At 40.2% G+C, this 243,793-nt stretch overlaps 17 protein-coding genes and 4 long non-coding RNA genes across 47 annotated transcripts; 11 read left to right on the top strand and 10 right to left on the bottom strand.

Moving 5' to 3' along the window:
• Nucleotides 1-3,305: 3,305 nt before the first annotated feature.
• On the bottom strand, nt 3,306-10,167 carry LOC138181702 (5-oxoprolinase). Of its 2 annotated transcripts, XM_069116776.1 has the most exons (22): nt 9,705-10,167; nt 9,342-9,552; nt 9,099-9,284; nt 8,769-9,007; nt 8,527-8,689; nt 8,377-8,462; nt 8,103-8,304; nt 7,628-7,888; nt 7,424-7,543; nt 7,118-7,319; nt 6,823-7,039; nt 6,579-6,717; nt 6,225-6,502; nt 5,885-6,145; nt 5,701-5,806; nt 5,398-5,565; nt 5,093-5,337; nt 4,903-5,014; nt 4,582-4,806; nt 4,329-4,510; nt 4,102-4,261; nt 3,306-3,583 (listed from the first exon to the last, which is right to left on the bottom strand). In XM_069116776.1, exons 2-22 carry the CDS (start codon nt 9,504-9,506, stop codon nt 3,443-3,445), a joined length of 3,858 nt encoding a protein of 1,285 aa, XP_068972877.1. In that variant the 5' UTR covers nt 9,507-9,552; nt 9,705-10,167; the 3' UTR covers nt 3,306-3,442. The 2 variants fall into 2 exon arrangements, with proteins under 2 accessions (XP_068972877.1, XP_068972876.1); XM_069116775.1 differs by having other exon boundaries at nt 9,342-10,167.
• A 325-nt stretch (nt 10,168-10,492) lies between these two features.
• Nucleotides 10,493-18,550, bottom strand: Fatp3 (Fatty acid transport protein 3). 2 transcript variants are annotated; one of them, XM_069116787.1, is made up of 13 exons: nt 18,143-18,550; nt 14,062-14,212; nt 13,763-14,000; nt 13,321-13,549; nt 12,746-12,947; nt 12,330-12,522; nt 12,109-12,252; nt 11,877-12,014; nt 11,722-11,788; nt 11,550-11,640; nt 11,332-11,485; nt 11,176-11,246; nt 10,493-11,110 (listed from the first exon to the last, which is right to left on the bottom strand). In XM_069116787.1, exons 1-13 carry the CDS (start codon nt 18,259-18,261, stop codon nt 11,012-11,014), a joined length of 1,896 nt encoding a protein of 631 aa, XP_068972888.1. In that variant the 5' UTR covers nt 18,262-18,550; the 3' UTR covers nt 10,493-11,011. The 2 variants fall into 2 exon arrangements, with proteins under 2 accessions (XP_068972888.1, XP_068972890.1); XM_069116789.1 differs by having other exon boundaries at nt 11,176-11,234; nt 11,335-11,485; nt 18,143-18,549.
• LOC138181713 (vesicle-associated membrane protein 4) lies at nt 15,705-20,849 on the bottom strand. Of its 3 annotated transcripts, XM_069116808.1 has the most exons (6): nt 20,617-20,846; nt 20,475-20,524; nt 20,344-20,391; nt 19,953-20,185; nt 19,423-19,498; nt 19,007-19,158 (listed from the first exon to the last, which is right to left on the bottom strand). In XM_069116808.1, exons 1-5 carry the CDS (start codon nt 20,689-20,691, stop codon nt 19,461-19,463), a joined length of 444 nt encoding a protein of 147 aa, XP_068972909.1. In that variant the 5' UTR covers nt 20,692-20,846; the 3' UTR covers nt 19,007-19,158; nt 19,423-19,460. The 3 variants fall into 3 exon arrangements, with proteins under 3 accessions (XP_068972907.1, XP_068972909.1, XP_068972910.1); XM_069116806.1 differs by lacking the exons at nt 19,007-19,158; nt 19,423-19,498 and adding an exon at nt 15,705-16,022 and having other exon boundaries at nt 20,617-20,849; XM_069116809.1 differs by lacking the exon at nt 19,423-19,498.
• Nucleotides 20,850-21,781: 932 nt separating this feature from the next.
• On the bottom strand, nt 21,782-55,757 carry LOC138181705 (uncharacterized). 4 transcript variants are annotated; one of them, XM_069116784.1, is made up of 8 exons: nt 55,470-55,757; nt 46,193-47,473; nt 44,359-44,502; nt 38,771-38,948; nt 27,864-28,072; nt 25,480-25,571; nt 24,822-25,014; nt 21,782-24,208 (listed from the first exon to the last, which is right to left on the bottom strand). In XM_069116784.1, exons 2-8 carry the CDS (start codon nt 47,091-47,093, stop codon nt 23,928-23,930), a joined length of 1,998 nt encoding a protein of 665 aa, XP_068972885.1. In that variant the 5' UTR covers nt 47,094-47,473; nt 55,470-55,757; the 3' UTR covers nt 21,782-23,927. The 4 variants fall into 4 exon arrangements, with proteins under 4 accessions (XP_068972885.1, XP_068972886.1, XP_068972887.1 ...); XM_069116785.1 differs by lacking the exon at nt 55,470-55,757 and adding an exon at nt 49,489-49,620; XM_069116786.1 differs by lacking the exon at nt 55,470-55,757 and adding an exon at nt 49,098-49,160.
• On the top strand, nt 32,660-35,054 carry LOC138181716 (uncharacterized). 2 transcript variants are annotated; one of them, XR_011173581.1, is made up of 3 exons: nt 33,332-33,346; nt 33,443-33,861; nt 34,105-35,054. It is a non-coding gene; the product is annotated as an uncharacterized LOC138181716 (long non-coding RNA). The 2 variants fall into 2 exon arrangements; XR_011173580.1 differs by having other exon boundaries at nt 32,660-33,861.
• Nucleotides 49,518-63,030, top strand: LOC138181710 (arrestin domain-containing protein 17). 4 transcript variants are annotated; one of them, XM_069116800.1, is made up of 9 exons: nt 49,518-49,648; nt 50,358-50,653; nt 51,399-51,536; nt 51,668-51,882; nt 51,954-52,139; nt 52,234-52,433; nt 52,600-52,829; nt 52,916-53,044; nt 53,126-53,341. In XM_069116800.1, the coding sequence occupies exons 2-9, from the start codon at nt 50,536-50,538 to the stop codon at nt 53,137-53,139; spliced, it is 1,230 nt and encodes a 409-aa protein (XP_068972901.1). In that variant the 5' UTR covers nt 49,518-49,648; nt 50,358-50,535; the 3' UTR covers nt 53,140-53,341. The 4 variants fall into 4 exon arrangements, with proteins under 4 accessions (XP_068972901.1, XP_068972904.1, XP_068972903.1 ...); XM_069116803.1 differs by lacking the exons at nt 52,600-52,829; nt 52,916-53,044; nt 53,126-53,341 and adding exons at nt 62,296-62,510; nt 62,598-62,726; nt 62,809-63,030 and having other exon boundaries at nt 49,525-49,648; XM_069116802.1 differs by lacking the exons at nt 49,518-49,648; nt 51,954-52,139; nt 52,234-52,433; ... (1 more) ...; nt 52,916-53,044; nt 53,126-53,341 and adding exons at nt 61,612-61,797; nt 61,892-62,091; nt 62,296-62,510; nt 62,598-62,726; nt 62,809-63,030 and having other exon boundaries at nt 50,379-50,653.
• A 68-nt stretch (nt 63,031-63,098) lies between these two features.
• On the bottom strand, nt 63,099-67,068 carry lolal (longitudinals lacking protein-like). 3 transcript variants are annotated; one of them, XM_069116810.1, is made up of 4 exons: nt 66,882-67,065; nt 66,103-66,335; nt 65,810-66,023; nt 63,099-65,724 (listed from the first exon to the last, which is right to left on the bottom strand). In XM_069116810.1, the coding sequence occupies exons 2-3, from the start codon at nt 66,289-66,291 to the stop codon at nt 65,829-65,831; spliced, it is 384 nt and encodes a 127-aa protein (XP_068972911.1). In that variant the 5' UTR covers nt 66,292-66,335; nt 66,882-67,065; the 3' UTR covers nt 63,099-65,724; nt 65,810-65,828. The 3 variants fall into 3 exon arrangements, with proteins under 3 accessions (XP_068972911.1, XP_068972912.1, XP_068972913.1); XM_069116811.1 differs by lacking the exon at nt 66,882-67,065 and adding an exon at nt 66,576-66,828; XM_069116812.1 differs by having other exon boundaries at nt 64,045-64,055; nt 66,882-67,068.
• A 1,088-nt stretch (nt 67,069-68,156) lies between these two features.
• LOC138181711 (CCAAT/enhancer-binding protein) lies at nt 68,157-72,122 on the top strand. The gene has a single exon (XM_069116804.1). It carries the CDS (start codon nt 68,714-68,716, stop codon nt 69,773-69,775), a length of 1,062 nt encoding a protein of 353 aa, XP_068972905.1. The 5' UTR covers nt 68,157-68,713; the 3' UTR covers nt 69,776-72,122.
• Nucleotides 72,123-75,101: 2,979 nt separating this feature from the next.
• LOC138181717 (uncharacterized) lies at nt 75,102-123,891 on the bottom strand. The gene is made up of 4 exons (XR_011173582.1): nt 123,713-123,891; nt 123,012-123,114; nt 77,796-77,976; nt 75,102-75,441 (listed from the first exon to the last, which is right to left on the bottom strand). It is a non-coding gene; the product is annotated as an uncharacterized LOC138181717 (long non-coding RNA).
• LOC138181718 (uncharacterized) lies at nt 76,026-123,245 on the top strand. The gene is made up of 4 exons (XR_011173583.1): nt 76,026-76,310; nt 104,212-104,409; nt 118,118-118,644; nt 123,043-123,245. It is a non-coding gene; the product is annotated as an uncharacterized LOC138181718 (long non-coding RNA).
• A 44-nt stretch (nt 123,892-123,935) lies between the features above and the next one.
• Nucleotides 123,936-125,219, top strand: Prosbeta5 (Proteasome beta5 subunit). Its single transcript, XM_069116805.1, has 5 exons — nt 123,936-124,119; nt 124,233-124,389; nt 124,461-124,673; nt 124,759-124,992; nt 125,052-125,219. The coding sequence occupies exons 1-5, from the start codon at nt 123,976-123,978 to the stop codon at nt 125,150-125,152; spliced, it is 849 nt and encodes a 282-aa protein (XP_068972906.1). The 5' UTR covers nt 123,936-123,975; the 3' UTR covers nt 125,153-125,219.
• Nucleotides 125,220-125,406: 187 nt separating this feature from the next.
• LOC138181715 (death-associated protein 1) lies at nt 125,407-126,481 on the top strand. Its single transcript, XM_069116813.1, has 3 exons — nt 125,407-125,583; nt 125,743-125,842; nt 126,231-126,481. The coding sequence occupies exons 1-3, from the start codon at nt 125,535-125,537 to the stop codon at nt 126,388-126,390; spliced, it is 309 nt and encodes a 102-aa protein (XP_068972914.1). The 5' UTR covers nt 125,407-125,534; the 3' UTR covers nt 126,391-126,481.
• Nucleotides 126,482-126,621: 140 nt separating this feature from the next.
• On the top strand, nt 126,622-131,917 carry LOC138181704 (extracellular signal-regulated kinase 2). Of its 2 annotated transcripts, XM_069116782.1 has the most exons (12): nt 126,622-127,516; nt 128,004-128,223; nt 128,324-128,454; nt 128,523-128,698; nt 128,764-128,903; nt 128,981-129,173; nt 129,241-129,381; nt 129,458-129,636; nt 129,720-129,854; nt 129,941-130,095; nt 130,205-130,231; nt 130,427-130,488. In XM_069116782.1, the coding sequence occupies exons 1-11, from the start codon at nt 127,427-127,429 to the stop codon at nt 130,229-130,231; spliced, it is 1,587 nt and encodes a 528-aa protein (XP_068972883.1). In that variant the 5' UTR covers nt 126,622-127,426; the 3' UTR covers nt 130,427-130,488. The 2 variants fall into 2 exon arrangements, with proteins under 2 accessions (XP_068972883.1, XP_068972882.1); XM_069116781.1 differs by lacking the exon at nt 130,205-130,231 and having other exon boundaries at nt 130,427-131,917.
• A 500-nt stretch (nt 131,918-132,417) lies between these two features.
• Nucleotides 132,418-151,588, bottom strand: Gr10 (gustatory receptor 10). 6 transcript variants are annotated; one of them, XM_069116795.1, is made up of 12 exons: nt 151,157-151,588; nt 145,026-145,174; nt 143,672-143,767; nt 141,735-143,557; nt 140,119-140,457; nt 138,231-138,373; nt 137,515-137,687; nt 136,809-137,013; nt 136,505-136,608; nt 135,908-136,031; nt 135,455-135,624; nt 132,418-133,994 (listed from the first exon to the last, which is right to left on the bottom strand). In XM_069116795.1, the coding sequence occupies exons 5-12, from the start codon at nt 140,370-140,372 to the stop codon at nt 133,638-133,640; spliced, it is 1,530 nt and encodes a 509-aa protein (XP_068972896.1). In that variant the 5' UTR covers nt 140,373-140,457; nt 141,735-143,557; nt 143,672-143,767; nt 145,026-145,174; nt 151,157-151,588; the 3' UTR covers nt 132,418-133,637. The 6 variants fall into 6 exon arrangements, with proteins under 6 accessions (XP_068972896.1, XP_068972894.1, XP_068972897.1 ...); XM_069116793.1 differs by having other exon boundaries at nt 141,766-143,557; XM_069116796.1 differs by having other exon boundaries at nt 141,886-143,557.
• LOC138181708 (X-ray repair cross-complementing protein 6) lies at nt 147,363-151,069 on the top strand. Of its 3 annotated transcripts, none has more exons than XM_069116792.1 (10): nt 147,363-147,379; nt 147,687-147,842; nt 148,019-148,190; nt 149,004-149,442; nt 149,553-149,649; nt 149,729-149,966; nt 150,053-150,214; nt 150,306-150,536; nt 150,613-150,800; nt 150,877-151,069. In XM_069116792.1, exons 2-10 carry the CDS (start codon nt 147,699-147,701, stop codon nt 150,985-150,987), a joined length of 1,782 nt encoding a protein of 593 aa, XP_068972893.1. In that variant the 5' UTR covers nt 147,363-147,379; nt 147,687-147,698; the 3' UTR covers nt 150,988-151,069. The 3 variants fall into 3 exon arrangements, with proteins under 3 accessions (XP_068972893.1, XP_068972891.1, XP_068972892.1); XM_069116790.1 differs by lacking the exon at nt 147,363-147,379 and adding an exon at nt 147,389-147,612; XM_069116791.1 differs by lacking the exon at nt 147,363-147,379 and adding an exon at nt 147,392-147,505 and having other exon boundaries at nt 147,688-147,842.
• Nucleotides 151,589-158,619: 7,031 nt separating the features above from the next.
• Nucleotides 158,620-160,926, bottom strand: LOC138181412 (acylglycerol kinase, mitochondrial-like). Of its 2 annotated transcripts, XM_069116169.1 has the most exons (9): nt 160,757-160,926; nt 160,374-160,672; nt 160,173-160,292; nt 159,705-160,095; nt 159,513-159,628; nt 159,243-159,418; nt 159,031-159,177; nt 158,835-158,953; nt 158,620-158,763 (listed from the first exon to the last, which is right to left on the bottom strand). In XM_069116169.1, exons 2-9 carry the CDS (start codon nt 160,481-160,483, stop codon nt 158,650-158,652), a joined length of 1,293 nt encoding a protein of 430 aa, XP_068972270.1. In that variant the 5' UTR covers nt 160,484-160,672; nt 160,757-160,926; the 3' UTR covers nt 158,620-158,649. The 2 variants fall into 2 exon arrangements, with proteins under 2 accessions (XP_068972270.1, XP_068972269.1); XM_069116168.1 differs by having other exon boundaries at nt 160,374-160,926.
• Nucleotides 160,927-161,242: 316 nt separating this feature from the next.
• Nucleotides 161,243-165,997, top strand: LOC138181411 (DDB1- and CUL4-associated factor 8). Of its 5 annotated transcripts, none has more exons than XM_069116164.1 (13): nt 161,243-161,669; nt 162,704-163,114; nt 163,198-163,392; nt 163,459-163,548; nt 163,645-163,940; nt 164,012-164,155; nt 164,318-164,541; nt 164,612-164,777; nt 164,854-165,016; nt 165,091-165,221; nt 165,277-165,414; nt 165,488-165,598; nt 165,693-165,997. In XM_069116164.1, the coding sequence occupies exons 2-13, from the start codon at nt 162,796-162,798 to the stop codon at nt 165,852-165,854; spliced, it is 2,139 nt and encodes a 712-aa protein (XP_068972265.1). In that variant the 5' UTR covers nt 161,243-161,669; nt 162,704-162,795; the 3' UTR covers nt 165,855-165,997. The 5 variants fall into 5 exon arrangements, with proteins under 5 accessions (XP_068972265.1, XP_068972268.1, XP_068972266.1 ...); XM_069116167.1 differs by lacking the exon at nt 165,693-165,997 and adding an exon at nt 165,660-165,686; XM_069116165.1 differs by having other exon boundaries at nt 161,245-161,669; nt 163,672-163,940; nt 165,488-165,607.
• On the bottom strand, nt 165,645-167,848 carry LOC138181413 (BOS complex subunit TMEM147). Its single transcript, XM_069116170.1, has 4 exons — nt 167,539-167,848; nt 167,186-167,324; nt 166,890-167,111; nt 165,645-166,807 (listed from the first exon to the last, which is right to left on the bottom strand). Exons 1-4 carry the CDS (start codon nt 167,613-167,615, stop codon nt 166,556-166,558), a joined length of 690 nt encoding a protein of 229 aa, XP_068972271.1. The 5' UTR covers nt 167,616-167,848; the 3' UTR covers nt 165,645-166,555.
• Nucleotides 167,849-168,676: 828 nt separating this feature from the next.
• LOC138181824 (uncharacterized) lies at nt 168,677-223,864 on the top strand. Its single transcript, XR_011173612.1, has 6 exons — nt 168,677-168,871; nt 169,882-170,631; nt 218,441-218,679; nt 221,362-221,831; nt 222,480-222,529; nt 222,604-223,864. It is a non-coding gene; the product is annotated as an uncharacterized LOC138181824 (long non-coding RNA).
• On the bottom strand, nt 181,548-182,996 carry LOC138181812 (mitochondrial pyruvate carrier 1-like). Its single transcript, XM_069117067.1, has 2 exons — nt 182,232-182,996; nt 181,548-181,819 (listed from the first exon to the last, which is right to left on the bottom strand). The coding sequence occupies exons 1-2, from the start codon at nt 182,356-182,358 to the stop codon at nt 181,623-181,625; spliced, it is 324 nt and encodes a 107-aa protein (XP_068973168.1). The 5' UTR covers nt 182,359-182,996; the 3' UTR covers nt 181,548-181,622.
• Nucleotides 223,865-238,185: 14,321 nt separating the features above from the next.
• On the top strand, nt 238,186-243,342 carry LOC138181509 (zinc finger protein 155). The gene is made up of 6 exons (XM_069116343.1): nt 238,186-238,314; nt 238,814-239,178; nt 239,799-239,880; nt 240,015-240,393; nt 241,698-242,058; nt 243,008-243,342. The coding sequence occupies exons 1-5, from the start codon at nt 238,186-238,188 to the stop codon at nt 242,054-242,056; spliced, it is 1,314 nt and encodes a 437-aa protein (XP_068972444.1). The 3' UTR covers nt 242,057-242,058; nt 243,008-243,342.
• Nucleotides 243,343-243,793: the final 451 nt, after the last annotated feature.

The raw sequence follows: 243,793 nt of genomic DNA, 5'->3' as shown, positions 1-243,793 counted from the left end.
TCGAAATTCGCACGCTAGTGTAACATCAATCCACATCAGAGACCAGGCCACACATCGCGGGCAAGATGGCAATCAGATGTCCGCACATCCTTGGCGCGTATCCTCAAAAGTCTTAAGGACCCACCATGAGTCTTGGCATTTCCATAGTTAAGGTTCTTCAGACCAAACAAGTATCCTTTGTTTCAGGTTTCCTTTACATTTATCGTTTGCTACGGGTTGACACGGGAAAGTTAGTTTTCTTCACGTTCGGTATCTTCCGTTAGCAACTTTCTCTCGAGGGCGTCTAAAACCCTTCCTGGTCCACCAACCTTCTTATTATCCAATCAGAAGCATTACTGAAAATTCTAAATGCGAGAATTGATTGTAAATTTTAATAAATAAAATTAAAAAAAAATCCAATCAGAAGCGGTGTTTACTGCCCTCATTTTTCTAACCAAAATTGTCATCAACAAATCCGATGGTCCCGTGTCCGTAGCCACAACCACCCCTAGCTTCCCTCAGACACAGTATCGTCAGTAAAACTTCACTTATTCCGTATCCTTAGAATAGTCAACATATCTTTACCGGTCTCTACCCTTATAACTTACATAGTTTACGCGTACAAAAGGAACTAAGCAGAATTATAATCATCGATCTATTTATTCTTTAATCAAACGAGCCACTGCTTAAGCTAACAATACGTATATATGCAACGAATAACAGTTTATGGTTTCCCTGCGTCAAAGTTTATATGATCCGACTGTCACCGCTTTGTGAATACCATCCTTCGCAGTTTCTGCGTTTTCCATTGTATTCTTCAACGTGTCTCTTCCGTATTCGAACAATTTCCATATCAACCTATGATATGCAACTGTAGATTCTCATTCTCACCACAGTCCTTTGGTTTCTGCTTAATCGCGTTAAAGAAAAAGCCAAAAATCTTCCTAATAGGTTGACCCGGCAGACCAACCATCTCCAAGTATCCATTTTTGAATGGCAATAAATCTGATAGATTAAACGCACGTTGACTGCCAACACGAGCTTCATGATCTTTCGCTCGCCTCTCTTCTTTCTCTTGGAAAGTTTCAGCATCCGCTTGTCGCTTACCGGAGTGTTGATCCTTGCCGCCATCCCAACTGGAAAACAAAACAAAGAAACTAAAGGCAGGCGGATCGGGGTTAAGTTTGCCGTTCAGATCGAAAGCTTGCCTGGGAAATCCGGATTCGCGAGTGCCTCGTTTTTCTCTTTTCGTCTGTGCCGATTGCGCCGATCTCCGATTCAATTTTCGAGGGAAAAGTTGCCCGTTTTCTTCGACACGGCCGATATCTGGTTGTGGAAAGATGGTCAAGCGAAGTTTGTCACTAGATGTCGCGTTTTTATTCTTCAGGCAACTGCGAACTTGCTGATTTTTCCACGTGATTTCTTCGCTGGACTTCTGCAAAGAAGTTCGAACAAAGTTCCCTCTAAAATCTATTTCGTTCATTATGGCAATTTTCCTGGGAGGAAAATACCTTCCAAATAGACACAACGATGAAATGACCAGGGTAATTAGCCCGCATTGTCATTCGAACCCACCTGACCAAAGTTTTTCCAACGAGATGTCGGAAGTTTGTCAAACGCTCCGTTGTTCGCCGCAGGTTCCTTTCTCGAGGTAATTACTCGGCCGTGGACTAGCGAGTTCTGCGGGTTTGGATTCAGATGCCCGGAATTTTCATCTCGAATCAATTGTTCCTTGCAGTTGGCACTCGAGAACAGACAAATGCAATGAAGCGCGAAGAGGAAGAAAAATATTGAAGGTATCCTCATCGTAACAGAAGCGTTAATTTCGACTGTTTTCACTGGGTGTTTAATCGGTTTTTAGTCGAGAGGCTTGCTTTATAAGAGTATTTGACAGGTGTTTGAGAGACTTATTGCGTAAACCATAAGGCGTTTTTCGAGATTATTGCAACTGAACGAACACCACCTAATTACCGTTTACACAGTCTGTTATTTTTATTATCGAAGACTATGACGAAAGAATATAAAATCCAATAAAGAAAGATGTTGATAAATGGCTGGAATTTTGGATCAAGTTAAACATAGATCGACTTGTCTAGCAAATTGATAGACATCTCGAGGACGTTTGTTCAAAAGGGAATAAATTCCAGGTCGATGATCGATAACTGTACAAAAAAAAAAATGTATAAAATCGCTTTGAAAATATTTTTGAAACGAATCTTGACAGTATTTTCTTTAAACGACTGCAGATTTACCGGAAAATCGGGCGTCAGTTTTACTAGTTGGCCGAGGCACGCGCGCGTATCGACCAGAAGGATATAACTTTGGCAAAAGGGAGGTCGAAACTTTGTCGAACTATCGTCGTTTTTCATGCAACTTTTCCGCTCTCCCTTACGCGAGCACTCCAGCATTCGTAACATTTTCACGAAAACTTTATCGTTCCGTGATCATAACGCGGCGTGTCTGCCTTCCTCCAAATGAACTGAAACGATCACTGAAAGCGGTGATTTCGAACGATATTAAAGCTTCCGAGAACAGTTACTTCGGAACAAAGGGGAAAAATATATTCCCCTTTCAATCAGCGTTTCCTTATACGTCCGGCGTTCTTTCTCAAAACCAAGGAAAATTCGGGTTTCGGTTTCGCTTCTTTACGGATCGTCACGTACGAAGTCTAAGATCAGCGGTTCGTTCAGACGAGCTAATTGTGAACGAACCTTAACACGCGGCGCGTCGTATTACATTTTAATGCGACATCGTGGACGTTTCTTGGTCCGTGTCTCGCGATGAAAAGAAGGATGCACAAAGGAGCTTCACAGCTAGCAGAAGTCTGCGAAATAAGATCTCTCGACTTTCTTTTTTTCGCACGGAGCTATGCGGTGAACATCAATGAGAGCTCTATTCATACTTGCGAGAAAAGAATCGATTATTCTATTTGCTTGCAATACTATTTTCTCTCTATTTCTTACGTGAAATAGAGCTTAGGTGGAAATGCATGAATATTGGATGAAGATCGTATGGGTCTCTAAGAAACCTTCCGTGCAAATGGAAGTGCAATCGGAAGTGTCGAGCTGCGCACGTGTACAGAGGCCGCGATATTTCGGTCAGCAATTACTGCGACCGGAAATGGAATGGTAGCCATCGTGTGCCATTCCCAAATGAACCGTACGGGCAAATCGATGCTAGGTCCAGTAAATTTGATTCAGTCCTCGCTTCGATTTATTAAGAAACTTCTGAATAAATCGTTTAGCGATAAATTGAACGCTTCAATTACCCTCTTACAGCCGGTTCCATCGTTATCATATTGGTGGTGATCGAAAATCGATTGAGTGGACGATTAAATCGACGTCGAATATTCATTGGCTTTGCATTTATTGTCTTTCGTCGATATAATTGCAAGGATAAGAATATTGTGCGATTATTAAAATAATTATTGTCGTTAGAGAGTGTGTGCAGTTGTGAATATACATTATACAGATTCTTGTGCTTTTCTATATTCGAACACGCTACCACGTTCGACGAATCCTTGAGATGTTTTCTGCATCGATGGCATTTTTTCGCCGGGAGAACCGTAGCCACCGCCTCCAGGAGTTTCCAGAATGAACGTATCCTATGGAAAATTGTTAAAATTCAACAAATATCAAACAAAGCTCGACTTTCGTTTGCATTTTCCTGCGAAAAATGAAATTGGAGACGACGAAACGCGTGAGCACGATATTGCAAACGTAAATAGAGAAACAAGTTTCAAAAAGAAAAGTTGCCAACCAACAGCCGTATTCCATTTTCTCTGTGGTCCAAGCAGTTGTAGTATAATCTTGCTTCCTTCTTCCAATAACAATATAGGTAATATCGACGGAAATTTTGCAAACAACGTGTATAGAGAAACGTTGCCAGCAGCGACTTGCAAATAGACCCGATTATATCGATCGAGATAAAATTTTTTATAGCTCGGCGTAAAACGCGAATAGATCCGTTGCTATTTTACTTTGTCGAAATGCACGCGATCCGCGGTTTGCTGTTTCCATCGTATCCCGCAACTTTTACAGCGTCGTGTAAAATTTATGCAAGCCATACGTCTACGTCTACGCGAAGGGGTGCTCGTTGTAAAAGAATTGCCATCTTTCTTACCCCAGGGCAAACAGGCACCGCGGTTTTGGGGCCTACATTAATTCTTCTACCATCGGCTCTTTGTAATGTGTTTCGTCCTTTCTGACCTGGCCGTCCTCCTGCTAGTCCTGGTGGACTATGCACTCTTCTTTCCGTCAATATAGACAACATCATGGATGCTCTATAAAATTTCAAAGACGTTTACAATTAAATGTTTCTCTAGAAAATTTACGATACGATATAAGTACCTAAATGTCATTTCACGAACGACACCATCGCCACCAGGATGAGCACCAGCTCCTCCGCTTCCGGGTCGAAGAGAAAACTTGTTAAGAATAACCGGATAACGAAGTTCTAATATCTCTGGATCGGTGATTCTTGTATTCGTCATGTGTGTGTGAACTCCTCCTCTACCATCCCATGTTGGTCCCTTGGTAAAAAAATTTTGTGACAAATAAATATTATTAATTTAGGTAGAAGTAGAAAGTTTGAATTTCTTACGGCTCCACTGCCTCCAGCAACAGTTTCGTAATAACCCCATTCCTCAGTGCCAAGCGTCACATTGTTCATGCAACCCTGTGACGCTGCACAAGCTCCGAAAGCTTGCAGAACTACATCAACTACGCGTTGAGACGTGAGCACGTTGCCGCCGACCACCGCTGCCTCTTCTGAAGGATCTAAAAGAGACCCTTTTGGAATAATTACCTTTACAGGCTTTAGGCAACCCTGGAAACGAAATACCATATTCAATGGCGAACATTGCGAAATTTTCTTTCACATTTAACAAGATTATGAGGATTAATTAATAAAAATTCACATTACCTGATTCAAAGGAACATCTCTACCCACTATGCATCTCAGACAATAAATTAACGCAGAAAGAGTAATAGCCCTAGGCGCGTTACAGTTGCCCCATACCTCATACCCTGTACCACTGAAATTTTCATTCTTTCTTACACCAGAAATTTCAAAGTCAGTAATTATATGAGTATGAAAAGAGAGAAAAACTTACGTAAAATCACAGACTGCTTCGCCCTTGTCCACGTCAATGTTCAAAAGGAGTTGAATAGGACTTCCGTCATCCAGATAATCTACTGCAGTTGCTACAGTGTTTCCAGTTTGCTCAAGAAGCTTTTTGCCAACAGATTTTAACATATCCCTCACAGCAACCTCAGCGTTGTGTTGAATATGACCCATGTAAGCTTGCACCACATCGAGACCGTATATATCGATCAGTTCATTGACCAACAGTGACCCCTATGAAGAAGATATTTTCTAAAATTACGAATGAAAAGACGAGATCGTCGTTATAATTACCTTGTGATTGGCTGCAATCTGAGCCTTGAGATCGCTCAGATTGTCAGACAGATTTCTGGTTCCGGAACTTCCTGGGATCTTTCCAGGTGCCATCAACGCTTCCGTCAACTCTTTCTCTCTAAATACCCCTTTCTGAACCAACAAGAAACTCTTGAAAGTTGCCCCTTCCTGTAGAAGAACATAACTTGTTAGTAATTATCATATTAATGGACATAGTGTAGACACATTCAACAAAGGCAAAGAGCTGACATTAATCAAAAAGAGAATTTTTTCCGAGTTCAAAGTTTTGGAAATCTTTCATACCTGGAGCAGAGATGTTGAATGTGGTGGCATGGAGCCAGGTGTAATGCCTCCTATGTCAGCATGATGTCCTCTGCTGGCTACAAAAAACACTGGCTTCTCTACGTCTCTATTTAAACACATTCAAAATTCAAGACATACAAACATATTAAATTATTGTTATTTCCTAACATTAAAGAATAAATACCTGTAAAACACGGGGGTGATGACAGTAAGATCCGGAAGGTGCGATCCTCCAGCGCAGGGATGATTCGCGAGGATCACGTCCCCTTTTGAAAATTCACCGTTGAAAGCCTTCATTTGATACTGAACCGTTTCCTGCATGGCACCCAGGTGCACGGGTATGTGCGGAGCATTGGAAACCAGACCACCATCGGGTCCAAAAACTGCACATGAAAAGTCCAAACGCTCCTTGATGTTCGTTGAGATAGCGGTTCGCTGAAGAATCCTTCAAGGTCATAATTCAAATTTATAAGAGCCTCGTACTTTAATAGACTCTCTTAAGTACATTTTATCCATCGATCTACCTGCCCATTTGTTCGGCGATGCTCATGAAACGATGAGAGAAGATGCTCAGTTGAATGGTATCCAGTTCGGTCGTGACCTCGGCCCTTAGCCCTTGACCGATCGTTATCTTCACATCGCCGCGAGATGTGATCGATGCGGTGCAATCGGGCTCGATCAAAAGAGTGCTCAGACTGTCCATTATAATGGCCGGCCCGTGAATCGCGTGGCCAGGTGAGAGAGAATGCAATTGGTACACTTTGGTCTCCTGGTAACCATCTTCGAAGTACACCATGGTAGTCTAGAAGAAGATTAGAATTCCGCTACTCGGTCGTTGATGGATTGGACTAATTTGGTGTAGTGTTTCTTCTGCTTACCTTTTCTACCTTTGGTGAAACATTGGAGAAAGGTAGATGTGGATCTTCCTGGATATCAATCTTTCCTGTGCCTCTTACTCTTATGTCGTTCACCAGAATCTTTCGGTTGGACATAACGAAACCAAACTCTGTTTGGTACCTTAATTCGATACAAGTATCATTAAAGGTGACATATAAAGATAAAGGTCATAGATTATGGTTTCTCTTTCTTCCTTTTTTTTATATCAATACAAAGAAACTTTACCTTTCCAAGAACGTAGTAAGGAAATCCCCATGCTTCGTGGCGTTATTTTCAGAATTTTTACTAGGGGTGCACATTAGGGCGCAATCTGTTCCTTGATAGCGCAAATGCAGGAAAGATTCCGTCTCTATATAAGAATCAGGAAATCCTTGAGCAGCTACCTTTTCTCGAACCTTCTTTTCTAAGGCATCTAGACGCTCATCCAGACGTGCAAATGATTCTAAGTAAAAAAAAATAAAAAATTTACATCAAATTGTAAGAAGCTAATGTATTGTGCGAGCATTTTCATTAAACATACCTTGTTCATAAACTTCCGCACTGGGTTCCTGAGCTTCTTCCACGACATCAGCCAGGGCCATTCCGTAGGCCGACAAAATTCCAGCGTATTTATGAACGAAGACAGTCCCCATTCCTAGAGAACGTGCAATAGCACACGCGTGTTGCCCACCTGCACCTCCGAAACACGCCAAAACGTGGCGAGATGTGTCATAGCCTTTTGCCTAATTCGCAGAGAAGAACAGAATTTTTTAATGAATTAAAATGTTATATAGTGTATCTGTGTAATATATAAATGTTAACAGACTTCATACAGTTTAGTAAATACCTGTGTTAAAGCTCGTATTGGTCGACACATAGTTTCGTTGGCCACTCTGATGAATCCCATTGCTACTTCTTCGACGGTCATCTTCGGTCTATGCCCCTCTGTCGCTAGAAATTCGTTTATCTATAAACCATAGTTGATTCGTCGATAAACTACTGATTGTTTCACATAGTATGATGATATTTCAACAGAAAATGCGTTCTATACTTGATTCGTAAGTGTTTGGAAAGCTTCCATCGTTCGAGACTTGTCCAGTGGTTCATTCTCATTCGGACCAAATATCTTCGGGAAATATTCCGGCAAGAGTCTTCCCAAAGCTAGATTCGCATCAGTAACAGCCAGAGGACCGTTCTTCTTGTAGCACGCTGGACCAGGATGGGCTCCAGCGCTCTCAGGTCCTACCTCGAAGAGACCCGACCTGAAGAAAAGCATCGATCCACCTCCTGCCGCAACTGTGTTCACGTCCAACTTTGACCCAATTTCGAGATATGTTTGAGAATGTCGTTTATCTCGTAAATCGTTTCGATTAACATCGACTACATTGCGTCAATACAATATCTTTTCACTTCATTTACGAAGCATCCTCAACAACTTAATAGTTTCAAGATAGTTTATCGTCGATTTGGATAGAGACATTTGATTTGAATTTAAAGAAATTGAAGCTAATATAAAGTAGGAGTACCTGTGCAGCCTGGATCGTGACGCCAGCGGTTGTGCTCTCGTAAACGTGCTCATAGTTACCACCATAACGACTGACATCAGTTGAGGTGCCACCCATATCGAACCCGATCACCGGTAAATCGGTCTCTTTGCCATAAGTAGTCATCGCATAACCAACTACACCGCCGGCAGGGCCAGAAAGAATGGCTCGAGACCCATTGAATCTATAAAGACAGGCGCGTTATACTAATTGGTTTTTATCGGTTTCTTCGTTAATTCGATAAAACTGCATTTACGAATTCATCGGAGTCAATCCACCATCGCTCTGCATGAACAAAACGTTCACCCCTTTCAATTTATCTTTGAAACCAGAGGAGAATCCCTAAAATAGATTTAGTTATGATATGAAAGATTAAAATATGAAACAATATATTAAGAAAAAATACCTGCAAGTATTGTTTAATATGCGGTGTCAAATATGCATCGGCAGAAGCAGTGAATCCTCGAGGAACTATCCTCGTCATGGGCATAACTTCGTGAGAAAGCGAGACTTGCGAAAAACCGACCAGTTTCGCCAACTCACCTACTCTTATCTCGTGTTCCGCAAACCTAAAATAAACGAACAAAGTATGAGTAAAGTTTGATAGAATATTAAATTAAATTATAATTGACATCTGATGTAACTGACGTGTAACTGTGCGCGAGAACCACGGCTAAACTTTCAATTCCCGATCTTCTTAATTCCTTCAGATCTAGTTTTAATTTCTCTTCGTCGAGTTCTTGAGTAATAAAAAGATCCTCGCTCGTAGATCCCTTCACTCTGCGCCATTTTTTACTATCCAAGTGACATTTACCAGGCAATGCAGGTATCACCCTGCATTTAACTTCGACTACTCTCTCATATAATACTTCCGGTGTAATTACTTGCTAAAGAAAAAAAGAACGCAATTTTCTTTGGTTATTTCAATTTACTTATTTCAAATTGCATATTAATTTAACGCTATATTTAAATACAAACCAAGTCGAATATATTCGGTCGTGCTTGATTTCCTATAAAAAGAAGATCTCTGAACCCTTCGTTTATCAGGAGCGCCATTCTCGCGCCTTTTCTTTCTAAAAGAGCATTCGTAGCTACTGTCGTACCCATTCGAATCCATGATATCAACGATGTATCTATTTCCCCATTGATTTTCTTTCCAGTTTCCTGAAATTACTTTATGTCATATACGAAATCAAATTCTCTGATCATAACTATAGGTACCTGTTCGAGAATTCTGCGAATTCCTTCGCGTGGCGCGTCCTCGTAGTTGGCAGGATCTACAGAGAGCAGTTTCATAACCCGAATCTTCCCGCCTGGACATCTGGCGTACACATCGGTAAACGTGCCGCCGCGATCTATAGCGAACTCGAATTTGTCCTTGCCCATATTATTCGTGCACTACTCGACAGATACTCGAGGAATGGATCAGCTACTAGGAATGGTTAAGAAGCAAGAGAAATTACTTCGTCAGATAATCGAAGGTCTACAAAGAGCATAAAATTTGTGCACAGTAATGCCTGATAAGATTCAATGTTGACAAGTCTCAACGATGTATACATAACAAAACAAACAAACTGTAATTACGCATGTTTGTCACAAATAATAGATACAGGCAGGCAATTTTCGATTATTAAAGGAAATTGAGAATACACAATGATTATCGACGAGAATGCCTTTTTCTTTCCTTTCTTCGATTCAATGATGATCGAGGCAATTTAAATCAATAATGCCTGATTTCCTTCTCTGTTGACATGATCAATGACACTTCGTGGTTTGGAGCAACTATTTTGTCAAGTATTTTCCGGTATCGCACACTCGATAGCAGCACTGTTGCGAAAATTGACGCAGTAGGCTACAAGCATTGACTAGAAATGGGATGTCGTGTATACTCGTCTGTGCTACTAGTACCTACTAGTACTTTTCCACAATGGCCGATTACATGAATTGCGTAACACGATGGCGAACTCCGTCTAACCGTAAAATTTTCTTGTAACGAGACTTGTAAATGGTTCTCATTCATGAACAATCGAGGTTAAAATATGATATCATCGTGGACGACCATCAATTAGAATTATGAAAATGTCAGGGAGTTGAGAAAATAATGTTTTTAGAAATTGAGTAATTCGAACGAATGAAATTATTTCATTCACCATTTCTTCGATGTAAAATATATTTTTTATTGAATTGTTAGTTCCATCATAGTCGTTGAATAGCAGAGAATATTGGATCTGATATTACATATCAGTCTGATAACGATGAGGGTCACTGTACTCCGGTCGAGGCTGCGCACCAACGATTTCTGCTTCTATTAGAGACAATACTGCGGGTGGGCGTAAAGTAAGGCACCTCCAGGGTACAAAGTTCAGCTCGAATTGGTTTTCCTCAACAAGGGGACAATTTATTAAACTATGACGCGGTGTTTCATTTTACACACATTACTTTACAGAGTTGCAGTCGCTTTGTGCTCGATTCCTCCACCAGCTTTTTATAAAATAACTTAAAAGTCTTACTTCTCTAGCAACAATTCTATATAATAGATAAAAATATATCTAGCCGATTAAGAATTAACAATCCACAATTTTCAGGACATGAGTTTCTTTCGGGAATATTTTTCTTTTACATATACGCACTAAATCTATTTGTTTGGTCCGTTTCTACAATTCTGAATCACAGAGCTTTGAGATGACAAGGATCGTAGAATAAAATAGATATAGAAATATCCATAAATATAATATCTTTTCGAGCTAACTTTGCGATGAGATGTACGGAATAGTTGCGGATACTTGTGTGAACAAAAGATAAATCTATCTAATAGACTCTTTCTCTCATCAATAAATAGAAATTATACAAAATTGAGATTGTTTATACTTTCATTGAGTTTTCTCAAGGATTCACAATCGAATCTTCCCATCGAGTATATTGTTATAAATTTCTTCCGTCAGCTTCACATAGACACCAGAGTTGTCAAGGAAATAAATTGGATCTGAAACCTGTATAAGTAAAATTGTAAGAATAATATATTATAAAATATTAAACATAAAAATTAAAAAATTACCTTTTTAATATTGAATCCGTCCTCTTGAAGATCCTTTTTCTTCAATTTAAACGTGCCTAGTAAAATAAAAACTGTTATCATTTAAATGTTAATAATTAAAATAGTAAATACAAAAACTAAGATAGTAAATAAATCGGTTGGAATTAAAATACTTGCCAGTCATCGGTAATTCTGACAAGACCCGAACGAAAAGAGGTCTGGCGTACGATGGCAAAGATTTTTTTAAACCTTCTGCCATTTCTTTGATGTTCAAAGTGTTTTCTGGATCGTAGACGGCAGCCATTCCAGCTTTTCCTTCGGTTCCAGGTACCTGTTAATCACACATTTTAAATCAACTCTGGGTAAAAAAGCAATAAATTTTTATTGACAATTACCTCGACTCCGTATACAGCTGCGTCCTTTAAACCTATCAAGTTGCTGACAACAGCCTCTACCTCAGAAGTGGCGACATTTTCACCGTGCCACCTATAGTAACAATTATAAAGATCGGAAATAGGTTCCAAATCATGAAATGTAAATCTGTATAATTATACTAAGAAGTCTTGCCTAAACGTGTCACCAGTCCTATCCTTAAAGTAGAAGTATCCAAATTCATCCATGAGCAAAATATCACCTGTACAAACAATATAGTTAAATTATAATATCTTTCTTAAATACCTTGATATATCTTTCAATATTCTTTATTGATTTATTTCACTGACCAGAATTGAAGACTCGGTCTCCTTTTCGAAAAACATCGCGAAGAATTTTTTGTTCCGACGCTTTCCTATCTACGTATCCAGAGAAGTCATTTAACACCCTCTTTGGATTGATTTTACCCACGAAAATACCTGACTCTCCTAACAAAGGTGGAAAAATTTGTTAAAGGAATGGGACATTGAAAACACGTACAGTTAGAGTTTCCAATTTTTAACAGAGAAATATGTTATTAACCAGGTTTGCAACGTATACACAGGCCGTCTGGTTCTCTTAAAGGTTCTCCAGTTTCTTCGTCAACTCTCAATAACGCTACAGGATACAAGGAACCAGCGCAGAGTGGCACGAATCCCACTGCGCCAATCTTGTTATCGATGTTCACTGAAAATAATTCAGAAAGAAAGTAATTTATAATTAGAATCGACCAAAAAGTAAAGTATCAAGTGAGTGTGAATTACCAAGATTCGAATTCCCTTCAGTGGCACCGTAAAATTCGCCTATTTGCTTCACGCCGAATCTCTCCACGAAAGGCTTCCAAATCTGAGGTCTGAGACCGTTTCCAAACATTAATCGAACTTTGTGCGTGGTGTCGCACGAAGCTGATGGCGCGGTGAGCAGATACCGACAGATCTCGCCGATGTATTGGGCTATCTATAACCAAAGTATTCTCTCATGCAACGAATTATGTCCCCTTATGGTTACAGGAAATATATATATATCGAACTCATTCTCTGCTAATTTTCAACTTTTCAAAGCAACAAGAAACTCATAGGATAAGAAGATGGAACAAACTTTATCTTCGACAAGATTTAAATTGATGTTCATAGTAAATTTAAGAAAACGCAAAATAATAATAACGCAGGAATAACTTTACCGTGCATTCATAATGAACGCAATCCGACCAGAATTTGGAGGCGCTGAAGCGTCTGCGGAGAACAACCGTGATTCCTCTCAGTAATGCTTGACCTACTCCAATTAGTCCTCCAGCCGTGTGATAGAGTGGTAAAGAATTGTAAATTCGATCGGTCGGTCGTAGGTTCAGCATAGAATTCACGCCGCACGACATTAGCATGTACCTGAAATGATGACTGATCGTCCATAACCACGTCACGATCCGTTGCAACACAGAAAGCTATGCTCGTGTGACATCCTCGAATAATGTTTGACGAAAGGAACATTGCCTGGACTTTCGCATTTTTTCTAAGAAAATAGCATCGTACAAGTATTCCAACAACTATCACAAGAAAATTTTAATGTTATCGAGATACCAAAAACTTTTGTATTCGAATGCTAATCATTTCTTGCAAATTGGTAAATGTAAGTTTCCTGTGAAATAGCTTTCAGGATAAAAAATTCTCGTAAGTCAGCTCTTTACTAACGATAGCCACTCATGCTCAAACCGCTGAAGGAGAATAAGGAGAATCGAGAAGGAAAATAAAGATGTTATACCTTAAATTGGTAATAACGGCAGCTTTCGGCATCCCGGTGGTGCCAGATGTGTATATATAAATCAATTTGTCTCTAGGGGTACCAAGAGCCACGGTATCCAAGGGGCTGGAATCGACGTTGCTGATTTCCGGGTTCAGATAGATTGCTCCTTCCAAACACGGAGTATCGGGCAATTCTGACCACTGATACAGTGCCACGTTCGGAATTCTCTCCCTGATTTCGTTAATAGCTAAAAAGAAGACATATTAATCTCAGTTTTAATAATAATAAATAAAAAACGTGGAATTAACTTATGTCTGTTTGACTTGGTATTCATTCTGTGTCTTACTTCTGAATTATTAAAAAGACAGAAAAGTATATATTTATATTACGTGACGTATTCAAGATTTTCCGCGAAGTTACTATTCGCTGTTTTCGATTATAGCAACATTTTGATATTTACCATCTTTGAAATTTGATCCAAAGATGACAGCCTTGCAATTAGCAGCCTTGATACTATGCACCAAAACATCCTGCCGAAGGTTTGTGTTAAGAAGGGCACCCACTAAGCCGGCTTTGCTCAGACCCAACCAGATACCTACGTACTCAGGCCGACTTTCCAAGATCAAGCCAACGCTATCTTCGCGGGACAAGGATTTTCCATGGAAGTAACGTCCCAATTGATTGCTGTATTCTTCTAGCTGCGTTCGCAAATCAGAAGTATCACGAGTTGCTCTCCAGACTGTAATTATTTCAACTCACCTCCCGATAACTCCATTCTTTGTCCTCGAAGATGAATGCAATCTTGTCGGGGTTAGCAGTGGCGTGCCTCGTGAATAATTTCGCCACGGTGAAGTTTTGCCACTCCCACCACCATAGCAACACGTTCACTCGAACGAACCTGTATGCGCCCCTATTGTCCAAACAAAATCATTTTTTCATTGCTAACTTTAATTTTTGTTCGTTAGCTTCTAACAATTTTTTAGCGTCGTTACGAAATTTATCGCATCTTTTGCCAAATCGAAAACAAAGTAATCGGAAATAAAGATTAATTATTGATCAGAAAGCGATATAAATCGGTGATTAATTGCAAGAAAGAAGGAAAATGTGACGATAAAGAATGTATTGTCGCGTATGATTAAAATAGGTGACAATTTTTAACGGCAACTCTGCGGATCCTACGCAACACATTTCTGCGATGGGAAAGAGGTTAGTCGCAAAGGGATCAAATGAAATGATTAGAAAGGAATTAGGGTACAGGCAATGAATATGGTTAGTTACATGTTTTCTGGCTCGGTGATACGTGTCTCTATCGCGCATCGTCACGTTCTTCCCTAACGATACGTCCTTCTCTTTCCGAATCAATTGAGTAATTTTACGACTCGACACGCGCGTTACATGCGTCTACGCGAATGCGATCATTCCGCGATTCTTTTCACCGCGTCTGACCAATTATTATTTTATCAAAGAGAAATCGTGGCATTCTGCAAATCAAAAAATCAAGGAAGAATTGAAATTTCCTTTTCTCTAAAATTCATTATGTATATCTTTTTCAGTCTACTCGTTCTTGGAAGAAATTTTGCTTTATTTTGATTTCATCGCCGCGTTTAAAGTGGACAAGTATGATAGAATAATAAAATAAAAATAAATAGGTAAATAGTATAGAACGAATATTTTGAAAAATATGAAATCGCATCAACGCCAAGTCTCAAACGCGAGAAAAGCGCAAGAAACGCTACGTCCCCGGAAGATTACGCCTTTGTCGAAGCTCTCGTATCGCGGTGAGCATACGACACCAGCGGTCAGTCCCTTCCAGCGCTTCCACGGTGATTAAATGAAATCAAATAAAATAACGAAGCGAGCTATGCGTGCTAGGTATGAGGATAACCCTCGACTACGATGCATCGTTCGCGGTTTCGTTGCTATGTGTTAATCACACAGCAAGTATTCACTTTAGAGCTGCAGATAGGCGATAACTATCTCTAGACAACTTTCCCGGTCTCTTCGAAATTATTTGTTCTCCTGTGTATCTTTATTTGTAATTGTTGCGCAGATTGATAATTAACCGATAAAGTTAAAATGTCGACAAATAAGAAGAATTTGTTCGTGATATGTTGTTAGTTCTATCACAGTCGTCGTGAATCGTCGAGGCATCGAGATTTAGGTTAAAACTTTTGTCGAGTACACGATTCTCCATTTTTCTGAAACGTTCTTCAAATTATTTACAACGAAATCATCAAAGTTAATATTCGTTCTAAGCTGCTTTGCCCCAAATTTCGTTCTTCTCTATTAAAAACACAGTAACGCATACAAAGGATCATATTATACACAAGTACACAAATTTACAATTTTCCGTAACTCTCCATTTTTATTCAACACTAAAATGCCAACAATTACATTTTGAATATATTTTTTAACAAAAAATTTTCATTGATCGGAAATAATATAAAAATAGATGTAGTCTCGTAGGAAACTGCATCGGGTAGGGCACTCCGACACAGGGCAAATGAGACGGTTACTCTTCGAGTCGCGATAGACCAGCGCTTAATGGAATGTAAACGCTGGCATCCAGCACTCGTTGGCGGACAAGGCCGTGCCGCTCGGCCTGTTTATCTTTCGACGAGAAAATTTTGCAAATGATGTTTGCACGATTACACATTTTCTGCGTGCAATAGCCCCTCGAGTGTAAACGACACGCCAATGCGCCATCGTTCTCGCTGTAACTGATATTTCAACAACCTGTTGCGATCGTTTGTACACGACGTGTCGCGTTGGTTCGATCCGATTCCGTAGCAAACTAAAAGTCTCATGCTTCATTTTAATCTTAGCCTAATCTTTAAATCTTAGAATAGATTTGCAAGTCATCTTTCAGTTTTATCACAACAAGTAAATTTCAGCCATCGAGTTATTATGATGAATCTTGGTTATATTGGCAATATTATGATAATTTTGGCAATATTAGTGTAGAAGGATAGCAAAAGGAGTTGAAGTAATTTTTATTTCAAGGATTTATAAGTGCGTAGAGAGATACGAAAGGTTACTTGTTCATTGGGACTTTTTTGTGAACATCGAATTGATGACATACTACACTCGATAACATACTACAAGTTGTCAGCCGCTGGATTATTATTTTCCTTTCTTCCTTGACGAAGGTAGACAAAGTTCCTCTTTTATTATTAAAGTGTATACTATATGTGTTCATCGAAAGTAATTTTGATGCAGAATTCTATCAATTAATATGTAACTAATACTACGATTATGAATAAACGCTGACCTCATGCCATTTGAGCACGTTGTATAATCAGTGTATCGATCGAGCATACACTTCACTATAGAAAATCATGTATCCATCTATCTATAAATTAAATTACACCTTATAAAAATTTCGGATAGTTACACAATCTTAAAGCAAGATATAAATAGAACACGCACTTGAAAGGTTTTCTAATTTTAGATTTACTTTCTGCAATCGTAACAGAATCCTTTCTCCTTTCCTTTCTTAATAAAAAAGATTACCACATTGTTTTGAAACTTTGGTTGTTTACATCCTCGTAAAATAAGTGTACACCAAAGTACAGGAACGAAGAAGAAAGAAAATAAGATCGATCCAGTCGCAACCAGATCCCCTCGAGTCTCGAAACTCGAGGCGTTTACACGATGGGCCATCGAGCGTAATCGCGGCTTCAAAACAATGTTATTCAGCCGGTTGTTTAAATTCCATGCGCTCCATATTGGCCCTACAATGGTCGTTCACGGTAGCACAATGCGCGGGATGCATCCGCAGATGAACGTGTGGCCAACTACGCGCATGCACGAAGAATACTCTCGCGATCGTGCTCGTGAATCAAGGATGGTTCGTGATCAACGATTCTCATGATGGAAATCAATGCCGAATGGCCAGGTCTTATACGATTCCTTTGTCGTGCGTCTCGAACGAAACGTATCCATGGAAGAAGAGCTTCATTCTTCCGTCGAAATTTTAAACTTCTATATACTTATTTTAGCGGATCCTTGTGTTCCTCACAAGAACTCAGAAAATCGCTCGTATAACGAACGTGATTATCGTCCGGGTGAGATACTATTGAACGCGATCAAAGGTTCTATATTCAAGAGAATCCACGCCCGGACGCGTGATCTCGCTCGGATACAGGACCTTTGATCGCGTTCAATAGTATCGTAAAATTTCTTAAGTGATCTAATTGTAAAAGATGAGTTAGGAGAAAGAACCTGGCGTATATTACAGCCTGATGCATATACATAGTTCCGAGCCTGGTGACCTATTCAGATGTCGTTTGAAATGAATCACGGGGATTAAAGGTATTTATCTAAGAATCCGCACTGTACTAAGTATATGAAACGCGCGTGTCCTTATCGAAGACGTTTACGTAGGAAGAAGCATTTATAAAAGCGTAGGTAGAAACGATTAAGAAGACACTTTTGTTACGGAATTCGCACGAATGGATCGTGGACGGTTATTTATTTCAACAGTCGTGTCGAACTTCCTTTTTCCTGCAATCACGCGAATCTCGATTATAAACACGAGCACGTGGTCTTGTCGCAATATCACTAAACGTCAAACATATCATTCGAAGGCCGTTTATCGAATGGTACATCGACCATGCTTCTGTTAATAATATTACTGTTCAAATTAGCGTGACGCAATTAGCCAGTTTGTTTAAAGTATCGACGCGTAAACATTGAACCAACGGAAAGAGAAAATAATTATGTCATCGAAAAATATTTCGACAGAAACACAATACAGGTTGCCACGATGCTAACTGTTGCGCGTTTCCATCCTCATTTAAACTTATGAAGCTTGAATTCGGCTTTTTCAAATACTCACAGCACGTCTCTAGGCAAGGTTTTGTAGAGCAAGTAAATGAAGCGTCGTCGTTTTCCCGTGAACAAATAAGCGCCGATAAATACGGACAAAACCGCGATCACCAACTCGTGCACTCCCATGTCCCTGGATCTGTCGGCGCACGTTCGGTCGCAATGGATCGTCCTTAATCGCGTGAACTTTAGAGAGGAAGGAGAAAGGAAAAAAGGAGAAAAAGAAGAAAGAAAGGAAGGAATTTGCCGTAGATTGGGTTTACGTTCGATGACGAGTACGCTCGACGCGAACAGGAGATCGATGCCGCGACCAAAACACGACTAAACGTCCGCTCGACGACGGTGTACAGTGCACACGATGCGACTGTGTTCATCAACATGTGTACACTCGTACTTACTCGCCTCGTCTCGCGAAATGTGCGAGTATTCGTCATTGATAGTCAGTGACGTATAATGTAGAGGGGAGATCGTACGCCGTAGCTGCGTTCGCTTGTGCAAGAAAGTTTTGCGATAACGCGCAAACAAGCTTCCTTCTTATTATAATTCTAATTGATCATGATTCCTTTCTAGTAAGTTAGAAAAAGGTAACGCATACTTATTAAGAATTATGATTCACAGAATTAATTTATGAGTGAGAAGAACAGGGCAAGAAGTAATGAGAGTGAATTTGATTATAATAACGACGATATTATATTTTCTAACGGACTAATAAGGCCAAAATACACAGTTTTGAACTGGTATTTTGTGGCTACACACGCGTTATATTATATAGAAATCAAATTTCTAGCAAAATAGTTCGAATTTCGAAATGATTTCTCCTAACGTGAACGCGAACACGTAGAACAGTCGAAGGTTCCGAAGACGTGAGAATCGATTAAAAATAACAATATATGTATTTATATAAACTTATGATAATAATACACGTAGATCATCCATGAAAGACAGGTACAAATATAAACGTACGCTCGCAAAGTGTGTTTGAATCTGGAAGGTGCCTCGGTTACGAATATTTCACGACGATGGATACTGAAAAATAAAACGCCAATAATGCGTACACGTTCGACTGTTCAACAACCATCAAAGCGATATGAAACGCGTGCACAATCGAACGAGCGATGAATAGTGCCAAGAATGCAAGAGAAAACTCATTTAACTTGTTATGTTTAATTATAATGCGACAAATTTCTCAACGACTTTGATAAACGACCTACCTAATTGTTAAAAAAGGTGAAAAAAAGGTCATGGTGAAAGCGTGTAAACAGATTAGAAGTGGAAAACAGTGATGAGTACCTGGAATCGAACGATCGGGGCTCGCTACACCGTGTTCGCTATCTGAGAACCAGGTAAAGCACCATGATGTCCAGAACTGAAAACGATACGCGTCGATCTGACTACGTGAACTGTGTTTAGAGGGACACTTTTTTATGCGATAGATGATGAAGAACATAATCTAACAGCATGAACTATGATACTGCGGTGCACTATGTTCACGACAGATAAACACAGATGTTCGACGAGTAAACTAGAAATGCGCAATCAGAGTTGAAAGATCATAATTGTACATCGATAAAAAGTAAATTGCTCTTAGACGATAATTAACATTACGTCAAGAATAAGATATCAACTTTTAGCACAAATACTTATAAATTTAATTTTTTCAAGACCAAAAATATCTTACTGCACTTTTGATTTATTTCTCTCTTTGAATTAAGATGTTCGTATGGTCTTACAAAATATATGATTGAGCGTTTCTATTTCAAATGCAATAAAAAAAAAACATGCGCTTAACATGCATCTTCTAGTGATAATGTGCGTCATACCAATGATACAGACGACGACGGTCACCGTGATAGTGACGAGAACGATCCTTGTTTTAAAGTTCTGCAACCACGCCCTCTGTCGAGCTTTCTTCGCTGCCGCTCTAAATTCGTTTCCAACCATACTCAGTCGATCGCTAACTTCTTGTAGATCCTCCAGCCTCTCCCCACGCTCCATTACCTTTTGGACATTCTCCCGCATCACCTCCGTGACTTCCTGAATTTGCAGCCTAACACTAGAAGCCAAATAAACGAGTATCACCGATACGATTCTTAAACATTTTGTAACTATCGTTTCTTATTTCTGAAACGATTATCTATCGCCCGAGATTAAGTTGAAGTATAGTAGAAAAGAAAATCGGATTCTATTTACAAAAATGGAAAATATTCTTACTTATCCATCTTCCCATCCACTTTAGTTTCTGCGGACGTACTTGGTTGACTAGAATACGAATATTATCCATTAGAATATACGAAAACAATTGTTCCAAACGGGAAAAGAATCATTCGATACATTAAACTCACTTGAACAGCATATTTTCATCCGGATCGCTGTCGTGCTCCAATAGCAACTCCTGAAATCATCCAAATTTAAATTTCCCGCCAATAGACCTCTATCCCACGGTACTACGAAGCCACAGTAGCCAACTTGTCTCAGACTACTCACCTTTTCATCCTTTGCTGCACTTTTGATGTCCTCCCGGGACAAATCCCATTTGCTAGTCGTTGACATGTTCATCATCAGTAAGTCGATCGATGCCGTCTTATTAAACGATTGTTAAACCCGCGGATAATACTTAGTACGATCGTGCCCCAAACACGCTACAAGAACACTCGACACGTAGCCATATTGCTAAGATGCAACACAGTCCGCCGTTCCATCGAGAACTGGAGGTGGCTCTACTAGATTATCTCTCTTGACGTTAGATGGCGTCATCGACACATCCGGTAAAATATAGGATGCAAATACGTACTTGTGGCTGGAATTTGATCTCCCGTGATACATGTGAACTCTTTGGACTTTATCGTAAAAAAAAGCAACTCTTGTTAGGAAAAAGAGCTTTTCTTAGGGACTATTATTTTCTGAAATTATTTCGTTTCTTTTTTGTAAAAGATAATTAAATAACTTAAATGATAGATTTAAAAAATATACTCTGGTTATGTATATTGCTTTTATTTCGACATAAACATCTAAGGCCTAAATCCTACCACAGATATAGAATACAACACGATAAATAACAAAATATGATTGTCGTGTAAACGTGCAGGGATTCTTCGCGAGATGTACAATAAATCCTGTAAACTATAGGAATCTTAAATCTTTTGTCCGCGCCATCGAAGGATTTAACGCCTATTTTCTGAAAAAAGACGGAAGAAAAAAGTGATACGTTCGCTCCCTGCACGAGTTTTTCGTGTATGTAGAGTCATTCTTACAGAGTAGAAAAACGTCGATCGTGTGGATGACAGATCGTAATAAAACGTATTGGACGAGCTTGTGTATATAAAAATAGACCAGCCTTTCGGGGTATCCGTAGCTCTGAGTTATCCACGACTTTATAGGACGATTAACAACATTTGTAACGGATTTTGTCGTCGTTCACGAACGATGCTTGAGAAAATATAACCGTTTACGAACTCTTCTTACGAATTGACAATGATCTAAGACAGAGGTCAGACTGTGATAATCAGGATACGTGAATGTTTACGATTAAAATACGTATAATCGATTGTTTTCTACCATATAGAAGTCGCTGCTCGATATGTGAAGCGCTTATTTCAATTTACAGATATTCATAATATCCTGAAATCACTGTAACGATCGATCGTTACCGGTGATCAGCTGGCCTTTTCGAAAACAACATTAATAATATGATAAATCTACATGCAAATATATCGACGGAGAGACCGTTCTCCATCCGTCTTGTACGTTTTTAGGCCGTCCCTACTCGATTGAATCTTTTCTTTTTTTTTTTTTATTTTCTTTTTTTTTTCACTTCGACAATCCTATAAATACTTCCCTGAAATACGCGATACCAGCTTTCGCGGCCGAAGCTCCGTTTCGCGGGAAACGAACAAAACGAAAATCCTATGCGCGCCTTTCCTATCTTTGGAAGACAAATTAAAAATTATTCAGAAAGATTTTTCTAGTAAATTTTCTTTTTAGTCAAAGTTGCCTATTATATTAATGGTATGAATTCAGAAATAGAATTCTCGAATTAAGATCTTCAAAGTAATCTAGAGTTTTCGTGGAATATCTTATTCCATATATAATCGCTAAACTATTAACGTTACATTATATTTCTACACGATATCGTATAATAAGAAGCGTTGGGACGTCCAGCGTCGCACGAATTGGACGAAACCAGCGTCCAACGAAACGAACCGAGAGCTTTGATCGGCTGACTCGATCCTCAAAGTGAAATTCCACGTTTATCAGAAACGAAATGACCGTCAACGATGAAAAGCAACGTCGTTTACACTTTCCGTTGGCCCAGTTAATTTAATAAATTAATGACACGCCGTCGACAACGTCTTTGCTCACTTGGCAAACGTATCCTCTCTGAAAATCTAACCGGACGAGGAACGATTGGAGCCGATTCGACGACTAACTTTCGCACTGACACAATTCGTTCCGAAAGTAAACGACGATCAGCCTTTTTTATCTCAATTAATGGAAGTTGTTTAATTGAAGCTGATATATCGCATAGCCGCAATTATCGGAAAACTCTCTCTCTCTCTCTTCGTTTCTGTACGCGTGTGTATGCGTCACACGTGAGAGAAACAGTGCGTTAGTGTTTTACCACCAAACAATCGAATGCAGAGTAATTTATGTAAAACGTTCGACATGGTTCCCTAGGAAATTTCGACTTATATATAGAAATCGTGTGACAATGTTTGATCGAATAATTAACAAGAGTACGGCGGAATAACTAGAAACCATAGGAATAATCGCGATCGATACTTCTCAATGACATAGAGAAAGCGTAATAAACCTTGGAGTTCTTTTAACACCTTCAGCCATAAAACTGTCGTTTTTATGGCTCGGTACTTTTCCTCCAACTTTAGGGGCGAGCGTATCGATTGTTTTGGAAGGAATCACCCAATATATAAACGAGCACCGGTGTAGAACACAGCCAGTTGCAACACTAGAGCCGAGGGACACGTGTTATCCATTAGATCCTAATAAATAATAGAACCGCGTACCATGCAGCCGCCAAATTTACCCGCGCTGTCATTTGTCTCATGATAAATTTTACGATCCTCCATCCTTCGGTTTCGACTTCGAGATCTTACGCCGAACATGTAATTAGAGAATGAGCGTTTCGTATCGCAAATTAAGAGAAATTGACAGCTCGTCAAATTGACTCGCGTACTGTTTGAAACTCGTTTCGAGTACAAAACTCGTTGCTTGGTCCACAACCAGTTTGTTCAATTGTAATCGACACTTCGGTCACCACCGACGGGCGAGAGAAGGGTAGAGCAAATATTATTCGAGGGCACGATTGAGGAAGGGTGAAAGTTTCCTTGTTTGCGCTTTCTATCCATCTATTGGCTTTCTAGGACGCGATATGCGTAGGCCTGAATTCGTTATGAGACTAAAAACACGGCGAAAAATCGATACACGCGAGAAACGTCTCGTTTCGCTGCACCATTCCGCCATCCTCCATTTTATTCGTCCTGCTAATGTAAACTCGCTAAAATCCATTTGCTTATATGATTTTAACGGAATCCTCTTAACCAAAAACCACAATCACGCTGGAACAACTTTTCCATTAACGTACGCGCTCTTTGAAACAACATTTCGCCACTTTTTTTTCCTCGAAATTTACATTACATACCAGCAAACCGCAACCTTTACTCGACGGAAACGTTTGAGCTTCATGAAGTTTACAACGAAGTTTTACATTCTCACTGATACGATTCATCGGGAACAGAGCGAAATATCGAACGTCGTCGGTCAATGATCGCGATATCCTCTTACAGCACGTGCAGGTTCTCGCAGCTCTTACTCTTGCTGTCGTTCAAGCACATCTTGTTCAATATCTCCCTGGCGAGATTTAGGCTGAGCGCAGTCTTGCTACCGTGAAGCTTGGACAGAATCTTCCTCTTGCTACTCTGGCGTTTCAGCTTCTTGTCACGGCTCTCACGAAGTCGAATCTGCTTGAGCACGCCTACCAGAAGCTCGTCTACATTGTGCTGGATACCGCTGGATGTCTCGATGAACTTACACTCCCTCGACGTTGCTAGCTGCTTACCCTCTTTGAAAGAACACCAACTATTCGATCACCAGAACACTCACTCTCTCTCTCCCTCTCTCTTTTTCTCTCACATTCTCTCTCTCTCTCTCATTCGCTCGCTTCCTTTTCGAGAAGCTTTATCAAATTCGCAGCTCGGGATCTTTGCACAAATGCTTCCGAATCGAGTACCGCGTTTGAGTTACTTGAATGCACCTTAAAACTCTGGCAGATTTCTACGAAATCTTTCGTTTTACGACCAAAGGCAGAAAGAATCGATGCATCTGTGTCCGACTGATCGTTGCATTGTTTGAAGTACATATATGTATGTATGGCTATCCACGTGTGGGACGATTCACGTGTTTGAAAATAATAGGATGAAAATATACCATGGAATGATTCAGGGAATGAACGTTCTGGTAATAAATCTACGCGAATAATTAACAGGCCTTTTTCTGCGAATTTGATATAAAAATGGTATCTGCCAGCCCCGTGCTCCTTAATTTGATCAATAGATACGTACTTTTCAATTATTTCAGTTACCTACAGTACTTTCAGTTATTCGAGCTAGACATTCGAGATCTCTCTCAACGATTTTGCTATTGAAAATGCATTTTGTCTGAAAGCTAAAACTCACCGTTTGCCGTGATCGTCCGACTTCTCGCAAGATCGGACTTGTTACCGACTACAATCACTGATCGTTCCTGCGTGTAGTGCTCCCTCCATAAGTAGTTTAGGGTCTCCTCCGCAACCTGGAAGCTCGTACGGGACACGGTGGAGTAAACCACGATGCACGCATGCGGCTCGTAGGTGGACAAAGAATTCTCTACCTACACGAGATTCGTAAAAGTAATTGCATTAGATACTACTCAGGACGTTCGTTCGTCTTGATAAACTCGTTTAAAATATCTTTTATTCGTTGTTCGATCCTAAATCAAGACGTAAAGATTTAAATTTGTTTTTCTTTTTGCGTTCGAGAAACGCCAACCGTAGTTCTGCCGCAAATATTAAAAGAAAATATCGGTAAGTCAGCTTATCCGAGTAATTAATCTTCGGAATTAATTAAAATATCGTTGTTTATTTGGAGTTAATTTTCTTCTTTGATTCGCCTTTCTCGAGCCAGGTCCCGTTACTTAGCTACTAACTTGACGTTTATCCACCATGTCTATCCATCCAAGTTTTTACTTTTATGCAACAACGTTTCACGGTTAATTGGGTTTCATGTTTATAGAATTTAGGCAAACTCGCGTACTCGGGCGTAGGTGTAAAGTCTTTGAAACGAGAATGGTACTTACGCTCATCTCCACGTGCGGATGATCGATAAATACCATTTCCGACTCCTCGCCATCCAGCAAAATTGACACTGTCTTTTCCCCGAACTCGTCATCTGTCGAACATCATAACTTTCTTCATAACACATCAATATGAAATAGGACGATTGAAAGAATTGGCGATAAATTAAATTTTGTTCGCGAAGCCTGAACCCAATAAAACTGGTCGGTGAAACAGAAAACAACAGTCTTTTGACAGTCTTTTTTATCGAAAGACCAGTTTCTAGCAGCGACAAAAACAACTGGATCTCTGCACGGTTCCAAATGCGAAACGAATAAAAGGAGAAGCGAAAATGGCCAAACCGTGTTATACATATGTTTATGATAAAAATCTTAACGTTCCTAGTCTCTGAGTGTTCGTAATATACCAACATTATGTGATTTAACACGTTTAAGCACGTTTAGAATCTAAGTTCTACATTTCAGACACCGTTCTAATATATTCCTCTCAACCTAATTTATTTAACTAGCGAATAGTATCTCGGAAACAACGAACTTACGATATCTTTCCTCGAATCAAGAAAGAATGTCGTTCTGTTGGCGCGAGTATAAATTAGAAAGCATCATCTTGGAGACGTTAAATGACTGATTATTCAAAACAGAAACACGCGAAGGATGTAACGGAAGGAAAATTAGGTGGGAGTATCGTATGATCATGTGTAGAGCGTAGTGAACAACAATTGTCCTGTAATAGGCCGAAGGCTGCTTCGACAGGTAGGTGTACAATACTATACAACCATGGCGAAAGGCCACATTAACGATCCGCATTGCTAGAGTTACACGAAACCGCCATTATCGCACGCGGCGAGGATCGTGTTCGCGTGGAACGGAAACCGAGGTCAGGCCATTTGGAAAATCGTCAACGAGATTTTTCTCTGAATTACCAAATGGACGAGGACCGACATTCGAATATCGTTACGTCGAAACGTACAAATCGAATCGACGGTCTATTTTCTACGAAGGAAGATCACCTGATTTAATGGCGAATATGTCGATTAAAAAATCGTGAAAATTCTTTGATAAACGGTTTGACCATTTGTCTGGCGATAAACACGATGACGTAGAGCGCCTAACGAACTCCGTTATTAATCATCATTAGATTGTCTCCGAAGAAAGTCTTCCTTCGCTCGTATTTTTCCCACGCAAACAACTTTACTATAGTATTTAATAAAAAAGAAAAAAAGACTCGGAGCAACTCACGGATATGAAAATAGTGAACGTGTTAAACGCGAAGATTAAAATTTGTAAAATAATTGACAAGGAGGAACGGTGAAATTTAATTCCAAAATTCTTCATTAAAAATGGTCGGATAATTAGACATACGAAAAAGTTGGCAAGAAACGGAATACTCGTTATATCCACAACCACTGCCGTGATCTCATGCGTGCATTTATAATTAACGTTCCTCCCCGTATAACCGCCAACTCGTTTAACCAAGTTCCAGCGAGCCAGAATTTCTTTCGCTATTTCTCAACTAGCTTGCTACCAGTGGAATACAGTACCTGCATTCGTTAGAAAGGAATAAGAGAAAAGTTCGATTATTGGCTAAAATATTTATTCGTACGCAAAAACATCCCTTCGGTACATCGGTAGAGCGTAAATTTGAACAAGATATGTTTCGAAGAACCAACCTTTTGCCTGCTCGAATACCTTTCTTTCCTTATCCTCGGTGGAAAAATAGATCTCGAACCATAAAAACTATGGAATATTTAATAACCAAATACGAGGAGACGTATCGTTGGAAGCCTTCGTTGTATCGGGAAAATCAAAAGAATTGCGGCAAACTTTGTTCAGTTCTTCTATCTCAGATGTGTTTCCTTGCGTTTCGGTATTAAACTCTTCTACTGGAACGCCAAACGAACGCCAAGCTCTAACCAGCTTGTCACAGTTCCGGGGTTATCGGGCACAATGGTGATACGATGCATACAAACACAAAGAGACATCGCAAAATAAAATGAAAAAAGTGCGATAGCGAAATTATCGAACCGCTGGGTTATGCTGTAGCAACGGGAAGAAAAGAATAGCCACAGCTCGTGACTCGTTTCAGCAGAATCTCGTTATCGTGCTTTAAACAACGCTCAAAATGTGGTTTTCTTTATTAGAAAAAAGAGAACAAAAAACATAGAGGACGAAAGGAAAATAGGACTCGGAGAGAACACGGCGAAGTAATCCTCTTTTCGCTTCGCTCTATTATTAACTTCGACGTTACACGCGATGTATAGGTGAAATTTAGTTATCGACAGTGACTACAAATACAGAAAAAGGCGTAAAAGAACAGACAGAAAATAACAAACAATAGCTACTAAATTTTTTATATCGATCGACAGAGAATAAAGGATTTGACTTACCCAGGCTAGCATCGTACGTGTTTATGTACTCGCTGGTCATGAACTGCGAAACCAACGCAGTTTTTCCAACTCCGGAATCACCGAGCAGGACCACTCGATATTTCGAGATCTCCTCCATTTCTTCGCTTTCCGTGCTATCCGCTCCCACGCCTTGTCCGCTGCAGCAGGAACCTTCGAACGGCGATCTTTCACCCGAGACATTGCTATTTCTGAACAAAATGTATAAAATTTTACCGTACAGCGACTATTGCGTTGTCGTGTAGGATCGAATAGCACAGAAGCTTCGACTTAATCGTAAGAAAGTATCTCAATTCGATCTCTGTTAAGAAAGATAGAATGTTGTAGGGATGAATTGTAAAATGTTATAAAAATCATGATTTCCACAGGACAGTCAGGCTGGCGTCTATGGTTTTCGCAGCTACGAGCCCTTCCAGCCCAGATCTATAATTATCATCTATAGTTCAACCAATCATCGATCTCGACTCAATAAAGTCCATCGAATTAATTTATCGTAAGTATATAGAACCCGCTGCGAGAGGAGACCGAATCCTATTAGCGAGCTTCGCTCGAACAATGGATTACACGGTTCTTCGTCAAACATGCACATTTAGTATGTTGCATCTAAATAACTTTCAGTTACGATCGTTGTTTACAGAATAATCCTATTATCTCTCCAAATGCAAAATCATGCCCGTTTCAAGAGAAGGAGAAACACGACACGCAGGAGAAACACGTGAGGATTGTTGGGAGTTGCCGAGAATATCGAGAAAATGTAACCATTGTCGCAGTGGCGCGTTTTGTTTCAATTTTGCAGATTGCTTCGCTCACAACGATCGTCGACGTTCTCATGCCGCGAATGTTACCGGTCCTTAATTAGGGACGAAGTCTGCATAAAAGAAATCTGAGTTGAAACAATCGGTGATCTTGATTGTTTGGAACTGGGATGTAATTCAAAGATATAGAAACTATTTCGAAGAACGTAACAAAGCCTTTTGATATTTAGGTGATGCAAATTATAACCGATCAAGTGTGAAATACGAGATTGCATGTTGGCGTGATTCAATCTACCACGGAAATTCAGATAAATATGAATTATTATAAATAACACGTTTCGTATTTCTCAGAATCTTCCATATGTACACGAAATGTTATAAATTTTCCGACTTTTCTTCCGCGAGAATTACTTTCGACTTATTCGAGGAATCGGGTCATCTGAAACGGCAATGCAGCCACAAAAATAAAAATCGTGGAATTTCGCGACTGTGTCGGTTGTTTTCAGCTCCACTGTTCCAGTCACAAACTCGACAAGACACCAATACCTTCCACGAAAAATTTTAATAAACTCGCATCGGTACTCTATCCCTTCTCCATCCTCGACGTTTTCTGAGCAAACGAAAGGGAAAATACGTCTCGACGTGCATCCAGGAGAATGCATGTCGTTAAATTGCATCCATCATATCGAATCTCGTCGACCGACGACGGAACGTTTCTTCGTTTGCATCGTCGGCGTCGATGAAAAATCGTCGGTTAATGGACCAAAAAGCTCTCGAATCGAATGTTTCGGCCATCGAGGGTTCTACGGAGTTGAGTTGAACGGTAGGGGAGAGATCGTGGTGAAATCAATTCCAACGGCGATTGAATTTCCGCCGATGCTACAGAATCAGCGGAACATTACACGAAACATTACGTAAATCCAGATAAGTTTTCGAAGCCTCTGGTCGATTACACGTGAGCCATTCAACGAAACGAAAAGAACCGACAAGTTTCAATCATCTCGCTGGACAAAGCTGAAATTTTCTTAATACCGAAACTTTCGATTTATCGTATGTTTGTATTACTTCGTATACATATACAGCAGATGGGAACGAAATACGACGAAGAAAATTGTTCAAACAATTCACATATCGCGTGGCGGCTTAGTGCACGCTGCTCGTGCACATGTGGATCAAATATCAACCCTCTTTGAGTTGTTATTAAATTTTCTTTCAATTTAAAGGCATCCATATTACACGTACATCTAGTATGCTTGAAAAGAGCGCATCGGAAAGGACGTATTTGTCGTCGAGAGACATAGCTATAAATTCGTGATATTTTGAGAATAAAACCATTTACGTCGATGTACACTCGAACAAAGGTATTCGCTTCTCCATTCCTTCAATTCGCTACTGTGGCAAGGTGACTTCCTCCAATCGACTGTCACGTTTCACCGCGAGCCCTTATCGATCGTATGACGGGGAGCTACATAATCATATTTACGTGCATAATGTTGGACACAAAGCGAGCGCGTGGAAAGGAGCAGTTGCCGATCTGGGATTAACGCAGCAATGGCTCGACGTAAGCAGCGCGCTTGTCTCGATACAATGGAACACGAATTTCAACCTAATAAAACGGAACTCTCTGCTTTCAGCCCCTCAGTTCGATTCAGCGAGTTAAAGTTTTACGATCTTCGTTGCCTTGTAACCGCGTCGGCTAACCCTGTCGAGGAATTCGAGTTTTAAATCGGAATTTCAAGGTTGAACGAGTTGTTCGATCTACAGGAAATTAGTAGAAAATTGCCGGGCATTTTATTTATCGGCGAATAAAAATTGCGAATCGATCACGACATGCACGATTGAGCAGAATAAATAAAAAAAAAATTGTGCCAATGGAGAAACAGCGTGGACATGGTCAAAAATGCCCGAATAACTGAAAAGCAGCCGATATATGTAGCGCGTTTCGCGCGACTGATTTTAATTGCGCTGCGCGGCGGATTACACGAGTAGAAAAGCGGACCACTTTGTACGGTCATCGTGATAATATTTAGAATGCTAATGAGTCCGGCAAAGTAGCAGAATGCGACGAACGTCGCTATCACGAATCATAATTCTCATCGGCTCTTAATTTGCTTGTTGAGTTTATGTTTTTCTCTAGCAGTGATATTTGTTATTTTTCCGCGAAAACACTGTGTTTATTCGTTAATAATTTACGTTAATAACTTGGTCCATTTATTCCGAGAATTTATACCCATTTATTCAGAGAAACGCTGTGACAAGTCGAAAATCTCGACCGACGATTATTCAACTGTTCCTTTTACACGATTTTCAAGACTCGGTCTCGTGGTTCCTCTCGATCGAGACACGCGTCGTGTCCCGGCCAAGAACAATGCTTCGTGCATTCCTCCGGTTTGGCACGTGTGTAAGTACACTTACACGAAACACGAAGATGAGGCTGTAACGTGCAGAGTTATATATAAACGGAGGGACGAGAAAGGGAGAGATCTCTCCGGTAAGAAAACGAAAAACCGGTGCAAATATTTACACCGTCTATTTGAAGAGACGATGGAACGCATCGACTGGGCTCATCTCCTTGGATACGATGTAATAATTGGCGTAATAACAGACGATCACGACGAAAACGAGAGGCAATCTTCACCGGAAGAATTTCTTATCGTCTAGACACAATGGTAGTCGTTTCTTGCTCGACGATCATCTTCCCAACGACCAAACTTTTTTCTGCGACATCTCTGACATGAAATTACACGATCGTCAAGGTTCCTCTTTTTCTCCTTCTATCGTCAGGAAAACACGTAAATTTTCATGAATTAAAAGGACTCACAGAGAGAGAGAGAGAGAGAGAGAGAGAGAGAGATTAAACGTCCACATCAACGTTGATAAAATGGCGATAATTTTGTAGAGAAAATTTTCAGACGAATCGTCGAAAAAAGCGAGTCGAGGTTGACAGCAGAATCCGAATAGCTCGAACATCGATCTTTGCTGGTCACGTTGAATAAGAAACGATGTTGTCGCATTGGAGTATTTCGATGAGATTGCACGCAAATGGAACAGCAAGAAGTTAGAAACAAAGTTGCATTTATCGAATATGGTAAAAAAGCGTAAAAAGCGAGTGGTTTCGGATTTCTAAATTATACTCACATAGAGAATCGTTCGCACTGCGTTCCATCCAACTTCGTTCTAAATCTACGAAACGCGATTTCTTTCAAGCCAATCTTTCATCGAGTCTATTTTCTTGAACGGTAATCGTCGAACGATCGAATTTCCTCGTAGAATTCGTTAATCCTCGCCAACGGCACATTACCACGGACGAACATAAATTCAGAGTTGGCTGTGCGTAAAAGGTTGACGAGGAACGAGAGGCTGGACGATGGAAACCTTTCGCGTAAGCCAGAGAACCGACCTCCCTGCGTGAAACCTATTTTCCCGGGCTCGTTCCCTGTGGGATCGCTCTCGGTGGTCTAACTAACGCCTGGCCGCAAACAAGTTGTGACTATTTTGAGGGGATTCCTACGATGTTTCGAGAGAACCATCCCGCGATGATTGTACAGAGGAAAATTCGTTGGAGGGTATCGATAGAAGTACGTCAATGCAAAATGGACATTTTAATTAAAGAACAATCTCTGTAGCAGGAAACCATTTATCATAGTTTCTATCTAATTTCATCCAATTTTCCATCGAAAATTATTAAATGAAAGTCACCTTGAACGAGCTCGTTACGTCGCGTAGAAATAGCGCAACCTTAGTCATTTTGTTCAAACAAATATAAATAAAAGTACTATTCTAGCGGCAGAATGGTTTGCCAGTATGACGCATGAACGTCATACCAGGCCAATAATTAAAGATTCCCGTCAAACTTTCCGATTAATTCAACGTTGGCTGACAATTACTCGGCCTAGTTCATATGTCATTTGATGTGCGACGTTTGGACCGTTTCCATGGATGAAAATTCGATTTGCTACAATCACTAGCATGCATGAGTCATCAATTATTACACGCATGTAACCGTAGAGAACGCTGATCTTCCACGATCGGAAAGTGACTCATCCTTTAGTTCGGAAAATCAGTCTTTAAATTTAGTGACCGATCACCTTGTGCGTTGAAACAGACTGCCTTGAAAGTATGTCGCAGAAAAAAAATACGAAGACGGTACGTTTACAGAAAATCTGGCAAAATTTCAAATTGCGTTTCCACTGTAAATAGTGCTCAAACGAGGGTGAAACTCGCGAACGTTCGTGAAGAATATGATTCTTAGATTTCGCGAGAATGACTCACTTACATTATGCGAAATTGTTGTGGCTTGAAATAGATATATTTCTTTACATGTACATATTTAAATGGAAGAAGCTCTATTGGAATTTACTTCTTCTTAATATAAACCAGAAGAAACAGAAATTTATAACGGAAGGACCTGCGCCAGAAATAAAGGAAGTATCGTTGTAATGAGAACGTTGAATCGACGTTGGTTTCAGAACGTTTCATCAACGCTATAAAAACTCTCATACTTGATCTATCGTTTAACCGTATCTAATTCCTCGATCATGGAGCTTTTTCCACGAACTTCCCCACCGTGACTTTTTCTCATCAAGAAGACGGATTACGAATCGCTATTTTCCTCAGCATTACACAGAAGCAGCTCTTGGAGGCTCCACCAGATGTGATTTCAAAATACCTTACAATTTCGATGACTGCGATGGCTAAAAAAATTCTCAGGTTTCAAAAATTCGCTTTTCGTTAAATTTTGTCCTAAAGAAACGCGAAATGAAATTATTACAAAGATACACGTAACTGATTATAAATTGGTACCAGTTATCTCGAGACTATCAGAGTACCAATGTTCGACGGCGATGACTAACAATGAGCTAGACGTATGTCGCGGTTGTCGGAAGAACATTGACTCAGCGTCGAGACACGTACGTTGCGAGCCATTCGAAATTCCACGAATATTCCTCGCCGCGTCGTAAAAGCCGCCAAACACGCTCAATATTTTTCACCTTACCCTCTCACCCCCTGACACTCGTGCATCTTTACCGCCACGTGATCGCGGACTTTCCCTCTCCATCATCGGTTACGGGTTTAGAATAACCCAAAGCTCCGCGGTTCGGACCATTCGTGAGTTCGATCTCGAGTTGTTCGCGTCTCCTTTCTTCACGGAAACTTCCTTTGGGAACCGACTGGCTAAGAGAAACCGACGCGCAACTTTCATTGAGTAATGGAGGTCGCTAAAGGTGCGTGCTGCTAATTTCATTTGGTACACGATCGAATCCCTTTTTACTTTTCTAACTCGATTTCCTCCTGTTATTTACGTTCAATCTGGCTTATTTATTTCACTTTCTAATTCTAATTAATGCTATCAGTCATTTCCTGTGACTCGGAATTTTTCGAAATTTGTAAGATAAGATACGTTTAAAATAATCGTGAATCAATAGATCGGATGACGTATTAAGATAATAATTTGTTCATTTCGGCAGTGAACGAAAACGCTGGTAGCCTTGTCGAGCAGTCGATGAACATCACGGCGGAATCAAAATCCGTCTCCACCATGAAATCCATGGAGAGCGTGCAGACCAAGTCCGTCATCGAGTCGTCGACATCCATCAAGTCCGTGACCTCGTCGTCGACGAGGGCGCAGCAGTCCATGGAGTACGAGGAGACGATCGAGTACAGCGACTAGATCCATTATCGTCACACCAAATCACAATTAAAAAACAACAAACGGATACCCTTTTGACGTCGTGCCACGCAGGGGAGAGTTGACACGCGGTATTTTTCACTCGGCTCCAGCTTCGATCCACGTACAATATTATTGTGTTCTCCCGATCTGTTCCAACATTTCCATGTGAAAAATTCGAGAATGAAATAGCCGATGGAAGACACTCGAGAAGCTAGTCGCGTTCTTGTCGACTCCGTCACGCCAGCATGGTTCTATCGAAACGAGATTCAAAGGAAATACGGTTAGTGCCTGGCAGAGAGTCTTTCCTCGTGTCTTGCATGTTGATCTTGGATCGAATCAGGAAGAACGTGCGACTGTGCTACAGAAGCGGTAGGGAACAGAAGGAAGAGTACACGAGTCGAGTCGAATAGCTGATCGACGAGTCAAAGCGTTCACGGCCTTTCGAAGTGGCTTTCAAAAATAACCACTCTCTTTTGCACCGCATACCTGATAATGAAAATAAGAAAAATAAGAAAATGAAGGAACGTTTGGAAGCCTCGACCATGAGCTCTGGCTCTCCTCCAATCGGCGCGGTTCCCCGCCAAATAGCGATTCGCCCTTTCCTTTTCTTCCTCTAAGGATCGTCCCTGATCGTATCACCGATCCTCCTTTAAATACGCAAGCCTCTCCATCATTGTCACGACTTGATCCCACATTTCGTTGCAAACATTCGATTATCTTTGTATAATAAAGTTTCTAAGATATTGTTCTCTGGTTCGTTCAATGCCGATCTCTCACGTTCCCTATCTATAGCGAGCGTTATTGTTGCCGTTTCCGAATAACAACGAGATTGCTGGTTACTTAAGCGACGTGTTTTCAAAAGTAAAAAGACAGCTCGTCGACATCCATGCCCTTCGTTGAAAACCGTAAGCTGATTCCACGGTTATCTTGAATCCTCACAGAAAAAGAAAAGAAGAGAAAACGCTTGAAGAATCGTTGAACGATTACGTTTTGTTCATATAATTTTTCAGAGTTTTTTAAACGACTGATTGCCAAAAATTGCTGGAAACGACGCAACAGTAGTTTCGTCGACTGTCGTTAATTTTCGTGTCACCCTTAAACTTTCGACCTTGGTGGAACGCGTGCAGCGATTGCAAAAGAAATGTCATCGTTCCTGGTCATGGCGAGTCATGGACGTCCGACAATTCAGCTGGGTTCAACGTCGTTTTCGAGATCCAATTAAACAACGTTAAATGAGAAACGTGAAAAAGGGGCAATACGACCGACGTTTCCTCGTTTACGATTGCTAATATCTCCCCCTTGCGAGAAACGTATTCGAATTAAAATAGAAATCGACCCGTCGACGAAAGCGAGATTTCTACGCGATCGACAAAATTTATTCAAGCCCTTCTCATCGACCGCTTTATTCCATTTGTCGATCAATCAAGAATATCTCCGTTTAGATATAGGATACGATTATGTCGTAAAAGATAAAGAGGAAGATTTCTTCGTGCATTTAAAAAATGAAGTTGTAGTTGACTCATTCTCGGCAGCGACGAATTAACTTGTTCGCCTAGTGCGTAAATTATCCGAATGAGAAGGAAAACGAAGATCGTTTGTTAAGTGACAACAAGTAGAAACCGGAAGTTCAAGCAACGATGATATATGCGAAGATTTATAAACGTCATTCTTCAAACGTAAGAAACAGAAAGAGAGAAGTCTCGTTTAAAGGAACGATATTAAGAAATAAATTAGAAGATCCGTGAGAGAAAGAGAGAGAGAGAGAAAGAGATGAATTTGTTCAATGAAATATACAGGGTGGTTGGTAACTGGTGGTACAAGCGGAAAGGGGGTGATTCTACGCGAAAAAAGAAGTCGAAAATATAGAATACAAATTTCTTTTTAATTTTTTTCTTTTTTTTTTTTGAATTTTTCCATCGAGACAACGATCCACAGTGAGATCCGTTATAACGTACCGCACGCGTACCGAGCGAAAATTCAGAGTCGATTTTCTCGAAAACAAAGCCTCAAACGAAAAATGTTTATTCTATATTTCCGACTTCTTTTTTCGCATAGAATCACCCCCTTTCCGCTTGTACCACCAGTTACCAACCACCCTGTATATGACAGTACGTTGGCTTTTATTAATACACAATCCGGCATCGAAAACTAACGTTGAATTTTGCGTACCGATTTAACTTGCATGACAAATTTGACTGTAAACGAATCACTGGGTAACAATTTGTTGAAATACACAATACGATATAAAGTGCGAAGTTAACCTTAGGAACTCCATTAATTCACTTGTTGTTGCCGAAATTAAGTGCCACTCTCTTGGGTGGGGGGGGGGGGCACACAGCGGACGCGAGCGAAAGTTTAAATCGCCAAGGTACGAGGGTTTTCTCATTTACGACTTCTAGTTTAGGGAAGACAGCCGTCTAAATATGGAATGCCGGGAGCGTGGAAGAAGTTTCCATCTCATCGACAAGCTTGATAAATACGCTCGAATGTCCGCGAGAAAATGAATATCAGGAAACCATGGAAAATGTCCAGAAATGAATTTTCCTTTATCTCGACAGGATTGCAGAATTATGCGCTAAAAATACGTAGTTGGCAATTGATCGCTGGCAATCGGAAGATCGAAATTTGGAGATTTTAAATTTAGTTTGATACTAATAGGAGGTTTATATAGGAGCCAGAAATTTCATCCGCGTTTTCATTTGTAAGAAAAATAGCTTTCAAAGTATACGGTTTGGCCATAAAGCAACTCCTCATAAGAAGCAATTTTTTCCCTATTTTGTAACATAGCCGAGATATATCAGCAGGATAAAGATATTACCTGCGCCGCGTGTATGTGGAGTTTCCCCCATGCGTGGATTTCATTTATGAAGGATAGCTCGTAAATTTTTGCAATCTCGTTCATTGTTTTAAAACATATCCTGATGAACGTCCATTAACCGAAAATCATAATCGAAATTATTTTCCACTTCGACGTACCCCGTTGCGTGAACTTTCGCTTTTTAATTCTTACCTAAATGTCTTCGTTAGAAAAGGGGCCACGCGTTTTAACGTGATCGATTTGTCAAGGATTTTATCACAACGCGAACGCGATTATCTTATCGAACATGGTATCAGGAACGCGATCCCCAAATAAACATGCCTTTCCTGCGCTTATCACTGGCGAATTAAATTTTCGGCATGGTAGCTCTGATTGTCATAAATTTTTATCGTGACAATCAGTTTAACGGGGACGAAGTACAAGCGCCATTCCCATGGGTATGAACGATTTTTCTCTGTCAGGGAAGGGAAGACTTATGGCCTCTCGTAACGAAAGTCGAAGACAAACGAATGAAAGCGCGAACGTAGCGCCACGATACTACCTCTACCTCTATCCGGTCGGAAATGTCATGTGCTCCATGGTTGCTAAAAAAATGAATTTTCGAGAGACGAAAGCAAAAATCAATCGATCTTCTTTCACGACTGGAACAGCTTGTTTTATTAAAAGCAACTAGATCGAAGAGTTTAATTTACAAAACGATTAATTTAAACGACTATTATCGCGATTCTAATGCGTAGAAATTAAGGATACGGGGATCGATATCGTTCGACTGAAATATACCGTTGAAGACGATGGCCGAGGTTGGCTCGAAGGTATTAGAATCATAGTAGGGAAGTCGACAAACGTGCTCCATTAATTCCGTTTCCGCTGAATCCTCTAATACCCCCGCCAGTACAACGAGATTCTCTAGCGGGCGAACAAGTGTGAAAAATGATGAGGTGAGAGCGATGCAAATTGGGGGACAAGCAAGCGCATGATTAACATACTGTAATTGAAATTACGGCAGTCGGATTCGATGCCGAATGCCTCTGGAAAATATATATAATACAAAGAGCGTTGAATCCATGTTGTATTCGATTTCTGTAAAAGTTGGAGAACAAAAAAATTTTCTGGCAATATTATGATGTTAAACGAAATATCGATGTTTTAAGTTCACATATTTAGTGGCTGAAAAACCGAGAATGAATCACGTCGCGATGCAATTAATTATTAGCAGGGCAATGATATGAAAATTGAAATCGGCCTGATAAGTTAAATCCCAGTGATAGAGAGTGATCGATGGAACGAGCATGTCGCGCATTTTGCCCGTCATTGTTCTCGTTCTAGATCGGATTCAACGCAATTCAATGGAAACGAAAGGAAGCAAGAATACTGATCCTGTATACGGCGGACCGCTCGATTATCTGCTTTGAAATTCCCGAAATTGTAGATCGTTCGATCGTTCGCTTCTATTCAAAAAATATTAGAACGCGATATGCTTCAAATTTTTCGTCCAGTGCTCTGCACAATCGAGGCACCATACAAATTCTTAATTTTTCAATTTTCGTACGTTTCGCTTCAATTATTTCCTACTGAAACATACTTATAACGAGTTTTCACAATCGCATACACAGAAGAAACATAATTCTTAACAAGGATTAATTACCTGCTACTATTGACAGAAGTGTTGCTCCTGCTACGTCTCGAGATAATCGAATCACCACGATTAACGACGCCTTTATGGGTGATGCTGAATGCCCGAAGTCTATACAGATCCTCTCCGGCTCTCGGATTGTACGCTTTCTCTGGTAAACTATGTACTCGCGGCCTGATGTGATCTGGCACTGAAACACATTGATAGACAGTTAATTAAAGCCAGGCTATTAGTTCAAATAGACAAACAAACAATATAAACAGATATCGCTTGGATATTCGATTAATTAGATAGTTATCTTCGTTTTCCATTTGCTCCCTCGGCTATTCGTCCTTCCGAATTTCAATGAACGTAATGAACGTCAAATAAATCTCTGAAAAATCTATAAGACAAATATATACATGTACGTAGGAAGAGCCGTTTTCACGCATGAAGAAGAAAACAAACAGGGAAATTTTAAGAATAATTTAATCGAAAAATGCTGCTAGGACTGTCCTCATCGCGTACCAATCGAAGACTGACTCTCTTTCCGTTGTTCGCGCATACACACGATTCAACTATCGAGTCGGTTCGCACTTCAAGATACTTTGTCTTACCGCGGTTAACATTTCTACATACTTACATACATATTGGAAAGTGACGAGATCAATTTTAAGCCAGGATTACAAGGACGTTCCATACGTCGCGTATTGTACGTGCGCTTTTTCTGTTGTACGGCTGGATGAGTGTCGTATACGCTGCGTGCTACACGCCGACACTAAACATTGTATCGCATTGCCAGTGTGCTGTGTTTCCCGCGTGAGACACGCGACAGGCGGCGTAAAGTATGTCTGTGTAGTTCCAGTCTTAAAGCGAAGGGTACGCGAAAAAAGAGTAAATAAACCGATGGAGGAGTGGAAGGCAAAGAGCTTGATAAGTTCACATCTGGTAAAAAGAAACCCTCGATCTACGTTAAACAAACTACCACCATTTTTTTTTTCTTACTTTTGGAAGTTCTCCAATTATGTAAATATACATAAATATACGAGCAAAGCTTTCGAAGCTTCGAAGGCTTCCCAATTTCCTGTTCGAACAGCTTGCTAACTATCGAAACGCTTTTTCTCCCTACTTAGCAATTTTGGTTCACTCTTCTTTCTTCGCTCTTAAAATATAAAGGGAAAACTGTGTTCGAATCGTCGTTTTGTAATACATGAACTTGAAAACTGTTTACAATCGCCGTTTCAATCACCAAAACTCTCGAATTCCAAACGAAAATTCCATTCGCCAGCCCTGTAAACTCCGCAGAATTTCATTCGCTTTTTCAACGCGGTTTAATGCAACTGGTTTCCAACTAACTTTCATGGTATACCATCCTATTCAACTTTTTCAATATTTTTCTGTGGGCTCCATCGCATCGATAAATATTTATGTAGGTATAATGTAGTTTAGCCGAACGACTATTATACGCGAAGAATTATAATCTACGTCACGTTGCATGTACATATATTTGAATAGAAGTATTACTTAGCAGAAATGCGAAATGAAGGGGGACCTTAACGTTCGGACGTAATCCAGTATTCAAAGGGTCTGCGAAATACCATAACAGACCATGGGTCTTCGTTGGTTTACAGTGCGGTCACAACCAGCTCATGCATACTACATCAGATCCTATGAACCACCCAGGGAATGGCCAATCGTGGAATAAATTTCTGCTCAGAGTCTTGCAATTATTTCTATAATCTTTTTATTTATATATCCCTTTATTATCGAGTTAATTAAATCTTCAACAGAGTCCGTACCCTCGGATACATTCAAAAATACCTCTACCACCTACGCAATACGTGCTATTCGTGGTTTCATCTACGATAAGTCTGTTTAATCTGTTGCAACGAATAGTGTTCATTCTCTAATTTATATCAATACTATCAATACGTTTTAAACTCTCGTCTATTCTGATTTAACAATAGAAATATCGTACTACTGTACCACAAAACACGTACCACAGAAATAAAAATGAAAAATTAGACCTTTCCAGATTCAGAAACTATTCGAGCTAATACTGTATCGTTGTAAGTTTGTAAAGTTTCTATGAAAAATTGTGGATTGGTCATTTTTGGTCGTTCTGGTAATTCAGATGAATCAAAGTGGCCAAAAATTGCACGATCTCCTTACTATCTGTGTCCAACAATGAATAATCGAATTCTTAGTGGACGAAGCAGATGAAAATGGCAGCTGAAGAATCGTTGCGTCAAACGAACGGCCGCGGAAGAAATAATTTTACCGGTAACCTTGCACGAGCAACAGTTCGTTAACATACAAGGACAAGTTCCAAAGGTGGATGAAAATTGAACCAGGAACACGTGGCGTACACGACGACCGACAAAGCGGGCATTTAATGCGGTTACAGGTCGACGAGGCACTCAAGAAGTTCGTCTCCCGAGCCGAGTATCTAATTACGGCAACGACACTGGCTAAAACTTTGCCTAGTCGAAATTGGCGGCAAGTTTTCATCGATTCGAAGGGAAATTCCAATGCCCTCGAGCAATAGGAAGCTTAGACGAGCAAATGGGAGCTTCGATGACTATCATTTGGAACTACGAATGAAATCCGATCTCCCAAGGTATTTCGGAGGTAGGTCGAGAAAAGATAAAGCCCCCGCAAATTGAGAGACAGCGAAAGCACAGATTGAACTTGTTACTACGCTCAGACTGATCTAGAAATAAGAGTACAACGAGGCAAATACAACGGAGGGATTCGATGAAAAAGTAGTACAAGTGCATCTTCCATTAAAAGCGAGATAAGTAGAGAAAACAACGTATTAATTACGTAGAGAGCTTTGTCACGTCTGTATATCTCTAAGCTTTTACAAGTACTTGTAGTAACGTGTTTGAGGCATACGGATTTCTCTGTTAGATTTTACCCTTATTTACATTTCTTGACAATTAACAAAAAAATTAATAATTCGGCGAAAACAATCAAATCTTAAATTTTATGCCAATTCTCCGAAAGTAAAAATAATCAAGCTTCGAGTTAACTTAAATCTGACTCGCAAACATTTTCGGCTCGTTTTTCCTTTTTCTCTGAATTAAAAAAGAACGGTAGTTCGCATGAAGCTTAATTGTCCACAATTTAGGTAAAAAACACAATGCCCGAAGGCTTTCTCGAAACAGAAGCAGCACAAAGAAGTAGAAGGCGGTGAATAATTAAACCGGACGCAGAGGAAATGACGAAGCCAATGGAGAAAGCAGGAAGAATCCCGAGGCGTTCGAGACAAAGGCGACCCGTGTCTGACCTAGTCCATCCTATTCCACTACGTTTATCCTATCGACGTATATATCATTGCATCGCATCGGTTCGGTTCGTTTTATACGCGTCTTATCTGAGGAATCGGTAACGGTAAATGGGAATATCACCGGACTCGTTCTTCCCTCTAAATATTTGCAGACTGGCAACAATACGCCGAGGAATTTTTGTCAACAAAAATTCGCAATATCGCGCGTGCCACGGGAAAGAAGCCGATCATAAAAGCATTCGACAAAAACCACGCTATCAAAGAACAACGCTCCCGACTGGCGAGCGTATCTGAGCATGTACATTTCCGCGATCATTTTTCCCTCTTGAAAACGATTGTGTCGAACGTTTTGTTGTCGGTTATCTCCTGGACACCCACATTTCTAGCGCTTACTCGTACTTTTCCTCTTATTCACTACGTTATATTTTATACAGAAGGACATTTCTCCGCTCTGAGATTTTTTTAATCGTATTGGTTAAAAAACAAGAGGAAGAAAGAAAAAGGAATGGAAAGAACGATGTGTATTATCATTTAACTGCAAATATTTATCCTCCACTTATCGTTAGATGTTTTGTATATTTAAATCTCTCATAAATAACTATATAAACGACTGCGGTCTAGTTTATCATCATGCATATCGTGTTTATCATCATAAACATGGGAACAATAATTTACATGTCGCATCAATTTTCTATTTCCGACCAGTACTCTCGGTTATTAATGAGAATCCGCCAGCCGTCGGGAAAAAACTCATTATCAGACGAGATTATCACGGCGATCTACGAGAACGTGTCTCATTTTTCCGCGTTCTCCCCTCTCTACTGCTATTTCTCCACCGGAATGTAACTGGTTGACCAACACGGCATCCTAACATCGCTAATCCTAATATCACATGTCGACGATGGTTTTGTTCCATCGACAGAGGTTGTCATTGGCTTGGTTATTTGCGGAAAGTATTTACCCAACGGACGTCGGCCGCGTAATTAATTTCCGCCGTGCAGATACGGCCGTCTCGGATACTCCTGGGTAATCTGTCAGTTTGATACGTTCCGCAGCTTCAATGCCGCTAGGAAATCCATTCAAGGGCAGATCTACAAGCTATCCCCACCGCGAAACATCGACACACGGGGGCAGGGATTACCTTGGTGATCCTGTTCGCGATATTACCTAACCCTCGATGGTTCTTCAACCGAAGGAAGCGGAGGAACCTTTCCTTTTCCACCCTCGTTGTGTTGAAACGCAGATGAAAAAGCGTTTTCAATGTAAATGGAGTTTGAGCTGCGTGGCATCTACGCGAATGCAAAGTGATCGGAGTGACTGAATTTCTTTTACTTTCCCTTGTTTCTCGTTAAAGCGCAACAACGTTTTCATGAACGAATAGACGTTAGATATTGGAAAAATTCAACATTTAATAGGTTCGTTCAATCGAGACGAATTTTCATAGGGATTTGCATGATTAGTCGCTCAATGAACGAATTCGGCAAGACCACGTTGAACATCGTGATTGTACGATAGTTCATTCCGCGGCTCGCTGTTAGATTCAGATATAAGGTGACATAAATTAGACGTGTATATTTATTTCGTTGGGGGAAACCTCGTTCCACATTCGAATTGCGTATTGAAAGTTTTAAACCAGGGCAGGCAGCGCGGTGCCGTCGCTGCTTCCGATACCATTCAATGTAAACAGTAATGTACGATTAAAAACGCCGGTAACAATGGTCGATCTGATAACTCGACCCCGTTCTACCGAATCTGCCGCTCAATTGTTACGACTCGGTTACGAAAATTGACAGGAAGAAAAATATCGTGAAAATTCCTACGTCTAACTAAAAGCTGGAATGCCTGATAAAGTTATACGAGTAAATATAATTCTCTGTCATTTAAATTGCTCTGAAGAAAGAAAGATCCAGCGATGATAACAATTGCCGACCATGAAACACGCACAGTCTGCTTTTACGTAGTAATCCATCAAGGATCAAAAACATATCTAATATAAAAGTTATTATACCGCTGCTATATATACCAGTGAGCACAAAAAGAATTTCATATATTATAGAAACAAAAGAAATAACTGCAAACGAAATATTAATAAAATGCTTGAAACGTGCTTTCACAACCACCATCTTAAAAACCAGAATTTAATAAGGTAAATTGAAAATTGACTGGAAAATGTCAGCCCTGTATACAGGGTAATCCAGCTGCGTCTTTCCACTCCATCTTTACGACGTCTACCACCTGCCACCATCCACCGTCCTTAACCGCGATCAACGACCAGAAGGCCGAAGAAATATCGCGTTCGACAGCCTTAACGATGGAAATACGTGCTTACCGGGTAGCTCCAAGAAATTGGAGGTCCTTCGTTGCCTGGCGCGGGGGTGAGCGCTGAAGTTCAACGGACCCACGTTCTCATTGCTGACGTTCGACAAATTGGAGCACTGGCTGTCGCGGGAACCCCGTCTGGACGCGAGGTAGGCTGCAACACAGAAACGTCTCGGGCAATTTCATCAAATGCCGGTGGGGAATTCGCGTCGCGTACAAGGTTCAAAGGGATCTGTCGCGAATAAAGGCGATCTAGAATCCCTGGTAATTGCTCGACGCCGTTCTTAATGCTCGTGAAACGCGCCGAACGACGATTGCTCGCGACCATGGCGATGACCGTTAACCCCTGACTTTGAGCCTGTTCCAACGCGTGAGCAAATGCCGTGCGCCCAGCCCAAGGGATTAAAGATCGAACGGTATTACAGGATTAATCGCTCGAAATACGGGGATCAGCCTTTCGTTCCCGTCGGCAAAAAGAAAGTTGCCGATGGCAAGGGAAAAAAGGAACACGAGTGGGAAAGGATACCGGCTGGAACGAATAGGACGAAAGCTGGTTTTATTCGCAGCCTTTAAACGAAGATCCAATTGGGATTGGTAAGACGGTCTGGGGAAAATGATTACGTCGAGCCAACTTTTAGTTTCTCGGTAGCCCTTTCCTTTGTCTGCCGCGTGACGAGATTAAGTACAACGCGAAAGGCTGAGTAACAGATTATGGAAAATACGTGACACGAGACTCGAAGAACAAAGCGACTAACTCTGAAACGTACGGGCTAATAACGACGTTGTTATTAATTCCAGCGAAGCGGAGATAGGAAGAACATCATGCACGGTAAGATGGTTTAAAGCGTTGTAATTATGATCTCTGTGCCGTGTAGCCGCGAGAAAACGGGGACGAAGTTTATACAGAACAGAATACTCTGACTTTAAGAACAATGGGATATTTCAACCGGTAAGCAAATTGCGTTCTCGCTGGTACCAACGAGCCGAGAAGCGCGCCTGGCGTTTCCGAAATATATGGAAAATTCCACTCCTGTTATCTTTGACGAATCTGACTTTTTCGAACAACTGTGTCACGTGGCCGAGTCGTTGTTCACGTTTAGCTCGATTACGAAACAATTGTCGTCGATTACAAATTGATTAAAAAATTTAACTTCGGAAGTCGCGTGGCTCGTTACCGTGTTGCACGCTTCGAACGACTCGGGGGAATCAGCGCGAGATGCTACCAGCATTAATTAAAACCGATAATCCTGCCATCGCACGTGACATTAAAAAGAAAGGGAGGGGAGAGGAGAAGGAGGAATCAGTAAAACCGATGGAGTAATGGCTAATGATTTTAATCCTATCGACAATCCCCCTCGTTGATCGCCACGCGAGAGAACATTGTTCCGCAGATGCTTCAACGACTGAATAATTAGAGGTGTCCGGAAAACGATGTATCTCATTACGAGATAATATAATTTGCGATTTCACTGGACACGAGACCCGCCCACGCGATAACGAATCGATAATTAACTCTCTTTCCCTCGTGCAACGATAGCCCCGTTAATTGAATCTTTTCCGCGCTCGTTGCACTTTGCAAAGTCTTTTAAAATACGATTCCGGAGATTCTTTCGACGAGAGAATTGCGAGTCGACAATACGCTCCCGAAGATTGACCCATTTTGATAGAATAAATTTTCAATTAAGACTTCCATGCTGTTTTTAAGCGAACTTTTGACAAATACAACAGAGAACAACCTTATTAATATCCTTCGAAAAACTTTGCTGGAAATGAATTTTATATTGTTCGAGACTAACAATAAGCGCACCGATGTGTCCCCTTGTGTCATGATTTATTTTACTCACCGAGACCACCCTTCATGGAGCCTCTTCTTCGAGGGCTAGAGAGCAAAGTCACCTCCGTATCCGCGTCCCCCATATCAGTCAAGTCGCTGGTCGATCTCCTCGACATATTTTTTCCATTTCTCCCATAAACATCCTCCGTGTTCTCGCTTTGACTCTTGCTAGATTCGTTTAAGCATCCTTGACTGCGATTAAAATGACTGCTCTTCTTGCTACCCTTCTTACTATTCGGACTGTCATTTTTATCTCGGAAAGATCCTTCTACGCAAGACGTTCCGGATCCATTAGTCTTGTAATTCACGTTGCTCTGATGATCCATATTCATTTCAGAGTGCTTTGGACTAGACGATCCGTGAGTCAAAGAGGTGACGATAGTCGGAGACATGGGATTTTTAGAACCACTCAATCCGAAACAAGAACTTTTACGATGATCGAAAGATTTCAGGTTTTTGGAACCGAAATTCGAGGAACTAGGAGACCTGACTGGCACTATAGGCGAGACAGAGACCGGACTCCTTGGCGGATAACTCATAGTCTTCCCCAAATTTTTTCTACACTCGGAGAATTGAAAAATAGGAGATTTTCTATTCGGTGAGTGCAACAGGTCCGGGGTCGGACTCTTTGGACTCCTACATCCCTGACGAACGTAATAACTCGGACTTCTGGGTCCTCGATCGGGCTCGTTCAATCGTCCAAACTCCTCGAAATCGAAATTTGTATTGGGTGTCTCCGGATAGTATTCCGGAGGGAACTCAAAAACCAATGGCGTGCCCGGTGATTTGCCCACAGACAACTGCGTGGGACTTCTGCGTCCACCGATCGGGATTTGAGGTAGTTGCGGTAGCTGACGGGGACTTCGCGGGGATTTTAGATGTATCGATTGTCCGGGACTGTTTGTCGCCATCTCAGCTCGATAATTCGATGAATGTCCTTGCTATTCCTTTTGATCCTAGCTTGTCCTTTGCCTAGTATTTTTTCCTGCCTTCGTGAGTTTCTTCTTTTTCTAATTTACCAAGCGAAAGCAGAAAGCTCCTCTGCCATTGCGTTTCCACAATGATGATGAAACGCGATACTCTTTGTTGTGCCGGCTCGCCACGAGTCTTCTCCGAACAGCGCGCCAACCTTCCGGAGTGGATTGAATTTTCATCTCCGCGCCCAATTGTCGAGTTGCTCTCCCTTCTACGATGGTTCTCGAGTCTTTTCCTTTTACGCACTGCTATTACGGAATGACGCGGTGATTCGGAGAATAGCCCAAAGGATGAGAAAGGATCTCCGAGAATTCATCTGCAGACAAAGAGATTAAAGGACACGCTGGACACCTCGAACTCTTAAAAAAAGGATAGTCCGATGAACGCTTCGTATCACATTTGCAATTCGAAGAAGCCACTCAAATAGAAATCGAGAACGTTGATATTATCGTGCTACAAGAATTAAAAAAATATCCTGTTATAAACATAATACAAAATTTACTTTTCAATGGTAAATAACAACGTCAACGAGCGTCGAAGAGTATTTTTTTGCGATTGGTATATAAAGGACAGCAGAGATGCCAACAAACTTTTGTTCCTGACACAGCTACGGTTTCCTAAGGTCAAACAGATCTCTTCAAACACCGTGGACGCTTGCCTTCGCCATCGAAGGGAACCGAAGTGCGGCAACGCGACGATTCGCCTGGTAAACGATCGACTTGCGGGGAAACAAGTGTAAATAAAAAGAATCTCGCGAAGATATTTTATTTCCCTTCAGCTGTCGTAAATTTCTTTCTCGTTTCAAACCAATGATAAAAGGGAAGCCTCGACTAAAAGAGAATCAACTCATCCACCGCGATGTTTCGCTCAAACGCAAAATTTATATGAATACTCTTGCGCGCGGTAACGTGAACCTCTGCAATAATTTCCTAAAAACCGGGCATGCAGCGTTTCTCTTTCGTTTTTGCTGGTTAATTTCCAACCCATCTGAAATCGATATTACGAACTGTGAGCTCGTAGTTGCACTGTGTTTTCAATTTCTTTTTATTTAACTAGATTTTAATTAATATGTGAAAATATTGCAATAAGTTACGAATTTAATACGAGTTATTGACAGGAGCTCGTGCTGACGTATCTCCACCTAAAATAGTCCAACATTCTAAGTGCTCGTGCCGCAATTATCGTCCTCGATTCGACAAACAAACATTTGAGAGACTTCAATCTCACCAGTCGCTTCGGTTTGTCACCGAAGAATTAACCTGTTGATCGTAACCGCTCGAGAGATATCTTCACGCTACATTGTTCCAACTTCTTCGGTAAATTCCAAATTTTTCTCTTCAATCCGAACGATCTTGTTAGAAACCAACGTTCCGTAAACTGTCGAAAATTGACAGCACGAGGAAAGCGGAGGACGTTATGTCGAATAACGGAGCACGAAACCACGGAGCTACCTCTTCGACAGAGGCTACCGCGTTACTGAGGGGTTGGAGCGTACGGACCGCCATCTCCACCCCGCCAGCGACTTCACCCTGCTCGACCGCCCACCTCCAGCGTCCCCGGGGCTTCCTTTCTCTTCGCACGTGTCTCTTTATCAATTCGATCCATTTCGCTTCCGTGACTCCTCGGGATCTCCGTAGGTCGCCACCTGATGATGGATTTCATCTTATCGTTGAAGGAATAAAATAACGGTACAAGTAGAGAAGTAAATGTCACGTATTAGAGCACTCTTTTGAGGTCCATTATTTTCCAAGAACAGCTTAGTTCAATGAAAGATAATGCTATTTAACAGAAGCTGTTTATGTAAGAGAATAGATGGATATCAGGGGAATGACGTTTGATTTGAAATCGATAGCGCAAATATTCCATTGAATCGATTTCTCTATCCACGTTGAAGATTTCCGCCTATGAATTGTGCTTGGTGTTTGGTAATCCGTTATTACCATTCTCGAAGAATGTTTGCCAGCGTCCGTTAAACATACATGTTTAAGGCACAAAGGGAAACAACCGGAACTAATTACTAATGTATGAATTGATACATATTTCACCTTAATATCAACAGACAGTTCGTATTCATAATAAACCTGTTGCCAAGAGAATACGAACTTGCGATACGATTTTGATATTTGAATTAAGAGTACAAACAACGAGTTGTTCTTGCAAATCAGAAAATTTTGCAACGATAAACGGTACATCTCGACGCTGGCTTTTTCCTAATCCCATGCACGGTGAAGTTTTATTGGAACGATGGAAATTTTATTCGCCAAGCGGATGCAAAGGCGCGCAGCTTTCCCAAGGGAAATTGGATTCTCGTGTAAAACCGCAGATACTTACTAACATGGTAACGGTCCCTTTAGGGTAATCGATGGTTCACGACGACACACTATATAAACGTTCGCTGAGATTGCGCTCGAATTTGCACCGCAACGTGTGGTAGCTGCTCACGGATCAACCCCCGTGCTTGCGGTCAAACTTCGGCAAACACGACCAACAGGTAAACGTCGAATGAGATTGTCAGAAACAGACGCGATACAGTAATTTTCAAAGTGGAAAATTGCCCTCGAAACACGGTCGATGATCGGAAATATTACTTGTTGATCCACCTTCGTCGCATTTATCAATTTTATATTCTACGTTAAAATTATAAGAGTACGTTCGATATTGACTTGTGTTTACGACGCGTGATCAAGCAGATTTCCAACTAAAGTCAATCTCATTGACTTTCAATCATTGACTCGATATTGTTCATTACATGTGTGGCTTAAGAACGATTCGAAGGTATTGAAATGTCATGAAATGTCATCATTATTTATCAGATCGTGCGGGAGCAGCGAAGAAACGAACTGAATTCGTACAAGTTACGCGCTGACGAGAAAAGCGAATCACGCGCCCTTAAAATATCGATTGCCTCTTCTTGAGGATAGTTTCGACTGATTGCCAGTAGAAAAATCGTGACTATTATTTCAAACATCGACGCAGCGCGTCTTTTAAACCATAACTTTCATAAACTCAATAGCGATTCTTACTCTGTGCGCAAAAAATTATAAACTATTGCCTATCCAAACTAATCTAATGGCAAATTATCATGTTCCTGGTATTTAAAAAATCGCCGGTATCACTAACTGCCAGATATCATGTCGATAGTGACGCCATATCCTCGCTTTTATCTACCGATTCCAATCCCGATAATATAACTGTTTTAGTATCAATGTGAAACAAAAATTCAATTCAATCGATGGTCAAGTGAGACCTGGATGATTTATAAACTGTGCTCTGTGAAAGTTCTTCTCACGCGGTGAGAAAATTCTCAGGAAGAATTTCTCACACGGTAAAAAAAATTTGGCGTTGTGAATCACCAGTACTGAGCGTTCCCTATACGCCATGCCGTCGTTGAAGCTATTTGGCGTGACATTCGATCGATTAAACGCCACATATATGCCCGGTGAAACTGTCAGTGGAAAAATTATCCTAGACACAATAAAAGAGAAGCAGGTTAGAGGTGAGTTATTGCGGTTGTGAAACGCGATAGAACTTTCAAACGCGCCGCGTTCACAGGAATCGTCTTCGGCTTTTAACTATGTAGTACATATATAGTTTTCGAATTTACAGTCATTTCAAACTAAACGTGATGTGGTAATTGATAATTACAATACCAATGTGAATTCGATATGAGAAACTGATATCTCTGTAAACAATCACATTCTTGTATTGTTCTGCTTTGCGGTAAACTGCTTTACTACGTTTAATCTGAAACAACCGTTACAGTAGCATAATCCTGTTTTCGGCAACGTTAAACGTACGCAGCTACAAAGGAAACTCGCACGTTCTTTAATTACGTTGCCAACGAGACATACGTATAAGCCTATAAAATTGTCGTGTACCTAATTTCTGTGCGATTTCTCAACGAATTCTGCAAACAGTAAAAATTGTGTGTCGTTGAAAAAAAATTACGAAATGTGGATCATTGGTAGTTTCACGATTAATCGTCTGTAGTTGAAGACGTCAGTGTACAAATAATATTGTAGCATGAAACCATGTAATCATTATTTCACTTCTATTCGAAAAATTGCACAATTCTAATTAGGCGCGTAAGTAAATCGTTATTGATAATGAATTGATAATGAATCAGTCTAATGAGATGAATCAGTCTGATAAGATTATTGTCTTCGTATCGAACATATATCCAGAGATAAATAGAAGTCGATTATAAATTTATCTAAAATCTGATTGATTCTTGATTATAGGACTATATGTTAGTACGAAGGGGATATCGTATGTCCATTGGTCCGAAAGTAATTCATTAGATGGTTCGAAGTCGCGAACCTATAGCAAGTCGGAGGAATACTACCATTTCAAGTACAACATATTTGGTACACAGGATTGTGAGTGAAAGTTTTCAAGTTCGGGAGATTTAAATATTTGAGCAAGACGATGATCAGTGTTAACGATAAACAGAAGATAACGAATGAAATCTACGAAATTCAAAATAGTAACGAGCTTATCAATTTTCCAGGTCAGGCAGAGCATAAAATCCCCCACGGACATAACGAGTATAAATTCAGGTTCCGATTGCCCAATGATATACCATGCAGCTTCGAGCACACGAATGGGTACATAAGATACACGGTAAAAGCCGTGATCGATAGACCATGGAAGTTCGATCACGAATGTAAAGCAGCGTTCACCGTAGTTTCGGATTTAAACTTGAACCTTTATCGTGAAAAATGCGTAAGGAATTGATATTCATTTCTAGAATAATGTGCAAACGTAATTAACGATTTATTCTACTTCTCGCACAGTTTGGAATCAACGATGGAATAAGGAAAAGTTTCAAACGCATGTGCTGCTGCAGACAAGGCTCGATGGATTTGCAGATCACAGTGCCTTCCTCTGGATACGTACCAGGGCAGACGATAAATACAACGCTGAATTACATGAATTACTCGAATGAACTGATTACGAAAGTCAGCATGACATTATTACGAGTGAGTGGTGGTTGAAAATGGTCGAGATAGCAATTTCTCCAATGCCGAAGCATTTTTTTGTTTCGTCCTTCGTCTGTTCCTTTCCTTCTTGCAGAAACTCCAATTTTGCGCGACATCGAAGACATTGAATAATATCAAAGTAATAAAAAAAGCGAGCGATTTTGGACCATTTCCGAAAAGTGGGCAAATAACGACGGAGATTTTGGTACCACCTATAGCACCCTCTTATCTTCAACATTGTAAAATAATAAACTTAAATTACGAGTTGATCGTCTCTGTTCACATTTCGGCAACGTAAGTAATACGCATTGAAAATGGATTACTATCGTAATATCAATAATAGAAACAAGTATGATATCAAAGATATAAGTTAATAACTGTGACGCAATGTAATAATCGCGATTTACTTTCTAAAATCTCAATTATGTTCATCGATGATTTCGTTTATGCATAAAATCAGGTGTTCTAAAATTAAGAGAACTTATCCTCTTCTGATCGGAACGATACCATTATACTATTCGTCTTTCCCATCTCCGTACAACGTCGTACCCTGTTCCTCAAACTCAGATGTGGCAAAGCCCGCGATAATGCCAGTTCCAATGACGATGCCAGAACAAGCAAGTGCAGCAAATATTCCGACAGCTCCAACACAAGATCTAGCTAACAGTTCTTCGTTCAACCTGGATATACGTAAGAAATGAATAATCTGTGTTTAATATATGCAAAAGAAAATGGAGTAGCAAGTTAGTGGGCATTACCTTTCGTCTCTTGTTTAGCACCACCATCCTACAAAGAATGTATGTCTGGAACTCAAAACATTAGAGATCACAATGAGTCGGATTTCGTATACGGTGCGAATACCTTTTTTGCGCCTAGATATCCTGTGTTTGACTATCCAGCACTAAGTAAGATCATGAATTCATTAGGAAGCAATCTAAGTGTTTTCAATTGTAGAATAAATTATCACTTGAATTTCTTTCTTCCAGGTCTATCCAAATGAATGGAAGATTATAGCGAGTGGGAATTGATTACTTGCGTGCCTAAGTCGTTCCAACAGGTGCCAACAGGTGAAAAGCTACGTTGAAGATTCTCTATATATTTTGATACAAGTTATTAACCGATTTTTACTATTTTATATCTACGATTGTATACACATTTGCACTATGTTTACAAGCATATGAATATACTTTTCGTGCCATCGATTTTCTTTTATGACAGAACCAGCTTGTTTTATTAAAAGCGACTAGATCGAAGAGTTTAATTTACAAAACGATTAATTTAAACGACTATTATCGTGATTCTAATACGTAGAAATTAAGGATATAAGGATCGATATCGTTGAACTGAAATATATCGTTGAAGACGATGGCCAAGGTTGGCTCGGAGGTATTAGAATCATAGGGAGGTCGACAAACGTGCTCCATTAATTCCGCTTCCGCTGAATCCTCTAATACCCCCGTCAGTACAACGAGATTATCTAGCGGGCGAACAAGTGCGAAAAATGATGAGATGAGAGCGATACAAATTGAGGGACAAGTAAACGTATGATTAACATACTGTAATTGAAATTGCGCCAGTCGGATTAAATACTGAATGCCCCTAAAAAATGTGTACGATACAAAGATCGCTGAATCCATGTTCTAATTGATTTCTGTAAAAGTTAGAGAACAAAAGAATTTTCCGGTAATATTATAATGTTAAACGAAATATCGATGTTTTAAATTTACATATTTAATGGCTGAAAAACCGAGAATCGATCACGTTGCGATGCAATTAATTATTAGCAAGCCAATGACATGAAAATTGAAATCGGTCTGTTAAGTTAAATGCCAGTGATAGAGAGTGATCGATGGAAAGAGCATGTCGCGCATTTTGCCCGTCATTGTTCTCGTTCTAGATCGGATTCAACGCAATTCAATGGAAACGAAAGGAAGCAAGGATACTGATCGTAATACGGGAGAGAGTAATCGAGCCGGTGTTCCAGGAACGCGTTCGATTATCGGCTTTGAAATTCCCGAAATTGTAGGCCGTTCGCTCGTGCAACGCGCATTCTATTCAAAAAATATTAGAACGCGATGTGCTTCAAATTTTTCGCCCAGTGCTCTGCATAATCGAGGCACCATACAAATTCTTAATTTTTCAATTTTCGTACGTTTCGCTTCAATTATTTCCTACTGAAACATACTTATAACGAGTTTTCTAAATCGCATACTGTTACGTCGGGCGACCCTCTAGACCAGGCCATACACCGCGGGCCAGACGGGAACCAGATGTCCGCTCTTCCTTCCTGCGTACCCTCAATAGTCTTAAGGACTCATCATAAATCCCAGTAATTTGCTAGCTAAGGTCCTTCAGATCCAACAAACATATGTTTTCCGAATCATTTCTAAAGACTATTGTCTACTACGGCTTGACAAGGGAAAGTTAGTCTTTCTCACGTACGATACTTCCTTCTAGCAACTTTCTATCGAGGGCGGCTAAGACCTTCCTAGTCCACCAATCTTCGTTTATCCAATCAGAAGCAATGTATACTGCCCTCACTTTCCTGACCAAAAATGTCATGAACAAATCCGATGGTCCCGTGCGCTAGACACACCCATTGCTAGCTTTCCTCCAACACAGCATCGTCACTGAACTTTACTTCTTCTGCGACATCAGGAGGGTCAAGTCAACTACTTCTTCTACATCACTAGAAAAGTCAACTACTTGTCCTACAACGCTAGAAAAGTCAACATGTCAGTAACGGGTTAATCAACTATAACAAAACTCTAAGAGAATTGTTCCTATCTTCAACGAATATTGTGCCAGTATATCGTGTCTCTATACGCTAACTCATTGTCGACGATATATATTATAAGCAACGGTGTAACTTAAGTGGAAAAAATATATAATTTATAATTCTCTGAATCACAGTGTTATACTAACTGAAACACCCCTATTATCTTAATGGAAATCAGGGGATCGATCAACTCGTGGTGTCGATAATTATAATCGTAACGGGAATTTACGACTTCCGTTGACTCGCGATTGCGTCTCCCCGCGATTGGTCGAAAATACTGATCCTGCATACAGCGGACCGCTCGATTATCGGCTTTGAAATTCCCGAAATTGTAGATCGTTCGATCGTTCGCTTCTATTCAAAAAATATTAGAACGCGATATGCTTCAAATTTTTCGTCCAGTGCTCTGCACAATCGAGGCACCATACAAATTCTTAATTTTTCAATTTTCGTACGTTTCGCTTCAATTATTTCCTACTGAAACATACTTATAACGAGTTTTCACAATCGCATACACAGAAAAAACATAATTCTTAGCAAGGATTAATTACTTGCTACTATTGACAGAAGTGTTGCTCCTGCGACGCCTCGAGATAATCGAATCACCACGATTAACGACGCCTTTATGGGTGATGCTGAATGCCCGAAGTCTATACAGATCCTCTCCGGCTCTTGGATTGTACGCTTTCTCTGGTAAACTATGTACTCGCGGCCTGATGTGATCCGGCACTGAAACATATTGATAGACAGTTAATTAAAGCCGGGCTATTAGTTCAAAAAGACCAACAAACAAGACAAACAGATATCACTTGGACATTCGATTAATTAGATAGTTATCTTCGTTCTTTGTTTGCTCTCTCGGTTATTCGCCCTTCCGAATTTCAATGAACGTAATGAACGTCAAATCTCTTAAAAATTTATAAGACAAATATATACATGTACGTAGGAAGAGCCGTTTTCACGCATGAAGAAGAAAACAAAAAGGGAAATTTGAAGAATAATTTAATCGAAAAATGCTGTAAAAAGGTACTACAATAGGACTGTCCTCATCGCGTACCAATCGAAGACTGACTGTCTTTCCGCTGTCCGCGCATACACACGATTCAACTATCGAGTCGGTTCGCACTTCAAGATACTTTGTCTTACCGCGGTTAACATTTCTACATACTTACATACATATTGGAAAGTGACGAGATCAATTTTAAGCAAGGATTACACGAACGTTTCATACGCTGCGTGTTACACGCCGACACTGAACATTGCCAGCGTGCTGTGTTTCCCGAATCCGACACGCGCGTGAAAAATGCCTCTGTAGGCCCAATCTTAAAAGCAAAGGATACACGGAAAAAAGTAAATAAACCAATAAAAAGGAGAAAGGCAAAGAGATGGATAAGTGTACATATGGAATTTCTAATTAAGAGTTCAACCACCGGTTTCACCAATACCAATCGTTACCGATCGCAAAAACAAACCCTCGATTTACGTTCGACAAACTAATATAATCTTTTTTCTCTTGCATTTGGAAGTATTCCAATTGCGACAGAATGCACAGTAAATATATCAACGAAGCTTCGAAGGCTTCCCAATTTCCTGTTCGAACAGCTTGCTAACAATTGAAACGTTTTTCCTTCCTACTGACGAACGAAACTTGTATTGAGTGTCTCCGGATACAGTTGTGGAGGGAACTCTAAAACCAATGTCTTGCCCAGTGATTTGCTCACAGACAACTGCGTGGGACTTCTGCGTCCTTCGATCGGGATTTGAGGTGGTGTGGTAGCTGATGGAGACTTCGCGGGGACTTTAAATGTATCGATTGTTCGGGGCTGTTTATCGTCATCTCAGTTCGATAACTCGATGAATCCCTCTTGATCCCTACTTGTCCTTTCTTTAGAATTTTTTCTTGCCTTCGTGTTTTTTCTTCTTTTTTTAATTTACCAAGCGAAAGCAGAAAGCTTCTCTGGCGAGCTCATTGCGTTTCCACAATGATGATGAAACACGATACTCTTTGTTGTGCCGGTTCGCCACGAGTCTTCTACGAACAGCGCGTCAACCTTCCAGAGTGGATTGAATTTTCATCCCCGCGCCCAATTGTCGAGTTGCCCTCCCTTCTACGATGGTTCTCGAGTCTTTTCCTTTTACGCACTGCTATTACGGCATGACGCGGTGATTCGGAGAATATCCTAAAGGGTAAGAAAGGATCTTCGAGAATTCATCTGCAGACAAAGAGATTAAAGGACACGCTGGACCCTTCGAACTCTTAAAAAAAGGACAGTCCGATGAACGCTTCTTATCACATTTGCAATTCGAAGAAGCCACTCAAATAGAAATTGAGAACGTTGATATTATCGTGCTATAAGAATTACAAAAATATCCTGTTATGAACATAGTACAAAATTTACTTCTCAATGGTAAATAACAACGTCGACGAGCGTCGAAGAGTATTTTTTTGCGATTGGTATATAAAGGACAGCAGAGATGCCAACAAACTTTTGTTCCTGACACAGCTACGGTTTCCTAAGGTCAAACAGACCTCTTCAAACACTGTGGACGATTGCCTTCGCCATCGAAGGGAACCGAAATGCGGCAACGCGACGATTCGCCTGGTAAACGATCGACTTGCGGGGAAACAAGTGTAAATAAAAAGAATCTCGCGAAGATATTTTATTTCCCTTCAGCTGTCGTAAATTTCTTTCTCGTTTCAAACCAATGATAAAAGGGAAGCCTCGACTACGAGAGAATCAACTCATCCACCGCGATGTTTCGCTCAAACGCAAAATTTATATGAATACTCTTGCGCGCGGTAACGTGAACCTCTGCAATAATTTCCTAAAAACCGCGCATACAGCGTTTCCCTTTCGTTTTTGCTGGTTAATTTCCAACCCATCTGAAATCGATATTACCAAATGTAAGCTCGTACTTGCTCTGTGTTTATAATTACTTCTTATTTAACTAGATTTTAATTACTATGTGAAAATATTGCAATAAGTTACGAATTTAATACGAGTTATTGACAGGAGCTCGTGCTGACGTATCTCCACCTAAAATATTCGACCATTCTAAGTAATCGTGTCTCAATTATCGACCTCGATTCTACAAGCAAACATTTGAGAGACTTCAATCTCATCACTTGCTTTGATTTATCTCCGAAGAATTAACCTGTTGATCAAAACCGCTCGATTGACACGCCAGATTGTTCCAACTTCTTCGGTGAATTCCAAGTTTTTCTCTTCAGTCCGGACGATCTCGTGAGACTTGAACGTTCCGTAAACTGCCGAAAATTGACAGCAGGAGGAAAGCAACGGTCGTTATGTCGAAAAACGGAGCACGAAACCACCGAGCTACATTTTCGACAGAGGTTACTGCTTTACTGAGGGGTTGAATCGTACGGGTCGCCATCTCCACCCTGCCAGCTACTTCACCCTGCTCGATCACCCACCTCCAACGTCCCCGGCGCTTCCTTTCTCTTCGCACGTGTCTCTTTATTAATTCGATCCATTTCGCTTCCGTGACTACTCTGGATCTCCGTAGGTCACCACCTGATGATGGATTTCATCTTATCGTTGAAGAAATAAAATACGGTTATAAGTAGGGAAATAAATGTCACGTGTTAGAGGACTCTTTGAGTTCGATGGTTTTCCAAGTAGTACGTATTTATAAGCGTAACGGTGAATCGACTGTACGAACAGCGGAGTTCAATGAAAGATAATGGTATTTAACAGAAACTGTTTATGTAAGAGAATAGATGGATATCAGGGGAATGATGTTCAATTTGAAATCAACAGAGTAACTATTCCATTGATTCAATTTGTCTACCCATGTCGAAGATTTCCGTCTATGAATTTTGCACGGTGTTTGGTAATCCCTTATCACCGTGCTCGAAGAATGTTTGCCAGCGTCCGTTAAACATACATGTTTAAGGCACAAAGGGAAACAACCGGAACTAATTACTAATATATGAATCGATACATATTTCACCTCAATATCAACAGACAGTTTGTATTCATAACAAACCTGTTGCCAAGAGAATACGAACTTACGATACGATTTTGATATTTGAATTAAGAGTACAAACAACAAGTTGTCCTTGTAAATCAGAAAATTTTGCAACGATAAACGTTACATCTCGAAGCTGGCTTTTTCCTAATCCCATGCACGGTGAAGTTTTATTGGGACGATGAAAATTTTATTCGCTAAGCGGATGCAAAGGCGGGCAGCTTCTCCAAGGAAAATTGAATTCTCGTATAAAACCGCAGATAGTTACTAACGCGGCAACGATCCCTTTAGGGTAATCGATGGTTCGCGACGACATACTAGATAAACGTTCGCTGAGATTGCTCTCGAATTTGCACCGCAACGTGTGGTAACTGCTCACGGATCAACCCCCGTGCTTGCGGTCAAACTTCGGCAAACACGACCAACAGGTAAACGTCGAATCAGATTGTCAGAAACAGACGCGATGCAGCAATTTTCAAAGTGGAAAATTGCCCTCGAAACACGGTCGATGATCGGAAATATTACTTGTTGATCCACCTTCGTCGCATTTATCAATTTTATATTCTACGTTAAAATTATAAGAGTACGTTCGATATAGACTTGTGTTTACGACGCGTGATCAAGCAGATTTTCAACTAAAGTCAATCTCATTGAAAGACTCGATATCGTTCATTACATATGTGGTTTAAGAACGATTCGAAAGTATTGGAATGTCATGAAATGTCATCATTATTTATGAGATCGTGGGGGAGCAGCGAAGAAACGAACTGAATTCGTACAAGTTACTCACTGACGAGAAAAGCGAATCACGCGCCCTTAAAATATCGATTGCCTCTTCTTGAGGATAGTTTCGACTGATTGCCAGTAAGAAAATCCTGACTATTATTTCAAACATCGACGCAGCGCGTCGTTTAAACTATAACTTTCATAAACTCAAAAGCGATTCTTACTGTGTGCACAAAAAATTGTATACTATTCCCTATCCAAACGGATCTAGTAGCAAATTTCATGTGCCTGGTATTTGAAAAACTCCGCTATCATTAACTGCCAGATATCACATCAATAGTAACGTACATATCCTCGCTTCTATTTATTGATTCCTATCCCAATAATATTCCTCAATCGCCTTGTTTGTTGTTTTAGTATCAATGTCAAACAGAAATTTGAATCAGTCAACGATCGAGTGGGAGCTGGATGATTTATAAACTGTGCTGCGTGAAAGTTGACGATTTCAGTTTCTTACACGATAAAGAAAATTTGGCACTGTGAATCACCAGTACTGAACGTTCCTTAAACAATATGGCATCTTTGAGGCAATTTCGCATAATATTCGACAAAGCAAGCGCCACATATGAGCCCGGTGAAGTTGTCAGTGGAAAAATTATCATAGACACGACAAAAGAGAAGTATATTAAAGGTGAGTTATTGCGGTTGTGAAACGCGATAGAACTTTCAAACGCGCCGCGTTCACAGGAATCGTCTTCGGCTTTTAACTATGTAGTACATATATAGTTTTCGAATTTACAGTCATTTCAAACTAAACGTGATGTGGTAATTGATAATTACAATGCCAATGTGAATTCGATATGAGAAACTGATATCTCTGTAAACAATCACATTCTTGTATTGTTCTGCTTTGCGGTAAACTGCTTTACTACGTTTAATCTGAAACAACCGTTACATTAGCATAATCCTGTTTTCGGCAACGTTAAACGTACGCAGCTACAAAGGAAACTCGCACGTTCTTTAATTACGTTGCCAACGAGACATACGTATAAGCCTATAAAATTGTCGCGTACCTAATCTCTGTGCGATGTTCCAACGAATTCTGCAAACAGCAAAAAACGTGTTTCGTTGAAAAAAAGTTACGAAATGTGGATCATTCGTAGATTCACGATTAATCGTCTCTAGTTGAAGATATCGGTGTACGAGTAACATTGTAGCATGAAACAATGTAATCATTATTTCACTTCTATTCGAAAAATTGCACGATTCTAATTAAGCGCGTAAGTAAATCATTATTTAATCATGCTAGTGAGATGAACCAGTCTGACAAGATTATTGCTTTTTTATCGAACTTGTATCCAGAGATAAACAAAGATCGATTATGAAGTTATCCAAGATCTGCTTGACTCTCGATTATAGGACTATATTTCATTGCAAACGGATCAGCATTTGTTCATTGGTTGGAAAATGATGCACTAGATGACGTAAGGACGCACAGCTGTATCAGCAATGAGGAATATTTCAATTTCCAGCATGATCTATTGGGTATTCCAGAATGTGAGTAACAGTTTCCAAAAGATTTAAATATTTGAGCAAGATGGTGATCAGTGTTCATGACAAACAGAAGATATCGAATGAAATCTACGAAATTCAAAATAGAAACGTGCTTATCAATTTTGCAGCCCAGGCAGGGCATAAAATCCCCTACGGACATAACCAGTATACATTTAGCTTCCGATTGCCCCGTGATATACCATGCAGCTTTGAACATGACACGGGGTACGTAAGATACACGATAAAAGTCGTTCTCGAAAGACAAGGAAAGGACGATCACGAGTGTAAAGCAGCGTTCAGCGTAATTACGTGTTACGACTTGAACCTTTATCGTGACAAATGCGTAAGAAATTAATATTCATCTCTAGAATGATATACAAACGTATTTCAAATTTACGAATTATTCTATTCTTCGCACAGTTCGCAATCCACGATGAAACGAACAAGAATTTCAATTGCTTATGCTGGATCGGGCAAGGCTCGTTAGGTTTACAAATCATGGTGCCTTGCGCTGGATACGTACCAGGGCAAATAATAACTACAACGGTACATTACACGAGTACCCCGAATATACCGATTAGGAAACTGAGCACAAAATTATTACGAGTAAGTGATGGTTGAAAATGATCAAGATACTAATTTCTATAATGCCGGGTCACTATTTCGTTTCGTCTTTCGTCTATTCCTTTTCTTCTTGCAGACAGCCCATTTTCGCACGTCAACTAATACAATGATTCATAAAAAAGTAATAATGAAAACTAGGCATTCACCACCATTTCCGGCACATGGCCGCCTATCATCGGAGATTTTAATACCAGCAATACCACCCTCTAATCTTCAATATTGTGGCATAATAGATTTAGAGTACGAGTTGGTCGTCACTGTTCACGTTTCGGGACCGTAAGTAACACTGATTGAAAGTGGATAATACTTTCAGCTATTTTTATTGCTTCATATCAGATTACTATCGTAATATTAATACTCGAAGCAATTACGATATCAAAGATATGAGATATAATAACCATGACGCAATATTATAAGCGTGGTTTACTTTCTAAAATCTCAATTATATTCATCGATGATTTCGTTTATGTGTAAAATCAGGTATTCTAAGATGAGGAGACATTACCCTATTCTGATCGGAACGATACCATTACATCGTCCAGCTTTGAGACTTCTGCATAGCGTCGTACCCTGCTCCACTCCATTTGTAGCACAGCCGGCTGTACTGGCACCACCATCGATGCCAGGACAATCAAGTGCATCGGATATTCCGTTACGAGATCTAGCTTCCACTTCTTCAGCTTACCTGGATATACGTAAGAAATAAATAAATCTGTGTTTAATATATGCAAAAGAAAATGGAGTAGCAAGTTAACGAGCATTACCTTTCGTCTCTTGTTTAGCACAACCATCCTACGAAGTAGGTTTATCTGAAACTCCAAGCATTAAAGACGTGAATGAATCGGAATTAGTATTGGGTGTGAATACTCCTTTTTCGCCTAAGTATCCTGTGTACAACTATCCAGCACCAAGTAAGATCATGAATTCATTAGGAAACAATCTAAGTGATTTTAATCGTAGAGTAAATTTTCTGTTGAATTTCTTGTCTTCCAGGGTTACCCAATGAAAGATTATAGGAAGTGAGAGTTGATTAGCTGCGTGCCTAATTCGTTCGAAACATAACAATGTTCACCAACAGGTGAAAAGCTACGTTGAAGTTTCTGTATATGTTTTGATACAATTTATTAACTGACTTTTACTATTTTATACGTATGATTATATACACATTTGGACTATGTTCACAAGCATATAAATATAGTTTTCATGTCAAAAGAAGTGTACATTTTGTTATTGCCAGTTGAAGTTAGAAGGCATTAGGGAAAAGCAACAGTTTTACGAAAATGATATATTTACACAATTTATTTTTATATCTCAACATTGTCATATTGTAATCATAATCATCATCGAGTCATATTATAATTATTAAAAGGAGACAAAAAGGAAAAGTTGAATATTATCTTTAAAAAGGTGAACGAGGAAAATTTCGTGACAAAAAGTAGCAGTATAAAAGGAATGAGAGATTCGTCGGAAAACCTTGGTAAATCAATAGATCGCAAATCGGTCGTTCTCAAAAAGGTTTGGATAAAGAGAAGAGTAAAAAACTTACAATAGCTCTTGAACACCTCTACTCGTGTAACATAAGTGGTTAAGAATATGGAGGAAAGCTTATCAACAAGTTGCAAACTTATCTCGAATCATCACTCATATAACATTTACTCTAAAGTGTATACAGCTCTTGATACTTTAGCAAATACACACGGTACAATTCACATTTTAATCACCAAATGCCCGAGAAACGTGTCATTGTAGGAACTGAACCCAACCATCTTAATGTTAAAGGCTGTCTTAAATACTGTGAACAGACACGGTCGTCATTCTTTTTTCTTTGCTTTTCAAGTACGACTTGCTATCGGATGACTGTGAAAACTTTTCGTTCGCTCATAGAACGAATCGAGCAAAATAATTGATATGTGATCGAACACACTTCGAAAATAATGTTCAATACAGCTATTAACGGAGGCTAGACAAAGTCAATTCCAATTGTACCTTTATAGTTCATTGTGGCTGGTCCCATTACGTGCGTTTATGTTGTACATAATTACAACAATCGTTCTTAATTAACTCGTTCCAAATTAGTTCGTTAATATCGTCAAGATAAAAACTCCACTCGAGCGTCAATTTGTTGTTTCTAAATAATCATACAATCATAACAATGTTCACGAGAACATCCGACGCAATTAAAAAAAGACAGAAAAAATTGTGCTACAACAATTTGTTTGTACGATTTTGTTTCCAATATGCTTCAAGTATAGGAAACGAATGTGTAATCCTAAATTGGCATTCAGTATCGTAGAAGTACTCGTGGTGTTTAAAAATGAATTCAAAAATCGTAAATATACGTAATGGTATCGTTCTAAATGGTAAATACATCTAATTTTTGTTTGATAATTATCGTAAGGTATACCAAACAATATTATACCAAAAGTAATTTTTAGGAAAAGAAAAGAAAATAAGAAGAGTCAAGAATTGAATCAAATATATTAAGAAATAAGAAAAGAATAAAGCAAAATCATAATTCATCAACTTACGAGAAGTATAAAATTAGTTCTTCGAAGTAAAAGTAGCAAAAGTTCTTGGACTCGCGATTATATAACAAATAAAATGATACTTTTATATTTTTGTGTACAACACGTATCAATACATATGTTCTTGACTCGATAATGTTCCTGACATTTTTGCCTTTAACTCTGATTATTCTGATCCATCGGGAGGGGAAAGGAACTGTGCGCTCCGACTTTACAAAAATTTGTTTCGCTTATATTACAATAACCTTCCCTCGATTTAAGACATTCAACCCTTAATATATTATTATCATAAATAAATTTGGTCTATCGGTAATATTGTGAATACGCCGGTATAAATACTGGCAGTATTTGGTTAAGTAAAAAAATCATGATCACTAGAAGAGGTAACTGGTACCGACTGAATAAAAGATGAACGAAACAATTATTCTCGTGCCAATTGCGAATATTAACCGGTGAGAAACGACACGATCTATCAATCCACGAACACTATATTTGGTTGAATATATATACACGATTGTTTCTTAAACTACAAGAGATACCACAGATATATCCACACAAGAGTTGTTTTATATCCCAATAATTTGAGGAATAATCGTGTATATACACCTAACTAAACATACTGTCGATAATAAAAGAGAGCAATAAACGACACGCATGTTACAACTTCCAGTAAACTTGATTTAACATTCTTTCATGGGATTATCGGGGTATTGCAGATCTATTCACGATACGATCTAAATTTCTTGCTCTCCTATATTAACACATTGGCTTACAATTACAGTATCATAAACTCTTATTTCTCGAATATATTTAGTTTTTATATTACAATAAAATATTGCTCTATCCTCCGTAAAGAAGAAAACGGTAAAAAGGTTGCGCTTATCCAATATTTGGTACAGATTTAAGAAATTTTAATGCCTCGTGAACAGATCTACTATGGGACCACCGATAGGAAAATATAGTGAGACAGTAGATCCATTTTAAAAACAGCAGTTGTAAAGATGTCTTTTAACATTTCCATTTGATCCACAAAACTGTCCCGTGTATTGTAAACTATGGTGACCCACTTATTAGTTTCTGCAGCACTTTGTTTTAAAAAAATAATCAATGTGTTGTCGCCACCGCATGGCGCAACGGGTTCAAGACAAACATCAACATTTCGTCTCTACCATATTTGTATACATACATTCAATACAACATTAACATTAACTGAGATGAAGAAAAGGCAATTTACATTGTCGCCGTGTGTTGATCCAAGTCATGAACCAGAGGACACTGAGTTGTGCACACATAGCGTGTGTTTTTTATGGTGTGTGGTATATGTCTTTACATAATCACTTTACATTATTACACTTTTTTTTTAGTCCACACGCTTCCCAATATCCTGGAAAGGGAAGCACAAGTACTAAATTGGAGGAAATATAAGAAATATAGTGAAATTGTCAACCAAATCTAATACATGACCTTACCATAACTATAAGTATAACTTTAACCCTCTCTCTTAATGGCACCTGGTGCTTCTGCTAACCCTTTGACTTTAAGCCGATCAGCAGTTTTAAGAAATGCAGGCAACTGATCTTGCGAAACATTAACTTCTCCTGCATACATAAACTCCAAAATAGCTTGGAGATGGCTGTATGCAACATCTTTTAAAATTATAATAGGATGTTTGGACGGATTTTCCTACAAAAAATTTTAGAAAATTAACACTTACGTCGTATCTCCCAAAAATTACATTTCGCATAACAGGATGATAACATACCTCTAACAAAGACTTAAAATAGGGACTACAAGCAGATAATACCATCTTATGTGCTTTACATGTTTGACCATCACAAGCTAACGTCACATCCGTAAAACTTTTTTCATCTCGTAAGTGTTTAAACGATGATACCATATTAGATTGGAAATCATTCCATTTAAGAAAAAACTGTTGCTGTTCATCTGCCATTGTTGACGACCAATGCACCAATGAACCTCGCTTGGATTTCAAAACTGGAAAAACAAGTTTTAGTAACACACACTGAACTAAAAGCATATAAAACAGAGTAATATAATTATAATAATGACAACGTTATATAAATATCACCATGCATATGAGGCCAAAAACACATATGCACGTTCAATCAAAAAACATTTACAAACATTGTTTAATAACTTAATCACATTGAAACACGTAAACCATGAAATGAATGACAGAATTTCTAGAACGTATACAAGACAATACGTTGGTACCTTGCGTGGAATTTCGTGCAGCAGATTTTGTTTAGGTTAAGCCCAAAACCAATCAGGCAACTCGTGTACGATGCGTTTGAGAATGTTTGGCAAAGCAAAAGTAGAAATAAAAAAGCAAATATTACGCCACGATGCAAATTCCTACTTTAGTATTTGAAAATACTGTGCATGACGTGTTACTTGTATTTTGTCATAACAATACGCGTACATCCTTCGGACCGTTCCGTCAAAGGCAGTCGTGGGCCCAAAACGGCCCAATAATGCGAAACGCGCGAGAAAAATAACCTAACGAAATCTAGTACTTACCTTAATGTCGCGAAGCACTATAGTCTCAGTAGCAATAGTGAATCACAAAAAGAACGTGAAAAATATATATTTCCGAAAAGTTTTTACGCGAATGTTACTAATTTTTTGTTGTGGCTAATATCACGGCGAAGAAATTCGGTTAGATTCGGATCCTTTCGTCGTAGATCGGCTCGCAAATATTATACCGACTGGCTATGATTTCGTATTCCGTCTGAAGATGTCGCTGGCGGCGTTGATTCACGCGCTTGGAGGAATATTCGAAATTCTCTCTACATAAATGTCAATCCAAAATTGTATATCGACGTCATTGCAGAGCATAAAATGCATTCCTAGATATAACATCAAAGAACGCGGTCTCCTGAAACAAAGATAGAACGGTTAAAATCACACATTATAAGGTTCAAATTCCCCTCCCGACGAATCGTTACTCTAAATTTGAACAGAACCGCTCATAATATTTTACGACGAGGATAAAAAAACATTTCGATATCAGAAACATCATTCCATTATTCGTTCCATTCCCGTACAGCTCGCATAAGGATCTCGCATCTACCGCCGATAATATCCTCTCTTACTTTGTTACTGCTAATTGCGCAATCTCACGCAAGCAATTGGACAGATATCGCTACTCGGCTAACTGACAAATCAAATGTGCCCGGTATTAGAAATCGGTTCCGATCGAGTGCCCAACGATGACGGTAACGATAATCGTCAAATCGGTTGTCCTACGAAACAAATCGCGCGTTCTCCATTCGTGTGTATATAGTTATAGCGAACGGAGGCCGCGCGTCATCGAGACGGCGCGTATATACACGTCGAAAGGCAGAAAGAGCGAAACGAAGAAGAAAATCGCGTGGAAAGTCTTCCGATTTCCGTGGAAAATCCGTGGATCGAAAGGACGGCGGATTCGTGTATAAGTTCTTATAAATAGAACCGAGAAAGGCGAGCACCGGAAAAGTTTTCCTGTCGCGCGATGCCGCGACGGGACGACGGCATGTCAACCTGTAAAACGAACAAAGAAAGATTTAACCTAGGAGAGAGGGAAAGAGCGACAGAGAGGGAGGAAGGGAAAATAGAAAGGAGAGGAAAAGAGAAGGAAGGAGCGATCGGAATAAAACGAAGAAAGAGAGAGAGAAAGAAGGAGCACGGTGGACGCGCGGTATCCATGCTCTTAGCGCGGATCGCTAGAAGAGGAAAGAGGCGAGGAGAGCGGCTGAGAGGGAAGCGCGCGAGCGCAAGCGCAATGAGGCATGGAGTTGCTCTCGTCGCACGCCACATTGAAAGCTTGCGACATGCCGCAAAGCCGCTCAGTCGTGCGCCAGCTCTTGTGCGGGTGATATCGTTTTCTCGTTTTCTGGGCATTCTCTGTGGTGTACCGTAACCGTGAGCACGAAAAAGCCCGCGTAGGCGTGGTGAACGCGTTGGCGCATACGAACCACGCGGTTTTAACCGAGTAACGATCATCTTGTGTCCTCCTAAGGCTGCCGAAAGTTAGCGCGGCGCGCTTCTTCGTCCTCGAAAATTGGAATAGTCGAGGGTCACGTTTTGGTACTTGGACCAGTGTCAGATCTCGGCCCGTCCGCACGGGAAAATCCCCGGCTTGCCGCTCGAGGTCGTTCTCTCGTGGTAAAGTTTCACAGCGATACGATTGGCTCTCTGTTTTTCCGTGCACGACGTGTAATCGAATTACAATCCGAAATACGGGTAAATTATTCAAAGAAACCGAGAATAAAAATAAACGGACACTCGGATATAAATACAGCGATAAGGCGAAAGAAGGTGATAATAGAATCGCGGAAAGATATATCGTATCTGTGATGTGCGAGTGAGCAATGGAGTCACCAGTCATGTACGATTCAGCGGCCCATCAGGCTCAGGCCCACGGTGCGGCCGATCTCAAGAAATCTCAAGTACTCAACAACAATAATAACAACCATCAGAACAACAACAACAACAACGCAGCGAACAACAATAACTCTGCTCTGCAGGTGAATCATAATCACAGTCAGCAGCAGAGCAGCTCGGTGGTGAGCAAGGTCTCGGCGAGCAAGGCTAGCCTTCACCAACAGTACGCGGAACATTGCGCCGCAGCCGGTGAGCTGACAGACCTGAATACGCCAGAGATATCGTTAGATCTGCAACATCTGATCGATGATAGCCACTTCAACGACGGCCTGCTAGATATGTTAGGTGCTAACAACGGAGCCGTGAAACATGTCAGAACGCCGGGTTATCCACGTACCACGCTCGCGTACATGCCACAACCTGTCCACAGCGGAGCGAGTTATCACCAGGGCAGCAACAGCTGTAGCGACAGCAACAGCTCGAGCTCCGAATCGCCCAGCATTAAAGAGGAACCGCTCGACCCGGCGGACTATCGTCGTCACTGCCCGCAATATCCACCAGGCGGATACAGCCCAGTTACAAACGGACCGTTCGCCAACGGAGCACCAACCTTCACAACTTTAACGCCGTCCACGGTACCTGGAGGGCATCCCGGTGCACCGGTGCACCAACCACCGCCTCGGGGAGGACCGATGAAGCCTGTGATGGCGCATCAACATCACGCAAACACTGCCGCCGCTGTTGCCAGAAAACAGACCAAGGCCATCGACAAAGCCAGCGACGAGTACAGAAGACGACGCGAAAGGAACAACATCGCGGTGAGGAAAAGTCGCGAGAAGGCGAAGGTACGATCGAGGGAAACTGAGGAGAAGGTGAAGCTACTGGTGAAAGACAACGACCTGCTCAAAAAAAGGATCGAATTGCTGACGGAGGAACTGAACGTTCTTAGGTCTCTGTTTAGCAGCGTCGGCGTGGTACCGGAACAGCTCCATCGTGAGATCTCGAGGCATCTCGATCAATTCCAACAGCACGCGGTGGGGCCCATGTAGCGCACGACAACGTCGTCATTGAGTACCACGGTGGCACTGTGCCGCCTTTATTACGCCCTTCTCTCGTCCACCGGCATCGACCTTCGTCCCTTGCCTTTCAGGTCGATTCCATTGCGAAAGAGAGTCATTTCGAAGCGACTTCCGTTTTCCGGGTTGCCTGATGGTTCAGCTCCATCCTTTCGCACCCGCGTCATCCGGATCTAAGTAAAAAAGAATGTCCTGGATCGACATTCGTCGCGGACGTTACTGCGTCTTTTCTCGTTTCGTTCCACGGTATGGAGAACGCGAGATGTACACGTGCGTTTGCTCGAGAGAAACGACGCACGCAACTCGCGGACAGAAGAAAAGACGCAATGGGAATGGAAAATAGAGAGTAAGACGAAGAGAGAGAGAGAGAATATCTCGTGGAGCGACGGGAATGAACAAACGAAAGAGGATAGGAGAAGAAGGGAGAGGCGTGACTCGTTTGAAGAAGAGACGCTCGTCGGTTTCTCCCCGGGGAGAGCTTTTCGGCAGCTGAAGCTTACCTCGATAACCTCACGTGTGGAAGAAAAGTGCCTCTGCTCATGACGAACTTTTGTTTACACCAAGTGCATCGGACACTTTCCCCCCGTTCGTCTGTACACGACACGCAATGAAACGAAGAAAAAGATTTAGAAAAACGAAAAAAAAAGAAAGAGAGCGAACAGAAGACACGAGGAATGATTTTCGAGGCTTCTCACGTGGCCACCATGTTGCGATCCTCTTCTTCGGACCTTCGGTGTTACACGAGAGATAGATGAAAATTAATCGAGATGGACGGTCGATTCATTCGATCTTCTTTGTTTCTTTCTTTTTTCCTTCTTTCGTATCTATCTTCTATCTTTTTTTCTTTTTCTTTTTTTCTCAATGTACGTAAGACTGGGTGGTGGTTACCGCGTGTCTCGCGAGTTCGCCACCTCATTCGATCGCGTAATTCGCAACACGAAGACACGTTGCGACTCTGAACAAATCATGCATCGATGTGTACAAGCGCATCAATCACACTCTCACATACATAACGCTCACACGTAACTGAAATACTTACATACTTAGAGGCGCGTGCTCGCATATACATGCACCAACACGTGCATACGCGTATCGATGCGCGCATATGTAAATTCATTTGCATAAATCTTTGATTCTCTTTACATTATACATTTTTGATGCACCTTCCACTGATCATACATACGAGTACAAAGCAAAACACGCATATTTACACATACGTGCACATACACAAATTTATACATACAAATCTACATACAAAGTGACGATGCGATGGGCACGATATGTACGTGCACCGCGTTACGTTCAGACACTTAGATATCGATCGATCAAATTAGATTATCGTTCTTATTACCAAGTACCTAGAAAGATATGCCGAGATACCATAATTTGCGATCAGCATCGATGCGATAACAATGTCCATGTTACCTTCTCGATTCATGTGTTGTATTTTCTTCGACAGGGTGAAACGGCGCAACCATACCCTAAAAACACACACACACACACACACACACACATATACACACGGGAAAAAAGAAAAGCACTCATATCACATGCCCTTGTATTATAGCTCTATTTTAATTTTATTATATTCGAGATGTATGTACATAAAAAAAGCTAATATATTTTGTTAGAGAAACGAAGCGAAGCGGACTCGTGTTTTTTGTGAGAGAACGAGAGAGAGAGCGTGAAAGGACGAAAGGGAAGAGAAAATAAAAAATTATAAAAAATGTCGAATGTGTGCGAGCATGTGTCTAAGAAAACCAATCGTTATAATTATACGTGTTAATGTGAACGACGAGTTAGGCGATTGCGGCGAGAGGGGAAGAGAGGAGAGATAGATAATTCACCGACGTTACCTGGGATTTGGTCTAACCAAATCCCCTTTATCTTGAGTTACCGTAAAAATCGCGTGAAGCGGGCTTCATTCTTTTTTCTTTTTGTCTTCCTCGTTCGTAGATTCGATCGCGTGCGAGAGAACGATATTTGTTATTACCTTATATACGTACTTGTGCGGCAAGTTTAATACTTTTTCTCTTCTTTATTTTATTTTATTTTATTTTATTTTATTTTATTTTATTTTATTTTAATGTCTCTTTTTCTAAGACGTTTATCGGGTCTCTCAATGATGCACGACTCAAACAAAAGTGTGTACGCGTTCATCACTTGCGTGTGTATGCCCGCGTACATCACGCATGTCCGCACACGAGCGTGTACGTGCATGTGCACGCGTTCCTTGGCGTATGACTGATGTATGTTAGGTACGAGATTACCTGTCACGGTTGTCTTCTTGTCTATGCACAAATATATTTTGATATAAAAATGACGGTATTTTTTGATCGCTCTAAACTCCTCCAATTTTTCTAAAATATCCCGCATCGTATCCCCTCTTTAACGTTCTTCTTAATCTCTCAATACTCCAACTCCAATAAAAATGAGACGAACAACAGTCACCAGGGAGCACCGTTTTGAGAATCCCTTTATCTCTAGACAAACTCTAGATAACATGGAATACCAATTAATACGAAACCAATTGAGTCATTCGTAGTCGCTTCCATATTACTCATAACTGTGCAAAATTCAACCACGTACAAAGAATATCGCAAAAACCGAAAGGCCAGGAAAAAGCTTTCAATCATCGTCCTTGTAGTCACAAATCATTTAAAAATATATATACCGTTTATTGCGATGTAAAATCAAACAAACCAATCAAAATCTACCGTTATCACAAAGAACGTAAACCATGATGAGACACTTTCTCGAACAAGGTTTTTTACATAGCCATAGGAAATTGCGAGATAGAACTTTAACAAATGTAACAAAACACGATAAAACGACTTCTTGATGTAAACAAATCTTTTACGGTCAGAAAACGACAATATAGCTGACGGTCATTAATCCGGCAATAAAAATTGAGTGTGTCGCGTACGTAGACAACGGACTCACAAGCGGAAAGCGATCGGCCCTCTCAGCGGCGCGAATCCGTCGGCGAATGAGTCACAAGATAAGTCTGTTGTTAGTCAGATAAATAGATTAACGCTATTGTAACGGTCGTGGCGTTCTTTTTGCGCTCTGATGGGACAGGATACGACCGCTCGAGATCTACACGTGCGAATCACTGTATCGAGCGCAATTGCACCAGGAAGTAGACACGTGCGTATAATTCGGTCGAAAGATGAATTACTCGCGGTACAATATGTAAAAAGAATCATGAGACACAATGTTCACGTGTTTGCTTCTTTCAACTAAAATCGTCAATCTTAACGCATTTTACTCGTTGTAAATATTTCAGTAAACCCCTTTTTATCAGTAAATGACACTACGAAGAGAGTATTAAGATGAATGGCACACGACTGAAATAATCGAAGCACGTGGCTTCTATCAACAGGTTTTCCAACTCGCAACTTGCTAGCATCGCTTTGATGCACATGTTTTCAATTTCTTTTAAGTTACAACACGATGTTTCTTCGATATTTTTCAAAGATATACAAAGATTTAGTTCTTATATGGTTAATGATCCGTAATATTTTATTGCTTCTTATTCACGCTCTAAATCAGGATTATTAGCAATTCGATACCGAAGTAGCCGGTTTTGGTATTCACCGGCATACAAATGCAAATATAGTCATTCTCATTGATCGAGCATCGCCGCATTATCTTATCGATTAATCTTTTTGCAAAAGAAGAAAAAAAATAAAACCTCTTATAGGTACATCTTATAAAATGAGAACAACGATGATTTCTGAAAAACCTTAGCATTTAAGATAAAACGAGCAAAAGTTATGATTCACTTGGCACGGTGTTTCGGTCCAGCGCAGCGTTAAGAAGGTAACATAATTAGTCGTTAGCTTACGTCAATCTGTCCCAGGGCTGAACACCGCGGTCTAAATATACCCAAATACGACTGTCATGTAGAGATACTGCGTGAGAAACTCGTGCGAAGAAACGACATTTTCCAGAATTACCACTTTCTACGAGAAATACTCGGCTTAAATGTCCATACGGATACGGAAGGAAATGTTTGAACAACAGATGCCATTGACTCGTTCCACTAATCGTCGATGTAACAGAACGCGACTTCTCGCTTTCATGACGGTAAACTAACGTTGACACACCTGCTGCGAACTAATCGATACTTCAATTTTTCTAAACGTTACATAACCGAGAAGCTGATGTACCGACTATTGACGTTACCACCTGCGATCTAATCATTCATCGCTCCATTTTCCCGGACAAGACGTTTTCGAAGACTCCATCATCCTCAACAACTCACGGGTAGGAAGCGAAATAATAATGTTGCCGTTGTCGAAAGGTAGGAAGGTCATCGAGGTGCTCGATGCTGTGTGCCGCGTTAAAAGTATGACATAATGCAACGAGTTTTGACGCCGCGATGTCTACGTGCACATGTCGCGGTCGCCGCTAGTTTTAGACACAAGCACTGCCAACCAACGCCAGCTACGTGGCCGTAGCGTGGATTTCGGCAGGGCCGTGGAAACAAATAACGCTATTTTGTCATTTTGATGATTCTATACGACGGAAATATGCCGAGTATTTCCTTCCAAAGTACCAGTGTCACATTCAAAAGTGACATCCTCGAGATCGAACTGTTGTCCGAAAAAATGTACGAATGACCAAGTCAGAGATCGACCATGTATATCGCTCGATACTATATGCAGTACTTTTGTAGTACTTACGCTACCACGATCTCATCGAGAGGGTTCTTTTTTCGCTACGAGTTGGATTTTGACAAAATCTCCGTCATTAGCGACGCAACGATATTATTATCCACCCTCCTATTATTCGTTCGCTCTCTATTCTGGCTCCAACGGTATATGGGTTAGGGCCAGTTCTAGCAACACCGTTTCTCACCCACGCACCCGCGCCCGCGCCCGCTTCTTTTCCCTTGCTGAAAGAGGAACGCGTACTCTCGTATAGAAGCAAACGTATTCACGCTCCGTCTAGAGCAACGCGAGTACTCGTGTGTTTTTAAGAGCTCGTGAAACGATCGTGAATGCAATTATCCTTTGGATTGACACCATGGGACAACGTTTATGATTTGTTTAAGCGAATCGTGAAAGGTATACAAAGATTTTCATCGTACTTGTTACTTGACGAATTATAGAAACACTCGGCAACGCCACTATTACCTGTTCTTTCAGTAAAACAGAAAGGTATTCTGCTCGTGTTGCAAATAGCGAAGCCAAGGTCTCCGATGTAAGTTAAAAGGTGATTTATTAACTATTCTCTTTGCCTCTTGAAAAGAAAATTAACTTTCTTCAGGCATTTTACGATTCTCGTCATTTTTACTATCGTTCCTAGTAAAGCATAAATCCACTTCTTAAATGGAACATAAGGATCCTCGAACGATCCTCCTCTGAACGAAGCTAGGTAAATTGGAGGCGACACGAGTCGAGAGAAAGGAGTCGATGGAAACGCATGAAATTCTGATTCCACCAGTAGGGGAGGACCCTTTGAACAGGGAGAGAAGGTTCCTCTTATCTTCCCCTCCGTCCGTTGCTCCCTCGGATGGATCGAAAAAGTATCTGGCCCAGAGTTAAAAGGGGAGTCTCGTAGATCGGCAACGCGGTTCACTGCTGCGAGCACGATGTGGGTGTGACCTGGTTTCCGAGAGTTTCACTTTCCTGTAACATCGTTGCACGGAGGAGGTAAGGAGGATTCGACCCCACAGTTACGTCATGCATTGTTATGCCGGCCGTAACGGGTCGTAGACGTACGTGCGGAACTCCGCGGGAATTAAAATAAGCGGCTGACTATTTTGCCCGCGTGGATGAAAACTATGGCTTGATTCTAGGGGGAACGTCGCGAGCTGCGCGATTCGTCAGAAGCGTTCACCGTGCTTGATTGCTGAGTCACAAAAACGGAAAGCCGGATACAAACGTTAGAGCGTTCCAACCGTTTGATCCTTCGCCGAGCCCTTGGTATTTCTCTATGACTCCTCGTTCACGCAAAAACTGCTAAGTCCGCGCGAATCAAGTTTTCCATAACGTTCTGGATTCGAATCTCGATTCGAATACGAAACACAAAACGCTCAGTTGCTTTGGAACGGAGCATAGAGTTGATCGATTTACGCGGATTCCACGGCGTACAATGGCAACATTAACGAATTCATAACGCGTGCGATGCGTAATGCACGCGCTCGCGTGTCGACGTTCATGTACGCGCCTGCGCCTATCTTCGCCACGATCCACGAGCGTGTGGCGGCATATATAAAAGAGCGTTCTAGCGTGCGACCTATATTCCACGCCTGCATTGCTATATTAGACGCGTACGACGCATCAGGGACACGCCTGAAAGCGTCTTCCTCTGCTGACCTGATGCCAATCAAACACCAGTTCACTGAATAATTCGGCGGTTTCTACTGTCAGCTCGTGGTACGCCTCTCGCTCATCCTTCGTTGGAGACAACGAGATAGGTCTTTCGGTCGCAGCGCCACTTACGCGATGACATGACTTAGATTTTTTAATCAAGAGAAATAAAAGAGCGGCAGAAGGTAAGAAAGTACAATGACGTTTAATTTTTTACGCTTCCTCATATTTATTGACGTGTATCGCTGAAGAAAGGTAATAAAAAGCTGTAATGGGCATTTCATATTCAGTAATAAGAACCGTCAAAAAATGTGTAATAAAAAGCAGTAATCTCAAGATACCGATGCACCAGCGCGACTCTGAATAGCAGCCAGACTCGTCTAATGATTCGTCTGTCGGTGGAACGCATACATAAAAATGTGTGTGTGTACGTTTACGCACCCACGCGGCCACGAGGAAGTCAAGAATTTATTTTTATCGTGGTTCTTCCGTACGACCGAACGTTACGGTCTCTCGATCGATGGACCCGCACCGCAGAGACGACACCGTCTCCTCGGAGTGTAAATTACAATTTGACGAGCAGACAAATGCCTCTAGCACCTTGCTCTATCTGTGTCCAAATAGTGGCGCGCGTTTGCCGACGTATTCTCGGTACAAATACAGATGATCAAACACGGATTGTCATTCTTGACGTTCTCGACAGGCGCCAGCGTGGTGGTACGAAAATCGAAAATAATCGCGTTTCCGTGAAATTCTGTGTGTTTATTTCTTACCGCACGAGATCTCGAGTTTTTTCACGATCGAGTCGTGGGTACTCGCGACGTGCCAAGCGAAGAGAATCCGCGATCCACAGTCGCACAGAACTCGATCGATCGTTCTCAGCGGCAATATCGTCGATCAGCATCGATCGATCCCATTGGCAAGCAGCTCGCTACAGACGATTCGGAGTTGGCGCGCGGTACGATATTAATAACCGAGCGAGAAAGAAACGCAACGATTCCGTTCGCCATATGGTCAACCTAAATTCTAAGAGTCCGTCGTAACTAGCATAACCGGGATAACCTACATAAAGAGAACTAGAGATACTAGGGCTCCGCCGACTGGAGCATACGACTCGACGAACCAACCAACGAACCGACGAATCCACACAGCGCCGGCTACTGTAACAACATATGTACGGCGAATGTCGAGAATTCCTTCCACGTTCTTCGACCGCGGAAAAAAAGTGAATGAAACGTCCGGCATAGCGATGCCCGAGATCCCGCGACCCGCTCTGGAACTTGCTTATTAGAACGTCTATCAATCGTGGTTCTGACGATGCTATCGAGAACGTAGCGTCGCTCTTTTCTGTTTACTCTTCTTAATGATCGGACGAAGAACAAGCGATATGTCTACCATATGATATCACGATCTTAATAAAATTACCTACTTCCTTTCTGTCAAGTAAGAAACTACGTCCAGCTAACGAAGGCATAAGACATGCTGATGTTTCGATATTAATATTCGTTTGGCGAAACACGAGAAAAGCCAGAGGACTTGACTGGCGTTCTCTCCGATTCGACAGCCGACTCTGCACAGTCGTTGTCCTCCTATGGACTGCGGTCGGGACTTCTCCCATTAAATCACAAATGAATGACATTAGCGGTGCTATAATATCGTACCACTATTACCGTGACGGGTATTACGTGTCACGAGGCGCGCTCGCTCCCTCTTGTCTCCTTCCTCTTCTCTCTCTCGTGGCCGCGGATTCCCCGTCTCGGTCCCTCGCCCCGGCAACTCTCTCTTTCCATCTCCCTACGCCAGTCTCTGGAAACACTCTTACCGTTGCATGCAAGGAATCAGGTCACTGCGCTGCAAGAAAGCAAAAGCGACGGTACGAGCCACGGATTAGTATTATCGAATATATACCTATATCCTCCGGAAAAGGACGATGACTAAGGCGTCGTTTCGACAGAACTTTCGCGTACACATACGGCCGAGCATTGGCATGGCGCGCAAGCGAGCGCCGCCCCGAACCTCGGCATATGTTTCACGGGAACGCTTTTGTTTGTTTTCTCGGCTGGCTTTCCGCCGGGAAAAACGAAAGCGTTTTCGCTTTCGGCCGATCCACGCGATCGTTCCACGCGAATACATCCATCGATTTTTCCTTCTTTCAGAAGAATCTTTCTCATTTACCAACGACGAATTTTAAACATCATCGTGGATAATTCGTTCTTTCGATCGTGACGTGGGTCATTCTTGTGACCAAGTTCGAAAGCTTTTTAATCGTGAAATTCGTTGGATATCGTACTTTTTGTGAGTCGCGTAGAACCAACGTGATTGGAAATATTCCTGAAAAAGTCATAGTGGAAGTCAGATCATCTAGCCGGGTCGTAGTTCAATGTCGCTGTGTGTGTGTAGGAGTTTCGTAAACGTGTAATCCGCAGCGATCAGATCGTGCGTAACACGGTTCGTTAGAAAGAGAAGCAGAAAAGAAGAAAGAAAAGGAAGGAATTGCCTAGTGAAGCGTGTACCGCGAGATTATTATAAACATTTGCACTGACCAAAGAACGGGATTTAATTGATTGCAAGATATCGCCGACGACCTCGTATCTATAGCCGCGGCAATCCTTCGTGTGTAATGAAAACAGGAGCGGAACTCACCCATTAAAAAAGCAGTTAGGACGAAGAGAAAATTTCTTCAGAGACCAACTTACAGCCGGTTTATTTCGATTTACGAAACGGGAACGCATCGGCTGGCCTGCATAAATGCAACTAGGCTAGTTGAAACGCGCAATAACAAAGTTCGTGTTCCTCCGCCGCGGTGCGTGAACGCGTTAATTAATTAGAAAAGCTAACTCATTACATCCTTCCACTTCAACTTTTAATCATATTTCCTTACTTATTGTTGGTGCACGTGTATCTGATAAAGCTCGCCTTTATCGAATATTAAGAAAATCACGTATCTGCGGTGATTCACGCATATTTCGACCATAGGAGAATAACCAAATCGAAACGAAAAGAGAGCTTTTGAAAAAAGAAAAACAGGCCAGGCTGTTTCCAAAATACTCCAAAACGATGGTTTCCAAGAATGTCTGAGATATTCTAGGATCTTGTAGGGCTGCGGAGCATTATATGCCAGGCTTGACAACGACAGCTCTGGCAGCAGTTGAACTATAAAGTTATCGTTATTAACAGCATATTTGAGTCCGTGAATCTTTCTTCTACACGCATCACGTAGAAACACCGTACAATCGTCGTCGTGTCGCCCTCCCAAGCCCGTTTACTCATGCAATTTATGACACGTCGCGCGCACGTTTAACAGTAGAAAAGGTCGAATATACGAGGACATGTCTGACCACCGACGTTACTCATTCTACGAATCGACGCAGGTCGGAACAAAGCGCCACGATAAATCGTGTAGAACGTGAACTATAGACAGGCGCATCGTGACGTCCTATTTGGGTTTTGCAAGTTCGCGGTTTTGCACGTGGACCGATACCGTCGAGTCGACAGAAACGATTGTTCCACACAGGTAAAATCGCGTGCTCTTTCGTAGTTCATCGAACTGTCATTCGCGTTCGTTCCCGGCCATTCGATTGCACGATATGAAATTACTCGTTCCCGTTTTCGCTCTTTCTACTATGGAAAGATTCTTCGCAATTATATAAGAGGTCCATGGGACGAACGGGGACCGTACAGATGCCAGACGAAAAAAGGACCGGTTTCGCGTGCTCGCGAGAACGCTTCTAATTTTCCCCGAGAAACGGTCAGCCTCGAAACAACTTTCCGGATTCCACGAGCAAGGACGAACGGATCTCATCCTTCGAGGTTTCTAGATGCTCCTCTCGCGTCGCCATCGTCCAACTCACCACACTGGTACGAGATACTCCTTTGTCACCGCGATCGCTCGCGGACATTGTGAACGACCGCGGGTTTTTTTTCAATCGATTCTTCGTCTCTTGGAATCGCCAGCAAATAGCGGTCGTTCCATTTTTTCGACCAACGCAACGACATAGAAACGGGTGACCTTTTCTACGAAACCGCGTTCGAGAACCACTGGCCATTGGTGGAACGCGGTAAATTGGTTTCTGCCCGCAACTGAAATTAATCGATTTTCGGCAAAAACGGAAACCAAACGGAGAAAAAACGTAATCCTGATCGTTAAGTCCTGACCGATTCACGAATTACGATGATCGTACGAAAATTGCACGCGTAATTGTTTACGATCAAACGAACAGGTCGGATTACGATAGATACTGGCCAGGCTACGATCGACAGTCGCAGTAATGATGGCGACTGCGACGACAACGCGATCATAATAATTATTGCATAATGACGACGGCAAACCTGCCTACCGGCGAACGTGGTAGCAATCACTTTCCTTTTTCAGTGGCCTGGATCATCCTATCTTCCTCTCCGAGCTTCACGATCGCTATCGTCCCCACGTTTGCATCGACTCTACGATCTACCCAATCGATGCAAACGCTCGACAGCAAAATTATCTTTCTAGCAGGTTACATAAGAAACTAGGATAATATAGATCCGTTTAATCGACTGCTTTAATAACAGTAACGGTGAGAGGTTCCGAAAATAAAGGTTAAAGCATCTATCGCATGTCGAAGCGAATTAGACGTTTATTTTTAGCTAAAATTTGTTACATAATTATAAAATAGAAAACTCGTAGGAAGAGCGGACTACTGGCAAGGATTCAAGTATCTGCTCGTTTAATAACGAACCAACAATGTTGCGAATACGAGACTACTTCCAAATATAAAAGAAAGGTATAAAATTTACTTTGTGAGAAGCGAAACTTCGATCACCATGACCGAATTATTTTCAACTTTCGTGATCGCGTAACTCAATGAACAAAAGTATGTGGAAAGATGTAACCAGCCAAAAATGTCAGATCTCGAGAAATAACTTTCGCTCGTGCGAGGATCGAGAAGGATCGAAAATCTCGTGCTTTCCAGGTGATCTAGCAAGCTACGGTAACCGTACTAGCCCGGTTATTCACTCTTTTTACGCAAAAGAAACCTCGACCGAGGGATACAGAGCGGTCGAGCGACGCGGTGCATCCACTCGGCGCTTCTCAGCCACGTGTCCATGGTTATACGCGATTGTTCGTGGCGTGTTCCGCGGTATACGCATACGAGGATCACCGAGAGCACGCCCGGACACCTTTTATGCCGACCGACGTGTCTTTGAAAGAATACTAATGCACGTCGTCCTCGACTGTTCTAGTAGTAGCTCTCGAACCGACAGCTTCCGGTCACGTCGATACGATGAAAAACTACTTGGGAAGAACGAAAAGGTTTTCTCTCGAAAGTAGGACTCGAAATCTCTCCCTATATATTTAGTATTTTTCTCGTTTCTCAACTGTGCCGTATAAATGATTTTAAAATTAACTTTACTTTCCGATGGCGCCAAGTTTAAAGAAAGGAAATCCGTTTACGTATCGAGCATATTGCCATTGACTCTGGATACAACGATCGACTCGCAACATCGCGTGCATTCGGCGAGAGGAATCGTATCGCGACAATATCACGGACTGCGGAGAGTAAAAGCAACGAGCAGCTGGCGTAATCGTAATTCATGATCGATGCCGTGATCGAAAAGTCGACGAGTCTTCTCAGCTGGAGCAAGGAACGAGATCGTGTTGTGAACGGTCCCGATCGGTGGTAAATTGCGTCGAGATCAGCGGAATCAACAAAAAATAACGAATGCGATTTAAAAACAGGCGGACGCACACGTACACACCACATACGTCCTTGGACCTCAATCCGCATCGCGCACTCTTATTTAGGTTATTCGTCTTGTTTAATCGGTAAACAATTCCGTGTGTCGCCGTTGAAACACCACGGTGGAACAAAAAAGAAAGGAAGTATCACGGAGAAGCTACAACGACGACGACGACGAGTCTCGTTCCAAGGGAAGCTATAAATCAACAACATCGGCGAAGGAACTCGTAGGACACTGGTGTGTCGCGAGCTCGTCCACGATTTTGCTCGAAAAACACAGGTCAGGTAGAGAACCAGCGTGTAATTTCGGTGCGCTCTACCACGCTCGTTCCTTTCCCTAGCTCTCCGTGTTTCTCGTTCGTGGCTCGGGAAGTGGGTCAGCCAGATACGAAGAAGCGTAGGAGAAGAACATGGCAGCATCGTGAGCTCGAGGATAGGAACGGGAAACTTTCGAGTCTCGTTCTTTCGAGTTCCTGTTTGCTCGTCGGATAAGGGTTTCGAGGCTGACAGCTTCAGCGAGGAATTTAAATATAATTTGTGGTCAGCGTAAGAACAGCTATAGCTTGAAAATATAAACGCGAAGGATTTATTTGTTGGAAATTTTTCGATCGAGTAAAATTGTTGTGATTTGTCATCAGAATACCTTGATGACGCGTATAAACAGTTTTCTTCCGGTCAAGAGACCGATACCAAGTAAAAAGGTTGGAGTGAGGTCACAACGATAATATGCGACGATGCCGCATTCTTCCGCTCCTTTTTCCTTCACACCCGCTCCTCATCATACATACGATGTTTGTTATACGTATTCATTGCGTAACCTTTCGGTATACCAAGGAACACAACAGAAACTGCGAATGAGAGCATAGGGTATCACGTATCTATAGCATGAATTTTAGTAACGAACTGCGTAGAAATCAGTGGATCGGCACGATTAAGTGGAGAAGAAAAAAAGACACAGATAGGTGGAAGGAATAACGAGACAGATAACGCGGGGAGAAATAAAAATGATAAGAACTTCTTTTTATCGTGCCAGCGGTGGCGATCACCGTGACCCACGAATTGTTTTTGTTCTATTCCGTATTTATTCCAGACGAAGAAATAATTCCATTTTTCCCTTCGAACTGTCGTCTGGCCGCAGATTTTGTAACGTCCGCGAGAATTCACGCGTTTACGAACGCTCGAGATGATCTTGAACGCTTGCGCGACAGATGTTTTATCAGTAAAACTCCAAGACACCATCTAGGTTTAATTTTCGAGGAGCCGACTTTATAATCGCGTTTTAAATCTCGCAAGAGACTATCCGACAGACTGCACGATGTCTCTTTCCACTTTGAGGGGAAACAGACGGTGACACGGAGACATCCGGAAACGAACATCGAAGCGCTTCGACAAATCGATAATTCTGAGTGATTTAGCAGAGATATCGAATGTACAGTCTGTGTCGACAAACGATATTTACACTCCGAGTCTGTTTTCACTAGTCAGATAAACGTATTTGTCGATCATCGCGCAGCCCGACTTTGCATGTGCTTTTCATTCGACACTTTCTGCGCAACCATCGTCGGAGATTACGTTGCCCGCCGGGCGAAGCACGTGCTCCATTTGGCGCGACGTTCGCGTGATTAGTGGTTACAGGATTCCAGCGTTTCTTCGTGCAACGCTATCAACGACAAAGCTTCTCCAATCGTAAATGTAAATACGCCGACGAACTTGCTCGACTCGACTCAATCCTCGTGGAAAGCGTTTTAATCGGTCACGATAACGTTTCACCTCGATGCGGGGCGGCAAATGATCGTTCATCTCACATGTCCACGGAATTCAATACGATTATCATTCGTAGCTTAATCGCTAAACTCCTTTGTACCATCGTTAATAACCTTCGAGGCAATAGAACGGAATTTTCAATGATAGTTACAGATAGCTAGAATCGTACGAGACGATAAACTCCGATAAACAATCGATAACCCAGCAGTAAGAATCTTTTTCCAACATCGTTCTATCATTTTTGTGACCTTATCGAACGCGTGCAGATATAACCTTCGATTTATTAGGTCTATCGGAAACTTTTGGTATTTTTCGTACGCTTGTTACCGTGATTCGTGTTTATGCACCACTTACTTCCCATACTCCCCCACATATAACAACCCAGATACTCGTTTTCATAAATATGTACAATATCACCTACAACGAATAAAACGAACGAATCGTCTATATCATCGATAGAGATCGTTTCCCTGTACGATTCCGAAACATCGAACAGCCCCAAACCTATCATCCATCCGAAGCGAGACAACAACAAGAAGAAACAAAAGAACGTTCGAGACGCGTTCGATCGAGCGACTACGAATAAATTAAACGAGCGGCCAGGGCCACACCGTTACGAGATCTAATTATGCCAGCGGGAGTAATTCTTGCCGGATTCCCCGAGAGAGGAAGGAACGAGGCGCGGACGCTCACACGTGCGTGCACGCGTGCACGGGACGCGCACACGAACATGCGCAGTGCCACCCGGACGCACCCGCGTCGCTCTGAGGCCGTTATTCGCGCATGGCTCGCAAGGTCGCGCAATGTGCATCATGCATCTGCAACTCTCGCTGGAGAGTAATACGCGTGCAAATACACGCGGCTCGCGTTGCGGGTCTCGCGTTCTTTATTCTTCCTTTCCGCTTTCTCGATCGGCCGCGTCTCGCCGATTCGTCGGCGTTTCGTGATACGTCCATCCGCTACTCCGGCAATCCGGATGCAAACTGTGAACGGGAGAGCAGATGACGCAAAGTGACCCTCGATTGTGTCATGTTACGATGCCGCGTATTTATAGTTGGTATACGCAGGCGTCAGAGGAACGAACGTCACCGTCGCGGAACGAAACTCGAGCGTTTCATTGAAACGAAACGACACGAGAATGGACGTTCCTCCCGATCCTGTGAATCACTGATAGTATACTTGTTCGATCGTGTCGCGAGTCGAGTTGCAAGTATTTCGGGTTCCTTGCCCGGATAACGAACAATCGATGACTCAATACGATCTTTACGCAATTTACATTTCAATGTATTGGTAATTTTTATGAGCGCAAAAATCGCCCGCGATAAATCTTGGCAACCGTACCGTGTATAATAGACAACTGTTTGCTTGGTAGGTCGGGTCGGCGTGTATACTTACCTTCACGTCCAATTATTTAATCCTCCTGTGACGCGAATGGTCGGACGAATCGGCAGCGATTCGATTATTGTCCGGAATTTTGCTGAACAATAGTGGAAAAAATACAAAGGTCGCCGAATAGTCGGGAGCTTATCACAAACGGTAGCCACGAAATTGGATTAACTCGTACGATCGCAAAGATATCAGCGATCAAGCGCGGAAATTGGTGCCGAATAACTAGAGAGATCATCGACGCAACCGTAAAAAAAATACTTTCGTCGCAAACTGATGGTTTTCGTTTCCTCCGACAGCGGAAAAATACAGTGAAGCCCGGATTCACGGACTGGTTTATACGGCAGATGTAGCGCCGCCTGCAATCACAGCTGTGTCTCGATAATACACAACGAAGCACGAATTACTCGCCCGTAACGATAATGTAACATGTATCGACGTAAAATGGATCGTCATGTGGATCGTCATGTGGATCGTCATGCGGCATAGCCAGTGATTTCTGTATCGTATGAATATTTGAAATTTTCGAAATTGATTATAATTACAATAATGATCGACTCCGGAGAAAATGAGTCGTATAAAACTGACTGATTAAATTCGTATCGACACAGGTCTATCTTAATAGTGGAAGCTGCAGTCGATATATTCTGTCAATAACGTAGATTAATTAATTGTAGTGCTAATAGGCGAAGACCTTTCGCTAGGCAAAGATCAGGATGATAGATACGCGGCTATGTAAAGTCTATTGTTTCGCGAGCCGGCTCATCGCGTGGGCTACAGATCAAAGTGATCGTAACAGAGTCTGCCAGTCGACTGCTGTACGTTTGACGTGGGCAATTCGACGATTCTACCAACAGTCACGCTATATCGTCTTTGAGATTAACATAAAACCGTTTCGTCGTCGAATCTATTATAGAATCGTCCTAAGGGGATTTCGGTCGAAATCTGACAAGGATTAACGGGTACGGAAGTGCGCAATGCATTACAATTTCGAAAGACGATACCTTGTCTTGAGCCACGACGTCAGTTTGAGCCACGACGTCAGCTTGATGAAGCTCGAGAAAGAGAGAAGGAAACGTGTGCCGAAAGTGAGTCATCGAATTATTGAAAGGTAAGTGCATGGAGGCCATTGGCACGTCGTTAATGACCGTCGATCTGCTCGTCAAGCTCGTTCGCGCGATAAACGCGCTTCCCCTTACTATTTTTCATAGGATTGGAACGTATAAAAATTGATACGCAGATCGTCAAGGCAGGAAGAAACAGATAAACTTTTCGATTGCATTATCGTCACAGACGATAAGATCGTTTTTCCTGGACGTGGACGTCGACACGTTCTAAGAATGAAATTGATGACCAAGAAAATTGAACACGTCGGCGCGTTTTTTGCAGTGAGGAAATATAGTTCTATTTTTAATAGAACCAGAGACGGAGAACGATTTAGCGGATAATATCGCACCGGAATTTAACTTGGATGAATTAATCGACGTGGCAGAACGCGTAGGTGCACTCGTCGACCCACGTCTTGGCCCACGTGCATCTTCCATCGAGCTTTTAATTCAGCCGTCGCTTCCAACGCTAATTACCTGACATGACGAGTGGTCCGTTCGTTCGAACGAAATCACAATCATTCGATGATATCAGAAACGAGATCGTCAGACTATCTATATCTCTACCTTTCGCCGTGTTCGTTCTACATTCTGTAGATGCTCAACCATCGAAGGAAAACGCGGATGTAGAATTATTTTTGTCGCAACGATAATGATGTGTATAGCGATACTTGTACTAATTGAAAGTCACACCAACTGGCAAATGTCTAAACTCGTTCCGAAGATTACGAATCTGCAAACTCAGTGTTTTCCAAGAACTCGACTAACAAAATCGCGGTACAATTTTCGTCCTACGATAAGTTCGCGTATGATATTTTTGATCAGTGGAGGAATACGCCAACGAGTATGATTTCAGGATGAAATCAGCCAATGTAGGAGATCTATCCAACCTTTCTGTAACATTTACTAACATAGATCTCGAAAGAAGTCGACGTATGCCGAAGATTCTCCGGTTTGACAAAGAATCCTCTTAATCCGTCCGAATCGTATTTCTGTCGCTCGTTCTATTTTTAACCGCAAATATTTATTCAATAAGAAACGTGCGAGCTGTATTCGACTCTATTGCATCACGATGTGCGCCATTCGTTAACGATTCGATATTCCTGTTTGGTGGTAAACATAAAGCGTTTCGAGACGCGACACAATTCGCGCTTATCGTCCGACTTTCCCCCTTTTCGCTCTAACAGGTGTCTCTGACACACTTGCAGCACTTTACGACGCTTGTTGCGTCGAACAAATACAAGATGGGCGCGAACAAACGCGCGATAACGCGGACCGTTTTAAAGCGTGATGTCGATTTTCACGTGATCAAACCCGGGAAATTTCCTGTCACTCTACGTGATTCCCAACTTTCCGGTCTCGGTACTTCGTTCACGGCCACAGCCTCGAGGAAAATTCGCTACTTAACCGCTCGCGGTTGTCAAGTATCAAGTCTCATTGTCAACGTTCGTTTTCGTGAAACGAAATATTCCTCCTATTCCGGAATAACGTTCACTTTCATACGTTATGTATGGAGAATTAGATGGAAGTAAAAGTACGACAATACGACTGTAGACGACGACGCGGTTTCTCGTAACATTATGCAATTAAGTCTATTATTATCGCCCTAAATTACGAGGGTAATTAACATTTCCATGTGGGAAATCTATTTTACATCTCCGAATCGATGGGTTACGATAAATCTCTCAGAGCTAGCCGTTGGCCGATGCGATGTCACGATGGTGGACGCTTCGGTCAAGAAACGTCGCGCACGTGTCGCGTGAAATCATGAATGAATGCACCGCAGAAATTGCGCCAGCGCGAGATTCGTCTCGGTACGCGTAATCTGTAGCTATTTTTAAGTAGAACGCAGACGATTATCAGCGATCCTCGGGAGATAACGACGTTCGCTTATCGATATGGTCATGAATGTTTCCCACGAACTGCGTAAGTAATTGTCAAGCAAAACAAAGGCTTCCCAGGAGAAACAGAATTTATCTAACAAAAAGGAGAAAGCAATCAAATTGATCGTTGTGTGACTCGTGGCACTTATCATCTTTGCATGATTGTCGTTGTTCTAATCACGCGTGTATTTTGTTTATAGAACATAGATAACGATCGAACATGTCGCGTTGAACACGCTGATCAAACCAGAACAATGCTAATCGAAAATCATTCACATCCAGACACTTTTTACCGTAGTTAAATGTCGCATCGATGACGACCGTCAGGAACTTCGAGTTGACGGAAGATGGTGTGGAGTTCGCGACGAAAGCTCAGTCAACTCCATCGCGATGCGGATGGATAAGGAAATTATTCAATCTAACTTGATTCATTGCTTAATTTGTTGCATAATGATAAGGCGAATGGGCCAAAAAGCCGCGAACAGAAGCCGGTGAAACTTGGTGAAACCGAGTTGGAGGTCTAGCCGACTACTCTCGAGAACGCGAAAATAGTTTCAGCCGAAAGTTCTCGGCCGCGAACGCTGCCGAAAAAATTGACAAAGCGACCGTGGCGAGATACGCACTTTCACTGAATTAAATTTAACCGAACGATCAAATAATCTTTCTGTTTCTTTTCTAGTTCGTAACAAATCGAATAGAAGAACCGCGAGGATCAAATAACGCCACGCGTGTTTCTTTTTTTTTTTTTCATATCTTTCCTTCTTTCTCGTCCTTTGCATTGTATATACTTCAGCCTTGGTTGTTAAAGACATCGATTTTTTGTAATATGAAAATCGCGTACCTGCTAGCTGGTTCAAACTCGGAAGATTTCGCCTTTCAGAGGCCGCACTTTCGAACCCGCGTTAGTAGCCAAATATTGCGGCAAGAACGCCGCGTATCGCAGTAACGGCAATTAAAATATCGTTAACGACGATCGAAGTCCATACTTTCTCCTCGCATTCTCACGCTGCAGTTAACTTACAGAGACGTGTTTAACGCTCTTTGTTTCGAAGAATACCTAACACAGACAACGTGTTCCCCGATAAATTCTGTTTATCTCTACCGTAAAAAATTAAAAGTATTTATTGAATTAAAATACTGCGAACAAAACAAATAAAGCAAAAATGAATATTCTAATGAGAATACGTAAAGTTACGTATATCATAAAATACTTTATGCCACATAAAAACAGTGAATTACGACGCATCGATCTCGCAAAGTATCTCGATGCGATGGTAGCACTACAATAACAAGAAACGAAACTGAAATATTCTTTACTTTGGATACGCGGCAAAGAGACGGGCGTTGCGGAGCTAAGGTAAAACGGAGCGCATCGACGAAGCCAGGAAAAGTAAGGAGCTCGTGAAGAAGAAGGAGGCACTTCTGCCTCCGCGATTATGTAACCGAGCGATTCTCGGAGCTAGCAGCGTGCGCGCGCGCTACTGAGGTCAATTTATGCGGAGCTCATCGGGCGCTGGTTCTCGGGCGCGTGCGTACACACACACACACATACACGCACAAACACATATAGCTTGAAATGAAAAAAAAAAAGGAAGAAAAAATAAATCGTAATAACAAGTTTCTCTGCAGATATAATTAACTGTAATTATTACTCGTGTTATACTTTCGAATATTAACATGATTACAGAGGTGAACGGAGAAGAAGGACTCGGAATGAATCAAATTTTAGAGCGAAGCGTGAGAATAAAGAGGCTAGAGAGAAAGTCATTACCGTGAGAAGCACGGTTATTGATAGCTATATGCAATACGCGCGCAAGATATTACGCGTTAGTGCACGGACCGCGTAAGCACGGTCACGTGGAGTCGAAGGTAATGTCGGTCGCTGTATTCAGAAGAAAGGACCCGTCTTTGAAACGAGCGAAAGTAAACATCCTGAGAGAGTTCGATTTACCATTTAACGAACTATGAATAACATTTACACACTCGAGCAAAATACTCGCATGGAGTGGAATACGAAATGAATCAACGCTCGAACGATTTATAAAATCACCATCGATTACCGATTCTAAGCGCTTCTTATTCCAAAGGAAAAAGTATAACCTTCGACCATCCTTAACGATAGATCTCCCCCTGTGAAACATTTCGATATATGGTAAAAAGCTCGCTACTCGGTCGACCGAGAAGCTTTAGAAGCGCGCTGCTAATCAGACGGAACAGAGAAAAGAAGCCAGGGAAAGGAAGGGAAAGAGAAGGAAAGAAAGGATAGAGCGAGCTGGCGAGCGGCGCGGAGGTGAATCGTTGTCGGTGTGTGGATCGGCCGAGCGCGGAACCGTGTACGGAGTGGAGTCGGGTGAAGTGGAGTGGAGTGGTGAGCAGAGTCGAGTCGACTCGAGTCGAGTCGAGTCGACGTTGAGTGGAGTGGAGCGAAGTAGAGTGGCGTGGGGTTGCGCCGGTAAGTGTGCCAAGGTGCACTTCTCGAGAAAGCCGGACCGACCGGACCACTACCGCTGCGCCGTGCCCTGACTATCCCAAGTCGCGCGCGGATTCGATCCTATTCCATCCTGTCTCGATACACCGAAGACCCGTCCCTATCCTGGCCGATACGTTTCGTCGATCCGTTCGGCCGATATCCAAACAGCCGCGCGAGCGTACGGTGAACGGATCTCTCAGAGTGGCCGCATCGTACGGAGACACGATCCTCTAGACTCCAGCGTTACCAGCAACCGTCTCGCCCGTTGATCTTTGATCCTTCTAGTGATCAGTCAGTTCGATCGGCAGAGGACATTAAGTTGACCTGCTCTCGAGCTGTATGATCCCGATCCAGTGATTTCTAATAACGAGCACCGCTGTGTGCCTAGGTCAAAGCACCAGGTCGATATCAGAAACACGTTTATTGTTGTTTGTAGCGTAGTCTCTGAACGTCTTCAAACAATGAAAGTATTATTATATTTATTCGTACGAGAAGTACAATACACGTTATAGCGGACTAATTTATGAAGAACAACGACCAGGCATCAGATAAATTATGTTTACGTCGCTACGTTGAATGGCAATGGGGCAACGTGTTTCTCCACGGCTGAAGATGATGAGAATGAACCGCGACAGGCTAAACGAGGAAAGAGTTGTCACGGCAAGGAGAAAAAGGGGATTCGACTTCCGCCAGGGTTGATTCCGTTCGTCCCGATTCCGCTCGATTTTCTAAATATACCGCCGAAAGCTCGACCGTTTTCGTGTCTTCGGTCCGAGGAACGGCGATGTCTCTGCTTCTGTTCGGCGGCCTAGGCCAGGCTGACCGGCACTGCTCGCGTGCATCGTTGCCCCTAGACCCTCGCTATACATAGGTGTGTATGCGCACATGCACGCACGCCTACTTACGCATGTGCGTATATGCTGAATATAGATACCGGTATTGAGGGCAGCTACCCTAATAATAGAAGTCGAGAAAATTTTTAGCCCTTGATGCCGGCCGGTTACACGAGATAGAATTTGATTTGGGTCTCGCGAGCGTGCCCGCGAGAACGGCGAACGAGAGAAAGGTGATAAACAGAAAGCAAGGGACAAACGGGACGAGAAACGTTTTCTTTCGACTCGTCGAAACGAGGAAACCTTTGCTTTAGATCCGATTCGACAAGTACCAGCGATACGTGCGATTTCTTATCGACGGTGCACCGTGACCGAGTCAACAAGAGATTACGAGTTTCGCGGGATCATAAAAATAATTTTCACTGCCAGTCGTTATTGACAGCGAAACGGTTGCTTACACGCATGATCGTGACAATATTTCGTCTTTGATGCAGCACCACTGGCGCCAGAAACCTCCTTTTATCAAGCTTACATGATATATCCGTGGCGATAACGTGGCCTAAAAAAGAAAAACTCAATCGTCTCCAAGCTATTTGTTTACTATTCACGGAGTTTGTAGGCGCGTGCATCGTCACCCATCGCACGATCATTCGTCCTCCTAATCGTGATTTCGAGCATTGGTATTGTCACGATCTCGCGCAGAGGTACATATAACATATATATATACGCGCGGCGTCAATTCCGTTTCGATGACTCGTGACGTCGCGTCGCAGCGTACCGTCGCGAGGGGTCCCTGATACAGGCTTTGTTCGCTTCCGCCAGCGATCGTTGTCGCGTTCGCGATGTATGTTCCGATTCGTGAGAGATATCACCACCGATAAGATAAAGATAGACGTCGAAAATAAGATAACCGTTCAAAGCTAACTACGATGCACGGTCATCGACGCTTACGTGAATCCGAGAAATCGGCGTCACTGGCGTGCAAACGTCACGTTACGAAAACGGGTTTCGGAGAACGCGCGCGAGAATCGAGACGGCACATTTGATAAATATGGAACACAGAACGCGCGGCCTTTACGCATGTACGAAGACCAAATTTAATGAATTTTAAATCGGATAGGTTTTTTACATTCGTCCCGTGATAGACGTGGTGGAAGACGGACGTCGTGTTACGTGCGCCTTTTTTTTTTAAAGTTAATTGTAAGGTGATCGTGTGACCATTTAATTGGGATACGAGCCTCGCGCGCTTGGGCCAAAAGGCCTCGTCGTCTATTCATAGTCGTACTAGAACTAGATTCGAAGGTGTCGCGACTTTGATCCGAAGCCTCGTTCCGTGCGCGCTATGCGCGTGACTATTATTCCCATCGTAAGATCTTTATTGAAAAAAAAGGCCTAGCACCAGTCGATTGTACTACATTGAAAAATATTTATGCGAGTAGACGCGGTGAATGCGTTGCGAGCGTGTAACGCCGTGCGAGAACAGAGGCGGCCCTTCTCGACTTAATCGAGTACGTGGCCGACGAAGAACGAGCTATAATTCACTTTCTCGTCCTTGATCGTCCCGGGAAGGCACAAAAGCGTTTCAGTTCCGGCTGCCGGTGAACGCGGATTTCGTGAGTCGAGGAACCAAAGAAGAGAAACAAGGAACCAAAGTGGGTCGTGGTTCAGAGATTATTCAACGATATGTGTACGACCCAGTTGATCACGAACGAAGAAACTCTTCGCCTCTGGAATAAATAGGTTATCGTACGAATTACTTAAGAAATATAATCTATTTTTCAAGGGCTGTTGTAGAAACAGAGAAATAAAATTTAAAAATCTAGAAAATTTCGAGATGAAAAATATTAGGTACAGAGAAGAGTATGTCGGATCGTTTCAGGACATCCGTGAAGATTTTGAAAGAGGAGAGACGAACATCCGGAAATCGCGGTGAGATCTAACGAAAAGGCGAGTGTTCCCGTGGGTCGAGGAGGAATCCGAGTTTGCCGCTGGCACGCTAAATTTACCCGCGAACACCTAGAGGTATTTCGGCCGATCGAGGGATGCCATTCAAGTATTTTCAATTAGAACGTTTCGCCGAAGGGGCGAGAAGCCGGCTCGTAGTCAGCGGCGAAACGTGAAGCCATCGTCACGGAAATAAAACGCGCCCCATCGCGTGCCCTTACAAGGAATTAATGGAAATTAAAAGAAACCCACGCGTTGATAACGATTGAACGAAAAGGAAAACCGACGGGGCAGAAGACGAATCGCCTTCTTCCCTCGAAAGCGGGGGCGTACAAGCAACAGAGAGGCGATGAAAGACCGGGCGTTCGGGCGTAACCCATGCAAATTTCCATAATTTCCAATTAGTAATCAGTCGGTAGCTGCGCCTATATTGCCTTCACCTCATCACCGCTGCTGCCAACTCTCCGCCAGAGAACTATTCGCTTCGATACGCAGCGCGCATTAACGCCGCGCGTTTACGCGCGCACACGCGTCACGTAGGCATGCACAACCACGTAGACGCGTGTATTCGTGCGTGTGGGTGAACGACGGTGGCGGCAGGCCGTGTCTGACCAGTGTGCCACTTTCACTACCTCGTATTTGGGTCATCGCATCCACTTTAACGGCTCCTCACCTCCCTTGGCCATTCTCCTCTTGAGGGGGTTGGAAAGGGGCGCGGTATATTGTTGTTGCCGCGGTTGTACACCTACGTAGTCTCTCTCTTCCTCTGCTTCTTTCTCTCTCGTCGTCTTCCTCGCTTGTCCTTTGTCTCTTTACAGTTTGCTATCTTTTCGGCTTCGATTCGTTCTTCTTTTAATCTCTAAGAGATCGCGCGTCGTTTCCGGCTGGTATTTCTTCGTGCAGCGATTCCCCAGCGTTTCCCATTCGGACGATACTGCAGCGAATATCGTGTTGGAACACGATACTCGACATCTTCAGTGTCCCATGCATCGCCAGCTACAGCAGCGAATGAATAGAACCGCTCGTATAATACCATCAAACTGGCGATCGACGAACGATCCATGAATCTATTCGTACGATAGACTGGAGATCGTATGATAAACTTTTGGATGGTCTCCCATATTACGCTGCACGAAGAAGAAGAAACAACGGAAAACGATGGATCGGCAATTTGTAGTCGGTACGCGAAGCGCTGCAAAACGACGACGATAGGGCAGGCAAGAAACGCACGCGACTTGTGCTGGCGTACCTTTTACGAATTCGTCAGCCAAGCTGTAAGAACTGGCTAGTTTCAGCTTAAAAGAGATACGCAGAGGCAGTCTTAGGACACGGACACACGGCTCGACTCGTTACGCCGGTGCCTCTATGCCGGTGGTGCAGGCGCAGATTGTGGTTCTCCCATTTACCCAGTTCCCCTCGTGCTCGCGCGCACCAACGTACACGGGTTATGTAACCAAGTGAAAGTGGCACAAGCACCGAGCGCACACCGAGAGGACCGACATCGACATCGACTTGGACTCGCGCGAACAACCACCATCCACCATCCGCTGTATCTACAAAGCCACCTCCGGCACCCATCCACAACCAGATACGATCCTGTTCCACGACTTCACCAATAATCCTGCTCGCTTCCTAAAGAGTACGCTCACCGAGCAACGAATCAAGCCACCGTGTACGCTGCATCGGCTTTTGTTTCTATCGCAGTAAACTCGCGACTATTCCTTCCTTAGAATCCTCCTTTAGCAACGTGATTATCACCCAATACGGCTTGCCTAAGGTGAATATACCTCTCCTTTTCTCGCTGTACCTTCTCGTTCGTTCCTCGCGAGTAAATTTGAAACGAGAGTGCTTTGAAAAACGAGTAAATCAGCTTCTGAATGGATTATCGAAAAACCAAAAACAAAGCGTTCGTCGATTGAATTGCTCGGAGGTGAGAATAGATAGCGCAGCTTTATCTGTATATCCGGTATCGTTCGTCATTAGGATAATGAAATTTTTCTATGGTTTCACGTTGTTCTTTCCGAAGGCCGTGAAAGTGTCAATCACGTTGGATGATTATCACCTACGTAGATGACGATACTACTAGTTGCTAGAATCGTTTATTCCTCTAAACTGTCTGTTATTTCGTTATCTTGCTCGCTTGGTGCGACTTTTCTTCTCGAAGCTGCGTAAACGTTCCTGCGTCATCAGTAAGGCAACTCTCGATTTCTTAGTCATCTTCTCAACTCGAAAATCGCTGATTCGCTTCGAGTTAGATCCTGGGTTCGCGAAGAAAAAGAGCATCGTATGCAACGACGAAACTCGTCTTTGCATTCCTGCTCGAAGGCAGAAAAACGTTTCGTGGTCGCGCGCATAGTCGACTTCCAGTGTAAACAGACAGTGGCGTAACATGTTTCTCAGCCGGTCTGGCTCGATCGGTCATCGAGATAGACACGTAGAGCTACCGCTTTGGCTCTCAAGAGCGAAAGGAATTTGCTGTTTTGTCGCGAGAACGTAAGAAAAAGGGAAAGGGCGATCACGCGATTAGATATGCATTGCGATCGTAGCTGAACAGGCCACCGCTTCGCCATCTCGCAGCTTCCCCGAGAAATATTCTGCCGAGTGGCCGGGATCGAAATCACGGAAAGATCGCTCGATCGCGACAATCACACCGGCTAAAAAGATTGCTAAGTAATATGGAATGCTAGATGGCCAACGTTCGCAATGTACAGAGTAACCGAGAAAGCATCGATATGTCGCGACCTCGGCGTTTACTATCTACCAGTAAGATGCTTATCTTCGTAGAAATTGCAGAAAATAGCTTAGAAAACGGAACGTCTAACATAATCGCAACAGTAATAGTTTACGATAACGGTAGCGTGGAGATTACAAACAAAAGATCGTTCCTAGTTGATAGAAATGTCGTCTTTAAAATATATTTCATTGGAACTAAACGAGTCGTATGATTCTATAGAAGAAATCGCGTAAAAAAAGTATACGAATCTCAAGTAACTTTTATAGAAATAAAATGAGCGAAAATTAGACATTCCTTTCTTTTGACCGATTATCACGACGTGATAAACACACCCTGTTTACTCTGGAACCTCGTCGTAGTAAGCGGCGCCGTGTCGAGACACTACGGCCTATGAACTCCGTTTCAACCGGTTATATAACGGCTTAATTACTCTGCCCCATTTTCACGAAGCATTGTCTCGATGGGGCACTTACTTTCGAACCTCGCGCCTCGAACGAATCGTGTAGCTGCTTAGAGGCTTAGAAGAGACTGTGACTCTCTACAACCACGGCTAACCGCAGTCGAGAGGCTTCTTGCGCAAGGGACCTCTCTTTTATCTCTTTTTTACCTTTCTTAGCCGAACCTTTTGCCGAAGTTGTCGGAAGTAACGTCGGTCTATTCCACTAGATTCAATAATTATCAACGTTTAACCTTCTTCGACCCCGAGTGATCTCTTGAAACGCGCCGAAGGAAAATGGAGCAACACTATCAAAATTGAAGAACGAAGATACCGTATATTCAGATTATGTTCATAGATAAAACGGTGGAAACGAAGGCTTCGCTTTCAAATACTAAACCAAACTGTGCTTTGGGACAATATTCGATACGATCATTTTCTGTGTTCTCTGTTTTTTCTATCGTTTTCTTTTCATCGTATACCTTACAGCAAAAAATGTATGCCGATGAATAATGAAATACGTAAACAAATATAAACTTTGTTGATCAACAATATGCGCGTGCAACTAAATATTAAAGTTGCATCGTTGCATTCACTTCGTTTCTTCGCGAAGCCATCTCATTCTTTTTGCTCCATTTTCGTATTCGAAGAAACTGTATCGCGCCATCAAACTATTTCGGCATATCTCGATCAATCGTATATTTGCTGGTACATACAATCGCTTTGCTCGGTGTAAAATTCAGAAATATCTAGCGAGAGTCACTGAACGGTCGTCGTCAGTGTACAGGAAAGAAAGGACGAGGTCCCCGATGACCTCGTTTCTCGCGAACTCGCAGAATGCTCTCGTATAAACGACTCGGACAGGATACGTCGCGGTTTTTGCGGAATATAATTAAGCGTATTCGTCATATCCTCCGCCCATCGGGATCTCCTAGTGCAGCGGAGACTCCGAGAAATCTGCGCTCGTTCGCGGACTGTATGCGTGGGCGATCGACACATTTGAGTCATCCGAATTACGAACCGAGGGAATTCTCTACTTGCGGGAAATTTCTGGCCGCAATGTCCTTCCCGGTTCGTCATTTCCTTCCGAAATGTTGACCGAAGGACGCAGCTTGGAGGTTGGATTCGGAGTAAAACAACAGCAACGCGACGGAACAAATCCGCGAACAGCGGACTGGTCTGAGAAACAGGTAGTCATAGAGCTAGTAACCTCTTTTTTCCTTGCCACGTCATTGGCGCATTATCGCAAAATCGCTCCGATAGATTTTATACTCGGTTGTTTAGTAGTCCGGTCAGCGAGAATTTTCCTCCGGCAAGTAGAATTTTTAATCCGCGGAAATTCATTTCGAAAGAACCATATGTATAACTTGCGCGATCTATCAGTGAATAATTAATCGTTTCGTCGGACGAATCCCGATCGTATCCTTCGTGCAAGGACGATGATTCGCTGCTTAGACTGTATGTATGCATGTTACTTGAAAATAATTCTTGCACAGGCACTTTGATTATCAACGATCGATATACGAATCGCAGCGTGGCAAAAAGTTCGCAATTGTGGGATACGATAGATACGTATATCCGCGTACGATAATTACAGTCCACCGGCAGAAATAACGTTTAATTGAGTGGACTCAGGCGTAATTAGCGTGAATATTGACCAGGATCGCACGGTGGAAAGAGACGGTACGTGGGTACGCGCGCTTACACGGATCGGCAATAAACGTAATTGCCGGACTGTTGCTCAATCCGGCGTGCCGCTACTAGATTTTACCCCACACCGCACCCCTATCGTTTCATACGACGAACCGATGTTTTCTCTTCGTATCACTGAAACCCTATCGAGCTTAATCATTTCGAAATAAAATATTTTGCTTTTTGTTGCCTCATATACGCGCGGCGTACAATTAACTTAACGCTGAATCTGCAAACATCCTAAGGAATCGAAGGATACGTTGGCAATTATTGAAAACGAGTCTAATTTCAACGACCGACCGCTGCTCTACCAACTTTATTTTATATTACGACCGCGGTATCGAGCCCCGATGGACTTGCCGTTGTTCTTATATTTAAATTCGAAACATTATATAATCTACACCGGATATTTTAACATTTTTTCCGAGCATTATTTTTAGAAGGTCACCAAGCTCCTTTTAAACACAAAATTATGCACATGCATAAACCGGGATCAGTGACGACGTTGATTTCCAATTGGGAAACGTAACTTTTCCACGAGATCCGTTAAACGCTGCCGCGTGACACCCGAAACGTGGTACCCTGTGTCCAGCTAGAACGCGACGAGCCGTGCATACCGAAAGCGAAAATCGATTTATTCGACAATAAGGATAGGACGAGAGAGCGGGCCGATGGACGATGACTAAGCGACGAGTGTACCTCGGCTGCCTGGTTGCTTGGTTGCCTGGCTGGCTGGCTCGTTGCTTGCTGGCCGATTTCAAGAGAAAGAGAGAGACTCGAGTGTCTAGGCAAGGCAGGCAAGCCAAGACAAGGCAAAGCAAGGCAAGGCAAGGCAAGGCAAGCGAGCAGAGAGCTGAGCGATCCGACTAAAGTAGGCTGTTATTTAACGATTTTAGTGAAACGTTCGCGGCATTATACAATCGGCCTAGATCCCGAGTCACGGAGCGTCACGGATCGTGAACGCTGCCAAGCCAGTCACAGTGATTGCCTTCACCGCAGAGAACAGACACTTCGCTTCGTTTTGTTTCTGAAACGAGGATCTCGGGTTCAACTGCATGGTTGACACGTGCACGAACCTTCTACTTAGAAAAGGGCTCGTTTTCACCTGAGCAGCTAGCCATTAAGCTGCCGCTGTGTCGTTAGATGCTGAAAACGACGCTTGGCTACCGAGGTTAACCCTATCGCGGCTCTGCCACCGAATCTCTCTCTAGATGTTTCTAACTGATCGTACTTATCTTTGCAACGATCGGGAAATAATTGTATGGGATAATTAGAGAGAATGATAGGTTAGATACATCGGGTTATTGAAAGGAAGTAATATGAAAATTTTATAGAGATAATATATTTAGATTGTGATAGAAACGATCGAACGTCAGCATGAAAGTATTTCACTGATCTTTCTTCTTTCTCTAAAACATTTTCGCCGTGCGTCAGCACGTGCCCATGTTTTTCCTTTCCTCGCTGGTACACAACATTACTTCACTCGCTAATTTGTTTCGCGAACCTCAGACCCCTGAAACAAATGTTGTTGCCAAAAATCTCGTGTGCAACGAATCTCGCTTGCACCCGGCCTGCGTAAACATTCGTCCGCAGTTTATCCATAGTCCGTTTTTACCCTCGAGTGCTACCTGAACTTCTTTACGATTGTTCTAGAACCGAGAAAAGCGACACGTCTCTTGTTCGTATCAATCACCATGGATTTAATAAACGATCCCATCATTCACACGAACGTCTCCATCGTGTACTCCTCGAAACAACAAACCGAAAGCTCACAGAAACTCTTTTATCTCTCCTCTTGATTCACGGTATCGCTTTGGCAAGCCGCGAGAAAATTACTTTCAGTCTCTTTGCTCCTCCTATGCTTAAAATATAGTGGCGTACATCAAACCATGACAAGTTAAGAGAACGTCACGCAAATAGACAAATCAAGAATCAATGGATCGATTTGCTCGATGGATTGAAGGTATGAATCGTTATCCATCGGCATTCGAGTCATTGGTAATTTTTGTAAAAATCGTGCAATTTCTTTTCGCGCTTTAAGGAGCGTAAGTTACCTTCTTTGACCCACTTACCCAAAATTTTCTGCTGCCTCGGTCCGTGCACCTCCTTAAGCGCGCGTAGATACGGCGTTACGCAATAAGAAAACAACGCGACGACGAAAAGCAGGCGGGAGGCGCGCGAACTCGAGACACGAAACGAACGCAGGCGATCGCATTTTATTTGCACTCGCTAGACCCGCTGACACACTTAGGCGTCGCACTCCGGGAAGCGGACCGTGCTCGCTCAGGGGAAAGTGACGATGATCGGCGACGCGTCCAACCGATCGTAACCGCGTTACGTGGATGATGCGCGCGACCATTACATCCGAGATGACATTCCGAGGCACGCGCATTTCGATATTTAAATCCGCTTGCGAGCACGGTCCAGCAGACACTGACAAATGTTGGAAGAGAACAGGACGAGCCAACGATACGACGGAGGACATCTGTTAGTCGACTTAAGCGACTTTTCGATCGAGTGCTTGCACTGGAAATATTGACACGAATTATGAATTTTTGGATTTAGGTAATTTAGTTCGTGGAAGTGGAAACGAAAGGTACACACGGTTCGAGGAAACGAGCGTACTTTCTTAGTCGCTTGTCACGTTCGACCAGACAACCTTTGGAAATCGAGTCACTAGGCGAAAATTTGTTTTCTAAATAGCACAGTGAGTACGATAGTTTGGAATTTGCCAAAATTGAAATCGAAAGTGCATGTTAAACCTGGCTTAAACGTTCAGGCAGTAAGTACGCTGCTCCGAAAGTACAGGATTCCAAAATTTGTTATATCGAAATCGAAAGTCCGGGCAGGCGAAGGCTGTTTCAGCGACGGAAGAAATCTCAGCGAATGCGTGTCAGTGGGTCTGTCGAGCGTTACGTCAGAGGAGAAGCTTCTCTTCCGTCACGGAGAAGCTTGGATTCGCGCGGATGAGAAACTAGCTGGCAATTATTCCCATGCTCCAGCGATTACTTCACCCGTCCGAGACAATAAGCAGAGTCGACGGAGTCTGCCAGGCGAATGTTCTCGGAGGACGGAAGCCTAAAAATAGTGGCGTGGCTGCGCGCCGGATCATACCTAATGAGCCAGGTACAATTAGCGACGCGCTGGTAGATGCGCTACCTGCTTACATGTACGGAGTTTCACTTTCCTTCTCGTTGGCTCGCTTCCGTTGGTTATTTTCGTACCTGGCGTATCACGTGGGCCGCCGCCTATAGGCGTCCGCGACGCGAATGTCGTCCTCGCGGAGAAAGTTCAAAATTTCGAGGGCCATCGGAGGCCCATTGCGGAGGCACAGGCGAGCCAGAAATTGTCGACGAATCGCGCACAGCCAAGGGAACTCTCGCACGGCCAGATACACGTGTCGACGATCTGAATGGAGAAAGGGCTCGACTATAAGAGAACCGCTAGGAGCACACATCGACGACGTGACTCGCGACGCTTTCCGTGGGATTGTTGGGCGGGAGCAACAGGTGGTCTGTACGTAGCCGATGCCCTGCGCCGTAGGGAACTCCAGATAGAACTCTCCGGCCGTGTTTATTCAAAAGGGATACGCATTCTTCAGCTTCGAGGTCGAGGGATTTATTTTTCAAGACGTATTTTCAACACGGAATTAAGTTTTCAAGAAGAATCATGAATGTTTACCGAGATTTGAATGTCGAATGTGATCGAATGCTTCTCGCGATCCCACAAAATACAGGTTACATTGGGAAGTTACACTTCTATGAGTTGCTTAACTCGGCAGCAATTACAATGATGATTTATGAGCAAGAAACATCGAGTATGCTCACGATTATAAATTTCACGGAACGATGGAATGCACATGGGATAAGGATGATCGTGCATCTAACGATCATCAATCGCGCGGCCATGTTTCTTCGCGGTTGTCACTTTATAGCATCGTTAGTGCGACTAGTCACGACAGGATTCGACAAAGTCGAGGGCGCAAAAATTAGGCTGCAGCCTAGGTATTTAAAAGAGCGACGCGTTCGAGGCCGCGCGCGTTTGCCACGCGAACCCGAGCTCTTTCAAAAACGAAAGTCCCGCCTCTTCCCGTATTCCAACCTCGTGTCGCACCGGCGAGTTTCACCAAACATTCGCTATGCGTGTGTTTAGTAGACATCGTGAACATCCACGAAGAATCGAAAAGTCGCGTCGCGGAGGAACGAGGAAAGAGAGGAGACGAAGAGGAGAGAGAAAAACAAGCGTTAGTCGATGTAGATCGTTGGGTCAAAGAAACTGGAAATCGTCGTTAAAAAATTAGAATAAATTATCATCTATCCGAGAAGCGCGTCGAATCGAACGATCAACAGCTAAGCTGAATCGAGCTATAAAGTTAAATCATAACGTCGATCACGCTCTGCGATCGGAAAAATATCTGCAACAAAGAAGATCGTAAACTGTAACCAGGATATTACGACAACCTACCGATAAATCTAGATTAGAAGAGAAGACGAGCGAAATTCGAGGTTGAAAATAATTCGGGAAGGATTCGTGAGCTGACTGATACTTAGCTCCCTCGAAATTACGAACAAAGGGAGAGATAATTGAAAGGTATCGACGAGGAAGAGTCAAAATCTCGAGAACGATCCCTCGTATTACAGGAATACATTTCAAAGCAATCGGTAACACTCGCGTGCGTGCGCTGAGACGATCGTCGACGCTAGACGAGTCGATCAACCTCCCGATGGTCGCGGAGCGTGGCGTCGAACGCTGAAAAAGTGAAACTCGGCTCGCTGCGCGTGTAACCTAGAAACGTACAAGCGGTGCTCAACTCTGCGGGCGCCCGTACATCTACGATCGGGTCGGCAGACGCAATTAATCAGCCCGGATTATCTCGAAATGCATTGAAACGTCGTGTTTTTCCCGCGAAATTTCCTCGTCGACGCTTCGGCGCTCGTAGCCGGGCATCTCGCGAAACGTCCGACCACGGCGAGAGCTATTCCCCTGCTCGCCGACATGTACCCTATTTCACTTCTACGATGGTATGGGATGCGTTACAAATTACCAGACGAAACACTCGAATCGTTTAAGAAATTAGTATCGTAATGGATTCCCAATTTAAGGAACGACAAATATCATAAGGTGTTCGTAGTCCATCGATATTCGCAACATACAATTTCTCTCCATCGATTATACACTTACTGTTAGTCGTATAAAAGAATTCACGTGGATTTTCATCCTCAAAGATATATAAAATATCTAACAGAAAGTATATGTTATAATGTTTATATAGTTTGGCCCCGTTTTCTTTTTTCTTTAGCTACGCATAGAAATATGAACACGCATAAAAGTCCGTATCTAGCGATATGATACGAGTAGTAAAAAGGAAGAGCAAACGCAAGAAAGATGAAAAGACTAAGTGCGCTTAAAAAAAAAAAGAAAAAGAAAGGTAAATGTCACCTGGTTATCTAGTGGGATCTAACGAGATAACGGTGACGCGTAGTTGAGAGGTAAGAGAGAATAGGAGGAAACCAGTTGAGAACCCGTCCTAAGCTCGATCTAGCTAAGCAAGCATAATGCACGAGGTACGTACGAGCGCAGTCGGGATAGGACAGGACAGGACAAGGCAGGATAGAGTACTTAGTGAAAGTAGCGAGTAGCAGCGAGCTCGGCCGGCTCCGGGCGACTCCAGCGCCAAGGATCAAGGCCGGCCGCTTAGACGACGACAACGACGATGACGACGAGTGCGGAACGCAGAATAGAAAAGACGTGCGCGTTTTCTCTATGTCGTTCTATTTGGACTTCGTGATCGTCCTACAGAAGCCGTTTGTGTCTCTGTCTGTCTGTCTATCTGTCTGTCTGTCTCTCTTTACTATTACTCATGAAAATCCAATCGAGCAGAACACGATCGTCCGATCGATTCGGAACAAGCCACCGGCAACAAACTATACGAGCGTCTACGAGAACGCTTATCTGGTAAAACAAACGTAACGCGGCGTTCACGAGTACTTACAAAAGAAGAAAACCGCGCTGCATGTAGCCACAAAACGTTGGCTAGCGAGTTACAGCGAGTTGGATGTCATTCTACTAGCCGTTCTCTGTTAATCCTATCTCCGTTACACCTTTCTCTCTGTTGTAGCTAGTTTGGACGAAGCTGGACCGTTACTTGGTGTCGCAACCACGCTACCCGAGCTCTATCTTTACTACCGATTTTTCGAGTCGGACGAAAAAATAACAACAAAGTACACAAAGCCTGCTACCAGCTGCGAGACTGACAAATAAACCAATTAGACAAGTCGTAGTTACTATGACTACCACCATTGTATATGTTTGCACGGTGAGTAGAAGATCACTGTCTGGTGAAGACATTTTGCCTCTATAATCGTGAATGATAACATTACTTAATTGTTCGATGCATCTGACATTGATATCGTTTGCACGTCTGTAACATGGTCCGAACGCTAACCTCATTCGTGACTTCTTTTCGATCATAAATAAACTCGCCCTATTGGACGATACCGGACCGCTAGTCGATGTTGCAACACCAGCGATAGCATTATAGCTACCATCGTCGGAACTGTGCCGAGAAACAACCTTACCTTCATGGTAAGAAGAAATATAGTAGCCTGTGGTTCGACTAGATTAAACGCTTCCCTTGCCAGTTCTACTATGTCCACTACGTGCTCGCTATCAAATCAGCTCTGAACTTAGACGTAACAAACGACATTAAGAAATTTCTATGTTCAAACGATCGTATCCAGGTAGCGAAACTTGGTCGTTTGCAGATACGTTGGAAACAAAACGAGCCACACTCTATTGCTGAAAAAGATTGGATTTTACTTTCGAACAACGATCTAACGAAGACCTTCTTCTCGCCTCCGTTCCACACCTAATACCGCCTACACCGTGCTCCTTCGCACGTATCTGGTACATGTATGTACACGCTACGAGGCGGTCATTCGGCGTGAGAATTTACCACACGATTGTGCGTACCACGCCTCGATTTCCTACGCATTTTTCCCTTTCCACCAACGACAAAGCTCGACCGCGATTTAAGAGATATCAACGCCTTTTTGCGCCCTCGTTAGAAACACGAACATTAACACTAGCATCCGGAAAAGTTGCGAGTCTAATCGCGAGATCGACGACCGTAATTCGAGTCTCGTGATTCGATCGTTACGTTCGATCAAATTCTCTCTCTCTCTCTCTTTCTCTCTCTCTCTCTCTCTCTCTCTCTCTCTCTCTCTCTCTCTGCTCTCTGGAATACGCAGGCGTTGATACGAAAACGTGGCGGATTCTCCTTCGAAAACATCCTAGTCATTCAGAATATTTTGAGGCATGGAAAGATTATTTCATCGGAAGTGAAGCGAGCATCGAGTATTCGAACGATGCTGCCCAAGGTGATATCTGCAATTCAGAGACGGCCCCGATTATTCACGCTGCCTCAGACATCCGAATAGCGCAATTCGAAAAACACTAGGACGTTCTCGTTTCAGAAATTTTCACGAAAGCCATGTAGATATTTCTATCTCGATGTTCATCGTCTAGACGCAATACATATAAAGACCGACTGTAAAATAGAATTAACGAGTGAAATGTATTCCGTGCAAGTCGGTAGGAAGAAAACAAGAAACGTTCCCCTTCTTCGTTTCAAAGAAAACCTTCTCGGGTCGTCTTACGTGAATGTCGTATAACGTTTGAGTGTGAAACGGAAGACAATCGAAGAAGGCAAATACCGTAACCTGCTCATCCTCTAGATGTAAGTCCCCTTTACTTATGTTTATTCATCGAACATTTAAAGTTTTTCGTTTTTTACCATTCCTCTTGCTAATGCTTACATCCGACGATAAATTTAAAATACTGTCGCTGAATATAAAGATGATCCTCCGAGTCAGGCCAATTTTAACCATCGACGCTATCCAGCACGAATTTCGCTATAAACGTAACATTTCTTCGAGAGTAACCATGCAGTCCAATCATATCCGCGTTATCCTAGATATCCCGTTTTCTCTACGAATGATCACAGATCGAACGAACCACGACTAAATCAGCATTTAAAATTCAACGTAATACGATCGTTTCTGAATTAATTCGGTGAATCCGTGTCAGTAGAACGTCGTCCATCGAGCGAGATCTTTCCCTGTGACTCGTTTGATGTCCCGTGACGAAATCGGCGATCTTTCGACGATCGCCAAAGGACATTGCATAGGATGCTGTTCGTTCGCCGGAGAACACAACCTCGTTACTTCCATGCAACGCGTTGTCCGCTACGTAACGATAGCCGTTACGCAATCGAATTTACTCCGTGACACGCAACGCGCGCACCCGTGTGCACGCACGCGCGTGCATGCGTGCGTTTACGTTCGAATGGTAACAGCTCGCGCCAAAGGTCACGATCACGCGCGCTTTTTCTCCCTCGAGTCACCAAGGCCGGCGCGTATTGCAATCTTGTAGGAGGAAAGATCGCACGCGACCTATACGAAAAGATCTCGCGTCGTGGCGCGATTCCATCGGGGACAACAGGCTTTCATTCGATTCCAGATTCGAATCGGTGATATCGCGTGAGAAAGAAGATCGTTGTGTCGACGCATAAATAAATCGACCTGTTATTTTTGTACGAGTATTCCGTCTACCACGTTCGGAAGGACGAATAGTCTGAGGGGGAAAACGGCATATGAGTCGTAAGAGCAATTCGTACGCTATCTGTGCCAAGTAAAAACGAAAGTGAGGATGACCGTAAATCGTAATATGAGGCTGGTTCGAGCGGCACTAGCTCGGCGAAAGGATTTCGCGAACGGTTATACTCGCGATCCGAGAGTGACGTAAACCGGCAACATTGGCCGCCGGACATAAAGGACCGACCGGGAACAAGGGAGAGATATTTGCGAGCGAGTACTACGTAACATTTCGCGGTCGTATGTGGGTTGGGTTAGGCCTAACAGCTGTTTCGCGAAACCCTGACCTTGCTTGGCTCACGCCGCTCTGTATGTACGGCCTACGCCAAACAGACAGGCCAGTCAGCCACGGCTAATCAGCCAGCCAGTTAGTCAGTCAGTCAGTCAGTCAGTCAGTCGACGAGGCAGTTGGGCGAGCAAACGGTTTTTCGCAATCGATGTTACTGACCTACGGGCTTACGGTTGCGTCCTACGGCTAAAACAAAGCCTCGTCTCGCTTCTACACCGACCGTTTCCTGTTGCAAACAACCTTATGAGTATCGATGCTCTCTGACTTGCTTATTACGACACCAACTCTTTGGGAAGTGCCCCGCGTTTTGGCAACGATTACGAATAAGTGAGTTCCTGGCAGAGTGCAAAAGAGAAAATATCGCGATGCATTGTAAATCACGCGCGCTGTATGTTTCTCGTGTAATTAAACAGATAAAATCCGCTTTTCTAGGCGGAGGATATCTGATACGAAATTTTACGATACGGTAATCGTCGTAACGACGCATGAGAATTTTTAACGCGCGTCGGACGTATGAACTAGGAAGCGGAACCGTAGGAAGCAGTCGCGAGAATCGGCGTAAACGCGTAATAGGCACGAACGCCGGTCTCTTTAGATTCACGGAACCAAGTATATTTAGCCGAGAAAGAAACCAACGTCCAACGCGAAGCGCTCCAGCTTTGTTTCCTCTTTTTCGCACGAGCGTAAACGCTCACGGTCGTTATCGTAGGTCAGGAAACCGAGTAAAAATAGCTCCTGTTGGAGATTCCCGCTCAACGCAGAATCTCGATGAGGAGACGGCCATCGATATCGAGATTGACGTTTAATTGTCTCGGAGAAAATCCATCCACGGTAACGACGATGCAACACAGTATCTATCGATCGATTATCATCGTTACGCGTACGCACTTACATAATTTAACCTTACTACTTCTTTTATAAAATCTCAACGTGACTCTTCCATCGATATCTCACGATCGATCGTTGTCGTACGAGCAATGTCCATTTTTAACGACGATGTAAGTACATGGTTGATAGACGTTATCTATAGATCGATTGTATACTACTACGAATAATCGGAGCCAAAACTCTAGGATCCATGCCAGCAAGCATGGAAATATAACGGAAAGATATAGAAAAATGTTCATCAACGAATCTATATGTAAACATGGATCGGAGCATCGTAAAAAATAACAACAGTCCGAGCTCGAACCGTTCGTCTCTGTCTATTCCACGCAAACAAACGACCGTACGCGACGATCGGGGACGCACATGTGCAAAAACGTGACTACGACGAACGAAAACGTCAGCTTTTGCGCGATCTTACGAGCCGGTCATCAGAGCTCCGGAAGAAATTCTCGCTCGTCCTCTGTCACTACTACCCGGTTTCTTCCTCGTTCGATGTGAGTTTGTTGGTAAAAAAATATCCTTGGTCTAAAAAAGGATCTCTAAAATACAGTAACGCGATCGTTGAAGATTCGCTGACAGAACATTGTTATACCTGTGACATTCTGCACACGAGTAAAAATGAACGTACAGGTATACGAATGTTTACCGACGTACGGTCGCGTTTATTTATGCTCGGGCAAATTGGCTCGCTTCCAAATTCGCGATCGATGTACGAAAACTAGCCGGCTGCCAGGCATTTCTATCGCTGATTAGAGATCTGTTCCCCCTTGCCCTGTTATTGCGGCGAAGCAGCGGAACGCGCGCACCCTCCTAGTTTCTTGGAAATCCGGGCAGTAGAAGACGGACCTTTTTAGAAGACGATTTCGATGCGCGGCTTGAACCGAAATCGGGCCGTCGACCTTACCTACATGCTCCGGAACGGAGCACCGGTTCGAGCGCATGTTTGGACAGTGCTCAAACAAAGGATTTATGGAATAAGGGACAAGAGCCTCGTCAAGATCCGTTTTACTTGTCTTACAAATTCTTGGCGTGTGAGTGATTACATATTCTGCGATAATTAAAACAAGGCGTAAAAAAACGACGCTTATGCATATATTCAGCTTAACGTTTGAATATTCAAAACTCACGTGAGTATTTTTTTACAACCACGATCACCTCATAGGAGATTTAAGTAGAGACAGCCCGAAGCAAATCAGACAGCGTGTCAAAGTTAACGTTACGACAGGCGATGAAAATTCTCGTATCTTCGCAGTTCGTGAATCGAACGTGTGACGTTGTAGCATGAAAATGATGGAAGCAGCAACTATTTTAGTAGAAGGTCCGCCACGGTGGCGTGTGACGGGTCGTTGGCCTGCAAGAGCATACAGCAAGACAAGCAAACAAGCAGACATGATCCCCCTGCAGGCCCCGCCGACAGAGAGAGGCGTTCCTCATTGGGCCTCACCTGCACCAAATTCCTAGCTAGCCAAGCCCGGTCGTTGAACCCGCCGGAAGAACACGCGAGGCACTCGATCCCTGCACTATATGCCTACAAGAAACGAGATATCGGCCGGCTCGGTCCACGTATGGTCGGCCGATGTAACTCCGAAATCAAGTACTTTCGGTGTTCGATATCGAACTGACATCATCCCCTTGGATGATATTACAGGCTATCGGATGTATTCCGGCTCCTTTACCTCGCACGTGTCGGCGATGCATGAATAAAACATCACGGCCTGAAATCCCCCGTTTCCTTCCTCTCGTTCTATACACCCGCGACTTCTTTTCTACTATCATCATATACCGAGTATACCGAGTATACCGAGTATACCATACATGCAACAGTTCGTTTATTAATTCGACTCGTATGGAGAGACGAATGCCGTTCCCTTTTCGTTTTTATGAATGAAGACGTCCGAATGATAAATTATGAATCGAGAATAATGACTCGAGCCATAATTTAGATGGCATCCGAACACGAACGCGCGAGTTCATTAACCTCTGGTGTATGCGCAATTATTCACATTTATGCAAATTTGGAAAAGATGCATCGCGACGTTTGCCGATTGCGCAATGCACATCGGCCAACTATTCCGAATGGAAATCTTTGAGAGTCTTATGTACATTAAATATATATACTTCCATACATCTAATTTTTTATCCGTCTCTTCTTTTCTTTCTCTGTTTTTACGTAAATTGATCGAAACCGGTCGTCGGTGCGTCATGAAACTGCAATATGCTCGCGGGTCACGAATAAACATGCGAAGGAAAACATTGTAGCGTAGAGACAGCGCGATATTCCAGAATGGGAATATGCTTCGTGGAATTTCTTGAGGAAAATTAACAGAAATCCCCGCTGTATCGCTTCTGATGTCACGCGAGCTCTGTTGCATAATTAATGACAATGGACCCCGGCGAAGGTCACGAGCGAGTTACGCTCGAAGGAAATCCCACGAGTATAAGAAAGTATAGGCATCTAAACGGCGTTCGGTTCGCCTTCTCGTTGCTTTCTTTCCTATCGGTCGAAGCTAAAACGATCGGATCGCCAGAGCTCAAAGCGATTTGCTCGTTAAACGTTAAAGAGGCATCATCGAGGTTTCTATTTTCATTTATCCATGAACATTCCACGAATATTCCACGATCGAAGGTGGAGTTTAATGGTTAAGTCTAATGGCGAGGCGAGGCGAAGAAACGCGCGCGTTCTAAAAGCGCTTCGAGCGACGTAGAAGCACGCGTTGTCGTGCGAACTGATCCATCGAAAGGAAAGTTGTATCGCCAAAAGCAAATCTCATTGTGAACCTGGGAGTGCATCGTAAGTTATGTAAGCGACTCATTGGCGGCTTAGATACCGGTAATACCGGCATCAGCCGACCGAACAACCATTCAAATGCCAGTACCATGCGCGTGTATCTCTCGCTCCTCAGAAATTACCGATGCACCGCGATCGTCGCGTCGAGGCGTATGCAAATTTTCTTTTCTTTCCGATTATTCATTCCAATCTGTCCAACTAGCAGTCACGTACAATTTGCATCTTCAATTCCCGTGTTTGGAAAACAGGCTACTGCGAAATCGTATCTACGGATAATCGATATCCATCGTTGAATGAGATTTTCGAGAAAAGTTTAGATTAATTTTTATAAAAAAACTTCTTTTCTATCCCTTGAGTGACAACTGGCATTTCGATCTGAGAAATAATGTTACGCGTTACAGAGTAGAGACAATGAAAGCTAGGAAATTAGGCAGCGGGAAAGCGTTGAGACAAAGGATCGAGGAACCGGAGATTCTCGCACTTAATAGTTTTCGACGCTTTTTCTGAACGTTTGTCGACGTAGAGCGTTCGAGAGACATGGTAGCAGTAATACCTCGTCAAGCTGAGAATCACTGTAGCGTCGAGGCTTCCTAAACAATACTCAACTCACTTTCACTTCGTCCCCACCGCTTTACTAAGCTGTCGTTTGTAGCGTCGTCATCGTCACCGTCACACTTGCTCTATTATGTGTAAAATATATCACATTTTCGATATCGACTGATTAGAAAAGATCGGCCAACGGGGGATAGAGGCGTAGACCGGACGGTTTTCGCGACAAACGTTGGTTCGACAAACGAGGCATACGACGATTAATAATCAGACGATTTATCTAAGACGATAATTGAGGCGCGTGCGGTTCGTTCACCGACTCGAAAAGCGTACGCGCGTTCCGCAGGAAAAACGGTCTAATTATAGAATATATATCAGCGAACGGCGATAGCGAAATCGATGCTGCTTTAATTCAGACGAACGATCGAGATTTGCAAGCAATGCACAATTAATAGCAATACGATTAACCTTTTCCGTGTAAATATTCATCGCGCATTATCGTACACAATGGAACCGGTGCAGAACGTCCAAGACAAACCGATTCAAGTAGGTGCGCGCTTACATATTTTTAAGCGACGTAGAAATTGTTGATAACAGGATGAAGCGCATCGAAGCCGTTCGAACGATAATACACGATGACAATCAACAATTTAATATTGCGCTTTATACTCAAATGAGCCGATAATTTTTCTTTCTCTGATTATTTGCGAGCGATTTGCGCGTCTTTTCTTTCTTATTGATTCGTTAATTTGTCCGCTCGACGAACTTTTCGCGGGGGTAGAACGCAGGCGATAATTATTATAATCGAGGGAAACGAATATCGTCTCACGGTGTTCCAATGGAATATGATTATAGAAATATCTGGAGTCATTTCGCAAGGATCTCCGGCGGATTTGCAACGTCGTTCATTGTTTCGCGAACTTTTGTCGGGCGTCGCTTCTGAAGCGTCGATTGGCGCGCAACTAGAATCGAGCCTGGGAAGATTGCAAAAGCGGAATTCTTACGGGCGACTACAATAGAACGGACGACCGTCGAATCCGCTCCAGATTCGCGGGACGAACCGATCCACATCTCTACCTAGTTGCGACAATTTGGCAAACCTGTGCCTAAACGAGTCGTTCGACGAATAATATCCTTCATCGAGAGATGAAGAGTGGTTGGTCGGAAGAGTTGCGTTGTTGTCGTAACCACCCTTCACGAACATCTATTCGATTCTCTTCTGGCAGACCACATTCTCACCATGTACTGACTTTCTTCTTCTGGAATACTAATTATTTTCGATTAACGGAGATCCCCTCGAGTAGCGCCGTTCGATTTCGCGACTCGGTTTTTCAACGTTTCTGTTGTTTTTCTACCTACCGGGCCATATCAGAAGCATTTTGTCCCGGTTACTCTAGCGGAATGGTGTCAGTTACATAAGGACTCCTGCCGTGCCCAGAAGTGTCGAGGGTTGCTGGAGGGGATCGACGAGATATCGTCGGAGCGAGGGACGGAGGAGAGCGAGTTCGAGAGGAGCAGAGAAAGAGAGAGGATTCTTGGAGAGTGAAAGGGAAAGAAGAGGATCAACGAGGGGGGAAAAGAAGGAGAAGGAGAGAGACAGAAGCGTGGGGAGGTGGAGGTAAAGCAGAGAAAAAGAAAGAGAGTCGTGCATGGAAGGGAAACCCAATGAACGAAGAGATTCAACGAAAATGAACCAATGACGACGTGGTACCGGCCATGGCGCTTTTTACAAAGCACAGCAAGGGAGGGGTGAAGAGACGAAAAAAGTGAAAGTTTGCGCCAACAGTACGGATAGCCGACACCTTGTGTACCCTCCGCTCTTCCTCACCACGATTCAGCCCTTCTCGAATTTTTTCCCCTTCTCCACCCCCCTCTCTCTCTTACCCTCTCTTTCTCTCCCTCTGTCTCTCTCTCTCTCGTTGTGACTGTTTACTCGTAAATCTCGAATCCTTCGGAATCGACAGGTTTCGGTGATAAAACGTTTCCTTCGACTCCGATTCGGCTCTCTTCTGTCTCTCTCCGCTTGTTTTCGATCGATAATCCTCGGCCGCTGCCGAATCTTTATCGTCATACGCTCGTATTGTTTATTTCCACTGGAGGAATTTTCGATGGCAGCGATCCAGTACGGCGAGTTGTGGAAAAGTTCACTTGTATGCGATTTTTTTTCTTTTTTTTTTTGTTCGTAACGTTGCCCCGTATCGACTATTCCGTCGCTATCCAAAGTAACTCTCGTTGTCGGTGCGCGGTGTCTGGTGGGGCACACACACACACAGCGGTGAAGCGAAGAGCCGAGCAAGCACTCTGGCGCCCTCGATTTCACTTTCATTACGAGGCCAAAGGAGCGCTTCGCTTACGCTCATTCACTCTCGTTCCTTCATAGCTACGTGTATACATACGCGTTCATGAGCGCGCGCACTTAGCCTATATTTTTACGCCTGCTTGGATACACCGATCGTGAAACTGGAACTCTTCCTTTCCCCTCTTTTTCCAGATCTAAAATACGCTAGGCCTAACCGGGGGAACCGGATAAGTTTGTATGTTCAACAGTGATCAGCCATTTCGCGGCGAAACATATCGCAATGTTACGACTTCATTAACAGAAATTGATATTCGAAGCGGCAATGGCAGGATGGTGTGTCCGCGAATCGTTTTGATTTTGACGTAGCTAGGAACAGGAAAGAAAATTCCGCGCATAACCCGGCGGAGAAACATAGCAATTAACGCGAATTACAGGACACCGCGTTTCCAACAAACGTTTCACCTGATACGTAAATTACATGGCGCGGCGTATCGTTAAAAGATAATTAAAAAGATTGTGCTTCTGCAAAACGCCGTTCAATCTTTGCGTTTACTCCAAAAGCGCCGCTATGAAATACGATCGCTGTTGGGATCGACGAAATTCAGTGGGAAAAATTATTATTTTTCATCGATTAGCACTTTTATAGCGGTGAAAGCAACGGTTTGATACAATATTAATTAAAACGTTGCATAGCACGAAGACAACGTTCAAGATATCCAGTCCTTCTTTACTTCTCTCCCTCTTCTTCCAATTTCAACGTTTTAACGAAGCCGAGAAGCTTCAATTAGTTTTTAAAATGGTAATTTCAATCTTCGTTTTGCCGTTCTGCAGATAAGAACCAATTACTGTAGCGCACGATATTTGAATTATCATTAAAAAAAACCTCGCCGTGTAATCTGCTCTAGCCGCAGAAAAAGAAGACAAATTACTCGTTACGACCTAAGACGATGATTTTAAGATTAGGCAACAACTCCGTTCGAACTGAACTCTGTTCCATCGTAGACTGGCGGAATTAAGAAACCGTTCGCACTCAATTGCATCGAGTACATAAAAATACGACCGGAATGTTTGGTATATTTCGGCCGTGGAAGCAAACGCTAGCGAAACTTTTCGAACATTTTCGCTATCGCATGTACAGAAAGTATTATCGGCCCGCAAACTTTCACCGTTTAAAAATTACGCGCACTATTTTTAAATCGAATAAATCGTCGAATAAATAGCGCTATAAACAAAAATACATAAAATTCGCAGGAAGGACATCTAGATCGAAGTAAGATCAAACTCTAAATATCTCATTGACACGTTGGTATTCGTGTATTTTAAATAGAATAAAATTAGACTCGAAATTATCGTAGTTTGAAATCTGGCCGAGCGGCCAGGTAATGGCAGAGGCGGCGGAACTGTAGGAGATCCGTCATGAAGTCGGGGAAGAGGGGGTATTTCGTAATGTCAACGAAGAAAACGCCGTCGCTGCCAGGAATTGACATAACATCGGTGAAAGTAACCCACTACCTTGGCCTTAGGTTACGAGCTGCGCTTAGGATAAATGAAGTATATAGAGAGCGATCGCGGGAGCTCCGTACTCCGTAACGGGGCACGTAACGTAGATCGACCGGGTCGTTTAACGTCTTGTCACTTTTACCGCGCTCCACATACAACCGCGCGACCAAAGTGGGCTGGCTCGCGCAACGAGACGTTCTCACACATGCGATTCGCTTCGGGCGACAGCACTACGCTCGTGCATGCTGCTTCAAAACGAAGGTCAAGGTCGATACACCCGTCACCATTGGTAACTGCGCCCTCTCACCCTTGGCTGATCAACCACCAGCGACGTCCCGCACTTACGCTTTTCATTTTACTTCCTGCTCTTATTCGTTTCTCACTCTCGTCTGGTAACTCTATTCGCTTGTATGTGACGCGAACATGACAAGTAAATTAGGATGCCAAAGATACCAACAGCCGTATTCCTTAGAAAGAGATGCGTGAGTATCTAAATAGAGAAGGCGGTAACGAAGTTTTAGTAAACATTAATACGTAAAACACATTCTGAACTCGCCAGACGATCTAATAGAATTGAGTCGAACGTTAACCAGATTTATTCACCGCGTTCTTATCTCGATGTTTTTCGAGAGGCAACCTAGAAAATGGTAACGAAACGTTTCTATGTTGAATATTAGCGAACACATGACAAAGCGAGCATGAAGACACGTCGCTCGATATAAATTGACCAAACGATAACAGATGGTCACAAGACCGAACAGTAATTTCGTTTCGACTTATTTTTATCTGTTCCTATGTGATTCTCCTGAAAACCGTGTTGACAAGGGAGAAAACTCGGTCAATCGTGAGGTTTCGAAGTTGCGGAAGTCAAGTCGTAGACTTCGATCCACGAGACTCCGTCGCGCTTCCGATTCTAGGGGCCGGAAAAGGGCACGACGCCGCTGGCTAGCACTATACGTGGTCCACGCGCGATATCCGCGTTGTGGCTCTGACGACAAGTAGCTAGTAATGCCGTGACCTTGACTCTGGCTAGCCAAGCAGCTGGCTGCTCGGCCAGGAATAAGCACGATGCGCGGTTACCATGTTGCCACGCTAATATTAGCGTACACAGCCGCGTGCACTACGAGTGACCGAGTGACCGATGTGTTCCTGGTGCATCCGTTTCATTGCTTACTTCCTTGCGCCGATAATAAAAGAACAGAGACACTCGGACGCGATGAGTCTCGCGAGAGATCTCCGCCCTCTCTGTTCTCTTGAGACGAATCAAGTAGAATCTATCGAGGTAAAAGAACGAATTTTTCGACCTGTAATTGGGGAAAAGCTAACTTGGCAGACTGACATGCGAGGAGCGAAGAATCCTATGTTACGATTCGCAGATGAACATAATGGTCCAGACGGGTAAAAGGTCTGTTGTGATTCGCCTCATATCCGTGTGTCCTTAAACTAAGAATAGTCCTCCTCTCGGAGTATCTCTAGCAGCAGGTTATCTACGTAAAATTCGCTAGGCAGATGCTACACATCTTCTCTCTTTACATCTGATGCACGAGTACATACCATTACCAGAATAAGAACCGGACGAATCTTTAAGAATTTTTCATAAACTTTCAGTAGAATAATTAACGGCTAGTCTACTAGCAAATGTAGTTACGGAATATGTCGAATGTTGAGTTCAAACACACGATGTATGCTCTGGTCAGTGGAATTATTCCGGAGGTCAAAGGGTAAGCTAGCATCATATAGGAGATTAAATCTGCTAATTATATTCTTTCGTTCTGGCAACGATTTGTCGATTCGTAGTGAAAAAGGACCGAAAGTTGTTTCGTTTACTTTCAGGTTCTCTTTCGAATGGATATATTTATTTATTTATTTATTTAATTTATTCATGATATATTATATATATTATCTCGAGAGCAGTGATGCTGCGATCATCAGTATTCTGCACCGGAATGCAAATTTTTCCAACTACGTCTGTGTCTAATATGTTATCGACTATTTGACCTTTTGCGATTTTTGTTTCTCTAAATAACGTCACTGCGCCTCAATGTCAGGACTAATCGAGACGTCACAACCAATCGAATCATTCCGACGCAAGAATTAATTAGTATTTGCAACTATTATACTAATCTTTACATGATACAGGCTAACTCGAACAAGACACGGTCAGAAAAATCCACGAGCTTATGGTCATCACGTGGCACACACGCCAGGAACATAGAAAAACTACGAAAAAAGAGTGCAAAGGCGAAGGTCGGGTAAAATCGTTCCTGTTGTTTCGCCGCGAGATTTCACGAGCCAACGAAGCAGGAAGATATCGCGTAGCTTCTGTTATCACAAGCGGAGCGGCGAAGAAGAGGCACAAGTAAGGTTAAGAAAAAAGAAACGAGCCATAACCTCGAGTGACATGATTGCTAGGGTCGCGTTATTACTAGGCTAATGACGCAATTGTATCGCGATACGCATCGCAGGGGGTCTCCGTTGTCATTGTTGTTTTCCACTTTGAACGTTGCACACGCATCCTCTGTTCTTCGCTCTCTCTCTCTCTCTCTCTCTCTCTCTCTCTCTCTTTTCTACTCTCCGCTTTTTCATTCCGTCGACCCGGACCCAATGTGTCTCCTTTAGATTCTCTGTTTTCATCGTGGTACGCGATCCAAGTTATTTCATGGATTATCAAGAATCGACGTCAATGACGCGTGCTCGATTTCTCAGAGGCGCTTGATGATGAAATCTCACCATCTAATTACTCGCCATCGATCGGAATTTTCAAGCATCGCGCTCAAACAGCTCGAGAGAAACAGTTTTTGCGCGTTTCGGTGTTTCCGTGATCTATGCGTGTCCTTGTCGATCAATGGAAGAGACGTGAGATTTACAATCAGACGCATACGAATTTCGTCGCTAGTTTTGTCGAAGGTACGACAACATGCGATACATGATAGGAACGCGAACGAAAAATGTCCCGATAGCCCTATAATAGCTTTGATAACCCTTTTCCCGGTCGACCGATAGCCGGACCAGTTGAAATAATGAATTTCATCCTCTACTCGATATTATTCTTCTCAGCTTCCACACGCGCATGGCTGGAGCCTATCAACGATTAGATAGAAGGGTTACTTGGACAAAAAAGACATGGCAAATACTGGAACATTTGGAATGGAAATCACGCGACCGCTTCTCGTCGATAAACTTCAAGTTCGAACAAACTGAAATCGAATCGAATTAAATCGCTGAAACGACGAAATGAAGGTAACAAGCCATGAATGGAGGAGGGGAGGGGGCCATGAAAGATTTAGAACGACGAAGGAATACTTTATCTGATGACTGTACGAATTCCAAGAAACACCCCTCTCCCGTCTCAATTTACCCGCTCGCGGCTCCTGTACAAAAGTAGGTTACGGTTCTCGTCGGTTCCTCGTAAAACCCCCTACGTGCATACTCGCACACCTACTTTTATCAGGCCCACTCGTGCCTACACGTTCCACCGAGTGGGCACGCTTGTATACGAGTCCGGTGTGACGAGTCAGCAGTAACCGAGATTTCGACACGGACCTCCAGGTATTCCCTGATGTAGCTGCCATCGACAAATGGAGGTACCTAATGATCGTCATTGCATTCGCCGTAAATTTTGCTTATGTAGAACTCGCAGAGTAACTCGTATAGGGAGCACACGCAAAGACAAACATTGAGAGATACAATTTCGAATCGCTATTGCATCAGCTTCCCATTCACAGACACGTGTACCATGATTCGATATTCGTAGTTTACAAAAAATTTAGCTCTTCCTTCGATATTTAAAATTATCTTCTATTCCCAAGGAGGAATTTTTTTTATATACTTAACGAAATGACATATTTATATGATTTCTATGAAAAATACTGAAAACATACTACGACCTCGTTTGGCAAACTATCGTTCGATATAAAACGTTCAATTATTTAAACTCCGTGTTCCGCTAATGTAAAAGTATCGTTCTACGTGAACATCGATATAGGTAAGTACTTTCGAGTTATTCACGCGTGTTTCGTTTTAGCATAAAAAAAAAAAACGAAAGAAAGGAAAAACGATGGAAGATCACGATGCAACCGCGGTCGTTGGTCCACGGTAGCCAACGATCAGCTGCAGTTCGCTCCGTGGCGGGCGCTACTTACACTCTCGCCGCTAACTGCTCACCTTCACCTCGTCTCTTACTCAACGATCGCGATCGTGCCGAGTTCTACCCCCGTTGCGTAATTACCGGCGCGCGATCATTACCGAGTCAAATCGTCACTCGAGCGGAATAAGTGCGTATACCGAGTAATATAAAATTATGTTGGCCGTTCGTATGTACAAAGTACAAAACCGGTGAGAAGCTGGAGTATCACCGAAACGAGCGTCTCATCCAGTCTCGTGCCGTGCCGCCAGAATTATCGGACAAACATGTTATCGAACATGGCCTAGAGGGATTGCCTCGCATTCACCGTTGCTGATGCAATTTTCGTAATTACAACCTGCGGATTATGATCGAGATGTATAACGAATAAACAATCGAAAGCTGGCTACGATTTCGATCAATGCAAATCATGGTAGAATTGAGAAAATGGATGTCAGTGAATAGTTTCGCGGAAATGACGTCATCCATTGGATTTCTTTGATTTATTTCTTGAGATATACAGGGTGGTTGGTAACTGGTGGTACAAGCGGGAAGGGGGTGATTCTACGCGAAAAAAGAAGTCGAAAATATAGAATAAAAATTTTTTTTTTTTTTTAATTTTTGCATCGAAACAACGATCTACAGTGAGATCCGTTATAACGAGACGTGATAAAGTGCACGCGTACCGAGCGAAAATTCAAAGTCGATTTTCTCGAAAACAAAGCCTCAAACGAAAAATTTTTATTCTATATTTTCGACTTCTTTTTTCGCGTAGAATCACCCCCTTTCCGCTTGTACCACCAGTTACCAATCACCCTGTATATTGAGAATCTATAGATAGTACTCAATTAATTTCTCGTATTCTTACAATATCGTGTGACGCTCGTGGTACAGATTATAGTTACGATGTAACAAAGGCACATTATATTTGGAACAAAGTTTAATTTCGACTTTAATTTTAACTTCGATTCTTTTATACCGTAGATCATTGTATTACAATGGATAACTAATGATCCATTAAGTAGCTACTAGAAATATCATAAGACAAAAGGTTTCATTTTAATTATGGTGTAACTGCGAGTCAATTTTTCAAAAGTAAATGATTATATAACAAGGCGACAACAACTAAAGAACAACGGTTACTCGAGACATTAATGCAGTCACTTGAAACAATCAAAGCGTTTTTGAAATTAACCTCGCGATAGCTCCTGTTAAAAAGATTAACCCGTTGCAAAGATATCGTCGTTAACTATAGCTTTTTGTAAGAACTGGCGCTTCGATTACCACCATAAAAAAGTGGAGACGCGTAGTATGCTGCGCGTGTAGGTTCCAAGGACCTTCTGATTTTTTCGTAGGCCAGTTCAACCGATTCTTGATAAGAAGCGTCGTCTCTCTGACTTTTCCGCGCGCGTGAACACGCTTCAGAGACAAAGCTCGCGTCTTGCACGAATTGAACGTTGAACTCCGACAATGACACGAAGCAGGCAGCATCTTTTCGACCGCTGATCATCGTGAATCATCAGTCGGTCACGAGTCGGCGATATTACACGACAACGATACTTATATCGGTGCAGATTTAGATAAATTGGTGGTTTTTTAGGAGGAAACCGAATCAACTCCAAGTCGTGAACTTTTAAACTATAACCAGGCATATCGTATGTTAATAAAACCATCGAGTTAATGCGATCCAACGAAATCAGTAGAACCGTAGAAGAACGAGCATCGCTCAAGAACAGAGGAGGGACATTTATCGTGAGATAGAAAAAAGCAGAAGAATTTCTACGCAATAATTCATAGTAACAGAGAAAACATGTTTTGTCCATGACACAATGTGTATTAGTGAATCAACAAGATCGTTTATTTTGTTTATTTTCCTCGATATAATCGACGCGCTTCCGTCATTATTATCGTCATCCCTTTACGTATGTCTCACGTTAGTAATTTTTCTGCAATAAGAATGAAATCGCAACATGAACTTTGAGATAGACCGAGCCGTATCCCGATAACGCTGAACCGTATAATATACCACAATATACGAAGTTTGGCGAGGAAGTGCCACGAAAAATGAAGGACTCGAGTGATCAAGCAGGGGAAGCGATAGAATGCGAGAACAGTTTTAACTTTTATCGAATCTAGCGTCGCACCATCGACCCCGTCGACCCTCAAAACCCGATAAAACGAGCGGCTTCTATTCGAACATCAAATGCGTTCGCGCGTTATCGAGCTGTTTTATCCTGTGGTAAACCGAACTGTCGCGTCGTCATTGAAAATTCCACGGTATCTATAAAGTTACTTGACCCTTTGGCACATCAAATTTTTTGAAAAATTTTTTCCATATTTTAGCACGATTATATATGTGTTCGAAGAAATGTGGCATTGAATATATCATTCCACGCGTTCCATATCTGTATGATTTAAATCGTCCCTATATGGTCATAACATTAAAATTTAGAGAACTAAGCCAAGCAAATGTACGAAAAAGAGTACGAAAAAGGATTCGACGTTGTCGGAAAGTTTTTGTACGATAATCGTATCAATTAGTATATGCGAAACTATCTTCCTCGTAAAGTATTCCGTGAACGAATGATCCGATCTCGGTTGTCCTTTGCCCACAAAGGATCATCAAACGAGACTGGTCCGTGTAAAATTGAAGACCGAATGAAATCCTCGTCTATCCAGTGACAGAAGTAAAAATACTAAAAAGTTATTCGCATAGTTGATTCGTAAAATCCCTGCTGACTGATCTGAATTATACATGTATTGCAGCACAAAGATCTGATTAGAATTCGATGGTGTCTCGTGTATAATGCAAGATCATTATCGTCCCTTATCTTCGGTTCAAGTTCAGATACCATGTTTTTACTATTACGATAACCCACAATATAAACGAAGAAAATGAAAAGAAGAACTATAACAGGCAATTGTGTTTAATGTAACATTAGAACGATTACACTGAGCCAGCGCAGCCTTACGATTCATACTTGGGAAGTAGAAAGATCTACTGGAAGATCGAATCAACCTGTAAGAGAGAGAAGGATGGAATTGATACGCCTTTACTCTCTGATGCATCAAACGAGCGTTTGGAAAGGGACCAGAACGACGATAATATAGCTAGAATAGAGTAGAAGAATGTTATCGTTATCGGTGTTCCGTGGCAGGCAAACATCGACTGCTTTAACACAAAGAATCGCAAGGAAAATATGCAATAACATATTATCATATTTCGTATTGTAACACATAGTACGTCGACTACATGGGTGGTGCGATCACGACACAGACCAATCAGTGAACACGGTAAAGTGCCTTACCCCCTTACACGTGACCCTGTCTTCATCACGACTACGTCATATCGCTGACCCCACGAGCAAAATAATACGCGATATTTAACAACGTTTTACCGAAACACCAACATATTTTGTACTCCATGGTATCGAAGTGTGACGTGCCCTCGCTTTTGATTATCTTAATGTTATAAATCACGCGATACATGGACCGTGGAGTACGCCTCCACGTGGAACGATATGTCAAGTCGCCGCTCGGACCGTGTTCTACTCCAACGAAAAGTTCGAAGGTTCCTTTTTTTCGGGAAACTCGTTATCGTTATTGATACAGATAATCGTTTCGTAGCAATAAATCAGTCCTGCATTATAGGAGTCTCTCCATGAGTACGAAAGAAATACAAGAGAAGTAAATATAACGTTCATAGAATAGCCTTAAAACGTTGATAGTTATGCAGAAACAGAAGTGTAGTTTATAGTATTCTTGGTACACGTATCTGTGTTAATAAAATATACAACATTATTATTAAATTGATTCAGTTCGACTTACTCGGATTCCAATATTTCTTTCATTTATTTAGGAAAATGGATTCAAATTAACGACCCTCTGCGTCGCACGTTCATATACTCCTAGCGCCACCAATCGGGATTGTCTGAAAGAATATATAGCAATGAATTTTACTGTATTGGCAATAGTCGATAAGTACGTGGATATTCTAAAAATACAAATATACATATATATGACAACTTTCAATCGTATATATTTTTTACTTCACTAGCCCATCATAAAGAAATAAGAAATAATACAGATGTAGATATTTCCCCGTTTTTATCGAATTTTCTATAATAATTATTTTATTTTTTAATAGTTATAGCATGTTATAATACCACAGACAAGATGCAGAATAGACATTCAATGCTTTTTGGTATTCCACGCCTTGGGATCAGTTGACCTGACCCCTTACCATGTCTAAGTTACCATGTCTTACTAGTTACGTCTCACGATATTATTATTATTATTATTATTATCGATTCAGTATGGTAGCGTGAATGATAGGAGTACATGTCATCATAGACAAGTATCTGTGGTATCATATACTAGAGCTTTATGTATATAATCTTTTTCCATACAAATTCTAAATAAACAAATCAAATATGGACTATAACTTACGATTAGTTCATACCATTGACTATCTGGTCGTTACAGGTTAATGATATTTCATCAAGAACTGCTTTTATACTTTTATTTACATTTTCTGTAAAATTGATATTATACTTTCGTTTTATCACTATTTAAGTATTCTTCTAGACATATATTATTAAATGTTGATAAGAAAACACTTATTTTGATACTAAAACACAACGAACACAAAAGAACGACACTGTTGCGCGGTTAAAATTTACGCGGTAAAACCGCGTAAGAATATGGTGCCAAAACACCAAATGCGCTCTCTATCATTGAACAGTTGAATTAACAAGATGACAAGCATTCGACATTAGAGCCTGTTGCAAAAATGGCGCTTGCTGAAGTTTGCGGTCTGAATTCGTTTGTTGACTTTAATGTCTCGCGCGAAGAAGATAACTATTCGCGACAAGTTGAGAAATATAGTGGAAATTTTATCAACAATGTACAACTAGCAGTACCACCATATATAAATGTAAGTAAATTATTCAAATCCGCTGTTGGTATCCTACATAACCATTCTACAATTTAAATTTGCTACATCATGTAATTTCACCGTTTCTAAAATCTCTTTCTTGATATGAATAGCCAGCAGAAAAATTGGCACAACTTGCAGAAGGAACCGATGAAGCAGGGAAACATTTGAAGATCAAATTTGATCATGGAACTACTACATTGGGTTTTCAATATAGAGGTGGAATTGTTCTTGCTGTTGACTCACGAGCAACAGGAGGCCAATTTATTGGTAAAACAAAATGCATATGTATCGAATATTATAATGTCAAAAAAGAATTATTATATCTTCTTCTTCCATAGGTTCATCCACCATGAAGAAGATCGTTGAAATCAATGATTATCTCCTTGGAACTTTAGCTGGTGGTGCTGCGGATTGTGTTTATTGGGATAGAGTCCTAGCAAAACAATGTCGTACATATGAATTACGGAATAGAGAACGTATTTCCATTGCTGCTGCTAGCAAACTTCTATCAAATATGATATATAATTACAAAGGAATGGGATTAAGTATAGGTGGGCTTTTATCTCCTTCAAGGTCAATAACATTCACAATAGATTTGTTTAATGAAATTAACAAAATATTTATCAATGATGTCAGGTATGATGCTTGCTGGATGGGACAAAAGAGGACCTAGCTTGTACTATGTTGATTCAGAAGGTGCTCGTACGCCAGGAAAGGTTTTCAGTGTAGGATCAGGTTCTATTTATGCATTTGGTGCACTAGATTCTGGCTATCGCTGGGACTTGACTGATGAAGAGGCTTATGAACTTGGCAGAAGATCAATCTACCATGCCACTCATAGAGATGCTTACTCTGGTGGTATAGTAAGAGGTATGTAATCATAAAGAAAGAAAAATTTGACAATATGTTACAATGTGAATCTTTTACAGTGTATCACATGAAGCCAACTGGTTGGGTGCATATTTCTGATGAAGATTGTAAAGACCTTCACTACATGTACCAAGATCAGAAACAGGGAGGACTTAATTAATAGCATTTATAGCTTATTGTATTCTGTGAAATGTTTTCTTTAATAAAATTTACTTTGAGGTACAAAATTATTGTATCTATTTTACTCGTGATTCTACACTTTAATAGATATTTATTCGTCATAAACATGTAATTTAATTGTTATGAATGTCATTTTCCAATATTGCAAAGAAATTACAAACAACATTCAAAACAAAAATAAAAGATAAGACGAAAAGGACGTGTCTTGAAGCTACATCCCCACTGCTATCTCCCACATATTACAGCGCCAACCGCCATCGAATCAGTGTGATTGGTGTCGTAGTACAACAAGACGTGTTATTCCATAGAAAGAAAAATAAGTGCTTTAGTTATATTTTAGTGTTTTAATTAAAGACGCATAAATGTCAAGTCCAAAAGAGTATAAACTCAAGGGTGGACATCCTCCTGCAGGTAACGAAATAAATCGCAATTTCTCTTGAAATGGAGAAGGTTAACATGTTTACACAACTAAGCCAAATGACGTTATATGCACCTGTCTGGATATTTCAAGGCCATCTGCTCGTTTAACTCTCTCTTAATCAAAATTTACGTTTTATATCTTTGTTTCAGTAAAAGCAGGCGGAATGAGGATCACCCAGCATAAAACACCGAAAGAAGATCGGGAAATAAAACCAATTAAAGACGTGGACGAAAGTAAAACATCGAGTAGGTAAGCAAATTAAATATCTTTATCTTTAAATTTACGCTAACAATAACTTCATATTTCAATAATGTGAATAAATACGTAGTACAGAAATACGGGTGTCATTCGTTTGATCATTTGGTAAATAAACTGCACCGATAAAAACACGATTGACCTCTGAAACAACCATTGTCTATAGTCAACAATATACGCCTGATGTGCAATATCTGCTTGCTTGCGTCATCATCCGTATTACGCATTAAGATAATATGATACGAACAATATGAATATATATATAAGAGGGAATTGTTTCTGTATTGAAATAAAAACAACTAAAAATATAATATTATCTGTTATAATAACAATTTAGTAATTATATGATTAATAAAATACATATATATTGATTGTGTTTTAGTCCACCAAAAACTCTCATGATCAGTGGAGTTCCTGCAAAAGGAAATGCAGATTTTCCTCCAGAAGCTGTGCAACTCTTCCATGAAAAGCCTGTTCCAACTCATGATGCACGGCCAGCTCATTCTTCACGTCCAATTATTATCCATCAGCCAAGGAAATGAATGATGCGCATATTGTATACCAACTGGTGGCTATCAAGAGGAGCATTAGCCTACATACTTATCCATTAAATTAAAGCAAAAAAAAGAAAAATATAAATGATAAATATCTATATATGTGTGTACTTAAAAGTTTCTTTGGGCTATTAGGACTTTATGCGCTTAAAATCTCCTAAGCATATAGTCCTTAACCCAAGAAGCTTTGGTTTCATGCAATATGAAACAAAGTACGAGAGTTTATTACTGTTATTAAGAAGAAAAGAATTTATCTTTAATATGATGCCACAAGATTCCTGTATCGGCATTTAGGCAGATGATTTACTTCGTTTTCTGAAATATCACTTATTGAAACGCAATTCTTAGATTAGATTGTTACACGATAGCACGCTCTTATCTCAAGTTCCATGATAAACTATTTGTAACCGTTTTCGGGACCAGTTTGTAGTTCAGATTGTGTAATACTTCAAACAATTATGCATTTTTATTTTTAAATTTGTGCATTTTCATTTTCGATCTATCCTAAGCATTATAAAAATTTCGTTAATTAATTGTACCTACATATGTACATATTATTTAGTTTTTCACTGTGAAAAAGAACTATTCTACTTAGTGTAACTTTGAAGCATATAAATGTCGAACAAGACCCACAACATTGGCCACAGTTTGTATGAGACTTGAAGAAAAAAAATATACGTTTTGAAATGTAAAAATTAAACGTTTGAATTATTTTCTTTTCCTCTTGGCTTTACGGCCGTATGCGTGCATCGAGCAAGTAGTCACGCGATGTCGTTGGTAACCATGAGTAGCATTGAATATTGTCGTCATAGTAACTGGCATGAATTCTACAAACATAGCCACATTGATGTGTCAAAGCTCGAATGAAAAAACTGTTCAAGTAGAGCTTCCTTCCTGATGTGTAAAGATGTGAATTCGTTACGGTCCTTGAACGCCGTTTCCGTCTGAAAATTTTCGTACATCCTCAATCCTTCGGATCGACATATCAGTTTGTGAAGTTTTATCGTGTCCACCTTTAGTCGCAATGTCGTCAAAAAATACCAGCGAGAAGGTTTTGGAGATCGATGCACACGTCAGCAAACATTATGACATCGTTCGACGTCTCGGCAAGGGGGTAATTTTTTTCGTTCATTTTGTTATTTTCACAAATTGTTTATTTCTCAAGAATTTAAAACTGTTACAGTACATCAGATATTCTGTACTTTTTTTTCTTATTCTAACGTTATTCTTTAAATATTTCTCAATTGTATAAAAAAAAAGCAATTTTCTAAAAAGTCCATGAAAGATAATGTAAAACGTGATTCTTTTTATACGATAAAAAGAACAAATTCTTTTTATTAAAAAAAAAACTGATAGACATATTCTAGCGTATATACGCATGTATATACAATTATTAAATAGCAGTTGTCGTGGTACGTCCATCGTGGAAAAGTATAATCGGAAGTAATCGATACTCGTGCCGTTATTAATCGTTATCATAAAAACGAATATCAAGTCTAAGAATAACTATCTTGCATGTTATTTCAAAACAATTCGTAATAAAATGTATCGAAAGATAAAAATATATACAATCAACCATTTTTTGACGAATTCCTCGATAGGCTTACGGCATCGTATGGAAGGCGATAGACAAGAAAAACAAGGAAACGGTAGCGGTGAAGAAGATCTTCGACGCCTTCAGAAACCAGACGGATGCGCAGCGCACATTCCGTGAGATAATGTTCCTACTATCGTTCGCCAATCACGACAACATCATACGACTGATCGGTCTTCACAAGGCGAACAACGATCGGGACATTTATCTCGTGTTCGAGTACATGGGTGAGTTTTACCCGGTCCGAAGAAGAATTCGAACGAAGGTCACGTGCCGCGGCGATTCTCAGACTTTTGGCCTGAAACCCGTTTCGGCCCGTTTCCCCAGAAACCGATCTCCACAACGTGATTAAGAAGGGCAAGATCCTGAAGGACCTCCACAAGGTGTTCATCATGTATCAGCTGTTTAAGGCGATCAAATACATTCATTCGGGGAACGTGATACACAGAGACTTGAAGGTGAGATGGTCTACGCGAATTGATTCTCCTTCCCATCGGAATGACTGCCACGTTTATATTTGTTCCAGCCATCAAACGTTCTACTAAATGCTCACTGTCATTGCAAAATCGCTGATTTTGGATTGGCACGATCGGTCACTCAAATAGGGGAAGGAGATGGTGAAACCGCCAGTGATCCAACACTTACAGATTACGTGGCAACTCGCTGGTACCGGGCACCGGAGATACTCGTTGCTTCAAAAAGGTATTTTATTGCTTCGTACAAATATATACGTTCACATAAATTCGGTGGCTGTCGACGTAATATAGGTACACGAAGGGTATCGATATGTGGTCGTTGGGATGCATTCTTGGCGAAATGCTTCTTGGAAAACCATTGTTTCCTGGTTCATCGACGATAAATCAGGTGGAGAGAATAATGGCCACTCTCCCGCCACCTACCAGGGAAGGTAATCCTCTTCGACACCTTCACAAGGTCAGAATTGGAAGAAAGGGAATGATCGATTTGTCTTGGTGATTTCTTTAGATCTGGTTTCGGTTAGCGCCGGATACGGTACTAATTTGTTAGAGAAGACACCAAACGCACCAAGACGTTCATTGAAGGATTTACTACCAGAGGTGCCGGAAAAGGCATTGGATCTCATTAGCAATCTGATAGTCTTCAATCCAAATCACAGACTGACAGCCGTGGAGGCTTTGGAGCACCCTTATGTGGCCGAGTACATTAATTTTTTAACAAAAAATAAGAAATGAATCTTTCGTTACGGATGTTGTTTTTTTGCACAGTTTTCATAGAAGAAGCAACGAACCAGAAAGAGGCTCGAACGTGGTACCGCTACTTAGGGACGATGTACAGCTCTCTGTCGACGAGTACAGGAATAAGCTTTATTCGATGATGGATGAAAAACATCGCAAACATAAGAATATGTGGGTTGATAAATTTTTATGTGGCAAACGATTATTATTATAGCCTAAAATTGACACATTAATTAACTGAGAACAGGTCTAAGTCCAGAATCAGACGATTATCGGAACACATCAGGAAGGAAACAGTTAGTAGTAGTAGTAACCCAGTCATTGGTCAAGGTGACGCGACTGTTCGTAAAAATCTTACACACTCGTATCAAGATTTACGTAAGGAGAGAGGTAGGAGCGACACGTACGAGCCTTCCTATTTAGAGGGTAATAAAATTGATAGTTTATTTTATAAGAAACGATAGATTAACGAAGATAAGTGAGATAAACTTATTGTATCTTGTACTCAGTGCGTACGCAACTACCAAGTAGAAAGGCAACACGGCATTCGCAAATTGATAGTGGTGAAAGAATTACGAAAACGAGATCGATATGTGTGTCTGTCGAGTCGCAGACGCAAAACACAAAGAATCTTCGACCAACTGGTAAGAATAAACATCGTTGTTTTAATAAGCCAGTGTCGTGGGTGTGATAATATATCTAATTCTTTTTTCGCTTTAATATCCGCCAGCTAAAAGCGTAGCAACCCAATACACACACAATTTTGTAAATGGTAGTTTGAATAACTTGACTCCAAGCACGACCAAAAGTTGCTTATATCTCAATCAACAACACCGACAATTATCCAAATCTCAGCGTTCTATACAATCGGACCAACCAATGGTGGTAAGAAAATAAACTGAACTATTTCTTTAACTTACTTTCGACCTCCCTTGTCCTCTATAACTCCTCGCGTTTCTCGCTAAAAAGTAAACCGACGATTCTGTCGTTACAGGCTACGTGTCGCGTGGGATTCATTTAGGTACTGTAATCACTTATACGTGTCACAACTCATGCTTCTTGCACAGAAATGACGTAGCTCTTTTTTCCATTCAAGACTGAATCGAACGACTCTTCTCATACGCAATTTATTTATACAACGACGTTCTCTCCGTAGGAATTTTACAGTATAATTTCACAAATCTAATTTGTGTCGATGCAAATTCGACAATTTCAGTGTGCACCTGGAAGAAGACCAAATCAAATAGTAACTGGTAACCGTGACAAACTGCGAAGAAATTGCAAACAGATTCGTACGACGAGCCGACCCACGTCAGATGTGAATTGGCGGGAAGAAGATCGGCAGAAGACTTCGTTCGATCACGACAATCTTAAGAGCCTTCAGACGAAATACTTCGCGAGAACGCCTGATAACGCGACTTCTTATTACCTTAGATCCAGCAGCAGTAATAACAAGAATGCCAGTAGCTCCGAATCTTTGTACAATTCGTGTTATCCCACCGTGAAGAATCTAGCTATCCGAAACTATCTGAATCAAACGGTACCATTACGAGTGGAAGAGCAATCCCCGTCGCGCCCCTGTCGAACAAAAACCAATACGGATTATCGGATCCTTCGAAGTAACGCTAACAATATCGAGAAACTGCATCAGTCTACTAATTATCTTACGAGTGGTAACAATCGATCGAGGAACGCGGCTCCGAATGGGTGCCACGTCGTAGGGACACAGTTGAAACATGTCGCCGATGGAAGTACGAATAATGAAAAGAAGAAGAACTCGCCTTTTTTGGATAATTATAGCCAAAGTCACGGTATAATAACCGCATCTATGTACAAAGATCTACGAAATGGGACTATAAGATGGTAAAATATTGCCGATAGCAGCTTCCGAAAAAAAGAACACTCGTAATTCGCCAATATTTATAGCAGATATTTTTGTATAATCCTCCCCCGTAAATAGTTTTTTTTACAAATTGAATATTTTTTTCGATCTAGCTGAATCGAAGTAAAATTTATCCATTCTTGGAATCATATTAAAGACTTTATGAATTTTTTCACGAAATATTGAATAAAATAAATATTAAGAAAAGAGTTAAATGCAAGAAATTGAAAATGAAAGTTGGTACTGAAGCGTTCTTCTTTTCAGAAGCTACAATCCCTGTATAGGCAAACTGACGTTCCTACGTAAATTTTTACGAAAAGCTAATGAAAACATAAAAGTAAAACAACCTATCTCACAATCGATAATTTGAGTTCCTATGAGAACAAACTGCCGGAGCCTCGATACAAACGAAGCCATCATAAATGCAAGCATAAATAGCAAAGAAATAATCATCTTGAGGCAAACGATACTTTAAGTTCTTAGGTAAGAAGAATCTTGCGATATATGATCATTTTATAGTTCTAAGATAAAAAAAATCGGATGAACATATCCAATTTATTCAATTCGAAATATTAATTCAACGTAAAATTGCATTTAATAATAAAAGGAGTGAGTACAGTCACCCTCTAGAGATTTCATGATTCTCAAGTTGGAATTTAATGAATAATCAAGAATTTATTATTGAACAAATATATAAGTACGTAACACATAAAGCCAATTGTTGGGGCCAAAATAGTGTAGTGGTATCATTTTTCATGATATCAGCACTTACCCCCTGCGAAAGGTGAGCATACTATCCTTTCTTCTTCGCGTCCAATGTTTATTCCTCGACAATGTAGCGTGTAAATTCCTTTGTAATATACTTTTTTGTGATACTTTTATGCGGCTATGTGATAATGTCCAATTCGTATGTATTACCTGTCGTGGAATAAATTTTTATTAAAGCAATGTGACTCGTTCGCTTTTCTACCAGTATTCTGATCAAAAGCATCGCGAAAAGATTGCCTCGTGTCGCAATCAGAGCGTTCTTTTGCGTCGAAGTACGAGACGACTTCGTATTTTCATTTTTCATCTCGTGAAGCAATTCTAGTTCTCGTTGCCGGTGTCACGTTGTTTCCTCTTTCGAACGATGAAGGTATTACTAATAGAAATGTTATTCCCCCTTCTTTATCCCAGATTTACCAGGACATGAATCGAATCTGTTCATGACAAATGTATGACAAAAATTGACTATGTCTTTCTTTCGTTACTTGTATCGTCGTTTGTCGCGCTAGGCCTTAGGAGAAAATAAATATTTGTACAGAAACTTCAAAATATTGTTTTCAAGTATACTATACATGATTTATTACAAAACGTGGGCGGATATTCATACCGTAAGCATCAACATATACATACATACACGCACTCTTTTGTCACATCAACATCCCTATCTTTATTCGATCAAGCCTCACGTCCAACACTTCGAGAATTTCTGTGAGTAGGAGAGAAATTCCTTGTCTCGACTATTTATGTCATCCCTTATTTAATCCCTGGAAATGTTTGAACGAAATGCGTCGAAATTACATCTGTGGAATACACATATTAAATCGGAATAAATTACAGAAGGTTACCCAGAATTTGATGCCCCAATAGAACGACAATCTAACCTAACCGAAATATAATACGTTCAATTTCGAGATTTCTTATTGGAAAAAATTCAAAAAATTCTTATAGATATCTCGCGAGCCATTGGCTTTCATCTTTAAACAGTGTCATATTTTCGTGCCTATTTTTAAAGAGGTCAATTCAACTCGAATTTAATTGAGCCGGATAATAACGTCAACGTCAGCCCATATAACGAACGTGTTTGCTCAACGTACACAAATATTTGCAAACCGTTTATGTTCATTCACTCTCGTTATAGTTGCGGCCCTGTTATGCATAACCTTTTTACCATCCCTCCTACAGAAGATTGTTTCAGTCAAAGTTGAACGAGTGTGAACGACAAGCAATAAATTACGCGGAAAATACGATTACTTGTCACTGTTTCAACATTTTTCCTTGAGAGCCCAGCCCTATTTGTCTCCTCCACTCAGTCTCACTTAACGAACTTACCCTTTTGCTTGGTTCCTCGTTAACTACTATATGTACTCTTTTCTCGTTTATTGTTTGTCGCAATGCTCGGTAGATGGAATGCAGATCGTGGTAGAAAAGTTTTCGTTTTAGAAAATCAAACCTTAAGTCACAGTTTGTGCCCTAAGCCTTTAATCTTATCACCCCGTGAAAAGATATTAAAGATCATTGACCGCTTTATCTTATTTCGCATTAACAATATAAATATTGGTCGTTAATGAAAGCTACAATGAACTCGAGTCCGGAAATCACTAAATCGATCAGGGAATATTCTATAGAGAGATATCGTAATTGACACTGCATCTCTTCTGTCCATCTTCATGTATGCACATCAAATATTTTTACGTAACGACACCGAAATTCTACATATCTATAAGAAATTAATCAATACTAATCGGTCCTTAAATTAAATCATTTATTTCTATGTTCAATGTTATTCGTCCGTGGTGATGAATATATTTATATGAGGTTGACTAGCTTCGTTCTTCTTGTAGCAGGTCTCTTGAGTTTTGTTTACCTGGACTTGTTCCATCCCCATTTGCGGCCTTCCTCGAAGACTCCGTAACATGTAACAACGTCGATGAGGACTGTGTCTGCTAAGGTAGCTGTCGTATCCGCTGCTAGTTGTGGCCGTTCGTCGAAGGGCCAAAACTGCGTGATGGCCGTTAATCGGTAGCCCACATCTGCATCCAGGTAACATTCTCCGCTTGCGAAGCAATCCGCGTCTTATCGTGCTACTAGCGCTACACCCTGCACACATGTCATCGATCACGGCAGTTCCTTGAGCACTCTGAAACAGGACGTCAGAACCACTGAAGGTATAGGACGTCAAACATCTCTTACAGTTATTATTGCTTCCACCTTTGGACTATCCTTTTGTTTGCGCGTCGCGAACTTTTTCATCGATATTCTGTGATACCACCACAGAGATTCTGAGGGATTTGTCATGGATAAAATGAGATGATATTTATATTGAAAAATATTAAACGTCTTTTCGTGGATCAACCATAGAAATAAAATTCGAGAATTCTGATAATAAACAGGAATAATATCAAAGATATGTGTTATGCAACGAGATATTGTTCGTGAAATATTGCGTTTATGAGCTTGTATCCTGTATAATAGAAAGTTAGAAAATTCACTCAAATAACTCTGTTATGGACATTACGCGGTTGCCTGCAGAGTTAGTATCAAACTCTCTGCGAACCTACGCCAGTAATCCGATATAGCAAACACGAATAAAATCGAAATCTAATTTCGTATAAGTATTATTTAGTGTTTTTTAAAACAGATATATTATTAGTGAAATATTCATCTCCACAGTAACTATATAGAAAACAATAATATTATGCGATTTAGTCAGAGTTTCCGATATCGAACTACGTATATCGGATTGATGTTTATTTTCTTAATAAAGAATACGACTTTACTAGCGTTCCTTGCATGGAAGCCGGCCAATTCGATTCTCATAAATAGCGTGGATAAATGCTTATGCAGTATATGTCACGCGTCAGCTATAATCTCGCGGGCTTACGTAAAGAATTCATATTGGAGTTTGGTGAAATTGGGATAATCACGGTCCCACGCGCCTTCGAAAATTGCTACTCACGTTGCTTTGTATTTATAAATTCCAATCTCAGATAGAGAAAAAAGAGAATTCCATTTATCTTTCAAAGACTACTACGACAACAGTAATAGGTTCGCTGTATCCTATTGCGAATCTTTTTACGCTCACGTCGTGCGATGAATTATAATTGTAGCCTGTGTCATAAAATATCAAAGGACTTTTGAGATCGTCAATCTCCGAATAAATTTTGTGACGATCCAGTATCAAATCCGCACGCGTTTTTATTGCTGCAACTGTACAGCAAAAGGCTAAGAATACCATACAACATAGGAAAAAACACACTCGAAACTGATTTTGATTTTTAATTTCTCCAGACTATCAACCATAGGTCCGCGTTATAGATTGTTACAAATAATATCGAATTATATATCCTCCTATAAGTGGCATCCTTTAAACTTAAAATGATCAATATGGTTGAATGAATTTTTCCCTTGAAAGAACAAAGTTGATTTACGATCGTGTAAGGGATAAGACAAAGGAAAGGATAAAACAGGCAAAGAGAATCACTTTGGTATATTGGAAAAATTCTCTTGCCACTTCCGTGTCGACGATATCAAAAGGGCTTCTTTAAATTGTTAAACCCGTAGATATTCGACACAAAGGCGAACACTACTGATACTTACCCTGTGACGGGGTTTCCGACGAGTGAACCCATGGCTTCCACAGCAAAGAATCTCCGATATACTCCGCCGAAAATTGCGAGTCATAACACAGTATACGACAGGATTCAATGCGCTATTCGCGTGTCCCAGAAACAGGCAATAGGAAAGAGCATCTCTCGTTGTCTTTCCCCCTATGGAACAATTTCGAGACTTTAGATACATGTCGTCAAAGTTTGGTGGTTATTGGGAATGAGTGAGAAAGTAACAAGTAATTCGATAGAAAGCTGGAAGCTCATTAAAGTTAGCAACGATCGACTGTTATCTATTATTTCTCCCATCGTAAAAAGAGACACGAATGATAGTATCGTATTATTGACAAGCCCGTGGACGTTTTGTACGTTTCAGTAATGCTGGACTATTCAATTTAAAGGTGTATGGCGATTGCTGCGCTTTCATCAATGAACGATCACTCACCAACTGCGCCCAGATCTATCAGTAGCATTAAGACGTTATATGGTAACCAACACAGAGCAAAGAACACCGCCAAAAGAAGCAATATCCAAGCAATTCGCCTTCTCTCACGTACCAGCCTAAAACTCTGCGAACAGAATACAGTTGTACTCGGTCGTAAACGCGGCTAGATTTAGATCAACATCGATTCATCATCCAATCATCGACGAGAAGAGGTGGACAGACAACCGTTTCGACAGACCAAACAAAGTGGAAATGAAATTTTATAGCGTCAGAATGAGAAATTTAGATGCGTGAAAATCATATGCATAGTGATAAAACTAACTATAATGGAATATTATAATCTCGAGTCGAAAATTTCGTCGAATTCTGGTTATCTCTATATTACATTACCAACGAATGGGCTTTTTAACGAAGCAAAGTTAGATACGAGAGTGCCATATTATCGATCGACCGGATATAATTGAATTAAGTGCGTGCAAAGTCTATGTCAGCCTTGCTATAATGCCGCTTTTGTGTGTCGTTAGATGATTTGCTTCTAAACGACAAATTCATGGTCATAAAATTAGGTATTATTGCCTACGTGATTTTCGAACTAACCTGTTGCGAACTGGCGCTTCCTTCGACGCTATCACAGTCGAAAGGTGGTTTTCGGGCGCACAGTGTTCGACCCATCATGGAGTAAGATAGTATTACGACGAAACCTGAGGAATAAAAACAACCAAACAAAGGAAAACCATAAAGGTTGAGGAAAGTAAGCGTGGGCAAAGTGATTGCTCCCTTTTCAGAGCGATAATAAGACCGAATCGTACCATTTTGTCTTTCCCTTTCTAAGTGGAAAGGGGAATGAATGGGATGGAAATGTATGTTCAGGTTAAGTTTGTTATTAATCATGTGGTCTTACCTGGAATCGCATAAACCAGCACAAAGCACACAGCACCGAAAAGAGGCGCCTGAATGCCCAGAGGCTTAAAATCTTCCGAACAAATGTAGAAAACAGGTGGTAGATGAGAGACACGAGAGGTATTCTGTGAAAAATTCCTCGTCATTGTCCAGGATCCGTGGAAAGATATGTTACTAAGTTCCATACTCGGACTGTGGAGGGTCATCTGGAAAGAAGATCGGACACCATTCATCTGTTAAACTATTTTTGGAAACGGAAATCTTCTGGATAAGATTTATTCACACCTCTTCTTCTTTCACTTTTTTCAGTGACTTCTTTCAGTTTTTTACCGAGAACCTTTTTTAATACGCAAAGCACAGCTTGTTCTTAGTCGATTCTTGGAAATATATCTCTGCAAAGGTGATAATCAGAAACAACTGTGTTCAAAGAAGAAAATGAACGGCTGTTGGATTCGATCGAAAAATCGTTCTTTCGAAGTAAGATTGTAAAATATAATTTGTTCGTAGAGTAACAAGAGATGACAAACATTGGCAATAGAAATACCTGACAGCAGTTATTAGTTCACTTACTTTCACTAACCATAGTAAAAATTAATATTCACAGTTTTAACAAATAAATACAAAATTTTCCGAGTCATTTTTTATCGTTGGAATATTTACAAGTAATTCTTTTCGGATATTAGATTATTGTTAGATGTAATACTAACCGCTCTGAGAACAGGAGCAAAGATGATTAGAGCGACCAACCAAAGAGCCACGATTACGAGAACCGTGCTTCTTCGATTAAACACTCGTCGAAATGCCATAGGACTCCTTATCGCCAAGTATCTATCGATGCTCATCGCGCTGATGGTAAAAACCGAAGCAGCGACTGCAACACCTACGAGATAGAGTCGTCATCATCGTTTTCAATCACCATCGGCGACCGCAATAGACTCGGTCGCTTCTAATAAGACACTTAGTCTTTGTTCGGTCGGACAGAATCTCGGTTGAACGTGGGCGAGAAGGTCGCGACGGATAGAGAGAGAAATTAAAACTGTATCCACCAAGGGGTGGCATATCGCTCGAGAAAACATTGGACCCCAGGAAATGTGAATATACGTATGCATTGTACTAACACGCACACAAACCATAAAAATCTTTCATGTATGAACCAGTGTAGGCCGAAGTATGCTTAGGGAGATGCGTTCTATCACGATAATTTGTGGCTATAGTATCTTTTCAGGCTTGGTTTGCACCTTTTTGTGCAATCTTGCATTAGTGCGAGAAAACAAGTTGAAACAAAGTATATCTCCAAAAATATCACACCATATGATGTTCGTGGAAAACATTTCGTTGATTTAAGTGAGTGACGATAGCGAGATTCGAATTAAAATATGTAAAGCAAAACGCGACTGTAGTATCGACAGATCGTTGAAATTACCCTGAAGGTAAGAGGAAAGTTTGCACATTATTTCGCCGTGGATCCATACTATAGAGACCGCTTGACTGACAGCCACAGGCATGCAAATAGTAGTCACCAAAAGGTCCGCCACTGACAAGTTGACCACGAAATAATTAGTCACGCTGAAAATAAAAAAAAATGTTCTGAATGTTAAATCTTGCCCATCTAAAATCCATCATTAGTTGAACGCCATATAAGCGAAATTGTCAATCTTAAGACCACTATAAAACTCGATGGTTCAATGAAACGTACGAATCACTTTTATTAACTTTCGAGTTTTCCGTAAACACGATAAGCTTTTCGAATTCTACAGAACACTGGCTTACCGCCATTCTTCGTCTAATCGTCATCGCGATCTAGGACGAATCTCGAACAAAAAATAAATAATTCTCAACGTAACTGCTCGCATACCGAACGTCCGTCCACCTGGAGAGTTTCTAGTAACGTGTACCCTTCGCTTATTGTTATCCTTGAAAGACGTAAGCATTATTGGTTAATATCAAAATTCGTATCCACGTTTACCGGGAGCCTAATCCCTGCTTTTGATAACGAAGAGAGAGAGCAATAATTTTTGTTTCACAAATAAACCGAGATATCCATGACGTTCGTTCACGCATCGTCAGTGCGAACCGATCGCTTATTTGCACGACGCTTCGCCGCTGTCGGAAGTAAGCACACATGCCTACGTGTTTCTTCGTCTACGCGCTCAAGAATGTTCAAGGTACATTCTACCGGCTATCGCGACTATTAACGCGATGCAGACAAACTCTCGATTCAATATACTTGCCGAAACCCCGTGTCCAGCGAAATATTTTATTAATTCATCGTTCGCAAACCACAACCTCCCCCCGTAACCTGTAACCCTTTCATATCGGAGTTGACATATATCTATTAGAGAATTCAATTTACATTCAATTGTTTGTCAACGCGATGCATGCATATTACCTGTTTACATTCTCACGACGCATCTACACGCTATTGGTATTCATTACGTGTCCGATCTGCATCTTCGATCATACATCTGTATAGTTTATGAATAATCTGTATATTATTTAATTAATTGTACACAATTGTGCACAGACGTATAAAGAAGTTGCAGCTAATCGCTACCTGTCTTTCGTGAAAAATCTGCAGAAAGACAGATAGCTATTGGTTGAGATACGTCTCTGCGAACAATTGGATGTCAATGTAGACTTAGCTTCCCTCTTGAAGACGTTCGCGTCTTGTTCCTTTCAGAGGAACTGGGTCAAGAAGATGTGTTTATATTAAATAATGGAGAATGACGACCTAACGTTCCTTCTGGGAACTTCTCTTACTTTTAGAGGTAATTCAATAGCTGTCGGAAGATTAAAAAAAATAACAGCTCGTTGCATCTATCTTTGTGTTTAGAGACTAATTTGCTTGACCCTATAACGAGCCTCGGCCGAAATTATAATTAACTCGATCAAAGTTGACCCTGTTGTCTCGAAAGCAATATCCTAATTGTAGATCGACAAGGTGACGAGGTAGCAACCTCTCTAATCAACAGTCTATTATTTCAGGCTATTTCGATCGAGTCGTCGTTGCTTAATTTAGTCAAATCTTCCTTCATTCGACTTCGATAGCGTTTCACAATGATCCTGGCAAAGTTTAAATTACTTCGGAGTTACCCACTGTAACACACACTTTTCTCAAAGGAGTTTTGAATTGCACGGCGCTTGATCCGCGTACCCGGTTTGAATTTGTTCTAGATATACTGTTTGCAATGTCTATACATAAACAATTAATTTTTAACCAAACTAAGAAGGAAATAAACGATTAAATAAATGTTTCTGATCGAATGTAAAGCAAACAAATCTTTTACGAATAAAGAACCATATATACGTACCTACGCATGTAGTGGTATTTGAAAACGACCGCAATCACGAGAACGTTGGCCGTTATTGCGAGTGCCATCACAGGAATATAGAGGATGATCAACAAGTAATTAGTTTCGCTGTGAAACTTGTCGTAAAAGTACCAAAGTATATCCCCGGTGATGTCCATTCCGAAGCTTTCGTTTGAAGACACCATCGTCCCATTGTACGAGCTATTAAACTCTGGTGAAGATATCCTTGAGTCGTTGTATACATTCGTCGACATGATTTCCTCGTTTTTATAATCCAATATCAAGCTCTCTCGTATGATCTTGTGCGTGCATTGGAACGCAAGCGAAAGTGATTTCTGGCTTCAATGGGCATAGAGAATATCAACAACCATTTACAGACAGAGAAAACTGTCACGATCAATCGTGTAATTATAATTTGAGGATCTGTTTCAACTCGGCATATGTTCGTGTTACGGCTAGATCTCGATCAACTAATCTCAATTACGCGATTACAAGGGGAACTGTATCTGTTACACAAATAATTAACGAGGAAATTTGTTGTACGAGAACCGCCTGCGACTATAGCTCATCCCCTGCCCCCGTTTCTGTTATTTCGTTATTCCGTTTGATCGCTTATTTGGATCCATCGATTCTTGCATCGTCAGAGCAATGCGTTTCGGTGATACTTGTGTATTTTGACGAATTTAGAATCGAAACTTTTATGTCGTGGATATATTTCGCGGCAAATCGAAAAGGATCGATCCGTCTGTCGCATGTAGAACAATCACGGGAGACGCATGCAAGATTTCGCGGATATTTAAAAAGTTAATTTAAGTACGTTTATGCTGTCAATTTACGACCAGGAAACAAGGTGCCCGAGTGAACGCGGCACGGACCAACGTATCATTATCTTTGCCATTTTCTCAAAAGTATACCTGTCGATCAATCACATAATGGTATGAGAGGATTGTTAACATCAATTTCGTTATCTATCTAACTGTGAAAATACAACGAGGCTGTCAACGTTCTCAATTATCAAATAGCTTCTGGTCAATTTATTCTCCTCGCGAAGTCTAGAATCGAGAGAATGCACTATACATAGCCGAATAATTTGATCGTAGGATGAATTCCAAGTTGAGAATAAGTGCGTGAAATGTAGCTCTTTGTTTTCTCATTTCCATTGAGTCTTCCTTTTTTTCGTAGGAATCAAGCTGTCATTAACAGGATTGCCCTGTATAGTGATCGCACGTTTTTCTATAAATATATCGTATGTAATATATACCTATACGCGTCTGAGATATATGAGCAATTTCGTATTTGTAATTCAACTAACGACGACGTGAGGATAAGGGTAAATAAATTTCAGGGAAGTAATCGCGATACAGAATGGCTGTATTTTATAAATATTTCTGAATGTTATATATGCAAATGAAAAGCGGGATGCGATGATCGAGGGTGGTATTTTTGTGCATGTGATAAAACCCGTATCGACTAATTTATATACAAAATGCGACACGAAGCGTGCTAAAGATTGAAAATTACACTAAATTTCCCCGAAACAAAACAAGTTAAATAACTGCATTCGGATATTTATAAATCTCGTCGTTTGTACAAATAGCCATGGCGCGAGTATTTACCGAAAGAAGTATACGTATGAATAGTTCTTACACGTTACGAGACGTCCACTTAAACCGGCAAAAGATTTGCATTGAGCGAGACATTGAGTGTATCTGTTTAAATTACACGTATACTTTACAAAATTCCACCATGTTCGCTTTAAATATTTACTTTTTCAAATGGAAGTAAATGCAGCTTTGCAGAGTCACTTGTTTATACGTATCAGATAGACTATCCTTTTTAACATTTTCTGATCAACGATATTCCGCGAATTCTATCAATTGTTTTTACGATCCATTATAATTAATGGGCGAGAAGATTAAACCACAATCATTAGCGGGCCGTAAACTTTTTATCTCCACTATACTTAACCCTTATGTTCCGAATTCCTTCCTCGGTTAACTCTTAACTCGTTTATACGTCGGTTTTATCGTTCCGTATCTATTTTCGACGAAGCGCACAATCGAAACTTACGATCGAACTACCTTCTACCCGGCGAGAATAATACACGACATAAGTTTCGGAAGCGGGACCACGGTAAACTGAAAGGAAGAATCGCAGCTCCCGCCGGAGTTCTTGAAAGCGTTACAGACGTGAACACCACTCGCGCACGAGTTCCTTTAAACGCGCCTGCGTTACGTTCATCTTCTCTCATCCTCTTCGTATCCTCTGCTTCCTGTGTACCTTGTTATTCTCCACCTATGGGATCTGAAAAAATGTCGATCCGACGTGATCCCTCAATCCATAACACTTGACAGACGAGTTTCGTCGTTATCGTGTGGTGACGTTATCGTCCATCGAGGAAGGCTGTTAAAAAGCGTTGCAAAATTTTCGTCCTCCGTTACTTCCGTTCCTCGAGCAATTCTTCTTCTTCTAATTTTTTTTACATACCATTTATTCGAGTACGTTCCTTTCGAGACAAATATAGGGTTTCGGTAGAGACTTGACCCCATACTGCAAAAAATATCGTTGAATTTTTTTCTATCCATTTTTTACTCATTTCCAGTCAACTTCCAAATTGTTATTTATCGTGTTCTATCAATCGAATGGAAAATTTAACTTGCTGACGCAATAAACGAGTTGGTCTTCCTTTGACCGAGTTGTACAGAGTTTTACCTCGAACGAATAAATTTAGCTCTTAAACTCCGTTTAAGAGGAGATAGTTATGATAAAATTATTGTCAAGTTAAAGCTAAAAGGTATTTTTAAGAACGACGATGCTAACCTAGAACATCTTTTTTATTTGATTTATGCGGTAATAAAAGGAAATATTATCTTTATCTATCTGCCATAGAATTTATAAAACTCAGCCGTTCTTTGTTCTTGTAAATGACAGAATTAATTTATTAAAATGATATGATGGGCCTCAACAGATTACAAATTATCGCAAATCGTTTACAATTTGCATCTGATACACTTTTCATCTTTAGCCACTGATCCCTAACCTCCATGGAAGGATACGAACTATTGAACTATTGAACGATTGAACGGTTGATTCAACGTCGAATATATCGATGAGAGGCTTGTTTCGACATTGTTAAGCAACCAGTGAATTTATTCACAAAAGATGAGGCAAATTTCACGTGTATTCTGTTACGGCAAGCCGATCGCCTCTATTGACATTTAGTGTTATTTGAGATCAATAGATAGATAGCGCACGAAATTAATGTTCCTTTCTTATGTTCCCTATTTCATGCTTGTTTTTCTACCACCATTTTATTTATATTACATGCATGTATTTTATGCTTCTCTCGCTTCTTTGACGGGCGATAAGATTATCGTAGAGACATTCGCGGCACATTTCGAGTAAGGATGTTGAAATAGATCGTCACTGCTGAGAATATCTGTAAGAATGGAAATCGAAATCATTCGCTGAAGTACTCCCACTTCTCCGCTCTTTTTCAAGGCAATTTACATGTATTAATCCACGAACTGCAAGTCTGTTCGCCAAAACTTACCGAAAGTAAAAGAGGAAGATCGACACTTATAATGCCAGCAATAGCTGCAATACGAACCTTCCGCTATTGGAAATACGCCGCTGCCTCGACGCTTTCCTGTAATTATACGCACGTTAGAAAAATCAATATAAGACACCAAAAGTAGATAAAATGAACGGAAGATGAGTATCACCTTGTTAAGAGCGTATAACCTATGACAACAAAGTAGAAGCACGCTATTAATTTGATGTAATTAATTATTCGAGAGAAGAAAGAGATGCTATAGGACCAGATAAAAACTACAAGAATGAAGAAAGGTCACGAGGTTGTGTTGCTATGTTATTGGACTAAAAATGTCTGCAACTCTCGTTTGTTATAGTTGCTCGAAGAGAATACAGCGTTTCTGCTTTGAGTTGAAATATTCAAACGATTTCGCTAGAATTCAGCTTACCTGCAGAAACACGCGTTTCATAGAAACGGAAGAGTACGGAGAGAAAATAAGCTGACCGACACGATTCGCCTAAACAAATAGCCAGTTATATAGGTGTACATATATCTCGACAAAACTTTACTTCTCACGAGAATGTACCGGATTCGCTGTCATATGACACATAGTGATAATCAATATAAGCTTCCACGTGCAATCAGTCACTAGCATTAATTCCCTGATCTTCCAGTAAACCGATAATTTGTGCACTTTCAACGAATAAATCCTTGATAACAAGTTGAAAGACATAACCGTGATCCAAAGTAATAATTGAATCGCATATACAGAATTTAACATTTCGGTCGCATTTACGAGAGAGCAATGAAGCCACCATATTTGTTGGAGGTCGAACTGTTCGATCGATCGATCGGTCGGTTACTATTAACTTGTCATCTGCTAACAGCGGAAAAAATGAATGAAAATAATTATTCGATCCCCTCTTTCCTCGAACATAAAGAAGGGGTACGATCAAAATTTGCGTAAACAAATCATTCATGTCGCTCGAGACAGTATTGACTTGTCGATAGAGATCTGAAGCTTTCCTGTTAGGAAAATGATTGGAATTGCGAATCTACCAGCGAAATCTTCGATTTCATAGCGGAACATGTGTCCTAGATATTGCTGCCTGCAACAAGATCTGTACGGAGGAGCAAGCGTGCAGATTCGAAAAAAAACAAACGTCGATGATGATAATCAATATCCCGTATAAAACATAATAAAATATGGATTCGTAGAGTGCCAAGATTCTTAGCCACGCACCACGAACGAGGGAAAATAGATTAAAGCAAACGGATCGACTGTAGCTGATACATAAAACGCTCGCAAATAAATAAACGACTAAAGTTTAACATTGCATGTTTAAGAAAGAAATGAGAAAAATAAAATTACCTTTAGAAAATGGCACCATATTACAGAGATGACGAAACCTCTCCTCAATAAGAAACAAAATGCAAACGAATATTAGAATTTGCGTATTGACAGAAGTATCCATGACGAAATATATTATCCCACGAAACACTGGCAGTCTGAGTTCAATTCTATAAAAAGGAAATATTGCTCGATAAAGTTTTACTATGTATATCTATGTATATTGCTTTGCATTCGCATTTCGACAGCTGCATCGTTCGTGTTAGAGATTTATCTCGAATACGTCAACGCGATTTGATTCCTCGACAATTTTCATCGTGTCCAGTATAAATGCCTCTAGTTTATTCCGATCACTAACTTAGACGATAAATATCCAAAACGTTTATATTCTTATGAATTAAACGTTTATACAGGGTGGTTGGTAACTGGTGGTACAAGCGGAAAGGGGGTGATTCTACGCGAAAAAAAAAGTCGAAAATATAGAATAAAAATTCTTTTTTTAATTTTTTTTTTTTTTTAATTTTTCCATCGAGACAACGATCTACAGTGAGATCCGTTATAACGTACCGCACGCGTACCGAGCGAAAATTCAAAGTCGATTTTCTCGAAAACAAAGCCTCAAACGAAAAATTTTTATTCTATATTTTCGACTTCTTTTTTCGCGTAGAATCACCCCCTTTCCGCTTGTACCACCAGTTATCAATCACCCTGTATAAAATTCAAAAGAACAGCTTTCGCTACAAACGCTTAAAGTTACAAAAATTCATTAATCCTTTTTAAAACATTAATCGCCATAGAAAATCCTACCTGTAAGTTAAGTATGCAACTATCGCCCAATACGAGAAACTGGTGACCACTGTGATGAGACGGATTATTCGCAATTTATTTCTTCTTGAAGAATCGTCAAATTTTGTACTTTGATCAAAATTACGTATCTGCGATCAAATCTTCCAATTCCACAAAGTGATTAATAAAGCATCCATGAATAAACTCGAATAAGAAAACAATGTTCTCGTTATCGCAATTACCAAGCTCTTCAAATCCAAATCTTCATACGAGAATACATAAACGTGCGATACCAAACTAATTAAATACAGAATCATCGAAAACACAATGAATATTATGTCTTCTCGATTTTATATCATTCTTTGTAACGACAAGTACAATACATCCTAACAGCAAGCCAGTACTAAAAATTGGATTTATATCGCCAATAAACACCATTCTTTCAATGAATTGTTAGTTTTTTAGATTTTGCCATTGTATCAGGCATTCGAACAATATACGAGTTGTGATTATATTCTAATTTATATTTCATTTAAAATGAGAACATATTAATTACTTAATTCCAACAATATTACTAATAATACTGTGTAATTTTCACTTTCAGTGTACGTAACAAAGTTCTTATTGTATAACGTTGTAAGCAGTAAAAAACGAAATATGCGTATCGAACGAGCAGTAAATAACGTTTAATGCGAAAACTCAAGAAAAGTCCCAAATTGATTCTGTGTTCGTTAAAAAGATAACGCAACTATGTTTTTACGCATCATTCAGATCTAGATTTGGTTGGTAATTCAAGGGAACGATAAAATCACAAACATCATAAACGTCGATTATAAAATTGGTTTAATTTGAATAATTTTTTATAGAAATTAAATTTGTTAACTTTCTAACAATAAGTAATACAATTCTTCACTTATTTTAATCTTACGCGAACCAGAAAATTTCTTACGTACTTACATACAATGGTAATAGTCATTATTAATTAAAGATCACTGGTCAATTTGATCTTTTACTACTGTATAACTATTTTATTCGTAAATTGACATTTAGTACATTTTAATACAGTTCTAAGTCAAAATCTGGTGCCACAGAAGTTTTAATTTAATTCTAGTTTGTAAAAAATACAAAAATTATAAAAATAATTACTGCAATAAATTATTGGAAGCGCCAATTTCAATAAAAATGAAAAAATTATTAAATTTGATTGTATTAGAATGGAAAAATCATTTTTCACGACATCGGCAAATATCGTCACCTTTCGACCAACCTTGTCAAGTGTATGTACCGATTATACAGGTATTTCGTACCTTATATCTGTATATATAGGGAACATCCGACTTGCGCGCGACCTGATTTTTGCTTGAACTCCTATACCGTGAGGAAAAAAAAGAACTTTTACTTACTTTATCGTATTCTATATTTTATTTTTTATTTCATACAAAACTTTGATTTTAACAGTGACTGTTTGTAGATTTTAATTCAAACAATACTATCTTAAAGCGATAACGTTGCATGTGACACTAAAATGATAATATGGTAATTCTCAGAAGGAATCTCCCGTATCGATAGAAGCAAATATAGAGTTAAAGGTGAATTTTCACTAAGATTCTTCATTGCATGTTACAATCAGTGTGAAAAATTTTGAGTTCTTAAATATTTACTTCAAATCAAATATACTTCACATTTCAATTACTGCTTAAATTACTCACAAATAGGAAGTATCCTTTGCATTCATTGATTTTAAGAGTAATTAAGAATGGCATTGTACAATAAAGATTTTTGGAGTAATTAAGAATGGCATTGTACAATAAAGATTTTTGGAGTAATTAAGAGTGGCATCGTACAATGAAGATTTTTGGAGTAATTAAGAGTGGTATCATATAATAATAATTTTAGGAGTAATTAACAATGGAATCGTGCAGTGATGATGACATAGAAAATGATCTTGAAGACCTCTATGGTGTTAGAGATGGTACACTTTTTGTGATTGATGCAACACCTTCAATGTTTAAAAATGATCCAGATAATCCATATTTTTTACAATGTATTAAGGTATTACATGTTTTATAATAATGTATTATGTTAATACTTTTAATTTCTACTATAATGTTTGAATATATGTTGTTTTTAAGAAATGTTATACAATATAGTTAATATTAAGTTATGATTCATATATTCAAATAACAATTTGAACATTAATTTATTTTGGTATGTCTTTTTTAATTCAGCAATACAAAGAGGTTCTCAAGCAAAAATTGGTATGGGACAGACAAGATTGGATAGGTTTAGTTTTGTTTGGAACTGAAATATGGGACAAGGATCCTGAAACCAAACATATATTGACTCTTCAGAAATTAGGTCTACCTACAATAGACAGCATGAAAGAAGTAATGAAAATAGGTAATCAGTATTCTGCATATATATTACTATAAGTAAAGGAAATTACTATACTTACTATAAGGAAAGTAAAAGTGCAATGATAAAGGCAATATACAAAAATAGAACAATCAAAATACAATAATAGGTATAAATACATTGGGAGAATAGGAATGCCAGAATATCTAAGCAAAGGAGGTAGAAGTCAAAAGTTAATAACACAAGCAAGGTGTGGAAATTTGAAAAATTAGCATAGGTACTGGGAAAAAGAGGTAGGGAGACTGTGTGTTCTGCGTAGGGGTACAACACTTAACAAGGTTGGAAGATGTAGTGAGCTGAAGACAGAATAGAAGTATTGTAGAAAGGCTCAAAAAACTGTAAAAGAAAAGTAGAGAAAGTGACAGAGTATAAGCAGACCAAAGAGAGTTTTAGACAGCAAGGAAGGGTGCAATAAGTAGGATAATTATTAATCAAAGTAAGTCAGAATATAAATGGGAGAGAGCAAGAGTGAATGATTCAAAGTCTGTAGATAAGATACTTCTATAAATATAGGTATTTGTAAATCAAGTTCAATTCTTAGTTATAAAGTTTAATAAACATATATATTACATATTATTACAAGTAACAGAAAACTAAAGTAATTTCAAAGCAATTTTTGTTACTGAGGGTAAAAGCTATGTATTAAGTTTAGAGGAAAGATATCTTTTGTAGTATTAGATAGGAAAGAGGCAAAATTTTTACAGAAAAAGTTAATAGATGAGAATACAGTCTTTACTATTCTGGTGCTCAAATTTTTTAAATCATTTTTTTGTATCTTTTGTTATATCTTATACGTAGATGAAGGAAACAAGTGGAAGTACTATAGGGATATTGCTTCCTCTACGGCTTATCCACTATATGATGTACTTTGGCATGCGGCACAAGCATTTTCTGCTATCCGCATAACTATGCCAGTGAGAAGAGTAATTATTTTTACGTCTTGCGATAATCCTCCATGCGATGATAATGAAAAACATAGAATAAGAGTACAAGCAACGAGTTATAGTGACATAGATCTTCAGTTATTAGTTGTTGGTTTGGGTGAAAATTGGAATCATGATTTATTCTATAAAGATTTGGAAATGCAATTTGGAAAAATCGATGCAGATGATTACAACAGAATATCTTTGAAAGATGTAGTGGAACAAGTAAAATTGCCATCTAGAAATATGGCGAAGCTACCTTTGAGACTTGGAGAAAATGTGGTTATAGATGTATCCCTTCGCAGTCTTTCTGTGTAAGAAATAAAGTTTTATTTACTTCTGTTATTATACTAGTTTCATTCTTTCAATTGATCCAAATTTTAATGAAGGTTGCGACAAGTTCAAAAATCCACTTTATTTTCAGCAAAACATCATATTTGAAAAAAGAAAATATAAGTAAAGAAAGCAATATTCCTTTGAGTTCACATACATATCATATAGTGGATGAAAATGATGATATAGTATGTATTATAATAATTTGTTACTGATATATATGATTATGATTTGATAATTTTCAATGTTCTCTTGTTTTTATTATAGGAAGAAGTAGGGGATGAAGAAAGTCAACAAGCATCGTTACCTATTTTAGATATAGATATTCAAAACTATCAAACATTTGGTGATGAGAGAATAAATTTTACACCAGCAGAAGTAAGATGCTTATGTATAACACGAGAAATAGGCATTGATATAATTTATATAAAACACATTTCTTATCATCCTCTATATCATGTTGAAACACCATACTTTGTCATACCAGGCAAAAGTTATCGTAAAGGTACTTTCAATTATCTATTCTCCATTTCTTAAAAACTTGTATATATTTGAATATCTACTAAAATTATTTTACATTCTTCATCCTAGATAACAAATTACTATTTGGTGCGTTACTCAATAAATGTGAAGCCAAAGATTTAATGATAATATGTGCTGTTACAATCAGAAAAAATTTTGGTACAAGCCTATATACTATGATACCAAATGTAAAAAGTGGGGGATTTTATTTGTATAAAATACCATTTAAAGGTTTGTCTCTTAAAATATTGTAATATCCAAATAAGAAAGAAAAAGAAAGAGTACTTGAAAAACATTTGACATTTAATTTTAATTATTCTAGAAAATGTGCAAAACATTAGCGAATATTTCCCAGAATATATATTTGATGATAATGAAAAGAAACCTCCAATTGTTCCAAATGGAGTTGAATTACTAGAACAAATTATAAAAAAATTAAGTATCGAATATAATCCAAAATTGTTTTCAAATCCTGAAGTACAAGATCAACATCAAATTATAGAAGCCCTAGCTTTGGATTTGGAAAAGCCTGAGCCTCTACCTGACGATACACGTAAGTCATATTGTTAAGAATACACATATTATAATTTGTACAATACTTTATAACATAATTTAAAATTTTATCTTAGTTCCAAAAACTGACAAGATGTATAAACTGGTAAATGATTTATTAGACGAATATGATAAAGTATTTATGAAAAAGATAGATGATATAAGTGATGATCCACCAGAGACAAAACATAAAAAAAGTAACAAAGTAATGGAACCAAGTGATTTTTCAGAGAATAAAATTCAAGAATATTTGAGAACAGGACAGGTACATTAATGGATGCAGATCAAGTTTAAATAATATCTAAATACAATTCATAATACATTTATTTTCTTCTTAACAGATAGCAACTTTTACTGTGCCACAATTAAAGCATATGTTAGAGACATTGGGATTAAAATTATCTGGTAAAAAAGATGAATTGATAAATAGGATTGAAAAACATTTTGAATGAAATGTTACAAACTTTCAAGAAAAAATGTGAAAATTTATTTATGAATTATATTTATATTTGTTATAAAATTTTATTAAAACAACTGCTACAAAGATTGCTTTAATTAATAAAATCATAATATATTTCACATAAAATAGAGTAATCTTTTTATTCAAGGAAAATAACTTACTTTTGAACCAGAAAAACGCTTGATATACCCAGTTTATATATAAAAACCAACCATACGGGGTTATCCATTTAACTCGGAACTCGCGCTCGTGAAGCGTAAGAATGGAACAATTTAACATATATGCTTACTACCGCAATTAAGTGTCGCTCGCCATCTATGAGCTGTTGCTAGGAGTATAATTAGGCGAGTACAAAAGGCAGTTTAGTTGTCATGAAGGATTTGACGTTACAATAAGTAGAAGACGATCGCTGAAAAAAGAAGCCCTGCGTTTTTGCTCAACGATTTCATATTCCTATGCACTCCTGAAGCTTTTAGCAAATAACCGCACCCGGTTCTTTTCCTACATGTATCTTGGATTATATTTACCAAAAATCTACTTACAACGTAATTTCTTTTTATTTAGAATTGCCAAAGTTATTAGCGAGTTACAATGAACTTCTCACAAAATTCATATTTAGTCAGGTCAGCTTAAAAGAATAGAAATTAATTTAATCCTCGTATTGCAATGCTTGAGTCTGTGCGGATTATTAGTTGGTGGAGCACCGAAGTTGTTTATGTTCGAGATGAAACTAATCGCTTAAGTGTAAACAGATTTCAAGGAAATATGATCTATTATTTATAAAAACGCATTCAGATTTATCCGAGACGCTACGTTTACTCAGCATGATAGAAACGCGTAGAATAGTCAGCTCCGTTCGCCCGTGTTGATGATTCTACAAGGAGTACTCAAATATATTTAAATTGCAGCCACAAAACCGCTGAGGTCCGCTAGCTTGTGCGCTAGCAAGAGAGAGAGGGCATAATTTACAGCACCCTCAAGTGTCTTCACTATCTCTTACTAAAATCGGGGATGACGAAAACCAGGCGATCGCTAACGAGCTTTCGAAGCCTCACGTTTTCTTGCATTCGGCCAACCTGACTATAAGTTCGTCTTCAGACTTATCACCTGGAAAAACTATTATTAATTCAATGTGGACTCTCGATACCATAAGGAATCAAGTCTTATCTGAGGAGCGCCATGGTTGTATTTATGAGATAATCACGATTTAATCGACCCGTGCAGGTAAGCAAACCTCGCCCATGACCATGTCACGTAAACTTGAGGGTTGGATAATGAAATAGAATAGCTGAGTCATAACGCAACTATTAATTTTGTTTTAGTTAAACTTTATTACGAATTCAGCAATTACAACGGAATACACACTGAATTAACATAAGTCACAATTCACTCCAACCACGTTATGTAAAACTTAGTTACAATGATACGTTAAGTACGCGACTGTTATAAGGGTAGAAACCGGTAAAGATATGTTGACTATTCTAAGGATACAGAATAAGTGAAGTTTTACTGACGATACTGTGTCTGAGGAAAGCTAGGGGTAGGTGATAGCTAGGGATTTGTTGATGACAATTTTGGTTAAGGAAGTGAGGGCAGTAGACACCGTCTCCGATTGGATAATAAGACGGTTGGTGGACCAGGAAGGGTTTTAGCCGCCCTCGCGAGAAAGTTGTTAACGGAACATACCAGATGTGAGGGAAATCAACTTTCCATGTTAACACGTGGTAAACAATAAACGTAAAAGGAAATCTAAGACAAGAGATACTCGCTTGGTCTGAAGGACCTTAACTATGAAAATTCTAATATAAAAAACTATTGAGGGTACGCGCCAAGGATGTGCAGACATCTGGGTGCCATCCTGTCCGCGGTGTGTGGCCTGGTCTCTGATGTGAATTGACGTTACAACCATGTAGTTGTCACGTAAAATTGATACTTTGATTGTAAGAGAAAAGAAGGCTGAGTCGTAACCCAACTATTAATTTTCTTTTATCGAACTTTATTATAAATTTAGCACTTACAATAATAGAATAACACTGAACCGGAGAAAGGGGTTGTACAAGAACAGCGACTAGAACAAGAATTGCCTGAACTGGGTGAAGTCTCGGTTTATATACGTTTTGGTTTGAGGATGTTGAGGGGGCTCGGTGTAGGTTATGACGTGGAAAAGTGTCCGAAGCTCGGGGGTCGATGTTTTATCTCTGATGTATCTTTGATTTCTGATCTCTTTGGTACCTTTCTTTACTCTTAATCAATTGGTCGTGAGCTTTTGAAAGTCTAGAATCCCATTCTCGTTTTCTGAATGCTACTTCGTCTGCGTAAGTGCATTGCGAATTTTGTGAAATTGTCGGAGGTAAATTTGCTTTATGTCCGAATGTTAATTCAAAAGGTGTATAACCGGTCGAGTTGTGTATCATCGTATTGTAGGCTAAGCATATAAGGCCTAAATGTTCGTCCCATTCTTCCTCTGAGTCTTTTTGAACGCTTCTTAACATGTCTATTATTAAAGCGAGAGTTCGTTTTAATGACCCATTACTTTGAGAGTGGAAGCCAGTAGTTTTAATACATTTTATTTCGAAAGCTTCTTCGTATTTTTGCATTAAGCTACTAATAAAATCTTCTCCTCTGTCTGTCAGTATTTTCTTAGGTGCTGAAAATATGTATATGTAATGGTTTAACAGAGAATTCCAAATAGTTTCTGTTTGCTGGTTTTTTATAGGAACAAGGATAAGGTATTTTGTGAATTCATCGCGAATGGAAAGTATAAAGGAATTGCCTTGTTTCGTTTTCTTCAGTGGTCCTAATATATCCATTGCTACCTTGCCATTTGGTTCCAATGATGTGTCGGTTATGGATGGTTCTTCTTTAGGTCGAATCCCAGTCATCTTTGCGGTTTGACAGGTCTCACAGGTTTTGATGCGTTCTTGAACCTTTTGCAGAATTTCCTCGATTTGCTCTTCAGTAAATTTCTGAGTTGGTTCCCATGCTAGTGTAAATTCTTTATTTTTATCGATACTGTTGTAGAATAGAATCATTCTCTTGATTTCATTCTTCTCGGTATCTGTGAAGTCGTTATCTCCAAAACCTACCTTTTTATTCTTTTGAAGGATATTCCCTATCTTGTTGAGCCATGCTCGAGGTTCATAGTCTCCAAATTGTGTTTTCTTCAGTTGGTAGAAGCTTTTGTCGTTAGGACAGATCTTTAAGTAGTTTGGTTCCTTGCTAGATCCGACCCATAGGTCATACTCAAATAGAATATCGTATTCAGAGTCAAGCTCTACTAATGGTGCGCGTTCGGTTTGTTGTAACGTAGTTTTTGGTTGCTGAGCGAAAGTATGTTGAACCGGTTTGGGTGAAGTGGACATGGAGTTCGTTACTGGTCGTGGTTTATACTGTGGTCGATCGTTGAGATGAACCATCTGTTGCTTGCACGTTCTGTCTTCACAAAAATATCTTTCGATTTCGGCGGCGCGTTTCTCGGCTTCAATAACGTTGCACGGCGGATTGGCAAGTAGAACTAGTCCTATTTCTGTTTTTAATCCTCGAATAAAATCTGTTACTGAATCTTTTAGAATTAAGTCGCTCATGGTACGTCTGGTTATTTCGTCTGGGTATTCGTTCGCAATACTATATTGTAGTTCATTGAATAGTTTCCTAAAGCGAATAATGTAGCTTTGTACGCTTTCGTTCAATCCTTGTCTAATTTCTCGTAATTGGTCTTGGTGATCACGAACCGAAGTTTGAGTTGCTACGTTCTGCCGTAATGCTTGATATAAATGTGCGTATTCTGAGATATGTACATTACGTATTGCCATAGCTGCTTTTCCCGAAATTTTCTCAATCTTAATCATTTTCAATAGTAAATGTTGTTCACTACACATTGCCCTCATCTCTCCGACTTCTTTAATAAATTCTTCTACTCCTATATCGTCTTCGCCGTTAAGTTGTGGGATACATCTTAGTGCGTATTTAGCTTTAATCTCTGGTTGTGCAAAACGTTGAGTGAAAGCTCTGTCTTCGGATAGCTGAGGTGGTATCTGAGGTATTGGAGGAGGTCCTCGAAGGGCTAATTGGTCTCTAGCGGTGTGAGTTGTTTCGTCTAAGGTTATTAGGGAACTGGCTACTGATACATTTCCCATATGTATTCTTGCTAAACTTTTCCCTACTAGTGCGATCTCTGCTGCGAGTTTCTTGTTTTCTTCGTTTGCTGCGCGTTCAATTTCGTCAATACGTCGTGTGAGTATACTAATTTGTTGACCAAAAGCTTCGTTTTGTTTCTGCATTGCGTCTAATATAGCCTTAATTGTTGGGTCTATCCCACTGCTAGTTGAAGCAGCGCCAACAGTCTCGATTTTATCCTCTCGCGGCGTTCCCATCACCATACTGGTTGTACTATTTGTGCTATCTGTGCTTGAATCGCTAGAGAAGCTGTCTTTTCTCGTTCTGTATTTGGTAAAAGAATCCAGAGTTTGCTCACCTTGAACGTTTAGCCCGTAGGAAAGGTTCCGTTGCGGTGTTCCTTTGTCAAAACGTCAAAAGTGTTTGCTCTGTTGCAGTGGTCCGTTGATCCTCAATCTTCAAGGTTGACCGTAGCTCGAAATGCGTGGTTTCGTTTACTTGAAGCTGATGGATCCTGGCAGGATCGCCAAAATGTCACGTAAACTTGAGGGTTAGATGATAAAACAAGAAGGTTGAGCCGTAACACAACTATTAACTTTTTTTTATTAAATTTTATTATGAATTCAATAATCACAATCACAGTTCACTCCAACAACTTTATTTTGAATCTAGTTACACTGATGGGTATGTATAAATCAAGTACGCGACTGATCTAAAGGTAGAAACCGGTAAAGATATGTTGGCTATTCTAAAGATAGAGAATAAGTGAAGTTTAGTGACGATGTTGTGGCGGAGGAAAGCTAGTTATGGGTGTGTCTAAGGACACGGGATGAGCTGATTCTTTAAGGACAATTTTGGCTAGGAAAGTGAGGGCGATAGATCTTGCTTTCGATTGGATCATAAGAAGGTTGGTGGATTAGGAAGGGTACGCGTGACGTCAGTCCACATTAGAGGCCAGATGTGAGCGGGTCCTCGCCGCGTACCCTCAATAACCTCAAGGACCCACCATAAACAAACTTTTAGTTTATTGTTCCTGCAAGTTTTATCGGTTTATGGATGGTCCTTGGAACAGTCCTTAGATTTATTACACGTTCTTACAAATTACGGAGAAAGCAGGTAGTTACCCAATGGGAAAACGGAATATTTGGCTAACGGAAAAGCTGTTTATTTCCATAAACAATGTCACCTACGAGTCACGTTGGTAGGAGGCTTCTCCCTCCTATCTTCATTTATTAACGTGGGCTATAACCAATTGACATCGCCGATCGTTACTAACTTTTCCTAACGAAAAGTGTGAACAACGAATTCGCGTTGTTAATTCAAAGGGGCACACCCACACCGAGCTTTCCTCCGTAATAATACAACACCTCGGCATTGAAACTAAAACCTATCATTAGTCAACATCTCTCAGATCAATCGTGTAAACTGTGCTATTCAATAAAGTTCGATAGAAAATAAAAATAGTAGTTGTGTTATAGCTCAACTTTCTTGTCTTTAAAACCTAAGTCTTAATTTTACGTGACATACGCACCGAGGATGTGTAAACATCTGGTTACTATCTTGCCCTCGATGTGTGGCCTGGTCTCTGATGTGGATTGAGATGTGGTTGATGTTACAATGTCGTGGGCTAGCAGGTCCCAATGCTTGCGATTGCGATGTATTTTCGGACGTTCTTCGTAGAATCGTTAACATGGGCGAACAGAACCAACTATTTTACGCGTTTCCTGTGTAACGTAAAATAAGAAGAAATTTAAGAAAAAAAAGAAACTTTATTTTTTTTCTGGTTTATAATACACTTCCGAGCTCTAGGCGTGACTGTTCAAGACTGACTTGGATGATTTTAAGAGGAATATTTAAATTCTTTTATTCGTGGGAGTGGGAAAAGGCTTCGGTCGTACTTATCATATATTTCTGAGAACGGATAGAGTGAACGGATGCTACCCCAGTGGTCACTTATGCTAAGGCGCTTGGAATTTCGCTATCTTATCGCTTAGTTAGTCGGATTCCATCTGTGACACCTGCCATCCTTGAATAAACGCGATGTCAAGGGTAAATCGGGATACGTTCATATCAATAGTAGATTATATTCCCTTAAAACTCGCTTATGATAGTCTTCTCATAGTTCTTCCGAGCGCACTTTGTATTACACAGCTATCACAATAAATAATTTCACTGAAGAACGGACTTACGAGATTGCTGAATTATTCCCTCTTTCGTCGCCATCTATGTTTTCGCGTTCTATAAGCATGAATTATATCACGGCTTAACAAAAAGATACGATAAGTCTTAATAATACCCATTGACCACCACAATCCAGTTCTATCAATTCGTCGGTATGTGTTACTCATTTGACAACACCTAAAGCGTTCTTCAACGAATTATATTAAAAAGATACAGAAACAATCGGCTCCGGGCTATTATTACACGATGCACAACGAATCCTAACTTCTCGATTGAAGCAATTTATTTTAAATAAATTGACTAACATCATTCGGTCAATAAAAACATTATTCTCACTGCCGGAGTATCCAGATTTGTATATATAACCATGTAGATTTCTCTCTTGCTCTTTGTTATATTATATCTTGTTCTATTATATTGCGTTATAACATATCACGTTATATTATATTACGTTATAATGTATTATGTTATATTACGTTATAATGTATTACGTTATATTATATTACGTTATATTATATGACGTTATATAGTATTACGTTATATTGTATTACGTTATATAGTATTACGTTATATAGTATTACGTTATATAGTATTACGTTATATTATATGTATAAAGAAAATGTCGATTGGTTAACAAGAATACCAAGGTATAAATATATAGATATATGGAAAATTCAGGAAATCATTATCAGAAAAGTCGACTAGTCCTGTTTCTTGTACAATGTTGGTTAGAAGAAACACCAGATCACGATGGACAAAACCATAAAGAGTATGTAAAGTGCCAAACAATTCTCCACTCTCTTTTTTAGATTTCTTCAATCTTACTTGAAAGGACTTTGAAACAAATATGTGTTTGTGGTGATAATGGTAATACCTTCTGCAAAATCTTAAAAATACTCATGAATTTCTTTAATTGTTAGAAAGATTGCATTTTATCTGTGTTAAATTTCATATAAACCTTTTATTAGGAATGTTTTATAACAAAAAGGTACATTCAAAATATTATCTGACGAATGTGATACAAATATCAGAGCGCTTTCTGCTGTTTACAATGTAGTATCTCAGAAAAAATTAATAGGACTTAAAACAATAAATATCATACTGTAAAATAAATATGACATAACATAAAAGTGTTACAAAGTAGGTAAAAATAGATTATATACTCACAAGTGTCATGTTCAAGTGATAACAGTATACATTTAGAAGCGATCATAAATTATATTTATGATATAATAATAAAAAATTTTGTTAATTTTTTTTACTGATATTTACTTCTTTTTCAATATAGTAAGACATGAAGGTTTAAAACAAATAAACAGATCTTAAATTTTATTTACATATATATATATATTTTTTGTTAACTGTTCAGTTGAGGACAAAATACTTTTACTGCCTGCGGAAGCAGCTTAAGTTTAACTGCCTTTAGTTCATACTCCTCATTATCAATGTATAATGTATGATTTTTATCGGTCTATAAATGAATCAACATATAGAAATTAAATAATCTTTAAAATTTGGAATATTCAAACTATGAAATTTTACCTTTTGCGGAGTTAATTCAATTTTTTTGGCTTCCACTATTTGATTACATAACGATTTATTACTTTTTTCTTTTTTCCAACCTTCAGATACGAAAGAAAAGTAGTTGATATCCTTTGGACCTACATAATAGAGGTAATTTTCCATGATCTTGATTATATATATTTAATTTTATTCCATATGATATTAGTTTAATTACCAATTTTCACTTTTAAAGATGGTGGTGATGATTCAACTTGTAACTTGTCTATATTGGAAGTTGCTACATGCAATTCGCAAGTTGATATAGGTAGTTCATGGAGAACGTCACATTTTTCATTTATTCTTTTACTAAAATCAATGCTATCTAAAAAATATGGTATCCTGTGCTTATTTCAGGATATTATGTGTACTGAATATAACAAAACATACCTCTAGAGGCATTATATCTTGGTAGAAATACATGCCACCACCTTGTATTTAAATTAGAAATTAGGTTGTTTTGACTACAACGAGAACAACCTTCACAAGGAAGTGTATATTTTAATACTGCATCACAATATTTGTTTAAATTCTCTTCATAACCATTAAATACATAAGTCACATATCTGTACATTAAATACATGATATTAGGTAATATAAATTTACATTAATGTGAATATCGTGCAAATTCCAAAATATTGAAGGAAAACATATATGTACTTTCTTAAAAATCCCCAGTACCAATACTTGTTAGCAGAAGCATTTGCATCTTTCCATACACCCCATTCCACTGTTCCCATAGCATAAATTGGTTTTGCAGGTTCTTCGGGATTATTCTTTAATTATAAAACAATATAAGATTTTTACTTACTGAAAAAGTTAAAATTTGCTATGTATATAACAGAAACATACATCAATAGGTTTAACTTCAATCATATCCATCATTTTTGATTTCTCATGTATAATTGCCATTGTTGCCTCTATCACTTGTTTTATATCAGATAGATCATCATATTCATGATACAAAGATTTTGCAATTTTATTTGTTTGTCCCAATGGTAAAATACCAATGGGACACTGTTTGACTGAATTAAGATTAAGATCATATTTTCTTACTAATCCAGTTAAAACATCAGATAAAGTACCATCTCCTCCTGCAACTATGATAGCATCAGTAGGTGTATCTAAATCCATTATAATTTTACGAGCATCATTCTGTGAGTCTGTCTGTATTACAGTTACAGCAATTCCAGCTAAATGCAAAAGTGGCTCACAATAATTTTGAAATAACTTTTTAGCTTTCCTACAAATAAGGATAATAGTTAATCAATAATTAAACTATAAGTGGAAACATAATTTATAAATCAAACATAAACAAACCCTTTTTTAGCAGTTGGATTTAAAATAATGGTTACATGGCGTGGTTTTATATTTGTTGGAAGTGGAAGATCACCATATTGTGATACACTTTCACAATATTGTCTCATTAATTGGTTAGCACTAAAAATATTACCACTTTTTAATGTCATCACAACAGTAGAATGAATTTACCAATTATAAGACTAAAACTTTGTATCTTACTCGTATACTTCCTTGCCATATGAAATTCCATATGTTACAGCTGCACATGCCACCAAAGATTTTTTCCAATTATTTCGTATAGTCCGGAAAAAGCTTAATATTTTAGCCATTTCTTAAACACTTCTGTTTATAACAACATAACCTGCATGAATCTGTTCTTTATGTATTGTACATCGTACGCTAAGTAACATTTATAAACAATTGAAAGTTTTTTAAAAGTACACAAACATTACGAAGATTTATTTAAAACCAATAAAGTCTGCATTTTTTCATTTTACAAAAAAATTAATTTTTATTATCTGTAATAAGATAATCTCAATTTTAACAGTACACACACTTTCTGAAAATTTATGAAACACGTGTTTCAAAAAGAATTCTCATACTTTAAGAAGCTTGTAACTTTATGAAAATCTTTTCTGAAAAGTTTTTAATTCCCAAGTCCTTTAATTATGCGGTATTATGAACTGTATGTACTATCACTACTATTACAAGTATCCCGTCTGTAGTATTATCAGAAATATCATATATATACAAACTACAAGTTGATCGGAGAATGACTTGATACTCACGTGTTTAGGATAGTTTACAATTCCCTTTAAATTCCACGCATAAAATATTAACAAATATTGCGAATTTAATTAAAATTATAAAATTCCAAATAATAGATTTTTTATTGTTGATAAACGGTAAGATAATATAATAATCTGATTTAATGTAATATCTGAATTTTATATTATTAAATATAAAAAAGTACATATGTACATATAAAATATTTTGTGCAATAGCTGCTCCATCTGTGATTCCTAAATCATGAAAATTGCCTCGTTATGAAATTCGTCAATTATTTTTTATCATCACGTTGATCACTTTTTCATAGGTGAATCTTATTTGTCCAAAGCGTGGTCCAAATGCGGATTTGCAGCCGCTACGCGTCATCGCTATAAAACAGGACAATTTCAGAAATAGTTCAATAGAGATATTATAAATTCTGTCCCTTTATATCTCGTTTCCTAAACAGGAAACAATAGAGAAAAAGTTTGTGTTAATGTACACACGTGTTTCCCGCAGTATTAAGCAGAGTGCGAGAAACTGTTCAAGCTTCGGAACTTAAGCTCGACAGCTCTGCTGTAAGCTAACAATAAAACACTTTCATAAGTATCAGCCATTTTATCAGTTAATTTCATTTACAAAAAAAAGAGAATGGACAATAAATTTATATAACACGTAAATGTACGAATTTTTTATTCGTATATTTACATATGCATAAAAATAATATCATGTTTTTACGGATGACAGGTCAGTGTAATTATTATTTTGATTCTGTCACTTGTCGGTGGTTATAGTTAACTGTATTTTGTAAAACGCAGTACCTAAATCTATAAGATTACGCTTATGTTAATATTTTGTAGATGTACATATTTTTCTGTATCCTTATGTTCTACTAAAAAGATCAAAATCATGTATTTTTAAAAATTTATTTAATAACAAAATAGTCTATAATTATTGGTACATTAAACAGTGGAATTTATAATAACTTTACGTGATCAAATTGTTGATTTTACGTTTTTTAAATATTTTGTTTATATTTTGCAACACTGTACCTGTATGTAGTACTAAAAATTGATAGGATAATTTCCAGAAATCTGAATATATAATTTATTTATTCCTAAAATATCCATTCTCTTAATGAAATTTTATTTTACTCAAGAAATATCTTCTTTTTTGAGACTTAAGTGACAGTATACAAGGTATGATTGTAGTAATAGAACTAAATATTAGATAAAATTTATATAAAAATAAATGGAAAACATAGAATGAAATATTTTTTTAAGACTTCGTTTCCAAGAAAATTGGTTAAAGAAGGAGCTGTAAGTATACCTGCATATATTTGAGTAATTGAGATTGGATTTTCATATAAAAAACCAATAATGTACTCTAAAGATATTGAAAATCTCAATAAAATAAAAGGTTATTAAATGCTATTCAATACTAAAAGCAAGAGAATCATCCGAATATTATTTATTGGTTAGAATTTTAAATAAAGAAATAAGATCAATATTTTTTTAGAATTCTTGAAACTCTACTATTGTATAAAAGTAATTATTAATCCAGAAACAAAATAGCATACTTAGTGATTTTTGAAATTAATATATTGGAAAATAAGATGTAGAATAGAAAGATTTCATTCTATCTTTTTTCATTTATTCTCTATATTTTCAACTATTTTTTATGTAAAAAAGCAAATCTTAATTGGTTATATCATCATAATGATAACGCTATGTATAACTATACTAAGTTAAATACAATATTCATTTAACTTTATATTACAGGTAAAGTTAAATTGCAATATAGATATTGATAGATGAAAAATACAAGTGAAACATTTATTATATGCAAAACCTTGGTTTAATGATAATAAAAGATGGATTCTAAAAATTGCCATAATGTGTGTAAAGAAGTAAATGATATTGAACTATCTACATCTAATAATAAAACAAATGAGATAATACAACTTGTTGAACCTTTGGTTGATAATAAATGTGATGTTGCTAATAAGAAGAATACATTTGAAGAAAATCAGAATGAAAACTCTTTAAGAGAAACATCATTTTCTATTTTTAATTCTACAACATTGTCAGAAGCAACCACCTCACAAGACAATATTCTAATTTCGTCAAATGATAGTGAGCCAAGCTCTCCTTCTAGTAATCAAAATAAGTGTAAAAGAAGTATTTCAAAAGGTGTTTTAATAATATTTTATTATTTTGATAGTTACCAAATTTTTATAATTATTTAATGTACATTTATTGATGTTAATTTCTAGCTCAAGTAGACGATGATAATTGTGATGACAGTAATATATTTAATGAAGAATCGAGTAAACATCAAAAATTAAATGAAAATGTTTGTAATAAATCAAAATCAGAAAATAAAAGTGTTGATAATGCTGCACAATTGGTAAAAGAGCCTAAGGATAGTTGTAGTGAAGAAACTACTGAAGATGTTGAGATGAGATCAGGTAAATAGTTGAAAAGAGACATGTAATATATGAAAGATTTTGATACTATATTGTATTTAAATGCAGAAACTGAAGAAGCTGCAGCTCTTAGGGAAACAAAGAATCATGAAGAAGGACTAGAAATTGATAATGATAGTTCACATGCTGGATATGCTGGTATGTATTGTTACATTCATTATCCTTATTTTATAAATTTCATTTTCATCATTAAACATTGCAAGAAATAAGAACTGGTTTTATTGGCACAATTAGAAAAGTCTCTTTTATCAAATGTAACAGAACAGGATTTGCGACAATTAGAAGAGTCCCTCTTATCAAATGACTCAAATTTCGATACTGAACAAACAGCTAGTGAAGAAGAATCAGAAGAGTCAGAGCCACATACTCCTGCATGTTTGAGGAAGAAAAGACCACAGCCAACCTGGTTTGTAGTGCCAGAACTTCTTCACCGTGAAATGGGAATTAATCCATCGTTTCAACGTAGATATTACGGTTCCTTACATGTTGTAGAACACTTTGAACTTATGTACAAACTTAAAGAGCATGAGGTACATGTCTCATGTTTTAAACTTTGTACTTAAAAAACTAGAATGCAATCTTTATTATATAATCTTTTTAGGGTTGTGTTAATGCTTTAAATTTTAATAAAAAAGGAAATTTATTAGCTAGTGGTTCTGATGATTTATATGTAGTCATATGGGACTGGGCAATAGGAAAAAAACATCATTCTTTTGCTAGTGGTCATAGGAGTAATATGTTTCAAGTATGTATACTGTATATACGTATGTATACTGTATGTATGTATATACTAAATATATTTTGTAATGAACTATATTTCTATTTAGAAAATATGTTAATATATTTTATCTTTGTTTACTTTTTTATTGTTACAGAAATGTATATCATTGCGATTGTTTATTTTCAGGCTAAATGGCTACCATTTGATGAAGAAAATTTAATGGCTACATGTGCTCGTGATGGACAAGTACGTTTATTAGATATTAGACGTGGCGTATCACGAAAATTAGCTACGCACAATGCGCCAACTCATAAACTTGCACTTCATCCTGATACGCCACATGTTATTGTTTCTGTTGGTGAAGATGCAAAGGTTTTGTCTATAGATATTAGAGAAGAGAAACCAACGAAGTACGTCTTTTAAGTAGCCTTTTGTGAAACATATTTTTTTACAATGTATAAAAACAATTATATTGTATAGGTTGCTAGTCGTAAGAGATGGTTCTTTCCACGTGCAATTGTACAGCGTTCATTGTAATCCTCTCAAAAGCAACGAATTTTGCGTTGCTGGTCGGTCTCAATGGGTTAGAGTATATGACCGACGAAATGTATCTAAACCAATACACGAATTATGTCCTTCACATTTGGTATGTTTTTTGGATTTTATACAATTAAAAATAAAATTATATATCTATTTTGTAACCTAATTTTCATGAATTACAGACCGAGAGGAAACATGTACATGTAACTTGTGCTTTATACAACTACGATGGAACTGAAGTTCTTGCATCTTATAACGACGAAGATATATATCTATTTGATGCAATATCGCCACAACCTGGAGATTTTGCTCATAGATATGAAGGTCATAGGAATAATGCTACTGGTATATATTATTGTTTGGTACATTTTACAAGAATTAAATGAAAATTTGCACTTATTATATTTCATATTTCATAGTGAAGGGAGTTAATTTCTTTGGGCCAAAGAGTGAATTTGTTATATCTGGGTCGGATTGTGGAAATATATTTATCTGGGAGAAGAATACGGAAGCAATCGTAAATTGGATGCCTGGAGATGAACAAGGAGTGGTATGTAATCTATTAAAAATATAATGATAAAGTTTAATAACACTCTGTCGTATAGGTAAATTGTTTAGAACCTCATCCACATATTCCTATTCTTGCAACAAGTGGGCTTGATTGTGATGTGAAAGTTTGGGCACCTTCTTGCGAAGATCCACCTTCACTTCAAAAAATAGAAAGTGCACCTTTAATTGAAAAAGTATGTATAATTTACGAAAATTGTTGTAATATAAACATATGTATGTTATTATTTTATATATGTTCTATTCTAGTGTGTTATATCTAACGCAATGAACAGGGCACAAGAAACTACTACCGAATCCGATGCATTCGATAGTCAAATGCTTTGGATATTATTAAGACATATTCGTCATACGGAAAGAGTAAGACTAGTGTGTATTGATTAGTATAAATTGACAATTATAAGAATACAAAATTTTACAGAAATTTATTTGATTATTTTACATTGTGATGTAGAATCTAAACGTAAGACGAGTTTCTAGTGATCAAAATCAGGATGATGATGACGATGATGATGATGATAATATTGATGATTCTTCGGATGATGATTCTTCTGATCATAGCGATAGTCAATCAGAAGGAGATGGAATTAGAAGATTGCAATGTCCTCCATCTTAGAGGTATTAAAACGGACTATTCTACGTTTTGTACATTAATATTTATACTGTCTTTGAATGATGTTATTACAAATGGCTAATTATGATGAAGAGATTATGATAAATTTAGACGTTTTGAAATTTTGATTTATCTTGTTCTACCAATTTAGTAGTTTAATAATACAAGTGATATGTATAATTTATTATAATCATAAGATTTAGGGTGCGTTGAATATGTATAAAGACTTGCTAAAAATATGTAAAGTATTAGATGAAGATTAGAAATAATGTAGATCCATTTCTAGTAACAACATAATTAAAATTTTGTATTATTCTCTGAAAAATTAAAAAAATTACTGTTCCTAAAAAGATAAGTATTTACGATCATATTTAACAAATATACCCAAATTTACATTCTTGTTTTTATTATTTATAAGTTTAATGATATTTCAGAATAATAATATTTTAATCGTTTTTCCAACACAAATTATGTTTTGAAAATTGTGAAAAGAATGCCAAGTTTAAATATCGAAATGTAACATAAAAGAAAATAAAGGATTGTTTCTATGCACAATATTGTTATTGGTACAATTTTTTTTGTTATATAAAACAAGAAGTTAGTAGAACAATGACACAATTTAGTAGTAGAATAAGATTTACTTTGTAATGTGTACGGTAATATGATTAAAATATTGATCTTTTAAAATGTACACATAATGTTCTTCAAAAAATGCCTATGGAATGAGCAAGACCAGCATACATATATAATGTCGTAACACCCATGATGAAAGTAGTAGTAGCTTTAACAATAAGGGCTGACCATGGGCCAGTTAAGAAAAATACTAGGAGAAAATCTAAAATAAGTGGCCTATATACTGTAAGTATAAGCATACCAACTACTATTGGAACTAAACTTCGTTTTAAATCATGTCGTGACCATAACCATACAAGTGTTGCTGTAGTTATATGTTGTACCTATATACATAAAAAATAAAGTTTTAATAAAAAATTTCCTGCGAGGCATTACTTATTGAAGTAGTAGTATATTATTACTCACTAAATTAATATTCGATTCAAGACTCTTTTGAATGTATTTCCAATCAAATTCTGCGCCTCTTGCTCCTACCCATAATAGGAGAAACCTAGTAAGTAATACCTCAGCTCCAGCCCATCCAACTCCAGCAGTTAAAATTTTTGCATGCCCTTTACCGGGTATATTGTTCAATGATAATAAAATTCCTACTAAATCAGCTAAATCTATCGAGGACTTTAAAAATTCCTACATAGTTTATTATATGTTAAATAAGTTAATCAATAATTAAATACAAGCAAATTAAAAATATAAATACATACACCAATTAAATCATAACCTTCACCTCCTACGTTATCTGCTGTAGGGAAAAAAGTAGCAAGTGCCAGCATTTTTACTAATTGTGTAAATATGTAAATACCTCCAGCTTGAATACATTTCCAAAATGCACCATATTCTGATCTGAAAGTTTACATATATACTTCGAAATGTGTTATTCGTATGATACATTAAGAAATAAATTATAATTATAATTAAATTATAATTAATATAGTATAATTATTACATGATATTAATTGTCATATGTAGTACAATCATTGAAATCAAAATAAATTCCAAGATAATGATCAAATAATAATAACAATAAATAGGTTAGAAATGGTTAGAATGTACTTACAACCCTGAATATTTATAGGTAAGATAATATGGAACATAAACTAAAGCTAAACAATTTCCAAAATGATATAATGTCATCTTTTCAGTAATATTATGTAAATTTAATTTAAATACTATTCATCATTATATAGCAGACGATTCATATACGAAAGATGACAATATGACAAGTATTAAATGGGATGTTATATCTGCGGTAGGGAAGTGTGTATTTTTTATAGTATAAAAGCACAGACGAGATACAGAATAGACGTGGAATACAATGTTTTTCCATGTCCCACGTTTTCGGATTATCATTTTCGTGACATATGCGCCACTATCGATTCAGTATAGTACTGGTTTAAATTAAAACTAAAGTCTTATATGAAATTATAGATGAAATATAGAATAGGATATTCTGTAATCGCAATGAAGTATTAGAATTCTATATTTTTATAATACTTCAAGAAGCATTGTACACTATCAACATAATATATTGCTGTATAGTAATAGTTAAATATTTCACTTACGTAGTTTCAAATAAAATTATAGTTTCATATACAGAGTGGTTGGTAGCTGGTGGTACAAGCGGAAAGGGGGTGATTCTGCGCGAAAAAAGAAATCGAAAATATAGAATAAAAATTTTTCATTTGAGGCTTTGTTTTCGAGAAAATCGACTTTGAATTTTCGCTCGGTACGCGTGCACTTTATCACCTCTCGTTATAACGGATCTCACTGTAGATTGTTGTCTCGATGGAAAAATTTAAAAAAAAAAGGAAAAAAAAAAATAAAAAAAAATTTTATTCTATATTTTCGACTTCTTTTTTCGCGTAGAATCACCCCCTTTCCGCTTGTACCACCAGTTACCAACCACCCTGTATATGAAACATAATGTATTTTTAAATCTTTGTTTTCGTTTGAATTTTCATTTTTGTATTCTCAAATTAATTGTTAATTACATACATATATCACAAACGAGTACCTATACTTAATTAATGATTACATATTACCTGATATTATGAAGAATAGAGTATAAGTACTCTGATAATAGATAAATAATTCTTATATTCACCGAAGTAAATTGTAGAGGGCGTAAGAAAGACTAATTATTTTCTAGGTCGGTATTTCAGAACGTGAGACATGAAGTCCCGTGTAATATCAGGTCTATACTGTACATAGTCAATGATCAAACGTAAAATTTTTTTCATTTTATTAATAATTTTTTATTAATTTCAACGTAGTTTGTGATCATATGTATGTATATCGATTTTGAGTTTTAAAGATTTGTCATTTATAATCTACAATAAAAATGAAAAAATTATAGTGTAGTTATTAAAAAAATAAGTAATTTTTTTCAGGTACGTTATATTTTATATTTTTAAGTTCTTTTATTTATATGATATTTATTTAAGAAGTTATTTCGATTGTGCTTACTTTATCTACGAAGTTCTTAATCTATTAGGTTATGTTTTAGTTTGTTTTAAGTAAGGTTATCTTTTCGTTTCTTATTTTCATTTCCAAAGAAATATTTAAACGGACAATAATTATTCTGTTCATTAATAATTTCACAGATCGATAAGTTTATATATTTACAAGTGGTAGATATATAAAAAATACATTATTTACATGATATAATTTTCAATAATTTTTAATGTATAAATTATTTAGTTGCTTATAATTTTTTAGTAAGATTAGTCTACAACGTGTATGTACTATAAAACTATAGTTTCTAGTACATTATAACTTATATATAACTTACATGGCACAAACGTTTTTTTCTGCAACATTAAATCATCCCCTATATATTTTAACCCCTTTGAAAGGGGTACCAGTCACCCCTTTAATTCCTAAAAAAGGGGTGACTGATAAAAAAGGGTGTTGCAGCTGGAGAGATATTGACTATATGTTTCTAATAGTTCTGTTTTATTTAAATGCTTTTTTTATGATTAATTTCATTATAATGTGACATAGATACATAAACATATATAAGTATATTTTCATTAAAAGGACAAAAGTTTCATGAAAGCAAAAAATATATAAAATATTAGAATGTATTATGAATTTGACAATTCTTTCTCTTATATTCAGTTAGAATTCACAAGACACACCCTTTTAGCTCTGGGATTTGGAGTATTGTCACGGAGCATGCTCCATCTTCTTAACGTTTCAGTCTGCTTTTTAGAATCCATCTACCCTTTCCAACGTTGTCGATGGTAGATACGATCCCTTCTTTTTTTCCCACTTGGAATCAGTAGGACACACCCCTTTTAGCGTGGGATTTAGAATATTCCAATGGAGCATGCTCCGTCTGTAAACCACCACAGCCTGTATTGTAAAAGCAGTTCTCCCTTTCTATCATTTGTGATAGAGAACCCACTCCGAGGGATTGGTTGGGAATTCCCTATGATTGGTCAGGGATGCTCTGGGAGGTGTTGAGTATATCCTGGCATAACTGTTCTCCGTAGCAAGTGCAGAAGGAAAGATCAGTTTAGCTGAGACTAGCGTTGAGTTCACTTCATATTGTGTTGTTTAACTACTGGTATAAGAACTAAGCAAATTATCTGTTTTAATGTGTTGCATTTATAAACATAATAATAGTGCGTGTCAGTGTATTAATACATTAAAATATTTGGGTATTATTTAAATATAACGTTTACTCATATATATATTTTTAGTTTACATAAAAGTAATTTATTTTGATTAAAAAATGAAACTGTATGCAAAGAAAGTTCAGAAGTTTCAATATAAATTTTATCTTTTGTCTTTCTATTCCAATACCTGTAATTATTTGTGAAATATAGTGTTTTATATTATATTTATTTTCATATCACAAGAACAAGTAACGAGTACAATTTATTTTTTACAAAAATATATTTATATAAACAAGAAAAATAAAGAACATATTGGTGATTTTTTTTTTATTTACCTTTCAATTTATTTTAATCTATATGCTTCTTCATACAGCAATGTTTTCTTTAGCATTATCATAATCATAGTATCAAATAAATTTATATATTTATAAACAAGTTGATCAGATTTAATCGTTATATATAAATTATTGCACAAACATTGATGTCAGTGATATCAAGATTTTTAATACATACAAAATTCAGAACAGGTAAGGGAGAGTTTATATATTTATAAATACAAAAAATATTTTTATTTGTCTATGTAATTGGATATTTTAGTTTCATTTATATTTCAGTATAGCACGTTGCAATAGTTGTAAAAAGATCGTAATAATTATTTATAATAGAATGTAATTATAAATCATGTTTTTATTATAATTCTACAAGTAGTCGTAAGAGGGCACCACCATTCACCATTAGTCTACCGTAGATTTTCTTTCCTCTTTCAAATACTAACTTGCACTTATTTTTCAAAATACATATTATATAATCATCTACAAAGATAATAAATAAAAATCAAAGCGAAAGTAGAAACTATAAGCAAAATTACTGCGAAAAGCAATTTTTCTATTAAAATTATCTATAATTTTTATATTTACATTTAGAATTTCTACATTCAAAATCTACATGTAAATTTATTCTTTCCACAAATTATCATCATTTTAAACAATTGCGTGTTGATATACCACGAACCAAATATTCTTTGTTGTTTAATTGTAAAACGTATATAATACTATACCACTATATCTTTAATTTGAGTAACATCTTAACTCAGCCCTGTAGTAATGTTAAATGGGCTAGTCGAGTAAAAGTTTCAGCTTTGAAAATAATTAACTCATAGTGGAAGATTTAAATTGTCATTCGCATAAGTCTGTTTTTATAATAACTCGGTTAAATGGATCGTTCAGGTTTAGAAGAGAAGACTGCGTTCTTAGCCCGAAATCCAGGGGTTGAGACCATCCCGAAACGACAAGACGATACATTCTTCCCTTCCCGTGTATTCTTGTAAATCCACACGATATCATCCTCGCTTTTCCCCTGTTTTCCGATCAAGTTGCGCGCTCAGCAAAGCCGTGTTTGCATTTCTCTCTCCGGAGAGAAGCATGGCCGTGGGAGGGGCGGCGCGCAATTTCGAAAAGCCGATTTCAATTCCGTTTCCTTTTACACGGAGAAAGGAAATCTCGAGTGTGGCTCTCTTCGAGGGGGGGAGGGGAGGGGGACGGCCATCTGGGATTACGGGAATCGCGCAGACGAGGCTGGAAACACGTGCGAAAATCCGAAATCCTGACGTCTCTGCCCTTTGCATCGATCGTCCTTTTTTTCCCATCTTGATCTTCCTTCTCTCTCTTTCTTGACCGATACAATAATTTTAAGCTTCTTACTTTTGCTGGCGTAAACCTTTGAAATCATGTCGAATCTTCCATTACAATGAATCATTGCACACAGAAGTTCATGTACCTATAGATATCCGATCGTACGAAATTGTTCGTTATGAGGAAGCAGGAATGATGAAAGCACGTTTCTTATATTTGGTAGAATTTCTTGTCGTGTACCTGCACGTCGAAAGCACAGCACAGTACATTCTTCTTGTAAATTTTTCTAATAAATTCGTGATTCCTTTGAGAATTACGTCACGGCTGTGTATAACGATGAGATTCGTTTCCGGTTCCGGTTTTCATGACTTTCGTCCCGTCAACTCCATTCTTCCACGCGCCTCGCGTATGCTCTTTTCCTATTTCTCTTCCTGTTAGATTTTTTTTTGTGTCTATTTTAAGAATTACCAAATGTCTGAGCCAGAAACAATTCTTTTTCTCATATTTATTCATATCTTCTATATCTTTTTGTAGATTTTATTTATTACTTATCTGTTGTGTTCGATCTGTTTTTTTTTCCTATTTTCTGAGATTCGAGGGGAAAGTGTGAAACAAGGAGTAATTCGTTTATTTCGACAGACATTTTTGTCTGCCATATTTTCATTCCTAGTGCGCGACGCATAAACACATTTTTATATGACACAGGAGTTGATGTATCTTCCCCTTTCCGGGAGCGGTACCGGAAGGAATAACGCCCTTTGTCATGTACGATGGCGTCCTCGTTGATATTCCGCCGGCGTCTCTGTTCTTCTGGGACACCCCGTTGCTGCCCCCTTTCTCCTACTTTTCTCCGCTCGCTCTGTGGCGTTACATACGTCGTTGAAAGGTGTGAGAAGATACTGATTCGCAAATGCTTTAAGCGCGTCACGAATCATTCGTTCTGCTCGTTTTATACATACTAGGAAATTCTATGTGACGAACTATCAACCCTTTAGAACGAGAGAAAGTTAACTGTGCAATACTAAACGTATACACAAGCCCGTCAACGTGGTGGCCAAGAAAATTGATACAAGTAGAGTTTGAATGATTAAGAAGCACCATTTTATGAACATAACACTTGAGACGAGTTCATAGAAAGTATGAGCAATAAAAAAGCTGTTACCCGTGAGAAACATTTAGAACAAAAAGTAATGCAAACGTGATGCTTCGCTATACTATTCTAGAACCAATATAAAAGAAGCAAAGAAATCCAATAATCGTGTTCCAATCCAATAATCGAATTTATCTTAACAGCTTCGTTTCTGATAGTGAATAAATTATAAAATCCCACACGATTGCGAATAATTTTGTATGTAATCAGCTTTTCTCTTCGCTGTCCGGCTGGAACCAGGGGCGGGCATAAAATTTCCATGGCCCATCGTTAAATATTATTAAAAAATGCTTTTAGCAGCGGAGATATCGCGTTCGCCGGTTATCGATACGACCATGCGATTCGCGTTTTAAGGACTGTCCTTAAATGTATGTCGTAAACGGCGTAAACGAAGGAAGAAAGAAAGAAAGGGGAATCGGACGAGGAAGAACGATAGGCGGTGGTCCATTCTGGACCGTGCTATTTCTACTTTGTAAGGGTGGCCCGTGGTTCGCGAGGCAAGTCCCGAGCCAATAAAAGCTTTACAGCCCCGTAATGAATGCAAGAAATAATTATCTCATGAATACATTAGTTTTAGTATCCTCCGACACGGATACGAACCGTAAAACCGGCATTGGATGTATCTTGACCCAACGCCGATTTCCAGTGTGTGCCCGTTTGCTCACGGTCCTTAATCGTTCATCTTTCTTTCCCCTTTTTCTCCCCTGTACGGTTCTCCTCTTTCTCTTTCGCCGTCTCGGCCATTAGCACCACCTCGATGGAAACGCGAGCCACTGGGTGTCTTCCCTTTGAAACACGGACGAACGTGCGTGATGCTGCCCAGCGGTGATCGTTCGTCACGCGTGTGTTAGTCGGAATTTTCTTTCATCGTTTTTAGAAAAGTTATTATCGGTATCTTCTATCGTAACTACTAATTTTTCCATTACCCCTTTCTTAATCCTAGAATTTTAGAAATTTTCGTACTATCGATATGACACTGTTCGCTGCTGCTTTATTGTACATGCTTATTTACATTCCCGGTAGTACATGGATTAAGGAACGTGTTGAGAGAGGAACGGAAGCTTTTCTCGACGATCGATCTTCTCGTGAAATCCAGCGTGTTGCACTGAACCATTCGATGTCTAAAGACAAAGAAAAAAGAACACGAAAGCTTATCGAAGCAACGTTAAACAACCACCTCGAACGATGTGGATAGATCAGGATGGTATAGAAGGGGGGAGGTGTATTTGTGGACGAAGTGGGATGTTCGTTTGGCCATATCGTTGGTGGAACCCTTTATGTGAATAGTAGTATGACGGAGGGAGGTTCGAAGGGCGAGGGGTGAGGAGCAACGTTAGTCGACGTTAGGAAAGGGGTGCATCAGTAGACGGTGGTGCGGAGTGATTGATCGTTGCTTCGCGACACCCCCGTGTTCTCGCAGAGTGGATAAAGGGGTGGAAAAAGGAGTGGAAACCCTTTCACGCTTTCACGGATCAGTCAGGGGATCACGTTCTCGGCTCTCCCCATCCTCCTCTACCACCCTTGGTACATGGGACATGCATCACCCTATCATCCATCCCTCTTCACCTCTCGGCCGTGGAACGTTTGCTCGTCGGCATCGCGAGATCGAATCTGCAAAGACAGTGCGGCTGAAAAAAAGATATGACGATTATCCTTCGAAAGTAAGGATAATGGGCGAATACCTGTAGAGGTGGAACAAGGATGTTTGGAAATTCATGGTAAAATTGAAAATATATATACTCCTATCAATAAGTATCGGGACGTTTTTATAGAGTTGTAGTAATTGATGATAAATAGATAGAGTGTACGTGTGTGTGAAAATTAAACACAACGATACTTCGTAACTGTTGGTTTTAGGTATTATTACTGGAATTAATCGCAGCAGTTTTTCTGTCGGCTTGAAACCTCTTTTGTCTGACTTATCTCAGAAATGAAATAATGTTGAGATAAAGAACTTTTAAGATAACTAATCGCTTTATATATCTATAAGTTTATAATTAAATGACATTCTGTTAAATATAGGCATGTTCGGATATTTTTAAGCATTAGCGTATGAATTCCAGACGAAAAGCAGACTAAATCGAAATTCCACGAGGTTCATATAAATGGAACCATAATTTAGAATATAGGATACTTTCAATCGAGAGAAATTCCGTAATATCCATTTAAAGTAAAAATTGTATAAACTTCTATCAGAGAGGTTTATAATCGAGAGTTTAATCTTTTGTGCCTGAGTTCATCCACCCTTGTTTCTGGGACGTTTCCTTTACGCGAAATTAGATTGCTGTTCCGATGGAGCAGAAGTCGGCGAAAGAAACGGAGAATTTCCAACTGACCGGTGCGGTAATTACAGAAAAATTCAGCTTTACCTACTGGTTGGCCATGGCAAGATTAATCGTGTTTTCGAAAGCGATTTTCCGCGAGGAAAATGTCTCTTTCATTTACGGACGGCCACGGCTCGCCGGAAGAACCCAGACCGGATGACGGCGTCTCATACATCAGACACCTAATTCTTCCCCTCGCTGCTGTGTTAACTCTTACATCTTATCCATTTAGAAGTTCCATTTAGTCCCGGGCCAGCCGGTAGGCTTGTCACTCGTAAACTGACGAGCCATAATACGTCTCGTCATTGATATCTTCACCATTTCGTAAACTTACATCAATCTAACCGTAGCAGAGAGAAGCGACGTAAAAATAATAAGTCGCGGAAACAAAGAAATTAGGAAGTTTCGAGTTTCGATTAACCCGGCCAAAATTTTAGAGAATCATGATAATAAATTAATTACATTTTAATTCGTAAATAAAAAATTGACAAATCTATTCAATATTTTGATCTTCTTTTCAAAGCTTTTATTTAAGCGCGAGCGATGAAAAATTGAAAGCGATTTTGAGTGTTCTAATGCATTTTATTATTAAATATTATCTTTCCATTAAACTTGTAATTATCCGAGCAGGGTTCAATCGAACAACGGGATCGATGAATCGGTATTGAATAGACGCGAGGATGTGCAAGACGAAAGTGGATATTGCTGCTAAATATTTGAAAGAAGCCCGATCCGTAGAATTTCGTTGATATCCCGCGGGAATACCTCCGCGTCTCGCAACTTTCCTGGAGTTTTCTTCCCTTCGATTTTGAGCCGGTCAATTAGCAGGAAAGCTTTTTTTTCAGACATCTTTTTCACGTTTTTCTAAACCCGAATTTTTATGTTCTTACAAACTTTTTATCTCTAACGACTTTTCTTTTGGATCCTTAATATAAAAATATAAATAATTCTCAATATATTATGGACTTTTAAAGTAATGCCGAAGAGCTTCATTTGAATCGATGTCTTATTATAAAAAGGGAAAAAGAAATTATTACGAGGTTATACGTCTTTTCGCTTGCCAGCAAACACGATTGTTAATTCATCAAAATTCTCAACGGAGATCGAGGAGTCGAGATGGAAAGGCGGGCGAATATATAGGCTTAAACCGAAGGGGATTTTAAAATTGAAGGTCTCGTAGGATGGCAGGACATACGTACGATTCTTCGGTTCGATCTTCAGCCTCGCATCGGGAGAATGTGTTTTTTTCCGCGCCCTGAAACACGTCACATGAATAAAAAATATCCTTCAAAGTTGCCAACCCCAGCGTCTGGATGGCCGAAACCCCTTAGTCCGACCAATCCGAAGAAAACGTGAAACCCTGAATACCGGGAATGCTGGAAGTTAAAGGGAAAAAGGGAGAAAAAGGCTCGTACGTTATCGCTATCCCCTGGTATTCTAATTTCTTTATCACGAGTCATTTCACTGTGAAATTTCACGCGTTTTTTGCATGGCGATCTTTTCCCTTTCGTCCAACAAATTTCTTCTTATTCGCGTTTATAAATTCAGAACGAAAGGTGTTAAAACATTCCTCGGAAGACAAACTGAAACAGTTTCACTTTTTATCGCTCATTGTCAGATATATTATTAGCGTTTTCCAATTTCTCAAAGAAAATGACTCGTTTCCACCAAGTTAAGATTGTGCAAATAGTCGTAAATTCCGAAGTAAATTTTGAACAATAATTTTCCCATTCGCCTTCTTTATTTATATTATCGCTCATTCCAAGTTTTCGTTTTGCTACTTCTGATCATCACCGTGTCGCTAATGGAGTCATCTTTGTAACGTTACTATCAAGAAGCAAATCCGAAATTTCGTCGAGGTCTCGTGTCCAGGATACACGCGTCGATACTTTCTTCTCGCGAAATCTACCCCTAATATATTGCATCGAGTTTACAGAGGGATGGAGTCGCGTTACTTGGTGCAAGGGCGCTTCTTCAGTTAGGTAGAAGGAAGAGGAAGGTTGGACAGGAAGGTTACGGCTCATAAACCATCCTCCGGTCACTGAAATCGTCCCGAACTTGAGCACCCATGTCTACGTGTGGGTGCGCATGTCGATTCTTCCGGTCGTGCACGCGTGATCCATGCGATTCACCACGCGAATCCACCGCTTTCGAGGAACTTGTTTACTCACCAACGTGCACTTTTACAGCAATAGAATATCGATTTCGCGAAAATCCGGCTGTGAGTCCTTCATCGCGAAAGGAATCATCGATTCATCGCGGACGTTGGAAGTTTCGTTCCAGGATTAAAGCGAGGTCTTATACACTTTGAACTTCCTTTAGAAACTTACTTACTGTTCTAGCTTTTCGTTTGCAAGAATTTTTGTGTCATCATGCTAGTGTATATATAATCGAGCAGTTTTCTACAAAAAGGACTCATAAGACGAAACCGCGTCGGAAGTTTTAATTCTGATCTTTTAACGTTACCTACGTTTGAAAGAACTTGGTTCTTTCTACATTTACAAGATAGATAACGTTTCGTAAAATATAATTCGATCATTTGATTAATAAATATACTTGGCATCTAAAGAGGTATATGTAGACTTTTTTTTTTTAGAAAACTGTTCCACTTTTATGAAGGAATATATTTGGATAAACATTTAATACGTGGAAATCGTAAGTTGAGAACCGTCACACGTGTGTAATATGAAGATAAGATGTCCCCCATGTTCCCATGTGTCATGGCCCTCTATCAAGGATTATGTTGCCATCTACGATGCCGCACGCCCCTCCCATCCCTGAACGAAAACATCGCGACGAACTTCCCTGGTCAGCCGGAATCCCTTAACCTTTTGCACTTTCATGCGCGGACCTTCGCGTTCTTTTTTTCTTGTCTCTTTCGGTCAACGAATATTTTCAAACTCAAAGTTACTCGTTGTGGTTACGGATAATTTAGTTTCTGAATTCGAGGACGGAATTTCCAGACTGAACTTTCACGAGGCACGATCGCCATGGAGGACTTGAAAATATATCGTATTCGAGACGACTTAAAGCCGGTGGGGTAGAGGTAGGAGAGAAACCACGGACGAGGAAAACGACACCCTCATGATTTTTTAACGCCGAACGCTTTCACGGCCGTATGGCGAGAGCTTGCGCCCTGGTATCCTGTTATTTTTCAGGGGTGACTCGAGCACTTTTTTTTTATGAATCCACCAGGAATATTCCTCTTCCCCTACATGGCTATCACCAGCCATTACTTTTTCAACAGTGGTACTCTGTTCTCACTGTGTCTCTTACACCGCAGATTGCAAACAAAGTAATCCATCGGAGAAGAAGAAGAAAAAAAAAAAAAGAAAAATAAAGAGCTGTATAGGAAATAAAATTTGTTGGTCCATCTGTTCTTGCAAAAAATACGTGTGCCTTTCTTTATTTTATAATATATATTTATAATATAATATGGCGATCATATGTACACCTTTCTTTAATAGTATAAATTTATGTTTACCTTCGAGGGTTATTTCGTTTCATTCGTAATCGCGACGTTTGTTTCGATTTCTTTCTTTCCTCCTTTTCCACGAAAAGTATCCTTATTTTTCTCTTTCTGCGGGAATAGTCAGCATCCCAAATGGCCCGTGCCAGGCGTGTCAGCCTAATGAATGTGCTGCATAGCGAGGGTGCGTTTGATTCATTTCGCCGAGGGGGTTGCCCGTCAGGCCGCATTCGCCACGCGTTTCAAGAGTCTTTTTTTCTGTGCTCCTACTCGCGAAAATCCACCCCGGAAGACTTTACACGGGCGTCATAAGCCGGTGCACTTAATTTAAAGATCATCGGCCGACGAAAAGTGGTCGGGACCTAGAGGCTGTATCCACCACCCCCTATTGCGTTTCCTTCTCTCAGTTTTTTTTTCTTCTTTCTCCCAGGCCCATGGATTTCCGCAGCGGTGAACTTTACAGTCTGTGCATTCCGCTTTACAGTTCATTTCACTTTTCCTCCTGCTGGCCACCCGGTTTTTCCACCCCTGCTTCCTTCACGTCTCCTCGGGAGGCTTCTTTAACTTTTATTGTTCACCTCGATTCACCCTATTGGAATCACACGTATGCTTGCAATCTTTCACTTAGTCTTTCGCTTATCGAATCTGTATTTTCTGAATGTTTGAAGCATGTTATGATTTCTGATACGAGAATCGAAACACTCAGTACCATATAATTAACCAGCTGAAGAGAAGTTTCGCCTTTGATGTTCTACGAAAGGAATCTTTGTTTCTTCGAATAGAGATATTAATAAATATATCCAAGAATTTTCTCAAATTTTCCTTGAAGTTTGAAATCATTAAAATATTAAGTTTGCATATAAATGATCCAAGAAGAAATACGTTTAATCTTATAAAAGGGGCTAAAAATGATCGACTCAGCGTTCGCATACGAAAAATACCGAACAATCGATAGACTGGACAGCGGAAAACAAGGTTATCGACCAATGCCACAAAATATCAATTTCGACGTGTTAACAATTACTAAAATCTGGATAGAAAACAAAAGACACTACCAAATTCTAAAATCCTAAAATCTAATCAATCGTCGAAAATAATTATTCGAATATTTACAATGAATATCTAATTCTTGGAGCGTCCGGATCGTAAGAATCCCGTGCACCTGATTAATGCCTGAACGTCACCGGTCATCGAGATCGCGTCCGATCGATAGGTCGGTGAGTTTCGCGGCGGATTCGACTGTCGTTGACGCAGTCTCCTCTCCAGAGGAGAAAGGAGAGGCAGCGAACGTAGGCATGTGGCAAATTGCCGGTGCTGCCAGTTCGAATGGGCCTTTCTCTTTCTCTCTTGCTTTCGGTTTGCGTCTGCGAGCGGAGGTGGAGAGGCGCCTCGAAAGAGAGGTGGAGCAAGAAAAGGAAGGACGAGCCGTCTGGAGGAAGAGGGCAGTTGGAAACGGCGGCCGCGCAGCGGAAGGAGGAGGACCGCAGGACGAGGTGGAAGGAAGGCGGCGGGTAATCTGTGATTCAAAGAGAGCGATCCATCTTGCGACATGCCAGCATTCAATCGTCGGCATTTGTTTGTGAAATCAGTCCCGAAGGACTCATCCCGTGGACTTTGTCTCGCCTCTGCGATCTTCTTTTTCCCCGTTTTGTACGATCGAGAAGCCCGGTTCGTGAAAATTGACGAGATCTTCCCGTGAAAAGCGGATGAACGTGGTGTTGGATCTCGTGGTTGAAGTAAAAGTAAATAGTTCCAGCAATCGAATGAAATTATTAATGGATGTGATTGCCTTACAAAACATGAAAATGGAAGCAAATTGGTAGATTTTAATGTTAGTGAAATCCGACGATTAGTAGACTGTGTATATTTATGCATTTATGGACAATTCAAATATACAAGAAATATACAAAACCTTCGAAGACAAGCCCTCGCTATACTATTCAGAGAGTGAATGTTGTGCTGATAAAAATGACTTTTGCCAGCTGATAGGAATGACAATTGTCTCTGATGTGTATTGTCTATAGAATGTTAAAATCGTACAATTTCTCAAGATACTCAGAAATGATACAAAACCACTGACGATTGGTGACGTCATCGATCTTTCTTGATGCAAAGGAAGCGGATAAATAGGAGGAACGCATGATCGAAGCCAAGCAGGGCTAATCAGTCCATATATATTTATTCAGGGACACGAATCCGCCCTCGTGTTCCTTCGTCCAGGCCAAACGAATGCAAAGAGCAGAAACGGGACGGAGGCGCTGCGTGGCTTAGCATTCGGAAAAACCGGAATAGATTCGTGCCTCTGATCCGTGCCAGATCCCATAAAATGACCCCAAGCTCGATCGAATGGCCTTCGTCCGAGGCGCGGGAAAAGAAACGAGAAAGACAGAACCGACCCCTAGGAAATTATTGCTCTCCTTATACATTCGTCCATCGAATTGGGGCCACCACGAATAAACTAGTGCCTTTTTCGACTCACTATGGGGAAAGGAGAAAGAAAAAAAAAAAAAAAGAAATGGGGAAACTGTCGAGTGAATAGGCTGATTTCACGGTGAATGTTCTTTACATTTTCATGGAATCCTGAAACTTTTTACTGCTTGTACAATGTAATTTTCAGTTACTTAAATACTTTGGCGAGATGATATCGCCCCTTTTTTGACAATATGTGACAGATTAGAAAAATTTACAATTGACGTAAAAGAAGTGCATAGACAGAAAAACGACAAATCAAGCTTTGAGAATAAAAGAGATATCTGGCTCACCTCTTTACTGAACAAGCAAAAATTTGCACATTCAGATTTTACCATAAAATTTTAATCGAGGAAATTTTGTTTAAAGATTGCAGATTTTATTATAAAATTTTTCGCACAATCGATACTGAACATCTACATTATTATACCGTATAACTATAGCTATTTGATCGATGAGATCAACATATACGAAGTCACTTCTTTTCATCCTGAGAGACAGGTGTGTCTTCGTCATTGGGTTCTTGTTTCGAGATATAATGGTAGTCGAGAAATCTGTAAGCCTGTGTAAGCTGCGCGCAGGAATTGACGAAGTGGCACGCAAACAGCAACATATTCCGTGGCTGCACCTTCATGGCGAACCTCATGAACATTATAGAGTACAGAGCCAACGCTAAAAATCAATCGGACAAGTTAAAAACGAATAAAGGACGAACACGAGAAAGAGAAAAAAAAAGGGAAGAGAAAGATTGTTTTGAAAATGTCCCGTAAACTTTCTATAGAAAAAATGACTAAATTTTCACGTCTTTCAGCACGATCTTCCATCCTCAATGATAGTCTCCGTTCAAACCACGTGTTCCATGGAGGCTCATTAAGAAATAAACGGTGATTCGCTGCGTTCGAGCGGCAATTATTTTATGGGGCCGTTTCTCTGGCCCTCGACGTCCCTCGCCCCCGCGTTGTCCCCGTTCCCAGTCCACCGTCTTGGTCGTGGTCGTGGTCGTCGCGATACGTGATTATTATGAGCGGCGAAATTCGAATTCCCCGAAAGGACCAACGACGAAGCGCGGCCGCGGCGGACTCACCCAAAGTCATTTTGCCGCTAATGATTCTCGGATGCTTTTGCGTGTCGGATATGGCCGCTATGGGTATCATCCAGTTGAACACCGGTCCCCAGAAGTGTGTGCTTGAAGACATGAAAAAAAAAGACATATGCGAAAATAACCAGTAGTAGTTTATCTTCCATAAATTATTTCGTTTCGTGATATAAACAGCGGCGAGGAGCTGTGCGTGCCTAACTGTATCAAGAGAATGGTGAAAACGATATAATATCTCGTTTTCTTATCCTCGTTGATCGTAAAACGAAAAGGAGAAGAGAGGGAAAATATAAAGAAAATAGGATATGTATGAGGAAATTCGAGGATCCAAGATTACATAAGCGCGACCGGAACGATTTTTTCAGGGGGATGCCTGACGGTAATAAAGATTTTACGAGACTAGTTCTTCTATCGTTCTCTTTGTCCCACATTTTTGTCTCCTCCGTTATCTCTTTCGACGCCAATGCAAACATCGTATTCGCATGACGATATCGTGGGATTAAGTTCCTCTTGCGCTCGTTGAGAGCGGCTCGATCACGACGATTACCTCATGAAATAACTCCTCGTCTGCTTGCTGAACAACCCTTTCGATTGTTTTCCCATTTTTGGGATGCTAGTGTGAAAGTATCTCGAGCTTTACGAAGACCTTTCGAAAAAATGTAACCTTTGATCTTAACAACGTGACATAAACGCGTCGAAAGGGATCGATCATTGCTTTTTCATCGAACGATGGTTCAAAATTTGCATTGCATACTTCGTTCCGTTGAAAAGGCGTGAAAGCGAAGAGAAATCGAATCGATCAATCGCTGTAATCAGTCGATAGAAGCCACGAAACAATTAATTCCGCGTCAACATCGCATTTCAAGATTCTCTCTTGAAAACCGATCCATCACTTTCACCGATCTCTCACCCTCGACCAATTGATTTGCATAACAGTTTACACGCATAATTTACCATCCCTCGTCGGGTGTTTCTCTCGTTTTTTTTTTTTTTACGAAACTCTTGAGCCACGGCAGCCACCCCTCTCATAATAAATGCACAGGTTATTATTTCGCGCGTATAATATTGATGGCGCTATGAATGTTGCATGGAGGGGTGCAAGGCGTTCGGAGCGTACCTAGTTCATCTGGGGGTGGAAACCAGTACGCTTACGGGGAGATATTTCGGCGCACATGCGCCGAGGACGGGGATGGTATTATTGATCTGGGAAGGGGGCGGACTATACGTTTCTCGAGTTCCAGTGGTGTGTCATAGCCATTCTGGTTCCTTAGTCCACGGAGACGTCAAGAAGAAGAATCTCTGTGATTCGTATTAAAAAATACATTTTACAAGATTTAAGAATTTTTAATAATAAACAATCATACAAAATAAAACAATAATTTTGTTCTGATTAAGTGACGCACGATTTCAAGAATTTCTTGTCACGAGGTCGTCAGAAATTTATTCTCGAGTCGAATTTAATCGTTTAAGCGATTGATACGAATGTGTAGCTTTGACAATTTTATTTTGTAAGACTCGATGAAGATAGAGAATCATTTTGGAGGTGTGATCTACGAGCTTTCTTTTGGAAATAGTAAGAGAAATTTGGTTTCTATGGGAAATGCCCCGAAAGCGCCAAAAATAGACGCACCTGCGCTCACTGTTCCCTACTGCATATGCATTCCCGCATGTGCCACTCGCACGAGTATTTCCCCCTGGAGCAAATCCTTATCCCCGTAGATCCCCCAGGCCACCATCCCAGCCACTCAAGAGTATTGCCGCTATTTTCCGTCTCGCGTATTATTGCCGGTGTATTTCGCGATTCCACGGTCGCATCGTTTACATGCGCTTCTCCCTTTACGTGACGCCTCGATATTTATTTTATCTACCATGCCACGCTTCGATCTATCGTCTGATTTTAATCGCGAAACATGATATTCGTTATTCGTGGTTTATTTTTTGATATATTAAGGATTTATATTTTCAATAATATTACGAAAATTTTTAATACTTTAATATCTTTTTCTTATATAGAATTATACTCTCCTGAGAGAGAAATGTCTAACTTTTATATTATATAATTTTTGTATATTCCTTTATGTGCATTTAGAAAGGCTGCTTTTCCTTTTTTATTTATCACGATGAGCGTATCTCGCGCAAATTGCTTGGTATCGACGAGAAAACGATACAATCGCCGCGCCGCTTCGGTACGTACAGTATTTCATTTGTATTCGGACGGAGGAAATGGCACGGACTTTGATGTTTCTTGCTGACGCGTCCCGAAAAGCTTTTCTGTACCTCCCTTCGTTCCTTCGAAGACTGATCTGAATGCGTCCAACGTATTTGCCAACCTCCCCTCAGTCCTCTTTTTCTCCAGAATACTCGCCGACAGCCACAGTCACCCCTTGACACACGTTTCCTCTCCCTTTCGCGGATAAAAAGTCGCGGTGTGCGACTTCGAATAAACTCAGCCAACCCTCGGCCAATACTTATTGTAACCGAAAGAATATAGAAGAACAACTTCGATATAACGTAATATTTACTTCGGAATAGAGTATCTTTTAAATTCTACGCCTCTGCTGTTACTTCAATTCAAATTGTTCTTTCATCAAACGTAAATGTAAGTTGTATACGCCACGATATGTTTAACACTTGGTTGATAAATAACGATCTCTAATCTTTCATACTTCTTCATCTTCCATACTTGTAAATCTCAGTTGAGTGAAATGTAAATCACCTACCAGAAACATTTGGACAATAAATTAAATTCTCTCGCACCAAATGAATAGTAGAAAAAGTACCTTCAAATTCACATATTAATATACATATGCAAGCACACGTATGCGAATAATTTTTTGATTAAACCTTCGAATGTAGGAAGATTACAACCTCCAGAATAATTTTTCGTATTTCATCCGTCTTTAGATTACTTTCCAGATATTAGGTTAATAAATTATAATCCTCCGTCAAATTAACACGCAACATAATTAACAACTAATTTCATCAAATTATTAACTAAAAAATATAATCGAATCTTATCTTATTATAATAATTGAATAATCAAATTGAAAAACCTTCGAATTTTTAAATATCGGAAAAATCCATACACAAACATATTCTTAGACGTGTTCCAGCGTTTCCACTTTGATCTCTGTTCACAAAAGATCACCGACCGCAGTCCTCTCCGCTTCGCATCTCATCGTGCGACCGATGCAAATCAGTCAGCACCCGGTGGAGGCATTGTGACCGCTCGACCGTTTCTCTTCCTCCTTATTTATGCACTCGTTCACGGAGTAATTGTTTCCCTCGGAGAGGATAGTCTCGTCTTGATGCGCCGCCGAACGAGAACAGGCATCCATGTTGAGGCCCACGGATCCGCGCGTGTCACGGCGCGGAAGCTCCTGTCTCACCTCTTTCCCTTCGTTTCGTCGCACGTCAACTTCTTTGGCCCTTCTGTCTTTTCCCGCGCGGAATCCAGAGTGGATTCCACCGGTGGAGTTTTAATTGCCCGTTTCGGTTCAATTCAATCGACGCGACGACGCTCGCCCTCGCGAGATGAGATCAATCGTGGCCCCGGAATTTTAGATGGGAAAGAAGATGCTTGGATAATTGTCGGGATATGAAGACTTGTTCGCGCTTTTTGCAGGTTTTCGATTGGGATAATTCGCCTCAATTGGCTGTGTAACGCGTAAGTTGCGGATTTTTATGCAGTTTAGGGGAATCGTAAACACGCAGAAATGCATAGAATGCGTACGAGAATATTGAGAAAAGAATACGAAGAGTAGACGATAAAGAATCAAATTCGTAGATATTTACAATCTTTTTCTTTTCGGAGCGTAGCATTCGATTTTCGAAAGTTTCACCGTAACAGATTGTTTGAACTTTAAATAGAGTGCCAAGTGTTAATTGCTTATAAGCAATGGTATAATTATTTAATATTCGTATCTTACGGTTAATTGGTCATCTATCCTTAAAATAGGTATTATAATGTTTGCTTTGACGAGGTTCGAAATCGTTGAAAAATAAAAGCAGCTTATTAGAAAACAGTTTTCTAAATAGCACAAGAAGAAAATGAAAAAGGACGAAATTGTGTAAAAATTCCTAGCCTAAAGCTTAATAAAAGAGTAGACATAACATAACAAACTGTTTCATCCAACACACACGAATGATGAACCAGCCGTAGAATAGAATTTTCACCGTGGTTATATCACGATTTGTATGGCTTTTACCCCGTTTATAATTATTAAACGATTATTTTTAATCGTCCTAAAATAACATACAGCCTCTCTCTCTCTGTTTCTCTCTCTCTCTCTCTCTCTCTTTGCAGCCTTTTGGAATTACGTAAATTGAGGACGCAGCGTCTCATCGTATGTAATCAAGATTGATTTAGATCGTACTTTGTAATTACGAATCGGACTGGCCGCCACAGAAACCGGGAACGTCCATCGTGTCTCCTCTTGCGCGCGGGTGCTCGCCGCTTCTTGTCCTTTTCGTCTCCTTTCTACATCGATTGTAACCCAACTTCTCCCTCCTTTTGTACTCTGACAATGCTTTTAATTACCTGTTCTGCAGTCCAACCGAGCCGATTCAGCCGCGGTTCAGATCGTTTCGCTGATTGGTGTCCGCTCGATGAGACTTTATTACGAGCCGTAATTACCCTGATAAAATATTCCCGCGTTGCGCGGTACATAATTGTACCTAATTGCCCTGATCCAGGATAATTAGCGCGTTAATTAATGAACTACCGATGGATCGTACGCAAACAATACGGTACTTCGTGTACGAGCAATAGAAAGTTTCCACGAAAGGTGTCTTTTCAGAGGGCGGACATTAATTTCTCCCCTTGAAGGGAGAAAAGGGAGATGTTCGTTTTGATATTTTAAGTCGACTGTAAAGAGAGTTGACGTTATTACAAGCGTTTCTTGGCACTAGTCGGACTCGTATATCAATATCGCCTACAGTCAGGAAAATTTAGTTTTACAATTTTTCACGGGTGTAGTCTTGTTCCTATCTTGCTCGAAGCGAATCAAGTGTACATCTAGACGATATTGTTACGAATTTTAAAGCTTTTCAAAGTTTCAGTGTTTGCAAGTATACACAACTTTTTATTAAAGCTTAACTCCACAAGCAATAAAATAATATACAAATATTTGAAATTATAAATTTTGTTAGTATCTTTCCCCTGAGCTTCTCTGTATCATTAATCCATCATCATCATTCACAGCTCTCAATCAGAAATCTTTAATTTGATCCATGAATGCAGCGTGAACGTAATTTTCTCATTGAAAAAATTCAGCGACGCAAAACGAGAGCACGTGATTCGATCTTGGTTGAATCGACGCCACGTGTAATCTGCGAAAAGTGCAATGGAAAGAAGGAGAGTTATGAGAGGGCCGGCCGTGAATACGGGGCCATTATTCCACGCGATAAAGCAATTCCTCTGCACTCACGAAATTATGTTTCTGCTATTTAGCATCGGTCAGACGCCGTCGCGACGAGGGTTCCGGTGAAACTCTCGCGATGGGACGTCGAAAGGGCACGCACGCGAATAGAGGAGGCGATCGAGGAACGAAACGGAAATAGAAGTGTCGATAAGATCGTTTCTTGGTTCGCATGGGGCGATTCGTTACCGTCATCGATCGATCACTGGTCGCTTTTCAAAAATTGGCTTTAATCCGATTCCAAATTGACTCGCCCATTCGTTCCAAGTTGCTCGACTGTTTCTTTTACATTTCGTTACACCAATCTTTCGGTATTTCGAAACTTTTTAAATTACATTTTGAACTTCCCCTCTCGTTTATCGGCGCGAAAATTCGAAACGAATTTATTTTACTAAAATCGTGTAAGAGATAATCGAAGTAGGATATATCCGAAAGTGTTTGCGGACGAAAATGATCTTGAAATTCCTAAAATATAATTTTAAATATATGCATAAAAAATCTGGAGGAATGATAATTTTAGTCATGATGATACGCAAACGATTATGCAAATCAGCGAATTGAAATTTTTCAAACATTTTCTGCAAATTCACACGAGTGTTTGTTTCATACTTTTTGTTTATCATCCCCGATATTTATTAACATCGAGTATAGAGAGGAAAGTCATGGTTTCTTTTCCCATCGGCCAGCCCGCTTTCCATCTTCCTCCTTCATCCTCCTTTAGAAGTAATCACAATATGTATGAGAGGTGAGAAGACAGAAATCCGTCGGGATGTGAGTGAGCTTCACCTAGCACTCAGTTTTCTCATCAGAATTGCAAGCAGTCACCGTTTCTACCATGGTCCGCGTACATATATTATTCCACTCTCGAAAAATATAATTCTACGCATAAATTACACCAGAGTGAAGCATGTATTTTCCTAATTCGAAGATAACTATTGAAATATTCATAAATAATTTCTCAAGTCGATCTCTCATTTAACTTCAGAAATGCTCAAAAAATATTTCATACGTTTGAAATATACGATTATACACATAAACATACTCATAAATTATATGAAATATATAATTATACAGTTATACGCACAGAAAACTAACTTAATTTTTAGGTTTCTTACAAAATATGTAGTATAACAATAGTTGAGTATCGATTGCATTTTCGTGGGATCAGATCATTGGAAATTATTATTTTCTATTAAGCTCCGCTCCAATAAATATGGAGTCCGGTTTAAGGGGTGGTCTAGGTTGTTTTCCTTAGCTTTGTCGAATTATTATACGATTCATGTTTCGAATTGACTCACAAAATACAAAAGCGGAAGGAGAGGAATGTTATTGTACGCCGGCGGGGCCATCAATGGTGGAAGCAGCAGGACTGATATACCTTCTGAGGTAAAACCTTGTATTTTTACAGGATTACGTTTGACTTTTACGTCCGCGCGGATGAATATTGGACGAAAGCGTATCGCGAATAGACTCGCGCTTCTTTCCGTTTTCATATCGTGTGTTTCGATGCTTAACTATCCGCAGTGAATCTTGATGAATCCCTTTATCTCTTAGGAAAAGATATCCGTGAAATAAATTATCGATAATGGTAAGCACTGAAAATTTTTAATAATTGTGTTGCGATAAGAAAAATAGTACCTATAAATTATCTTTGGAATCCATATCTGTGAAATAAATTATCGATGATAGTAAACATGGAAAAGTTTTAATAATCATATTGCGGTAGAAAAATATGGTTAATCAATCTAGAATAATATATATTATCTTCATAATCCAGATATCTGTTGTATACATTTTTAACACTGTAAATTAAACGCTATAAATTTTTAATTGTTCATACTAGCGATATTAAAAACGATTATTAAACAATTTCAAATAACATAAGCTGTCTTTGACCTTTCGAAAGTGACACACGCACGACTCGATAAACCGAGAGAGATATCAAAGTGATCAAAATGATTAAGACAATAAGGTGGCCAATTTGGTAGGATTATACGAAACTTTGGAACGGGGAGTTTCATGGTGAATTCTGTCCAGCCACTTTTGTCCAAAATGTCACCGTTTGAGAATCCAATATTGTCAGGGCGAAAGGGCAGCATTGAGTGGAAAAGAGGGTAATTTGACTCCGGAATTTCTTCAGCTCACCGTGGAACATCGCCACCCACTTTTCTCCCTCCTCTTCTTTCTCTCTTCGCCTTTGTGTCTCTATGCCATAAGGATAATGAGGATTCTTGAACTGGTAAAACGAGACCGAACGATCCTATTTCGACGATTACGCTAAAACGTTGATTACATTTCACCATGATAAGATCGATTCCTTTCGACGAAACAAGAAACCGGAGCCTGCTTTGCCGCAATCATGTAAGAGATTGGTTCCCGTTTATATTCTCTGCAAATTCAAATTCGAATCACTCTAGAAACTAACAAGCCTTAGAACAATTCTACATCTTTGAATCCTGTCAGTTCGTGAATTTTCTTCTCTGAAATTATAAGATAGAATTTTGTATTTTCGAAGCAAGATGTACCTTCGCCAAAAGTAGAACGGAAAGTACTTCATCGAATAATTCTTCGAAAAACTAACACGTTTGACTATCATGTTCTGACAATCTGTCCGAATCGAACGAAGCCAAGAAGGAAACTTACGGGAAACAAGGAATCTCTTTTCCACGGAGATTTCTCAAGCCCTGTGCAATCACAGAAATTAAAGAATCCACGATGGACCGTCATCAGCCGATCTCTGCTCGCGATAGCCTTGATTTGATACAAAAGATCCTTCGAGCAACGAAATCCCCTTTTTTTCAGTTGGAGGGTGCACGCGGTTGCGTTTAAGGCAAGGGACATCGCCATCCCTTTCGTCGGAGGGTCGACGAGGACCTCGACAAATATTTGGTTAGTCTTTGATGGGCTTCGAAGGAAGTACAAGCGGAGGATATTCCGTCGCTGCTTTTCGGATGAGGACAGTTTGGCCTGTAACGCGCCGCTTGGTTGCGGGGGTGGAAAAGCGTAGAGAAGCGTAGAGAAAGTCCTGGGGAATGTCGGGCATTTTTATTGGTTCCAGCTCGGTCTCCGAAATTCGGGTTGAGCCGATCGACTCGATGGCAAACGAATCTGATCTCGCGTCTACCTGTCTGTGTCCCTTTGCCCGGTAAAATCAGCTCGATTCGTTAATTTCGAGGATTGATGACCTGTTTCTTTGTGGATCTTCTTGCGAAAGAGGAATTGTACTTTTAAATCGAAGTTCTTGTGTATTTATGTTTATTGCTTTACATACTAACCTTGGATAGATATTGGTAGTTTATTACACTACATATTGCGAATTTTAGGAAACACGCCCATTCCTTCTCTCATTGACTTGACCTTTTTGCAGTTAGCTATCTTGGTTAGCTCAACTCTGATTCTTCATCACACATAATTTATCTCTCGTTTCTTTGCATTTGTATCTAACTTCGCTATGATAAAAAGTTGTATTTCTCGTATAATAAATGCTATTATCGATATTATCAAATTTTATTACTATAAATGTTTGATACTTGCTTATCTTTAAGTTTGCTAGTTGATTAATTTAACATACCAATGTTCTTCTTGCAAACGTATTACAATTGAAAATTATCCCTCTACTATAAGATAGTAATACTATGGTAAGAAAAAAAATCGAACTTTGTACAATTTACTCAGGGACATTACTTTGCTCTATCGCGTTAAACATTTTCATTCCACGTAAGTCACCGAAAATCGGCCGAACTCTTCCTCCCACGAGCGGATCGCGTCTACCGTTTTGGGGGGTTCGTCTCCGGCTCGTTGGCTCGATTTTCTTCGGAATTCCATGAAGACCGCCATTGATTGATTCCTTGTTAATTAAAGGCCCCGTAGGAACGTGTGCTGGTAGCTGTCGCGCGAGGAGCGGTGGGGAATACGGGGAATCGATCGTCGAACAAGAAACTACCGCGATCAACGGAATAAGACGAGAGATCCTCCTTGCCTTTCATCTTTCTCCTCTGCACCACTTCTAGCCATCGTTGACGAGCGGATGTTCTGCATAAGTCGCGTACAACATGAATATTCATAGGTTACGGTCGAGGCGGAGCAAAGAAAACGATCGATCCGCAGTGGAATCCGTGGGGAAGAAATCGGATCGCGAACTTTCAGTTTCTTCTCGAGGCTGTCGACGTCTCGTACGTCCTGGTCGCACGACGATCGACGCAAGCTGGATCGAGACAGATTTTAATAGCTGTCGAGAATTTCACGTACGCCTCGCGCTCGATAATCACGACGCAAATGCAATCGAGAAATCCCGGCCTTGGATCGATCCTTAATGAGTACGCTTTGGATTCTTGGCACGCCTTGAGATGATTCTCTCCACCGTCCTCGAGTGTTATGTTTTCGTTGCTATTAATTTATTTTTATTGGATCATGGTGGTTAGACAGTGTAGAATCGATTGGATTTTGTTTTTGAATAATTCGTTGTGGGGAAATGTTCCATTTTTCATTACGCGAGATACATGCTCCGTTTTTAGGTTCCTTCGTGAAAAAAAATTGTAAAAATCTCTTGAATTCGAGTAATTCGACTAATAAACGAGACTTGACCAATAATTTTAATGAATTAGTGACTGACATACTACTTAGTTGCAGAGTTCTATTGCACAACAATCGATCGGCTCGTAAACCTGTTACTATCACGTAAGAAAATTTATTACGATTTGTAACATTCTCCTTATAATATTAGTTCACTTGTGCAAGAGATTCATATAGGTAGTCATTTTTTGATTTCATACTATTATTTTTCACAGTGGAAGATCTGTTATAAAATTCTTGGAAACTAAATTTCTTATTTCAACAACGTACGTATAATACGATTTCAAAGAACGTTACCTTTAACGTTCACAATAATTAGGCCCATACGAAGCTTCGTCTTAGAATGGACGAGTTTCATAGGATTCTAAATTAGAAGAGAGGATAAATAAACGCACGAAAAGGGAAACGATGACAAGTGTAAAACTTCGTTATCGAGGAATCGTTTGCGATCGACGAGTTAGATTAGCGTGTTTCGCGCGACGTAACTTCGTTATTATCGCCGGCATTTTTCCTGCCAGCTTACATAAACGGAGTTCTTTCGCTCGTTGAACATCGGTAATTAATGGAGAGCACGGTGACGAACCGTTCATGCGGATGAATAATTCACCGATCGATTCTGTACCAGTACAACACTTGGTACGGCGTCATTGTTCCTCTGTTCCGTCGATTCCCACGTTACGTAAAATACAGTGAATTTAATGATGAGAAAGGAGATAAATCCCGCGCTGAAAAATTTGCTACTCTCCCCTCTCTCCTTCTTCCCTTGCCCCGCGTCTCACTCGTTCTCCTTGTAGCCGTGGTTAGAACGGCGATCGAGCCGAACAATCGTTCGCCGGCGAACTGCGCGTTGCGATCGATGGAATTCGTTCTACGTTTATTCGGTAATTAAAAAAAAAAATTGCTCGTTGGAATCGAACTACCTTTACAGGCGTCCGCGAATATCGGCCGTTTCGATTTACTCGCCGAGAAATTCGTGTTTCTTTTATGGTTTCTGTTAGGTAATGAGTTGCAGAACTTTGGAGAACTCGAAGAATGGTGGTAACTTGTATGTTATTGATAGGCAAAATAGAAGATAAGATAGAAAAGATATTATGGAAATTTTGGCAGTATAAATTATAAAACAACTGACGATAAATTTATGGTGATAAGTTGTTCAAAACTAGTAGAATTCTACGATTATGCTTAAGAAAGCGATACATTGCTATCATAGAAACTATATAGAAACGGTGATTAGATAGCCTTACAGTTACATATTTTATGTTTATAGAAGATTACGCTGTCACTGATTTAACTTTACAGCTTTAATTGCTTTTCCTTGAATCTTAACAAGCTAATACCTCGACAAATATCGAATAATCGTTTGTTCACTAAAATTCTATGACAAACAATTGCCATTCTTCTCACGACCGCCAAATTTGAATGTTAATCTCCTCATTCGTCAGCGAAACGATGGACGCATATAACACGTCGGGATTCCATCGATCGTACGAGGAGAAATGCGAGTGCCCGCCGTTCTCTGGTTCGTCTTCTTAACGAGCGAGTCGATGCGACCGCGAATTGGCTAAAAACCATATTACCGCCGCGCCGGTGATAATAATTCCACGAAGGGGAACAATGACGAGACTCACGTTCTCTACGTTGCACGAGATTTAATCGTCGCGCGTGGATATGAAATCTAATGTGCCCTCTAACTATCGTTCGTTGGAAATCACGACTTGTATATTAATCGCGAACTAATGCGCGTCGTGACTATGTTTTGAAATGGCGCGCATCGGGAGAAAGAGAGGAAGATAAGAGACAAAGGGAGAATAGAGGGGAAAAAAGGTAGAAGATCGAGGAAAAAAGGAAGAAACCAGAGCGATTTTCTTCGCTGGCCATTACGAAGAAGCGAGGCTGTTGGGGCTCGTATTTAATCGTAGAGACGTTTCACCGTGAACCGGTCACGCTAATACGTTCCGAGAACCGAGATCGACCGGGAGCAAATTTTCGCACTTTTTACGGACACGCGCGGATACGTTTTTCACCGCGCGACACGATATGAATGACAACAGTCTGGGAACTGGGATGCGGTGTTTGAGGAAATCGAAATCGACTTCCTGCCTCTGGAATGGTATCTTCAGCGTTGATCATTTGAGATTTATAAGAAAATATTGGAAGTAAATATATATGAAATTATATCTACATGATATATGTTATTTGGTACTGATATTATGAAAGAAAGGATCTAAAGAAAGAAGAAATTACAAAACTTTCGAAAGAACAATTTAAAAACGAACGAAGACTCGCTTATGAAATGAAAAGCTGCGTCAATAAAAGACTGTAGGAGATTTTTCTAGAGAATTGCATTTTTCTTAGCTCTTTCCCCGAGCATCTTGAAAAGCGTAAGTTGCGTCGAGACGCGCAGCGTATCGCTTTTCCTCTCGCAAAGCTCCTAATGAGAGGTCCCCGTTCCTCTTTCTCCTCCCATTCTTCCTGCTTCCTTCATCCTTCGATTTCTCCCTGGCTGGGCGCAGTCCCTTTGTGCGGACTTCTTCCTCGCTCGGTCGTTCCTCCGTTCGTCGAGAGTTTGTGGAAGTGCTCGGGATTCGCGACAGAGGGTCCGTTAATGAGCAAATATAGGGTGTCCATTAAGTCGCCGACAATCGTCGCTTCGCGATTCGTTTGCTGGAAGCAGTTCAGCAGACTGTCGTCTGCTATTAAACACGTTCTTCCATCTCTTAGACAAATTTCCCCTCTTGAAAATACCCTCAAACAGTCTTTGCCTCCTGTAAATCAATCAGAAAACCGTTTCGTCCATTACGATTCCTTTCTTCCTCTTCTTGAAGCGTCTTAAAAACGTTAGAAGCGCCAATGGACGATTTTCTGAAATTGTACTCGCGACAAAGGCGCGTCCGTAGCTTCGTGACACGAAACGATCCGGATGAGAACGATCCGTGCAGAAAAGACGTCTATCGGTGTCCTTGGCTACCGGTGTTCGTCCTACCAAAGGGAGAGACCGTGTGAAATTTTTTAGTGGCCGGTGTGAGGTCTTTTTTAAAAGGTAGAAAGCAGCTCTTTGACTTTCTATCCGGCGCGGATTCGATCGGACACGATTCGAGGCGCATTCAATTCGCTAACGAGCGGCCGTGATTAGCCGTCCACTGTCCAAGGGTTGTGGATATCCTGGCCCTCGTTCACCCTCTCATTACCCAGTGAGCCCCGGTAATTTCACGGAACAGTCGGTCTAAATTAGCCCAGGCAGTTTATACGCTGGGACGTTCGAGGCATTTCTAGCGAACCTGAAAAGCAGTCAACGTACGTGTGTGCTCGTCTCGGTTCTGCCTTCAAATTTCTTCCATCGTTCTGTGAATCGCCCATAGAGAAGCGATTCTCCGGGCCACGTGGTGAACCAACCGTCCTTTCTTTTTTCAATAGAGGTACTGTGCACGTTGGACAATTGGTTCGCCTTCCAGACTGCTGTCTTCATAGGGTTCAATTAGAACAACGTCTAACCGCGAATCTATTTGTTACTTGATTATTTTTGTTACTTGATTCACGATTGTCTCGATTGATTTTTCCGCAGTTCCTTTCGTATTTCCAATCGACGCATTCCAGATCGATCTCTAATTAAAAAACGATTCCACGAATCGACATATTCAAATCCTAATAGCTTTTGATTCTAGACTACTCATTTTTATTTTTAAACCAATATCTATTATTTTTTAACGATTATTTGAACTAAAATAATGATTTTACAGTTTCTTTGAACAATCTTTTCAATACTGACTGGTAACGATAACACGAAATTACTTCGCATGATGTACACGATGTTTTCCCGGTTAAATAATCTCAATCGTTCACGAGGTCTCGTCAAATTACGCCCACCAAAGCTTCTACACGTCCCCTAAAAGTCAAGTTCGAAAAACGCGTGTCGTAGAATTAGTATAGAACGTAGGACTTCAGAAAGCTCGCGACGAGCGGAGAAGAGAAGGCAGAACGAGTGAACAGAATAGGGAGGAGAGGAAAGTGTCCAGTAGATTGCTTCTGATAGATAATAAAGAGGGCATTTCTCCAAGGGATTGTAGCGCGACGGTAACAGCGCTACCGGGCCGTGTCTGTTCGTTGACAGATATTATAAGTAATTTTGCGGAGGATGGAGAAGGACGAAGAGGTACCTGCTGCTTCTTGGCTGTTACGATCGTCCAACGTGACACAACGGGACACAACGTATATAACTCCTCTCCTCGTCTATGCTTCGACGTGCTCGCCTTTTTATTTCTTCACCTGGTTCGCCCCTATAAAAACGAACAACTTACGGAATTGTCGCCGATGTGTCCGCCGCGGTGGAACGTGCGAATGACATGGCGATAAACGCTCCGGACACTGATATTTTCATTACCTTTTGAATCGTTGCTAATGGAACTTGTATCGAGTTCGTATCTTTTGCACTGGAACATATTCTGTTTCTCGAATTATTACGATAATCACGGCAGTAGTTAACTGAATAGTTTAGTAAAGGTTTAATAGCTTACTTTCATAACAGATTAATAGCTTCGGTCGTTTACTGAGATAGTTATTCGATGAAAGCGAGGGATCTCGAGGAATGGAGGATCAAGTTGCTGATCTTGTTGCGTCGTTATTGAATTTCAGGGTATTTAGTAGAGAATAGAAATTGGAATAAAAACTGCACCGATGTTGATCGATGACAAAGGAAAAAACTCAGATTGATTTTAACGGATTTTGATTTGGAAGGGGAGAGGAAAAATTCGATTTTGAAGGGTTCTTTCCGTGAGAAGGGGTCATCCTTCCGGCTATTACGATGCCAGCCGATCGTACATCTCTTTCGGCGTTTCTTCTAGAATCCATAATGGCTTGCCGCAAACAATACAAAAATTATGTTCACGAGAGTTTGCTGCAAGTTTCGCAATTTTTCCCCACAGTGTTCGCCGTTTATTCAGCACGCATGATGATCTTTACACTGTAACACGGTTATACGAAGGACTAAGACCGGGCTACATGTAACAACTTTCTCGATTTAAGGATGATATACGGAGCGCACACCCCCTATCTTTTCTTTCGTAGCAAGAAGTACAAGGAATCTCGTGTCGTTCGTGGAATTGTTTGGCAAATTTTGCATCGATTCTACGGAAGATTCACAACGAGATGAATCGTTATTGCTGTTCGAAGTAATAAAGCGTCCGATGAAATTCTCTCCAGGCATGGTTTTCTGGAATATCGTTCTTTATGGTAGACAATTATTCGAATCAGATCGAATTCAATCTTAAAGGGTGTTTTTAAAATTAAACTTGAGACTTACACGGCAGATGTTAAGTATTAGTCGTAGTGTAGTTTCTTTAATATCAAAGTAAGTTTCATATGATTCCTGAATTGGACATATTACCAATACTCAAAATAGCGTCAAATTTCAACCTCGATAAATATACCGTTAATTACTTTCCTTATTTTTCTTGAAAGAATGGTCGCACGATTTCGTATTGCTTAATAATCCGGACAGGCTATTAGGCCTATCTCGCGAGCACAGATGTACAGAAGGAACGTCGAGGGGTGGTCCCGTCATAAAGACCACCGACAACCCCGGGAGTAACTTGGAGTTCGAACGATCTCGCGCCGTCGAACGAGGAGATTTCTTTTAATTAAACTGCCCCCACCCTACGTGCCCGTTCCTCTTTCTTTCCCTCTGGCCGGTTTCCACCGAAAACGGGACTCCCAGGACATAATAGCCGACAGGCACGCGTTATCAGCGTTCGCCAGCAGTCCAATCCCCGTCAGTTAGCTACTTCTGCCTCCCTTTCGTCGCTGATCCGTTCCTGGCTTTTGCTAAAACTTGATGCGTTCCGATGTCAATGTTTTATTGGCGAAGGGGGATATAAAGCGTGTAATGTTATTTTCCGAAAATTGAAAATAAGGGAAAGTATAATCTTGGCAACGTTCAATAACGATTCAGGATTTTGAGACGCTTTATACACATTATTTTCCGTTGCATATTAAAAATTACTATACTATTTACTGCAGGCGTTTATGCATTTCACGACGATACAGGCGGGCCTGTAGATCAATTGTGAAATATTCGCAGCAGCGCTTGAACTTTAGTAGTCATTAATGATGCAACGATACCAATCGAGGATTAATTATTACTCATCTATTCCGAAAATATAACGAAATTGATTAATTATTATTCAAGAATAACGATTCGAAATCCTAATAATTTCTTCCTCTATTTCATCGGTTTCGTATTCCAAGATCGAGATAAGCCGTTTTAATTACTCGCATGGAAATTACGGATAATGAAAACGTCATGTATCGAGCGTTCTGTGAAAAAAGCGCGGGCATAAAGAGGATTTTAATTAGAGATCGGCCGAATCACGCGAAGGGGAGGCACGTGAAAAGTACGTTAAACGAAATTTGCATAATGCCGCCACGGAACAGGTGAAAATGCCGGGGGCCGACGCGTAACGAGTTAATTCGTTGATAGCCTCTTCACGCTCAGAGGGACCGGCCACGCTTCACGTGCTTCACTGGCTTTATAAAGCGGGCTTGTATCGCGCCTCATTAAGCAAATGGGCTTTAAAGTGGCCGATAAAAATCACCCTTGCGCGACGTTTACCCCTGGCCGTAACGCCGATTAGCATAAAGGGTTAGTTCGTTCGTCTCCCGTCTCTCCTTTTATGAATTACAATGCGCTTTTCACGGCCGATGCGTCGAGTAACAGGTAGATAGGTGATACCGGGACGTGACGTAATGATACGTCAGCTGTTTGCACGCGTACCCTTTGTAGGGGTTGAAGGACGTTCTGGGAGAAGTATCACGCGATGTTTGTTAATGGAAAACTTTTATCGTTTAATTATATTACACTATATCGTATCATTTAATATATATAGTCTTGGTTTTTAGATTAATAAAAATATTTTTATACCTTTTTTTGTACAGATTTCGTCTCGAACGAGTAGTCTGAAACAAGTGGAATTGACCAATTTGTCTTCGGGAACGTTTACTAATTTTACACGAGTTATTCTATCTTGATTTATACTTCAGTATTTTTTTGGTACACGCATTCATTTCCCTGGCCGTCCGTGACTTCTGCTGATTACACTGAATTACCAATTGCCAACAACTGCGCGCAATCGTTTGGAATAATGATGACCAGACTGCGGGGGAAAAAGGTCAGCACGTACGAATCATTCGTCACGACGCGACGCTGAGGAAAATAATTCATTTCCTGCCTTTTTCATTGCGTTGCTCTATTCGAAACCAGTCGCTGATATCAATTGTTATTCGCGATATCAGTTTCCGAATATCTCGTTCGATCATATCTTGGACATTTTTCATTTCCAATCTATGCGAATCTCGTGTTCGATTCCTTTTACGAAGAAAAGAAGAAGGGAGAGAGAGAGAGAGAGGGAGAAAGAGAGGAGAGAGAGAGAGGAGAGAGAGTAAGCAAAATCTTACCTTCCACCCGATTCTTTTCTAATCAAAATAGGCGTCTCGTCAGATAAAGACGCGTGAGGATCCAACTATTTCGTCGAGGGTTAAGTATCGGGCCGCCCGATTTCATTCTCGTAATCCGTTCTTAAGCAGCATCCTCCCCCTTTTTTTTACGAGGCCCCGGCCTTCGTTCACGCTACCCAGTAGAGATAACGCGGGCTTTATTATAGATTGACCCCCGCACTCGACCCCTCGTTTCGCTCCGCCAGCCTTCTTCGCCCCCTTTTGTCTCTGTCTCCAATCCGGAGGATTCTCCCGCTCGTCCCCGAAGTCCACACCCTTTGGACCATTTATCTCGATCGTTTGCATCGAACGGGAAATTCGACCTTGCTGGTTATGAAACTACCCGTCACAAAGGACTTCATTTCGTCAAAAAGAAAATATATTCTTTATCCAACGAACAATATAAAACACGTAAAAATCAAAACTTTCTGTACACCGAAGATATTTCGAATTTTCTCTCTAACGACCTTTCCACGTTTCACTGTCATAAAAATATCATTTTAGAAAGTTAAACTTCTCAAGATTGAAAAATTAATTATACCAAGATTTCCTTATTACAATGTTCAGATTATTAATCGGTGAAGCTATTGGATCTAACCTTCTGTTTGAACTCAGCGTCGAATCGCCCCACGCTGGTTCCGCCATTTATCGAGCGTTTAATTTTACTGGACTTTCACGAACACGTTAGTCGAAGCGTTACACTCGAGAAATAATCATTCCGAGGCGAGTCCAGAGGCGGACGGGAGGTGAACGTAGCCGAGGAAACGAGCCGAGCCAGTGGGAGAGAAGGGCGAAAGACGGGGGCAGGAGAGAGATAGAGAGTAAGAAGGGTGGAAAACCCGTCGGATTCTTAGAGGGTGGAGGTTTGTGAGGGGATGACGCGAGGGGTGGGTTAGTCAGTTGGTTTGGTGGGGGTTTCGTGTGGCAATCAATGCCGTTGAATTAACGCCTGGCTGGCCGTTTGCGGGAAAAGTAAGATTAAAAGAAAGAAGAAATGGACGCCAACTACCTCGCAGCAAGCCGTGGCTTCGGGGGTTGGGTGGCACAATACCCGGAATGTCTATAACAACGCTCTAGAACCGCTCCCGTTTCATTGCTTGCTTAATCTTCCGACTGGCACGTAGTTACGTCAGTTTCTGTCACATACAAAGTGACCCCGATATCGACGATACTATCGAATGGCTTGTTCATCGATCGCTCGAATGAGTAATAACGCCCGCTGCCACCGTTGACCCGAATCGATTTTCAACCTTTTCCTTCGATGCGACGATTCGCTTCGTCCGCGTTTTTCCGTCAATCGGGGTATCGATTGACAGAAGGTGTTTGCATGAATATAAAATGATTGAATTATCCACTTTTACGCACTTTTTGAGGAATGTAAAGTAAAAGTGTGCAGTATGCAGGGGTATGTGAAAAGCATAGAAAATATTCAAGGTAAAGTATTCGGTATAATATTTTTTCGTTGAAACAAATCTGTATCTAGGTGCCATTTGTCTAGTTGTTAAAAATTTACATAAATATTCTCAGTGGAATGATTATAGATCGAACAACTTCGGTATACTGAATCATATGGAGATAATTACTCGGGACAATTCACAGATGCAGTAAAACTACTACCACTTTTCGATCCTTCGCCTCTCGTTTTCCTTATTTGATTCTCTCCTCGGTATCAAATTGCAACAACGCTGAAAAATTGCCAAGTGCAATTGTCAAATTTTCCTATCGAGAGTAAAAGCATACGATTTTTATAAATACAGCGATTCACAAATAACAAGGTACGCAACACGTGCTAAGTCGCCACAAATACAAAATAGCTGCAATCCGTAGAAAAATAATTCGTAATAATACATAAAAATTTTCAGGAAGGACACGGTGATTTCAGTATCGATCTGCGGTGATGTTTTGCCTCTTGATACATCGGCGTGTTTTATGGCTAACACTTCTTCACCCGCGGATCTACGGGTATATCGTTTTCCAGAGGCACACGAGGCTCGTCTCAATCAGAGAGGGATCCACCGCCACCCGCGGTGTGATTGGTGACGGCGATAGATCATTTTTTAAGTCTCGTTGCCTGTTCCCTTCCGATAAGGGCGCGGCAGCCGTGCTGCAACTTCCGCATTCTACTTATTCCACGGTTGGTCCGAGGGACGTTCTATGCGTGAACTTTAAATCCACGTCATTGGTCGAGAGCCGCTGGTTTTGCATACCGGCCGCGCATGTGCGTATCCAACCCTTTTTAAAAAAGGGTGGCCCTCGTCATTCTCCCCCTTCTGACTTAAAAAGCAAAGCTGCCGTTTTATTGGCCGGAGGTTGCCCTCGAAGGGCTCGTTTGATTTCATTGGTTCGACACAAGAGGGTTTCTTGCTATTGTTCTTCGTTGTTTTCGTTGATTTTCAGTTAGCGTTTTCAGTTAGTATCTTTAGGGTGGTTGTAGAATTTTCGGTACATTTTATTCCGCAACGATGTTATATTTCTGGTCTCTTTTCTATTATTTGTGCTGTCAACGTTGAACTTCTACAACGAAGAATTAAAATGACATAATTTATATTTTCTTTATCCTTGATGTGGTTAATTTTCATACTAGAAAATTAAGGACGATGGTTTATGTCTTTTTAAATAGATAGTTTTGAATATAGTAGTAGCGAAACATGATTGGTTAGAATGAAAAGGAGGGTAGAAAGATAGTTTTGAATATGGTAATAGCGAAACAGGGTTGGTTGGAATGAAAAGGAGGGTTGAAAGATAAAGGGTACTTTAAAGGCTTGTCATTGGCTGCCGTGAACCCTATCCCTTTGCATACTAACATGCGCATGAGCATAAAGAACGCCTTCTTAGGGAGTTCTACCCTTTTAAATCTTTAAGAAACGAACTTGAAGAATGGAGGCTTTCCCTCGTCTCTCAATATAGCGAGTCTTAAAATAATTTCTACTCCCGTGATTATCTTTCAACGAATTAAACAATATTTCGAATAGAGTGATACTTGAACGCAGTTCGAAGCGACGCTTGTCTTAAATTCAGTCAGTTTCTCTGCCTAGAATATCCAAGGTTTTGGCGGCGTTAATTCCATGCGGCGGTTGATTGCCTTTGCCATTGTTGCCATAGTTACCATGCGAGAGAAAGCTACGATCGTGTCGGGCAGAATAGCAAGGGTGGCTGCGGGGGTGAGTCTACGGGTGGTTAATGAAGCCAAATCCGTTTACGATGAATGCTACGGGAGAAAGAAAGGGACGCTGGGTTCGTTAGACGGTCTGCATCGGGACGACAACGTTGATCTTGTCGGAGAAAATGTTTGGTTAAAGATTTTCCTTCAACCTTAACCCCCTTACAGAAACAACATTTACCAACATTCTTAACTTCTTTAAAACTGTTAAACATTTTTTATATCATTTATATATTCTTATTTTCATATTTAAAATAAAACGTACAACTAGTAAATTAATAAATCAATCGGTTTAGCCAAATTGTTACGTAAAATGGTTAGAACATATAAGGCGAACATATATTTCAATATTATTTCGTTCAATATTAACAAAAACATATTTTGATAAACACAACTAAAGGATAAGAAATAATTTTCTTCGAGTCTTAATAAATTTACTTCTGAAGAATAGAAATTTCTATCTTTTTTATCTGTATTCTTCGTCCGTATGAAGAAAGGTATTAATATCATAAAAGATCTTCTGAATTCTTTAACTTTCATCAGACCACAGTTAAATCCCCGATTCGACCATTTACAGAGCCACTCGAGAAACTAGACAATCAGCGACTCGCGTGCCACGACCGAGGGTGGCGTTTCTTCGATTTCCACGAGCACCAGGGGTGCTTTTCGTAACCGGAAAATCGCGTGTCCTCGAATCGTTTGGAAATGCTTGCGAGTTTTCCAACCAGTGCTGGCACACGCCCGTCGTCTTTTGGAGCTACGATAAATGATCATTACCATGTCCATCCTGTAACGATTATCGTTATTACAGACACGGCAAAGAGAATTTGTTTTATATATGCAGAGTACTTCATCAGACTTCGCGTTTAATTATCACGTTCTGTTTGATAAGCATACTGATAAATCTGCTAATCTGCGTCTGATAAATTTTTAGATTAGGTCTGTTAGTTTCGTAGAACGGGAGAGAAGAGTCGAAGAAGAAAGAAGAAAGGAAAAGAAACGTTTAACTTGTAAGTAGATACTTTAATGCGTTTGATAGAAAGGCGCAGTTGAACAGAAAAGTAGTTCCGTTTTTAAATAGACTAGAAGATAATGGCACTTTCAGAAAGATTATGCTAGACGGTGATTAGAAACAGCGATTAAAGTAAAATACAAATTCGAATTTAAATTTAAATCAAATCTCTCAAAGCTGGTTCGCTCTGTTTTCTAAAATATAAAGACCAATAAACAAGATCGCTGTCAGAAAACTTTCGCACGACAATCTATTTCAACTAGAGTCCATTATTCACGCTCTATCATTCAGTTCAATTTATTAACGGCAAACAAATAAACTATATTTCCAAAAGTTCGAGATAACAATTCAGATGAAAAAATTATTAAGAGAATTCGATTAATTTTACAACAGAATCTAAGATTGTCTGCCTCTGAAAATATTTTCCTTCGCTGATCTTCATAGATTATCTGGTCGAGTTTGATAAGGGGAACGCCAGGAACTCGATAAAATTTGCCGCTGCCTGCTTTCCTCTCGGCTCCATGAATAAACATAAGATTGGTCATTTTCGTGGTTAACTATATTTTCTTTGAGGCAGCAATTTTACGCAACCACGAAGTCGTAATTGATGGGCAGCGTGGAAACACCCACCAAGATATTGAAGATGCCTACGAATCTCGTGACGAAGCTCGATTTCAAACTTTCAAATGACTGGCATCGCCGCTTGTTTATGAAAGGCGGTACGCCTTTCGTTTCCGGTCTTTTAGACACGTGCGTGTTTCTTCTCGATCGTGGAATATGCTATTGTGATAATTCATCGATGCACTGGTTAAGATAGCACGCGTTAACCTTTCGCGGTCCAGTTGCGATGAACTCGGTAACGTTAAATGTTCCGAAAAGGGAACTAAAGAAAAGATAGAATTTACAGCGATAAATTTTCTCCACTGTTTCTATGAAATTAATATGTATGTGATTTTTAAAACCGTTTTATTAACAATTAATAATTTTAAATTACTATATTGTAGGTTACGTGAAATGTTGTTGAATAGATTACGGTTGTTACTTTGAAAATGAATATAGAAGATTACTGCTGAAATATCATAGTCTCTGTGTACCACATTTTCATGTAAAAACGTCGTAACTTGTGAATTGTACCCGAACGAAATAAAGTTTCTCTGAAAAGTTTTGTTTAAAAATATTAATGGTTAATTCTAGGATCTTATCGTTCAATGATATTATACATTGGTGATTTTAATTGAAGTGATACGATGAGATTAAACAGGTTTACATGATTAAGATTAATCTTGTCAAAAGCGTTTGCATGTTTTTAACAATTACAAGAACCAGAGGTCTGAGGCATTATTTTTTACATAATTGGTAGGTAAAGAGAAGTTTTCAAATTCTACTAATCGATTATTTTTCGATAGCCAGCGTAAATATGAAATTCTCTTTTTCAGCAAGATGAACACATCATCGTCGTGAAGTTTACCAAAGTCTCACGAAAAAAAAAAAAGAAAAAAAAATAGGAGCACTAATTGCCCTTCTCGCGTGTTTCGATTAGACAACCGAGTTTAAATTATCCGCCGATCACGTCAGGGGAGTAATTAACACTCCGAGAATAGAAATTCTTTTTCCATCTGCTACAACACTTTAATTTTCCGTAAGTGCGCGCTTTTGCCTGTTTAATGCGATCGACGATAAGCCTGGCCTCGCAATTCAATCGAGTTTCCCGCTGTTCGCTTCCTTGGACTTTATCCTCTTTTCGCGTAAATGTACACCAACACAGATGAAATATATTCCTTTTTGCATTTTTCCACTCCTAATGATTCCATCTGCTTCAAATGCACGATTCCACAAGGATAAAAATCTCTAATTTTATATTACATCTTTTAAATACAAGCTAAGCGTTCATAATGAATCATCTTATTTTAATGAAAGCCATATTCTTTTCGATTTAACATTGGAACTACCAGAGTGGTAAAAATAACCAATTTCTAATTTTATACATTTGCGGTGCATCTTTGGTAATTGTACCGATTCGCTGTGAAATAAATGAATAAGAGCTTATTTTTCTGCTTGCATTATACATTTTTCATGTAGCTTCCATTTTGATATCTTTGGTACGAGTCTGATACTTTAATCGCTCGTAGTTTCAGTATTAAAAATGAGATTTACTTGGAAAAGTCAATAACGAATCCATCTGGCGAAGTTTCTGCGAAGATCGCAAGAAAGGATGGAGGAATATTCCAAATTTCATAGGTAGCCGATTAGGTTCGTGTAACATCGGGAGATTGTATGAAAATTCATTTGTTATATATATATATATAAATAGTATCATAGATGTCCATTAGACTGGTATAAAATTCTGCTTTGCGCGGAACGTGCGCTACGGGGCTCTCTTTTAGTTTACTAATTAAAGCAACTGCCTCGCCGGGTGCTAATGAGTAGGCGCAGTCATAACTTTGCGTCGGCAATTACCGCTGCTTTATTACGCTTAACATCAACGTTATCATTGCACACGAATCTGTTCGCTGCAGCCTTAGAGAATCATCCTAATTATTCACCGCGTGTCCTTTCGCGACAATTACGTGCAAAAGTCTCTTCTTCTTTCAGTCTGTCTTTTACGATTTGTTAAGATGCACCAATGCTCAAATTAATATTAGCATATCCCCCAATTCTGATCCATATAATCACGTATATATAAGCATTTTAACATTTATGAATTAAATTATTTATAACTATTTTAAAAACGTGTCTAGTCTCAGTTACACGAGATATTCTATATCGTACATTTTACATTGCATCGTATATCGTACATTAAATTGAGTTGCTTAGTATTCTGACATAAAAACCAAATAAATCTTCGATTTCCACATTGCAATTTCTTTTCTCGAAACCTGCAGTAGTAAAGGCAATCGGTTCTCGTCCGCGAGGCGAGCCAAAGGGGAAGCAAATCCGCGACGAGACACGGCCAGAGGGAGAAAGTCTAGGGGTTAGCGAAAACGCGAGTAAATGGGAGTTTGCACGTGCACATTAATAGAACACAGTAGTTCTCTGTTCGTATGACGTTGCTTGGTACTTAGGCTCTGTATTCTTCCCTCCTTCGAATCTTTTTCGGTTTCGAAAAAGAGAAAAGAAAGGAGAAGAAGGAAAAAAAGGTTGCCAGCGAGTAAAAGCTCGAACATCGTCGCCTCTTCTGGCAATTCCCCGAGTAACTTCGCTGCCAGTCGCGTCGCCTGGTAACGTATCTATCCGTAAACTCGGCTGGAGCATATACGTACACGTCGCCGGGATATGTACTCTGGCAACAGTCGTCCCAGCAGTTGTCGAGATTCGTCCCGGGAAAAAAAGTCGTGAAAACGAGCGAATCTCATGACGGTCGATTCGCCAACTTTCTGCAACGAGTCACGAACTAGCAGCTCCTCTTCCGCTTTAACCGCTTTAACATCATCACTAAGGATCGCATGGCTGGCCCAAGACTGGAACGCTGTATGTATAGTGACGACTTTTGGATAGAAACGTATTTGAAATTGTGGATGCTTGACTAAGAAGATTCGTAGCTCGTTTGTCTTGGAGGATGAGTGATTGAGACGTAGCGTATAAAGAGCGGGACTTCAGATCGAAGATACGTGTATACTTTTTAACGTGCAATAAATTTTATAAGAAACGAACACACAGCTAATTTCATAACAACCGACATTTCTGAAATATTCAAAATGGTGTAAATCTTGTAACTGCAAATTAAAGATCACAGTATTACTACGGTCTTAAATTTTGACCTATTACTCCATAATATACCTTTCTCATGATGGATCCTAAAAAGGGCTTTATTTTATACTGTAAAAAATACATTTAAAAATACATATTCCAGTCATTTATATTTTCCAGAAACATATTCACATTCACGATCAAAATTGATCACGCGTAACAAAATTTCCTCGTACAATCATTAGACACAAATGAATCTAAAATATTCCATGTTAGTGGAATTTTAAAAGCGACTAATGCTATACCTCTAACCATAAACTCCAGCAAGATTCACGATGTAAAAGATTGACGGTTGATCGTGGCGAAAATTTTTCAGGCGCAAATCCGAGGATGAAATTACGATGAAAGGAAAAGGACAGTCGTAATTCATCCGTGCTCCCTAGCACTGGAGAACGTTTTTAGGTCGCGTAGTAAGCGGGTAGGGGGTGTCTGGGTGCTGCCGCATCGATCCGATACATCACGGGGGCATTTACATCCCCGCCGTAGCCAGCCCTCGCTGTCCCTTTCCCTCTCGCTAGCCGTTTTTCCCCGATCTTCCCTTTCTTCCCATCGGCCGGCCCAGCTAGCATCCAGAGGGTGCTTTTCTCCCGTGCGGGCGCTTATGCCGCCACTTTCCTGGGGGCGCTTGCGCACAACCATCCTCTGCTCTCGCGTCCCTTCCGTCGGCACCGTACAACCCACCCTCCACCAATTTTCAACCCCCTTTTCTTCTTTCCTTTCTCTTCCGTTTCACCCTCGCGACGTTCTCCGTCGTTGGTCTTGGAAGCCGATGCAACGGCCATTGTCTACGCGTCAAATCTCAACTCGCTCGTTCGAATGATGATTTTCTACCGAGAAGATACCTTCAGTCTTTATACGAATATTAGTCCTTTTTCTATTTGATTGACCTGTGTTGTATTCATTCATTTTGTATGGTGTGTGTAGAGAGCTGTTCTTGGGAAAATAGAGTTTGGATACGTTTAGTATCAGGAATTAGTTTGACAGATGCGTATTGAACGGGAAATTCGATTTTCTAAAAAACGAAGCTCCCAATGCAATCTTGTTGCTCTTGATAGCCGCCGTATTTCGAGTCATAGATTGTTTTCCCCATTATATTCGTACCACGATCTTCCGCACACTTTGTATAGCTACTTTAATGTTGATTGATACGTTCTTTCGCTCCTTTGTTCGCGCTTATGTTTATCGTTAGAGACTTACATGGACAACGCAGCATTTAGCACTTTATTCGAACCTTCTCTCAGTCTTATTTTAATGACACTAAGTCAATTGCTGTTTACTAGCCGGTGTTGGATTTCTGAATACCTCCCTGAAGCAATGTTAAATATAATTGATAATAATAATAAAAAGATATTAGGGAAAGGATAATGTACTTAAGAAAAGAAGGTCCAAGTAAATTGTTACGATTAATATGAAATGTATTTATACTGCAATAGAAATAACAAGCGGTAGATTTATAAAGAGTAGATTGATATAAAGAAACTTTGTAGCACATAGTTTTTAATTAGATCGTTTCTATGCTTCCTCCGTGATTTAAAGGCTTACGATCATCGATGCTGAGGTAAGTGAATAATTACAAGAGGAATTTGAACGCACGGCCGAACGTCGATTAATAATAATTTTGTCATTATTCACCGACTAAAAGGTGCGAGCCGCTCAATGTCGGCATAAATTTCTCACTGGCTGCCACCGCAAAAGCGTTCTATGTAAAGCCGTGCGACTGCGAAAAATTAATTTCTGTCTGATTTGCAATTCCTTCCAGACTTTGCTAGTCGACGCGAATAGAGAATTACGCGCAGCCATAATAAATAAATAAATAAATAAGCAATGACGGCACGCACCACATACCTCACGCGAACGAGAATTCGCTCTTATTTTTTTTTTCTCCTCTATTTGTTTGTATGCGTGCACGTGTACACGCCGTGGCTGGGCTCATCAAGCGACTATGCGTGTGGAAGAAGATCAAACAGACCGGGAGTTTTTCATTCTAATTACTCCGCGCCGAGCAATTACCAGATAGCATCGGCCGACGTCGTTTCGGTTTGAGATCGTAGATTCTTTCGGTCTTCCTTCTTCGCCGCGGTTAGCCCCTTGTGAACCATTCAACCGGACAAGCTTTGCTCGAAAATCGAACCCATTCACCAAGTTATCATCGGTTCTACTGTATGTACCATGTTACGAGGAGGCATAGACGCGTAACAAGATTATGTATATTTCCTTTTTGGTTCCAAGATATTCGCAGTAAGAAATAAAAAATAATTTAAAATCTGATTGAAAAGTGGTCGTTTTGATAATTTAAGAATATGTACCGTATCATGATGAGAAATAGACATCTAACAAGGTTGTATTTCTCTTTGGACCTACTAAAAGATTCTTTCAATTTACCTCTTGGTCTACGATTTTTTAAAGTAGCTATTCAAACGGATGTATAAGTATTTATTATATGGCTATCCATCTCCGGAGAGCGTTATATTGATTTGCAGCTAGCGATCCTCACCGAACGATTACAATTAAAGATAGAATTGAAATAAAACATCGTTATCAATTCAATCTGTCTTGTCGAATCGCAATAACAATCCGTACCACGAACGTGACTCAATGTTACAAGTGAAGGGGTTAATTTCCAATGTAAGATCTCCTTACTTGAAAATAGATGGCAAATACAAGGCGGGTAGTTTCTGTAATCCGAGGACAAATTATCGAAGACCTTGAAAGAAAGACCACGCCCAGAATGATTCTTTAACAAAGCCAGCAGCACCAGGGACCAGCAAAGAGTCCTGGCCAGGATGCTGGAAGATGACGAAGGGTATCAGCGGCGAAGGAATGGATCGGGGGTGGTTCTTTGTCTCGAGGGTTCGGATTCTGGGAGATAGAGGCTAATTCCCAGCTTCCACCCCTCGTGGAATGTCGACGTCCAGGCGAAACGAACTCCTCTCGTCCACCTTTCTGCCCTCTCGTCCTCTTTCCTTCGCTTTGCTGGCTACTTTGATGTTCCTAATTTGATTGAAGGAATCCGCCGTACGGATCTCCTAACTTCGTCTTTATTGATTGCTGTTTTGTTCGCCGTCGCAGCCGGAGAATCCAATGTCTACACGATGCAACCCCTTGTACACTCCTGTTCTTTCTTTGTCGCGGTCCTCTGTCTTTGAAACGTCCTGTAATCGAGCTGATCCATTGTCCCAGACCAGTCTGATTTCTGGGAAGTAGGTTCCTACGTCGATTGGTATCGGTTTTCGAAGATTTCTTAAAAACGCCTGAATCTTACTAAGCATAGCATTTTCGACAAGCCTCTGAATGAAGAAAATTAGAAAAAAAGCTATATACGTAAAGATTCATCTGTACGTCAGAATACGTCAGAAAACGTCTTCTAAAAACACGTTTCTATTATAAGACGAGTACTGTAAATGATCCAAGATTTTTGTTCGGCTTAGAAAATCGAGTCTAATTATCCTTTTATATTTAATAGTTTAAATTATTAGTATTAAAAACCTTGGACGATAAGTTCATCCAAATTCTAAACCATCACAGGATCTTTCCCGAAGTGAACGTCGAACGGCCATTCAATTAATCCTCGTTCTCGAGCGAATTTAATTAGTCGATTTCGTGTCTGTTCAAGTCACTAGACACGGAAAGGAACCGTGGATGGGTCGCGGGATCTCCTAATTTCCTTTCCTCTTCTCTTCGCTCCACCGACTCGGCTAGTGAACTGACGAAAGAGAGAGAGAGAAGGAAAGGAAGATGAGAAAAAAAAGAGAGATACGAAGAAAGAACTTTATCAGGAAATTCGATAAAGGGAGTCCGCGAATTTTCTGCGAAACCAGAGAGATTCTGACTGGGCTGCGGTCGTATCTTATCGCGAAACAGACGTCCACGCCAGAATCCCGGCTCTGGCTTCTATATAGCGCTACGTACCTGTATTATATCTGCGTCGTTCACATATCTGGATAGACCGCATCACATCCCGCCCCTCTGTCTCTTTCTTCTGATATATATATATGTACGACGTATATACCTCCCCCCGATCCAGGGGGTGTGTACGTGTATCAATATTATATCTCGCGAAATATCGGATGGACGTCGCGTTTCTTACCCTCTCGGTCCTTCTTATTTCGCGACGAACACAGGTTCGTTTTAACCGATTTCTTCTACGGCGTTTCTTGTTTGTCCTCGATGGACTCGTGGTTTGCCTGATCGATTTTCATGGACTCTTCTAAGGTTTGTATAGTTATCGTGAAAGCTCTGTTTATAGATATGGTTTAGAAACGAAAGAGAGGGTTCGTTCTGAAGAATCATCTAACTGCCTAATTTCCTTATCTATCAGTTGTTTAATGATCTAATAAAACTATAATTGATGATCTTTTTAACGGTAGATGTATCTAATTATTATAATTAATGATCGAACAAGGAGATATTAATTTACTCTGTAACAGTCTCTGTTTTCCAATACCGTCCCTAAATGATTCCTCGTTAATCATTCCCGTTAATCTTCGTCATTCCTTTTATCATGATCTTCCACTAAGTCTATGTGCATGTGTTCCAGCACACAAAGATCGGCAACGTGCCTATTATCGGCATTCGACCGGTATCAATCCAACCAAGCTAATCGCATGTCGATTACAGCAATCGTAACGAGGGCCGATAAACGCTGGAATCGAAATGAAAAGTTTCTACTCGCGGATGTTCTCGTAGCTTGGAGCTTTACGAGCCGAAAACTGTTGCCACAGAGTGTTCCTGTTCGATTCGTGCTATTTTATGGCAATGAGCGCGCTGATTTTATCGCGTTATCAAACGCCAATTACATTCGATAAGACCAAATGCGTTTGTTTCATGAAACGCGAAGTAACGCTTCACTGCGCATTGACGCTTTACTACTTGTCAATTTGTTAGTTGGATTATTTGATAGCTATTCTATTTTTCTAAGATTAATTCGTTTAAGCTGCTATTTTCTATGGCACGCATAAAAGATCGTAGGATATCAGGATGGAATTAAATCATCACACAGTGCGCTAATACGTGAACATTCCTACGATCATCGAACGTTGCGACTGACAAGTAGTTATGAATTTTATGCTTCGGGAACTGTAAAATGACCGACCGTACCGCGTAGCAGGCAACGATTTCATTTTCATACAATGTAATATGAAAATCAAACACAGACAGAGAATTGAATTCTCTTTCTAATTTCAACAACTTGACTTTAACGGACGCAAACGTGAATTCAAATTACGCTCCGATAAGTCTGATTGTGATCGACCGAACGAGACTCTAACAGTAACAATCCGATCGAAGCTTAATTCGTGTTTACGTACCATAAAAAATAAAGCTGACCTACAAAGAAATATCGAGGCGAATGCTTCGTTGCAGGACCCCTCGAATTTTGCAAAATTCCGCAGGCACAGTTGCGAACATTTGTCCAGAGTGCGGGGAAAACGGTGACCGGAGAGCAGTACAATCGCATTACTAATGATTTTACTTGGGGGCGACCCTCAGGGCCGTCATATCGATACGATAGGAGGCTGATTCGCCGGCGGAAACGTCAGTCGGATAAACCAGGAACGCTCAGACCACCCTTCGTCCCATTCCTCTCGAAGCAACGCGAACGGCGAAGATGAAGAGAATCGTGGAGATCAGGGGTTATGTCTAGCTGATCGAGCCCCCTCCCCCGTTTCGATGATTTCGTTTACCCCGAGCATCGGGGACAAAAAGCGAATCGCGCGACGATGCTTCGTACGAACGCATGAATTCCCTCGGGTGACATTTACTTAAAATTATGTTCTTTCTGTAGAAATAGATGATTCTGTTTGCTACGCTGTGTCCCTTGTTTGTCGGCCGAAACATAAACGATCTTTATTTATGGAACCGAGTAATGTTCCTTTAAGTTGATTGGAAAGATACATTTTTGGATTAATATTTAATACGTTCACTGTCGAGTCACGTATCAATAGTCGGTTGATGTGTGGGTGTCATCTTCGAGAGGGTGGGGAATTTGATTCACGCGATCGATATTAATTTTGTTAAATATTCTGGAGCAGAACTATATATTTTATCGTTGTTACGATGTATTTTTTAACTGTTACGTTCTTTGGATCGTTTTTGGTATAATCCTGTGTCTTTATCGTTAAAAGATCGTGAAAAGTTTGATAAAGATACGAAAAAGTCGCTTGGTATTAAACTTCTGTTAAAAGTTTGTAAAAGTGTAGAATAAATATTCGAGCAGTTAATCCGATTCTGACACAACATTTCATAATCAAGATCGTGTTAAGCATAGATCGAACAAAAATGTTTAAACTGTACCGACTGCGTTTCGTGGTACAAGTTTTTATATCTTTAGGTATCGTTGATTCGTCTCGACTGTCGTAAAGTCTCAAAATACAGAGGGCAATGAGAAAATTATACAACAGAATCGTACACTCAGCTTCGATAAAACACAGTTCGGGGACAAAACCGTTCATTAATCGGTTCGCGGACGGTAAATATTTAACCGCACCATTCGGATCGAAATCGCGTTAGTAGGGTGGAGTAAAAATCCGGCGGGATTGCCACGGGTCGCGGCAAAACAGCGATTAGAACGAAGGGAAGAGGAAGGATGGAAACGGAGGATGGGAAGAGCGACAGGACGAACGGAAGGGTGAGAGTTTCTTGCTCGATGGACGGCTTTTCTTGCGGCGAGTACTCGCCGCGACACAAATAGCGTATGATTGAGTGAGCGCCGCGAGGGATTTCCACAGACGTGGAAACGGAATATCGCGCGAGGGAGGAAAAAAGAATGGCGGAGAGAAACGTCGACGTTTAGTCGCTGCGAGGGAAAAGGCACCCCGTCGCGCCTCGCGGGAGCGTAACGGCCCCTCCTCCTCACGAAAATCGACCATGTTCGAATTCTTCTCTCCCTTTTCCTTCAGATTTTTGTTTTTTGACTCGAACTTGTTTCGGTTACGTATCCATTTGGTGTATCTGTCGAAGAAGCTTTTCAGTAAAACAATATTAATTCTTCGTGATTCGTTGTTGAATTAAATTCGATGTTTCATTTGTATTTCTTTTAATTGTAGATGCTGATGATTTTCACATTATGAATATATTAACACGTTTTACGGAGAATAAAAGAGCGTATTTTCCGTTAAGAAACAGAAATCAGAATTACGATAGTATTTAACAAGATACTCTGTTATTAATTAAAGACGGCGACATAAGGAAGAAACTAAAAATACTTAGAAAAATATCGCCACTCTTGGTCAGTAAAACATGGCGTAGAAAAATTGCATTGGTATATTAAGAAACATATAGTTTTCTTTAAAGAAGTAAAATTGTCCTTCTAGTCTTTGTAACACCTGGCACTTTCGGAGCAGATTGTGACGTATCTACTACGTAAACCTTTCATTCATTTCATTTGCTTGGGACATCCTGTACATCGAAACTAATTTGCAAACAGTTAAGAGGTAATTATTATCTTTAGCTCTTCGAATAGTTACGATATCTATCGATTTTTTCGCAATAAGTTTCTGAAGAATTGCAACACGAACAGGACAAACTATTAAGAAATTACATCTATGAATTGCCTTCTATTCTCGACGAAAAAGAACACGGTGCATGCAGGGTGCAGTGACCATGGAACGCTTATTGTCAGCCATCCGCAACCACGAAGCTTCCAGGGGACATCTTCCGGTAATTCCCCGGCTCTATGACGAGCAACGTCTCTCTTTCTCTCTGTTTTCCCGCGTGTCCAGCCACGCTGAAGCGATTTTTATTTGCCGCGGTAGTATGCGCTTCATAATCCGCCTCGGTTCTTCACGAACGCTCGAATTTCTTTTTCCTTCGGCTGTGTTTTCTTGCGGCTTTCCCCGCAAGGATAGAGGTCTTCTTTGTGAGTCCATTGGCAACGACTGACAGGTGGAAATGGACGATTAAGCGGCTGACAATTCCGCCTGGAATAGTCTGTTTCACTCATGGAAAAAAACCTAAGCCTTGTCCAGGTTCGATGATAAATTCGTTGGTTATCGATATATTTCGAGGAACTTCTTTCCAAGGAACATTGACATTGCGAGCGGATGAAGATTTTTATTAACACGCGATGTAGCAATTTTGGAGGAAGCAGAAAATTTAGTAACAGAAGAATTCGATTAATGTTTAAAGGAATTATTCGTTGAGAAGATTCAATGTAATCTAGGTGTGAGATCAGCCGTCATTTTTCTCAATCTCTCTGCTTCGTAACAGGTTAGTACACTTGTGGCATAAATTATAGTTCTAGTTTACCAAAGGCAGATTATATTTGTAACAAAGTCTGATTTAATTTCTAATTTAAACTTCTATTTTTTGATAAAAACCATTAAAGACAAATCACCTACGTTTCTTAAATCGCTAGTGGAAAAGTCACAAAGCGAGGGACTAGAGCGCGTCTCGTTGTCTATCTGATATTTGTTTGACCTATCTTGTATTGCTTAAATATTTTTTAACCAGTTAATATAAGATTAAAAATCTCGTGGCACGGAATCGCAAAATTCTCAAGAATGAAGCTTTTGCTGATCAAAAATGACGGGAACGAAAGGATCCCATTGAGTGCACCGTACAGAATTAAAATACTCGATACATTGGCTCTCTATCGGCGATCGAGAGGCACGTATCTCGATTTTCCAGCCCTGAATTACGTGCTTTTCGCGCGGAATACGACGCGCATGGAAAAAGAGATACGGCTCTCGGTCGAACCGCGAGATGGAGAGGCACGAACCAAAGGGAATCGGAAGAAGACAGTAGAGAGGGAAAAGAGAGAAGATATTATTTATGGGACGGTCGGATGGTAGTGCCGGCGTGCCATGCATAGACAGCACCTCGTTCTAGCCGGCAAACGAATGGCTCGTTCTCTGTCCGCAAATGTACGGAAATGCCGGTCGAAAGCTATTTCTTAATATTCGCCGATATCGCTAGATCCCCCGGGGTTGAACGTGCCTTTTGTACGTTTCCATAGAAACCCGATGTCGCCGCGGATTCTGACTCTCGCGTCTTTTGCCTCACGTATGTACACCGCTGTTCGATTATGGCGATGTGTCGATAAAAATTGGAAATTTGCAATTAATCAATGCTCGGGGAAACACTACGTCGATTCTATATTCACGTGAGAATGGATAGTACAAAGGAGAAAGAGCTATTTTCTAATAAAAAAAAAATGGCACGAACAAATGCATAGGAAAATACAATGGGATATTAGTTTCGGTATAAGAAGGTAAATAAGTATTAATGTTTTATAACTATTAACTTCACTGTGTATAAACACGAGACAGGGATTCGCTTTCATTAAGAAGGAAGAAGAAAAATTCGAAAACTCTATTTTCATCTAACATTATACGGCATTGCTTATTACGTTCTATGACAATTTCGTCGTAATTTTTTTCGCTATTCGATAATGAAGTAAAAAAGATAAAAAAGGGTGGTGAATTTCCCAATTTCTCTCGCACGAAAATATGTTCGCGATATTCCAGCAGCGTCATTGAAATGTAAGAGAGGCCGAGTTGCAGAGGCAGGTTCCGCGTGGGGGACGGATGCAGCTTTTCAGAAGAGCTTTTACGAGTCGCATATGTGACCGCCGTCTCTTTTATCCCTCGCTTTATATTCCTGGCACCGTGTCCTATCCCCACCATCGTCCAACTTCGAGCTTCCTCTTCCAGTCAGAAACGGGCGACCAACCCCCGTAGTACCTCTTTGTCGAGAGAGGACCTACCACCGAACCACTCTCCTTCACCCCTGCAGTTCGAACCAAAGAAATCTTTCTTCATATTCACTGGGGAGTGATCGTCCGACATAACGTAACAAATTTCCAGCTCCTTCGAGGCTCACACCCCTGGCTCAAACGTTGTTCGATCGCTCGAACGCGCATTTAAATCCTCCACGACCCTTTCTCTCTCTGTTTTTTTCTCTCCCGCTTCCTCTCTTGATTCAACGACGGATCAACCCTCGCGATGGGGCTGGGTTCTCTACCTTTCAACCCCGGCCCACGAGAAGCATGGTCGACCGCCACGACCGTCCAGGGACCGATTCTTCCCACGCACAATTTACAGTTTCACATTTTATTCCCATCGCGCGTTCGACAACTCGTGGATGGTCGGCGAAGGATAAACTCGTTTCATTCTCGCCGATCATCTTTCTGCTCATGGCACAAGGATGTCGTTGGACGTTGTTCTTCGTGGATTGAGAATGTCCGAATTCGAATGGTCGTTCGTTGTATTATGACGATTTGTGTGGCGGTTGGCAATGTTCTTGATGGATTTTTATGAGTAGCTTTTTTGGCATGATCTTTGGCGAATATTGTTGCGATTTTATACGTTTTCGATTGCAAGGAAGATATATCAATTTGTAGGAACGAGAGAACGATTAATAGTTTATTTCGAAAATCTTACAATTCTGTCACTGTATGTCATCTATTGTTCGTGGAGGAATCTCGTGAAAGACTGACTAACTCCACTGACACATTCGTTGCTTTTAAAATACAGCCGTCCGTTTCTGTTGGAGTAGAATGTGAGGATTTATTAGAAGTGTTTTTATTTTAAGTAATTTATTTTAATTATTTTATCTTAACACGCTATACTCTCATTTCTTTTGCAAGCAAGGCTAATTTTTTATATAAAGTCTACTTAATATTCTTAAGAATATTTCTCCTGTTTTTGATTTTTTCCCCCTCGTTATAAGAAGACTGCCGTATTTTACGAAGATTTTAAGAAGTGATTTGAACTTGTTAAAGATTTTTGTATTTTGTGAAAGATTTAAGGGAACGTTTTTGGAATCTAATTTAAAAATTATCGATTGGAATCGATTGTTGCAGGTTCATAAATGCGGAGGATTTCAAGGATCAACTAGGCGTTAGGTGATTTCGTATAAGAAACCAGGGAGCCATGGTCACCTCGATTAATTCTTTATCGATTCGACGCGGCGCGAGGAGAGGCACAGCAAAAACCTCTTCACCATGGGGATGCAAACGACCAGATGGATGATCGACGAAGAAATCAACGGTTTTTGTTACGAATAGAACCTTTTCGTAGCGACATGCCGAGTAATTTGAAAGTAGGTGTTAAATATATTTATCACGCTTCTAACAACGCTTAAAATCTCTCAGCCTCGAAATTGATCCGATCAAATTATCCTATAAATCTTTTACTATTCTTCCGGTCGAAGATCTTTTACTAGTCATCGATCAGTCTAATAAATAAAACGTTAAAAATCGGAAACTACATCGATATCTGATTTAACACTAAAATTCGGTTTTAATTTTAATAATTTACAATGCACAACACATGATACATAACTTGTTGTAGACAGTATGAATTCCAATTCCAAAGTCATTATTCTCTAAGTATGTGTACAACTTTACTGTCACGTACGTAAAGTTCACTCGTGTTTCTCGATTTTATCAAAATGTTGAAAAATATATTGCAAATTTCCTGAATGATTCTAAATCGATAGCTAAATACTGTATAAGGAGAAAAGACCTTGAGAACCACTGGTGGTTCCGGTTTATTAATTTCGTAAAAACTGTCGGACGCACGTTCACCGCCTTTTTCATGATTTAATTAGCATCGGTGGGGGCCGGCCACCTGGTCGAGGGGGACCACCATGGGACTCTTCGGGCCCAGGACGTAACCTCGGCGTCTAACGACGTGGAACACTCCTGTTCTTCGGCGAGAGAGCGCCGGTCGCGGTTCCGTAACGCGTTAAATTTATCGGCGAGCAACTTTCTTCCCCGTCTCATTATTCACGTAAATCGATCTCTCTATCTCGATCGCTTCGACCAACGAATAACGCACCGTGTAATAAGTTCCTTCGATGGTATCGTTTGCTTTCTACGATGTCGAAACAAGTTTCAATACCAATTGACCCCCGTCCCTCCCCCCATTTACTTAATTTCCACATTTTTGTCTTTGCAATTTCCATTTACCTAAATTTGCGATTTCTTCTTTTATCAACGTTTTATCTACGTAATTGTAATTATTGGCACCGGTGGAGATATCTTATCGGAAAAAATGTCATCGTCTAATTTTTCCATCTTTGAACGAAACTCTAAGTCTTAAATTTCAATATGCTCATTACAGATCTACATTTTTAAGGAAGAATAGATACCATGGAATAGTCCCGCGATTCGTTTTCGTTATTTAACTTTGTTTTCTGAGAAAACTATGGAATAGTCAAGAACAGAATTGTTGTCGATTAAGGAGAGCTAGCCAGTGAGTTTGGCGATGAATCGGGTTCTCCATGTCTTTCACACATTCTCGCTTGTCAGGTGGGCGGGACGGATCGGTAATTAGTGTGAAGAAATTGTGGCTTCGAGGGTGACGAAGCAAGCACGAGTTCCTACCACGTGAACAAGCCTGCCGAGACGGTCCCAGACTTCTTGCCGTTCTCCCAACTTTGTTGTTTTAATCGAACGGAATTGGTTAATACCCCGCCTTCATCCTTCTCCTCTCCCTTCTTCTCCTCCTATCTATTTTTTACTCTGTACGATTTTCTGAGCCTCTGCACCATCGTATTTCATTGTATAAAAGATCATTAGGAAATTACGTAAAATTGCTGAACGAAATTGATGATTAATCGCGGAATCGATGAACTTTTAAGGAATGCTTGATCTTACGTAGAGAACGGATAGAAATTTTCTGTTCTTGTTGAATTTTTTGGAAAATTCGAAGCGGAAATTTCGTATCTTTGAGATATTAGAACAGAAATTTTTCAATTTTTGGAAGTAGAAAATATTTAGTAGCTTTTTGTCTGTAGAGACTAGAAAACCTTGAAATTCCCATTACAACAGAGCAATTATTGCTGCAAATTGAACGCAACTTCTTTCCGCTGCTTAATATGTTCTATATTCGTGAGAAGAAAATCAGTAAAATTTAAAAAAGATGAAAGCTTGTGTGCATAGAGCGGTTGATTTTACGACGATTTATCAAGCGTAACAAGTTGCGAAGGGGCGTAAGCAAATTGGACGTCGTCATTGAGCGATAAACGGGATTCACGTCGAAATCGTGTCGCTATTAATAACGCTAGGAGGTAACGCCAGTACTCGTTTAATTTTCCCGGCAATTATTCAGATGACTGTGTGAATAATTACTTGCTATTCGGCCCGTTTGCCGCGCTAAGTGGGCTGGCCGATCGTTATCTTAATCGAGCCGACCGTTTGATTAACCGTTGATTATTCAATTAAGGAAAAATATTTCGTCATGGTCAATTGAACCGGCGTGCAGGTATAATAAAGCAGAATGTGGAACAGCACGGTCGACTTGTAAATCAATTAGCCGTCGTTCATTGTTGTTAGCGAGCCACTCTATTACTCCAAAGACAATACAGCTGGTTACTATGAGAATCAGCTCGTTTGAGATCCTAAGTTCGTTTCCCTTCCTAAGTTTTTATTATTTTTCTTCATTTAACAAAGGAGATATCGCCATTTGAAAATTCATAGAATACGAAATATATTTGCTCTGAAGTTTATGGAAATTGAATATATTTTCTTGACGAATATTTCCTTTAACTTTGTTAATCGGCGACTTCCAAGGATTTCCAAGGCGATTGTTCATTGAAAGTGGGAAGTCCTCCTACTCTAAATGCAGAATTTATATTGAGATTAAAGTAACTTACCACAGTCGAAAATCCTAGGAATTTCTTATAAAAGTTTAATAACTCTCAAGTTAAGAATGTAACATAATAAATTAGATGGAACGTTAATCGCAGAATTCTCGTGATACTAGTGTTTCGTTACAGGAAAAGTGCAATGACGGATTTCGGATCTGCATTTATTCATGGATCGAGTTCCACTGGACGTTTCCAGGGATCGATAGATGCAGAATCGAGTGGAAGAATGCTGCGGAGTAAGAAGGTAGACGAAGAAGAGGAGCAACGGAACGCGGAAAATAGGTGGGACGAGCGGAGAAACAAATCGTAATGACCGAGGATAAGAAGTTTGATGAATATTGATCTTGGAATACCAGTTCTGATCCGGCTATCCGTGTTACACGCTTTTTCCAGCTACGGAGAAGGGTACAGTTACGGGGAAATATTCCCACGACGAGCGGAGACTCGTTCGACTTCTCAACCGTGTTCGATCTAATTTCCGACCGATACGGATTCAGAGATTCGACGACCATTTTGCGAAGACGTGATACCCGGAGAACACATGTAGATGCTGTGAAACGTGTTCCACGCGTCCAGCGTGGGATTTGATACGAGGAACGGTGAGAAAATGCTTCTGTCGATTTGACAATGGCTTTCGAGTTACAATGCTTGTCTAAAGTTCGAAAATTGAGAATAAGGTACGGACAGCTTGAAATTGAAAAATTCGAAGAATATAGTCTACGATAAGAATAGAATACGGAGAACCTGATAATAAAGACTCTGTTCCTTCTAGTTTCCTAAAGTATAATGGTAATTGAAAAAATTGTTTCAAATGATTTATATTTAAATGATCGCTATTGTGAGAATTATGAAGGTTAAGAATTAAGAGAGCGGCAATAGTTATTGGTATGTATTTATAGCGTAACAAACTGCGTGGGCGGTCGCTGCCCTACGATCGTAACTAATCGATTGCTGGACAAGATTAAAATACGTTGTAATTCAATTTTTACCGGTCCAGCACCGCCGATCTAATCGATCTCTTCCGCCACGCTTCGCTGAGTATTTTAGTCAATTACTAGAGGCTACTGTGTAAAATATGGCGGCACGAGACGCGTCAAAGACGCTGTAAACTGTAATTTCTCGACAAATTTGCTCTCGACAAAGAAGAGAGCTATGAGAAATTAGTTAGCAAATTTCTATCACTTTCTAATACACTTTATATTAAGATCTAGCATATCGTTTTTTAATACGATAAATTTGTTTGTTAGGACCAGCAAGGAGAGATAATTCAATTAACATCGAGGAACGGATTTTAAAGGTACTGAAAGGCACGTTTTTTTTATTTTATTTAGAACAAAAAAATTCCAGTTAACGTGTAAACTTTATTTCCAGTGCGTCTCTTGAAGATCGTTAAGAAACACCACTATCTTTCGGCTCATTGTTAAATTACAGAGGACAATGTCTAAATCGCCACTGTCGTCGCATTTCCTGTAATATTATGACCCGAACGGTCTTACAAGAATCTGTTTACGCGACGATCACACAAATAGCCACCGATTCTCACCGATTACGACACCGTGAAGCAGTCTGTAACTGCATCCGGAAGTCGGTGATGGTGGAAGAATAATACAGCGAACCAATATTCGAAGAACCATCGTTACAACTACAATTCCAGAAAATGTTACGAGATGAACAATTTTCAGTGGAAAAATGTCGCTGTTGGAGAAAAGGTATAAAGATCTCTGTATTCAATGGAAGCAAATATTCGAAATTTCACAATCTTCTTCTTACTCACGAATGAAATACGAGGAAATTATAGTTAAAAAATTAAAAGTGTCGCGTTGGTAAAATAACTACAATTTCTCTGTAAATACACGTTTAGAGATCTTAGGTTCTCGAAATATTATTACCAAAGTTAAAACATTCTTCGAACATTTCGAAGCTACAGTGAAATTGAGATATAAAGATTCGAGGACAGCAGGATTGCAACATATAAAAAGTTTCCCTCGCGTTGTTTAACCTCGTTGCAACAACGTCTGGGCCATGATGGCTACCGCAAGAAGTGGAAGAAGGACCCAGAGATTCGAAGAGGATCGCAATTTCCATCGGACTGCCTTGTAAATCCCAATATTATTCTGAAAAACGCCACAATAAAGTAACGCCGCGGCGGTGCGAGGTTAGTTAACGCCAGGAACTGGTTTTCGTCCGATCGTTTCAGCCATTAACGATAAACAACTTGCATTCCCGTGGAAATCGGTGAAATACACGCTCGCGAGCGGCCTACACGCTCCGCTAATAGGAAAGCGATTTATGTCTTAGCGCCTTCGTCGTATTTATTATCGCGTCGATACCGTCGTATTTATTAGATTATTTTCGCGAGATATTCCTTCTCGCAAGGATCGCACCGCGGGTATGTACGCTCGGTAATAAGTTAATTAGGGCCGAGTGATTAATAGGGACGATCTCGTCCGTGTAAATTAGATGTCTGATAGTCCTATAGTTGATTTCAAGCATCGTTGCTATTTTCTATATTTTCCGTACAACGTGCTTTCTCTTTAACTCCTTCACTCGAGATGTACAATTATTTTTGCCATTAACAAAAAATATATTCTTATTTTCGAATTATTCCGAAGTGTATAAATAAAATATAGAAATAAAATATTTGTCCATTTTTCAATGAAACATCCTGTCTATAATTTAACATTCCTACATCGTGGAATGATTAATCGCATAGAGGAGCTGTGCTCTGTTTCTCGTTGATAGTTTAAGTATTCCTACGAAGTCTCGTTCTGTCAGCAACATTCGATACTCGGTGGATAAACGATATTACATTAGCGAGCTACGCAAACATTTGTCAATATTTCGGCTACAGTGACGCGTGTTCCGCTTCCCGTTCCTCACTGCTATCCGTTGTTTACTCGAGGTTGTCTTGACGCACAGGTCACATCTTCGTGACGCACTCTTCGATCAGTGAAACACCCTCCCTCGATCGAGGATCGTCCAAACTGACAGTGTATTCTACAGAGCAATGTAACTATAACTAAATGTCTAGCATTATTTTCTGAATATCAAATAATCAATAAATTATAATCGTTTCAGGTAACGTTTCATATATCCTGGATATCATCATGAAGGGAACATTAATCAATTCGCGAGGAATAGCGGAACTGGAACGATCGCGTGGGCGATATTAGGTGTCCACCATTAGAGAAGGAACGTTTACATTTGCCGAGTAGTAAGCAGCAATAAATATTTGTCGTCTGACTGTCGATCGGAACCAGTATGCGACACATGGCCTCACGTCTACTGTCGTTGCAGCTGTAAGTGCTCTCTCGCACGTTATACCGCCATACCTTGCATTCATCGTTTCAGGATTGTACCAGGTATTAAACATGGACACGGTGGTGCCTTGAATCGTAATGAAATATCTCGGTGTCCCAGAAACATAAATCAGGACACTGTATGTATTAGACGTCCAAGTTAGTAGCCATGCAATCTACACTTTTTCTCTTCACCTTCGGTATTTATACTTCCATCTATGAATCATGAAACGCTTACTAATTTTATAAACGTGAGTTTTAATAAACTAAATCTATTTTTCATGTAAATTAGTATCTTTGAATAAAACTTTCGAGATATAATATGATTGAATATACGCTTTATAATATACGCAGGTAATAAGTTTCATTCTGCGATTTTAATATTTGGATATCTCCGTCTTAAGTGACTGTGTGTTTCGTTACTTATCAACGGGGTACAGGGACTTACGAAACTATTTGAAGATATACCATAGAAAACTTTTATGTATATATTCTGTGAGGTATTTGAAATTTCATCGTCACTGTAGGGAGGCACGACTGTCATGACTATATTGGTCAAATTTAAAAGCCATCTGAAACTGTATGTATATCGCACATAAAGATTCATAAAAGATTTCTACAAGTGCTGAAATACTTTCTCTAGCTACTGTATATACTTGATACTGTATATATTTGATAGTTTAGATCCAGTTTCAAATTATATCTACCCCAGTTTCAAATTCCAAGTTTCAAATTCTATCACTTTATCTATTGACTTTTTATTATGGATAATTTTACGAATAGAAAATCAATAACGACGATCCTTTTAGGTGTCACGGAAAGCGTAACCAACCGTCGAATCGATTTCAAGCGTTCTACGACAAAAGGACCAATTTAGAGCGATTCCGTGGATCTATCGGACCACCGCGTTGAGCAACTCTCACGGCTCCATCGCGTGGAACAAGAAGCCGGAAAGTCGCGGAGCTAGGCGGCCGTCATTGATCTCCTGTTAGAATCGAATCACTTCGATGTAACAAGATAAATAGTCAGCGGGAAACCTTGGATCCGAGGGCGCGGATCGCGTAGTCATGCTGACTGTTCGATATCTGTCGGTTGCTGGCGCGAGTTCCTCCGACGCGGCGGTTCAACGCGTGAGCGCGAGGTATCGAAGCTGCGACTGTGTATACCGGACAACTTGACAGCACATGGCTGCCAATTTTCTCTGCACGCCGAGAGGAAACGCGTGACACTGCTTCAGAGCACCTCGTAGACTCGAGTTTGACACGAGCTTTGGAAAACTACCATACTCTTTATGTAGCTTTCATGGGATGGCCCATGATCGTAGAATCGTTGGCTCTTCTTTGGAATGTGATCTTTTAAAGTTTCGCAATATTTTTTTTACGTTGCTCATATAGAGTTCTTGCGCAGCTTTCCGTACGATTTTTCTCGCCTTTTACTTGTCCAGGTTATTCGTTTTATTTCTTACGATTTGTAAAAGTATTTGTTATATCTCGTATTTTCGAAAGATTGTAATTTTTACATCGTATGTATATAGATTTTATAACGTAGGGTTCATAATTGATTAATCGAAAATTCTTTCGAAATTTTTAATCAGAATCAAAATCTCAGACCAAAAGATGCGAAGTCCTTTCCGATCTTTCCTCTTTGCGTTTCTTCATGGTTTTACGTAACTCGAGGCAGTCAGGTACGGAGTTAGGTTTCCCCCGGTGAGTATCCGGGTTTAATGCTTCCGTTCCGGCGTGGATATTCCAAGTTTTCGATCAGCACGAGCTGATCGGCTTTTTGCCGCGACTGCTTTTTGCGCGATCATCGCCACCTTCGTCACGGCCACGCCCGGGCACGTGAGGCCATGAACACGGTGTTACAGGTGTTTGCCCATCCTCAGGCCTCGAATTCTTTTATGCCCTTTCGGCTCTCGGTCTATTAACGCTTGCAGCCTAGCAGCACAACTTTTCCCAACGCCAACGGGTGACTCATGTTTTATTTAATTCCCCTCTCGCCGCGCAAATTCCTCGTCGTCGTTTCACTTCGTTCTTTCTTTACTTCCCCAGGACTTTGGCTGCCTCCGTCTAGCAGCTCTTCTTACGCTTCCTGCTTTTTCTCCATCAACCTCATTGTTGTGTGCCGTTTTTTTTTTCTTTTTGGATCCGTCTTAGTTCGTTTTGGTCCGCGGCGTCGTCAAAAGTCTGCCAGGCGCTCTTCTGATTCGTGAGTTCGCTCGCTGTTTTTAGTGGCAACGATCCTGTCACGATTTTAAACGCAACAATGGTGGAAGGAATGCTTTGAGTATTGTTTCGTCAAGCAGAAATCTCGCAGTTTCGTAGACCGATGTTTTGCGAAATTTTACGCGATAGACGATTGCACGAACGAGGTACAGGGAGTCATTAAACTTCTATTTTCTTCCCAAACATCTTTATTGACTAAGAGTCTCTGAGAACTTTCTTCTTTCAATTATTTTAGCTTAACAATCTCAAGGAGAGGCGAGTTCATTAAGGAAGATAATTATGGTTCTATCTTTCTAAAACGAATAATGCAAATATTGTGTGGTCATTAGGAGTTAAAAGTAGGATTTCACGATAATATGTATCTTTCTCTTTTTGCAATCATGCTTGAATTACATTACAATTTCGCGCTTATTCTTAAAGAAAGACAGATCTTTAATGTCAAATAGCAACACATTTTCTTCAAACTAAAAAAATTTGTTACAAATAGGAAGAATACATTATAATATTGCACGTGGTGTACATACGATGCGTTTCATGTTTCTTCTTGCATTCAGAAAACAACAATCACGAAAACGACGAAAATGACGACAACGACGACGACGACGACGACGACGACGACGACGACGATGCACGACGGGATTCTAGTTGATAAAAAGTGGCTAGTAAAACAAGCGAAGTGTGATCGGTTATGTCAAAAGGGTGTGGGGACAGGGTCGATCGAAGGGGTGGTCAATGGGGATTGGTGAGCAGCTCGTCTGCTCGGTGAACCGTGGATTAAGATAAACCCTTCATCGGTTTCTTGTCGAACGATTCTTCCTCCTGTACGTTTCTGCGCCGCGAATGGTCGAAGATAGGCACTGGCTTAAAGTACTTCCCGTCATTCCGTTGGAAATTATTTAACGTCCGGTATCGTGGCGTCATCGTTCACCACTCGAAAACGTCCGGTAAAAGTGGCCAAACAGTCTGGCTATTCGATGAAATTAAATATATACGCGATTATTATCCACTTTCTACGTTTGAGAATTTATCTAATTTCTCCTCGCCGCTCGTCACGCCTTAATTTCATTACGAATTTCACCGCGACTCGTAGAAACGAAATTTTCTCGAACAGATAACCTCCCGGCGATTATTCAGGTTAACCGAGGATATCTTTAAAAAGATATCGAAGAATAATTGCTACTTTCGGCATTAATGCAAAATTGAGCATGGCTGATCGCTGTAGAGATGAATTGCCGGAGATTTGTTTGGAGTTATAATTGCTTGTAGGATTAAAATATCTCCATAGCGAATTTCTGTAATTGGATTTTTTGCAAACAGGAAGTACGAGATTCACGTACGATCGCGGTACCATAATGGCGCCTACAACTTTCAAGCAATCAATCCTATCATCATTGGAACATACCGTGTATTTTAATTCCACAAGTTGTAAAAAGTTAAACAGTCAAGGCAAAAGCATCGATTAAATTCAAATTCCACGGACTACATTGTTCTTGAAGGATTTTCGAATCCCAAGGATGCCTTTCTGGCACGTACCAAATTCCAAGGTCTTTAATCTTCTCTCCATTCATGCAAATTCGGCGTAACGCGAGAGGAACGTGGCGGGCCAGCGCCTCGGGCGAGATTCTCTCGTTGCGGGAACGCGGATAGAAAAAATAATGTGGGACAGCGGACGCGTTCCAGTATGCGGTTCTGTGCGACCTCGCGCGTTTATGCGCGGCGCGGCGCAATGGGAACGGCCCGAAGGAACCGGCGCTGAACGGTCGCCGCGAGACAATGAGAAACCAATCCGCGTGCTCACCGCCTTACGAGAGGATGAAAGAATGCCACGGAACCGGCCGTAAATCCACCTCCCTCGAGTGCGTTCGCCGGCGTGAAATTAAGAGAGCAATGGCGAGGAGAGACGAGCCACCGACGCAGCTTCTACTGTCGATATCCAGGCAACTTCTTTCATGGAAGTAGAAGATTCTTCGTTTTATATTTAGGGAGAACGTTTCTGGAACTTTGCGAATGTTGATTTATGATTACGAAGGAGAACGCGAGGATCATTATCGTGAATATTGCTCGAGAAGTAGCGGGAAATTTAAGACAAATTTAAAGACTGTATCGTAAGTGTTTTTCTTTTTTTATATAGAAAGTTTCATATGAAATTACGGACTTTAATCATCAATTTCGAAAATTTAGATTTATGATTAATAAACAGTACGCGGGAATTTATCGAGTTGATTCAACAGAAATTTAATCCCGCTACAATCATCGAGATTGGACATTAAAAAAAAAAAAAAAAGATGTAAAAATCGTTTTGCAGGCTTCTCTTTTAGCAAGCTTCTCTTTGCAAGTTTCTTTTATCAAATGTTTAACACGAAGTTATCTGTAATTCTTCCAAGTGACAACGTGTAACTGCTGTTCAAAGCCATGTAACGCTTGTTTATGGTAATCTGCGCTACTATCGGTGTTTTACAGGATAATCAGAACAATTTCATCTATGTAATAACACAAAGAAAATGTTTTTTCGCATCGCACGATCACGACTAATTTAAACGAGATCATCTAACGTTGCCACGCGAATTCACGATACCGCGGAACATCTTTTACGTGGCTTCTCGCGGTGTTGCGCAGCGTCGACTAATAATTTTCCGTTTAAACATTACAATTACTAATTACTCCGCGATTTCCGCCGATCTCGATGATATCGCTGGTATTACTTCTTCTCCTCGCGGGGATAACAAACCTTTCCAGCCTCGAGCGATTAACTTTGTTTGCTTTTCGATAACTTGCAATCGTAGTTTGCATTTACACCCTCCTGTTTTTGAAACTTTTATCCGAATTCTGTTTCCTGACGCAGGCACGTGAAAGTGGAGGCAGCGAAGGGTTATTTTGTTGTATCGCTTTAACAGGCGAAGTTTCGTATACGTTTGTAGTATCTTAAATAGTCTAGAGTAAGGACAAGAAAGGATGTTCTATTTGAAGTGAAGTTTAGTTTTATTGTAACAAGCAATACCCAATGCAAAATCTGACTACAATATCTTCGTACGTCTTAGTCTAACACTCGGCTCACAACGTCTGTCTTGCCAGGTCAAGAAATGCTGACCCTCAACCCTCGCACCCTTCTCCCACTCCTTTACTCATTTAGCTTTGACGTGACCAAGGCATACACTCTTACTTACACCCTCTCTCTCTTTCTCGAGAAAAGTCGAACTTAAATATATGATAGACCAAGCGTATACCCCCCTTTTTTTGATATTACACATTTTACATCCGTTTGAAACTAGATCTGCGATCTTTAATACGTACAGAAGACACTGAAAGATCTCGTCTCCACCTAAGATTCACAGAATTAATGGACACCGCAGAGGAAATCTCGCGCATTCAGCTTCGCATTCAAAGCTCCAAAACAAAATTCACGGTCTTTAAGAGCTACAGAAGATACAGAAATCTTACACACATTGACGTTCACCTAATTTCTTCACAAGACCTGCTGCCTTACCCAAGATTCTTCAAGCCATAAAGTTAGCGGACGATGCAGAGGAAATGTGGTACATTATTCCCCTTCGTTTATACCTCTAAAACGAAACTCATGGTCTTTAAAACTATCGCAACTACCGAAAGCTTATACGTACCGACCATTCCCTTAGTTTCTCCACGCAGACTCACGCTAATCCCAACATCCGATCTTTACCTCCACCCTATCTATGATCAGTCCACATTTCTACCATACACGAGAACTCATAATTCCCGGTATAACGTCCACTTCCTTGAGACACACATCCTCGCGTCCACCAGTAAGGGTAGTACAGATGAAGCAAAAAAGCCTGGTGCATCGGTCGGGCAGTTGGAGACGGCTGCTGGCTCGGGTTATACGTGTTTGGCGGCGGAAACAGCGGCATGATAGCCCGTTTAACCCGTCTCCAACCCCCGCGGTGCAACTTGTTTTCCCTCGTGTTCGCCTTTTCTTTTTGGCAAAGCTTCAACCCTCGTGGAGGGCAGAAGGAGACTGTGATCGAAGGGAGCGCGACGTTACGGATGGGTTTGTCGGCGTGGTTCGGGTTTTCTGCTCGCTTAAGAAACGACGTGTTTACCGGCCATCGAAGGAAGCCCATAACCTGTCCGACTGGCTGCCACCGCCTCGACAGATATACTACGAAGTCACCACGAAGCACGCTCCACCACCACCGCCGGCATCGTCGTCGCCGTCGTCGTCGTCGTCGTCCACCAGCCAGAATGACGTTGGTGACACCGACGCCACCATGGACGATGGAAAAACTGTTGGTCGATCGATGGATACGTCAAACGGATTTCGAGGCCGAGATTATTTATGGGCTCGGTTGACGAGCGCAGAGTCGCGCGATTCCTTTTGGGACCGCGCGTTAAACTCGAGGTATGCGCGCAGCTTTTTCTTCGGTTCTTGATGAGAAAAGCGGAGAACAGAAGCGGGAAGCTTCGATTAGTTTTGTGGTATTATACGTGGTCACTTTGGTAGTTTTGGAAAGGTGCTTCTTTAGGAATCTTTCAGGCTTTGATATTTTATGCAAGTGGCTAGGAACTTGTCATAGGTATTATAACGGCAAATTTTAAATGATTTGTTCCATTTTATTCGAAACTCTAGATGAGATATAACATTCATGCTAACGCAATGGATCGTGTTCGTATGCTACATCGTATTACAGATATAATCTTCCAGTAGATTCTAGTACTTTCTAACGAGATCTTGCAGCTATAAGTATACTACTTTCTTCCATTATTGTTTTCCTCAAACAATTGGAATAACGCGAAATATTCGGATCTTCGCATTACTCGGGAATTACTAAATTAACAAGAATAAATACAAGGTTCATTACAGATACGATCTTACGGTACATTCTAATATCTTTTAAGAACATTTCTATCTTCTCTATCTCGAAACACTCGTTACACAAACTTTCCAAGAAAACCATCCTTCTCTTCTCAACAAATACACCTATACGTACTAAATAATTCCACCTTTCACGCAACAATTAAATCTCGCCATCGAAAGGAGCAACCTTGACGCTACAGACCAAGAAGATGCCGGATCTATGGCGGGGCAAAAGAAACGCGCGGTTTCCACGTACCGATCACGATCGATCGATCGATTGATATTCAACGTGCATGTTAATGGGCAATTAATAGTCGCACGGCACTCGTATCGTCGCATACGCGGCGTGCCGGCAGCGGGGGCCAGGGATGCTCTTTTCAAGCTGGACGGTTTTGTAATCTCGGTGTCTCTCCCGGCGTCTCCCGGTGTCTCATTCGTATGCGGTCGACGTGGCCGCGAACGAGCTTATAAGTAACGCAGTAATGACACAGGCTGTCATGGCGCGGAACAGTTTTCTCGGCTCCCATTGTCGTTAAGCGGCTGGCCGGAGCTGATTTATCGGCGCCGCCAGGGAAATTCCGCGCGCGGATCTCTCGCCGGATGCCTGGCTGCCTGTTCCACGTATATCTGCCTACGTGCATTAACGTTGTTTTTCATCGAACGGGATCTAGCTGAAGGATCTAAGCATCAGAGGTTCGCGAGCGTTGCACAGAATTTAGAAAAGGAGCTTCGAACAGGGTGATTTTCGAAGAATTCTTCGTCGAGGATTTTAAGAGACGAAATTGGTATAATCACTGTGCTCGTTGTGCGCTGTGCGTGTGGATTTTCGCTCAAAGGGTCGTTAAGTTGATACTTCTACGTATAAAATAATCGAATTAGGAATATCATTGGAGCTTTTGGAGAAGTTTTTGAGAGTTCCACGAGAAAAGTTTGGGAGAGAGCTTCGCTGACAGTGTATTTATGACCTCCTACACTTAGGAAGATAACTGAGACTAAATTTTTGCGCAGATAATTGAATTAGGGATATTATCAAAGGTTTCGGAAGGGGTGGATTTCGAAGATTTCGTGGTTGAGAATTTTGAGGATCTTGAGACGAAAGATAGCAAGAACGAAGGATGGTTAGACAGACTTTACTTAGTTTACTTAGACAAGTAACGACTGAAATTACATGGAGCTTTTAAAACGAAAATACGTGTTGTTAACATAAATACAGAATTCTTTCCTATATCTAATATATACATATCTGTATTTTTGTTCACTTTTTAACGATAAAGTTAGAAAAGCAGGTTTGTCGATCGATCGAGTAAGCGGATCGATAAGAGGCAATAAATCGATGCCTCGTGTCGTAAAATGAAAAAATCGCGAAATCCTATTGGAATACTTGTATGAATGTTTTATCATTGCGAAAGAAACCATGATTAAAAAAAAGCCTTAGAAACACGTTATCGAGCAGTGTTATCAGAGATTCTTGTAAAGAGGGGAACATAGGGTTTGAATAGCATATTCATATCGGTGTACTATGTGCGAGTATACACGGAGATAGGCCCATTTTTATGACTATCCAAGTGGACTATCTATCGAGTAACCGGCGTCTTAGCGTCGTCATCGTTAAATTTAGTCGATGCACAACGAAGAGATTTCGCAAATCGATTTGCAAATATTCACTGATTCACGCTTCCACGAATTATAATCGAAAGTACACAAATTGTTCGATGTTAATTAAATTCCTACCTTATAAAACTTTCCAAATTCTTTATATAGATGTTCATGAATTCAAACTTCGGAGGAACAACATTTCGATCAAGCATCGATCAAATAACACCAGAGTAGAACAAATTATTCTAATGCAACTTTTGCATCGAACATACGTTCTGCCGGTTATTAATATATTTCTAATTGATCTATAAAAAAAAAAAAAAAAAAAATGTGAAGTGGCTAAAAAGAGGAAAAGTCATAGAACAGTAAAATTACGGAATTCTATTCTCCGTAACAATACGTACTCTTCATAAGGAAAAAGGAACGATTTTTTCAATGTAACTCATGTTCGATAAACGTATCCACCGTTTCGCGGCAACTGTTTTTACATCGAGAACAGTCTGAAACAGGAAGGGATAAATATTCCCGACAAATTATCGTTCTAGATATTACCAGAGAGATAATCGGCGAGATAAGGACGCGTGCCTACAAAACTGTCCGAAGTGTAAAACCGAGAAACGATACGACGTCCAATTAAAACTGCTCCCAACGCGCAGCCTGTTTCAATTCTTTTCTTTCTTTCCTCTCACCTCCGTTCTTGTATTCTCTCTGTTCTTCGATACTAAAACGGCACCGCTCATCTGGCATCGTTAATTAATCACGAATATTTATTGCGTACTCACATGCTCATCCGCCTTGGTCTATCTCGGGAGGCAATTAGCGAAATTATTGCATGAAAAGGAGAGAAAAAATATGTGCGATTCCTCGCGAGCGCGATTCACTGGCCCGTGTTCCACGGCCGTCGTCTCGCTGAAAGCACACTCCAGACATCGACCGATCGTATCCTCGCAATAATTAGTTCATTAATGCCACATTCGTTCCTCCTATTCAATTTCCCGATTATCCGCTTGAGGTAGAGCTTCTAACTCCGCCATTCTTTCCAATCGTCGCGTACCAAGCTTCGTTTACATCGAATTAGTTATACCGTTCCTCTATGGTATTCCTGCGTTTCCTTCTCCCTTTGTATCGTTTCCTTAATTCCAATCGTGAATTATAATTTTCTGTAATCTTTATTGAGATATCTATGGTATTTTCTAATTAAGAAATTTGCAGAGTAAAAGGAAAATTTTCGAAACACCAAATATCATCGAGTTGTTCTCATCTTCGCAATTGTGCAATTTCCTCTATCTTATAAATTATAAATAAACGTTCCGCTATTGCGGAATTTCAATCGTCGTCAAATTTCCTGTAATTTCTATAGATCCAAATTTTTATCGAACCATCGTCAAATTTTTTGCAACACCTTCGAGTATTTCCGAGTGATTTATTTTTATCGAATTTTATTTGGATATTTGTCTGTTCCCTCCTAATCTACCCATCCCAATTCTAAAATACCTAAAACCTTATCCAGAGTGCTTCAATTGGGGTAGAATTTGGAGAATAGGAGGGCAAATATCGAGTACAAAATCCTTTGGAAAGTGCAACCCTTCGACTTCGATAGGAAAGATTCTCGCTTGAGCGTGGCTTTCCCGAGGATCGGTAAGACTGTCGCGAGAGGAATCGTTCTTCATCAAAGTTTCGAGGTCACTAGACGGAGGCAGGCCAATAGCGCGACAGACGGACAGACAGCAGGGCAAGTACACCGATAACGACAAACTGGCCCGAGAAAAACGTCGGTGGAGCGATAAATCAGGCCTATTGCATTCCTAAGATAGCGCGTTGTCTGAAAGTCATTACGCTGGCAAAAGTAATTCCCAACTAAGTAAGTAAAGCAATAAATACATAATGCATCCGGCGAGTTTCCCACACGCGTACTCGCTCGCTCGCTCGCTTAAGCGCGGGCGCACAGGCGGGCGACCGCGTTGCAGTCCCTCATCGCGATTCCATGAAATCATGCATCAGCGGGGACCACGCTGTGTGTCGCGGATTTATTTGCCACGCCACGCCGGATCGCGACGCGATTTCTTTTTCGCAATCGCGCGCTCGATCGTCGATCGACCAAAGAAAAGAGAAAAAAAAAAAAAAAAGAATGAAACGAACGCTGCCTGATCGTATTGGAATCGAGAGGGTGAGGTCGGACCAAAAGTTTCGTATTCCGATTCTGGATACTTTTGCGCGATAATTTAGCAAAATAATGATGTTGGTGAATTATCTTAAGGATTGTAGCTTATAGTTTCTTATTTTAGAATTTTACATCTGTCATAGCATGATTGGATCATTCGTAATTGTTGGAGGATTATAAAGTTCCATTTGATTTATTCTTAACTTTGTTGCATTGTTACTAGATTTGTGACTCGTAAAGTTTTACTAATAGTATTTTTGGTAGTATGCAAAGAGTTCTAGTGGTCTCTTTTCACGTAAGAATTGTTAATGTACTTTTTGAATATTGGATAATTGTATATACGTAGTTTTTTAATCTGATCGAATGAATCGTGTCATCCTAGATGAGATAGTCTGGCGACTAACTCGATCATAGAGAATGTTTGGAAATCGATTTTCGGATCGCGTTACAAATGAAATGTCACGATAACATAGCGTTGGTCATCAGTAGGTTAAATTTGGATGGTCGATAATTCTCGTAGCGTGGAAGGAGGAAGCGACATTGTATGATTATACAAACAGATAGCAACAGTTTGAATGGGGAACAAAATCAAAAGCTGGGAATCTGAATTTCCCTAATTAAGAAGCCCCCGAGAGTTTCAATTAACCGATCCCTTTTTAATATTGCATGAGCGTTTCGCGAGGAAAACGTGACGTTTGCATACACACGCGGGCTCGAAATTTCAGCCACGTTTCTCACGAGAGCCCTCTCTCCCTTTTTCCTTTTCCTTTTTTACGCCAGTATATTTACGCGAGTTCAAGGCACTTGGAAATCGCGTCGCGCGTCGCGTCTGACCGCTGCTAAGGAGTTTCCACTGAAATTCTCGTGCCACTGGCGTCGATGGTGGTCGGGAATGTTGGGAAAGAGGACGTTACGACGGAGGAGCCGCAATTTCTTCGGTGCCCGATTGAAATCCGCGCGCGAATTTTTTTGCCAGTTCGCCGCCAGCAACGTTCGTTGTTTGTAAAGAAGTTTCTGTACTTACGGAGAATAATTCCGATCGAATCAGTCCAATACTTTTCCAAGAGATCCTCGGTTCTTTTTAAGATTCCGTACGAGATTTCCATCTTCGTCGATGATTCCAAAGCTTTGCATTCGACGATTATCAGGGTTAGACGAAGTTCCTGGAATTAAACAGTTTTGATAAGGTTGCTCGTCATAGCGTTGATCGAGGTGATAGTTAATTAAAATTCGACGAAACACTTAGACGCTCAACTATCGTTTCGTTATCGTTGTTAGATAAACGCTAAACGTGTGATTGCACACGATTGCAGGTTGCAAATCGATAAAGTCTTTGGAGACGATGTTACACTCTTTGAGATTATCAAAGAGTTATTAAGGCTTGCGATCTAATCCTTTTAACATTCGTCCGATATCTTGCGAAAGCTAAAAGCAGTTTTTAATTTATAAACTAAATATCACACAGAATATTCGAAAGCATCGAATGACGAGGCTAGAACACCAGCGAAGAATCTCGACGGACCGCTATTTCGTTCGCGAGCATACGTGAACTCCAAGCTTCGTTTTATATTTTAATTAATTAATTCGCTCGTTTGGTCTAGATCGTTTCACGAATATCGAGATAATTATTTATGAGTTTACAGACGAGCGAGTGCGGCGCACTTTTGGCTACCACTCACACGTAAGCCGACGCTTTTAATCGCGTGTATGTATATGAGACACGATAGCGTAATACAACAGCGTTATGCATCTTTCGCAGCGCTCTGATTAGTACACTGAAACCGCGGCCACCTTGCCGGCACGCTAATTACTTTGTATCAGCTTAAACTTCCTCGGTTTTCAGCGTAGTTACGTCTCATTGTAGCTTTTATTTGCCTTTTATGGGCCAATAAAGCATCCGAGCGCCGCCCCCGCTAACAAGTCTCGTAATTAGGAAATACATACGCTTTACACACGATTCTCCTGCTATGCTGATGGTCTAATTAAGCCAGACATCGTGACTATATTAAAAAACAAACATCGATGAGCATCGATCGAGCCGAGATCCCAGACCGTGAATCAGCTGACGTGCACGCTTGACTTTGTTGCGATGCAATTTGCAAGTCATACGAACGTAGATGAATTTGTGAATATAAAAGACGAGATCGCAGATTGTCGAATACGTTGATCTCGTTTGGAACTTTCGAGTTGACGCCTGATGAAACGTGAAAAATTAAAAAACAAACGATATTCTCAATGGTGTAGTATCTGCAAGCACACGATCTTGCTGTTATAAGACTGCATGTGCATAAGCACGCGATGACGGTAAATTCGGTAGTTTTGTTCCTTTAATTGTCGAATTGCATGTTTGTGCATCGCATCGTTAAGGCTATAAAGTCGTTTGCATCGAATCTAACGGTGATATTACGTTGGAAAGAGGCCACGCCACACTTACGTATGTTTGCATAAGCGATCAGAGATAAAGCAGCGACTGATCGAAGGAATGATTTTCGTTTAGTTTATCTGCTTTTATTGATATCGTATACTCTCGATTTCTAAGAAAATGTGACGTAGGTAGAATATGAAATATCACTTTAACTTCATATACGAGGATATTTTCCTTCACAGAGATAGAAATTATCTCCACGTATATGAAGTCATAGAAGGTTGCGTAAATGTAATTTTTGAAAGTGAAATCACGTAGCCAGGCAAAGCGAACTTCAAGGACTAGAATTAACCAAGAATATTACAATCTATGCCAGCAATTCGTTTGCGATCAATTCTCCGTTGCTCCTTTGTTTCCAGATCTCCTCTCGCTTTCTTCACGCGTCTGTTTCCATTTTTCCCTACCGTGATCACGAAATGTCAGAAAACAAGAGGGACATGGCGAGAGACAATTATCGAAATCGCATTGATATCGGGAAAAACGAAAAGGACGATAGTGAAGTGAAGATAATAGGAATCCAGAAGCGTTGCAAGCGGTGCAAAGAAGTAGGTTCTAGGACTTGGCTCCGATTAGGTTAGGTTATGATAGGGTCTATAAAAACACTGGGCTAAAATATTCTTTTGATCAGCGACCGGCTCGTTGTATCGTAAGATCGCTGTTCTCTATCTGCTAATTGCATAATTCATTATATAAAAAGCAACCATTTCCAAACAGGTAGACGACGCAATGTTTTTCCATTTTCTCCTCGTTTTGCCCCTCGCGCCCTTCTCGCCCATTCTGTTCCTTCGTTTTTTTTTCCTCGTTCTTTTTTTCTTTCGTCTCTCGTTTTACGTAATAAAGCGTCGAGTCATTAAATCGCTCATCGCCAAGCACACCTCCTTTCGCGGGAGCACCGCCATTTCTCGCGGAAGCGCTCGCGAAATTATCTAATATCCTGCATATGCAATGTCCACGAAACCGGGGAGATCGTGGCGCGCGATTACACCGAGCGAAACCGCGTGTTAGATATGAAAATTCATCAGACTTTTCCCAACCGGGTGCAAGGTGAAAATCAAGACCGAGGTGCTCGACGAGATCGAGGACTTTTCGGCGAACGACGAGTTGGATGTCGAGGTTCCGTACGAAAGTGACTCTAGGAAGAAGATACAGGAGCCACAAGATTTTATTTACACGTTCGAGAAACATAGGAAAGAAAGAAGAAGAAGCTTGTCTTTGGTTAAAAGAGAAATTACGTCGGACGAATACGTAGACTTCGAGGAATACATAGAGGCGTTGACTACAGGGAAAAGATTGATTTGCAGCGTCTGCAGGATAGAGTTTCCCGATGAAGCGGAGTTCAAGACGCATATGATAGGGCACAGTCACGGAAAATTGTTCCAGTGTGGCCTTTGTGCGAAGCAGTTTTCACGGTAAGATGCGAGTCGTTTAGAAGGCAAAATGATCGATTTCATTTTTTGACAATTTCTTAATCCGAGTATCGGAATATAGGATTTAATTCTTCGGCAACCTATTGCACATATGTATTTCTAGAAAGGAATTTACACCAGTTATGACATCGTTGTTATTACGTATCACTTTTACAAACCTAGCGTTAACTTATATTACATATAACATATATATTAGGTTGTCCGAAAAGTGTCTTTCTTTTACAGACGCGTCTTTTACGGCGATGTATCCTTATACAAACATGAAACCTAATCTGTCGAACGTTGTGATCTTTATTTTGATAGAACAAAATGGATCATACGTAATTCGATAGAATGATATAAAACGGAAAATGTTGTGCATCCATTATTTCCTTATAAAACGAAAGAAATTTTTCGGACATCTTAATACATATAAAAATATATAAATTAATTTCAGTAAAGTTCGATATAAGAAAATTAAATTAATCGAAGGCAAAATTGGATCATATACTCGAACCCTGATAGGAAGGCTAACGAAGTTGATCAGTCGGCTTTGGTATGCCTTGCGCACTAATATGAAGTTCTAAAGGTCGATACACTATATCCACATTTCTTATTCCAAGGTCCTCGGCTCTGAAAGATCACCTCCGGCTCCACGAGACGTTCAAAGCCTTCATGTGCAGGCACTGCAGCCTTCGATTTCAGGTATGCCAGTGTTTCCACGTTTTCTTTCCGTTGTCGAGCGTAAAAACGCTCGAGAACAGCATCGGGAACAAGATCGACACCAGTCTTTCTGCAAAACGTAATCAATTACCGCGGGGACTCGCTTCGAATTCCAGCAGAGGGATCAGCTGAGGACGCATCAGGCTGAGATGCACTCAAACCGCAGGCCGTTCGAGTGCGGCGTGTGCAAGAAGAAGCTGCTCCATCGGCAGTCGTTGCGCGATCACAAGCTGATGCACACCAATGTGAAGCCGTTCGAGTGTTCGATCTGCAAGAAGAGGTTCCTCCGGCCGAGTAGCCTCAGGGCACACATGATCGTTCACACCGCGGACTCGCCTTTCGAGTGCGACCTTTGTCCTGCCAAGTTTAAGAGGTCCTCCGTGTTGAAAACCCACAAGTTGACGCACACTGGTATTAGAAGGTTCGAGTGCGACATCTGCAAGCACCGGTTCCACTTAAAGGGCGCGTTGAAACACCATATATTGTCGCACTATGGTGAGAGTTTGGGAATTTCTCAGGTAGAACGAGTTTGGTAATTTCATAACGGGATTGCTTCAAGCTATTTCGATACTGATTTTGCACATGGGTTTAGTAGGCGAATGGTTTCGTAATAGAGATAATTTTTGTAGATTGTATCGTGATTGGAGTATGGTGTATTTTGTGTAGCTTGAGATATTATTATAACGGGGAAGAAATTATTTATGCGACGAGCTTCTAGATAGATGGTCTATCTTGCGAATAGACAACAAGGACAATGAATAGACAAAATAATAGAAATACGTGACGGAATAACTTATTCCAATTGGTTTTTCAGATAAAGAGAATCATCTCCTGAAATATAAGCATATGTAATTTATTCTTTCAATTCCTTAAATACGAATTCTCGTGGAACGCAAGTGCAGACAAAGTCACTATATATTTCCAACCTTACGAGGTTAGAATTATTAAAATAACGCGACGAAGCTGATGAGCACAAGTTAGTCAGACAGAATCAATGTGAATATTCTCACAATTAAGTAAAATCGCGGAAGTAAGGTTCGTCTGGTGGTGTGGCTAAAACTGCTTCTCCGCACGAAGACCGTCACGATCTTCTCTACTACGGATTTTACACACTCGTATAAATTCGTGGCTGGTATTGAGACATAAAAATCACGAGACAAGCGTGTCCTTGTGTTACAGCGATTAACCGAGGAAGGGCTGTATTAATTAGAAAAGCGAGGATTACGCGCAGACTGCGCTTCTTACACGCCTGCCAATTAAACCCTTCGCGTCGCAAAAGGAGATTTGATGAAGTTTCGAGATATATGATAGACGCGTATTTAAACGGCGATAACGTTTCGGTTGTAAATGCTGGAATATGATGGGGCAGAAACTGGCCGTTTCAGGAACCGACATGCACGCAGTTTTATTTATTCCATTCTTTCCTTTTCCTTTTGTTCAGTTTTTACGAGCACATAAACCGTGGTTCGTCAGTGTTGCAACTAATTTCGTTCAGGTTCCGATGTTTCATACGTTCTACTTGCTAACGATTGTAGGGAATTAGGAAACAGGGTTGTGCTATGGAGTTTTGGAGCGAAGTTTACGATCAGAATTTGAGTGACTGGAACGATTGGAATTTGAACGAATGAAATCTATTCTTAAGATGAGTTCAACAAGAAATCGTCGAGTATTTTAAAAAGTAAAGAGTTTGAAGGGTAGGAATTTTATCTCGAGTCAAATGTTCCTGACTCTAAGAGTAAAGACAGAATTAAATGTTAAACCAAAGAAGCCTTCAATTGAATATTCCATTTATTTTGCAGGCGTGAGGCCATACAAATGCGAGGATTGTGGCAAATGTTACCGGAGGTCCTGGGGCCTGAAAGTGCACAGATATCGTCACACGGGGGTGAAACGATTCGAGTGTGACCTCTGCAAATCGCGGTTCAGCGTGAAAACGAAATTGGCCAAGCACATTTACGGTCATATCGGCGAGAAACCGTACAAGTGCGATTATTGCGGTCGTCAGTATGGCGAACGATACCAATTGAAGGCACATAAATGCGGCAACCCAGCTAAGACGAAGATCAATCGATCTTATTCAGATTCGATCACTCAGATCGTGTTCTTTCGTCCCAAATCGACAAGCAGTTCGTTCGATTTGGATACCAAGATTCGATGATTGTAACTATCGATCGTATACCAGGTATGTAAATATGAAACCGGAATTTGTCTATAGATGGCCCTAGCTGATAATGTAGTTATCAGTAAACTGCATCATTGATGCTAAAAGTCTTTGTTGATATCTCACAAACATTTTCGACTCAGAACAGTACAAGTTTCATACAACAGCATAGTTTGTAATAGCGTTGAACATGTCAAATTTTGTGCCTGGAAACTACGATTTGCGGACAGCATTGATTTTCTGTTACCATTTGAAGAAAACTGCTGCAGAATCGCATCGAATGCTTGTCGAAGCTTACGGCGAGCATGCTCTTGGTAAATCACAGTGCTTTGAGTGGTTTAAAAAATTCAGAAGTGGCAATTTTGACGCGAGGAACGAAGAACGTGGAAGACTACCGAAAAAGACCACCGAGCTGTTAAAACCTGGCGAAACCGTTAATACTGAGCGCTACCGACAACAAATGATCGATTTGAATCAACCTTTGCGTGAAAAACGACCAGAATATCAAAAAAGGCAACACAAAGTAATTTTGCTTCGTGATAATGCACCATCGCATACAGCAAAACTGGTCAAGGAAACGATCGAAGCGTTCAGTTGGGAAATATTTTCGCACGCGGCTTACTCGCCAGACTTGGCTCCGTCCGATTACTATTTATTTGCATCGATGGGACACGCACTTTCTGACCAGCACTTCACTTCTTAAGAAAATGTACGAAAATGGCTCGATGACTGGTTTGCCTCAAAAGAGCGACTGTTTTTTGGCGTGGCATCCACCAATTGCCAGACAGCTGGGAAAAATGTATAGCTAGCGATGGGCAATACTTCGAATAAAATATTTTTAATCATTTTCATACAATAAACGTGTATTTTCTATACAAAAATTCCGGTTTCATATTTACATACCTGGTATATTCGTAATTATGGAATAACGAAAGATATTCATTCTAGGTTTTATAGAAAATCGTTTGTAATATCGGAAAGATGTAAATTAATTGAAAGGTCTCGTTACCGAGGAAGCCATTAATTACGAGACCGACTAAATTATTTATCAATAATGCAAAGAGGAACGATGTATATAGAATGTTTGTTGAATTGTTCAGTTTGTTAAATACACGCCGGTTCTTAAGATTATGGATTTCATTTGTTTCGGACATATCCAGCTTTCGAACGCTAAAAATTAAAACTAAGAAATTTTATAGCAACAGGAATACGCAGTGGATTGAAAATGATTCAAGGAACGTAATGATTAATAACAAGGATTAAGGATAATAATGAAAATAATGAAAAAGTAGATTCGTAGAAACCGAATCCTATTCTCCTAGTTTAAAATTATTTCCAAAACTCATCGATCACGAGGGCTCTATTGACTAGCAAAATTCTAAGCAAAACTATAACATCTCGTCGGTTTATTGCTACTGGTCGGTCACGTTTATCTGTAATGGTGGCTTCGATACACTCGCGGTATTTGGATCGTGTTTGCATGCCTGTAGATCAAACTCAATAAAGAATCAGGCTTAATAAGCACTCAGCCGCGGAACAAAAGTCCGTTTAATTCCAAGCTGGATCGGCTCGATTCGGATCGTCTTCGAACGCAGTCTATCTCGAAGCTAGCACGACTATGGTTCGTCATCAAGGTGGCTCGCGTAATCATAGTGGTTGTTCATCGGTATCGTCGAGACGTGATCGAATTCGTGCGCGATGAGCACGCGGCAGTGATTCTTTAATAGAACCTAC

The sequence above is a fragment of the Bombus flavifrons genome, chromosome 7 (genome assembly GCF_040668555.2).
Source record: "Bombus flavifrons isolate JBK064 chromosome 7, iyBomFlav1_principal, whole genome shotgun sequence".
In the NCBI taxonomy this organism is placed as follows: Eukaryota; Metazoa; Arthropoda; class Insecta; order Hymenoptera; family Apidae; genus Bombus; species Bombus flavifrons.
The sequence above is the reverse complement of the archived record's forward strand: the minus strand, read 5'-3'. Positions and strand labels throughout refer to the sequence as shown.

Excerpts from the sequence above, each read along its gene's own strand:
- LOC138181702 (XM_069116775.1), bottom strand. The coding sequence starts at position 9,506 with ATGGGCAAGGACAAATTCGAGTTCGCTATAGATCGCGGCGGCACGTTT. Across the intron at positions 8,690-8,768 it reads GTTCTCGCGCACAGTTACAC|GTTTGCGGAACACGAGATAA; the intron begins GTCAGTTACATC and ends CGTTTATTTTAG. Across the intron at positions 3,584-4,101 it reads CGGTGCCTGTTTGCCCTGGG|GATACGTTCATTCTGGAAAC; the intron begins GTAAGAAAGATG and ends AATTTTCCATAG.
- Fatp3 (XM_069116787.1), bottom strand. The coding sequence starts at position 18,261 with ATGGGAGTGCACGAGTTGGTGATCGCGGTTTTGTCCGTATTTATCGGC. Across the intron at positions 12,253-12,329 it reads TGAAGGGAATTCGAATCTTG|TGAACATCGATAACAAGATT; the intron begins GTAATTCACACT and ends AATTATTTTCAG. Across the intron at positions 11,789-11,876 it reads AGACCGAGTCTTCAATTCTG|GTGATATTTTGCTCATGGAT; the intron begins GTCAGTGAAATA and ends TTGTTTGTACAG.
- LOC138181713 (XM_069116806.1), bottom strand. The coding sequence starts at position 20,691 with ATGATGAACATGTCAACGACTAGCAAATGGGATTTGTCCCGGGAGGAC. Across the intron at positions 20,392-20,474 it reads GATGAAAATATGCTGTTCAA|TCAACCAAGTACGTCCGCAG; the intron begins GTGAGTTTAATG and ends TTCGTATTCTAG. Across the intron at positions 20,186-20,343 it reads GTGGATGGGAAGATGGATAA|TGTTAGGCTGCAAATTCAGG; the intron begins GTAAGAATATTT and ends TTTGGCTTCTAG.
- LOC138181705 (XM_069116784.1), bottom strand. The coding sequence starts at position 47,093 with ATGGCGACAAACAGTCCCGGACAATCGATACATCTAAAATCCCCGCGA. Across the intron at positions 28,073-38,770 it reads ACTTCTGTCAATAGTAGCAG|AAATAGCAATGTCTCGGGTG; the intron begins GTAATTAATCCT and ends CATTTTGTTCAG. Across the intron at positions 25,015-25,479 it reads ATCCGCACGTGGAGATGAGC|GTAGAGAATTCTTTGTCCAC; the intron begins GTAAGTACCATT and ends AATCTCGTGTAG.
- LOC138181710 (XM_069116800.1), top strand. The coding sequence starts at position 50,536 with ATGCCGTCGTTGAAGCTATTTGGCGTGACATTCGATCGATTAAACGCC. Across the intron at positions 50,654-51,398 it reads AAAAGAGAAGCAGGTTAGAG|GACTATATGTTAGTACGAAG; the intron begins GTGAGTTATTGC and ends TCTTGATTATAG. Across the intron at positions 52,830-52,915 it reads TTCGTTCAACCTGGATATAC|CACCACCATCCTACAAAGAA; the intron begins GTAAGAAATGAA and ends TCTCTTGTTTAG.
- lolal (XM_069116812.1), bottom strand. The coding sequence starts at position 66,291 with ATGGCAGATGAACAGCAACAGTTTTTTCTTAAATGGAATGATTTCCAA. Across the intron at positions 66,024-66,102 it reads ATTTTAAGTCTTTGTTAGAG|GAAAATCCGTCCAAACATCC; the intron begins GTATGTTATCAT and ends AATTTTTTGTAG.
- LOC138181711 (XM_069116804.1), top strand. The coding sequence starts at position 68,714 with ATGGAGTCACCAGTCATGTACGATTCAGCGGCCCATCAGGCTCAGGCC.
- Prosbeta5 (XM_069116805.1), top strand. The coding sequence starts at position 123,976 with ATGGCGCTTGCTGAAGTTTGCGGTCTGAATTCGTTTGTTGACTTTAAT. Across the intron at positions 124,120-124,232 it reads CAGTACCACCATATATAAAT|CCAGCAGAAAAATTGGCACA; the intron begins GTAAGTAAATTA and ends TGATATGAATAG. Across the intron at positions 124,674-124,758 it reads AGGAATGGGATTAAGTATAG|GTATGATGCTTGCTGGATGG; the intron begins GTGGGCTTTTAT and ends CAATGATGTCAG.
- LOC138181715 (XM_069116813.1), top strand. The coding sequence starts at position 125,535 with ATGTCAAGTCCAAAAGAGTATAAACTCAAGGGTGGACATCCTCCTGCA. Across the intron at positions 125,584-125,742 it reads GGGTGGACATCCTCCTGCAG|TAAAAGCAGGCGGAATGAGG; the intron begins GTAACGAAATAA and ends TCTTTGTTTCAG. Across the intron at positions 125,843-126,230 it reads GAAAGTAAAACATCGAGTAG|TCCACCAAAAACTCTCATGA; the intron begins GTAAGCAAATTA and ends ATTGTGTTTTAG.
- LOC138181704 (XM_069116781.1), top strand. The coding sequence starts at position 127,427 with ATGTCGTCAAAAAATACCAGCGAGAAGGTTTTGGAGATCGATGCACAC. Across the intron at positions 128,224-128,323 it reads TCTCGTGTTCGAGTACATGG|AAACCGATCTCCACAACGTG; the intron begins GTGAGTTTTACC and ends CCGTTTCCCCAG. Across the intron at positions 129,174-129,240 it reads GAGCACCCTTATGTGGCCGA|TTTTCATAGAAGAAGCAACG; the intron begins GTACATTAATTT and ends TTTTTTGCACAG.
- Gr10 (XM_069116793.1), bottom strand. The coding sequence starts at position 141,818 with ATGTCTCGCTCAATGCAAATCTTTTGCCGGTTTAAGTGGACGTCTCGT. Across the intron at positions 136,609-136,808 it reads GCTGGTTTATGCGATTCCAG|GTTTCGTCGTAATACTATCT; the intron begins GTAAGACCACAT and ends TTTATTCCTCAG. Across the intron at positions 136,032-136,504 it reads GAAGCGCCAGTTCGCAACAG|AGTTTTAGGCTGGTACGTGA; the intron begins GTTAGTTCGAAA and ends TTCTGTTCGCAG.
- LOC138181708 (XM_069116792.1), top strand. The coding sequence starts at position 147,699 with ATGGAATCGTGCAGTGATGATGACATAGAAAATGATCTTGAAGACCTC. Across the intron at positions 149,650-149,728 it reads TGGATGAAAATGATGATATA|GAAGAAGTAGGGGATGAAGA; the intron begins GTATGTATTATA and ends TTTTTATTATAG. Across the intron at positions 150,215-150,305 it reads GTATAAAATACCATTTAAAG|AAAATGTGCAAAACATTAGC; the intron begins GTTTGTCTCTTA and ends TAATTATTCTAG.
- LOC138181412 (XM_069116168.1), bottom strand. The coding sequence starts at position 160,483 with ATGGCTAAAATATTAAGCTTTTTCCGGACTATACGAAATAATTGGAAA. Across the intron at positions 159,629-159,704 it reads TTGAAGTTAAACCTATTGAT|AATAATCCCGAAGAACCTGC; the intron begins GTATGTTTCTGT and ends TTATAATTAAAG. Across the intron at positions 158,764-158,834 it reads TTGAATTAACTCCGCAAAAG|ACCGATAAAAATCATACATT; the intron begins GTAAAATTTCAT and ends ATTCATTTATAG.
- LOC138181411 (XM_069116162.1), top strand. The coding sequence starts at position 162,796 with ATGGATTCTAAAAATTGCCATAATGTGTGTAAAGAAGTAAATGATATT. Across the intron at positions 163,941-164,011 it reads ACAAACTTAAAGAGCATGAG|GGTTGTGTTAATGCTTTAAA; the intron begins GTACATGTCTCA and ends TAATCTTTTTAG. Across the intron at positions 165,608-165,692 it reads ATACGGAAAGAGTAAGACTA|AATCTAAACGTAAGACGAGT; the intron begins GTGTGTATTGAT and ends ATTGTGATGTAG.
- LOC138181413 (XM_069116170.1), bottom strand. The coding sequence starts at position 167,615 with ATGACATTATATCATTTTGGAAATTGTTTAGCTTTAGTTTATGTTCCA. Across the intron at positions 167,112-167,185 it reads AAGGTTATGATTTAATTGGT|GAATTTTTAAAGTCCTCGAT; the intron begins GTATGTATTTAT and ends TAAACTATGTAG. Across the intron at positions 166,808-166,889 it reads TTGAATCGAATATTAATTTA|GTACAACATATAACTACAGC; the intron begins GTGAGTAATAAT and ends TTATGTATATAG.
- LOC138181812 (XM_069117067.1), bottom strand. The coding sequence starts at position 182,358 with ATGTCTTTTTTTTTCATGTCTTCAAGCACACACTTCTGGGGACCGGTG. Across the intron at positions 181,820-182,231 it reads TAGCGGCAAAATGACTTTGG|CGTTGGCTCTGTACTCTATA; the intron begins GTGAGTCCGCCG and ends ATTGATTTTTAG.
- LOC138181509 (XM_069116343.1), top strand. The coding sequence starts at position 238,186 with ATGTCAGAAAACAAGAGGGACATGGCGAGAGACAATTATCGAAATCGC. Across the intron at positions 239,179-239,798 it reads TGTGCGAAGCAGTTTTCACG|GTCCTCGGCTCTGAAAGATC; the intron begins GTAAGATGCGAG and ends TCTTATTCCAAG. Across the intron at positions 240,394-241,697 it reads CCATATATTGTCGCACTATG|GCGTGAGGCCATACAAATGC; the intron begins GTGAGAGTTTGG and ends TTTATTTTGCAG.